At 46.4% G+C, this 209,755-nt stretch overlaps 9 protein-coding genes across 14 annotated transcripts; 6 read left to right on the plus strand and 3 right to left on the minus strand.

Moving 5' to 3' along the window:
* The first annotated feature begins 6,377 nt into the window (after positions 1-6,377).
* MAP4K5 (mitogen-activated protein kinase kinase kinase kinase 5) lies at positions 6,378-65,232 on the plus strand. 3 transcript variants are annotated; one of them, XM_056493015.1, is made up of 33 exons: positions 6,378-6,549; positions 6,760-6,932; positions 25,323-25,380; positions 35,366-35,456; positions 36,616-36,680; positions 37,624-37,679; positions 38,125-38,172; positions 38,263-38,305; positions 39,462-39,534; positions 40,852-40,983; positions 41,586-41,648; positions 42,148-42,229; positions 42,790-42,906; positions 46,219-46,297; positions 47,339-47,397; positions 47,770-47,831; positions 50,280-50,324; positions 51,250-51,292; positions 51,841-52,051; positions 52,558-52,655; positions 52,732-52,773; positions 53,427-53,511; positions 53,635-53,714; positions 54,969-55,029; positions 55,963-56,077; positions 56,210-56,268; positions 57,525-57,628; positions 57,990-58,167; positions 59,264-59,332; positions 59,750-59,842; positions 60,396-60,466; positions 60,707-60,762; positions 62,152-65,232. In XM_056493015.1, exons 2-33 carry the CDS (start codon positions 6,825-6,827, stop codon positions 62,237-62,239), a joined length of 2,634 nt encoding a protein of 877 aa, XP_056348990.1. In that variant the 5' UTR covers positions 6,378-6,549; positions 6,760-6,824; the 3' UTR covers positions 62,240-65,232. The 3 variants fall into 3 exon arrangements, with proteins under 3 accessions (XP_056348990.1, XP_056348989.1, XP_056348991.1); XM_056493014.1 differs by having other exon boundaries at positions 6,378-6,932; XM_056493016.1 differs by lacking the exon at positions 50,280-50,324 and having other exon boundaries at positions 6,378-6,932.
* Positions 65,233-66,436: 1,204 nt separating this feature from the next.
* On the plus strand, positions 66,437-78,061 carry CDKL1 (cyclin dependent kinase like 1). 3 transcript variants are annotated; one of them, XM_056492178.1, is made up of 9 exons: positions 66,437-66,701; positions 68,886-69,007; positions 71,165-71,237; positions 73,110-73,200; positions 74,347-74,547; positions 76,003-76,085; positions 76,452-76,508; positions 76,988-77,143; positions 77,957-78,061. In XM_056492178.1, exons 1-9 carry the CDS (start codon positions 66,534-66,536, stop codon positions 78,056-78,058), a joined length of 1,053 nt encoding a protein of 350 aa, XP_056348153.1. In that variant the 5' UTR covers positions 66,437-66,533; the 3' UTR covers positions 78,059-78,061. The 3 variants fall into 3 exon arrangements, with proteins under 3 accessions (XP_056348153.1, XP_056348151.1, XP_056348154.1); XM_056492176.1 differs by having other exon boundaries at positions 66,443-66,701; positions 77,951-78,061; XM_056492179.1 differs by having other exon boundaries at positions 66,443-66,701; positions 76,003-76,058; positions 77,951-78,061.
* Positions 78,062-79,582: 1,521 nt separating this feature from the next.
* Positions 79,583-83,011, minus strand: DMAC2L (distal membrane arm assembly component 2 like). Its single transcript, XM_056492180.1, has 4 exons — positions 82,920-83,011; positions 81,639-81,847; positions 80,701-80,872; positions 79,583-80,287 (listed from the first exon to the last, which is right to left on the minus strand). The coding sequence occupies exons 1-4, from the start codon at positions 83,009-83,011 to the stop codon at positions 80,173-80,175; spliced, it is 588 nt and encodes a 195-aa protein (XP_056348155.1). The 3' UTR covers positions 79,583-80,172.
* Positions 83,012-83,192: 181 nt separating this feature from the next.
* Positions 83,193-97,192, plus strand: L2HGDH (L-2-hydroxyglutarate dehydrogenase). The gene is made up of 10 exons (XM_056492175.1): positions 83,193-83,411; positions 84,770-84,885; positions 86,190-86,341; positions 88,214-88,345; positions 88,921-89,083; positions 89,594-89,628; positions 91,241-91,408; positions 92,713-92,870; positions 93,797-93,928; positions 94,667-97,192. The coding sequence occupies exons 1-10, from the start codon at positions 83,335-83,337 to the stop codon at positions 94,860-94,862; spliced, it is 1,329 nt and encodes a 442-aa protein (XP_056348150.1). The 5' UTR covers positions 83,193-83,334; the 3' UTR covers positions 94,863-97,192.
* Positions 97,193-99,715: 2,523 nt separating this feature from the next.
* SOS2 (SOS Ras/Rho guanine nucleotide exchange factor 2) lies at positions 99,716-144,605 on the plus strand. Its single transcript, XM_056492181.1, has 23 exons — positions 99,716-99,997; positions 111,535-111,660; positions 113,267-113,398; positions 114,707-114,871; positions 115,498-115,701; positions 116,979-117,122; positions 120,702-120,812; positions 121,883-121,981; positions 125,676-125,803; positions 126,142-126,797; positions 128,778-128,859; positions 130,414-130,536; positions 134,026-134,129; positions 135,407-135,626; positions 136,946-137,065; positions 137,324-137,486; positions 137,927-138,044; positions 138,135-138,307; positions 138,553-138,669; positions 140,669-140,930; positions 141,210-141,251; positions 142,088-142,197; positions 142,818-144,605. Exons 1-23 carry the CDS (start codon positions 99,911-99,913, stop codon positions 143,325-143,327), a joined length of 3,996 nt encoding a protein of 1,331 aa, XP_056348156.1. The 5' UTR covers positions 99,716-99,910; the 3' UTR covers positions 143,328-144,605.
* A 1,798-nt stretch (positions 144,606-146,403) lies between these two features.
* On the plus strand, positions 146,404-150,586 carry VCPKMT (valosin containing protein lysine methyltransferase). Its single transcript, XM_056492182.1, has 6 exons — positions 146,404-146,653; positions 146,786-146,896; positions 147,343-147,415; positions 148,270-148,389; positions 149,368-149,472; positions 150,055-150,586. Exons 1-6 carry the CDS (start codon positions 146,442-146,444, stop codon positions 150,067-150,069), a joined length of 636 nt encoding a protein of 211 aa, XP_056348157.1. The 5' UTR covers positions 146,404-146,441; the 3' UTR covers positions 150,070-150,586.
* Positions 150,587-167,931: 17,345 nt separating this feature from the next.
* On the minus strand, positions 167,932-171,779 carry ARF6 (ADP ribosylation factor 6). The gene has a single exon (XM_056492183.1). The coding sequence runs from the start codon at positions 171,414-171,416 to the stop codon at positions 170,889-170,891; it is 528 nt and encodes a 175-aa protein (XP_056348158.1). The 5' UTR covers positions 171,417-171,779; the 3' UTR covers positions 167,932-170,888.
* Positions 171,780-181,890: 10,111 nt separating this feature from the next.
* Positions 181,891-201,748, plus strand: NEMF (nuclear export mediator factor). The gene is given in 34 exon segments (XM_056492184.1): positions 181,891-182,070; positions 183,191-183,261; positions 183,376-183,478; positions 184,706-184,831; positions 186,547-186,695; positions 187,339-187,406; positions 188,274-188,360; positions 189,110-189,186; positions 189,624-189,694; positions 189,788-189,863; positions 191,081-191,143; positions 191,277-191,354; positions 192,316-192,524; positions 192,950-193,135; positions 193,460-193,523; positions 193,993-194,081; positions 194,694-194,797; positions 195,120-195,182; positions 195,301-195,413; positions 195,855-195,912; positions 196,236-196,294; positions 196,736-196,856; positions 197,220-197,432; positions 197,435-197,531; positions 198,019-198,061; positions 198,143-198,192; positions 198,644-198,794; positions 199,061-199,138; positions 199,213-199,404; positions 200,012-200,044; positions 200,599-200,705; positions 200,779-200,822; positions 200,911-200,990; positions 201,492-201,748. Coding segments are annotated over 34 exon segments (3,258 nt in total). The 5' UTR covers positions 181,891-182,013; the 3' UTR covers positions 201,570-201,748.
* Positions 201,749-201,965: 217 nt separating this feature from the next.
* Positions 201,966-209,421, minus strand: KLHDC2 (kelch domain containing 2). 2 transcript variants are annotated; one of them, XM_056492186.1, is made up of 12 exons: positions 209,321-209,421; positions 208,386-208,503; positions 207,369-207,441; positions 206,268-206,349; positions 206,078-206,161; positions 205,115-205,195; positions 204,983-205,041; positions 204,716-204,825; positions 204,231-204,303; positions 203,553-203,640; positions 203,169-203,221; positions 201,966-202,759 (listed from the first exon to the last, which is right to left on the minus strand). In XM_056492186.1, the coding sequence occupies exons 1-12, from the start codon at positions 209,348-209,350 to the stop codon at positions 202,636-202,638; spliced, it is 975 nt and encodes a 324-aa protein (XP_056348161.1). In that variant the 5' UTR covers positions 209,351-209,421; the 3' UTR covers positions 201,966-202,635. The 2 variants fall into 2 exon arrangements, with proteins under 2 accessions (XP_056348161.1, XP_056348162.1); XM_056492187.1 differs by having other exon boundaries at positions 201,966-202,842.
* Between the last annotated feature and the right edge of the window lie 334 nt (positions 209,422-209,755).

Below are 209,755 nucleotides of genomic sequence, written 5' to 3' on the forward strand. Positions count from 1 at the left end.
TGGCTTTGCAGAAGCTGCATTAGGATTTTTATAAATAATCCCTGAGATTGCACATGCCTGTTGCTGCTTCAATGCAGCAGGGAAGAGACAGGTGTTGTGAGAAGGGATTTCTTATGCTGGACACTGTCAGAGGGGTTCAGATAGGTTGAAAGAAAAGGTTAAAGTAAAAGCAGCTGGGAAATGGACAGAGGAAGGAAAAAAAAAGAGGATGGAAAAGGAAATGTCTTAATTTGAAATTCTAATTAAACTGAGATGGGCTCAGGTCCTGTGTTCCTCATCCCCTTTGAGAATTGCTGCTAAGGTCAAGCTTGTACTGCCCCATTTACTGGCATTTTCCCCTTTTCTCTTGCCATATTGGCACGTGGTATCCCTGTGAAAGAGGAACGGAGAGGTTTGATCCTATGCTCAGGGGATTGTCTGCATAAACTCCCAAGGCCTTTTCCTACATTATGTCCTATGATTCCCAAATCAGGGGGATGATCTTTTGTCCACAGAGTGACTCAGCATTTGTCCATTTTCACCCATCCCTTCTCTCCACCAATTCATCCTTCCTTTATTTTCCCAGTTGCAAACAGCCCTTCCTAGGATGCATCTTTCCATTCTTGCTGCCCAAGTTGCCAGATCACTAAGAGCTGATTTTACATCAGATGTGCTGAATGGTCATGGACTGGAGGGATTCTTGAGGAACAACGATGCTAAATGGAGGAAGACGAAAAGAGGGAGAGCACAGCTGCTGACATACAGCACAGAAAAGGGCCCAGAATTCAGAGAAAACCTGGATTTGAATCCATCCTGCATTCCGCTGGCAGGAGCTGTTTCATAATTTACCTTGATTCAAGTGTCCCACTTACCCAGGCAGCATTTCCAGTTGCTTTTCATATCCCCGGCCCTCCGCAAACAGAACCGGGCGCGTTGTGCAACGCTTAAGTAAGAGGTGCCAAAGGGACGCTGCCAAGGCTCTGCTCTTGCTCAGGTGGCACCACGGGCTCGCTGGGACTTGCTGCTGAGGAAAACGCTGCCATCCACAGGAGTTTTCCTTGCCTGAGCCCCCAGGTGACAGATCTGTTCTTGCAGTGGTTATCCGAGGTTCTGGGACGGGCTCGTTTTTATTATCACTTCTGCCTTTCTCTTTGGGGCTTTGCTCTTTCACTGCTTCTGCTAAATTGTATGGGAAAGTTAAAGGGATCTAGATGTCAAATGTGTCTGAAGAGCATTGCAAGGAGATGTCTCCCTGGTGGTTACAGTGCCTGGCAGGGATTCCTCATCGCTGGTTTCATTTCTGTACCCTTATTCTAGGGTTAGGAGGCCTCAATTCCTTGGAAATACCAAAAAGGGATAAAAGGGAATCAGCTTTTTCCCCAGTCCTGAAGCTAAAACCTTCCTAACATCTTTCTGTTGGCTTGTTGTTTTTTTTTCTTCCTGAAATATTTTAAGTGAAGCAGATCTTTGTTGCTTAGGAAATCCTGCTATTCCTGCAGCTCCCATTTCTCACCCCAAATTGTGCTCTGACCGCCTACATCTACATGGGCTTTGCAGCCAAAGGAATTATCTTTGCTGCCTCTGTGAACACGATTGCACACTAGGGCTGCTAGAAATACTAGAAGGTATTTCACTGTGGAGGAGACAGAATTCCAGCAGTTAATTAAATGACTTGTTTAATCAATCAGTGTGGAGGTTCTTCCTTCTGAAAGATGCTCTGTAAACTAAAGGACCTACTTAAAAAAAAAAAAAAAAAGATAAAGAATCATCAGCCCAGGCCTGGTTTTACCTCAGTGGCTGCCTTTGCACTGTCTGACTGTGATCCTCTTATTTCTCTTTATTAGGAAAAGGTTCTTTCCCCAGAGGGGCTCCCCAGGGAATGATCATGTTCCCAAGGCTGCCAGGAGAGCTCTCAGGCACAGGGTGGGGTTCTTGGGGTATCTGTGCAGGGCCAGGAGTTGAACTGGATGATCCTCAGGGTGATTCCATGATTCTACAATTTAGAGGTCAGCAAGGCAGAGGATCTCTCCCAAACTTCCCATCTCTTTCCAATACTGTTTTTAATTTGTCCCCTTTCTCCTGCACTGACAGGCAGATGGACATTATTGAAACATCCTTCCTCACCAGCCTCTTTTTTTTTTTTTGTTTGCAACATGGCTTTAGTGAGCCCAAGCCAAAATCTGTGCGTGCCAAGTTTGTTTCTAGGATTTCCCCCTGAAGATACACCTCAGCCAGGAAAAGGCTTCCAGCTCCTCTTGGCAGAACCAACCAAATCCACCTGCCTGGATGATTCAGCAGGATACTTGCAAAATGTTCCAGCCAGGTTTGTGCACCTGGAAATGGGGGAAGCAGCCGGGTTTGCAGGCAGTGCTCTGAATTTCCCTTTTTAATGCTGGTTTTTCATGGAAATGGCCACATTTTCCTGCATCCTTGTGCTGAGCAGTTGCTGTCTGGTCTCACCTCTGCCCTCCCTGTTCGTGCTTGCAGGAGGGAAGGGCATCCAGCTGGTTTCCTTCCTCTGAATGCAAAGAGCACAATCAGCTGCAAAGTCTCCTGAGATGTATCTACGTAAACGGGGTGACACAAATATAATGTATAGCCACAGTGCCCCTCTTCCTTCCGTGAAAAACAAATCCTTGCAAACATGACTGAGCTGGGTCTTGTTCCATTCTCCTGCTCCTGCAAAGGACAAAAGGCTTTTCTCTCCCTTTTGTGTCTTTTCTCTCTTCCCAGAGCATCTCAGCACAACCCCTAGAGAGATCCTCAGTCCACGGCAGAATGATGCTTCCTTGAGCAAGTGAATTCCCAAGCTGGACATAAGAAACATCCAACAGGCCTTGCCCTCTTCTCTTGCTGTGTTCCATCCATCTTGCCAGGACTTCTCTCTCTTTCTGCTCTTTATTTTTTTCCAGGCATTTTTTGTACTTGTCATCACGTGCCCACATCTGCTGCCATCCAAGTTGTCCCCCAAAGGGACATTCCAGCAGTGAGAAGCCATTCAGGATCCCACAAAATCTTCCTTATCCCTCTTATTCTGGATTCTGATAGAGAAGCCATTCAGGATCCCACAAAATCTTCCTTATCCCTCTTATTCTGGATTCTGATAGCACAGCAGGTGTAGCAGCAGGAACAGCACTGAAAGCTGCCAGAGTGATGCCAGGAAGCTTTAGGAGGTTCAGCATCCTGAACAGGAGTCAGGGGTGGAAAGCTGCCCACAGAAAACCTGGGAATGGCTCCACTGCAGACCCTTCACTTGTGGCCTTGGGTGAAACAAATGTGTGTTCCACTGGGGAGGAAAACCAGCCTGAAAAACACAAACCACAAACTTAAAAAAAAAATAAATCAAAACATAGGGAAGGTGCTGCAGCAGTTTCCATGTGAGTTTGTTAGACTGTGTAAAATTAAAGATATTTTAGCAGTCAGATAAAAAACTAGGGCTGAAGTATTTTCACTGCTTTTAAAACCACCTTTATTATCTTGTTCAGTTAGAAATTTCTACAGCTCTGCATCCACCATTACCTGGTGAACCTCAGTGTCTCGTTAAAACAACCGTGGCTGCTCTTCCTCCTCAGACTACAGCACAAACAGATCACATTCTCCAAACCCACGTAATGCCTTATGTAAAACCACTTAACATTCCTTTTAAGGCTGGGACCCATTCAGATGGAAGATGCTGCATAAAAGCACATTCCTGAACACACTGGAGCAGAAAAGCAGCAGTGTGTGCTCAGGAGTGCAGGCCTGGCAGGGCACAGGGTCCATGTCTTGCACTGAAAACTCTGCACAACTCATTAAAATAATTAATTAAATCATTAAGCTTGGAAAAGCCCTCTAAGACCATTGAGCCCAACCCTTAACCCAGCACTGCCATGGTCATCATGTCCCCACACTGCTCCTAAAACCCTCCAGGGATGGTGACTCCACCACTGCTCTGGGCAAACAATGCCACCCTTTCCCTAAAGAAATTTTCCCTGATACTCAACCTCAACTCAACCTCTCCTGGCACAATTTCTGGCAGTTTCCTAATTTTCCTCCATTTTTCTAATAATGAAATGGTAACAATAATACAGTCCCAGTGCTGCTTTTACCTATGGACACCTCTCAGAGCTGCTTCCAGCAGGGATTGAGACCCAGCTGGGAAAGGTGGATTAAACACGTGAACATATGATGGGCTCTGAGAACTCACTCTCACCACTGGCAAGATGGGATGAGAAACTGCACCTCCAGGTGGGAAGTGAAACTTAACCCAGCAAGGACTAAATACAGCAGCTTTTACAGTGAATTGCAGCCCCTTGGATCTGAGAGAGGTCCTGGGAGGCCAAGTCTTAACTCACCATGTGCCTCTGGAAAATGAAATGTTCTTTTTGCTGTGCTGTCACCCGATGGCTGGTCAGGAGCAGCAAGTCAGCAGAGGGAAAAGCAGCGTCCAAACCCTCAGCTGAGGAAGGGGAAAGAAAAAGGACACAAACAGCTCCCTATCAGGAGCACAGGAAGCCGATTTATGAGGGGAGAGGTAATTGCTTTGTTAAAAATCACTTGAGGAAATACAGCTCTCTGAAGGGTAAATAGTTTCTTATTTGTTGGGGGTTCAGGAAAACGTAGGTATTTATGTTGGAAAGGACGTACAGGATGCAGAAGGCTTGGAGAGTACAAGGGGAAATTAAAGGGGAATCTCTTTCTGGGAGGTGGGGCAGGTTACATTTTGCAGCCCAAACAAGCCCATAAATAAATCCCAGTAAACCCAAAGGCCACTATGTAATTCCCAGGAGTCTGCACAGGAGCTGCCTTTGAGTTTAATCTAAAGCACCACAGATCCTAATGAATTCTGCTATGGAGCCTGTGGTTTGAAGGAAAATCTTATGCAATCCACACCACTCTGTCAAGTATTACATGTGGGATTTCTAAATGCAAGAGCAAGTTCATAAGCCCAGGCTCCATTTTAAACAGAGGATCAGTGCCTGGCTACATTGTCATTAGACTATATTGGACCTGCCTGGGCTGCCAAAAAGCAGAATCTGTTCTGAAATAACCAATCCTGGACACCAGAGACTCCTACATCTGGCATCCATTTGAATTTTTTCTACCTAACCTCTGCAGATGTATTTCCTGCGTTGACTATGTGGTGGTTTTTACACCTAGAAAAATCACACCTCCTTTCAGGCCCTAATAATTCTCTGTGCAGGGAGTGCTACTGCAAATTCCAGCATTCCTCTACCCCTATGCCCACCTTTGGGCTTCTTAAATTGTTCAGCATTCATTTCAGAGACCATGAGTGAGCTTTGCCCAGAATTTCAGCTGCTTGGCTGAAAATAATTGGGAAAGGCAGCTATAAATGCTTTCCACTTTGCAGTTTCACAGAAGCTTTTTTTGACTTAGGGAGCCCAGGGAGACAAGTCCCAGCAAGTCTGAGGTAATTCCGGTGTGACTTTCACTGCACTGGCTGCCCACAAAGCTAAATGCCATGGTACCTGATTAGCCCATGAGAAGGATTACACGATGTGGCTGCAAGGCTGCAATCCAGATCAGTCCTACATCCTCCTCGTCTTCCTCCTCCTTTTCCTTCTCCTCTCGAGCCTCTCTGGAAGTATCCCAGCCTCTGATGTGAAAGACTGAAAGCTCAGCCTGGTGTTTGGTGTAAGCATATATATGGATATAAATATATATAAAATATAGGTGGTGTAGCCAAACTGGAGGCTTTCTTCCTGCCTCAAACCAAGGGGTACAGGCTGAAAGCCCTGCTTGTTCCTGCACTTTTCCTTCACAAAGAAGACCTGTTGGAACAAAGAGGCACAAAGATGCTCTGAGAGCTGGAACCTCTCTGCTGCAGGCTGGGAGAGCTGGGGGTGCTCACCTGGAGAGGAGAAGGATCCAGGGAGAGCTCAGAGCCCCTGCCAGGGCCTAAAGGGGCTCCAGGAGAGCTGGAGAGGGACTGGGGACAAGGGATGGAGGGACAGGACACAGGGAATGGCTTCAAGCTGGGAGAGGGAAGATTTAAGTTGGATATTGGGAAGGAATTCTTGGCTGTGAGGGTGAGGCCATGGCACAGAGCAGCTGTAGCTATCCCTGGAAGTGTCCCAGGCCAGGTTGGACACTGGGGCTTGGAGCAACCCGGGATAGTGGAAGGTGTCCCTACCACAGCAGGGGGTGGAATGAGATGGGATTTAAGGTAATTTCCAACCCAAACCACTCCGGGATTCCGTCAGCCCCGGACGCGGCAGCCGCAGGGCCGCGGGGAGGGCAGCGCGCTCCAACAGCCGCACGGCAGCGGTTCCCGGAGCGGGGCCGGGCCGGGCTCGGAGCGGGCGGGGAGCGGGGCCGAGCCTGAAGCGGGGCCGTGCCGGGAGCGGGGCCGGGCCGGGCCGGGAGCGGGACCCGCCTTGGCCGCGCCGGGGCGCTGCGGCGGCACCGCCGGCCCGTCCCGTCCCGAGCCGAGCGAACCCGGCCCGGCTCGGCCGCGGAAGGAGAACGAGGAGGAGGAGAAGGAGGAGGAGGAAAAGGAGGAGGCGGCCGCCGTGCTCCCCCTCCTTCCCTCCCTCCCTCCCCGGCGGGACAAAGGGCTGCGGCGCGCAGGTAGGAGCCGGCCCGGCCTGGCCGCCCCGGCGGACGGGCCGCAGCGCCGGCGGCACCGGAGCTCCCTCCGTGCCCGGCCCCGCTCCCTGCCCCGCTCTCTGCTCGCACCGGCGCTTCCTGCTTGCCCCGGAGAGCCCCGGGAGCCGCGGAGGGCGCGGCCGCCTTTGTGTGGGCCGGCCGGAGCCCCCTGAGCCGCCGTTGCCGCCGCAGGAGCCATGGGCCGGGGGCCGCCGCGCTAGCAGCATCCCGGGGCCGGCGGGGACGCGGCGCTGGACATGGAGCCGGCGGCGCGGGCCAGCGGCGATATCCTGAGGCGGAACCCGCAGCAGGACTACGAGCTGATCCAGCGGGTGGGGAGCGGCACCTACGGCGACGTGTACAAGGTGAGCGGCGGGGGGGCAGAGCCGGAGGATTCCCACTTGTGTGGAGAAGGATTGACTGTGAGGGAGGTGAGGCCCTGAGAGAAGCTCTCTGCAAGCGTGCAAGGCTTGGAGCGCCTTGGGATAGAGGAAGGTGTCCCTGCCCGTGAATCAACGAGATCGTTAGGGTTCCTTCCAACCCAAACCACTGTGGGATCCGTGCTTGCAGCACCAGGGAAAATCTCTCACTGCTGCCCTTCTGGAGGTTTGACTTGGTGAATAACTCCCCACGTTACAGCCCCGGGAGGTAGAGGATATCTCTCGGCTGTACCTGTTTGCAGAACGCATCCAGTTAAAGCACCTGATTAAAAGGGTGCCACTTTATCCCCGAGGTTAATAATAGCCCGTGAGAGGCAGAAGCAGATTAAAGCTCTTCAGGAGCTGGAACGGAGCTGCAGGGGTAGAGTTAGTGCAGCACATCAAGTAGATGCTCTTGGAATGGTGCATGCAAAGAGTGACCCTGTCCGTGGCAGGGAGCTGGAACTGGGTGATGTATTAGATCCCTTCCAAGCCACACCATTCTGGGATTCTGGAATTCCACATTGGTGCTCACATCACCAGAACCACAGGCATGAGGGACAGGAGGTGCAGGCAGTGGTGTGTTCTCCTGATATGAGCCCTGTCCTCAAACATCAGGATGTTCCTCAGACATCAGGGATGTTCCTCAGACCTCAGCAGCTTTTAGGGCTGGGTGAATTCTAAAGAAAGCCTTAAAGTTTTCAGCCTGTGCTTGGCAATGTGCGTGTTCAGCTGGACGGGCAGGGAGCTGTGGGATGTTTTCCTTTGTAGTGCTGTTGAGTGTGTTTAAAATAGACCTGACACAGCCAAGCGTGCAAGGGAAGGTGTGTTACTGTGCCACATGAAAGGCAGCAGTAATTGCTCCTGCTGGGGGAGGGCTCTTTGCTAATGCTCAAATTGAAGTTTTATAGATGGATCCTGTTCCCACCACCCCTTTGAAATGGTTACTTATGACCTCAGGGAGTTATTTTTAAAAGTTTTCGTGGTGCATATTTACCTTCCTCTTTTATTTTTATTTTTTTTCTCCTACAGTGCTGTGCACAGATCAGTCAACTTCTTTCCTAGGGATTCTAGCACTAAATCCTTTAAAAGAACATTTCAGCTGTCATAAATCTGGAACTTGGCATACCTTGAGCTGCTTTGTTTGTGTGTGCCTGCCCAGTGCAGGGCAGCATGACAAAAAATAACCAGGCAGCACGACAAGAAATAACTAGTTGCGTTGCAGGGAAGTGTTTTTGTGTCATCTCTTTGTGGAAAAAGAAATATTCTGCTTCTCATTATCCTGGTAATTAGTGGAGAGCTGTGCTGACATGTCATCCAGCTTCCGCTTCCGGAGCTGGGTTGGATGCATGGCTCTGCTCCTTGCCATGTAAACACATCCATCCCCTTTTAAACAAAAAAACCACAGCCCTCTGTCCCCCTCCTCCACTCTTTGGCTTAGGAAAAATCTGCCTTCTGCTCCTGAAACGGTTTCAGATAAGGAGCAAACCCAAACTTTCTCCTCGTGCAGCCTGGCAAATTAAATCAAAGTTTTTTTGGCAGGCGTTGTTATGAGTCCCAAACAAGTATAAAGTTAATGAGTTTAAAGTAGTTTGAGAGGCTGCATTTGTTTCTAGGTCATTGGTTTGCTCTTTGTTTTTGTAAAGGCCTGCAACAGGAACTGTATCAAGGGAATACTGAATCAGATGGCACTGCCTCTGATGACAAATATGCACAAGCAAACTTATTTTTTAAAGGCATTGATGTTATGATAATTTTAAAAGTAAGGTAAACCTTTTTCTCTTGAAAGGACTTAATACATAAACATTGCCCTTTTATTTTTCTGAGTCCCTGGTAAGTCTCAGTGCAGATGGCACATCTTGTGCTCGCTGAGGGCTGTCGGAAGTGTTTATAAAATGCATTTATTAGGGAATATCCAAGTGTTCTTGTGTTGCAGAGCTCGGGAAAGGTTTGCTAGAGAGTGCTCTTAAATTAAGATGGAATTTTCCCCTCACCTCTTCAAGTGGTTTCTCTGCTCCTTCACTAATAATGAGTCACCAGCGTCTCCAGCACAGTTGTTTTTGGGATGTCTGAGCCAGGCAGCCTCTCTGATTGTGGGACATCTCCCTCTTCCTCAGATGCTTTTTTGGTGGTGGTGGTTAATGCTTTAAATTCTTCTTGGGGCATTTGGTAGCTTTTAGAGTAATTGGCTCTTTTTTGGATGGTGAAGGTGGAGGTTAAGCAAATATTTCTCTTTACTGTTAGGTTACAGAAGAATATTTAAGGCTTTTCCAAAATTCTCCTGCCCACTTTGCTTTTTGTTACTACCATGAAAGCTTTGAACAAAAAAAGTTTTTTTTTTTCCCCTTAGTGTTTGTGGGGTTTATTTCTCTTGTCTGTCACATGGCACACAATGGTTGATTGTAGGATTGCTCCTAAGTGCTGGATTGTTGATGTTGTTTTAATATTTTTTTTCCCCAAAATGCATTTCAGGGCTGGGGAGAAACCATCTGTAAATAAACTCTTGTCTATTCACAGCCTGTGTAAATAGATCCAAGTTTGGGTCTAGCAGTCTTGGAAGTAATTTCCACTACAATCCTGACTTAGTTGTCTCATCCATGGTGGGAAAGTTTTTTTTCTTTTTAATAGAAGATGTTAATATTAAACCAGTTCTGATCCATTGGAATAATTTATCTCTCAATCTTGAATTATTGACTTGTGAAAGAGGTTGAAATAACACAGTTGGAGAACTGGAACTTAGTAATATGCTGTTTAAAAAATAGTATTATTATGTCCCCAGTGTCTCTCAAATCTTACCTGGCTTTCCTGGAAAGGTCTTCCCACTGTGGTCATAAAAATTAAAATCTCAAAGCAGTGTTTAAAAATGACAGATCTCTTCTGTTTGCATTCAGAAATTCTGAAATGCATCTGTTTCATGCTGAAATAGATGTTGTGTGTGTGTGTGGTTAATGAAGAAACACACATTGGACTGGGGTCTTGGAGCAGAAAATTCCAAGAAGCTGCTGGAGACTGTAAATGGAATTTAACCTCCAGCAGTAGGAAGTGGCTGGTCAGATCCCATCCCAGGTAAATTCCCAGTGTGGTTAGATGTTCCCCAGGATGGGTTTTCACACCAGCATGACCTGTGAGTGAACCTGCAGCTTCTCAGTGGGGCTTTGTACTCCTAATTTGTTTAAGGCTGGTTTGATAACAAGGTCACACCATCAGCTGTATAATCACACATTCCTGCAGCCCATGGCATTTTCTGGAAGTACTTGGAATAGCATAAGACTGGCCTGTTTTGCTTAACTTGTGGAATTTGGTTGCATCAGAGCATGCAGTCATTTGCTTGTGTGTAATTGTGGATCTTGGTGTCCTCAAGGGACTTTGGAAAACAGCAGTTGTATTTGGGGGATAATTTTGCTGTCCTTCCTGAGATTTCCTGTATGGATATTTTTATTGGAGTGTTTATTAATGGCTCTGAAGAGGTTTTATTGGATTTAGGGGAAATATTCAAGTGTCCAAGGCCAGGTTGGATGAGGCTTGGAGCAGCCTGGAGCAGTGGAAGGTGAAGTGGAAATGGGGTGGAATGGGATGGGATTTAAGGTCCCTTCCAGCCCAAACCATTTCCAGGGCTCATCTTTTTGTGTTTTTCATTCCAAGTACCCCAAACAGAGTTTTCACTGATCCTTGCTTCTGCAGAGGGGAACAAAGGGGTGGTTGATGTAAATGGATGTAAATTCACCCTTGTTGAGCGCTGTTGTTTGGCAGCTGAGCTGGGAGCCCATGGATGTGCCGGGCTGTCTGTGCTCCCCGATGATCAAACATGACCTTGTGCAGCAATTCTAAAGCTGGCTTGTTTGGGCTTTTCCAAGCTGGATTGTGAGCAGTGCCACAGTGGCTTTCTTGAAAAGTAAGCACAAGGGACAAGGAATGCACCAAATTCATGGCAGAAGCTGCCTGTAAACAAGAGCATTTTTATTGAGTGTCATGAAAATTTCACTCTTTCTGGAGTCATCTGCTCAGTTGCTTTTCTCTTGAGGTTATTATCATTTTTTTTTTAATCTTCTGCACCAAATAAAGGCATCAACTTAGAAGAAACCTGCAGTGTTTTGCCACTGATAGCTGCTGGAAAATAGTAAGCAATGAAATTGGATCGTGGCACACACAGACTCTTTGCTCAAAAGCAATTCAAAACAAACAACAAAAAGATTTGTTTTCCTTTCTTTGTGTTTTCTTTTTTTTTAAAGTTGCTGTAAAAGTGTGGCTCTGTCCAGTTTGAATCAGGCTTCAGCCCTGCTTGTGTGGTCACTGCCTTGTTCTCAGAGCTCTGGATTCTAATTCCTGGTGCAGCCAAAGGCTGTTGAGTGCCTGGATTTGATGTTTAGAAAATAATTCTCAATGTCGTTCTAATCTCTCAGATAGTGAGCATTTATCAGTTTTACTGCTTAAGTCAACAGGTTAAGAACAGAGTATTAAACTTTTTTTTTTTTTTTTTTTTTTAATACCAGAGAACAGTTATGGCTGTGACAGCTTTTAATCACATATTCCCAACTTCACACAAATATGTTTTGGCAGCTGCAGGCCAATTGGGTTTGGCTATCCCTGACTCAGCACTTCTATCCCTGGTGGATATATGTTGTTTCCCCATATAAATGCCCATAAAACATCTGTCCTGTGGGGGATTCCACTTTCCCTCTGCACATCAAAGCCCTCTGGTCAGCAGTGTTTGCTGTAGCCATGCCTGAACTCTAAGTGCTCTTTTTTCCATAGGAATGGTGTTTGGAATGACATCAAACCAATGCTCTTGAGTTTTTTCTTATTGCTGTGGAGTTCCTCTTGTGGGGAATGGCATGCTTTGCTTTTAGGATGCAGTCAGTAGGATTTCTGTTTTGAGAACTAAGATGCTCCATGGCTTGCTGACACCCTGTGTGAGGATATTCAGGAGTGGAAGGTGAAACCTTTGGGTTTCCATTTGAAATACTTGTAATAGTTTTTCTTATTAAGGATTTGGTCTTTGATGTGGGATGTTCCATGCTGTTTGGCTTTAAATATTATTCCTGTCACTCATGTTTCTGTAGTAGGAACTGTAGTGACAGGACAAGGAGTAGTGGGTGAAAGAAGGGAAATGCAGAAGGATATGCAGAAGGAATTCCTGACTGTGAGGGTGCCCAGAGAAGCTGTGGCTGCCCCTGGATCCCTGGAAGTGTCCAAGACTGGGTTGGATGGGGCTTGGAGCAATCTGGGATAGTGGAAGGTATCCCTGCCCATGCCAGGGATGACACTGGATGATCTTTCATGTCCCCTCCAACCCAAACCATTCTGGAATTCTGTGTTTTCTGTTAATGGGAAGTTACACAGTGGAGTAGTGTTTCCCCCATGGTTATTTCTCCCTGTCTCTTACTTTGAGGAGCAGGCAGTCTCCAAAACCTTAAAAATAAAATCAAATTTCTTCTCAAAGTGAGACATCCATTAAGAGGAAGCAAACAGTGCAGTTCACACACCACCCACCCCCAGCAGCAGAGACCTGAGAGGGAAGAGCAGATCACAGATCAGAACATTTGCCTGTCAGGATCTCCTTCCTCTCCATCTCCAGAAGATGCACCAGTCCTTTTCATTTCAGCCAACATTTGCATAACCTGGAAGGCATCCAGGATTTCTGGGATGAGTGGCTGAGCCCCAGTTGTGTCAGAGAGGTGCGTGGTAGGAGCTCACAGATCATCCCTGTCAGAGGGAGCAGCTCTTCCTGTCAGCGAGGCCGTGACGGAGTTTGGCAGCGCGTTCTGCTGACAGCAGCAACTGTCCATCCTCATCCCAGCTGGAAAAACAACCTTCCCTGCCACCTTTGCTGCTTGGCACCTGCTGCTGGCCTGCAGTGGAGAGGCAGCATCAGCCCAAGGTGATTCCAGTTCAGAAGGACATCTCCATATTCATGAAGTTGTTGTTCAGCTCAAGGCAATCTCAATGCCCTGTGCTGGAGATTGCCAAGGCTTTGCACAAGGCCATGGAGTGATAAGATGAAAGGGAATGGCTTCACACTGGCAGAGGGCAGGGTTAGATGGGATATTAGGATTAAATTTTTGGCTGGGAGAGTGGTGAGGCCCTGGCACAGTGTGCCCAAAGAAGCTGTGGCTGCCCCTGGATCCCTGGAAGTGTCCAAGGCCGGGTTGGACGGGACTTGGAGCAACCTGGGATAGTGGAAAGTATCCCTGCCCATGAGGGTAAAATAAACTGAGCTTTAAAGGTCCCTTCCCACCCAGACCATTCTGAAATTCTATGTTATCAACTGTGCTGCCAACTTAAATCCACCTCAGAGTGTCCAAGTCTGCTGCTTGGAGCAGCCTGGGATAGTGGAAAGTGTCTCTGGTTGTTAATAGGTTGTTAAATTCTCTTCCATCCCAAACCATTCTGGGATTCTGTGACTTTCTCACACTTTGCCATTTCATTGGTTTTTGGATTTTAAATTTTCCAAAGAAGCTGGAAGAGTTCATTCCCAGTTTCTGAAGGATTTCTAGCAGTAAGAGCCTCAGCAAGTTTTGGTGGACACAGCCACTTTTGATTTGGGGAGTTATGCTGGTCCCAAATCCATTCTGGACTTCCAATAAAAAAATCACATATGGATGCTGGATAAACCCTCCCAAATGGACAAAAATCTGACACACAGAGGTTTCTGTTCTGCTCATCAGCTTTCTGAATTCTTTCACCCAAGCGTTGGAGTGATTTTTTTCATCCAGCACAGTGTCTGCAAGGCCTTCCTCAGCCAAAACTTACCTTTTTCCATGATGGATAGAAAAGTGTGAGAAAATGCAGCTTGACCATGTCTTTGAAGCTCTTGAGTAAAAGAGCACATGAGAGGGTAAGCAACAGAATTGTTTCCAGGATTGTCCTCTTCCAGTACTTTTCCCTAATCCCTTTTCCTGTGTGTTGCTCTAGGTGTGTTTCCACTGACTTCTGTTCCCCTAAAGATAATAAAAAGATTATACAAATATAGTCATGGATACACTCAGAACAGCCCAGTCCTGGTGTCCAAAACTGCTGCATTTACTGATCCTTCAAAATGGCTTTTTTAATGCCAGATTTAATACCTTGGCACATGGGAATTACTCCTCCCCCAAGTGTATTTTTGTGTCTTCTGCATGAATAGAATGTCTAGAAGGTTCATGTTTTCATAGAGATGAGGAAGATTTGGCTGGAGAAAGAATGTCTGAAAAAAAGAAAGCTGAATGAACCATATTTTCAGCTCAGTGTGAAAACACTGAATTTGTAGCATGTTTGAAATGTGAATTTTGAGATGTTCCAGAAAGGCAAGTGCTGGGTTTTTTTTGTAGTGAAGAGATTATTGCAGGGGGACTCTGTTGTCTTATTGATAAGAAATTATTCCTTAGAGGTTTTGTTTTTTTTAGTAGCTTTGTCTTGTGCAGCATTAAAGGCATAACTTCTTCCATTTGAGGGGATGGTCTACCCCAAAAACTGTATTTGTGATGATCCATCCCAAAAAGCTGCATTTTTGTCCTATTCTCAGCTGTGTGTGTGATTCTTTGCTGATCATTGCTGTTCAAGCAATAAAGAATTGAATTCTGTTTGCCTTAACTTGCTGTTTAATGTACAGACACGCAAGATCAGAGTTGAATTATAAACATCAGGCTCCCAAAAATGTTTGGGGGATTTAGTCATTAATCCCAAAGGAAGATAAGTGCTAAAGTCTCTTGTACAGGCACAGAGATGTAAACATGGTAAAAAGAATAAAGGTGGGGCCATACCATCTTTTGTGGATGTATTTTCTCTTGATGAAACTAAAAAAATTAAAATTTGACAGCATTGCCTGATGGGTGCTCATTGCTCTCAGTCATGGAACAGCTTCAGGTATTTGTGTTTTATTTATGAGGGGTTGGGAAACAGCAGCAGCTGAAATTTTGAAGCATTTGGTCTGCAGTGAGTAAAGGGGAGAGTATTTGATGTGTTCTTTTTAAATATTCACAGTCCAGACCCCAGACAGGATGAGCAGTTTCTGATAAAATCATTTAGTTTTCTCAGGCATGTGTGTGATGAAATTTAAAGCACTGGTTGAGCTCTGCTCCTCTGCTTCCTGGTTAATTATAAAGAAGTAGGAATAACTTCTGGATTAACACAGAGCCTTCTAAACTTTGCCAGACAGTTCTGTCCTGAGATCTTGTTTTTAAGTTCAGCTCACAGTATCAAACAGGACAAAGGGATTTCTGGGGGTGGATAAGGAGATCTCGATTTTTGGTTTCATGATCCATCAGGCAGCCGCCTGTCCAGGGCACATGAACATGGATTTTTCCTTTTTCTCATTCCGTGGGTGTTGAGGTTTGTGTAAATCCTGCAGTGGGATGTCTGTGAGTACAGCCTGACTGTGCTGGCTGCAGGCAGCTCCAGGAGGGATGGAGGAGGAGGAGGAGGAGGATGGGCTGTGGCTTTGCTCCATGAAAGCATTCTGTGAAATTCCCCATCCCTGGAACTGTTCAAGGCCAGGTTGGACAGAGCTTGGAGCAACCTGGAAGTGTTCCTGTTTGCAGCAGGGGGTGCTGGGCTGTTCCAACCCGAACCATTCCATGATTTTTGAAGTGACTTTGTTGTGCTTCCTCGAGCGGAGCCGAGTGAGAATTTTGGGAGCAGGGAAGCAGCCAGGCTGTGCAGAGTCTGTACCACGATTTCCTCTGGCTCTCTCCAGCACATTCCTTAGTGGTGTCTGGCTCTTCCATGGAAAATGCACACAGCTGCTGCAGGGAGAGCTTTGCATTCCTTGGGGATGGGAGCAGTGGGAGAGCCGAGTGTCCGGAGTGTCCCAAATGTCCAGCCTGGGATGGAAGAAAGGACCTTGAGAGCTCCCCAGGAATCCAGCAAATCCAAATTTAAAACCCTACAGAACCACAGTAAAAAAAATAAAATCTATATAGACAAGAGAAATGAGGCAAGGAGGAAAACATTCTTAAACTAAAATTTTTAAATACTTTTAAAATTCTGCTTTAATCAGATCAAATTTAACAGAATATTCTAATTCTGTAATAACACATTTTACTTGAGCAGCATGGTTTTGGTTCAGCTTTCAAAGTAAAGTGAGGAAGTCACTGGCCAAGTGCTTGAAATCAGGTGACTAAAGTGAAACTCAACACTGTAGGAACATTGTAGGAAAAGATTATTATTTTCCTGAAAAAGTCTTATTTTCAGGTGGCATAATTTACATGAGTTAATAGGTTAAAATTAAGAGAACAATAATAATAATAAAAAATCAGACCAGTTTTTTTCCTCTGTTCTGGCTAAAAATAAAGTGTGAGAGGATGAGATAACTTGCACGATTTTTCAGTTATCATCTGTAATGAAATGGCAGCATATTTCCTCTTTACTTCATCAGCAGAAGTGCAAAGCATATTTTATCTGTAACCTTTCTCATGTACCAGCACATTTAGAACTTTAGTTTTTCCTCACTAAAAAACCTCCTGAAATGTCATTTCTGTTTGTTCCAACAAAATTCCAGGTTCTGATTTTGAGTTTTCTCCTGAATTAGAAATATTGCTTCATTTCATCACCATAAAATGAAGGCTGTAAATAAATGCTGGGGTTTATTTTAGTAGAAACAGCTGTCCCAGTATCAGAAAGAAACATCAAATTTTACCCATCTCCCACCCCAAGAAGGTGACAATTGATCCAGTCCAGATGCATACTAAAGCTTAATTGTAGAACAAAAATAATCTTCCAACTCCTATTTTTAGCTAATTTTCCTTTAACTTCTTCAATTACACAACTTCTTTATTAGTTCTGTTCTGGTCACTGGTTTATTTAACAGAAAAGAACAAAACACTGACCTGTTTTCTTCATCAAGGCAAATTTATGGCTTGTTCCTTTTAATTTTGTAATTGTGAGTTCATCTCTGAGGAACTGAAATTTTAAGGAGGTGATTACTGAACAGCTTTGTTGAGGTGGATTTTTCTACTTAAATCTACATTTTCCACCTGAATCCCTCTAGATTCTATCAGATAAATTATAATAAGGAAAAGGAGTTGATATGGATTTTTACCTTTGGTTTGGAGGGTTTGATATAACAGATACAATCTCTAAATTCCATTTTTTTCCCTTTAAAATGCCAGTGGAGGCTCCTCAGTTTTGCCTTTCTGAGGAGACACATCTCACTCTGTGTTAGCTCATATTTACAAAGCAGTAAAAGTGATTTTTTTCTTTGATAAAGAACTAAATGATGGTCTTAAATTCTTTAGTTTTTAATTATAAAAAAGCAGCCCATCTTTTCGTTCAGAAATTTGCTTTTTCTCTACTTGGAAAGCCAGATTTTTAAATTTTTTTTTTTTTGTCAGTGAAAAGAAGACACAGATATTTTCTTTCAAATATTTTGGTTGTCACATCTCTTAGTTCTTTCATCTCTAAGGAATAAATAAATTCCCCTGCAGCTGATGAAATGTATAATCTTTTAATGTTACTTGGGTTTGTACTCCATAATACTGTGAGGGTTTTTTTTTTTTGCTGTCATGGTCTATGCATTCAACATAGGAATACAATAAAATTGTTTTACATTTATTCTCCCTATCTTCTGGTGAATACATCCTTTTAAAGTCCATCTTAGTTTGTAGTTTAATGTATTTGAAGTTATATTTTCCTTTTTTTTTTTTTTCTTTTCTTTCCCCTGTTTTGTACCCTGGCCTTTTTAAGTATATCAGCAGCTCCATGGGCATTTTTTGATTTTCATGATCTTACATTCAAAAATGTTTATTATTCCCCAGGAAAGTGAGTTATTTCTAGTAGCTTTTCAAACCACTGTAATGCACACAGTTGTAACTTGAAAATGTTCTTTTCTGGTTTGGATTTTTCTCTAGCTGAGTCAAAACTGGAGCCTTGAATTTTTATTTTTTTTTCCTCATGTGGTATTTGTTTATATCTTTTGTGCTGCATTAGTTGCTAAATAGTACTTTTGTGGTCAGGGTCTGTTTCTAGCTTTAGCTTTTCAGTTTTAGAAGGATGATGCCAAATATTTTGCAAAGGATGATCTGCCAAGAAAATTTCATAGGAGAATAACCAACCTCTGCTTGGAAGCACATAGCTGGCTTCTTTTGTTATTTTTTCCCCCTAAATAAATGTTAAGATGTGCATTGATCTTTACTTCATTATTGTTATCTTTATTGCCACAGGTCTTTGTCCTTCAATGATTATCACCAGGGATGAGAATTAAATGTTTTTTATCCTTCAATAATTATCACCAGGGGTGAGAATTAAATGTTTTTAGTGGCTGCTGAGACCTGCAAAACCCCTCTGCTTATACAAATCCTCAGTCTGGTTTTCTGGAGAATAAAGGGAGTTGGCCTCACATCATTAATGAGCTGTTAATCCCTTATTGCTTGAGTTAATTGGCCTTGAGTAAGAAAGTGTCAGAAGTCTCTGAGTGAAAGGTAGGTTCTCCTCCTCCCAGTTTTCCCTGGCAGAGATAAACTATCTAAATTTCACCAATTGCCAGCAAAAGTAAATACATTTAAGCCTTATTTGCATTATAGCTGTGGTCAGGGGTGCCAGTGGTGGATCTGGGATTCAGGTTTTAATGTGGAATTTATTTAAATCCTGGGACTTTTGCTTATTCTGGCTTCTGTCCTTTCAACAGGGGAAGCTGTAAATGTGGAAATAGGGAGTGACAGCTGGGAATTTTTCATCCAGCCTCGTGCTGCTGCGTGTTCTGAGGGATGAGGACTGGCAGAATCCATCTGGGGAGAACCCACAAAATCAATATTTGTCCTTGTACAATATTCAGCTCAGAGATGCAAAGTGATGGCTCTGTTGCAACTATGGAATAAACTGGTAAAATCAGCATGGAAATCTTCATTTTGGGTTTATCCCAGAAAGCATTGACTGCTGGTTGTGAGATACCATTCTCTTTTAGTGTCTTGAATCTATAAAGTCTGTGTTTGGGAAATAGTTTCTGAAAGCCTCTGTGCCTCCCATTACAAAGGAGTCTGGTACTGCTCTCCATCTCCAAAAATCCAGCTGGAAGATTATAATGGGGAGCAATTGTCTCTGCATCTTTCTACTTCCTAAAAGACAAACAGCCCTGAAAATGAGGAATTGATGCTCAGTGTCTTTTTCCAGCAGCAGAGAGCAGGCAGACATCTGCCACAGGTGAGCACACCTGCAGTGGGGAGTGGGGTGTCCCCATGGGCTCTGTGGGGAAAGGCTGAGACATCTGGGGTTGTTCAGCCTGGAGAAGAGAAGCATTGGGGTGATTTAATTGTGGACTTTCAGGACCTGAAGGAGCCAAAAAAAAGGAGAGACTTTCAGCCAGGGCATGGAGTGACAGGACAGAGGGAATGGATTCCCACTGCCAGAGGGCAGAGTTAGATGGGATATTGGGCAGAAATTGTTGCCTCTGAGTCTCCCAGAGCAGCTGTGGCTGTCCCTGGATCCCTGGAAGTGTCCCAGGCCAGGTTGGATGGGGCTTGGAGTAACCTGGGGGAGTGGAAGGTGTCCCTGCCATGGCAGGGGGGGGGGACAGAGCAATCTTTAAGGTCCCTTCCAACTCAAACCATTCTGGGATTTGGTGATTCCATGACAGTTGTTTTTGTCTGTCACAAATCAGCCTGTCCAGTAAGACTGGCATTAACATTTGCCAGAGTTATCCAATTTTTGGGGTTTTTCTAAGCTTTCCTCCTTCATTCCTTTTACATTTTTATTCCATCCACAGATCTTCAGAGGTGAAGGAATATGTTTTACAGAGACACTCTCAGCACCAAGCAGGAAGGACTTATCCAATCTCACACTCTTTTTAGGTTTTCCTGGGATGGGGTTGTGGGGAATTTTAGCTTGATTTTGCTTATTTTGTCTTACATAAAAGAGGAGTTAAACCCCCAAACCAAGAACTGCAGCTGTGTGGGTTTGGTGCAGGCACCATCCAGGTGGTGGAATCCATGGACTGTTGAAGAATCCATGGATTGTTGAAGCCATTCCTAGGAGTCTTCTGAGGCTGCTTTTGGGTGTGCTGGTCCTGGGAGAGCAACCAACACACTCTACTCACTCCAAAACTGGGAAGCAGTAGTGGGTGCATATCTAAAATAGTAAAATTTATTTTTTCCCCTTGGCACCATCCTGACACCAAGATTTGGATCTGCTCTGAGCAGATCTGGCTTGGCTCTGGCTTCTCTGCTTGGGTTAACCTGCAGATTTTCAAGGATGGTTTTTTTTAGAGCTTTCAGAGAGTTTGATTTCTTTTACAAAAGTACTTTCTTAATGCACAGCCTTGCAAAAAGCTGTGGTGTGAAGGAACTCACACAGTGCAGATTAACTCTTGTTGCTGATAATTTTTGAGTAGTTTTCTGGTTTCAGCTGACATTTTAGGAATCCTCAGCTCTACACTTGAGGTATTAAACTAACCTGATAAAGAGATTGTGTTTAAGAAGAGCAAGCATCTCATTTCCAGTCATTAAGGGTATGTTGCTGATACTTGTTTTTTCCAGCTCTAGTTACAAAACATATTTTAAATCTGTCAGATTTATGTTAAACACAAGTGTAAGCAAAATTGTATAGTTCATTGTAACAAACAATATATTTAAACTTCTGCATTAGGACATAATTCAAATTCTGTTAGAGTCCAGAAGATCACCATCCACCAAAAATTCCTTTTCGTGGTTTTAGGGTGGCCCATAAAATGAGAGACATTTCTTTGGGTCACTTCAGGTGAGAGCTCTGGAATGTGAATCCAGGGCTCTGTTTGATGATGCAGTGAGATATGGAAAGAAAAAAGCAGCATAATGGGAATTTCCAAAGCACACAGAGCAGGGTAGGAGTTATAAAGTGTAAGAGGTCAGAGACTGGAAAGCAGAGGAGCTTGTGTTTCACTGCCAGGGCAGGAGGTCAGGTGCCTTTTGAAGGGATATTCTGTGACTGGGGACAAGCAGGCAGCACTGGAGGCAGCAGAACATCGTGGGCAGTGGTGAGTGAAGCTTGGCAAGGGGTGAATAAGCTGGGGAGGGATGGCAGGGCTGCCACAGGAGCTGCAATTCTGATCCCATTAAATGAAGACACGCTCCAACAAACAGCTCCTCTGCTGAATGGGGCTCTTGGTCCAAGGCTGGAGAATGAGGCACTGGTGTTGGGGAGAGGAGAGGATTTCACCATGGAAATTGAAAATACTAATTTGGAGCCTGTGAGAGGGATATTGCTGAATGAATTTTGCCTTTCTCTTCCCCAGTGGTTAGGAGAAGGGGCAGGAAGAGGATACTGAGCACAGATTCTAATGTCCAAGATTTTTGACCATCTCACGTGGCTCAGCACTGTGGACCCCCTGGGCTGGAACTGTTTGGCTTGCACTCTTGAAAACAAATAAAACAAAAGTGCAGAGTGCATAACTGGTTCTGAAACCAGTTCTCTGTGTTATTTCTGGTCGTTGGCTGCAGAAAATGCCCTCCCCAGAGCGTGTTTTCTCAGGTGTGCTCTTTGGGTGTGTGGTGGGAAGTGGCTCACACAGGGATTGCCACGGGGCTCACTCACTTCCACTGTCCCACAGCAGCTCTTTGGGAAGAAAGTCAAATCTCAGTGGGAAAACCCAATGATTTTTTTGTGTGTGATACTACAAATCTCTCCCAACTCCCCAGAATAGTCCTGCTAACAGTGCTGTCACATTAGTGGGGTGTATGTGCTCAGTCACTACAGCAACACCATGGGATATGAAAAAAAAGTGTGTTAGTACTTTGTGTTTTGTTTTGTTTTATTTTGAACACAGATTCCATGTGATGTTCTGCAGTGTAAGTATTCAGCTGCTAAAATATTCTGGAAGAGCTGTGCTCAGTGGGATGCTGTCACTCATCCCCTTTCAGGCTGTGGCATAGCTGAAGAGGTGACCAAAAGGCTTCTGCCAAACTCTTCTTTCTCAGTAAACAAACTCTGGAAATGACATTGAGCAAAATAAAATTTGGCTGTGATTCACCTAATTCAAATACATTCTTGTTCTGATCCCATTCTTGTGTGGCTCCCATTGGAGCTTTGCAATCCTTCTGCCAAAATCCTGTAGTTTTAGTTTTCATTCTATAGGGAACATGATCTTCAGGTTTAAGTGTCATTAAATAAAATTAGCATCAATACTAATAAAGGGCAAAAGCTCTGTCTTCCTCTTGGATAAAGTCTTACAGCAAATGTCTTGGAGATTTGGGATCTACTTCTGCCATGTGGAACTGGACCATGTTGCTGATGGAGTTGTGGGCACCAAAACTGAGTCTCTCAGCCTTTAGTGTCAAATGAATTCTTAGGAGACTTCCTTACATCTTGAAGGGGTCAAGACCAGGAGAATTAAAGACAATAAGACATCTAACAAATGTTATCTTCCTTTAAAGTAAAATATTAGAATTCAAAAGATACCATTGAGGTTCATTATATATATGTCATCTTTATGGGATAAATGCAGATAAAAGATTATTTTCTTTGTCAGTAATAGCTCATGAGATACTGAACAGGTCTGGATTACTTGGCACAAAGTGAGCTTCCCTGGCCTCTGGCTGGTTTCAGCTAATTTTAAATTGAGACTTGAAATACAGAGGAAATTTCAAGGGATGAGGAGGAGGCAGATATTTTGCTGCTGGGTTGAGAAAACATAAATAACATGATTTGAAGAACTGTAATTTCTTAGCCTGTAGTTCCCCCTCTGCAGTGCAGAAGCATATGAATAAAACAGAGATCATTAACTAATTTTTCACATTAGGGACTTACATTTTTGTCATATATCATTTCTAGTCAAATTTCAGGTTTGATTCACAAAGCCAGTGATGTGCATGTGGTGCCTTCCTGTCTGTGACTTTCTTGGTAACTGCACATTTCTTTTTTTAAAAAAACAGAATGATGCAAACTGCAGCGACTCGTGGGAAATGAAGATTTCTTTAACTAACATGTCCCAAAGTGATCTGAGGAATCCTGATCTGACAGTTTTCATATCTAGGTGTGTACAGGGAGAACCAGTTTTTAGCCCTGGCCTTGTTGCATTTTTAATGAGAGCAGTAGTTCATTATTGATTGAGTGTTCAGCTGGCAGGTGGGAGAGGGGAAGGTGGAGCTGTGCCTGTGCACAGCTGCTGCAAGCCAAGAGGAGGGACAAAAGCCTCAGGTGACATTTGCAGGTGGGTGATGTCTCTTGGGAAGCATTTTGGGTGATTTGCTGTGTGCTCACAATGTCTAGACTGGAGATCTAAAACCATTCCTTATCTGTGAACATCCAAGAAGGTTTTGAGGATCAGGGAATACTGAGGATTTTGCCTTTAGTTCTGGCACAGCAGGAGTTAATGATCACGTGTGGTCTTGGTGTCATCAACTCAGGAATGTGTCTGGTGGAAGATGCAAGCTGTGGGGCCAGAAAACACAGTGGCTCAGACAACTTGATATGTTCAGGTCATAAATATCAACCCAGTGGGGACTTCTGTGTTCCAGCAGGCAAAGTCTGATGGTTGAAAGCCAAAAATAGTTCATGTCCAAGCTATAGATTATATGTGAGCTTAATGGTGATATTGGAAAGCAGCAGGACATGACTGAGTGGAATTGTGTGTGTGTGAGAGCTGAGAGCCAGGAGCTGCAGTGATCCCCAGGCTGAACCCTCAGATCCAGCCAAGCAGACCTTTGGCAGACTCCAGCCATTCCTCCAGCCTCCAGCATGACAGTGGCAGTCACTGCTTGTATGGAAAAGGAATATTGGTGGGGAGCAGGATCCTATTTGTACTCCAGAAGGGAAGCTGATATTCTGAAAATGACTTTATCTGAACAGCTGAGCTGCTCCTGGATAAAAGTGTGGATAGTGGAGTATCCCTGGCTCCCTGAGGCAGAGTTTGGGTCCCTGCTGGGAACATCCCTGTTTCACACTGGTGTAACAGTACCAGAGCTATCCTGATCCTCTATCCCACTGGGATCCACCTGCTCCTTCTGGATTTTGAAGGAAACCAAGGATTTTGCTGTGGTCTAAAAATACGTCAGTGAGAAGCTGCTTTCAGAAGGTGAATGTTTCCTTTGTGGTTTGTAGATGACTCCTGAGTGATTTGGTCTGCAGATGTTTGGGTCCTTTGTAGAGTTGTTCAGGTTCTCTTTGAGATCAAGTTGAGTCATATTTGTGTCCTTGGCCTCTGTTTTGACACCCATCTCATGTCTTAACACTGTAGGACTTTGAAAGGCCAATCATTTGGTTTGGTTTGGTTTGGGTTTTTTCCTGGCTGGAAAGCTTTTCCCTATTTTGAAGCTTGACTAAGTGTTGATAAAACTGAGGGGGGTTAATCCTTCAGGCTCTTGATTTTCCCGTTTTTAAGACTTCTTGTCCATGCACAGGAGAAGAGTGTTTGTTCTGTAATGACTCCCATCACATCCTAATCTTAAGTCCAAATTGATTTAACTTAACCCAGTTTTCCCTCCGTTTTCTGTAATCCACATCTGCACCAGATTTCAGCTGTTCTGAAGACTCTGCATATTTGTTAGGTAAGAATGAAACAATTGGGATTGAACTCCTGTAACTCTTGGATGCTCAACCACAGTCCCTAATTAAATCAGGTTTTGTGTCCTGAATAATACTTTAGCTCTGGTGATGCTGCCTGAGTGATTTACTAGAAAGTGTTCATGAAATCCCCTCTTAAAACTTTCTATATCTGAGGTTCCTGTAACATCTTCTTCCAGCACTGAATTCTCAGTTGAAATTTGGAGCATATCCAGAGAGGACAGTTCTGTTAAAGGCTTAATTGGAGTTTCTACTTCTGAGGAGGAGGATTGTGGGGACTAAGGAAGGAATTTGCAGAGTGAAGTTGTTGCAGGGAGCTGTGACTCATCCCTGGTGCCTCTGCTGTGTCCCTCCTGCCCCTCTCAGTTCCACTTTCAGGCCACTCTGAGGTTTAGCACCATGAGATGGGTGAGCCCCTGGTGCATCCTTGGGAGCCAGAAACTTCCCTTTAAAATGGTGTTTGAGAGGCATGAACTCTCATTTCCAGGTTCAAGTTGGACATGAGGAGGGATTTCTTCCTGGAAAGGGTGGTCAGGGATTGGCAGGGGCTGCCCAGGGAGGTTTGGAGTCCCCATCCCTGGAGCTGTGGCTCTCAGTGCTCTGGGCTGGGTGACAAAGTGGTGACAGTCACAGGTTGGGTGACCTTGGAGGGCTTTTCCAGCCTCAGTGATTTGCTGGTAGATATTTTAAAGTCTGGAAAAGAACTGCCAGGAACACTTCACAATTCCAGCCAGGCTGGTGCTCTGCTAATTCCAAACCCAGATTATCCTTACCCGTGTTGCTCTCAGCTTTGCATTGTGTTTGTATCAGACAACACTGTATTTTTTAATAATCTGTAGGACTGTAGGGTGCTTCTGAATTATGAATAAATATATCTTAACTCTCTCATTTCAGGCTAGAAATCTTCATACAGGAGAACTGGCTGCTGTAAAAATAATCAAGTTAGAGCCTGGTAAGTTTTACATTCTTTCCTGTATTTTTGAATCGCATTTTCATTTTTTCCATGTGTTTATTTTCACCCACTGTGAAGTTCTAGACAAAAGAAGTGTTTGGGGTTGGTTTTGGGTTTTGTTTTGCTCCAGTGGTTAGATGACAGGAAGCCCTGCAGGATGTACCACTGCTCTTAGCTGTGTCATGCTCACTATTTCCTTGTTTGTTCTTATCTGCCTGATCAATTGCTGCATAAAAGATGTTGCAATTAAAGTGTTGTTAGTACAAAGAGAAGATTAGGGACAGATGGTAAATTGTGAGCTCTGAGCCACTGACGAGCTGGTGGGCTGTGGGAGTTGAAAGGGGGAAGGGATCAGGCAGTGATGCTAATTCCCACCAAAAGTGCACTGGGAAAAGCAGCCCCTGTGTTTTTGAATGTGTCATCTTTTCTTTAAGCTGTCCTGGGGGAGGAAACTTCCCTATGGATTTCTGCCACTCCTCCTAAAAGCAGGAGACCCAGGGGATCTCCCTTGCTGCCCTGGAGATTTGCTCAGCACAGAGAGTTAAAATCAGAAATTGTGTCCTGAGTAGAAATCATAGAATCCTAGAATGGTTTGTGCTGGAAGGGTCACAGAAGCCCAGAATAATTTGAGTTGGAAAATAAAAAGACCATCCAGGGCTGAAGGGCCTGAGGAGAGGGCTAATTTTTATTTCTTATTGGTTCTGTGCAGGAAAAGAAATGGGTTTGAAGGCTGAAGGTAGAAAAACCATTGGGAGACTTGGGGGAGAAGTGAAAACCACTGTCTAGGTGACTGTGACTGCTCAGCCCCCTTGGCAGAGCAGCCTGGGTTTATTAGCTGGACTGCAGTATCAGGTTAATTAGGCAGTGGGAACACAGTGGGAATCCCTCAAACTCTGTGTGAAGTTCTGTGGGCAGAGTTTGGGGCTGTGGGGAGCAAACCACTGTCCCCAGCAGGGCTGTGGTGAGGCAGAGCAATGCTCTAGTGACAGAAAAAGGACAGTGCTGCCTGGGTGAGAGGGTTCCTCCAGCACTGTGTCACTGCAGACAATCTAAGTGAAATGTATCTGCTTTCATTCTGAATTTGAAGAGGTGTTTTGAAAACTGAAGTGAAGCAGAGACTGAATCCTCTGTTGGTAGAACTGAGGGAGGAGCAGGATTCTGCTTTTCATTGGTGCTTCTTAAGCACTACAGTGATAAATGCAAGACTGGCCCCAAGTCTGAGAACCCCATTTTAATTAGCACTGATGGCCATGTCTTGTGTTTAATTACATTGGTCTGATCACCACAGGGAAGCTATTTCTTCGAGTTTGTTTTGGTTTTTTTTAATCCATCTTCTTTTAAACGTTGCCAACCTGATCTCCATCCATCACATGTACACCCACAGCCTCTTGGCAGGGATTTGTTGGGTGCTTGGTTTTTAAGGAGGATTCACAGCATTTATTTACTTACTTGCTCCTTTTTAGTTCTCATGTTTGAAAGACTCCAGATTTTTAAAGAAATTAATGATTGGCTTCAAATTTCTGACTAATTTTAAGAGTTCTGAGTAGTTTCTGTAGACTGTGAATTGCACGGCACTATCCAATCCTGGACCAGGGAAGGAGCTGTAGGATTTACCTGTGGTGGTTTTCTGGGAAGGGCAGCCCCTCCAAACACCAGCACAAGGTCTTCTCACACAGTAGGGCACAGCTGGAATTAAATTAATATTAAATTCCCCAAGTTAGTCAGTGGAGAAATAGGTTTGGGAGAAGAGGAGGTGTCTCATCAATGACAGTTAATTAGCTGATGGAAAAATAAGAGCTCCAAACTCAACACTTGATTAATCCATTGGAATTGGGAGCAAAAGACAAAAGGCTCTGAAGCAGAGAGTGCTCCAGAGGAGGTGAGGAATGTGTTGAATGAAAGCTGAGGGAGCTCCACTCAATAAAATGACAGAATTTGGGGAATTCAGGATATTGCTGCATGGCAGGGGTGAGTCCTGGCTGGTTCCTGTTCCTCCCTCATCTCCTGCAGGTAGTGAGTGAGGACTCAGAGAGACTCCAGCTGAAAATTGATCCCAGCAAGGATCTGTATTTTATTGCATCAGCTCTTACCTTTGTATCTTCTCCAGACAAAGAAAACAAACTCAGCTTCGAAGGTTGCTGTCACTAATTTATTTGAATTTGGGGCAGTTCTCTAGGTCTGCTCCCACAGTCATTTGGAGTCAAAATAGTGTTTTTCCCTTTTTTTATTCTTTTTTTTTTTTTTTTTTTTTTGGCATAGACTTTGGAGAGCATTAGGCAAAAGTATTATGGCACGCTAATGACATTTCCCAGCATTCCCTGAGTACAAATGCTTCAAATAATTTGGGAGCCAATTCTATTTCAGAAACTAATCCAACTGTACTCAGCAGCATAGCAGCCAAAACTGTCTGAAACACTAAAGCTTCTTCCTTCTATGGGTTTAGCAGATGAATTGAGAGGGGACTCAATACAAAGAGAGAATTATTTGCCAGTGGAGTTTTCAGCCACGGAACTTTCTCCCTGGGAGAATATCATAAAAAATATTTTTAAATATGCTAATGTCTGTTTTAAATACTGCTGTTCTGATGAATAATGCCCTCTGTCGTGTTCAGAACCTTCTGCAAGGTTACAGAAGAATCTCACTGCTGGGTTTTATTTTTTTTTTTTAGCCTAATGATTGCATTTTCCATTTGAGATCCCAGAAATAGCCAGGTACCTATTTCAAGTTGGATCTTAAGCTGGACACGGAGCTGTAGGAAGCAGAATCATCCAGATGTGTGAGGTGCTGTGCATTCCAAGCCAGGTTTGCTTCATGAGGTGTGTGCTGAATGCCAGGGCTCAGCCAGCTCAGGAAGGTGATTTTTGGGGCTGAGCCAGGGTCAGAAATGGGTCTGGCCCCTCTGCACAGCAGAGCCCTGGGGACTGGGGCAGGGCAGCCTCAATTTCCATACAATAAATCCCCAAAGATGACATGAGCTGTGGAGGAGAACCAGCCTGAGGCTGATTCAAACTGAGCCTGCTGGGCTTGAACCCTTGTTGGCAGCACCTTGGGTTGAAGAAATATGAAAATAACTTCTCATTACCACACACACCTTCCATGCCTTGTGCTGTGCAGCCTGCTTGGTGTTCAAATTTTTAGGCTGAATTTTCCCTGGATTTTTCCTGATGTTTTTCCCAGAAATCCTCAGAATTTTGGCAGATTTTTGGGTTTTTAATGCAGATTTTAGGACTTTTTGGGCCATTTTTAGTGCGATTTTTTGAGGTTATTTGTGTTTCTTAGTGTGAATTTTTAGGAATTTTTCTGGGTTTTTAGGCTGAATTTTACCTGATATTTTTCTCAAAAATCCTCAGAATTTTGGCAGATTTTTGGGTGTTTTAGTCCAGATTTTAGGACTTTTATAGCCATTTTTAGTGCGATTTTTAGGGGATTTTTTGCATTTCCTAGTGCGAATTTTTAGGGATTTTTTTGTTGTTGTTTTTTAGGCTGAATTTTTCCTGGATTTTTACTGATGTTTTTCCCAGAAATTCCTGGAATTTTGGCAGATTCTGGGTGGTTTAGTGCAGATTTTATGACTTTCTGTGCCGTTTTTAGTGTGGTTTTTGGGCCATTTTCAGTCGCATTTCCTCTGGATTTTTTGCCCACTCATTTGCCCTTTTTTTCCCCCTCAGAAATCCCTCGAATCTCCTAGGATTTTGAGGCCATTTTTGTTTTTTTAGTGAAGATTTTAGGAGTTTTAAGTGCATTTAGTGCATTTTTAGGGGATTTTTAGTGCAATTTTTAGGGGATTTTTGCATTTCATAGTGCAAATTTTTAGGGATTTTTCTGGTTTTTAGGTGGAATTTTTTCCAAGTTTTGCCCTATGTTTTTCTCAGAAATCCTTGGAATTTTAGCAGGTTTGGGGCATTTAAGTGCAGATTTTGAGTGTCCAGTGACTGATTTTAGGACTTTTTTGGGGGATTTTTTGGGGTTTTTAAGCTATTTTTGCGTGGACTTTTTAGGATTTGTTTCCTAAGATACTTCCCAGAAATCCTTGCAATTTTGGTAGATTTGGGGTGTTTTAGTGCAGATTTTAGGACTTTTATGGCCATTTTTAGTATGGTTTTTGAGGGGTTTTTGCCAATCAGCACGTGATTTTTTTGGCATTGTGTCTGGGGCTGAATGCCTGAGGTTCCAGTGTTCCAGAGCCATTAAAGCCTGGAGATGGCCAGTATGTCCCATTCCATGTCCAAGTCCATGTCCCATTCCATGTCCCACATGGTGCTGCCACAGCCTCAAACTGCTCAGCCCCACACAGAACAAAGCAGAGGCAGTGTGGATTTCAAATCCAGAGTGCCCAGCATTTTAATTACATTCAGCTTGTTGAAATGGGGTCAGATTTTATAATCCTTATAATGAATTTATAATCCACTGTTCTTCTTAAGAAATGTGTGGATCCAGAGCAGGATCCAGGTAGTGCAAGTTTTCATTAAAACAGAGTTTCTGGGATGGGGAAAGTTGACAGAAGGGGTTGTGGTGGAGGAAGGAAGTGCCAGGCAGAAGAGAAAATCCACAGGGAAATGTTCTGGTGTTGGACACTCACTCTAGACTCTGGTGTGCTCCTTGCTGTGGAGCTCCTGGCAGCACATCCCCATCAGAAATATTTTGTATCAGCAGAGAGATAATGAGGACCATCAGTGGTTTGCAGTTGGCAGTTCCATGCCCAGCAGGAAAATCTGCTGGTGGAAACATCACTGTTTCCAAATAGCTGTTCCCTGCTTGGAATCAAGTTTCTTGAGTTTCAAGTTTGGGGAATTGAAATTCTTTCTGTCAGACTGCAGGTTTCCATGAGTCCTGTGAAAAGCAGTCTGGATAAAACAGCATATAAAAAACTTCTATAGATGATATGGATAAAACAGGATGAAAGATCCTGCATTTTGGAGAAAGCCATCCCTTTTATCAGCACAGCCTGAACATTCCTGAGGTTCAGGAGAGTGGTTTGGAGTGAGTGGTTGGGATCTGTTGAGCACAGGGATGGTGGGAAGTCAGCACAGACCTCACCTGGAGAAGAGAAGGCTCCAGAGGAACCTCAGAGCCCTTCCAGGACCTAAAGGGGCTCCAGGAGAGCTGGAGAGCAGCTGTGGATGTTGCTTGGCTGTGGAGTTTGTGGTCTGGGGCAAATAGTTGTCATTCCCATAGGGATTCCTGTCCTTGTTTGGGAACTATGGTTGTTGGAATAAGAAATGTTTGAAGAATGGTCCCAGCAGAGGCTGCAATGGTGTGACCCTGCTCTTTGTCCTTCATTGTCCCTTACAAGTGTCCTTCCAATCCTGTTATTAAATGTCATCTCATTTTTAAATTAGGAATGTTAATTTTAGTATTAAAAATCCCAGATCTTTGTTACAGTATTAAAAATCCCAGGTCAAGCTGCCTAGAGAGGTTTAGGGGTCACATCTCCATGTCCATCAGTGTGGTGGGGACAGGAGTGCTGCACCTGAAGATCTGGCCTCTTCAGATGTGCCTCTGTCCCACCCTCTGGTGACACTGAGATGTCTCTGAGTGCCATCAGTTCTCCTCCTGTCCCTCCTTCTGCTCCCACACAGCACCAGCCCCGTGATGCAGGTCTGAAGTGATGCAGAATAAACCAATTTATAACAAAATTGAGGAATTTCTGCCCCAAGATGTCACCTTTTGGACAGCAGAAGGATTCACTGCTCTTCCCAGGGACATTTGTGACAAGTGACCAGGATGGGACCACTCAGAGCAGTGGAGCACTTGAAAATATGTGCAGGAATAAACTTGACTAAAAATCATCAGGATCAGGAATGCCCAAAGAGCAGCAGTGCTGTGTGACAAGTGTGACAACACTGGAGCCATCAGAGCCAGGAGGATCCAGGGCACACGTGCTCTCCATCCAGGAAAACTTGGCAGAGTCTCTCTACATTCCAGCTCTGCATAGAATCACAGAATCATGGAATGGTTTGGGTTTGAAGGGACCTTGAGGATCATCCCACTCCATCCCCTGCCATGGCAGGGACACCTCCCACTGTCCCAGGTGGCTCCAAGCCCCAATGTCCAGCCTGGCCTTGGACATTTCCAGGGACCCAGGAGCAGATACAGCAAATCTGGGAATTCCATTCCAGGGCCTCCCCACCCAATTCCCAATCTCCCATCCATCCCTGCCCTCTGGCAGTGTCCCATTCCCTGTGTCTGTCCCTCCATCCCTTGTCCCCAGTCCCTCTCCAGCTCTCCTGGAGCCCCTTCAGGCCCTGGCAGGGGCTCTGAGCTCTCCCTGGATCCTTCTCCTCTCCAGGTGAACATCCCCAGCTCTCCCATCCTCTCACACAGGTGAGCTCTGCAAGTAGAATAATTCACAGCTATAGATGTGCCACCAGTTTCCTCCATGATCTCCCATTTAAATACAGAATTACCATGGATTTACCAGCCTTACCTTGCTCAGCTTCTGCCATGGGCTCAGATGCCACCCCAATGACAGGGCTGTTGGTTCCTGCAGTCCCTCCCTGCCAGATGGGGACAACAGCCACTTGTGCCATCCAAGGAGAATATTCCTCTGTGGGGCTGTGGTGTGTCCCCCTGTCCCTTTCTGCAGAGGTAAAATTCCACAGCAGAGGAGGCTGCAGTGACTCAGTCCCTGCTCGTGGGCATTGCAGCATTCCCCTGCGTGCCACACATCCCAAAACTGCCAACATGTGAGCAGGCAAAACCCAGTTTTCCCAATTCCCTGTTCCTCACAATCAAATCCTTAAAATTTATCTCCTTGTATGGATATTTGATCACCTTTGGTCTAATTCTTTTTATCTTGCTGTCTCCCTCTCAGTGAAGTATTTTCTGCAAATTCTGTCTGGCTTTTTCTGCTATCCAAGGATATTTAATTTTTGCCCTATTCCAGCATCTCTTGCCAAGATTAATACTCCAGCTGCCTGGAAACTCTGAATTGGTTTGTTTTGTGTTCATTCTTGTCATCTTTGAGCAACTATACATCTTCTCTCCTATCTCTGGGTCTCATCTTGCAGAATCATTTCCTCCATATTTTAGCCAAACTTTTCTCATGGATAACTTCTTTTCTTTCCATCTGTTTGCTACTTCTCTATCAGCTCCCTGTCTTCTTTCTTCTTTCTCTTCCAAATCATTTTTCACCCCTTTCTCTGTAAATAAGCCCTATTTCTTGCATGAATTCTTCATTATAAATAGCAAATCATAAGATCATCTTTGCTGTCTCCCTCTACTGCAAGCAGGATCATTCCTAGTGGCTTTTTTGTTGAGTGTTTTCTGATTTTTTTTTTTTTCATTTGTTGGAAATTTCAGAGATTCCCATTACTCCAGTAAGAAAAACCTTTTCATCTGTCCAGGGAATGTGGGTTAAGGCAATTTAAACCCATTGCTAATTGTCCTATTATAAAACTGGAGATGGATTATCCCTTCTCCCCACTTCCCTGCTATCTTCTCTGTGCATGAGGGTTTTTATCTTTTCACTGTCAGTCCTTTCTAGCCCAAATCTCTGCATTCCCCTCAATTTTCCCCCATTAGTCACAGTTCCTAGAACTGCCTTGGCTGCTGCCCTGTGATCCATGCACAGTTCCAGCTGCTGCCTGTGAGGTTTTGCTGTTTTGGGGATGTTTCTCCACCAGGATTTTCACATGGGGCAGGATTCAGCTGTGCTGAGAGGTCACAGCTGATGTTTCAAGGATTCTTTGATTTGAAGAGACTCCTGGGATTTGGGATTGGATCCTCTGAGCTCATGGACAACGGGTAGTGGAGAAAGATGAAATTTTTTTTTCAGTGTGGGGTGAGAGGATTTTGCTTTAAACCTTGTTTAGATTTGACTTTCTTGAAAATACTTGAGTAGTTTGAAAATGCTCCAGTTGTTTGTGAGAATTCAACAACTTCCCTTAGGAAGTTTGTTGGAGAAATGGGAGGAATGAATCCATGAGATTTAAGCTCAAATTAAAGAATCTTTTAAAAATGAATGAGAGGAGCTTTGAACAAAGGCCTGGAGGGACAGGACAAGGGGGATTGGGTTTAAACTGGGAGAGGGTAGATTTAAGTTGGATGTTGGGAAGGAATTCCTGGCTCTGAGGGTGGGGAGGTGCCCACAGGGTGCCCAGAGCAGCTGTGGCTGCCCCTGGATCCCTGGCAGTGCCCAAGGCCAGGCTGGATGGGATGGTGGAATGGCAGGGGTGGAATGGGATGGGATTCAGGTTCCCATCCAACCCATCCCATCCCATGGTTCTCTAAACTCAGGAATTCCTCACCCACAGTGATCATTTATTAGGATGTGTGAATCCAAGCAAAGCTGTAGCTGCAAGGTAGTCCCTAAACCAGGGCCAGTGTGAAAGCTGTGCTAAATTTATGGAAGTTGTGTTGCCTTTGCTCTTTCTCATTGGTTAAAAAAATACTACTGATGTTTATAAAAAACCTCTTGACATTTGAAACTCTACTACTGTTTTCCTGCCCCAGTAAAGTGTTTCTCCATCTAATTCAACATGAAGAAGCCCTTGAGGATTTATTTAAATCAGTCAGGGGTGGATTCTTGTGAGTGGGTTCCCTTTTACCTTTGCATTTTGTAGTTATTAAATAAAAGTTGGCAGTCACTGGGACATAAAGGTTGTGATCATTTCTTTCATCACACACTGGTACTTCTTTTGCCAGTGACACTGTTCTCAGGGAAGCTGCCTCAAAGCTCAGCAAATATAAACATCTCTTTTAAAAGAGGTTATTAAAAAATATTAGCTGTGCTGCTACTTAAATAAACACATGAAGAATTCAATTTACCCCAGTGCTTGAGTCCTCTTGGACTTGTCAAAATCATCTAAATTAAAGGGAGCAGGATAAAGCACTTTGTGTGTTCTGGGTTGGACATCCCTGACTTTAATATAGGAGGGAATTTTACTGGGGAAACTTTAAACAAAAGTAAACATCCCAGAATAATTTGGGTTGCAAGGGACATTAAAGCTCATCCCATTCCACCCCCTGCCATGGCAGGGACACCTTCCACTGTCCCAGGCTGCTCCAAGTTCTGTCCAGCCTGGCCTTGGGCACTGCCAGGGATCCAGGGGCAGCCACAGCAAATCTGGGAATTCCATTCCAGGGCCTCCCCACCCTCACAGCTGAGAATTTCTTCCTCATATCCCATCTAAATGTCCCTTTCTGCAGCCTGAAACCATTCCACTTTGTCCTTCCCTGCCAAAGGATGAGAAAAGTTAATAATATAGAAAATACAAAAGCAGAGCTGCAAGGATTGAATTCAGGATTCTGGGGAGAACATCCTCTGCTTAGAAATTCTCTCAAGGGGATTTATTACCTATATAAATACAAACTGAAATTGCATCTGTGATATGATTGCATTTTTAATTTATAAAAAATCCCCCTTTATGTTAAAGTGGCAGAAACATGCCCTGCTCAGAATGGATTTTTCAGCAGATCCTTTTTTCTTCACTAAAAAAAAGATATTTAGGATGTGCCAATGTGCACAATCACCCAACCCCCTCCTGAAGAGGCAGCTCTGAGTCAGCAGAGTGGGTGTGCAGGCTCATATGCTCCATCCAGGTCCCTTGGGAATGAAATATTCCTAAAAACCAGCCTGTGCAATGGGCTCTGGAATTAGCTGCCAGCAATCCACACTCCTCTTGTGCTGGGAGCAGCTGGATGGAAATAAAGATTGAAAAGTAGAGTTTGAATTGACTGCCATCATAAAGATTCAAAATTGCAATTTGAATTGACTCCTGTCCCTCCCTGCATCCCTGTGCTGCTTTCCTGGAGCCCTCTGAGCTCCTGCATCACTCTCAGGCCCCCAGACCAGCCCTGCTCTCTTGGTCTTTATGAAATATTTGTTCCTCCCAAAGCACAGAAGGAGGAATTCAGCTGGGGGTGATGGGCTTGGAAGGGATCCAGACCCTTGGCACGTTCTCCCAAATTCTCTGCATCCCTCCAGCCCTGTCTGGACCTTCAGCAGTTCATGATGTAACCCTGGCTGCTTCCTGTTTTTCAGGGGATGACTTCTCACTGATACAGCAGGAGATATATATGGTTAAAGAATGCAAACATTGCAACATAGTCGCCTATTTTGGGAGTTATCTCAGGTAAATCCCATTCTTTATATCAACATTCCTGCTGATTCTCTCCTAAAACAATCCCAGTCTGGTTTAGTCCTTGTATCCTCATTAAATTTTCTTCAGAGATTGAATTGCCCTTGGGTTTTTTTGTTTTTTTTTTTTTAAAGCCAGCCCAATTGGCTTTAAAAAACAAAAGTGACTAATATTTTGTTTTTTCTGCTGGCCAAAAGGCTGGAATATTTTTATCACTAGGAACAGAAAGAAAATTTTTCCCTTGGAGACTCTTGCAACACATCCAATCCTACTCACACATTTATCAGTTCTAATATAAAAGCAGCTCATTATTTCTCTAGAGCAGAATTGCCTTTAGATATTTGATTTAATTATAGTTGTCTGGGCTGTAAAAGTATGGCTGGGGAGTTAAAAATCTGAGCTGCTTTTAATAACATTTTACACAGTTCTGGTGTAACAGAGGCAGAACCAAGGTGGTGTCAGCTCACTGCACCTTCCATTAAATATTACACAGGAAATCTGGGAATATTCTCCATTTCTATGGAATTCTGCCATTTATCAATGAGCTCTGTGGGAATAGAAATCTGCACTTTGCTTGATCTTTTTTCTACAAGATTTTATATTTTTTTTTAGCCCTTCTTAAAGGGCTGCATTTAAAGAATTCCTGCAGCCCAAATGGACTCAAGTGGAATTAAAAGGCTGAATTTCTAATTCCCCATTTTGGAGGGCATGGAGAGTTTTTTACATATAATGAGGGAATTTCAATTTAAGATTACTGAGTTTAATGTGATATTTCATGTAATTTTGCTAATAGCAGATAAACCTCAGGTGTTTTATTGTAGAGTTCAAGCACCACCTTTTATGATTGATAATGTTTAAGTATTTCTCAGGGACATTGCATAAAACTTTTGATTGGTGAAAATTTTTATTGATAATCTGAGAATTTATATTAACAACAGGAGAATTTATATTGATAACAGTGTAACTGCTGGTCATGTATCAGAATGTGAATTTTTAACAGAGAGTGATCAGGACTAACAGAAAATAATTTAAATAATGATGATTATTAATGATTATTATTATGTTATTAATGATTTAAATAATGATGATTAACTCTGTTCTGCATTCAGATCAGTCAGCTCCTGATTCCTGTGTTTTAATTTTGTTTTGGTAGCCGTGAGAAGCTGTGGATATGCATGGAATACTGTGGTGGGGGATCCCTCCAGGACATTTACCATGGTACTTGGGCCATTATTTTCACTTTTTTTACTTTGGGAAGCTTTCTCCAAAGAAGAAAAATTAATAATAAACCTATAGGGAACAGTTGGCACTGCATTTGGGGGTTTTTAGTGATTTTTAGCTATAGTCAACAGATTTTGAGAGCACTTTCCAGCATTTTTAATATTTATAATATTGACATTTTAATATTGACATAATATTTGACATTTAATATTTGACATTTAATATATTTAATAGTTGACATTTAATATTTGACATTTCATGGCAGAACAGTTGGATAAGGACACTGTGAATAGGGTGAGGAAGCAGTTTGCATTGGGAAATCACAAAATTTGATCTTTAAAAGGGAAAAATTAGACTTATTCCCACCCCTGTGAAATACCATCTCACTCTTGTATTATTTTCCTTCCTGAAGTTTCATTTGGAGTTGTTGATGCTGTAGAATAATTTATTGGAATTGTTGGAAAAACAGCTGGGGACTTGCTCTGCCTTTAAATGATAACACTGAGTTTTTGGATGCCTGAGCTCTTTATTTTCAGCTACTCAGTACAAATCCTTTAAAACAATTCCAATCCCTCTAGATAATCCCTGATATGAAACATTCCCATTTCTAATATTAAAATATTAGCAGAAGTAATTTTCAGTTTCCTGACAATACAGAGTGCAACAAAATCACTCATAAAATAATAATTAGATTCTGTGAAAACAGGTTTTCTTCTCACTGTGGGTATTGTCTTCTGTGATGGTGCTGTTGGGTTTTTTTTACAGAAAGCCTTTCTGTAAAACAAGCAAACAAAACCCCTCTTTTCAGCTCAGTGCACAATACAGATCATGTAAAACCAGCCTTGAACTTGGGCATGGATAAACCACTTTTTGGCTGCTTCACAATGTTATTTATGTGTTTATTTATGTGTAAACTTAATTTTTGAATCTTTATTTTCAGTAACAGGACCTCTGTCAGAGTTGCAAATTGCTTATGTGTGCAGAGAAACTCTACAGGTACTGTACCCCTGCAGGTGCACAAAACAGTGTTTATTCCATGTAAATAAAGTAAATACAGAAAATTAATTCACTTCCAGAACTTCTGTTGGGAATCAAGCAGAAACCAATTAACAAGGGTAACCTGTTGTTTTCCATACTGTCAATAAAAATGAGCAGGAAATTCTAGTGTGATCTAGTGCAAATATTTGTTTAAATTTTGAGCTGCCTGCTCACCCTGTGGTGGGAAATTTGATGATGTGTGGGGGTAAAATACTGCAACTAGATAAATAAAATTCTCTTTCATTTCTGATAGCAAAGAAATACAAGATGAAGCATCCCTTATCTGCAAATCTCAAATGTCTCCACTTCCAAATATATTGAGAAAATTAAATTTACTGAATGGAGCTGGCTTTGAAAGATGTTAACAAATGGCAGAATAATTCATTGTGTCTTTTATTTCCAGGGTCTTGCTTATTTACACATGAAGGGCAAAATGCACAGAGATATAAAGGTAAACTTGAAAACTTGAGAAATTCATCTTGCAGTTCCAAGTGCAGGAAAAATATTCCTGATAAAGATTTTTAATTTATTTCATTTTTAGGGTGCAAACATTCTACTAACAGACCATGGAGATGTTAAACTGGGTGAGTTGCCTGAGTTTTGTAATGTGGATTTAAGTTCCATGTGAGTGTGACACCTGGGGACATGGGGCAGTGCTGGCCTCCAAAATTTAAAGGTCTTTTCCAAACTAAATTATTTCATGATTATTTGGGGCAGTAGGTGATGATAGAAGGTGATGCCAAAGTGTGTATCCATGGCTAGGCTATGTAGGAGATGAGAATTTTTGTATTCTATCAAGAAATTATAGATAATTTCATTATTCAACCACCAAGCCATTAAACCTCCCAGATTTTTTTGGAATTTGCCAGGCTGGCGTTCCCTGGTTATCAGTTTTTATCCCTGGCCAGGATGGCAGAGTCTCTGAGGATCCCCTGCTTGGGAGAGTGGAAAAGTGGGATCAGATCCTGGCTCTGTGGCTGCTCTTGGGCAGTTCCACAAAGGTGGAGGAGAGAAAACTCGGAGCTCTAGAGGGAAAAGCTGCCATGGGATGTGTTCATCCCACTGGAATCAGGGCAGCTGTGCCTTAGCTCAACCTCCAGACCCCTGTGGGCAACCAGGAATGCTGTGTTGGGAAAGGACAGCTTTTTAAAGATGGAAAAAATAGGAGGAAAGGCTGACACTGAGTGAGAGGAGACTCCACTCCCTGCATTAAACTTGGGATACACACTGGTACCTGACTTTTGCCTGCTTGGATTTTTCCAAGCTATCCTCCAGCTTTTATACCACCAATCAATCAAAACAAAATGGATTTAAATGATTTTTGGCTCTGCAAACCACCTGATGTTTGGGAGTTGTGTGGGCAAGGGATAATTGGCCCTTAGACAGAGTCTCCAGGGCAGAGAACAGATGCCCCATCACAGTTGCTCCATAAATAACACAAAAGGTGCTTTTTCCAAGGCATGAAGCTGTTTTTCCTCTCAAATTGAATATCCACAAATTCTGGTTGATGTATTGTGAGATGGAAAAATGATCTAAGAGAGGAACTGTGTGTAGAAAGAAAATTCTTTGATTTGAAGTCATGTCAGTGAAGACATTAATGATCCTGTTATTAATCAGCAACTGCTTCCCTTAATGAATTTTTAATTTGGATGAGGCACGTGATTGTTCTTTCATAACACAGGAGGATTGGGCTCTTCAACTGCTGTTTCTAAACTCTGATGGTTTGATTTTATTTTCCAGCTGACTTTGGGGTAGCAGCAAAAATAACAGCCACTATTGCAAAGAGGAAATCCTTTATTGGCACCCCTTACTGGTAAGAAACCACTTTGATTGCTGTGCTGCAAAGCTGAGCCTGTATTTATGCCAGAAATCCTCAAGCACACACATATGGCTATAGAAATTGCATAAATTCCCTTTCTTCCAAGTAAAATGCCCAAAGGGTAAAAATCTGGGAAGCACTGATTGGAGCTCATCTGTTACTCTATCAAAAGCTACTTGATATTTGAGGCAGGGTTGTTTTTTCTCCCAAATTTATTTTTGCAGAATATTCTCCCTTTTTGGGGATACCAATGGTTATTTAGTTTCTCAGCCTTACATTTTTAGTGACTAAAATAGTGTCTGATTTCTGTGCAGAAAAGAAACCAGATTTTTCAGACTATCTTTTAATCATCCTTACTGATTAATGTCTGCACGAGGCAGCATTTATTATGCAAATAATAATTCGTAAATCTTGAGCTGGATTAATATGCAAATTTAGCTGGGTTTAGGCATCACTGGGATGCAGAGGAGCTGCCTGGCTGGTGTTTTTTGGGCAAACAGCTTCATCCAGACAATGGCTCTTAATTGTGGCTGCCCTGGAGAGGGAGGGCTGGGGTCAGGGAGGTTTTCTGGTCATGAACACATTTCCTGGGAATGCTTAGCCTGTTGCTGTTCCCATCAACCCCCAAAAAACTTCTGGGTGCTGAGGACATCCTAAGATGCTTATTTAGATCTATAAAGAGATTTTGAGTTCTCTGTGTCCCTACCTTGCTCTGGAATGTGACTTTTTTTGCTGTGTTCCTTGTTTATTATGTTATATTCAGCACATGTATTTTGTGTCCCTTAGTTTGTGTTCAGACAATTCAAAAGGTGTATAAAACATACCAAGTTCACATTAATTGTCCTTAGATCCAAGATATTTCCAGAGCTTTAGAAAAAAAAAACCAACAACAAATAAACCCATGGTACATACTTTGTAGAATAATATTGAACCAAATTGAATAATCATAAGTGTATGCCTTAAATTAGTGTGTAATGATTTATGTAATGTTAATGAAAACTTGAAAAGTATTTCTGTAATGATCAAAACCCAATCTGAACATAAAATTCTTAACTTACTCCATTAGACATAAAAATATTTGTATTTCTCCTGTTCATTTCCCCCCATTTCCTGTTCATTGCCCCGCACATCTTTCTTTCTTCCTTTCTTTCTCAGGGGGGAATATGAGGCATTTTAGATTATAAACTTCATAATAATAATTAAACATTTCATTTAATTCATTTAATTCTGTTTTGGTTTTTTTTGTATGTGCACACTTTTGTAACTCTCCTGGGGAGCAGGAACTGAAGGGAAGTGTTGCTTTTTTTGCAGGATGGCCCCCGAGGTGGCGGCGGTGGAGAAGAACGGGGGGTACAACCAGCTGTGCGACATCTGGGCTGTGGGCATCACTGCCATCGAGCTGGCAGAGCTGCAGCCACCCATGTTCGACCTGCACCCCATGAGGTTTGTGCTCCTCTGCCCCCAGAACCTGCCTGAATCCCAGGAATTGTCTGATTCCTGAGCAGGAATTGTCAGGGTTCGCTTGAAGCTTCTCTGGAGCTCAGAAGGAGAAACTTTCCCACCAAGATTCCTTCATGTTTTCATGTCTGTCTTCAAGGCATCAGTCTGCTAAAACCTTGCATTTGGAATGGAATTTATAAGCAAAATCATGAAATTGTTATTGTTGCATTTTTGGTGGTGCCTGGCATAGTGGAAGGTGTCTCTGCCCATGGCAGGGGGTTGGAATGAGATGGGATTTAAGGTCCCTTCCAACCAAACCATTCTGGGATTCCAGAATCAAGAATCTGATGAAGAGCAGGGACAGATTTACTGGTGATAGGAGACCACTAGAGAAGCCATACCCTAATATTTAACAGGATTGTGACACTAAAAATATTTTATTTAAGGATAAAATCAACAGATCTCCTCTATCTCTCCTTTAACCCAGTGCAAACTCCAATCCAGTTTCACCAGTATGATTCTCACCCTAAAAAAGTATTTAGCTTTTAGAGAATTAAATTAATTTTTTTAACCACATTATATCATTATTCTTTCTTTCCCTTTAGGGCTTTGTTTTTAATGTCAAAAAGTAATTTTCAACCACCAAAGCTAAAGGAAAAAGCAAAATGGTAGGTGGAGCTCCTTCCTTTGATCCATATTTTATTGGAATTCTGTGATCCTTAAGGTTCCTTCCAACTCAAACCATTCTGTGGTTTTATAGATAAAGGGAAAAAAATATTTGTTATTATTAAAGAAGACACTCTTCTTTGGTGCTCTTAGTATATTCTAGAACAAAAATCCTTATCCTTCCTTAATTCTTGTCATGGGGCACTTGCCCCTGTAATTGGGACAAGTAATGGTTTAATCCTTTTCTGTTTATTTACTCTGTGAGAAATTCCTGATGCCATTCTTGGTTTATTTTCTGTACCAAAATGTTTTCCATGCAAGTTGCATTAATCAAATGGGATTTTTTCCCTATTTTGTTAACTTGGAAATGGAATTATTCAAACTGGAGGGTGAGATACCTGCCCAATATTCTACTTTATCACACCCTCTTGTTATCTGCTTAGCAACTGTCTTAAAATCAATACCTTGAAAAATTCAACATAAACCCTCCTTTTCTTTAAGGTCAGCAACATTCCATAATTTTGTCAAGATAGCACTTACAAAAAATCCAAAGAAGAGACCGACAGCAGACAGACTTCTCTCTGTAAGTGATTTGGGACATTTGCTGACCTCAGGATGGGATCTTTTGCTTCAAAATGAGGAACAGATCAGTAGGAAACAAAGGGAAACCAAATTTCTTTAATCTTATAACTCAGGTAGTGAAATCTGAAGGAATTTTGTTCAGTATTTTTACACAGTTTTATACAATTTTTGGCAAATTATAGAAATTGGCTTCATGTTCTCAACCTTCCTGCAAGTGGTGCCTTGGCCTTGGAGTTGTGTAGAGTTTGGACTTTCCTGACTCCCAAAAATTCCAGCAGCTCTTGATGTATCTCTGCTTTCCCAAGCTTTGAACTACTGATGTAAGAAATGAAGTTCAAGTGTAATTATTTGTTTGATTAGAGTTTAATTTGCAAGTGGCCCAGAGCGTGGTGTTTCCATATTTCTGTCATTAGAAAATCCAACATTGAGGAGTCATTAAAATAATAGCTGATCCTCCAGAAAGCACAAAAAAAATAAAAATCAGTAACTCTACTGAGTTTTCATTACTGAAAGTTATCTATTCATTGCATGTTAAAACTTGTTTTTTGTGTGTGATCACAGCACAGCTTTGTAGGACAGCCTGGTCTCTCCAGGTCTTTAGCAGTTGAGCTGTTGGACAAAGTCAACAACCCTGAGAACCACACCCACTACGGGGAAGTTGACGATGACGATTTTGAGGTGAGAACGTCTTTCATTGTTTGCCTGTTGTCAAAAGTGGCAGTTTAAACGTCCTGCTTTGCTTTGGGAGTGTGAGGTTGGAGCTCCAACAGCAGCTGCTCCTGTTCTTCTTGGTTTGGTTGTTGTTGGTTTGATTGTTGGTTTGGTTGGGTTGTTGGTTTGGTTGATGTTGGTTTGGTTTGGTTGTTGGTTTGGTTGTTGCTGGTTTGGTTGTTGATTTAGTTGCTGGTTTGGTTTGGTTGTTGCTGGTTTGGTTGTTGGTTTGGTTGTATCATTGTTGGATTGGTTGCTGGTGTGGTTTGGTTGTTGCTGGTTTGGTTTGGTTGTTGCTGGTTGTTGCTGGTTTGGTTTGGTTGTTGCTGATTGTTGCTGGTTGTTGGTGGTTTGGTTGTCGCTGGTTGTTGCTGGTTTGGTTGCTGGTATGGTTTGGTTGTTGCTGGTTGCTGCTGGTGTGGTTTGGTTGCTGTTGGTTGTTGCTGGTTTGGTTGCTGGTTTGGTTTGGTTGTTGCTGGTTGTTGCTGGTGTGGTTTGGTTGTTGCTGGTTGTTGCTGGTTTGGTTGCTGATGTGGTTTGGTTGTTGCTGGTTGTTGCTGGTGTGGTTTGGTTGTTGCTGGTGTGGTTTGGTTGTTGCTGGTTGTTGCTGGTTGAGTTGCTGGTGTGGTTTGGTTGTTGCTGGTTTGGTTGCTGGTGTGGTTTGGTGGCATCATTGTTGGTTTGGGTGCTGGTGTGGTTTGGTTGTTGCTGGTTTGGTTGCTGGTGTGGTTTGGTTGTTGCTGGTTGTTGCTGGTTTGGTTGCTGGTGTGGTTTGGTTGTTGCTGGTTTGGTTGCTGGTTTGGTTTGGTTGTCGCTGGTTGTTGCTGGTTTGGTTGCTGGTGTGGTTTGGTTGTTGCTGGTTTGGTTGGTTTGTTGCTGGTTTGGTTGTTGATTTGGTTGTATCATTGTTGGATTGGTTGCTGGTTTGGTTGTTGCTGGTTTGGTTTGGTTATTGCTGGTTTGGTTGTTGCTGGTTTGGTTGCTGGTTTGGTTTGGTTGTTGCTGGTTGCTGCTGGTTTGGTTGCTGGTGTGGTTTGGTTGTTGCTGGTTGTTGCTGGTTTGGTTTGGTTGTTGCTGGTTGTTGCTGGTTTCGTTGCTGGTGTGGTTTGGTTGTTGCTGGTTTGGTTGCTGGTTTGGTTTGGTTGTTGCTGGTTGTTTTGCTGGTGTGGTTTGGTTGTTGCTGGTTGTTGCTGGTTTGGTTGCTGGTTTGGTTTGGTTGTTGCTGGTTGTTGCTGGTTGGGTTGCTGGTGTGGTTTGGTTGTTGGTCTGGTTGTTGCTGGTTGGGTTGCTGGTGTGGTTTGGTTGCTGGTTTGGTTGCTGGTTTGCTGGTTGTTGCTGGTTTGGTTGCTGATGTGGTTTGGTTGTTGCTGGTTGTTGCTGGTGTGGTTTGGTTGTTGCTGGTTTGGTTGCTGGTTGAGTTGCTGGTGTGGTTTGGTTGTTGCTGGTTGTTGCTGGTTTGGTTGCTGGTGTGGTTTGGTTGTTGCTGGTTTGGTTTGGTTGGTGGTTTGGTTGTTGCTGGTTGTTGGTTTGTTGCTGGTTTGGTTGTTGATTTGGTTGTATCATTGTTGGATTGGTTGCTGGTTTGGTTGTTGCTGGTTTGGTTTGGTTATTGCTGGTTTGGTTGTTGCTGGTTTGGTTGCTGGTTGTTGCTGGTTTGGTTGTTGCTGGTTGTTGCTGGTTTGGTTGCTGGTGTGGTTTGCTTGTTGCTGGTTGCTGCTGGTTTGGTTGCTGGTGTGGTTTGGTTGTTGCTGGTTGTTGCTGGTGTGGTTTGGTTGTTGCTGGTTGTTGCTGGTTTGGTTTGGTTGTTGCTGGTTGTTGCTGGTTTGGTTGCTGGTGTGGTTTGGTTGTTGCTGGTTGTTGCTGGTGTGGTTTGGTTGTTGCTGGTTGCTGCTGGTGTGGTTTGGTTGTTGCTGGTTGTTGCTGGTTTGGTTGCTGGTGTGGTTTGGTTGTTGCTGGTTGTTGCTGGTTTGGTTGCTGGTGTGGTTTGGTTGTTGATTTAGTTGCTGGTTTGGTTTGTGGTTTGGTTGTTGCTGGTTGTTGCTGGTTGAGTTGCTGGTGTGGTTTGGTTGTTGCTGGTTGTTGCTGGTTTGGTTTGGTTGTTGCTGGTTGTTGCAGGTTTGGTTGCTGGTGTGGTTTGGTTAGTTGCTGGTTTGGTTGTTGATTTGGTTGTATCATTGTTGGATTGGTTGATGATCTGGTGTGGTTTGGTTGTTGCTGGTTTGGTTTGGTTATTGCTGGTTTGGTTGTTGCTGGTTTGGTTTGGTTGTTGCTGGTTGTTGCTGGTGTGGTTTGGTTGTTGCTGGTTGTTGCTGGTTTGGTTTGGTTGTTGCTGGTTGTTGCTGGTGTGGTTTGGTTGTTGCTGGTTTGGTTGCTGGTTTGGTTTGGTTGTTGCTGGTTGTTGCTGGTGTGGTTTGGTTGTTGCTGGTTGTTGCTGGTTTGGTTGCTGGTTTGGTTTGGTTGTTGCTGGTTGTTGCTGGTGTGGTTTGGTTGTTGCTGGTTGTTGCTGGTTTGGTTGCTGGTGTGGTTTGGTTGTTGCTGGTTTGGTTTGGTTGTTGCTGGTTGTTGCTGGTTTGGTTGCTGATGTGGTTTGGTTGTTGCTGGTTGTTGCTGGTGTGGTTTGGTTGTTGCTGGTTGTTGCTGGTTGAGTTGCTGGTGTGGTTTGGTTGTTGCTGGTTGTTGCTGGTTTGGTTGCTGGTGTGGTTTGGTTGTTGCTGGTTTGGTTGCTGGTGTGGTTTGGTTGTTGCTGGTTTGGTTGGTTTGTTGCTGGTTTGGTTGTTGATTTGGTTGTATCATTGTTGGATTGGTTGCTGGTTTGGTTGTTGCTGGTTTGGTTTGGTTATTGGTCTGGTTTGGTTTGGTTGCTGGTTTGGTTGCTGGTTTGGTCTGGTTTGGTTGCTGGTTTGGTTGCTGGTGTGGTTTGGTTGTTGCTGGTTGCTGCTGGTTTGGTTGCTGGTGTGGTTTGGTTGTTGCTGGTTGTTGCTGGTGTGGTTTGGTTGTTGCTGGTTGTTGCTGGTTTGGTTTGGTTGTTGCTGGTTGTTGCTGGTGTGGTTTGGTTGTTGCTGGTTGTTGCTGGTGTGGTTTGGTTGTTGCTGGTTTGGTTGCTGGGGTGGTTTGGTTGTTGCTGGTGTGGTTTGGTTGTTGCTGGTTGTTGCTGGTGTGGTTTGGTTGTTGCTGGTTGTTGCTGGTTTGGTTGCTGGTTTGGTTTGGTTGTTGCTGGTTGTTGCTGGGGTGGTTTGGTTGTTGCTGGGTGCTGTTCTCAGCTCTCCTCCCTCCCTACAGCCGCACTCCGTCATCCGTCACACCATCCGCTCCACCAACAGGAACATCCGTGCAGAGAGAACAGCCTCAGAGATCAACTGTGAGTTCCTGCCCTGCTCACCCTGTTTGGTGTCCCAAAAATGGGACAAATGTTTGGGAAGCAAACCCTGGAGAGGCAGCATGGTTCAGTAATAATTATTTTAAAACATATAAATAAATAAACAAACAAATAAATATATAAAAATAATACAACTATATTATAAATAAATATATTTAATATAAATATATTTATATAATTGTAGTGGTTTTGCTTTGCTAATTTGAAATTAAAATAAAAGAAAGCTTTCCAGGGGCTTTTTGTCTTTACATGTGTGTTTCACAAACACACATAAACTTTCTCATTGGTATAACAATGTGTCAGTCTTAAAAATCTGACACTGATTGGTTCTTGTCAGGTACAAGGGAGACTTTCCAAGTCTCAGCAGGTAAAAATTTCAAGAAACCTTTGCAAACCACCACAATAATATAATATGAATAATAATTATATATTAATACAAGTATAATATAAAATATAAATATAAAACAAATATATTTATATAGCTATTTATTTATATAAACATATTTAATATAAGTATAAAAATATAATATTACGATAATATAGTAAATATAATAATTTTTGCTTTTCAGAAATAAAAGTAACATTCATATTATGAAACTACTCAGATGGTTCTAAGCTGAAATGCTGAGGGTAGAAATGGTTTTATCTCGAGGTTTGATCACAAGCCTTTGGTAGCACCAACACTGGCAGCTCCTGTGCACCACCTGCATCACACTCAGGGAAATTTGCTCTTGAGGAGCCTTTTTCTTTTTCTTTCACATGCATTTCAAAGTGGCAAGTGGTTAAATAGTTACGTTTTTGTGACTTGGTATTTGCTTTTGGCCTTTCTTGTGGGTTTCATATTTGCAAATTCAAACACTCAGACAATGAGGCTGATAGTGAAGTGCTGCTCATTTGAGAGACAAATCCAGAGTTGTGTACAGGACATTTTGATCTGTTCCTACCTGGATTTCACTGGAGTGAGCACTGAAAGGATCCCAGTGCAGGACTGTGTGTTAATTATGAAATTATTCTGTTTTGTAGTTGATAAGCTGCAGTTTGAGCCCCCTCTACGGAAAGAAACAGAAGCCCGGGATGAAATGGTGAGGCCAAGTTTGGGGTTTATTTATTTATCTTCAATATTTTGTGCAGCTTGCTGGAAAAATGTTTTTTAAGTTCCCTAAGTGACCCTTACTGGATTTTTTCACCATATTTTTTGTTTTCCTGTTACTTATTGCTGCTTCATCTGGACATTGCACCATTGCCAGGTGGTGCTTTTAACTCTGAGAAGAAGAAAATAGGTTATCAATAATTGCTTTATAGATTGTAAGATGTTATTCCTCTTTGGAATTTGATTTTACTGCTTGTGGGTTGTTCTGCAGGGCTGGGGAATCCCTCAGACCTCTTTGTGTGTGCTGGATAAGATACTTTAGTTTGACAGGGGGGAAATAAAATAACAATTTCTGCATCTCCAGGTTGTGGCAGCTGGCAGTGACTTTGCTTCACATTGGAATCCTTTTGTTGATGGGAGCAACAAGTAAGTACAGATGAAACCAGCTTTTATTTCTGTGACTTATTATGAAACTGAAAGAAGAATGAGTTATGGTAAATCAAACCATAAGCCCTGATCCAGCTGAATATTGATAAATTCAGGAGATGTTCCCCAGTGTGCAGCCCTCCTTCTGCAGGTGCTTGGTCAATCCTCTTGGAGAGTGACTTTTAATCTCTTTGAACCACCACCAGCAGCTTGTTTGAAGTTTGTAGGTGGGAAGTGAAGTGTAAATGCATGGCCAGGACAGTGACATAACACAGGCACAGTGAATTTCCTGCAGCAGAGCTGAGTTCAAGATCCTGCTCTGGCCTCACACTTCTCCTCTGAGCCGTGGCTGTGGTTGTGACATCCTGTGACAAGGCCTGTGCACAGCCCTGAACTCGAGAAAGGGAAGGAGAAACCAGTTCAGAATGTTGAGTTTTACCAAGCTCAGTAACACTGCACCACTCCTCCTGCTGTGGGTGTAATGTATAACTCAGCCATGCAGTGTTTTGGGGTGAAATGTGTTTATAGCTGGTTTCCCTGGGATAGAGCAGGCCTGAAGTACAGGAACACCACTCTATCCAAATTAGGACTGAATTCTTTCAGGTGTGTACCTTCCTTTTACTGCTGAAAAGTGGATTCTGCCTTTAAAGGCAATCCCTGGATTTGCAGTCAGGAGTGTGGAGGTTCACATGTAGGGAAAGATGATATCTGGGCTCAAATCATTGCTCAGCTCAAAGAGCCTGTTTCCCATCTTTATTTGGAACTCAGCAGCAGACAGTGAATTTCTTTGGCCTTTTTTTTCTGCAGATAAAAGTCTTGCATAAGCTGTCAGCTGACATTACAGCCCCCTGGAAGGCTGCTGGAGATTGCCAGGATTTGAGCCTTTTTAAGCATCCTGGTTTTCCTGCTTTCAGCCTTGTTGTACTCCAGGACTTTGGGGGGTTCTGGGGCTGCACTTTGGGGGCTCTGGCCTGAACTTTGGGGGTCTCTGGCTCTCCCCTGCCCTGTTTCCTTCTCTCCCTGTGCCCTGGGTTTGTTTGTGTGACCCTGCTGAGCTGCTTGATTGAAGCCTTGCTGGGAGTGTTGGATTTTCTGCAGACAGCTGGAATCTGTGGGGTCCAGGAGCAGGGAGGGAGGGAGGGAGGGCAGCTCCTCCTGGCAGAGGGACTCAGATTTGATCCTGTTCCTTTGCCTTTATCTGTAGCAGGCTGTGCTGAAGCTGCAGCAAACATTCCCAGGGCTATAAATCAATAAATAGGTACAGATTCATTGGGAAGGAGGGCAGGGACAGCAGTCCTGGGTGGTGGATCCGTGCTGCTCACTTGGAAACCACTTCCAGTTGGAAAGATAAACAGGAAATGCATAACTCCTCTGCCCCAGCAGTTGTGAGTAATCCCTGGCACGTCCAGGGAGGATGTGTGCTGGGGGTCCTGCTTTTCATGAAGCCAAAAACCCTTTGGCTTTTATCAGAGTGGATGCTGAGGGATATCTTTGACTTAGGGGAATACCAGAATGTGGACCTGATTACTTGGTTTTTTCACTGCAGCATTTTAAAATTCCTTTGGTATAAATGCATTATGGAGGTGCTTTTTTATTGATGGTTTTCATAGAATCCCAGGAAGATTTGGGTTGGAAGGGATCTTTAAGCCCATCCAATTCCATCCCTTGCCATGGGCAGGGACACCTTCCACCATCCCAGATTATTCCAAGCCCCAGTGTCCCACCTGACCTTGGACACTTCCAGGGATCCAGGGGCAGCCACAGCTTCTCTGGGCAACAAGGACCTTTCAAAAAGAAAGAATTTTTCTCCTTTAAATTTTTTAATAGTTCCTGTTGGCAACTGTCTGCTGCTTTCCCTCAGAAGTGACTTGCAGGGATATTTCACATTAATCCAAATTTGGCTGGGTTTTCCTGGTCATTGCCCTTTGAAGACACAGCTTGAAAATTGCCATTTTGCAAAATTTTATCAGGGCTTTTTTCTTCAAGTTTATATTTTCAGTGCTGCTTTGATCCTCTAGTCACAATTTCTTTTTTTTTTTTTGTTGTCCCTGGAGTAGCTTTGAAACTGTAGTGGGAAACAGTCTGGGTCTTTTGTCTATATGTATAAATAAGGAAACTTCCCTTTAAAGGCTTTTCTCCATTTGTCTCCCAGTAACTTCCTCTGTTCCTTTTTTCTCTTTTTATATTGTACTGGTGTTAGACATTTCAACAATATTAGAATGCTGAGTAGGGAAATGAAAGCCAATGGTTTGGAAGAGAGATGCAGTGATTTTTAAGGGGTAAGGAGAAGGAAAGGACCTTACAGAGTGGAAAAGGGCTGAGTGCAGAGAATTATTTGTTTTGGGAAGGGCAGGGAGATGCTTGTTGTGAAACTCAGTGACATCAGGGATGGGTTGAGTTGCACGTGTCGACCTCAGAGCTCTTAATTTTGTAAACATTCTGCCTTAGGGGACTGCTCACAAAATTTGGAGATGGGAGTGAAGATGTTGAAGAGTGAGTGGATCTCCTTGCTGTACAGTTGCTCTGCTCCAGAACCTCTTCCCTCAGAATGCTGCAGGAGGCTTTGGCACTCACAGAGCAAGGGCTGGCTGCTCCACCAGGGCTAACACACACTTGGCTCCTTCCCTGACCCTCAGGAGAAATCCCAAAGCTCTGCTTTCTGCCCTGCTCTCCTTCCTGAGTTATCTTACAGTCCCTGTGGAACTGTCTAATACATAAAACCAGATTTTACATTGATTAATCCATTGGCCACAAGCGAGGCCTGGTTGTGACAGGATGATCCTGCCCAGCTCAGGTGTCCAAATGTTTGTCTGATCCAAAAGCAAGGCTGCAAACTGGAATCACAGAATCCCAAAATGAATTGGTTGGAAGGGACATTAAAAATCATCTTGTTCCACCCACCTGCCATGGCAGGGACACCTCCCACTGTCCCAGGCTGCTCCAAGCCCCAATGTCCATCCTGGCCTTGGACACTTCCAGGGATCCAGGGGCAGCCACAGCTTCTCTGTGTCAGAACCTCCCCCCCCCTCACAGGGAAGATGTTCTTCCCAATATTTCACCTAAATCTCCCCTTTTCTATTTTAAAACCATTCCCTCCTGTCCTGTCACTCCAGGCCCTTGTCTAAAGTCCCTCCAGCCTGGGATCCAGTCCCTGAATGTATTTTGATTTACAGACTTCAAATATCCTTCCCCACAGATTGCTCTATAATATAGGTATTTATGAAAGAACAGGAGTTCATGAAAAACCAACACTTCTAATGAGATTAATGAGCTTCCCCCCTGCTCTGGCATTTCTAGTTTAACCCTGTGTGTGTAAAGCTCTGCTCTGCTTTTCTGTGCCTCTGGTTCATCTTGTTTCCAGTCCTGAGGGAGTTCTGGCTTTGGCTGAATTCAGACAACTCTGTTCTTTCCATTGCAGATCAACACTAAAGCGAGCTGGGCCGCCCCCACTGCCTCCCAAGGTGAGAAATGTGGGATTTAAGGGCTTCAGCCAGACTGGGATGGCCTCTTGTTCTGCATTCTGCCTGTGATACTCCATCAGAAAGGAGCCTCTGAAATTATTCTGCTGTCAGATGGTTTATTTTCATAGAACCACAGATCTCCTGGAAGGGACCCACAGGGATCATCCAGCCCAGCTCCTGGCCCTGCACAGACACCCCAGCAATCCCACCCTGGGATCCCTGGTGTCCAAACACAAGCCTTGGGAATGTCACCATTCCCTGGGCAGTGCCAGCACCTCTGGGGGAGGAACCTTTCCCTGAAATCCAAACTAAACCTCCCCTGGCACAGCTCCAGCCCTTCCCTCAGGTCCTGTCCCTGCTCACCAGGGGGCTTTTTATCTTTCTTATATTGTGGTGCCCAAAATCACACACACATTACAAAAGCTGATACATTTTTATGTAGCAGCAGACTGACTTAAGTTCAACTTGTTGAGTTTTATTCTTTCCAGGTGCCATTCCCAATTCCTCCCATTTCCCAAGTAACCATTCCCCTCTTTGGTTCCTTGCAGCCGAGGATGAACAATTACCCTGAGGAAAACCTCCCAGATGACAACAGATGCCAGACAATAAAACACTTCCCAGACCCCCAGAGCAGAGCCCCAGCAGCCCATAGGAGACAGAGCATCCCAGTTTGTGGGCCCCAGGCAGATTCCTGCCCCATGGGGATGACCAGCAGCATCAGCAGCCCTGGATTGCTCACAGCCAGATACAGCGACCTGGGTGAGTGCCTTACCTGTCCTAGAGCTGCCTGGCACCTTGGAAAAGGAATTACTTCCAGTTCCTGTTCCCAGTAGATAATATTTTAGAACAAGCTGATCACAAGGTGAAGTTTTCCATTTTCCATGTGTGGTTTTTATTAGAGCCATTGCCCCATGGTGGGAATGTTCTTCCTGAAACAAGGACACTCAGCCAGTCAGTCCCATTACTGTGTCCCCTGCAGGAACAGGAGAAAAACAATGAATGTGTGGGGAGGACCTTGTCACAGCAGAAAAACAACGAATGTGTGGGGAGGACTTTGCCACAGCTTTATTCTCAGTGGGATTTGTCCCAGGGACTATTTGGATAACAGTGGAAGTGGACACTGTGCTGGGAAGGGTTCAGCTACCTGAGATGTGGCTATGGAATGTCAGGGCTCACTCCTCCACTCCAGCTCAGCACAAGGAAGGAGAGATTTTCTATTTCACTGTGTCAAATCAGCTGCAAACCATGTCTGGACTCCTTTTCAGGCAATGGGAATGGGATGCTGAAACACATTGAGGAGAATGCAGAAGGACCTGGACAAATCCCTCAGCTGCCACGGAAAAAGGAGAAGAGAGATTTCCCTGTAGGTATTGGGACTGTGGGGCTGATGTCACTGTCATGCACAGGAGGGGTTTTATGATCTTTCTTTCTTCCCACAGAAACCAGCAATCAATGGTTTGCCTCCAACTCCAAAGGTGCTGGTAAGAAATCCATGTGCACTGGGAATTAGGGAAACCTTCTCTCTCTGGTTTATGCTGCAATAAGGCACCAACTCACTTGGGGGGATTTTCTGCATCTTGCAGCTTTTCCAGTGCTGAATCCACAGTATTTGTTTCCATTTTTTAAGACCTTCCTGTCACTATTCAGTCTGGGTGTGAAGGTTGGAGGCTTCCCTGACTCCCTCAGTTGTGCTCTCCAGAGGCAGCCCCTGCTTAGGAAGAGAAATGGGAAAAGGTTGTAGTGATGAAAAGCTTTTGCCTGTTTTCCCTTCATGTGCCATTTTATAAGCACTCAATATTCATGTTTCTTATATTCAGTAAATAATAGTCAATAATATTATAATACAGAATAATTTAGATTGGAAAAGCCCTCTAAGATCAAGTCCAACCATTAACCCTGCACTGCCAAGGCCACCACTGAGCCGTGTTCCTGGGTGCCAGATCCACATGGATTTTAAATCCCTCCAGGGTGTATTGTTCTTACCCAGTGGGTACCTAAAGTTGTTAATACCATTTTGAGCCCTCTTTGTATTTTTGAATGTTCATGAATTCAAATTAAAAGCAGTGAAAGGCTGTGTGTGTTCAGCTCTTCACACTCTAAATTTGTTTCAGGTTTCAGTTTTGGTGTCTTTCAGATGGGAGCCTGTTTTTCCAAAGTCTTTGATGGTTGCCCTTTGAAGATTAATTGTGCAACTTCATGGATACATCCAGATACTAAAGGTAAAGTTATGTTATGTTTGGTGGTGACTTTGGGAAAGAAAATAATTTGTGAAGTTATTTTAGGTTTGCATTTGAAACCTCCCAAAGTAGGAGGGGAATAATCCCTTTCCATTGATTTTTCAGACCAGTACATCATCTTTGGCACAGAAGAAGGGATCTACACTCTGAATTTGAATGAACTCCATGAAGCAACCATGGAACAGGTGAGTTGTGGTGGGCTGAGCACACAGAATAGATTTGGGGATATTGTGGAGCAGTGAAGTTTGGCACTGGAAAGAGAAGGTGGATACCAGTCTCTGGGGCTTAAATTATTCCCATCAAAGCCAATAATCAAAACCTGAAAATTACTTGTTCCCTGACCTACCTGTGTTTTTTAGTTGCTGCTTGTGTGACACTGCTGTCAAATCTTCCATGTCCTTGGAGAACAACTCCCTGCCCCTTCTCCCTCCATTCCATCCCCACTAGATGGCACATTGCAGCTCCCTGAATGCAAAGCCCTCTATCATTTAATTCAGCTGCTCTTGTTATCCCCAAGAAGCTTTTCCTGGTTTCTCTAACCCTTTCCAAAGCCATTTCATACAATCCTGATCTTAAATCTGGTGTTTCAGAGTCAAGATGTTCTTGGAACTTTGTTCCTCGTGTGTTTTCCTAAATTATTTCATCTAACAGTCTTCTCTGGGCTTTTCCACATGATTTTTTATGTCCCAATGAAAGGTTTGTTATGCCAGTGATGGGTAGGGAGACCATTCAGTGCACTTCAAGCAAAGTTTCCTTTTCCATGAGAGCATTCCCAGCTGGCAGGGGTCAGGTGTGACCACCCTAAACCTCACAGACTTCTGCCACACTTGTTCCCACTTCCCTTTTATCCATTTGATGATTTCTCCCCTCCAAATGCATATTCTGGACTGTTTCTCCAACTTTTAATTCTGGTTGCATCTTCCAGAGTTCTTCCTGTCTGTCCAAGGTTAATATCTCCCAGTTCCAGGAGGATATTTTTATTCCATCTGTAGTTTTTCAATGGAAACACTGGATAAACCCAAAGCTATTCCATTAAACAGAAAATTCCTGTAAGATACTCAGCTTGAATCCAACCAATTGGATCTTTTCTTTCTACACTTTCTCCCACACCTATTTTCTTATTTTGCATGTGGGAGAGGCACACAGGACAAAGTGTTCTAGAATGATGGGATGGTTTGGAAGGGAACTTAAATCCCATGCAGCTCAGCCCTGCCATGGCAGGGACACCTTCCACTATCCCAGGCTGCTCCAAGCTTATTCCAGTAATCCATGGTCTGTCTGTGCAGTACTAAGGCTCCAAAACAGGGAATAAACAGAAAGATGGGATTTTCTCCAGTGTGGATCCCTGCAGGAATGGTGGAGGTGGAACAGGCAGAGAAAATCACAGTTATAATTCCTGTATGTTTGTATTAATGGAATTATTTTCATTTTTTTCCCAGTTATTTCCTCGAAAGTGCACCTGGCTGTACGTTATCAACAACACCTTAATGTCCCTGTCAGGTGAGTGCAAATAGAGGGGAAATGATTACAATTATAAATAAACAGTTACAAATAAACAGGAACATTTCAATTCATGATTGCATTTGGTCAGTCTGGAGAAGAGAAGGATCCAGGGAGAGCTCAGAGCCCCTGCCAGGCCTAAAGGGGCTCCAGGAGAGCTGGAGAGGGACAGGGGACAGGGATGGAGGGACAGACACAGGGAATGGGACACTGCCAGAGGGCAGGGATGGGTGGGATAGTGGGAATTGGGAATTCCTGGCTCTGTGGGTGGGGAAGCCCAGAAATAGAATTCCCAGATTTGCTGTGGCTGCCTCTGGATCCCTGGCAGTGCCCAAGGCCAGGTTGAACACTGGGGCTGGGAACAACCTGGGACAGTGGGAGGTGTCCCTGCACATGGCAGGGGGTGGAATGGATGGGATTTCCAACCCAGACCACCCTGGGATTCTGTGGTCCCAAAACAAAACCTGTGTCCCTCTGAAGGAGGACAAGGTGGCTTTCAGGTATTGCTGATGCAGCAGTTTTGCTGCTTGGGTTTCCTGATTCCTGGGCAGTCAGTTGTCCTGGAATAGAACATCCAGACAGGAATGAGGCACTGTGCCATGGAGGCTGATGGTAGGACTGTGCCCTGAAACATGCAGGGTTTCTGTAACACTTGGTTTATAGATAAGGTAATATCCTAATATAATTTATTGCTGTTTTATAATTACAATCTTTAAAAAATGTTTGCATACAACTAACTGTAATGAAATGAGCTCAGATCTTCTCTATATTCATTATTATTTTTATCTTGTTTTCTTTTTATTCATATCTGGACTTGACCTACCTGACACCTGTTTGTAGAAGGTAATTTTTCCATACTTGCATTTTCCTGAACATTGCAGTTCTGTGCTGGAGGAGTGGCTGAGATGCCAACTGTGCCTTTCTCTCTTACAGGGAAAACATTCCAGCTCTACTCCCATAATTTAATAGCATTGTTTGAACAAGCCAAAAAAACAGGATTAGCTGCTCATATTCAAACCCACAGATTTCCTGACAAAATATTACCAAGGTACAAACCTTTCACTTACAGATAATTCTTAATAAGTGAAAATAGCCATAAATTGTGTTGGTGCTGTTCAGTTGGTGCATGAAGGGCCCTGACTTCTGTTGCTGATGCATTTTTTGGTGATTATTATTCCAGGAAATTTGCCTTAACAACCAAGATCCCTGACACAAAAGGATGCCACAAATGTTGTATAGGTGAGCAGACAAATCCAGCTTTGCCATTTATTCCCCTGCCCTTTGTCCATGGACAAGGCATGTCTGAAACTCATTTCTTTTTAATAAATTTAAGAGTTCTTTGTTCAGAAAAAAGGCTGAGGGAATTGGGGTAGTTCAGCCTGGAGATGTTCCAGAGTGATCTAATTGGAGCATTTCAGTGCCTGAAGGAGCTACAGGAAAGATGGAGAAAAACTTTTTACAAGGGATGGAGTGCCAAGACAAGGGGGGTGGCTTCCCACTGCCAGAGGGCAGGGTTAGAATATTGGGATTCAGTCCTTCCCAGACTCCTGGCACATCCCCAAACAGCCTTTCTGCTTTGTCACCTTGGCTCCAAGTGTGACCCAGTCCCAGTTGTAGTGAGGAAAACTTGAATATTTTCCACCAAGAAAGGATCAGTCGGAATAAAAGTTCTGGCAGCCTGAGGAGGGCAGAGACACAAGTGCAGTTTGAAGGGCACAGAAGGGGTTAAAGCTTGGGCTGCCTGCAGAATGTTTGTCCTTTCCAAGACTGGGCCTGGTGCTGTTTGAAATCAGAATCCTGGAATTATCAGGGCTGGAAAAGCCCTCTAAGATCATCCATCCATCCCCCAGGTACATCTGCAGATTGTGCCTTTGCACCCCTAAAAATGAATATAAAGCTGCACACTTGGAGATCCTGTTCAGCTCATCTAAAGTGCCCACAGCATCCACACCTACAAATAATTCCTGAAATCAGACTGCTCCTGTGTCCAGCTGGGCTTCAAAAACAACCCCAAACCCTGTCTCATGTATTTCAGGAGCTGTCAGAGCTCCCCAGGAGCTTCCCACCTTCCCTGCCTGGGAATTTATTCCAATAAATTTATTCCAGCCTGACCCTGAGCTGTCCCTCCTGGCTCCCACAGCCCCAGGCACAGGCACTGCAGCTTTTCTGCCCACTCAGCCTCTGAACTGGGACCTTAGGAATGCAACTGGTTATTAATTAAAGCTGTAATTGAATTTATCTGGAATATGGCACAATATTAATCACTGTGGATGTTGGGATGGGAAGCCAGAAGGCAACAAGTGGGAAACTGATGGAACAAGAGGGGCTTTAAGGTCCCTTCCAAGCCTAATCATGCCATGATATGACTTTATAATCCTATTTCTTAACTAATTTATAAAGATAGCTGTAGGGTTGGTTTTTTTTCAAGTATTGAACTTGCAGGGCTTTAAAATTGATATTTTCTGGTTTGTTTGTTTTTTTTTTATTGTATGTAGTACGAAATCCTTACACAGGCCACAAGTACCTGTGTGGTGCATTGCAGTCTGGAATTGTTCTGCTCCAGTGGTATGAGCCAATGCAGAAATTCATGTTAATAAAGGTAAGCATTTACTTTCTGTTGAGTTGAATAATTATGCAGTTGTTGAAATAACCTTTCCAGAGTTTGTGATGGAAAGTTCATCCCAGGCTGGTACCATTTGTGGCTTGTGAGCACTTGAAAATCTGGCTGGACAAATTTTGACTCAGAAAACCTTGTGACTGAAGTAATTTAAGTAATATAAAAGTCATTTAAGAGCTGGATCGAGCCCAGCACTGGCAATAAAGAGCCCATGATCCACTTCTGCCCAGCTCCAAAAGCAGTGAAAATTCTGTTTATTTCTACTTTGTGCTGTTGTTGCAGAGTCATTTCAAGGTAAAAGCAAATTCACAGAGCCCTGATGATTTTTTTCTTTGCTTTCCAGCACTTTGATTTCCCCCTGCCCAGCCCTCTGAACGTGTTTGAGATGCTGGTGATCCCAGAGCAGGAGTATCCCATGGTGTGTGTGGCCATCTCCAAGGGCACAGAGCCAAACCAGGTGGTGCAGTTTGAGACAATCAACCTGAACTCTGCGTCCTCGTGGTTCACAGAGATCGGGGCAGGTGAGGCCTTGGCCCCTCTCCCAGGGTTTGGGAATGTTGGAGATTCCTTCCTTGGAGCTGTTTGGGAACCCTTCAGCCTCAGCAGCTTCTCTGCATGGAGCAGATGGAAGATGATCCCACGTGGGGAGGGGCTGGGGACAAGGGAGGGAGGGACAGGAGCAGGGAATGGCTTCACTGCCAGAGGGATGGGTGGGAGATTGGGAATTGGGAATTCCTGGCTGGGAGGGTGGGGAGACCCTGGAATAGAATTCCCAGATTTGCTGTGGCTGCCCCTGGATCCCTGGCAGTGTCCAAGGCCAGGCTGGAGCAGCCTGGGATGGGGGAAGGTGTCCCTGCCATGGCACAGGTGGAATGAGATGGGATTTAAGGTCATTTCCAATCCCAACTATTCTGTGGTTCCCTGGTTCTCTGCTGTGCACACCTGCCCACAAACTGTCCTTACAAAACATCTTTTATTTCCTAAATTTCCTTAAACCCCAGTCAGACCCTGCTGGTTGGGTTCTCCTTTGTGGTTCTGTGCTGTTTCCTGGATCCTGCTCTTTCCTCTCCTTTCCTGCATAAAAACTCCCAGAAATGGATTCCTGTCCATCCTCCAGCCCCTGGGGGAGGGTTGTTATCTTCAGCTGGCTCTTAAAAAGCAAAGACTTGGGTTATTTTAAGTTGATATTTTGCAGCTGCTTTTCTTTGCCTTTGTTGGATGTACATTTTTACCTTTAAATGTTGCTTTGTAGGAACAACTTCATTAGCAAAAAGTAGAAAAAAAATCTATTAAATTAGTTTATTATCATCACAATAATCTTTCCAGATGTGGGTTTATGGGAAAAGATTGGGGTTTTAGGAATTTTTGTCCTTTTGTTTATTCTGGTGCTTCTCTATCGAGGAAGCTCTGCTGAACCATAGCATAAAATATGTTTTATCCAGTAAAAGTTGTGTTTTCCTATTAAATACCTGCTTTGAACAGAGAGGTTTGTGCTTCTCCCAAAACATTCTGGGATCTTGGAGCCTTTAAAAATCAGAGTAACCAAAAAGAGTTTGAGGGGAGGCAAAGTCTCTTGATGTGATATAAAATACAAAATAATCTGTTTTTTTTCCCCAGGCAATCAGCAGTTGGATGCCATTCATGTGACACAGCTGGAGAGAGACACTGTCCTGGTCTGCCTGGACAGTGAGTAACACAAAACTCTTGGATAACTCACTGACCTCGTGCAAAACTTGGGTTGCCACAGTTGTTGATTTGAACTTCACCACAAGTTGTTTTGTTTTGTTTTTTTTTTCTCCCTGCATTATTAATTTGTGTTGTAATATTTCCAGAAAGATAGTTTGGATAAGTGGGATTTCATTCTGACTTTTGTAATTCCACTTTCCCTCTTCATGTGTGCATCACTCTGTCAGTGTAAATCCACCCCAAGTACAAAGTTTCCTCTGTTTATTTTGATAGAAAGATGCTCTTGGTTCATTTTAGGCAAATGCTGTAGATGTTAAGTTTGGGGATTTCTTTGTGCCTGAAAGATTAGATTTGTATTTTACACTTAAATCCTTTTCAGCAGTGGCTTTTAATGCTGATTTTTCTCTTTCTTTTCAGAATTTGTGAAAATAGTGAATTTACAAGGGAAATTGAAGTCAAGCAAGAAATTGGCTTCTGAGCTGAGCTTTGATTTCTGCATTGAGTCAGTGGGTGAGTGATTTGCTGCTCTGGTGTCTTCCAGGGGTTTAAGGACTCACTGTTGAAAGCCTGACTGGTTTCTGATCATTTCTATAGCAATGAGAACAAAATTTGGGCAAGAAAAAGTGGTTTAGTAATACATAAATCTGTGTTAGCCTTCTAAAAGTTAAGATATTATTTCAGGTAATAGCACAATCCATTTTTTAATAGTCAGGATAATAATATTTGAATCTAATTCTCAAGCTGCTGTCTTTAGACTAGGACAGGAGCTTTTTTTAAACTTGAATTGTAGCTGTCAAACAAGAATTTCTGCTGTAATAAACTCCCAAAATCACAGAATTCAATCACTCAGAGCTGGCAGCACTGTGCTCTCTCTATCCCTGAATGGAAAACTCCCATTTTCCATCATTCATCTGTTTTGAAGTAACTAATAATTCAGGTGATGTGACATTTCCAGCAGCTTTGGTTGGCAGTGTTTGTTTTTATTCTTCCTGAGGGCTTTTCCAGAGGCCCTGGGAGAACAAGGAGCCAGGGGATGGGGTGTGACTGTGTCCCTCCTTTGCAGTGTGCCTTCAGGACAGCGTGCTGGCCTTCTGGAAACATGGCATGCAGGGCAAGAGCTTCAAGTCAGATGAAGTAAGTGATCTCCAGCCTCTCCAGTTTAATTCCTCCTGTTCTTATTTACCCCTGGATCCTTTGGCTTCTCTCTCTTCTTCCCAAGTGAGAATGTTCACATTCCACCACAGTCATCAATTTATCCATTTCAGTCCTGTACTTTGCATTAAATTGCATTTAAATGTTTCTTTCCTTCCAGCTCAGACCACTAAATTTCCTTTTGCTGCTGAAATGGATCTGAATATCTGCATTTTTCTGCAGGTGACCCAGGAGATATCTGATGAAACCAGGGTTTTCCGCCTGCTGGGCTCAGACAGGTAATCTCCCTGCAGAAACAGAAACCTTTTGTTTTATTTAAACCAGCTTTTCTAGTTCCCAGCTGGGCCTGGCTTCCAGCCCAGCACAGCTCTGTCTGTGGGCACCAAGTGTCAGGGAGAGAGGAGATGCTCTTGGCTCTCAGGGTGCCCAGTGCATTTCTGGAAGAGCCTTGGATTGTCCTGGTGAGCTGGGAATTGCCTTGGCAGCACTCAGTTAAAACAATCTTGGCTGATCTGGAAATAGCAGAACAAACTAGAACTCACTCAGGTTTTAATCACAGTGATCCAAATCCACACATTATCCATAACATCCAAGAGGTGCAGCTGTCCCAAGTGCAGCCTGAGCAGAAGCTGCCCCAGGCTCCAGGTTGGACATGTTCACTTGTGCATTCTCAGCCAGCCAGGGGGATAAATGTAGGAATAGACAGGAGTGAGTCCAGCAATCACTTCCAGCACAGAATCCCAGACTGGTTTGGGTTGGAAGGACCCTAAAGCTCATCTTGTTCCACCTTCCACTAGACCAGGTGGCTCAGAGCCTTGAACACCTCCTGCTCTCCAATCCCTGATCCTCTGCTCCCTCATCTGGCCTTGGAAGTGCCAAACCTTTGGGTTGTATTTTCCATCTCTGTACAAATGGAGCAGGAGTTTTTCCTGCCATCCCAGTGAGGTGTGGAATCACCTTTTTCCCTTGGATCAGTCTAGAACTGCTCAGGTCTCAGGTGCAGAGGTGAGGATCAGGGACAGAGGCTCTTCAGAGACTTCATTTGAAAAGTCTTTGTGGAAAACTAAAAGCAGAAACAAGTTTAATCCTAAAAACAACAGAAACTGGTGCAGAGAAATGCTCAGTACTTGGGAGGGAGGGAGTGGGGGGGTCAAAGGCCCAGCCACTCCAGCTGATGGTCAAGGTCCAGCAGTGGTCAGTGTGCCAAGGCAGGGAGAGAATAATTTTCCAGAGTGTCCCACAGGAACATGATCCAGCAGGATAAAGGCAGAGATGGGGTTGAGTGATTCCTGTGAGCCCTTGAGGTGATAAATATTTAGGAGGGAGAAGAATTGTTGAGGTTGCTTTTCAGAAGATGTAGGAGGGATAAACATGTGGGCTGCAGATGATGGGATCATGGAATTATAGGATGGATTGGCTTGGAAGGGACCCTAAAAATCATCCAGTTCCAACCCTTCAACTAAATCTTGTTCTTCAGTGTTTTTATCAGAAGTGATGCTGGAAAATGAGGGAAATCTTTAACCAGCAGGGTTAAAGAATGAAATACCCAAAATATTTGAGGGAATCTCTCTCTCCAATGTGTAGAAACCCTGAGTTTCCTCCTCAGGAGTTACACCAAGAGCTGGTTTTTGCTCCTGACTGTGGATCCTGTTTGTGTTTGGTTGCAGAGTGGTTGTGCTGGAGAGCAGGCCCACAGAAAACCCCACAGCTCACAGCAACCTCTACATCCTGGCTGGACATGAGAACAGTTACTGAGACTCAGCCAGCAGAGAGCAGAGGGAACTGGCCACGCTGGGACCCAGGAACGCCAGGAAACCAGGACTTGCCCTTTCTCGTCTTGACACCGGAATTGTGTTGGTTTTTAGGGTGGGAATCAATCCATTTTTGCAGCTGGGAACAGCTGGTTCTGTCTCTTGCCACTGTGTGGTTGGTTATATCGAGTTTGCTTAATAAAAGCTGAGATAAAGAGCCCTTTACTCATTAGTTCTAGGGAAACAGAGCCTTGAAACATGTTCTGCAGTAAAGGTGCCATAAACTGTTAAATATTTCCCTTCCCTTGGATTTTCCTTTTATTCTGTAGATACAGATCTAGTGCTGGCTGTTGCCCTGTTTTATACTGAGTCTTATTCTTAATAAAACAAAGATTTGTGTAGGAAGTGAAAGTATCTGCAAAGCTTTTTGGTTTTAAATCTGCCATTGGGTATGGCTTTGTATAATAGACTATTTAATCCTTATTTATTAATCTGCTGCTAGATGGGGTAATGTCTAACTTTTAGCAAAGGAAGGTTGCAGAGCAGCTTACTTTTTTTTTTTTTTTTTTACAGTTGTATAAAGATTTGATTATTCTTTTTCCTTGTAGGGATGTAGTGCATTACTGAGGGGTGTGTTACCGTGTTGGGTGATCATGTAAAAAAAAATGCAGTTTTGTACAACAAAATATTTTGTACTGATTTTTCTGCCTGCAGAATTGCCATAAAAGGGATTTTCTTACTTCCTAGATGTAGGGTGTGTGTACACAAAGTAGAATATTGATATCAGACTTGTTGCTCCTGGGTGGCTGTACAATATCCATGTGTGTGCGTGTGTGTGTGTGCATGTGTGTGAAGTTGCCTGGCAGTGTGTATTTTTTATATATATATTTATACATATATATATAAAAATGTACAAAACATATATGCTTTATTTTCATAAATTAGGGATAAGCCTTGTGACATGAAGTGGAAATTGTAGCAGGTCATCATCCTTAATGAATGAAAGTATCATGTAGCCGACTGCCCACGACGTGTGGTTTATTTATGCTGTTCCAGAGGGGGGCCTGGAGCCACAGCTGAGCCTGAGCAGATTCCAGCTGCTGAATGGCTGCTGCCCCAGCTGGGACTATAAATAAACATGATAACAACCAGTATTCTATAGCCAAGCTTTGATCACTTCTTGGTCACCTGCATTTTTTCCCTTTCTCTTTCTCCATTGAAGAGTCGCATCGGTTCCTTTTGTCTTCCTCATTAATTAAAATTCTTGAGGTACCATTAAATATAGACTGACTCCAGGAGAGCATCTGGTTTTACTACCTCACATTACCCTGCTGGCTTTGATGTGAACACTCCTCGGGCAGGTGCAGTAGCAGCTCAGAAACATTGGAATTGAAGGGTTTTTTAATGAAATGCCTGTTCAGCTCCTGAGATCTGCTGCCTAGGAAGGAGAGGCTGGAATTCCCAGGTCATTTGAGCAGAGCAGGAAAGGTGTGTGACAGCTGGGAGTGGTTTGGTGCTGTGTTGGCTCCATGATCCATAATTTAACACAGAGGGAATTGTCTGGGCCCACGTGATGGCTCAGGGACGTCTCACTACTCAGGACAGCTGCAAGTTGGGAAGGTCCAGAGGGGAAAACAGCCCTGCACACATTTAGCATTTTAGCCACTGTCATTCCAAACTAGTTCTTGCTGACTTGACATCCAAATCAAGTCAAGCTTTTCAGTTCTGACACTGTGTCAAAGCTTAATGAGTAGTAAGTGTACAGATAAAATTTGCAAGTCACTCCACAGAGCATGAAAAATGTGCTTTAAGGGTGGTCAGCTGGAATTGGATCAGCAGTATTAAAAGCAGGACGTGATTTTTGTCTTTTAATGGAGTTCTCTGGTATTGAAATTACTTTTCCACATGTAACAGTGACTGGTGATTAACCTCAAATGGTGCCACTCCTGGTCTTTAAAACAAAAATTAAGGTGAAGTGAAGCACCAGGTGTAGATATTGTAGAGCAAACACTTTTTAATTTACCTCATTCACTACAGAAGGTAATTTCAGCTTCATCTTTGAAAACACTTAAAGGAGATCTTTAAAAGACTAGAGAAACCTGTAAATAAAATCTGAATATTTATGGGGAATAACTGGAGTAAATAACTCTTAGGTCATGGCACTGTCATGCAGAAATAACGAGCTGAAAGTATTTTTCTTTGACAGGAATGGCTGGTATTTTGCTGGATCATAAAAAATAAACTTAGGAAAGTCCTAATTTAATCAAACCTTTTTTAGCTGTTGAAGCATTTCTAATGGCATGTTGTGAAATGCTTTCTGCTGGTTTCATAGACAGTGGCATTTTTTGGCATGATCTGCAAGATGCTGTTTCCTAGTGTAAAAAACCTCACTTTTGTTCCGTACCACAGAGCAGATTTGTGTGTTCCACCAACCTCAGTGACTCTGATCAGTATAATTTGTGTTTGTTTAATTTAGTCTGGCATTGTCTGTATCTCTGTTTTTGTGGAATTTAAACCAGGCTTGAGAAAGCCTAACCAGAGGGAGTTTAGGGGTGATGAAGCAAAAGCTTGCTCAGCCCTTCCTTCCTCGCTCATTTATCAAAATGTTAATTATTGGATGCACAAGGTCATGTACCCGACTTGAAAGCCTTAAAACAGGCTCCCAGAGCTCTTGGAAGTACAAACAGCATGGGAAGAACAGTCTGTGGGATTAATCTCTTTGGATTTCCTAACCCAATTCCTTGCAAGTGAAAAATACAGCAGGAATTGTGGTGACACCTCTTTAAAGAGGAAAGGTACAAGACATCAGGGAGCCACGGTGTCTCTGGATGGAAAGGACAAGACTGGGAGACTCTGAAATGTGCTTTTTTTACCTTGTTTAGTCGTTAGGTGTAACTGAGACTCATAACTGCACTCGTTCAGTTTGTGTAACCAGGCTTTGTTCCACGGGAATTTCTGTTGCAGTTCAGTCTATGCCAAATAAACTGCTTTATTTGATCTGTGCCGTGGTGACTCGCTGGGAACAATACCTTGTCAGAGGGATGTAGGGAGGATCCAGCCGCTCTCCAGGTTTTGTGGCTGCTGTGGGAAGGGCCTGGCGCCGCTGTTCTCTGTCCTGCAGACTGCTGGGAGCCAGCAGCAGCTCCCACGGACAGCACGGGGAGAAATCAGAGGAGCGGGGACAAATTATCCCTGCCAGTCACCTGGGAGCAGCAAGGAACCACTCAGGAGTGGTTTGGCTGGAAGAGCAGAGGCTGGCTGGGAAGAGAGCAGGGGCTGGAGGGTTCAAAAGGCTGCTTAGAGTTGGAAAACACCTCAGCAGGATCTAGAGCAGTTTACACCTTTCCTCACACTGGCTGTTTGCTGCAGGTGCTGCACCTGTATCCCAGATCTGCTGAGGTAGAGGGAAAAGGAAGTTTAAAAAATTACATCATGAATGTGCCTTTGGGCAACACAACTGCAGGTAACTGGCAGTTCTATTTATAAATAAATATGTAGCAATATTCCTCCTCTGCAGGAGATGGGTATCTCTGGGGGTCAATCTTGGCAGCTGGAATGTGAGGACTGCCCATCCCTGATGAAGAAAAATAATGAGTAGATCTTTGTTCTGAGTTGGGAAGCACCTCGGGGAAGGATTGGGGTGGGAGGAGGCATGAGATGGAGTCCATATTCAGATGTAATATTGAAAGCAATCACCAGCACAAAAGGCCACCTTGGTCAGGGGATGAGGATGCAGGGACCCAGATGGAAAGAGAACAGGATGCTCAGGGGTGGAAGAACTCGAAGGAAGAGTCTGGCTGCTGGCAGGACAGTGACAAAGACCTGAGATTCTGGAACCGTGCAGTGGGAAGATGTTTTAGGGAAAGCTCCAGGTGCCAAAGGGAAATGCGGGCGCTGCTTGAGGCTGTGGAAGGATGTTCCCTCTTCCAATCCGTCAGCAAAACGGAGTCAAACCTAGCGATCCTCTGGAAAGGGAGAGAGGGACAGATACAACACGATCATGACAGGGGGGTTGGAGCCGGATGGTCTTTAAGGTCCCTTGCAACCCAATCCATGAGTGACTCCATGAACACTGCGGGGCCATGAAGGCCGGGGGGGATCGTGAGGCGCGGAGTCACCGTGAGACCCCAGCAGCTGCCACGGGGATCCCCCGCTCTCCCTCCCTCCCTCTCCTCCCCCGGACCGCCCCGGCCCTGGCGCTGTCCCCGGGGCGGTTCCCGGGGCCGTCCCTCCGGGGAGCCTCCCCCGGCCCGGCTCCGCGCTGAGGCGGCGGCGGAGCGCGGCGGGGCCGCCCGGCCATGGAGCGCTACGAGAAGCTGGGCAAGCTCGGGGAGGGCTCGTACGGCGTCGTGTTCAAGTGCCGCAACAAGGACACGGGGCAGATTGTGGCCATCAAGAAGTTCCTGGAGTCCGAGGAGGACCCGGTGATCCGGAAGATCGCCCTGAGGGAGATCCGCATGCTGAAGGTGGGCGCCGAGGCGGGACGGACCCCGCTGCCCGCGCGGGCTGTGCGAGCCCTGAGGGAGCTGCCGGGGACGGCCGTGAGGGGACGGGGTGTGAGGACATCCCTGAAGGGACATCGTGAGGCTGCAGGGTGTGAGGACAGCAGTGAGGGGACAGAGTGTCTTGAGGCGACGGGGCAGCCATGAAGAGACGGGGCATGAGGGCACCTGTGAGGTGCTGCGGTGTCGTGAGGGGGGAAGCAAAGAGACGGGTGTGAAGGAGCGCCATGAAGTGCCCAGGTCAGTCAGTTCCTCTGGGAAGAAGCCGGTGCTAGGCAATGTCCGATCCGCCTGCCCAGGGATGGCGATGCTGGCAGATCCTGCCCAGCCCAGCAGGAGCAGGTGGGAGCTGAGGCACGGCCATGAGCAGCGCCAGGACCTCCCTGCACAGAGGGACTGGCCCAGGCTCTGTCCGCCATGGATCAGCGATGTCCCGGCCGGTGTGGGCACAGCTCTGCCCTTGGTGTGTGTCACGGACCTCTCTGCGCCCAGGAGATTCCCCAGAACAGTGTAAAACACATGGGCAAAAAGTGAGGCTAGACAGCATGAGGAGGGGACAGCCGGGGGACACAGCTCTCCCTGCTCTGCAGTTGATAAATCTGCCCCAGCTCCTCTTTAAAAGCCCTTTCTGAGCCCCTGGGTGTGCAGGATCCGGGTGTGGATTGATGCCAGGGGCTGTGCAGGGTCGGGTATTCCACATGGAAGCGACAGCAGAACCTTGAGCCTTATCTTTGCTGATCCTTTCCCGACCTCTCTGTGTGAGCTTGTCCCCACACAGAAAAGGGTTACTCCTTCAGCCTCTGGCTTTATTTCCCCATGAAATAAAAGCACAGGAGCACCTGCAGTGAGTTACACCCCAGGTCTACCCAGCATGCAGAAATGACCCGGCAGAAAGGGGGAGAGGATGAGCTAAGGTTTCCTTTCACACTCCCAGCTTCTGGACAAGGATTCTGTCCCATCTCTTTGGAACTCGTGTATTTGGTCTCCATAGTTTCCTGAGGCTTTAAGAATGTGTTGTGTGAAAAAGAAAATATTTCCTTTTCTTAGTTACAAACTTGCTGCTGGGTGTTGGCACACGGTACCCTCAGCTGCGTGTGCCAAGAAATGGGAAGTGTCCCCTTTGCACTTTTTCCAGGGTGCTCATGATTTGTACACCTGCTACCCTAGGAGAACAGTCATCTAGGAAAAAGCATAATTATTTTTTACTTAGATTTTGGGGAGAAGCAGCCTAAGTTTTTCTCCTGTCCAAAGTAAACACAGGACATGTAGCTATATGGTTTCAGTAAACACAGGACATGTAGCTATATGATTTCAGTAAACAATTCTAGATTTACATTAAGATTCAAGTGATACTAAACATCTGAAAAGGAAAATAATCATGCCAGAAGTCTCTTGTAAAGCAGCTGGGAACTGCATTATCCTTAAGGATCCAAAGCCACTGCAGCCAGGCACAGCAGGATCTGTGTTGGGGCACTATTGACTTTAACAAGTGCAGACCTGCTTGACTCTTTTCAGTTTTTTCTCTGCAAATAGTAACAGTTTTTTTGTTTGTTTGTTGAGGCACTTCTTGGCTTAGGCAACTCCTGTTTATCAGAGATGGAGTGAGATTGTGTTTCAATGATAGGCCTGATAAATCATTTTTCTGCCCAGTAAACACCTGCAGACAAAGGGATTTTTGTGGCCAGGAGCCAAGGGATGTGGAGTGGGAGTTTGCAGTCTTGAAATCATAGAATCCCAGAATGGTTTGGGTTGGAAGATCCAAAGATCATCCCGTTCCACCTCCTGCCATGGGCAGAAACACCTTCCACTGTCCCTGGCTGCTCCAAACCCTGTCCAGCTTGGCTTGGACACTTCCAGGGATCCAGGGGCAGCCACAGCTGCTCTGGGAAACCACCCACAGGGAAGAATTCCTTCCTAATATCCCAGGAAAAGGGGGAATGGCTTCCCACTGCCAGGGGGCTGGACGGAACACTGGCAGAGTTTATTGCCCACCCATTGAGGTCAGCTCCCAAAGTAAGTACACAGAGGCTGAGCTGTGCTTGGAGAAAGGGTTCAGCTTAAGCAATTGTGTGACCCTGCAGGAAAAATCTGTCTCCCACACCTTCACTCTGTGCATCTCCTGACCAGCCCACCCCCTGTGTGTTTTAGCAACTCAAGCACCCCAACCTGGTGAAGCTGCTGGAGGTGTTCCGGAGGAAGCGGCGCCTGCACCTGGTGTTCGAGTACTGCGAGCACACGGTGCTGCACGAGCTGGGCAAGCACCCCCGCGGGTGAGTGGCCCTGTCCCTGTCCCTGTCCCTGTGAGCTCTGAGCTGGGCAAGCACCCCCGCGGCTGAGTGACCCTGTCCCTGTCCCTGTCCCTGTGAGCTCTGAGCTGGGCAAGCACCCCCGCGGGTGAGTGGCCCTGTGCTGTGAGCTCTGAGCTGGGCAAGAACCCCCGCGGGTGAGTGGCCCTGTCCCTGTGATCTCTGAGCTGGGCAAGCACCCCCGCGGCTGAGTGGCCCTGTGCTGTGAGCTCTGAGATGGGCAAGCACCCCCGTGGGTTAGTGGCCCTGTCCCTGTCCCTGTCCCTGTGATCTCTGAGCTGGGCAAGCACCCCCGCGGGTGAGTGGCCCTGTCCCTGTCCCTGTCCCTGTGATCTCTGAGCTGGGCAAGCACCCCCGCGGCTGAGTGGCCCTGTCCCTGTGAGCTCCGAGCACACTGGGTGGGGTGTCCATGTCACTGCCCTGTGGCTTTTCAGAAGTATTTCATTGACTTCAGAAGAGATTTCTCAGCCCAGTGCTCAGGTGTAAAAAATGAGGTTTGCTTTTTTGGTAGATTTTAAAAGGTTTAATAAAAGATAATAAGAGACAGACAGTAAAATAAAAGGTTATAATGGCCAGGTGCTCAGCATTCAGCCAAGAGTACATTTGCTGTTTTGGGGAGACTCCTTAAATTTATTAGCCTGTTGCATATTTATAGACTTATCATACACTTTTCAAACTTTTCTCTAAACTGTTTCCCATATTTTAGGAACTGTTTTACATGGCTACTTTTTGAATCTGTCTTTTTAGAGCGTGCATGTTTTCTGGCTGTGGTTTTAATTTATTTTTTTATTAGCCTTAATTTGGCCTGTGGTTTTCAATTTACACTTTTGAGCACTTTCAGCCCTTCAGAGTGAGGAGTTGTTCCTAAGAGCTGTGCCTGCACCTCTCTGCAAAACTTCTCTTCAAACAGGTGCTTGCAGCAGGTGTGAGCTCGACACTGGGTTTGTTCTTTCACACCTTGTAAACGCCACTCCCGCTGTCCCTAATTGCCCGCGGTGCCTTGGAGCTGTGGAAATGCTAAACCGGACTCCATAAACCCTTTCACAGGCCTGGGGCTGTGAATTGCCCGCGGGAGACTGATGGGGAGTTGAGTACACAAGAGCTTGTTTTTTACTCCCTTTCTCTGGGGTGAGGAGCTCCAGGCTTTGTGAGCTGCCACCACACTTCAGACCTGTTCACCTGGAACCTGGAGAGGGATGGATAACTCTCTTTGAAGGAAATGCTTCCCATTGCTGACTGTTCATCAGAACAACTCCAGTGTGACATGTATCAGCTGGCTGTGTGCTTTTCAGCTTTGCCAGGGCAGGTGGTCAAGTCTTTCGTGGTCAGGCTAAGATGGGTGGGCACTGCTGATTCCAGCTCATTTGACCCTTTTCAAGCTGTCAGAGCAGCACTCCCATCATTCTGGGATGTTTCTAGAAAGAATCTACTCACAGTGTCAGCAGAAAGTGAAAGCCAAGCTTGAAAGAAAAATCTCAGGCTTGCATTGTTTTGGTTTATTTTTGTTAGTTTTTTTCTTTGTTATGAATCAGAAGCTTTTCAGCATTTAACATGTGAAATAAAATTGTGTTTGAGTTTGAAAATGCCAAGATTGTCACCTCTGCCTTTCCTGGGGCTGTTGAAGATCATTACAGACAGCCAAGAAAGTTCAAGAACTGTTGCCCAGTAACTGAAAGAAAGGAGAGAGTTCTGGAAGTGTTTGCTGGCTGTGGGAGGGAAGGAGGGGGATCCAAACCAAGGCAGAGCTTTATACTCTTGTCTGAGCACCCTTCCCTGGCCCATTTTTCACTTCTCCACTCTGGACAATCAGTGCCACAGCAGCATTCCATATGTCTATACCATGGATACTCCAGCAGTTCCAGCCCTGAGAGCTGCTGAGCCAAATTCCTGCTGTCATTTCAGGATGGCCACACTTTGTGTAGTCACAGTGGCAGCCCATGCTGGGAATGACTGTGGTACCAGACACAAATCCTCATGTCTTGTTGCACTGACTGCCTTTGGAAGTGTTTCCTGACTCCCCTGATGGTTTTGCTCAGAGATCCCTGTACAATGGGAGCACTCATTTTCCCTGAAATAATGAATTTATTATTTATGCCAAAATAAAACTGTTTTTTCCAACAGGGTGCCAGAATACCTGGTGAAGAGCATAACCTGGCAGACCCTGCAGGCTGTGAACTTCTGCCATAAACACAATGTGAGTGCCCTGACCTGCACTAATGATTGCTGCAATGTATTCTTGGAGGACTGAGGGGGGTTCTGTTGGCCTGTTCCTGATTCCACAGGAGTCAGATGGAATCTCCTGTTTTCAGCAGGAAACACGTCTGAAATATTGGTGTATAGCCACAGCAGCTGCCTCACTGTCACACAGGCCCCTTGGTTTGGCTGCCAGGGAATGATTTCTCTAATAACCTCAGACAAGCTTCCAGGAGGAATGGGAATGATCCTTGTGGGATTCCCTGTGCCCTGCACCTCTGCTGACCTTCAGGAGCCTGCCTTAGCTGGGACCTGAGCAAACTGCTGCTGATTTCACAGAAAGTCCTTCAGCTCACTGCATGGGGTTCAATCATGGCACCAGTGAAAACATTTCAAAACTTAGACACAGTAAATCCATTTTACAGCCCCTCCTCTGCTCTCTGGAGGGAGACACGAGTTGTGAGTGTGACACATCCTTCAGTGGAAACATTTTAAGAAGCAGGGAAGGAAAAGGAGCCTTTTGGTGAAGCTCTTTAGGCAAACTTGGCTCTAATTGTCTTTGTTTTTGTTCATCTGCCAGAATTTGAGAGTGGGGCAGGAGATGGCTCTGGAATGGGTGTTTTGTCTGCTGAAAGAATTATGTCCAGTTGAGCCACAGGAACTTGGTCACAGGTCTCTCCTGCTTCCAAGATTTGCATTTTTTTTTCTGTTCCCCTGCTCAGTCTGGAAGATTTAATGGAGTTTGAGAGCAGAGGGAACAATGAGATGGTGCAGCCTGACCTGCTGTAGATCACAGGTAATGAGGTTTTATGCAGCTGCTCTTTTTGGAACTCCATGACAGTGTTTTAATAAGCAGCATTTCAGTCCTCATGAGGAGACACAATAATTTACCACCAGCTTGGCAAGGAAAGTCCAAAGTGTTTGCTCTGAGGTGATGATGGAAGAGGGACATCATGAATGAGACCCCAGTGAGTTGAGTAGAGCAAAAGAAATAAAGGTATATGTTAGTTTGATCAGCAGAAATTCTTTGCCAAGCCCAAATTCAGTTGTTGTGAAGGACAAGGTAACCTCCAAAGAATCACAGAATTGCTGATGCTGGAAGGGACCTCTGGAGATCTTCTCATCCAACCCTTGCAGTCAAGCTGGATCAGCTAGAACAGGCTGTTCAGAAACTTTTCCAGTCAAGATTTCAGTATCTCCAAGGCTGGAGGCTCACAGACTCTCTGGACAATCTGTTTGGGTGTCTGGCCATGCCCTCAGTAAAAAAAAAAAAAGATAAAATAAATTGGTTTGGTTTAAATGGAATTTCCTGTGTGTTCAGATAGTGCCCATGGTCTCTGTCCTTTCACTGCACCCCAAGAACAGCCTGGCTCAGTCTCCTTTGCTCCTTCCCATCAGGTATTTAATACACATTGAAGAGTTTCACCTGGAGCCTTTTCCTGATGGTCCCAGCTCTCTCATCCTCTCCTTGGATGTCAGACAGCCCAGTCCCTTAAATTTCAGTGGCCCTTCACTGGAGTCACATCTTCACTCTGTGGAGGGTGCCAGAGCTGGACACAGTTCTGGATGTGTCTCACCTGTACTGAGCAGAGCTCTTGCTGAGTTTTGTCAGTAAAATCACTGGGCAGGAGCTTCCCAGGGGGTTCAGGGAGCTGACCTGTTGTCCAGGGGTACAGAGCTGGCAGCTGGAGCTGGGAGCCTGCAGTGTCTGTGTCCAAGGGTGGGCTATGGACAGGTCACTGTGCTGCTGCTCAGAAATCTTCCATCTTCCCTTTCAGCTGGAATAACTGCCTGGCACAGTGTGTGAGGGGCTGAATTTACCTGAGGGCCAGGTTAAATAATTCTCACCTTGCTTTTTTTTTCCTTCTTCCAGTGCATCCACCGAGATGTAAAGCCAGAGAACATCCTGATAACAAAGCACTCGGTCATCAAACTCTGTGACTTTGGATTTGCCCGTATCCTGAGTGAGTGCTGACTCTTGATCTACTCAGAGTGTAGCATGAGCCATTCCAACCCTTGTCTGTGTCTGACCCACTGCAAATCATCCTGTATAACAGGCTGTGTGTTTTTCTAGGGAAGCTCTGCTGCAGGCTGGGTAGAAATTCCTAAAGCTGGCAGAGAGGGAGCTCAGACACAGGGTGACATCTGTACACAAGCTGAGCTCCCTGCTGGGGGTGCTGGCACCAGGACATGGAAGCCAGCCTGGGGCTGCCCAGCCTTGTTTTGCAGTGCTGGAGGCACAGCTGGAGCTCCCTGGCAGGAAGAGCCCCTCTGGCTGCCTCTGCAAACAATGGCTTCACATTTTCCGTTGTAAATAAAACCCCTAATCTGGTTTTTTTTAGCTCCTCTTCGGACAAATCACATGGGCTCTGAGAAGTGCCCACTGGCTGCTGCAGGGCCCTGCTGTGAGCTCTGCACATTTTCATCTGAGGAAAACACGGTGTTGATTTTTACCAGATCCTGAGTTTTTCCAAAGTTGGGATCTGCTGGTGGCCAGTGACTCACGCTGCTCCTGCAGCTCTGGCCTGCCCGGGAGGTGCCCCAAAATGTAACAAGTGTTAGGAAAATTAACCCACAAACACCAGAGGTTTATGTCCAAAAAGGAGACAGAGGAATCCTTTTTGTTTAATTCGAATAAAGGGAGAGGCCATGCGGCATTCCCCTTAAGATCTCTCCAATTTTTGGAGGATGCAGCCTCCTTTTATCCTAATTTTCCGGCCGCTTTTCCCTCTCTCTTTCCCCATTGGCTGAGGTACTTGAGAGGCATGGACTTCCCAAACACCTGATACCTGAGATTCCCCTCTAATGTATAACCCTTCCTTTTAATGCTTAATTCTTATACAATTCTTAGTTTTCCCCCGTTGCTTCTTTCATGTTCCAATATCCAGTTTCATTTACCAGCAAAGCTGCAGTTTGTTTGTAAAGGCAAATATCTTTTCCCATTGATCAATCAGTGGGATCCATCCCATTGTTTCTTTTATCTCTCGGTGCTGGTTTTATCTACCAGCAGATCTACAGCTTGGTTGTAAAGACAAATGCGACATCCCTCTTACAAGTGACGATGTCTCCTCTACATCGCGTTCTGTTCGTGTCTCTCTCCCCTGACCCAGCCGGTCCCAGTGACTACTACACCGACTACGTGGCCACCAGGTGGTACCGCTGCCCCGAGCTGCTGGTGGGGGACACGCAGTACGGCCCCCCCGTGGACGTGTGGGCCATCGGCTGCGTGTTCGCCGAGCTGCTCTCGGGGGCGCCGCTGTGGCCGGGCAGGTCGGACGCGGACCAGCTGTACCTGATCCGCAGGACCCTGGGTGAGCGTCCCTGCAGTGCTGAGCTGCCCGTGAGGGGTGGGAGAAACCAGGGGGGATTTTCCCAGCTGATCTCTCTCCCTTTAGGAGGTGCTGGTTTATTTGAAGGAGCGGGGTTTCCCTGCCGTGATGTACGTGTGCTAACAGGCTGAGAATCGGGATCATTGCCTGCAGACTGCCTGGCACCATCCCTCCCCTGTGCTCAGCAGTGGTGGCTCTGGGAAGCTGGGGCTGGTTAGGGAAGAGGTGGGATGTGTTTGGTGACCACAGGATGCCCCTCCTGGTCCCTTGGAGTGGCTCAGTGATTGCTGGGGTGAAGGAACCCAGCAACTTCAGCTGTCAAAAACATGAGGTGCCAGCATCAGAAAGGACCAGGAGTGTTTTGAATAAAGTTTTAAAAGATCCAGGTGTTTTTCAGGGTTTGGTACCAAGCAAAGTGCTCCCTGAGCAGCTAGATTTGATTCATCCCAGTTTTGGAGGTCTCAGAAATGTTGTCAGTGCTGGGAAGGGGAGTGTGAACATCACAGCTTGTCTGTTCCTTGTGTTTCTTGTTATTCATCAATTAATTTAGGAGCCACTCTGTATTTATTTGTTAAAAAAAAAAAAAAAAAAAAAAAAAAAAAAAGGAGCCATTATTCCCTATAACACTTAAACTAATGCAGTCCCATTGATTCTTTTCAATTTTGGTGTGTAACATCTGATTTCTTGGGTGACAACGAACAGCCCCCCACTTTTAACTGAAATTTGCTGTAATGAACAGAGTTGTAATTTTAACTGAGCAGTTTATAAAACTACAAAGGTGACTAATGGCTTTAAACAGATAAGCTCCTTAATTAGAAAAATAGTTCATCACTGATTGCTTCATCCTCCAGAATTCATTAATACCAGTGTTAGGCAGTTATAATTTATTTTTAATGATAGGGTTTCAGCCAGAGGAGATTCCCATTGATTGTTGGATCCAGGTGCTGGAGTGAGGCAGTGCTCACACAGCAAAGCTCCTTGACTGAAGCTGTGCTATTATGGGGTTGGCATTGTACTGCCTCCTTTGCTGTGGATTTTATTTTAACATTTTCCTCACTCTGGGCTGCTCTAAGCTTCAAAAATGCTGCCTTGGGGAAAAGCCACAGCAGGTTTAGGTGGGGCTGTGTTCCAGCCCTTTCCTACTCAGCACCCTCAGGAGTGTCCAAAGAGAATTGCACCCAAAAAGAGTTAAATTTTCCTGAAGCTGTGGCCCTGCCTTTTCTTCAGCACAGTCACATAGGTATGGGATCACTGATGGCCAAAATGGACATAATTGTCACAAGAAAACATTGCCTTGGCTCACTTGGTGATATTCTACCTTCAGATGTTGTTTTGGTTGGCATCAACCTTGTTAGAGGATACAACACTGTAAAATTAAGCAAATCACTCCAATTTTTTTTTTTTTTTTTTTTTTTTTTTTTTAATTCTTGGTTGAAGGGGATCTCATTCCCAGGCACCAGCAAGTGTTCAGCACCAATCAGTTCTTCAGTGGGGTAAGAATTCCAGACCCAGAGAGCATGGTAAGAGCTGCCTCCAGCTGCATTTCCCTTCCTTCCCCACCCTGCCCAGTCCTTTGCTGCACAGCACTTTTTCCCTGCCCAAAAGCTTTGTCCTCTACTTTGCCAGTGTGCCCCAGAATATTATTTGAACCTCTCATGACACTTTAACTTACAGCCTGTGTAAAAGCAGACAAAAAGTGTTTAATCTCTGCTGCTTTCCCCCATTTCTGGTGGCACATCCTCCGTGCTGCCAGGCCTCTGAGCACACGGAGTGATGGAGGCATTTTGGAGGAACAGGGCATGTTCCTGTGGAAAGCTGGGTCTTGGTACCCTGATCAATGAAAAGTTTGCTAATATGAGTCCATTCATTGTTTTTTTCCCTTGCAGGAACCATTGGAAATGAAATTCCCCAATATTTCATACTCTGCACTGGCTGTCATGAAGGTAAGGGAACTCCAGCTTGTGGAGGAGCCTTGCACTGGGATAAACAAATCATCTGGTGTGAGAATCTGGGACTGAGTTACCAGAGATTCATTGAAAAATAGATCTGTTTTGCTGTCCCATGTGATTGCACCTGTTCCTTGAGCCACAATTCATTCTACAGCTGTGGACTCCCCATCCCTGGAAGTCTCCAAGGCCAGGCTGGATGGGGCTTGGAGCAGCCTGGGATAGTGGAAGGTGTCCCTGCCCAGGGCAGGGGGTAGAATAAGATGGGCTTTAAGGTCTCTTCCAACCCAAGCCATTCCATGATTAATTTTTGTAACTGTTGGATAATTAGCTGCTCCTCAAGCTTTGTGCTGCCTCTGAAAAGCCACTCTTAGAATCCATTCAAAATACTATTAATACGTGTACCTGTGGGGAGCAGCTGGAGTTGTGCAGGGCTGTGTAAGGAGTGCTTTGTGTGACCCTCCCTCTTTTGTAAGGGCTGCCTTCGGATGGACCCAGCAGAGAGGCAGAGCTGTGAGCAGCTGCTGCAGCACCCCTATTTTGACAGCTTTAGGGAGGCAGCAGAGCTGGGCAGAGATCATGGGAGGAGCCCTCGGAAACCAGCCAGGCTGACTCGGAAACACCTGCCCGGGGTGAGCTTTCCACAGGAGTTCATGTTCTCTGCCTAAGGAGGGGCTGTTCTTTTGTTGGCTCCCAGGTGAAGGTGTTGGGCTGGTCTTGGTTTTATCCCGAGGGGAAAACAAACCCCCTGGCTAAAGAGTAACTCCATACAAACTGGATTTTGCACTGGGGCACTGGGGATAAACAGCACAGCCCTGTGCACGAGGTTCATCCAGGAATGTGCATTCCTGACCAAGAGTAGCAGGAGGACTGGACAAACTGAACACACATGCTGGTTTAATTCTGAATACTCTGGTGCTTTTCAATCCTGAATTATGGAGGTGGAATAAACACCACTTCTGTTTGTAACTGCTGATGGGACAGGATCCCATGCTCAGTTCCACATGACCCCATGCACTGGGTGTTTCTGCAGCTGGAGCTGTTCTGGCTTTTCCAGACTCCATCCCAAGTCCCCAAACCCACCCTCACAATGCAGCTCATCCCACAGTTCTTCATTCCCATGAGCCACATTCCCCATGACAGCTCTAACACTGAGCTGGGAATTGGAGGTGAGGGATGGAGCACTGCTACAAGGTGTCAATTCCTGGGTCAAGCCAATTGGCCTCTTCCATTTCCATGACCTGGGATATTTTTCTTGTCTAATGGAATTCTTTAATGAGTTGTTCTAATTGCAGTCCAGTCATAAAACCCCAGAATCTTAGTTGGAAAGTACAGGATTACAGTAGGAATAGTTTTATAGCTCATATTCCATGTGAAAATTGGTTCCATGTGTGCTTTATTCCCATTCCAAACAAATACACACTGTGTAACTTCTTTAGTTACAGCACCTGCCTCAGCTGACCTGCAGCAACGTTCTCCCAGCTTTGGACAGCAAGAAGAACTGCTGCACAACAAGGAAATCAAAGTACCACTTCCCAAACATCTGACCAGGTGGCAGATAAAAACTCAGTAGCTGGAAGTCATCCAGGATTCCTAAATGGAGGCCACAGAGTGGAAAACTGAATTACTGCAAGTTATGGCATGTACAGAGTAGTGTCCTCTACTCTGGGTCACTGATGGACAGGAAGTGTTGCAGAAGGAACTCCAAGCTCATCTTAATGTTCTGTGTACAAAGGCAAATGCTTTTTTAATTCCTGATTGCCTCCTGGTTCAGGATTACCCCAAGCCAATACTTACAGTATGAAATTTAAAACTCTGCCTATCTGTCCCCTGCATTTCAGACTTGGCAGGAGAACTTGACCTTGCCAAATACAGAGTCCCTCCTGCTTTAGCCTGCCCAAGTCCCTCCTGTGTGAGGGGTTGTGTGAAGGGGTGAAGATGTGTTGGTGCAGCCCAGGCTGAGGGGCTGCCTGGCTGCTCTCACTGCTGCCCTTACAGAGCTCAGAAGTTTCAAAGTGCTGCTGGTGACTTCACAGCTCAACAGGCACTGAGCCCAGGAGAACAGAGCAATATCCCTGCTGATCCTTTAGTCTTTCCAGAGCTCCTGCAACTTTCATCCTTGAATTCTGCTCCTGACAAGAGTGAGGATACTTGCTTGTAGTTACAAAAATGTTTTTATCAAAATCATGTCATAATCATGAATGTAATTTATAACATTACCCAGACACAGGCAGGAATTCTACCCAAGTGTTTGCATTAGAACGACTGGGGTTTGTGGAATCTCAGAGTATAATATTGTGTTGATTTTGAATAAAAGAAATGTAGTTTCTTTTTCCAATTTTCTGGAGATATTTTACCATATAAAGCTTTACTACTAGGCAAGAACAGTCTCTTTTTACTGACACTTGAGCAAAAATGTTTTGCCAGTACATTATGTAGAAGCCCTTTCAGTGGGACAGAGGCCGTGTCCTGTGTGCCTTCTGTTTCCTTACACATGGAAAACCATCTGTGCATCTCACTGCCTTCTGCCCTTCCCTACCCCAAAACCAGGGATTTGACTGAAAATGCTCTGTTCTCCCCCAGGATGAGCCATTCCCTCTGAGCTGGCACTGCTGAGGCCCCACCTCCAATACTGGGGAAAGGGATTTTGGGGGCTGGAGCTTGTCCAGGGAAGGGAACAGAGCTAGGAAGGGGCTGGAGAATTCCTGAGAGAGCTGGGAAAGGGGCTCAGCCTGAGAAAAGGAGGCTCAGGAGGCCCTTTTGGCTCTGCACAACTCCCTGATAGGAGGGGACAGGAAACAGGAGGGGACAGCCAGGGAATAGGGACAGGAGGAGAGGGAATGGCCTCAAGTTTCACCACGAAGCTTTAGTTTTGTTATTGGGGAAAATTCCTTCATGGAAAGGTTTGTCCAGCCCTGGCACAGCTGCCCAGGGCAGTGCTGGAATTCCCATCCCTGGAAGGATTTAAAAGCCCTGTGGATGTGACACATGGGGACACAGGGCAGTGCTGGCCTTAGCAGTGCTGGGGGAACATTTGGCATCCTGTGATCTCAGCAGACATTTTCTACCTCAACAGTTCCCAATTACTTTTATTTATCAGAAGGATGAAGATGCAACTCCAGAGCTGCCCAGAACTGCTGCAGTCCATGGCAGCACACAGCAAAATCTGCTCAAGGCTGTGTCCAAGAGCTGCTGCTCCTGAGGGGTGACCCTGCCTGCCTGCAGATCATTAAACCAGACAGAACTCCAAGTGTGAAGAACACAAAAACAACCCAGAACCTCTTTAATAAACCAGCACCCACTGACTGGGCAAGACTGTCCCAGAGGGAACAGCACCAACACCACACACCCAGACATCCCCCCACTGCCACTTTGCTTCTGGGCAATAAATACTGAAAACTGAGGTATTCAGAGCTTCCTAGAAAAACAGCAAACAGATGCCTACGTGCACAGGCCTGCTTTGTCTGTTGTTGATCCACCACTGAGTTTAAGCTTAATAAAACTTAACTGCATGATTTCTTAAAAGGTCACATAGACCTTGAGGCTGGACTGGAAGAGCTGGGCTTACTTCCATACTGGAAATACAGCTGTGTCTACAGCTTCATGTGTGCAATGGAAGAGAAATCCTAGGAAATCACATCTCAGTTATGTGCTGCTGTGTTTATTCCAAATCCAACTCCAGCTCCAGGTTGGGCAGTGCCTGCTGAAGGACATGGAAGGTTGTTTCTTTCTGTCTGATCCCAGGAAGGTCACTCAGATACAAATATTGCAGGTTCCTGTAAATATTTAAAAAGAAAATGGGCAACTACTATTGAATTGCTGACAGAGAAATTGGAGATACTATTCTACTCCAGTTGTTTTGAGTATTTTAAATGGTGATGGAAATTTGTTTCTGAAGTGGGTGTTTGGAGTTTTCAGCTGCAGTATCCAACTATATCCCTGAGCACCCAGGTCTGTCCCAGACCCTGAAGAGGGTGACAGGGAGATGTGAGGTGGAGGAAGCACTAAAAGCTACAGGACACAGTCAAACCCTGCAGAGAAGGGTCAGGAAGCCAAGCTGATCCTTCTTGAACCCAACCCAGCCACCCCACAGCCCTGAAACAGCCCTGAAGAGCAGAGCCCAGCCCTGCAGCCAGCACAGCCCCCAGAGCCCCAGCAGGGGCTGGGGAAGCACCAGTGCCTCACATACCTCAGCTTGTGGAGTGCAAGGATGCCTTTGTCTGTGACATTCCCACAGGAAATGATCTCCAGCCGCTGCAGACTCTTCTGCAGGTTGCTGGTCTCGCTGAGCCTCTGCAGACACTCGTCCTGGATGTACATGCACTTCTCCAGCTTGATATCTGTAACGTGCTCCAGGCCATCTGCAAAGGCAAAGGGAGGATTTGCTTCAGAATCCCAGAACCAACTTGTGCTGGTTGTTAAGTTTTCAGTTTAATAACTGCCCCTAAAACCACCCAGCAACACCTTCCTTTATACAGCAGGGCTGTAACTCACAATCAATCTCCAAAGTTTATTTGTGGTACTTCAGGCTTAGGAAAACCTCGGGGTTTGAATGGTTTTGGTAAGATTTCAAGAGCTTTGAAATAGGAAAGTAACAAAAAAACCTACACAATTTTGGGTAATAAACAACGACTCTGACATAATAAAGTGCTAATGCCAGAAATTCAGAGTCCCTTGCTATGAAAAAATAAAATAGCTTGTTCCCATTTTGGTTTTTGTTATTTAAAGACTACCTGAAACACTTGTTCAATCTCTTATTTTTAAGAGATTTAAGAGAGCTTGCTTTTTGTCTGTCTTTGAAGACATCAGAATGAGCAGAATTATGACTTCAGAGACACCAAAATCATCCCTCAGTGCAGAAGAAAAATAATATTTATAGTACTTTTTGCTACAAACTCATTGAAATTTGTGTCACTTCCTTAGTGCTATGGCCACTTCAGGTAAAAGCTGAAGCTCCCAATGTCTTTCCACTTCATACTGCACCTCCAGCAAAAGCTAAGGGACTGATAAATTTTTGTAGAGGGGGAGAAAAACACAAATGATTTATCATTGTCTTGCAAACCATTATTCACATTTTGATGCACTAAAAAGGAAACCCATTAAGAACAATCCCCGTGTGCACATTACCCAGATAGTCAAATCCTCTGTACATGATGCAGGAGTCGGTGGCGTTGATGGCCTCGATCTTGTACTTGCCCAGGGGCCCTGTGGGCAGCCCATTGTAGTCCTGCTGCCAGCGGGGCGAGCCCTGGTACCTGACCAGCGCCCCGCAGCGCAGCAGCCACTCCGAGGCCGCCCGGTCGGGCCCCACGTCTCGGATCCGCTCGTGGTCCACCCTGCGGGACAGAAAAACCAGGCTCAGTCTCCTGGTAGATTAATAAAAGACATTAAGAGACAGTAAAGCAAAAGGTTACAACGCCCGGGAGTTTGGCATTCCGCCAAGAGCACACCTTAACTCAGAAAACATTTCTTTAAATGCATCAGCCTGTTGCATATTCATGGACTCTTATGCATTATTCAAAATCACACCCCTTCAATCTGTAAATCAACATTTTAATTTTTTTTTTTCCTTGTAGCTCTTTCTTGTCAGCACACTCCCTGATAACGGAGATCAATAAATTCTTTCCCTGGATTTCTGGTGTTCCTCACCCCTGTCTTCATCCAGATAGGATAATCCAAGAATGTGAAAAATTTCCTGATTATCATTATACCATTCATTGAGTTAATTCCATGAACAAAAACTTTTTATATCCCCATGTTGTAGTCCAAGAAAAAAATATTTATCACACTGTTATTTCTAAGTTTTGTTAATAACACAACTAAAAGAAACTACATTCATACAGCAAAGTTTTCCAACATTATGCATATAGCATTCATAAAAAGTCAATAATATAATATGTACTTATAACAATAATGCTCCACAGCAAATACCTGATTATGTGCACAGTCAGAGAAGGAAGGATGGGATTTACTGGAAATGGTTTATTGGTAATTTTTGGGTTGTGTGGTGCTCAGCCTAGCGTGAGGTTTTTTAACTTAAGTGGCAGACGCTTTTTGGTAAAAAAAGAATACAAATACAACTGGACTTAAATCTGTTTCCTTCCATGTCTGTAAGGAAAGAAAACTGTGTGACTGCTTCAGATGAAGAGGAGGATTTAGGGATGGGATCCATGTGGCAGCTTGCCTTGGCCATTGCAGGAAGGGGCAGAGCACACACACACCCTCCTCTGCAAGGTCACGGCTCGGGGATGGGCAGCAGACACGGAATGAGCCCCTGCCAACAACCGACCGGGGGAAAGCGGAGCGTTAACGACACAAAACGTCTTCTGCAGGTTCTTCTGCTTCACAAACCGCGCAGAGAATGTCAGCGATCTGACACTTAATTATAAACCAGCCACTCACTCTTACTTGTTGAACACGGCATTCAGCCATCCCCAGAAGGTTCTGCAGCTGCCCGGCGGCAGCGGCGGCTTCCTCAGGAGTGTCCCCAAGGCCATCATCACCTTCTCGCAGCCGGGAGAGGGGACAGGGCAGAAGGGAGGTGCTGCTCCCCGGAGCGCCAGCAGCAGCACGGGGAGGCGGTGCCGCTGTCACGGCCTGAGCGGGGCCGGGGCCCGAGGCCGCGGGGGGCCGGGGCCGTCACCGCCCCCGGGGCCGAGCGGCCGGACCTTGCCCGGGGGCCGGAGCGGCGCTGCCCTGCCCGGCGGAGGGGAGCGGAGCAGCAGCAGCAGGAGGAGGAGGAGAGGAAGAGCAGCAGGAGGAGGAAGAGCAGCAGGAGGAAGAGCAGCAGGAGGACGCGGTCCCGGCGCTGCTCCGCCCCAAGATGGCGGCGGCGCTGAGGGGCCGCGCGGGCCCGGGCGGGGCTGGGGCGCTGTGGCGGCTGCAGAGCCGGCGGCGCAGGTGAGGCCGGGGCAGCGCGGCGGGCCCGCCTCACACCCGCACCTTCCCCTGTCCTGGTCCCTAACCTTATCGCTGCCCCCTGTCCTTTCCCATCTCCCCTTCCCCTCTCTTCTTACCTCTGCTCATCCACTTCCTCTATATCCCTTTCCATACCATGCTTCCCTATCCTTTCCCCCTTGCCCTATTCCTGTTTCCTGCATCATCTATGTTTGCTGTATCACCTTTCCCTATCCCCTTTTCCTCTCTCCTATATCCCCTATATTCTCTCTAGCCACTTCTGCTATATCACTATTTGCCATCCCTATCCTTTTCCCCTTGACATTATTAATCACCCCATCCCCTTTCCTCTACCCTGTTTTCCTTTCCCCTATATCCCCTTTATTCCTTTATATTTCCTTTCCCTATCCTTTCCCCTGTCCCCTTTCCCTTTCTCCTCTATTCCTCACATCCCCTATCCCTGTCCTTTTCCCCTTCCCCTATTCCTGTTTCCTATATCACATTTGCTTGTTGTATCACCTTTCCCTATCCCCTTTTCCTCTCCTTTATCCCCTTTATTCCTTATATCCCCTTTCCCTATCCTTTCCCCCGTCCCCTTTCCCTCTCCACTCTATTCCCCTTTATTCCCTATCCCTGCCCTTTCCTCCCCTACCCTATTCCTGTCCCGTCTATTCCCCTCTATCCCCTATCCCTCCCCTTTTCCCGTCCCACTTCCCTCTCCTCTCTATTCCCCTCTATCCCATATCCCTGCCTTTTCCCCCTTCCCCTATTCCTGTCCCTTCTATTCCCCTCTATCCCCTATCCCTGCCCTTTCCCCCCCTGCCCTATTCCCATCCCCTCCATTCCCCTCTATCCCCTGTCCCTGCCCTTTCCCCTGTCCTATTCCCATCCCCTGTCCCTGCCCTTTCACCTGCCTTACTCCTGTCCCCTCTATTCCCCTCTATCCCGTCCCTGCCCTTTCCCCTGCCCTGTTCCCGTCCTCTCTATCCCCTATCCCTGCCCTTTTCCCCCTTCCCCTATTCCTGTCCCCTCTATTCCCCTCCATCCCCTTCCCTGCCCTATTCCCATCCCCTGTCCCTGCCCTATTCCCATCCCCTGTCCCTGCCCTATTCCCATCCCCTCCATCCCCTGTCCCTGCCCTATTCCCGTCCCCTCCATCCCCTTCCCTGCCCTTTCCCCCCCTGCCCTATTCCCATCCCCTGTCCCTGCCCTATTCCCATCCTCTCCATCCCCTGTCCCTGCCCTTCCCCTGCCCTGTTCCCGTCCCCTCCGTCCCCTGTCCCTGCCCTGTCCCCGCCCTGTCCCGCCCCTGTCCCTCGCGGGCAGTGCTGATGGCCGTGTCCGTGTCGCTGTCCCCGCAGCTCGTTCGACGTGGCGGTGGTGGGCGCGGGGATCGTGGGGCTGGCCACAGCCCGGGAGCTCATCCAGCGCCACCCCTCGCTGGCCCTGGCCGTGCTGGAGAAGGAGCAGGAGCCGGGTACGGAGCGGGACAGCAGCAGGGAGCAGCAGAGGCTGAGCCCAAGGACACACTGCCCAGCCTCCGCAGGATTCCATGGATTTCTCTGTGCAGGGATCAGCTTTTGGTAGCTGTGGGAGAGCTGCTGCCCTTGTTGTTGGAGTGGGAAGTGTTCCAGGCGGGTTGGAGGGGGCTTGGAGCAGCCTGGGATAGTGGAAGGTGTCACTGCCCATGGAATGAGGTTATCTGTAAAGTCCCTTCCATCCCAAACCATCCTGGGATTCTGTGGTGACTCTCCTCTAACAGGGAATTCCTTCCACCCTTCTCCCAAGGATGTGTCCTTCAGCAGAGAAGCAGTTGTCATCAGAGTTGTCATCAGTCTGTGCTTCACTGATGGGACTTCACATTGGCAATTCTAAGTTAAGAAATGCTGAGTGTTGCTGCTGCACTGTGTGCAGGCTGCAGTGTGGGCTCCAGCAGCACGGGAATGTCAGGAGAGAGGACGAGGAGAGGGAATAACCAGGGTGAGGAGTAGTGCAGGTTGTGGAAGGGCACAGGCAGGTCCTGCATGGAGCTGGGAGGCTCCCAAGGGATAGACATCAGTGATTACCTCCAAACAGGACCTGTGAGCCCAAAATCTTGTTTTAAATAGCTCCATCAGCCATGCTATAAATTACTCTTGAGGCATTCCATGAATAATGCAAAATGACTTTTTATCCCCAAGACCCACACAAAGTCCTTAACAGTGTGTGAGTGCCAAGCAGGAATGACCTTTGGACATCCACACCTTAAGAGGGAGAAGAACCTGACCAAATTGCTTCAGTAAAAATGTTTGTGGTATTTTTCACCTCTATTTTATCTATTTGCAAAGAGGAAATAGCAACCTAATCCAGTTCACATATATTCAAAATCCTCCCTGCTATCATGTCCAAAGGAATCGTGGATTGCTCAGATACTGTTAGGTGAGGCTTGAAGAGATGTGTTTCAGTGTAAAAATTGGATTTTAAAAAATGAATTTTAGCTTGTAAAACATTTTGATTGATTGGCTTGTTCTTGAAGGAAGAACTTGTGGTTTTAGGAGTTTTTTCCTCTGTTGATCCAGCACAATGCAGGCTGTGATGGATTATCATTAACCAGAGCTGGCTGTGTCAGTGTTTCTCTAACCTTTTGAGGCCAGGGGAGGAATTAGTTGTGTAGTTCTCTCACTTGATCATCTCTCATAATGCTGATTTAAGGCAGGACCTCAATTAAGTGATTTTTCTGACATCTGAAGTGATTAAGGGGGAACAAATGTTTCCTAACAATGTGTTTTTCTTTCCCTTTAGCCCATCACCAGAGTGGACACAACAGTGGTGTGATCCACAGTGGGATTTACTACACCCCTGGCTCCCTGAAGGCCAAGCTGTGTGTGCAGGGGGCAGCTCTCTGCTACAAGTACTGTGACCAGAAGGGAATTCCCTACAAACAGTGTGGGAAGGTACAGGAATCCTGGGATTCCCTGCTTTACCCCTGGAAACTGAAGCTGTGTAATGTGTGTTACAGCACATGGCCTAGGCCTGCTCATGGATTTCCTCCACACTCTCAAGGCTGCACATGATTTTATACATAAATGTGTATAATGTACATAATCCCCTCCTGCCCCCAAATCATCCCTTCTGCTGCTGAGTCTCAGTTTGAGGGAAGTTTTTCATGACTCTCCCCACCCTGCCTTCATGCTGTGAGCCATTTTTAATCAATGTATGTTTGGTGCAAGGTGAGAACCAGCTGTGGTCAGACTCAGTGAAACAGTTCTGTATCCATTTCCCAGTTGTTCCTAACACTCAGTTCAGGTTTTCCAGCTCTCACTGGGCAGTGAGCTGCTGTTTCCACAGGGCTCACTCTATCCTAACCCCAAGGTTTTGGCCCTGAGGGGTAAATTTGGATTCCATGGTTTTCCTCAGAGCTGTGCCTGGTCTGTGCTCCCTCTGCTGCCACGCTGGGCACAGGGTGGCACTGTGGATCTGTGCAGCAACACACCTGAGTAACAGCCTGCTGCCAGCTCAAAGCTCCTGTCCTGAATGTGTCAGCTGGAGCCTGGGTGATGCTGAATTTGTGTATCTTGTACCAACAACAGGGTGGCAGCAGTAGCAGGGCAGTGCCTGTCCCCTGTGCTGGCACTGCTGGGCCACCTCCAGTCCTGGGAGCAGCTCTGTGCTCCTGACAGCAAAGCCACATGGAGGGGCTGGAGTGTGTCACCAGAAAGGAATGGAGCTGGGAAGGGTCTGGAGCACCAGGAGAGGCTGGGGCAGCTGGGAAGGGGATGGAGAATTCCTGAGGGAGCTGGGAAGGGGCTGGAGAATTCCTGAGGGAGCTGGGAAGGGGCTCAGCCTGGAGAAAAGGAGGCTCAGGGGAACTTGTGGTTCTGGACAACTCCCTGCCAGGAGGGACAGCCAGGGTGGGGGGATTTGGGCTCTACTCCAGGGAACAGGGACAGGAGCAGAGAGAACAGCCTCAAGTTGCACCACAAAGCTTTAGGTTTGTTATTGGGGAAAATTCCTTCATGGAAAGGTTTGTCCAGCCCTGGCACAGCTGTCCAGGGCAGTGCTGAAGTGCCCATCCCTGGAGGGATTTAAACACCATGGAGATGTGACACTTGTGGACATGGGGCAGTGGTGTGGGATCCCTTGGCAGTGCTGAGGGATCAGTTGGACTCAGAGAGCTTTTCCAGCCTCAACCATTCCATGATTGCATGTCACTTCCCTGGCAGTGTTCATTCCAGGGAAGAGAATGGTGGAACTTCACAAACTTCTCCCAAAGCAGCCCCAGGCTTGGGGAGCTTCACAGCTGTGAGGTGCCAGAGCTGAGCTGGTGCTGGCAGGATCCTGGTCTGTGCAAACCTGGCACAGGTAATTCACAGCCTGGGTTTATCTCCTGTGATAGCTGGGAGAAGACTCCTTGATTACGTGAAGTGAAACTGGTGCAGTTCCACTCAGACCATGTCAGAACATGTCCTTACTCTCTTATCAAAGCTTTTTGAGGTTTTACATCTTGGGTTGAGTTCAGTTTTAGTTTTGAAAGCATCCCAGTGGTTCTTTAAATTCATACTCTCTTCTTTCACATGCAGTCTCAGGGTGCTTCTGGCAAGTGTTGTCAATTGACAGTAACTCAAATGACAATTTAGCATTTATTTTTTAATTCTCTTCGATATATTAGTGCTTCCTCAGCAACAGAATTTTTTGCAATCAATGGCACCAAACATTTTTCACTCCCTGGATTCATTGTTCACTCATTCACTACTGCTTGAGCTTGATGCCAAACCTGCCCTGGCTCTGTTTTGCTCACTGCTGTGTCTTTTTTTCCTTCCCCAAAGCTGATTGTGGCCGTGGAACAGGATGAAATCCCGAGGCTCAAAGCTCTGTATGAGAGGGGGCTGCAGAACAATGTCCCAGGGCTGAAACTCATTGGAGCCAAGGAGATCCAGGAGAAGGAGCCCTTCTGCAGGGTAATGGCTTGCCATAATTCTGCTTGTCTTCTAAGAGCTGGTTCTCAGGTGAAAACATTTAATTCAACACAAATATTTTTCTGGCCTTGAGGTTCAGGTTCAGAAGAGCCTGAAAATTCCTTCCCATCCATGGAAGTGGGTTTGGATGGAGCCAATTTCAGTGCAGTTGTTGTGGTTGTTCTGTAGGTTGTTCTCAGGCTGTTTATTTTCCTAGCAGGAGGAATGTGTGGAGTTGATGGAACACAGGTTTGTTATTGATTAGTCTGTCTTTGTTTGAAAGGAAAACCTGGATATGAATTCCCTGTGCTGTTTCATCTGGCAGCTTGCTCTGCTGTAGCTGTGTGACTTAGGAGTGGTTGTAGGTACAGACAGAAATTTTCTGGAAGAGAATCTTTTTTAATCTTTTTATTTTCCCTGTGAACATTTTGGACCTGCTTCCTAAAACATCCTGTGAGTGTTCCAGATCCACTGAGCACATGGGGAGGCAGCAGCACTCCCTTCTCATGGCAGTGCAGATATTCCAGATGAAATATTCCAACTTTCACTCTTCCTCTGTGTCTTTAAAACCCTCCCAGGGACTGATGGCCCTCGATTCTCCCTACACTGGGATTGTGGATTACAAACAAGTGGCCCAGTCCTATGCCAGAGACTTCCAGGAAGCAGGTGGAACAATCTTGACTGGTTTTGAAGTCACAGGCATGGAGATGGCCAAGGAAAGTTCTCCAGAAAGTGAAGATGGTAAGGCTTGGTTATTCTGCCCTCCATTTACTATAAAGACTTTGTTCAAAACACAATTGTTTTAACAGAAATGACACTTCTGAATTTTTCTGTCTGCTAGGGATGAGAAAAAAAATGTAAAAATATCTTAGAGTATTCAGCAAACTCACTTGGGATTATTTTGCAGGCAAGTCATCCCCTCAGCAGAAATATTTAAAACTGATAGAAGAAAGTGAGACTAAAATGGAGAAATAAAGTTGTTATCTCCTCTTAAAATCAGATTTATCTGAATCTTTATTCTTAATAGTGATTTTCCTTATCCTGAAGGCAGATTGGACCTGTGCTGGCACACGGGGGGAGGTATAAAACCCCCATTAATTAATAAATACAGTTATGTCCAACAACATTAATTGTGACAACAGTAGTTGTTCCATAGCTTGGAAGATATTCCAGAGGAAAATTCCTTCCTGGTGTTCTGTCAGTTCTCTTACTTGTTCTAGTAATTCCTTCTCTTGTCTAATTCCATTTCAGGACTGAAATACCCAGTCATTGTCAGGAACAAAAAGGTAAGGGTGAAAAAGAAGTTCAAAATCCTTCCATGAAGCTGCTTCTCCTTTTCTTAAGATTTTTTTTTCTGGTGGATTAATAATCTCAAAAAAATAAAAAAAAGGGTAAGAAGTTGCTGTTCAGCAACATGATCAGCTTGATAAAACAACTGCAATCAGTTCTTAGCAAGGAGATGTTCAAATGAATAAATAATATTAATGATGATGTAAAATAATAAACTGTAACTTTCTGCTGCCTAATGTTTAACATCCCTTATCTGCTTTATTTGCACAATCTGATGCTTGTGTTTCCAAGAACTCCTTTATGACTTGTTCATTTGGTGACAAACACCAGTTTTCATGTTTACTTTTGGGCTCTGGCATCCATAAAATGATAAGGAGGCTTTTAGCATCATTTTATTATCATTTAATCACCAGAACTGCTTCAGTAAAGCAGGTGCAGGACAGGTGTGTTCCTGCAAGTCAGGAGCTGTGGTTGTCACCCCTTCACCTTCAGGAGGGAATATCTGCACCAAAAACAACCTCACAACCCCTCTGGTAGTTTTTAAATTTACTTCTGCTGTTTTTCTCCTATTTTCTTTTTCTGTTTCATTAAAAAGTAGCTTCCAAAATCTGTTAAGATTTTTCTACCAAATGCTGGTATTTTTTTCATGCAATCATTTTTCAGTTAGAAAAAATGCATAGTATTTAAAAACAGATACTGTGAGCTAAATAAATAGATAGAAGTTTTTTATTTATTTGTTTGTTTATTTAGATGGTAAGGTGTTTAATATTTAGCAGCTTTCCATGCCTGTGTGCTGTCAATTTGTGTAGCTGCTCCCACTCAGTGGGGTCAAATCAGTGAACAGCCTTATTTAACTTCTTTAATAAATGGCTGTTTGTAAGTGTGGTAACTGCACCACTTAATTAGTGCCTTGTCTTCATTTTCTTCTGCTTTCACTGAGAGTCAGGATTAAAAACATGAAGGAGACGAATTTCTCATGTTTGGACTTGGTTGTTTATTAAATCTTATCTAAAGTACAGAGAGTTCTGTAAAACTTCAGCCACCAGCTAAAAGTGAGCAAATTGAGCTGAATTGAGCTGGTTACAAGGTTCTTTTAAAGCTAAACAGTCCAATAAACAGCTAAGACCTATATTATTTATATTTTTGACCTAATAAAGTCCTGTGACCTGCAGTGCAGCACTAACTATCCAAAAATTACAACCATGAAATCATGAAGAAGGAAGAAAATAGAAAAAGACACCACCCAAAATTCACCATCCTGTCGCATACCTATTACTATATTCTAATTCTACCTATTACTATATTCTGTGTTCTAAAAGGAATATACTACTATATTCTATTTAAATTCCAAACCCTTCACCATGTGAAATCACACACTTCTATTTAACTACACACCAGTGATTTTAACTCCATCACCCAAACTTTGAAGCTTCTCCAAGGCCTCAAATCAAAAGCAGTTTCTCCTGGGGGTCACAGCACAGAAAGTTCAAAAATCCCAGATTTCTGGGTTCCAACAGCTGTTGGGTTTTTCCTGGGTGGTTTTTTAGCAGATACTGAATTTTTATATGTTTTTAGCACATTGAAATGTCATGGTTTTTGTCCCCTCAGGGTGAGGAGATCTGCTGTGGGCACGTTCTGACCTGTGCAGGGCTTCACTCCGACCGCCTGGCGCGGATCAGCGGCTGCAGCCCCGAGCCCCCCATTGTCCCCTTCCGGGGGGATTACCTGCTGCTGAAACCAGAAAAATCTTACCTGGTCAAAGGAAATATTTACCCAGTATGTACCCCCTGGTTTCTGTCACAGTGTGCCCTGAGAGCTGCTAAAAATGCAGAAAAAAGGGAAAAATTCCATGGTTGTTTCTGTCAGACAGTGATGTAAACACGTGCATGGAGGAGATTCAGTTGGTTTGTGACAGGACAGCTTGGATTTGTTAATTTATCAGGAAAACATGGAAGTACCATGTGGGAAGTTATTGCCAGTTGTTTTGTTTATTTGGTTTTAGTTTTAATTGAGAAAAAATGGAGTATCACATTGCCACATGTCCACAAAACTCTAAATTATTTCTGTACGTCCTAAAAATAGATCTGTAGGCAGGATTCAGAAGTCAGGGAGAGATGACAGTAAATTATTCTTTAAATAATTATAACAGTCCTGTTTAATCTCCTTATTGATAATAAAATAAAAGACAAAGGAGACAAAGGAGTTGACTGTACCCTCAGGAAATACACAGATGACACAGAGGGTCTTTTCCAACCTAAATTCAGTGATTCTATGGTGAATTCCTTGATTAGGGTTTAATCTTTTGTGCTAATACCCAACACTCAGATTTAGCTATTTTCCTCTCAACCTTATTTTTTAATTTGCTGGTTTTGTCATAAGAAATAGATGTAGGACAAAAAGGGACCTTTCTCCCACCTAATACAGAGAAATGATGAGATGAAGAGAAGCAATCCCAGACAGAAAATGTAGTTACAGAGCAGGTGGAGAGAATTCCTAGGCCAGCATTTTAGCTAATTCTGTGCATTTAAATACTGATTTCCTGGATATGAGCTTAACTTTGCCTGCTAAACTCTGGATCTTTGGGGAAATTGGAATGCTGGGCATTGCTATTTGTCTGATCTCACCTGGGAATGATTCAGGATCCTGTCTTGGGATGGGAGGGAGGAAGTGGAACAAAAAAAGAACATGCAGATATTTATTATTAGTATTAACCAGGCCTGCTAAGTTCAGACTGTTTTGTACATAGCAGTGAGGGTTTCCTAATATTTTGTATTTTATTTTATTGCAATATAATTGCTGCAGTCAGGGTGTTGTTGGTTTATATCCTGAGAAATCATGTGGACTTTTTTTTTCCCTGTTAATTGTTTCCCTTTTCCCTAAAATTCAGCTTTACCTGGCCCTGGTCTGTCCTCCAGTGTTTTAATTAATGATATGCCACAACTGCACAATGAACAAGCAGCAAAACCAGCTCAGAGCCAACTCTGAGCTCCTGTGACTCAGAGTTTTGTTGCTGTGGTTGGAAATAAAATGGGATTTTTGCTGTTTGTAGCAGCTCTGATCTCTCCTGTGTCCCATTCCAGGTTCCCAACCCTCGTTTCCCATTCCTGGGGTTCCATTTCACTCCCAGGATGGATGGCAGTATCTGGCTTGGCCCTAATGCAGTGCTGGCCTTTAAGAGAGAGGGCTACAAACTCTTGGACTTCAGCCCTGGAGACTTTTTAGATGCTGTAACCTACAGGTAATGCCTTGTGTTTTTGTGTGCTGGGTGCTCTTGCTGAAATGTGAGCCATGGGAGCCACTTCCTGCCCCAAATCCTGCTCTTCCCACGTTTTTGGTCTGTTTAAAGACAGTTGTGCTGATAAGGGTTGACTTCTCCAAGACATTTGACTTCACTTGGTCTCATATTTGAATTTTCTACCAGGACATGTCTCAGCCAGTCTGGGAATGTGGCTGCTCATTGGAAGGTGCTGGTGGAGCTGTTCCAGGGTTGGTTTTGGTCCAGTGCCCTCTGATAACTTCATCAACTTAGCCAGCATCATTAATTACCTGCAGAGGGTGCTGGGAGGAGAGAAAGGCTGGGAGGGCTGGGAATGTTCACCTGGAGAGGAGAAGGATCCATGGAGAGCTCAGAGCTCCTGCCAGGGCCTAAAGGGTCTCCAGGAGAGCTGGAGAGGGACTGGGGACAAGGGATGGAGGGACAGGACACAGGGAATGGGACACTGCCAGAGGGCAGGGATGGATGGGATATTGGGAATTGGGAATTCCTGGCTGAGAGAGTAGGGAGGGATTGAAAGAGGTGCCCAGAGCATCTGTGGCTGCCCCTGGATCCCTGAGAGTGTCCAAGGCCTGGTTTGAAGGGATTGGAGCAGCCTGGGACAATGGGAGGTGTCCCTGCCCAGGTTGCTCCAAGCCCCATCCACATGGCCTGGAACACTTCCAGGACTGGAATTCAGAGTTAATTCAGTGCCACAGCTCTGTGAGCAAGGTCTGTTGAGGCAGAGAAGGACAAACATTTGTATTTCTCAAATATAAAGCATGAAGTGAATGCTGATTTTGGGAATGGGAACTTGTGCCCTGAATTGCATTTGCTGCCTTCTTCAGCAGCTGCAGCTGGTGCATTTTGGGGCAGATTTTCCCTCAGTGCAGATGTTTCTGTCCTTGCAGTGGGCTGTGGAAGCTGGTGCTGAGGAATGTGTCCTATGGCCTGGGGGAGCTGTACAGAGCCTTTTCCCTCAGTGCCCAGGTGAGGCAGCTGCAGAAGTTCATCCCTGAGGTCACCACCAATGATGTTGTCAGGTAAAAGAAACTTCTCCTGCTTGGGAAATCTCATTTTTGAACAGCAGAAAACGTGGCAGGGCTTTAATCCCTTCCTCCACCAAAATATGAAGCAAAGCAGGGAGCTGCCTCCTGCCTGGGCTCCCAGCACAGGAAGGACCTGGAGCTGGTGGAAACCCCAGAGGAGGACCAGGATGATCACAGAGATGGAGCAGCTCTGCTGGGAGGAAAGGCTGAGAATTTGTGGATTGTTCAGCCTGGAGAAGAGAAGCTTTGGGGTGACCTCATTATGGTCTTGCAGGGCCTGAAGAGAACCCACAGAAAAATGGAAAGGGACAATTTACAGGACAAGGAGGAATGGCCTCAAACTGACAGGGCAGGTTTGGATGGGATATTGGGAAGGAATTCCTGCCTGTGAGGGCAGGCCCTGGCAGAGCTTTCCCAGAGAAGCTGTGGCTGTCCCTGGATCCCTGGAAGTGTCCAAGGCCAGGCTGGATGGGACATGGATTACCCTGGAATAGTGGGAGGTGTCCCTGCCCATGGAGGGTGTTGGGCTTGATGGCCTGGCAGGTCTTTTCCTCAGTGATCCCATGAGTGCCAGACACCCCCACTCTGCCTCCTGAGTGTTAAACCTCCCCCAAAAGGCTTCATCCCCACTCTCTGCCCTCCTCACTGTGTCCCTGGACACCTTCTCACGGAAACTGAATTCCTGACTTGGGACAGCATTTTCCTTCTGCTGAGCTCCTCCTTGTTTTGCAGGGGTCCCTCAGGGGTGAGAGCCCAGGCCCTGGACAGAGAGGGGAACCTGGTGGATGACTTTGTGTTCGATGGAGGCACAGGGGCCGTGGGCAGCAGGATCCTGCACGTCAGGAACGCTCCTTCCCCCGCCGCCACCTCCTCGCTGGCCATCGCCCGCGCCATCGCCGACGAGGCCGCGCGCCGCTTCCAGCTCTGAGCTCTGCCAGCACTGCCCACTGCAGCACAGGCACCAGGCAGCACAGCTGGGCTGGGCCCTGCCTGCTGGGCAGTGCTCACTGCACACAGCCCCTCAGCTGTGCCTGCACACAGATCCTCCAGCATCATCATGGCCACCTGAGCAGGAGCAGCCATGGGAGGAATTCTGCTGGGATTATCCACGTGGATTTCTGTCCTGGTGTGAAGGACAGGTGTCTGCCAATAAAGGCAGGAGCTTCTCTTTGAAATGGAGAATGGAAACCCCTTCCCTTTAAATTATTATTATTTTGAAATTAAGGGGCTCTCAGGCAAAGATGTGGGAATTAGGAATAACAGTTCTTTACTAGGAAAATTAAAATAGAAATGCAGTATTACACAGAACAATCCCAACCCTGCCAGAGTCAGAATCCAAGCTGACACCCGTCAGTCAGTCAGGGTGTTGGCACAGCCCTATCAATGGTGGCTGCATCCTCCTGCAGGGGCAGATGTGGTTCAGCTGGAGCAGTGCTCCTGGAGAAGGTGCAGTTTCCTCTGAAGCTCCAGGGATGATGTGCAAAGGTCTGGTTTTCCTCTGGAATCCAGTGGAAAGAAGGTTCCTTGGTGTCCAAAATGTCAGTTTTTATCTGGGTAGGAAAGGCTTGGCTCCTCCCCTGGCTGGAGCATCTCCCATGGGATGATGGAATTTTATCAGTCATGCCCTGGGACTCACTGGCCATGCCTGTGCTCACATTGCCTCCTCAGAGGGGTCTGAAGAGCCACGGGTGTGGGGTGGCTCTGGGTATGCTCTGATTCCATTTCAATCAGAGTTGCAGTCCTCTAGATTACATGGAAGTAATGGAATAGAAGGATAAGCCCTGCTTAAGGGCCCTGCTGATATGGAATTAAAGGCTTTATCAGAGATTGAAAACAATATTCAGATCCTTCAACGTGAATGTAGAGTATTTTACAGAAAAATAAGCTTAAAGGGGATTACCAAACCCAAGTCAATTTAGATCTGCAATGCAGATACTCTGATCACTGTCTGTATTTTTTATGGAGCAGAAATGAAAATATGGATACAAAGAATCACTTTCCATTTAATTTACAGAAACTTCGTCAGTGGCTTTGGGTTTCTTCCAACCTTTAAATGCTGGTAATGCAAAAGAAGCTGATCTTTGTCCAGCCAGTTGAGCAATCCAGGGAAAAAGGTCTTTGGAACAGGAAATGTGAAGGGAGGGAAGCTCCAGAAGCCTGCCTTGAGTCATGTTTGGTATTGCTTCCCTTGGAGCCCGGGCAGGGATGAGTCAGGAAGGTTTCCCATTTCCCCTGAGCACAGGGGGAGCTCAGCCAGTGCTGCTGGCTCCTCTGAGCTCCACTGATACCCAGTTTCTATCAGTTACACCTGCAGAGTCTGTGTGGACAGAGATTTGGAGTGAACTCAGTGTTGAGCTGAGGATCTGGGAGTGTTCTGCAGAATTGCTGCAAAGCAGAATTGTGTGGCCTCAGGGCCAAAGTATTGAGGATTTTATAGCACAGGCTCACAGGATGTTGGGTAACACAGATAATTGTGGGGAGTTTGTACCAGAAAATTGGACATCAATTTTTCCTTTAGAAGTTTTTTTTTCTGAGCTCCTCTGATGGGAGTGGGTTAGCACAGGAGAGCAGCTCTGATTTTACTGTAGAGATTGGAGACACTTTGAGGGGAGAAAAAGGGCTTAATCTGCCCTTTTTTAAAAATTATTATTTTTCCTTATTTTTTTCTCTTGGTAAAATCTGCTTTATCAGCAAATTGACTGCTGGAAATTCAAATAACCACCCTTTCAGAGCAAAGTTTTGATCACTTTAGGCAGAGCTTCAGCTGTTCCAAGTCTTCCAGTGCCACAGGGCTGTGTAAAACTTCCCACAGTGGAACAATCCTGTCTTCCCTCCCTGCCAGAAGTGTTGCCTATCAACAGTAAATCCTACAAAAGAATTGCAAAAGCCACTTCCTCCCACACGGGGTGTGGCCCTGACATGTATTAACAGAATAAAGAACATTAAAATGCAGACAGACACCAGGGGAGTCCTAAGTCAGCATTTCCCTGTGCTGCCTGCTGTGCTGTTTCCTCTCAGGTGATGATTGTTTGGGGTAAAGTTTATTTAAAACTTAAATTATGGACCTTGATGTAGCATTCTGTGAAATCTTTTCAAAGATCAAAGTTTTACACTTTTGTTATAAAAATAAATTCAGAGGTTATGATATCAGGGTTCCTACATCAATCTTGTTGGTCACAAAGTGTGAAAATGTATTAATTTATTTTCTAAATGAGCCTCACTTTGATGATTTCATAAATGTGCCTTTTATGATTAAAATAGTGTGGTGAGGTTTTTTTAAACGCTGTAAAGTCTGTGTATTTCTCCTGAGTCAGAGACAAGTTTCACTGGAATTTGCTAATTCTCAGCTGAATGGGGCAGGATATCACTGTGTATAACAGGAATTACTTCAGGGGGGACACATGACTAAACTTGTCTTCCTAAATTATCTTATCTGTGCTTCTCACACCTCACAGCTTTTCCTCACTCCACAGCACTGCTCTTAAGGCTGATCTGGGCCTGTCATGACAGGTGGGATGAGAATTCCTGAAACTCTGAATAAATGGACCAACAGAATTTGTTCTCCAGAAGTGTTACAGAATCATAGAACCCCAGACTGGTTTGGGTTGGAAAGGACCCTGAATCCCATCCCATTCCACCTGCTCCAAGCCTGGCCTTGGACATTCACAGGGAACAATTCCTTCCCAATATCCCAGTATCTCATCCAAACCAGTGCCCAGCAGGGTCAGTCCTAAACTCTGGGAGGAAAAGGAACTGTGGCTCTGTAGGTTTTCCCCATAATTTTTCTTTTTGCTCACAGTTTGGGTTTGAGGAACAAGTGCCTTCCCACAGAAACAAATATTTTGTTGGAAATCAACATAGAAGGAGCAGTTTCTGCCTCTGGAAGCATCAGGCTCCTCCAGGAAATCTCTTCCAAAGAAGGATCATTATTTTATTGGCAGGAAGACACATTTTTTCCACTTTGGTTTAATCTATCCATTCTCTCTGTGGATAAGTTTTAAAATGGGGAGTGGAGGGAATATAAGATGTGAGATTTGAATATTATGCTGTCAGGAGGGAAATGAGGGAAAATTTGGCTGGATTTGGGTGATCAGTGGGTGAAGGGAACAGTGACAGTGGTGTTCTCTGGAGGAGGGAGGGAAACATCCTCCAAAGAGGGAGGAAAACTGCCTGCAGGTTGGGAGAAGAACAAACTCCAGCTGGGGAGGAAACCAGGCTCCAGGCTGTGGGAAAAATTGCCTCGAGGCAGGGAGAACAGGCTGCAGGTAGGAAAACAGGCTCCAAGCAGGAAGGAGAAAAGTTTCTCTCCAAGTAGGGAGAGGAACTCCTTCCAGGTCTCTGAATAGGGAGGAAAATGCCTCCAAATAGGGAGCAGAAGAGAATTCAGGCAAGGATGGGAACAGCCTCCAGGTAAGGAGAGTCACATCTTCCAGGTGGGGAGGAAAACTGCCTGCAGGTAGGAAGAAGAACACTGAGGAACATCATCCAGGCAGGGAGAGACAGTCTCCAAGCAGGGTAAAACACAGCCTAGAGGCAGGGAAACAGCATCCAGGGAGGGAGAGGAACATCCTCCTAGGAAGGGAGAGACAGAGCCCCTAGGCAGGGAAAGAGCCTTCAGAAAAATTGCTTCCAGGTAGGGAAATACCCTGCAGACAGGGAAATCTCCTCCAGGTAGGGAAACATCTAGGCAGAAAAGTCTCTTCCAGGTAGGGAAATGTTCCCTAGGTAGAGAAATCTCCTCCAAGTAGGGAAATATCTCCAGGATATGGAAATATCCCCTAGGAGGGAAATATCTTCTACACAGGAAAATAACCCTGGGGCAGGGGGTGGGTATATACCCTCTAAATAGGGAAATCTTCTGGTAGAGAAAAATCCCCTAGGTAAGGAAACATCACCTGGGTAGGGAAATATCCTCCAGGCAGGGAAACATCCCTGGGCATGAAATATCCTACAGGGAGGGAAACATCCCCTAGGTAAGGAAATATCCTGTAAGTAAGGAAACATCCCCGGGTAAGGAAATATCCCCTAGGTAATGAAATATCCCCTAAGTAAGGAAACATCTCCACGGGCAGGGCAATCTCCCCCAGGTAAGGTAACATCCCCCAGGTCAGGAAATACCCCTAAGTAAAGAAATATCCCCCGGATAAGGAAATCCTCCCCAGGTAAGGAAATATCTTCTAAGTAAGGAAACATCCCCCGGGCAGGGAAATATCTCCTACATAAGGTAATATCGTCTAGGTAAGGAAATATCCCCCGGGCAGGGCAATTCCCCCCAGGTCAGGAAATCTCCCCCGAATAAGGAAACATCTCCCCGGGCAGCGAAATATCTCCTAGGAAAAGAAATCTTCCCCGGTCAGGGAAACATCCCCCGATCGGGGAAATCTCCCCTAGGTAAGGAAATATCCCGTAAGCAAGGCAGTCTCCCCGGGTGAGGAAATACTCCTAAGTAAGGAAATACCCGTAAGTAAGGAAATACCCGTAAGTAAGGAAATACCCCCCAAGTAAGGAAATTCCCCAAAGCAAGGCGCTCTCCCCGGGTCAGGATATACCCCTAAGTAAGGAAATACCCCCCAAGTAAGGAAATATCCCGTAAGTAAGGAAATATCCCGTAAGTAAGGAAATATCCCGTAAGTAAGGAAATTCCCCAAAGCAAGGCGCTCTCCCCGGGCCCGGCGCTCTCCCGGTCCCGCAGTCCCGGCCCCGGCGCTGCCGCAGTTCCGGGCGCTGCCCGCAGGGGGCGCGCGCGGCGGGCGGCGCAGGCGCGCAGGGCGCGGCCGCGGGCGGCGGCGGCGGCGGCAGCGGGGCCGCAGCGAGCGGGGCCCGGCCCGGCTCGGCTCGTCCGACCCCCGCCCGGCGCCTCCCCGAGCCCCGAGCGGCCCCGCCGAGCCCCGAGCGGCCCCGCCGAGCCATGGCGGCGCGGCCGGGCGGCTGAGCAGCGACCCCGCGGCGGCCCGGCCCCGATGCGGAGCGGCCGCCATGCAGCCGCCGCCGCAGCCCTACGAGTTCCTGGGCGAGGAGAACGGCCCGAAATGGCGCGGCCTCTTCGTGCCCGCCCTGCGCAAGGTCAGTCCCGGCGGCACCTGCTCCGAGGCTGCCCCGCTGAGGGCAGGTGGAGCCGCGGCCCCCGCCCTGCCCTCAGGGAGGGCCCGAGCCCCTCCGGGACCCGGGGATGCTGCGGCTCCGCCACCTGCGCTCGCTGCAGTTCGCTCTCCGCTTTAATCGGGGCTCTCCGTTCCAGGGGTTGATGTCCCACACTGGTTTGGCTTGGAAGGGGTCTTAAATCCCGGCCTGCCATGGGCAGGGACACCTGCCGCTGTCCTAGGGTGTTCCAGCCTGGCCTGGGACGCTTCAGGGATCCGAGGCAGCCACGGCTTCTCTGGGCACCCTGATAACGCTGCTGGTGTGTGGGGAATGGCATCCTTCATCCCTCCCTTCATCCCTCCCTTTATCCCTCCCTTCATCCCTTCCTTCATCCCTCCCTTCATCCCTCCCTTCATCCTTTGCTTTTTATCCCTTCCTTCATCCCTTCATCCCTCCCTTCATCCCTCCCTTCATCCCTCCCTTCATCCTTTCCATCATCCCTTCCTTCGTCCTTCGCTTCATCCCTTCCTTCATCTCTCCCTTCATCCCTCCCTTCATCCCTCCCTTCATCCTTTCCATCATCCCTTCCTTCGTCCTTCGCTTCATCCCTTCCTTCATCCCTTCATCCCTCCCTTCATCCCTTCCTTCATCCCTTCATCCCTCCCTCCATCCCTTCCTCCATTCCTTCCTGCATCCCTCCCTCCCTCCCTCCATCCCTTCCTTCATCTTTTCCTCCATCCCCTCCCCACATCGTTTCTCCTGGCAGCTTTTCCAGCCTCTCTCCCGAGGCAGATCCCTTCAGCTGAGGTGTTTCTGTGCTCAGGGACACCTGTGAGAACAGCCACCTGTGGTGCAGGGCACGGCCACCCTGTGACACGTCTGCACAGCTGGGAACCCCACGGGAGGTGAATCCGGATTTTTAGGATGTGTTTGCACACCCCCCCTTTCCACAGGACAGCCCCGGGGTTAAACTGACACTGAAGTCAGTGCCCTGCTCGGTGTCATTTGCAAAGGTTGAGGATTATTCCATAATTTTGACCATAATTACCTGCTGATGTGCTTCTCTGGCTGCCATACCAGTACTTTAGGCAGTGGTGAGTGGTTTGTCTCTTTTTCCAAGAACAGATGTAGTGATGGTGTTGGATAATGATTCTCCTTTTTTTTTTTTTTTTTTTTTTTTTTTAATAGAGTAAAACACTTGCATTTGTTTTGGGTGCCAGTCTAAGTAGTCTTGTGGCTGGCACAGAAACCACTAATTGCCTGTCTGAAGAATCCTGGATTTTCTGCTCTTTACCCTAAAATCTTCTCCTCATGGCAGCTGCTTTCCAGTGTCCTAGAGAGTGCCAGGCTGTTCTTTTCCTGATCCCTCTGGAATCTGAGCTAAAGCAGCCCCTTAACCCCAACCAGCATCTGCCCCAACGTGAGCTACAGCTGCAGAACGATTCCCTGAACATTTAGAGGTGTTTTCATCATCCTAAAATACAGATACTGCACAAGTTGGTGGATTCATGCTGCTTTACCAATTCTTTCTATTTGTGCATTTGGTTTTTGGTGTAAAGAGCAGGAATTTTAACTTTTTAAAGCAGAGGAAACGAGGTTGTGATGCCAGTGACTGCCTGTAAAAATGTGTATTTGCTTATAGCCAGGATTTTTCTCCCTGGGAAAGTTCCTTGTGTGCAGGACCCACCCTGGAGCATGAAGCAATCGGGCTGTAATGTGCTTTTCTGGTGTGAACACACAGTATCAGTGAGTCAACCCAAAATTGTATCATTGTCAGGCTGCTGGGGAAGCACTCACACTTTTCACACATTTAAAAGACACTCTGTAAAATAAGCACTGGAGATCCTCAAATCAGCAGGAGATTTCCAAAATAACTCTTCCATTATTTCCAGGGGAGCTGAAGAATGTGGCACTGAATCTAGAGTGTGAAAACCTCACATTTTCTGTTAATTTCCCAATTCATTAAACATCATCCCTGCTGTTTGCAGATCGTTTGTGATTTTGTCCTGAAGAGGTTGAAAAATCCACTTATGGCCAACTGAGATGTGATCTTTCCAAGCAGGTTGCTTTGTGATGAAAACTTTAAAGAAAGTTTAGTATTTTTTAAGTTAAACACTTGGAATAGATGGAGTTTTTTTAAGTCTTAAACTATGTTTTTAATATCCTGGGCATTATTTCCCATTCCTGGAAGCTGTTCCTTTAAGTGAGCAGTTTTTGCAGGAGAGAAACAGAAAGCAGAAGCAGAAAAAGAAAATAGATTTTGGTGCTCTTTATGCATGTTAAAATGTGAAAAATATTTAATTCTAAAATGCACAAAGTTGTGGAGCTGGATAAGGAGACAATGCAGTTCACTAAAAATTAAAAAAAAATATTTCTTTATTGTTTGGATTTTAAGTCCAGAGCATGCTTTGAAGAGCTCCAGTCTCTTTTATTGTACACTCACCAAGTTTAAGGTAATTTCTTTTTATCAAACCTTTTAAACTCTTACTTTACTTTAATTCTGTGCAGTGGACACTTAAAAATGGTAAAGCAAATCAGTTCTTACCTCAATGCATGAAAAAAAAAGAGAATCTGTCTTTTGAGTAATATTTTATATGCATTCATACTCCTTTAGTAGAGAGTGCAAATTTTACCTTAGAAGGGGAGTGTTTTTAAAAAAAACCCCAAAGCTAAATGGTAAAACATCTTTAAAAACAAATTTTATATATTTATATGCCCACATTCCTGAGCACTGGCACCTGGGGATCTTGTAAGCTGAAAAAGAAAAAGCAGTTTCATGTATTTACATCTGTTCCAGCTGGGAGATGCACAAGCACATCCTTGTCTAAAACACTTGATTTTCTTCTGCTGCTGTGCTGGAAATCTAAGCAGGGAGTGGGGATAATTCAATATAAAATCCTTTCAAAGTGAATGAATCAGAAGAAAACAACATTTTGATGAGATCACTGAGATTTAGTGATTTGAGCTGCTGCTTGGAGCAGGTAAATCACCTCAGGCAGATCCTGATAAAGGCTTTGAGCCTGGGAGCTGAATTGGAGTTCTTTAGGAATCCCAGTTTCTCATGGAATGATTGTGGGAGTGCTCAGGAGCTGCTCAGCAGGAGTCCCATGGGGTTTGGGTCTGTGGGGTGTGACCCTGGGGATTGGGGAATGCTGCTGCTGGGATTTTCCTGTGCTGCTGGAGGCTTTTGCTCTCCCCATTTTTCATTTGTTTGGTGTTGGGGTTGGTTTTTGTTGGGGGAGGTGTCAAATGGTTAAACCCTTTCTCAAAGTGCATTTTGGTTTTTTTGGGCCACCTTTCCTAGCACAGATCCAGTGCCACAGCTTGTCCTTGCTGAATTCCAGATGGAACTTCCCAGAGCTGAATTATTTTGCAGGTTGATACTGGGATTCCAGTCCTGTATGAATTATTTTGGAGGTTGTTACTGGATTTCCAGTCCTGTATTAATTGTTGAATAGGATTCCAGTCCTGTATGGATTATTGAATGGGATTCCAGTCCAGTGAAGTATTTTGTAATTTGATACTGAGATTCCATTTCTGTTTGAATTACTGAATGGAATTCCAATCCTTTGGGAATTATTTTGCAGGTTGAATCTGAGATTCCAGTCCTGTGTGAATTATTGAATGGGATTCCTGTCCTGTGGGAATTTCAGAGGCAGCAGCTGAGTGTGGCACTCCCTCCAGCCCACTGGAGGTCCCAGTTTTAATATCCTGAATGTGCTTTGCATAAAAGGGTTTTGGGAATTGTAGTTGAAAAATTTGTACCAAACACTTTCCATTGGTACCTGGAATAAATTTCTATTCCAGGCACTTGGAAGAGATTTTTAAAATAAACCAGGTGACCCCATAGAATTAGTGTGTATTTTTGAAAATAGTGAGGGATGTGTTGTTAGATTTATAGTTATGGATTTATTCACCTTAAATTATTCTTGTGTGTCCTGAGCTTACATTTTACAAGGGCCTGGAGTGACAGGACACAGGAATGGCTTCACTGCCAGAGGGCAGGGATGGATGGGACAGTGGGAATTGGGAATTCCTGGCTGGAATGGAGTTCCCAGAGCTGCCCCTGGATCCCTGGCAGTGCCCAAAGCCAGGCTGGACATTGGGGTTGGAGCAGCTGGGACAGTGGGAGGTGTCCCTGTCATGGCAGGGGTGGAACTGGATGAGTTTAAATCCCTTATAACCCAAACTTTTCCTGGATTCCATAATTATGATTTGTATGTGTTCTTGCAAATCCACTGGCAAATTCACAGTGTATTTCTGTGATCAAGAGCTGTGTGTTCAGTTGTTTCACTCTTTGATTTTTCTAAACTAAGCTCAGGAGCATCTCCCAGGGGTTCCTGTTTTGGGTTTTCTCCATGATCCACACAGAGCCTGTCAAACAGTTAAACCCAGTTAAACCAGTAGGCACCACATGTCGGGATAATCCTGGCACTGGGCACTATTTGCATTTTCTAAAACAATTCCACCATTGCTCTGGACCACTCATCAAATTTCTAGGGCATGACTAAAGGGTTTATTCTTAGCAAATGTTGCATAGACAGATATAAAAGACCATTTTGAGGACTTCTCTTGAAGTTTACATTAGTTCAGTGCTTCTGTATTTTAAAACACGTGGGAGTTACTCTGTTGTGATGTGTGAGGCTGCAGGGTTGGGGTTAAGGCCAGGAGGTGCAGGGGTGTCCAGCTTTATTCCAGGATGAGGATCCCCTTGGGTTAGAATTATTTAATGTATTTTAGCCTCATTATAATGGATTATTATTTAAAGCATTCTAATTTCATTAGCATCCATTATTATTTAATGCATTATAATTACAACAGGAAAGTTGCTTGTTAAGAAGTTTTAAAATCATAGTTACATTTAGGTTTGAAATCTCTTAGGTCATTTAACTTCTCATAAATATATTTATTTGAGCTCAGAAGCCTGGACCTTTGCAGCCTTGCAGTTGCTCCAAACATGAATTTGAGTGACCTGGGCTAGTGGGAGGTGTCCATGCCCATGGCAGGGATTTGGAATTTGGGCTTTAAGATCCAACCCAAACCAGTCTGGAACCAAAGGGGGCTGGTCCTTTTATTTAAACCTTATTATTTTCATGCATTTGTTTTATTTTGTTTTTACAAAGTTCCTGACACAGGAATGCATAACAGGAGAGTTTTTGCAGTTTTGGTGTGAGATGAAGGTGGATTTCAGGTGTTTAATGGGAATGCTGGGATTTCACCTGGCAGCCCCAGCAGAAGGAACATTTCATTTCCTACCTGTGTTGTACAAGTGGAAATGGGAATTAGTGTTTGCCTTGGCTTGGGGAGCAGGCCCAGGAATTAAAACCCACAGTGATTCACCTCCCTGTGGTGCCTTTGCCCCCTCAGGACTGGCTCCAGTCCCAATCCCAACCCAGTGTGTGCTTTCCCATCTTCTCATCCCACCTCTCCTCCTGCTCTCCCTGGGTTTTCACCTCTCTCTCTGCACAGTGCAGGCCTTATCTCATCTCTTCAGAGGAGCTGTGCAGTTTGTTATTTGCTTTTCTAATTACCTCACAGATTCCCTGTGCCAGCCTTTCCTGAGGGTTACTCATGTGCAGAACGTGCCTTTCCTGCATCCATGGCCTCTGCTCTCCTGGCTGTTTTAATGGCACAACTAGTTGGGAAATTACTCTGAGGGCTTTCACTCTCTCCAGATGATGGGAATTTCCCCCTGTGAGGATGGGGAGGTGCTCACAGGGTGCCCAGAGCAGCTGTGGCTGCCCCTGGATCCCTTTGAGTGCCCAAGGCCAGGCTGGACTGGGACAGTGGGAGGTGTCCCTGCCATGGCAGGGGTTGGAATAAAATGGGATTTAAGCTCCCTTCCAACCCAAACCATCCTGGGATTCAGATTCCAGGTTTGAATAATTCAATCTGCCTCACTGAGCTGTTGGATATTAGGAAAAAGTTTTCATGGAAAGAGTGATAAATACTGGAATGGAGGTGCTGGAGTCACCATCCCTGGATGTGTTTATAAAACCTGGATGTGGCACTGGGTGCCTTGGTCTGGGTGAGGTGTTGGGCTGGGCTGGACTTGATGGTCTTGAAGGTCTCTTCCAACCCAGTGATTCTGTGTGATATTCTGTGTGATATTCTGTGTGATATTCTGTGTGATACTCTGTGTGATACTCTGTGTGATATTCTGTGTGATATTCTGTGTGATATTCTGTGTGATATTCTGTGTGATACTCTGTGTGATACTCTGTGTGATATTGTGTGATATTCTGTGTGATATTCTGTGTGATATTCTGTGTGATACTCTGTGTGATATTCTGTGATATTCTGTGTGATATTCTGTGTGATACTCTGTGTGATATTCTGTGTGATATTCTGTGTGATATTCTGTGATACTCTGTGTGATACTCTGTGTGATATTCTGTATGATATTCTGTGTGATATTCTGTGTGATATTCTGTGTGATATTCTGTGATATTCTGTGATACTCTGTGTGATATTCTGTGTGATATTCTGTGTGATACTCTGTGTGATATTCTGTGATATTCTGTGAATTCTGTGATTCTGTTCTCCTTGGGAAGGGTGTGCTGTACAAAGTGGGGAGATTCCCACCATGAGTGCTGAATTCAGAGCCCAGAGCAGCTCTCAGCTCCACCTGGAAGGATTTTGGGACAACTGGGAGCTGTCAGTGGGAGTTCAGATGAGGGCACAGCCACCTCCACAGCAGCCATGGTTTCCCACCCCTGGCACAGGGCAGAGGATGTGCTGGGCTCCCTCAGGGTTTATCTCCATTTAAACAGAGCATTTTATGTGGATGGATAAAATCCAAACACTTTCTTTTCCATCAGGTTTGAAAATTAAAATGTACATATAGTTTGTGTACATGTAAACAAACCCACATTTTAGCTTCTCCTTGACTCTGTATAAAAGGAAACAACAATTAACTGGAGAAAAAAATTCTGTGTATTTGTGTGTATTTGTATTATTATTGTTGTTTTTTTTTTCTGTGGGCACCAAGCAGCTTTCCCAGGAGATTTTAGGACACTCTGATGCTGTTTCACAGATTCTGTCTGAACCACCCATCATTCCTGCTTTAATTCCCCCTCCCCTCAACTAGAATATACTGTAGAAGATTATTTAAATAGCTAAAGATGGAAAAAAAATACATTTACACCCAAGTGGTGGTGTAAAATGATTTTTTAATAGCCCTGTACAGTCAGTTGAGGGATAATCTTATTTTGCTAACCATGCTTCAAGTTTTTTGCAGTAAAAAAAGCCAAATGCTGTGTGTAGATAAAAATTCTCTTTTATTTAAAAGACAGCTTCATGCTGTTCCTCTCTCAGCATGTTTCAGTCTGACTTAAGAAAGAGCCAGCTAGAAATTGCTGTACTGGAAATAAAATAAGAAATCAGTGTGCTTATTTTTAAAAAGTTGACTGTTGGCATTTTTATTGGGGATTTCTCTTCAATTATTTAAATCTTTGTGGCTCTTTCTGAAGAATAATGCTTGAAAATTGGGAATATCAGGAATAAGAATTTCTCTAAATAAGAGCAACAGAAGCCTTTAAATTGCTCCATTTGGTTCCTTTTTTCTCTGGAGCATCAGTGAGGTGAGGGATTAAAAATTACTTTGGAGCAAATTTTTTTTTCTCATGGTCAGGGTTTTCTTTAGGAGAGAAAAGATAAGAAGGAATTAAAACACAGACTTTTAAATGAGAAACTTCATGTTCTGAAATCTCAGGTAATACTGGAATTCCATTTTCTGAAAATGTGGTTTTGGGATATTTTTACCAAATATTTCAGGAATATGAATCCATATTTTTATGGTGGAATGTGCTGCCTTACTCGATGTGCACATCATGGATTTGGGAATTTTCTCTTCTTAGGGTTTTTAAAAATGTTTTGCTCATGTGCTCACTGTGGAACAACTGGAGCTTTCTGGATGTGTTTTCACTATCAAAATAATCTATTAAGTAAAAATATATTTAGGTGTTGTAGCCAAGCTGTTGGTTTGTCTCAGAAAAGGTTAAAAAGAAGCTCCTTGCAGTTTTGACTCTATTTTTTCCCCCTCAGCTTTTTGTCATTTCAAATGGAACCCTTTGATCATTTCTTTTATACTCTGGGCTTCTGGATTTCCAGAGATCCAGAATTCCTGTGCTTCAAGATTAACCCTGCCATTATATTAGTTTAAAAAAAAGAAATAAGAGCATGTTTTTTTCCTAGTTTTAATACTATTTATCTCCATGAAAAGTTTTCATCCTCATCTTCTCTGAGCAGACAGACTCCTTGCTCTGAGGATTAATAATATCTCACTGAGAAGGAATTTTGAGAAGAAGCTTTTGAGGATTTTCATCAAATGCACATGGGAAGGGTGAAAAAATAGGAAAGGCTGAGGAGAAAGAGAAGGAGCAGTTTAGGAATTTTAACATAAAATAAAATTATGTCTCCCAGAAATGCCTTAAGGCCAAGTTTAAATGCCACTCTTGCACCTGTTATTTAATTTCTTTTCCTTGAAACAGCTTGGACTAAACCTGTGTAAATGACACTGAATTAGTTAGTTCTGCTAATCCTAATCTCTCTTTAATGACTTCAGACATTCTGCTGGTTCAGAGATAAAATAGTAAAAAAATCTGTTTTCTGTGCCCCTTCTGCTCAGCTTCTTGCAGCAGAGCTCTGACTGGTCAGTGCAATACCTTGTGGGTTTTTAAAGGGTGTTTTGACCCTTCAAAGAAACAATCACCAGACAGAATTCAGCCTGTGTAGCTCTGGTGTGTTTATTCCATGCCACTTCATATAATTGTGCTCAGATATTTCAGGCTGAAGCAGAGATCAGGGTAAGTGACATCCCCAGTAATTCCTCCTCCTTTTTTCCATACTTTGAGTGCTTTATCACTCTCTCCTTGCTTTTCCAGTCCTCTCAGTCAGGATTTAGGAAGTGCTGTAAAAAATAAAAATAAATGTTCTCTCCTTGATCCATTGGCTTCTGATTTGATCAGCTGGTGCACAGCTTTTATTACAGGATTTTTTTTTTTTTTTTTTTTTTTTTTTTTTTTTGGTCTGGATACAAAATTGTTTTTTCTTCTCAGCATTTGTGTCAAAACAACTTCTCTGAAACCTGGGGAGTAGAAGCACCTCTGGGACCTTCCAGGATGCTGCAGGCAGACTCAAGTGGCAGCTGAAATCCTAAATCCTCTCAGGGGAGTTGTCAACCAAGAGATGTTTGTTGTTGGTTTTGCTCCTTTTGGAGGAAAATTGACTCCAAGATTTAGGGAGATCTGGGAACAGTTATGAGGGAAGGCTGGGAGTGTTTGGGTTGTTCATCCTGGAGAGGAGAAGGATCCAGGGAGAGCTCAGAGCCCGTTCCAGAGCCTGAAGGAGCTCCAGGAGAGCTGAGAGGGACTGGGGACAAGGGATGGAGGGACAGACACAGGGAATGGCTTTAAACTGAAAAAAGGTAGATGTAGGTTGGATATTAGGAAGGAGTTCCTGGCTGGGAGGGTGGGGAATGGCTGGAATGGAATTGCCAGATTTGCTGTGGCTGCCCCTGGATCCCTGGAAGTGCCCAAGGCCAGGCTGGAGCAGCCTGGGGCAATGGGAGGTGTCCCTGCCATGGCAGGGGTGGAGCAGGATGGTGTTAAAAGTCCCTTCCAAGCCAGGCTATTGCAGGATTCCATGGTTTGTGCTCTGAAATGAAGCTGAGATTCCCTGTCGCTGTTTGAGGAGGGCTCTGTGCTCCTCAGGCACACTGGACATCCCTGTGCTGCCAGGGAAGTTTAGGAGAGTGTGGCATGAGCTGGTTACACCTGGGGACTGAAGTCAGGTCCAAATGAAATAATTTTTTTGTGCAGTGAATTCTGAGACGAGTGCCTGGAGGGAGGAGAAGAGCTGCAGTCTGATCAGGGAATGGGAGTTCCCAACTTCTGATCTTCCTCCTCCTCTTGCTGTTCCTGTTCTTGTCAGTTCTCTGGAGCATCATTAAGGGTTCACTGCAGGGACACAGAATTTCACTTTATTTCCTCGCTGGGTCCTGCTCTTGCTGTAGTGGTGCTCTCTGATGGACACGTGGCAGGACCTTCACCCAGCACTTCCTGGTTTGCCATTGTTTTGTGAATTAAACTCTCATGTTCAGGAAGAACACGAAATGCCCTGGCTATTGTTGAAAACCTGCTGTCTTAAGTGGGAGTTTTCAAGGAGTGGGTTTGGTTTTCTTGAGGATTCTTTCTTTCAGGATCTTGTATCCCTGGCTGGGAATCAGTTGTGAAAAGCAGAGATTCATGTTTGAAGAACAGAAGGCAAAATTATGTTTACAGGGCTATAAAACAACTTTATAACAAGAAACTCACAGAGGGCAGGATAAGATGGGATATTGGAAATTGGGAATTCCTGTCTCTGAGGGTGGGGAGGTTTCCCATATCCTTGGAAGTGTCCAAGGCCAGGTTGGACAGGACTTGGAGCAGCCTGGGATGGTGAAATGTTTCCCTGCCATGGCAGGAGGGGGACAGAATGATCTTTAAGGTCCTTTCCAACCCAAACCATTCTGGGATTCTTCTTAATTTGGAGGAAGCCCTCAGAGCCCCCCAGTTTTTGGGAGCTGCTCCATGGGCTTTGGAAGGGGCTGTACCTGTATTGCAAAGCATCAGAATTCAACCCAAAGATGTTTCTGTCTTGTCCCAAGACACTGCCACCCCATTTCTCCTGTGAATACTAATGTGAATATGTCACATGGTTTTTTTGAGGTGATTTCCATGGAATTTGTATGGGGAGAGGAGGGGATTCCCCTGGATTGTATTCCTTACCAATCTTTTGGCTGTAGTTTGAGATCTAGTGAGTGCTTTCCTGACTGAGAGGCTGCCAGGGAAAACTGAGTGTGGAGACCAACCCCTGAGTGTTTTTTTTTCATTTTTAAGCTGGGATGGCTTGATTGGGAGGATTTTTAGTAGGAAAAAAGCCCTGCTGACCCAGGATGAGTTAATTGCAGCCCTCTCTGTATGGGCACATGCTGAGGTTGCCTGTTTTGGATTGTCTGGTCTAGCTTAGCCTGTGAAACCATGCTGGGGTTAATCTCCATAAAGTGAGATAAAAGGAATTATCCTGCCCTGCCTTGGAGAGAGGTGGGAGTCAGCTTTTCCTTGCTTTTCCCTGGTGGGTCTGTGCTGCTCCTCTGCTCAGCCACCCAGGCAGTGACTCCATCAGTCCCTCATTAGGGTTGGTGACATCACTGCAGTTACTCATTCAGGGCATGAGTAACTCAGAGTTACCCACAGGGATGGTTTCACTCCAGTGCTGCCAGAAATCTGCCTTGGCTTGACACTCCTTGCCATCATAATGGCAAAACACAGGGATTGTAATTCCACAGAGGTGCCAACTTGGCAGGAATACGAATCACTACCTTAACTGCAGAGGAAAGCTTGTGAGAAATGTTAAAAGTGTGTGAATTTGCAGCACTGCAATCCAGAGCTATCCTGCTTTTGCTGGGATTCATTTTTAGGCACAGCTTGCCATGAAAAAAAAAAAAAAATCCTAATTGTTTGAATTCCTTTGGGCAGGTCCAGCAGCAGGTTCACCCCAACCTGTCAGCAAAGGAAGATTCCCTGTACTACATAGAGGAGCTGATCCTGCAGCTGCTGAACAAGCTGTGCATCGCCCAGCCACGGACTGTGCAGGATGTGGAGGTAGGGCTGGAGGCTGGGACAGCAGGGCTTGGCCTCTGGAGTGGCTGGAATTCATTGGGAGCTTTTGCAAGAGCTTCCTAGCAGGACTTTGTGCCTGTCCCTGGATCCCTGAAGTGCCCAAGGCCAGGTTGGATGGGGTTGGGAACAAGCTGGGGCAGTGGAAGGTGTCCCATGGCAGGGATTGGACCTGGATGAGCCTTAAGGTCCCTCCCAACCCAAACTATTCTGGGATTTTCTGATTTCTATTTAGATTTTATAATCAAATTTAATTGGACACTCATTTTCTTACCCAGTGCTTCAGGATAGAAATTGTGGGAATTTTTCCTTTCAGCAATATTTTTATAAATGCAAAATGCTTCAAAGGATTTTTTGCTGTTGAACGCACAGTGGATTTAAGAATTTTTCCTACTTTTTTGACATCAATGTGCAAGGAAAACATTTAAATATTTCAATGAGAGGTTACTGGTGTCAGGCCTGGATTGTGCAGCTGAGGGAATGAAATTGGATGTTTATTGGACTGAGGCTCTTGTATTATTGCAGCTGTCAGTTTTTGTGTCATCATTCCAAAATGAGAGTTTAATGGAGTCTGGAGGGAGAAAAAAATGCTTCCATGTGGCTGTGACCTAGTAGAGATTTGTAGAACATTAATTAATTACATCAATCTGTAGGTTCAGGATTTTCAGTCTCATCCAAAATAATGTCTTTGTATGGGATTCCCTATGTCTGTTGTGGACATTAAAATATTTTTTAATATATAAAACATAATAATAACAAATAATATTTATATATATAAAAGAATATAAATTATATCTGCTTTAAAATTATTCTATGTCTGTATTGATATAAATTATATATGTGTGTCATGGAAATGAAAGAAAATTATAAGTAAATATATATAATTATAAATACTGTGTTTTATATATAATATATGTATAATATGTATATGTTTGTGTTAATTATATATATGTATGTATAGCATGTATTGGCAAAATACTTGCTCAAAGGGTTTTAGATTCTTATTAGATGCCCTTTATTCAACATTAATTATTAATTATTTTTTTTTTTTAATACTGATGCATGAAGATTATTGTATTACTAAATAAAAGCAAAATTTAATAGTTCCTTAATAGCTCTTGGGATTGGATCTGATGTAGGGGAAGTTGCACTCTTTTCTCAAATAGGAACAATATCAACTTGGGTTTTTTTGTATGCTGTAACTGTTTAATACTTCCTGGTGCTGTTTGTATTTTTGGCTCCTGGTCTCACGGAATCCCAGAATAGTCTGGGTTGGAAAGGAACTTACAGACCCTCCATATCCAACTCTGTGCCATGGCAGGAACACCTTCCACTGGAAGTGGAGCCTGAAACCTTCTTGCTGCTCTTGAAGAGATCCTGGATTTTAGGAGATGTGAGGGAATTGATGCTCAGGGAAGGGAGGGTTGGGATTGCTGAAAAGAGCCGAGCTGGGTAAGGAGAGAACAATTAAAAAACGAGTTACAGGCACTGAGGAGGAGGATGAAGGTGTGTCCTGGAGGGAAGCAGTTGGCTGTGCTGTTTGCTTTGCAGCTGTGTGCTGGCTGTGGTGTCAGTGCTCTCTCTTGGGCAGGAGCGGGTTCAGAAGACGTTCCCCCACCCCATAGACAAGTGGGCCATCGCTGATGCTCAGTCGGCCATCGAGAAACGGAAAAGGAGGAACCCCCTCCTGCTCCCTGTGGACAAAATCCATCCTTTGCTGAAGGTACCTCTCACCTTTACTGCCCCTCAGCATCACCTTTCATGTATTTCTATAACTGGTATGAAATCAGAGCTTCTCTTCCTGTAAAGAATCACCACAATGCTGGATTTACTGCAGTGTGTAATAAAAGTAAATCCTTAAATTCATCATGTTCAAGACATCAGTGTGTTAATCTATTACTCTACTTTGAAATAGGATTAATTAGTTTTTAGCATAAACAAAACTCAAATACCTTCCCTATTTCAGCAGTGCTGCTTTGATGCCTTTCTTTGTTTCAAAATGCTGCAGAAGCCAAAACAGAAGAGGGAACAAGTAGATCCTGTTCCTTGTGTGCTGTCAACCAAGATGTGTCAGTGTCCTTTCAGTCACTGCTGAATGTCAGGTTTAAGAATCAAGAGATCTGCAAGATGTTTCCAGCTGCTGAGGAAACTTTATTGGAGCATGAGCAGAAATTAAAGCACCTTTTCAGGTCTCCTTGCTGTGCTCACATACACAACATCTCAGTTCCTGGGGGTTAATGAGAGGGGAGGGATGTCAAGAGAGAAAACAGCATTAAATAAGATCTTCCTAAACACCAGTGGTGTTCTTTGGTGAAATCTGCTTTAGAAGTGTGAGAACAGGTCCGGAATCTGATTTTTAGAGGATGCACCAACAGATAATGAGAACAAGTCTGCCTTATTCAAATGCACAAAGTCACCTGCATTTTCTGACAGGTAAAAGCTGCATGGTACAAGCTGTGCAGGACATGGAGCATGTCCCCAAGGAGGATGTGCTTCATTCAGCCTGGTTTTTGTCTGTTCAGATCTCCATTATTAAAATTCCATTATTTTAGGAATGCAGAATGCTCAGGGGGAAGGGGGAAGAGATGATCTTTAAGGTTCTTCCCACCCAAACCATTCCATGATTCCTTGAAAGTGAAACCTGCTCTGTTCTCAGGAGTCCACATTAGGGCCAGAGTCCTGCAATAAGCACAGACAGAAATGGAAATTTAAGTACAGGAGTAATTCCACTGAAGTCCCTTCCTTAAATGAATTATATATTTAGGAGTGTCATTTTTAGAGCAGGGATATTTTCAAGCTCTGTAGCTTTTCCTCTGCAAAATACTGCAAAATAACACAAGTATTTACAAGCATCTTCTTCCAGGCAGATGTTCCAATTTCCATTTGATGTCCTCAGCCCTAGGTGTTCCATTACTGTAAATTATCACCACAGACAAAATCCATTTCAGTTGAAAATTCATTGTGTTTATTGTCATTCTAGATGAATTTCTGGAATTAATACCATTTGTTTTCTCCTGTTTTCACTTTGCAGGAGGTCCTGGGCTACAAGGTGGATTACCATGTCTCTCTCTATATTGTGGCTGTCTTGGAATACATCTCAGCTGACATTTTAAAGCTGGCTGGAAATTATGTTTTCAATATCCGACACTTTGAGATCTCCCAGCAGGACATTAAAGTATCAATGTGTGCTGATAAGGTAAGGGGCTGGGATTAAAGCAGTATTTAGAGGTGATGTGTTAAATTTTATTTAATCTGGAAGGTGTGTCCAAAGGAGGATCAGAGGCAGAGCCTGGTCAGAGTCAAAGCTTCTCTCCTTGTTCATGCCAGATCTGTCACAGCAGAAATTTAAGTTTGGGAACAGCAGGAGCCTTCACAAGCAGTGTAAGGACAGAAAATGATGTTGTCCTTTATTTCTCTGCTGTCACACCCTCCTGATGTCACTTTGTTGTGGCAGCTCTCCTTCATAACACAGAAAAGACCTTTAGTTTTCATGCCCATTAAAATGAGAAACATTTTTGTTCGGTTTTATCTTCAGCAGGAGATTTTGTCCAAGGCTTATGCAAGATGCCTTGTTTTCCAAGTTGATTCTGCATGAATTGTAACTTGTTTTCTAGGTCCTGCTCACTTCCAAGGGGGAAAATGGCTTTTGGCAACTGCTGTAGCCTCCTGCTGCCAAAATTGAAATATTACTCCCTTGTGAAAGTGAACACAGCAAGGATTGTATTAAAAACTCCAAGGATTTCTCTGAACACATTGAAATAGATGAGCTGGAGCCAAGTGTAAAAATCTGTCTGGGTGTAATTCTCTGGATTTCTCTGGCAGGTTTTGATGGATATGTTTGATCAGGATGAGATTGGGTTGGTTTCTCTGTGTGAGGACGAGCCCTCTTCTTCTGGGGAGCTCAACTACTACGACCTGGTGAGAAATGAGATTGCAGAAGAAAGGCAGTACCTGAGGGAGCTCAACCTGATCATCAAAGTATTTCGGGAAGCTTTTCTGTCCAACAGGAGACTCTTCACACCTCATGTGAGTCCTTTACTGATGAGCAATGCTAATTGCCCCATTAGCAGCCAGCACTCACCCATTTTGCATTAACTGTCTTGGAGGTGAAATCAGATTTGATTTATTGGCTAATAAATCAGTGGATAATGAGCATTGTCTGTGTGTGAAATCCAGTGGGAGAACTGCCATTAATAGCATGGGAGTGGAGCTTAATGGACACAATTCCCTGTCAGATGCCAGCAGTAGCTCGATTATTTTGGTCATTTAGATAATAGTTTCACTTCTGCTTAACACAAAAATCAAGTCATCTACCTGCATGTGCAGTGAGTGCTTGAACTGACATTTACAGACTACCTCTTACCTGTAGGAATTCCAATTAAAATTGGAGTTTTAATCCACAGCCCTTGGCTGTGGATTCTCTAACTGTGAAGGGAATCACTGTTTGATAAACAGTTGAAATATTTGATTGAAATTATCTCTGTGGCAAATCTTCTTCTAAGGAGGGGTAAGGAAGGATTGGTGGATCCTTCCTGTGGGACAGGGAGAAGGGGACAGGCCAGCAGAACTGGGATTTTTAGATGATACCAGCAGGTTAAAAAGAGGCAGCAGGAGCCATTCCCATTCCAGCTGAGTGTGGATATTCCTCAGGAGCTGATGGAATTGTGCAGGTGTGGGAACAGAATTCCAGTGAAGGTGATGGGAGGAGAAGGGAGCCATGTTTGGGAAGTGAGGAATGTTCTTTTGGGAATGACATGGGAAATTTCAGGATTTCATGTTCCTACAAGAGAATTTCCATGGTGTGGGCACTGGCAGGAGGTCAGGGGCAGAGAAATTTCTGAGCAGGGAATTCAGAGGGGGAATCCAGGACACTGGAAGGGGCTCCCTCATTGAGTGTGGAGAATTGAAAATCTACAAACAGAATTTGGGAAGGAAATTCTATTTCTCATTCTGCTTTAGCTGCACCTGTGCTTTGGAGGATCTGAGCTTGGAGCTGCTGAATTCCTGCTGTACATCACCTCCCCTGCTGTGTTCTGTGGGACAGGAGGGAGCAGTGACAGCAGGGAGGGCCAGCAGTGCCTGTCCTGGGAGCACAGCACTCCTGGGAAGGATCCTGTGCAAACTGGGCAAGGCTGGATGTGCTCTGGGAAGCCTGGAGGGCTGGGAAAACCACGGAGTTGAACTTTTCCTTGCTTTTTTGTTGGCTCCTGTCCATTTACCTTCTGGTTCAGACAATACTCCAATGTCTACATGCTCCAAATAAATGACCCCAGGCAGGACTCAGCCATGTTTTGTGTTTGCAGGACATTGATGTGATATTCAGCAACATTTCAGACATCCACGAGCTGACAGTGAAGCTTTTGGGATTGATTGAGGACACTGTGGAAATGACAGATGAGAGCAGCCCTCACCCTCTGGCTGGCAGCTGCTTTGAGGACTTGGCAGAGGTTTGGTGTTTATTTGGGGTGGTTTGGGGTTTTTTTATGTTTATTTTTATTAAATCACTCAAAACAGAGTTTTAATTCAAATGCATTGTTTGACATCTGGAATGGGAAATATTTTCATGGGGCAGGAACTCCAGGAATGAATGAAGTATCAAAGCAGCAGTTCATGGTTCAGGATTGTAGCAAAAAAAAGTTCTGTTGATACCCAGTGAGCTCTAAAATAGATATTAAAGAGTAGGAATAAAGGAAGACACTGCACTGGGATTGGGTGTGGCTCATACTGGAATGTTATTGATTTATTTTCTCAGTTTGTTCTGAGTGGGCACTGAAATACTGGAAGGAATATTTTTAAATTCTGAAATACTCCATAATAAAACTATTTTGAAATTCAGAAAAGAATCACAAAGCTGAAGTGAGATAGAGCTCAGTTTAGTCAGAATTCCTGAAAACAGGTGCAGAATGACTCTGGAATTCACCAGGGAATGTCTAGGGAAAAAGCAGCATCTGAGAGGTGAGAGGACAATTCAGCTTAGAATAAACCACACAATTTTAATTGTCTGGGGAGAAAACTCTTGGAGTGGATGACCAAGGTGGGGATGGAAGTTTTGCAGTCATTGGTCATGGTTTAAATGGAATCTATTTTTCCTTGGGATGTGTATTAATCCCAGGTTTTGGCCCTAAAACATGACAGCAATCATATAAATCACTGTTAGAGAGGAAACCAATGGGTTGTTCTGAGCTGGCAGAGAATGTGAACCACGTGGTGAATGGCAAATTCTTGGTTTATCTCAAAATTATGTTTATTAAAAAAAGAAAACTTGCATTTCATTTTTATGTATCTTCCATTTTTAATATCTGAGGATTGCATAAACACCCCAGCACCACCTGGAGAGTTTTTGCATTTTTGTGGCTGTAAAAAATAGTGATTTTTGGGCACAGGTGCCACTCCTTTAGGAATAGACCATAAAGTTTTCTTGGCATTGCCTCAATGAACCACTCATGTAGGAAAGTCCAGTTGACCAAGTCTTAGCAGTTATTGAAGCATAATTGCTTTATAATGATAAGGAGAAGTGTTTGATCAATGGATTAAAGTAGTTATAATATTTAAACAGTAAAAAAACCCCTTAAATTTGAAATAGTGCAGCATTATCCTAGAGAAAAAAATCTGATTTTATTGCAAAAGCTGCTCTGAGTCATCCTGTGCTTTAATGGAAACAAATCCTTTTCCATGAGTGAAAAATCTCATCTGATTTTTCATTCACTGAAAAACTTAAAGGGGAAATGAAGTCCAGAGATTATTTTTCCAAGCTTTTTATCGAGATAATATATTTGAATTTATTAATTCAGTTAATATGGGGCAAGACCTGCTTAATAACTGAGCTGTTGATTTGATCATGTCTCAGGATGAGATCATCTTTCTGTCAGTGTTTGCAAAAGGAATCATTAAAGAGAGATAGGAAAGAGAAGTGTGTTTATTTGCTCTGCTTATCTCTCTGCCAGGGTTTTCATTTAGTATTTCCATTAAAAAGGTCCTTCAACTTCGTGGGAAGGATAATTAAAACCAAACAACCCTTCCAAGCTGGAATCTTCCTGCTTTGTCTGTTTTTTCTGCATCAGGTCCCTGGAAGGTTTAAAAACATAAATATTGTTGTGGTTTTGAGATAAGGAAGTGTGGGGAAAATAAAACATTAATTTTCTGTATGGGGAAAATAAAATACTTTTTGCTGGTGTGGAGGAAAATTCAGAAACTGCCACCCAAAAGTGGGAGATGGTTGTGAGAGCCTCAGAACAGGGCAGAGGGTTCCTGCTTTGAAGGGATCTTCTCAAGGCAGCTGATAAAACAAGGGCATTGTCAGTGAATTGTAAATTTGTTTTCTGGTGTTTGTGTTTCCATAAGAGGAGTTTTAAGTATCCACAAAGGAATAAAGGTGGGGAGCAGGGCACACACCAGGGGGGGTGAAATGGGCAAACACCAATCCAGGGCTATATCCTGCACTCAGATAATTTATCTGGATAATCTGTAATCATCAGGGTGAGGCCTCCATAGAATCCCAGCATGGATTGGGTTAAAAGAGACCTTAAATCCCACCCAGTGCAGGGGCACCTTTCACTGTCCCAGGCTGCTCCAAGCCCTGTCCAGCCTGGCCTTGGATGTTCCAGGGATCCAGGGGCAGCCACAGCTTCTCTGGGAATTCCATCCCAGCCAGGAATTCCCCATATCCCATCTATCCCTGCCCTCCTTCAGCCAAAAGCCATCAATTTCAATATTCCAGAATGCCATATTTCAGTCACTTTTGCATCATTGCAAGCTTAAAACCCTTTTTAAATAATTAATCTCTTGGGGAAGATCCCTAATGCAGTTCATTTTCATCTCATGTTCATAGAACAAGCCCAAAACATAAAAATACTGATTGAAGTCTAAGTGGGAGAAATTAAAACCGCTTATAAATGCAGTGAAAATGTAAAAAAAATTCCAGATGACAGCACAGAGTCAGGAAATACTGGCCTGGCTTCTGCAGTGGGTTTGCACTGTGGATTCCACTGTGACTTGAGGCTTCACCAATGTTCAGACAAGCCTTTTGTGGGGTTGGTGTTCCCAAATCCAGCAGCCTGGCAGGCACTGGGGTGAAAAGAGGGATGTGCTGATCCCAGCAGTGACTCAGGAGTGAATCAGCCCCAGGAGTCTGCAGGAATGGGATCAGCCTGACAGGCCCTGGCACAGCCCAGCTGGGAGCCAGGAGTGATCCCTGCAGGGATTCCAGGATTCCTGCAGCCAGAAATTATTCCTGTGAGATTCCAGGATTCCTGCAGGGATCCCTGTGTAGCCAGGAGTGATCCCTGCAGGGATTCCAGGATTCCTGCAGCCAGAAATGATTCATGTGGGATCCCTGTGCAGCCAGAAATGATTTCTGCAGGGATTCCTGCAACCAGAAATTATTCCTGTGGGATCCCTGTGCAACCAGAAATGATTCCTGCAGGGATCCCTGTGCAGTCAGAAATGATTCCTGTGGGATTCCTGCAGTCAGAAATGATTCCTGTGGGATTCCTGCAGCCAGGAATGATTCCTGTGGGATTCCTGCACAGCCCATCCCATCCTGCTGTAGCTGGTCCTGTGCAGTCACAGCTGGATACTCCAAACAGAACCATAATTTTTGCATGTAAACCCTTGATGTCACTTGAAGACTTTCCCCTGGGACTGGTTGCTTTGTCCCAGATGAGGTATTTTCCCTGGAAAATTTCCCAAGTTTTCACACTGTCCATCTTTCTGGACAGAGAGGAGGTAAAATTGCCAATTCCATGTGAAATGGAGTGAAAAGCAAAAACTTTCCTTGGTTCCCATTGCTTCAGTACAACAAAGTTTGTGTTGGCCATAAAGATGGGAAGGTTGAGGAATGCCAAGAAAATTATGGGCATTTAAAAGCTGGAAGTGAAATAGGATTGTGGTTTACTCAATATTTATTTTGCAAAATCAATATTTTCTTGAAAAGTTCCATCAGTTTATTAAAGGAAATGATTGTACCAGCTGGGACAGAAATAGCTTGGATCCTTCACTCCTGTGTGAAATTCTGTGTTTTTATTTAGGAGCAAGCCTTTGATCCATATGAAACCCTGTCCCAGGATATTCTCTCTCCACAATTTCATGAGCATTTTAATAACTTAATGGCCAAACCTGCCGTGGCTCTCCACTTCCAGGTGAGTGCAGATGAGAAATACTGAATGGCTTTAGCTCGTATTTCAAAGGTTTGAATTCTGTCAGGAATTCTTTGCTTCCAGCTAAGGAGGAAATCCTCAAGGTCCTGCCCTTTCTTCAGTGTGAGACATTTTGACTTTGCCTCTTGCTGTAAAAACAGGGCACAGCTCTGACCCATCCATGAGTGTTTTGCAGATTTTTTTCTCCACACATCTTGTGTGAGAACAGAAGGTTAATTCTCACACTGCCACTTTTATTTTGCCTTTTAAAGCCAACCACAGGCACACAAACACCATATTTTCATTTTTCCTGAGGCTGTGACTGGTGCTTTTTCTGGAATAATTCTTCAGTAATTTCTCAATCATTTGTGTCCATCAGGATAATCTGTGATTCTTTTATTGCTTTATTACTTCCTTCTGCCTGTGTAGCAGATTTATTAATTAAAGATGCTGCTCAGGCTGAGCTGATAATCAGAAATGCCCTTAGAGAAGCTGCTGAGCAGGGATGGGTCACTGGTGCTCCCAGTTCAGCCCAGTTCAGTGGTACTGGGGGATCTCTGCAGGATGGGATCCCTCTGAGCCTTGGTGAGCTGAAACATCTCACTCTTAAATTCTCCTTAGGGAGGAATAAGGAAAGCTGTTTGCCTCCTTCCCTCCTAAATTTAAAGCTCAAAGCTGGAATTCAATTCTTTTATTCCAGATTAAATTGATATTTAATTCCAGATATTTATTCCAGATATTCCAGTCAGTGAATCTGGCATTGTTTCTGACCCTGAGATAATTCATTTCTCCTCAGCAGTTATGCCATGGAAGATGGCAGGAATTTCACCCCTGCTTGGAAAAATCTCTCCTCATCTTACAACCTGAATTATTGCCTTAGTCAACTACTGGGAATGGAAAATATTTCTCATTTTTTAAGTGATAAACCTGTGATTCTCACTTTCTGAGGTGATACTGATTTCTTTAGTACCCAATGAGGCCTCCATATTTCTATGGGATATTGGACATACTGGGAGCACAGTGAATATTCTGGGTATTTCAGTGTAAATAATCCTGTTTTTTTTCCTTTCCAGTCCACAGCTGAAGGATTTAAGGAAGCTGTGCAGTATGTCCTGCCTCGCCTCATGCTGATCCCAGTCTATCACTGCTTGCACTACTTTGAGTTGCTGCAGGTAAATGGAGCCACACTCTCATTTCTGACTGAAAATCATTATTAATGTAGAGAATCTGAGTTTTAAAATAGATGGTTACATTTTACTTACTCCCTTTGAAAATTAAAATTATTTGACGCTGGTTACTTCATTTCTGAAAAGTAAAAAACATATTAAAAAAATCTTAAACAGCATCTGCTGCTTTCATATGAACATTTGAACTACATTTTATCAAACAAATCTTTATTGAACTTGAGTTCTAATGTAGTTAAAAAATTATTACACAAATCTAATTTCTTGTTTCTGTGAGTTCTGGATTTTTTGTCCATTCAGAAAAATCCAAGCAGGATTCAGTCAAAATTCTCAGTCCCAGGTCACACTCCAGCTGCAGCTCAGTTTATTATTTCAGAATAATCCATTCTTAATATTCAACCATTTGTCCTGAGTCCTAACTGGAATTAGCTGAGGATAATGTAGAAAAGGTTCTGTTTGCCCCATTGTGTGGGGAAAGGTTGTAATGCTTTAAGGGTAAATGAATTATTAACCAACAGGGATGAACTTCAATTAAATGGGTAAAACAGCCTGTGGCTATAGCTGACATTTGGAAATAGCAGCAGAAAATACTCTTTGAGGTTCTCACTGTAAAATCTGATGCTGTACAGGTGAGTTACAGGGATTTCCTTTGTGTTTTAAAGGATTTATTTTTATGAAGGAGGAAAATAGAATTTATTTATAATCCAACTAAATATTTCTAGGAGTTGTGTTAATACCAGGTCTGTAATTAATATTTAGCACAAACTTTTTTTTTTAAAATTCTACTTAATTTCACTTTTGTTTCCATTTATGTCTGCTGTGATTTTTTGCATATCCTGATTTAAATAAATAAAAACAAGAGATGATTTATTTTTGACCCATCTCCAATGAATGCCAATATTTTACAGAAAAATTGAAATCCCAGAATGGTTTGGATTGGAAGGGACCTTAAAGATCATTTGGTTCCAAGCCCTGCCAAGGGCAGGGACAGCTTCCAATACCTAAATATGTGTGATTTCAGTAAATTTTCAACAGTTAAGCATTTCTTGTGATGCTCAGTTTAGAAAACAATTCAGAAAAGCTTAAAAAAAACCCAACAACCTTAATTTTCTACAACTTCTACAGCAGGAAGGTGGGGACAGGAGGGTTGAGCTCTGCTCCCAGGGGAGGTTTAAACTGGATATCAGGGGAAGTTCTCCATCAGAAGAGTCTCTTTCAAAAGAATGGAACTTCCCTTTCCATAATCATCTCCTGCATGGGATAATTCTCTGGAACTGCTGAAAATCTTTCAGGTTGAAAAGGCAGAATTGGGCCAGTGACCTGTCAGTGCTGAAGGTCATTAATGACCCATTGTGTCTTAGAGCTGGGCAAGTGCATCAGGATCAAATTTAAGGAAAACATCACTTGCTGCCACAGCTCTGGGGGAATCTGAACCTCAAACTGGTTAAAATTGGTAAAATATGTTGTGTTTTTCCCCTTTTTAGGGAAACATTTCCACAGGTGCAGTATTGAGCAGAGTTTTCCTCCTGTTTTTGATAAATGAAGCCTGGCAAAATATTTTTCTCATGATTTTATTTATTTCAAAGGATGATACAGCAGGGTGCTGCATGAAAGATGATCATTTTAGCAGTGAAACATTTAAATTTGACATTTATCCACAGTGTATGAGATTTCTCAGTAGAATTTGACACTTGGCTGTCTCACAGCCTTGTGAGCACAGAACAGAAATCTGAAATATCACCCTGTAGAAATAGTCAATCCAGAGTATTTTGTTGTATTCCTGTTAGTTATAGGTTTCAAATTTGAATTTTATGTTGTACTTTGAAAAAATCCTGAATTTACAGCAGAGATTTTTAGAAAGCAGAGTGGTTTTGGGGATAAAAAAGTATTTATTCAATAGTATTAATATATAACTTTAAAAACTGGTGATACTGCTTCTGTTACCATTGCATTTGCCTCTAGGAATTATGGTTGAAGAAGACCAAAATTAAAGCAAAAAAACAACAAAACACTCATATTTCCACAGTTTCAGTAGGGAGAGAAGCTCAGATTGAGACTTTTGAGAAAGTTACCAAAAACCCTTCTGACTTGGGAGGTGAATAAAATAATGATTTACAGAAACACCTCAATATTTGCTTTTTTTGCAAAACAGCAAAACTAAAATTAATAAAATTAAAGTGTGAAAAGCCTAAAAATTCTTTCAAGCTGTAGAACTTCTCCTCCTTGGTGGAAAAGCCTTCAGGATCTTCATCAGAGGCTCCTCTTTGCCTGAGCAAAGGGATCAAGGTCCTGCATGGAATTCTTCCTTCTCTCAGGCACAGGATTATCCCTGATTCCTGCTTGTGACTTGCTGTGTTCTCAACCAGCAACATCTGAAATTATCCCTCACTTGCTTCTCCCACCTTTAGGATTCTGCATTTCTCACCATTTCCATCTTCTTTGCATTTCTGGCAGCAAGGAAAAATAGAATTTCCAGAGGTAGACATCTGATTTTTCCCTTCCCTGTACTGTTCCTCAGCTTCCCAGAAATTCTGAGCCACAAAATTCTTCTTTTCTTGAATATGGAGGTTGTTTGGGCATGAAAAATGAAAAATTCAGTAATTTAAACAACATGGGACTGGACCAGTGTGGTCAAATCCTGTTCTCTCAATTACCTTTAGAAGAAGCTGAGGGATCCTTGCTGAGGGAACATATTGGGGAAAGGAAGAGAAGGATTCTGCCATGCCAGTGAGTGTAAGGAACATTTCTCTTCAAGTCTGGAAGTAAAACAGAGATTATCCCAAACTGCATGGCAAGTTGTCATAACTTTGCCCACCAATTTATTAGCTTGAATTTTCCTTCCAGAAATTCTCAGAATCCCAGACTGGTTTGTGTTGGAAGGGACCTTAAAACTCATCTCATTCCAGCCCCTGCCATGGGCAGTCCAGATGATCTTGGATGTGAAAAGGGTTAAAAAGAAAAATCTCTTTTTTATTTTTTCAATAGTTTTTTAGGTACAACCTTAAAGAACCAAAAAGAGGAACTTTCAGTTTTTGCTCAAAGCATGTTGCTACCAAGTGGATGGGGATTATATGAAAATCTGTGGAATTTCCTAATTCAGGAAGTTACTGCTGAGTGGTGGAAATGGATTTAGTCTATACAAAGGAAATACATTTGTTCTCACTGTCTTTACATTTTTCTGTAGTAGCAAATCTTGAATTTCAGACTTTCATTTCTGTTTGCTCTGTGCAAAATTGATTTTTCTTGAGTTTGCTGAAGATGGCAGAATTCAGGATGATAGGAAGCAAAGAGAATCTTGCTCCTTCTGTCTTAAATTTGGATTGTTGAGATGAACTCATGAATTCCATAAACCAGCACTGAATCCTTGGTTATTTCAAACCTCCAAACTCTTAAATCAAACCAGTTTGAAACAGGATGTTGTTGATAACAGGCAAAATAATACCTGACAATTAGCATTAAAGGGTAAAATGTGATCTTTCTAAACTTGTTGAATATCCACTGATTTTTCCTGAACCTTTGATAATTTCATGCACATCTGCTTTTGAGTGGGGCTCTGTAAAAATCACTGACTTGAAATCATCGATTTCACTGGGTGCTGCTGATAACACCATCTAAGAGAAGCTTTTTCAGTCTTCTTAAATGAGGCAAATCTGAAAGAAAATAAATGTTTGTTCTGTGGCAGCAATTGCAGGAATGCAGTGAGGATGAAGAGGACAGGGAGTGCCTCAAACAGGCCATCACTGCCCTCCTGAACCTGCAGTGCAGCATGGAGCGCATTTACAGCAAGCACTCGCCGCGGCGCCGGCCTGGGTAAGCACCCCCAGAGCCTCCCTGTCCCCACAGCTGCCAGGGAGGGAGGGAAATCCCCTTGTCCTGGCAGAAAATCTCTGTATTTCCTTTTCATGGCATGTCTTGTTGCCAGTTTGCTTTGTAGATGGAGCAGCAGCCCAAAATCTTCACGCCCCACTTGTAAGAATAATGGGAATATTTTACCTTTCCCAGCCAAAGCGATGCATGTGGCTTAGTTGGAACCTGATTAGGGCAAAAAAATACTCATTTAAGAAATTAATTCTGTTGATTATTTTAGTCTTTTTGGAATGGCAAATGTGGAATGTGCCCAGTGTGACTTTTTCTGTCCTCCCTTCAAGGGAGCCGATCTGCCGCTTCTATCACCGCCAGATCCGAAGCAAACACTTGGCCATCAAGAAAATGAACGAAATCCAAAAAAACATCGACGGCTGGGAAGGCAAAGACATCGGCCAGTGCTGCAACGAGTTCATCATGGAAGGAGCTCTGACCAAAATCGGGGCCAAACACGAGCGCCACATCTTCCTGTTCGACGGTTTGATGATCAGCTGCAAACCCAACCACGGGCAGTCGCGGCTGCCCGGCTACAGCAGCGCCGAGTTCCGGCTCAAGGAGAAGATTGTCATGAGGAAGATGCAGGTGGTGGACAAGGAGGACACTACAGAGTACAGACACGCCTTCGAGCTGGTGTCCAGGGACGACAGCAGCGTGCTGTTCGCAGCCAGGACGGCCGAGGAGAAAAGCACGTGGATGGCGGCGCTGGTGTCGCTGCAGTACCGCAGCACCCTGGACAGGATGCTGGACTCGGTGCTGCTGCAGGAGGAGAACGAGCAGCCCCTGAGGCTGCCCAGCCCCAGCATCTATCGCTTCGTGGTGGAGGATTCCGAGGAGAACATTGTGTTTGAGGATAATCTGCAGAGCAGGAACGGCATTCCCATCATCAAAGGGGGCACGGTGGTGAAGCTCATCGAGAGGCTGACCTACCACATGTATGCAGGTGAGCTGGGTGTTGTCCTTAGCTGGCTGAGTGTGCTGCTTTGGTACCTAGAAAAGGGCCAGCAGTAAAATTGGGAGTTGTAAATTGGTGTAAAATTGTGAATTGTAATTCAATTGTGAATCGTAATTCATAAATTGTCATTGAGATTTCTCAGTAGAATCTGACACTCGGCTGTCTCACAACCTTGTGAGCACAGAACAGAAATCTGAAATGTCACCCTGGAGAAATAGTCAATCCAGAGTACTGAAAATTTACAGTGGTAAAATTGTGAATTGTAATTCACAATTACATATTTTTACTATATATTATATTACATATATTTACTATTCGTAAAGATAGATATATATATATATACATATATATAAAGGTATATCTTTACTATTCATAAATATATATGTATAAAGATATACGTATATAATGACATATATATATATAGATATATATAGATATAGCTTTACTATTCATGAAGATATATATATAAAAATATATATAAAGGTATGTTTTTACTATTCATAAATATATATATAAATATATATCTTTACTATTAATAAAGATATATATAAAGATTCATATAGAAAAGATATATCTTTGCTATTCATTGAGATATATATAATAAAATATATATGTAAAGATATATCTTTTCTATTCATAAAGATATTCTTTATTCGTACAGAATAAAGCCATGAAAAAACTATTTTTTATCTCTTGTAAAAAAATCCCTATAGCCTAACAAAAAAAGACTCCTCTCCCTAAAGTAAACTAAGAAAAACTTATTCTTAAGTTAATAGAAGTTAAAATTAATTTTATGTTAAGTTAATAATAATAAGTTAAGTAAAAATAATTATAAGTTAATACCAGGTTAAAATTATTCTTAAGTTAATAACTAAAATATTTCTGTTAAAATAAGTTAAAATTAATTATAAGTTAAGTTAATAATAGAATAAGTTAATAATAATAAAAATAATTATATGTAATTAACAATAAGTTAAAATTATTCTTAAGTTACTAACTAAAATATTTGTGTATATAATTATTTTAAAAACAAGTGGTCCAACAGTTTTATTCTAAATTTATTATTCCTCTATATTATTAATAAAAGTTTTCTTTACACCCTTTAAGTTTTAAACCTGCCTTACTTTTACTCCTAATCCTATGTCACAACAAAAAAAAAAGTATATTAAAAATAACAAATCTAAACCACTACAGTAGGGACATTAATCCTTTTATCTGTAGTTTGCTGAGCTTTTTTCTGCTTGTAATGAAATTTAAAATAAGATATGCAGGGAATAAAAATATGCTATTAAATCACCTGGCTTTACAGGCAAAGCTGCAAGAAAATTTTGAGTATGCAAACCTTTCATCCCCTAAAAAAACCAAAAACTGTTTCCATGTTTCATCCTGGCCAAAGCAGTGGAGCTGTTACAGGCTCAGGCCCTGTGAAGGAAGGATAAAGTTGAAGATTATATTTATTATATTTACTGTATTTTTTACATTTATTACATTCAGCCTTCTGCTTTGTGAGGTGTCTGGGGTGAAGTGGATAAAAACCACAGTCAGCAGTTTTCAGCCTTTCACTGTCTGAAGGCACAGAAGTGAAAGTGGGGGAGTTCCCTGAATGCTGATGCTGAGGAAGGTGTTGGGTCCCAGTTTTGGGATGCAGGGGGAAGCTGGTGCTGGGGGCACTGGTGTGCAGTTTTTGTTACACTTCCCCAGTAGTGCAGCTGCTCAGGGACACTCATCCCTCAGGGAAGGCACACAGAGGTTTTAAGAGGATATTGCTTGTGCAGTTCAGGGTTTTTCAGGGAAATGCACCAAAGAACTGAGTGAAAATTTCCCAAGCACTGTCATTTCTGGTGCTTTTCAACACACACAACCTCAGTGTCTTTTCTGCACATTAGACTTTATATTTGTATTTTATTTCTGATACTTTGCAACTGGATAAAAACCCACTGCTGCCATTTTCTTATTCCATCCTTCCAGATCCTAATTTCGTCCGGACCTTCCTGACCACCTACCGCTCCTTCTGCAAGCCCCAGGAGCTGCTGAGTTTGCTGATAGAAAGGTAAGGAGTGATCCTCCTTTCTGAAGGCATGCAGGAGGTTTGGAATCATAGAATGGAATCCCAGAATGGTTTGAGAAAGAGCCTTAAAATCCATCCAGTGTCACCCCTGTCATGGCAGGGACACATTCTACTGTCCCAGGCTGCTCCAAGCCCTGTCCAGCCTGGCCTGGGACAGTTCCAGGGATGGAACAGTCATGGCTTCTCTGGGAATTTTATTCCAGGGCCTCCTCATCCTCATAGCCAGGAATTTTTTCTTCAAATCCCATCTAACCCTCCTCTCTCTCAGTTTGAATCCTTTCCCCTTGTCCTGTCAGTGCAGTTCCTGATGAGTTTTGTGTATTTAGAATCACAGAACATTCCAAATCAGAAGCTACAAAGATCAAAGATTCCAACTGCTCCTTTTCTACTCAGGATCCCAGTGTCAAATTTCAGTGTTTCAGTGTTACTTTAAAACAATGATCCAGGTTTTCAGTGCAAGCTTCCTTTTCCCAGTTTAAATGAGAAACCTGAATGAGGTTTCTGAGCTGCAGCACCTGGTGTGCCTGGGCTGTGGGAGGTGGTGTTGGGAACTGCTAAACTGGCTCATGAGAGAGCTGAGTGCACCCAAATCTCAATGGAAATAAGGACAGGAATGTTCCAGGCACTTTGTTTGATGGCACAGAATTAAGGTACTTTAATGCAATATGTTAAAGCTGCTCTTAAGCTCTCATCTAATCTTCCCTTAATCAAGCCAGCAGATCCTTAAAAACCTTCTATCCCAGTCTAGACATGGTGTGATGAGCAGAGGAGCAGTGAATTAACAGGGTGTGGAGCTGGAGAGGAGGGAATTCCAGGCAAACTGGATGGCAGAGCAGCACCTGATTATCCTCACACTGAATTTATATAAACACATTTCTCTAAATGCTGGATCCAGAAACCTGGGGATTTTGAGCTTTCTGTGCTGTCAGCCACTGACCCCCTTGGAGAACACTGCTTTTGACCTGAGGCCTTGGAGAAGCTTCCAAATTTGAGTGATGGAGTTAAAATCAGGAGTGTGTAGTTAAATAGAAGTGTGTGATTTCACATGGTGAAGGGTTTGGAATTTGAAGTTTTTATAATACAGTATTAGGTATGGGACAAGATGGAGGATTTTGGGTTGTGGTTTTTTTGGTGTTCATGTTCCTTCTTCTTCATGGTTTCAGGCAGTAGTTTCTGGATGGACAGCTAGTGCTGCACGGGAATTTGGTTATTGTGTTAAAAGGATAAATAATATAAATGTTAATTCTTTATTGGACTGTTTAGCTTTAAGAGACCTTGTAGCAGCTGGATCTTCCTCCACTTTGCTTGCTTCTAGCAGGTAGGCAGAAGTGCTGCTGAGCTTTCTGTACTTTAGGTGAGATTTAATAAACAACCAAGCCCAAACACAAGAACATCCATATCCTTTGTGTGTTTTTTAATCCTGGCTCTGAGTGAAGGCAGAAGAGACTGAGACAAACCATTGATTAAGTGGTTCAAAACTCCCACCATGTTCCATGCAAACTGCAGGTTCTGCATGGAGGGTTTGTGTTTCCCCAGGTTTGAGATCCCAGAGCCCGAGCCCACGGAGGCAGACAGGCTGGCCCTCGAGAAGGGAGAGCAGCCCATCAGCGCCGACCTCAAACGCTTCCGCAAGGAATACGTGCAGCCCGTGCAGCTCAGGTGGGGGTGTGTGTGTGACCTGTGTGTGTGTGTGCCCTCTGCGTGTGACCTCTGTGTGTGTGTGTGTCTGTCTGTGCCCTCTGTGTGTGACCTGTGTGTGTGTGTGTGCCCTCTGTGTGTGACCTGTGTGTGTGTGTGTGTGTGTGCCCTCTGTGTGTGACCTGTGTGTGTGTGTGTGTGCCCTCTGTGTGTGACCTGTGTGTGTGTGTCTGTCTGTGCCCTCTGTGTGTGCCCTGTGTGTGTGTGCGTGCCCTGTGTGTGTGTGTGTCTGTCTGTGCCCTCTGTGTGCGACCTCTGTGTGTGACCTCTGAGTGTGTGTGTGACCTGTGTGTGTGTCTGTCTCTGCCCTCTGTGTGTGCCCTGTGTGTGTGTGTGTGTGTGTGTGTGTGTGTGTGTGTGTGTGTGTGTGTGTGTGTGTGTGTGTGTGCCCTCTGCGTGTATGTGTGCGTGCCCTGTGTGTGTGTGTGTGAGACCTCTGAGTGTGTGTGTGACCTGTGTGTGTGTGTGTGTGTCTGTGTGACCTCTGTGTGTGTGTGTGACCTGTGTGTGTGTGTGTGTCTGTCTGTGCCCTCTGTGTGTGCCCTGTGCGTGTGTGTGTGCCCTCTGTGTGTGTGTGTGACCTGTGTGTGTGCCCTCTGCGTGTATGTGTGCGTGCCCTGTGTGCGTGTGTGTGAGACCTCTGAGTGTGTGTGTGACCTGTGTGTGTGTCTGTCTGTGCCCTCTGTGTGTGCCCTGTGTGTGTGTTCTCTGTTTGTGTGTGTGCCCTCTGTGTGTGTCTGTCTGTCTGTGCCCTGTGTTTGTGTGTGCCCTCTGTGTGTGCCCTGTGTATGTGTCTGTGTCTGTCTGTGCCCTCTGTGTGTGTGTGTGTATCTGTTCCCTGTGTGTGTTCTGTGTGTGTGTGTGTGCCCTCTGTGTGTGTCTGTCTGTGCCCTCTGTGTGTGACCTCTGTGTGTGTGTGTGTGTGTGTATCTGTTCCCTGTGTGTGTTCTCTGTGTGTGTGTGTGCCCTCTGTGTGTGTCTGTCTGTGCCCTCTGTGTGTGTGTGTGTATCTGTTCCCTGTGTGTGCCCTGTGTATGTGTTCTCTATGTGTGCCCTGTGTGTGCCCTGGCACTGCCAGCCTGCAGTGCCCTCATTGCCCTCACTGCTCCCAGCTCCTGCAGTCACTAATCTCTGCTGGGAACTGCAGCCATGTCTGCCAGCAGCTCCATATCCCACTGGTGCCCTGGTTAGTGCCAGCAGTGCTGGAGCTGGCCCAGCTGGGATCCCACCCACGGGCCCTGTGGCTGAGGGATTGGAGCTCAGAGCAGGGCTGGCCACGCTCTCAATGCATTCCTTGTTCCCAGGCCCTGGGAAGATAATTCCTCTGTTCCCAGTTTTCCAGCCCTGCTGGTGTTTCACTCCCTTTCCCAGCCTGTGGATGTGTTTGCTCACAGACAGGGAGACTCTTGTCTGTGCTGCTCATCGCAGTGGGCTGCAGGGAATCTTCAAGGTCTTGCTGACCAAGCTAATTTGGGGAACAATTAAGCATTTCTAGCATGAATGAGAGTAATTGTTGTCCTGATTGGGGATCGAGACAGGAGGAGACACAGATCACAACCAGTGTTTGCTTGAGCAACTTCTATTCATTACACTGATGAGTAACATCAATATGTTCCTATTAATGGCACATTAATATTACTATGAGTATTAATTCTACTAATAGTAATTAATACTACTAATTACACAGAACACTTAGTTACTCTGCTCCCACACATTCCTGTTGGAGCAACAGCAGCTGACTCAAAGGCTCACACTGACATGCCAGTACCTCCAAGGTGTTCAGAAAGTCACTCAAGGGTTCCATTTTTATCAGACACCTGTGTGCATATATATATAAAAGATTAAAAAGATAAATATGTGAGTAACCCTGTAGTTTTCCTCGACACAGAGCTGCCACCACCTTCTTGAACGTGATCCAAGTCCCACAATCTCAGTGTAACCTTGATCCTCCTGTGTGCTGCTGGCCTTGGGCAGCTTCTCAGGCCCTTGCTGTTCCCACTTTATCAGCTCCTGTGGCTTCAGCAGGACCAGAAGTCTCCACAGTTATCAGTTCCTGGGAGAGCAGCCTCTCAGCTCATGATTTCCCTGCTTTTGCTGTTTTCTGGGAGCTCTTTCTGATCCATACTGTGTATTTCCAGTAGCTTGATGCTGTCTTAGAGCTGAAAATGAGTGAGTTGGAGCTGTTGGGTGGATAAACTCAGCACCTTGTGCATTCCAGTGTTGTTACAAGCATCGACTTCTGCTTCAGAGACTGGAATTTGGGAAGTAGGTGGAGAATTGAAGGTGTTTATCCCTTCCTTCCCTGCTTCCCTCCACTCTCCATCTTGTGGAAAATGCTGTGGATGCAGTGGCCAGGCATGGAAAGGCTTGGGCACAAATAAATGCCTGGGAGGTGATGGGAAGGAGAGGCTCAGCTGGAAGTGCAGATCCAGGCACTCTCTGGCTTTCCCAGTGTTCTCACCACAGCATCTCAAGGGCAGAGATGGATTAGATAAAATCCTGTTACAGGGAACCTGGATTAAAACTTTGCCTCTTGGAAGGTGTCACTGATTTCCAGCCTGAATGTTCTGTTTGGGCAGCAGTTCTTTTATGGGATAAACCTTATTTTTTACCTTGCACACTGGGAAGAGGAGAGTTAAATTTTAATTTTCCATGTGTCCATGAGGATGTCCTTCATTTGTCCTCAAGGCAGGGCTGATTTTTCCTCATGTGATAAATTGCACCTGGATACATCAAAGTGTTGAAGATGTGAGCTCAGCTTGTTTACCTGAGGAAGAGACAAACCAGTTTTTTATTCTGATTTATCCTGAGTGCTGAAGGCTGAAAAGCAGTTGGAGTTCACTTTTAGAAACTGATTTATTAATGATTTGTCTAAGAAAGAGTAGAGAAAAATCAAGAGGAAATTTAGTGTTATCCTTAAAGGATGTACTGGATCTAATCAGGCCTTTTGGGTCATTAAAAATTGTATAAGTAAGGCAGAAACAACAACTTTGAAGCTGAAATTTGTGTGTAGGAGAGAGAGTGACAAATTTTCTTCTTAACAAGTGGGAGATCCTAATTAGCTTTCTCATTAAAAAAAAACACACCAAGAAAAAAAGGAAATTACAAGGAAAATTAGAAATACCAGTTTTATCTGATTTTGTCAAGTTTCTTCCTCTTCTGAAACCATCTCAACACTGTCATTTTTTATATTAGATTTTAAAATAGCACCAAGCCATATTTATGCATTCTTTAAAACCAATAAATATAATAAATTAGGTTTTAAACACCTGCCAAGCTCAGTCTTTGCTCTGCTCCTTTGTCCTTGTGTATTTTGAGAGTCACCAACTACATGAAGCTGTAACTTGAGTTTTGTAGGATTTTGGTTCATTGGATATGTGATTCATTGATATGGGATAATCCATGGAAGTCCTTAAAAAGAAACTTAATATTTTTTTCTTCTTTCCTCAGAATACTGAATGTTTTCCGGCACTGGGTCGAGCACCATTTTTATGATTTTGAGAGGGATCTGGAGCTGCTGGAGAGGCTGGAGACCTTCATTTCCAGTGTCAGAGGTGCAGTAAGGGGGGTCCTGTTCCCTTCCCACGTTTTGAACAACTTCCCAGTCTGATCCTGATGGGTTTTAGGCCTGAGAATACCTTTGCACACATGAGTAATTTTAATGCCTTTAATTGAGCTGTTTATGAGGCTCTCCTTTACATGAGGCAGCTTTGGCCTGGAGCCTAAACAGCTCCTAAAAATGATCTCAAGCATCAGGATAATAATGCTTTAAATGTATTTCCTTCTGGACAGTATGGTCATCCTTGCCTGACTCTGTAATTCAGTCACCTTCCCCTTTTCCATAGAGAATTCCTTCCCTTTTGCTTGCTGAGTTTTTTCCATCTGATTTTTCTCATTTTTATAAAGTTCCAACTGAAAATCATTATCCTTTTAGAAGAGGGTATTGGGCCCATCTCTTCTTTATAAACCAGATTTTTTTGGCAGCCTCTGTGGAGGGCAACAGTTGTTGGCATGTTTAATCCTTATCCTGGCAATTCCAGGTTTTAATTTTTAGGGTGCCAGGCCTTCCATTAGGCAGCATAATTCTGAGACGATTAAAAGGTCCTGGACACAGTCTCATTTTTTTCCACACCAAAACTGTCAGAGGATGTGGTTAAATAGAACTGGTTTCACATGTGTTTATTTGTCAGCTGATATAGGTGCAAAAACCCATAAGAAAAAAATAGAAAAATACCAACCTGATTAATTTACATGCAGAAATGCAAGATTCTGAGTGTACATTCAAATTTTTGGGGGAGTTGGTTTCACTAAATTACCAAAAGTCCTTTAAAATCATGGATTCCCAGAGTGGTTTGGGTTGAATGGAGCTTAAAGTCCATCCAGTCCCACTCCTGCCTTAGCAGGGACACCTTCCACTGTCCCAGGCTGCTCCAAGCCCTGACTTTGGACACTTCCAAGGATCCACAGCTGCTCTGGGATCCCCACTCTCCCAGCCAGCAATTCCCAGTTCCCAATAACCCATCCATCTCTGCCCTCTGACAGTTTTAATGCATTTCCCTCTGTCCTGTTACTCCATCCCTCATCCTAAGTCCTTCCAGCCTGAGCTCCAGTTCCCAAATACATTTATATAGAGCAAACTCTCCCCAGAGATTGCTCTATAACATTGACATTTATAAAAGAATGAATTTATTAAAAACCAACACTTGTAACAAGATTAATGCACTTTCCCCCTCTCTTTGACTTGTAGTTTAACTCTCCCCTCTGCCAGTTTAAACAGTATAAAAAATCAGTGTGTGGGGTTTGTTTGATTTTAGCGATTTCTCTTCTACAGGAAAATCCATGAAGAAGTGGGTGGAGTCTATTGCTAAAATCATCAAGAGGAAGAAAGCCCAGGCAGACGGCGTGAGCCACAACATCACGTTCGAGAGCCCCCCGCCGCCGCTGGAGTGGCACCTGTGGCGCGTGGGGCACGGCGAGGCGCTGGAGCTGATGACGCTGCACCCCATCGAGGTGGCGCGGCAGCTCACCCTGCTCGAGTCCGACCTCTACAGGTGGGGCAGCTCCTGGCCACGGAGCTCTGTGTGCTCTGGGCTTGGTGTTTGCAGTTATTGCATAGGGTGTGGGGAGAAAGGGCCCTGCAGGAGCTGCCAGCCACAGCTCAGAGCAGGGCAGAAAGAGAGTGGGGGGGCAGGAGCTCTAAGAGATAAGAGAGAGAAGTAAGAGAACAATTTTCCCATTTACAACACAATAAATCTTCTATGTTGAATATTCTCATTTCCACTAACCAATCTAATACAAGATACAAATTCTCTAACATTTGCATGCCACCTATAAGAATTGCTACATCACCACGTTTTACTGCTTTCTTATCTCTAAACCTTATCTGGGACCCTTCCTGTCATGCCTGGAGAGGGTCTCTGCTGCTCTCAACTGACATTATCTTAACAAAGGAAAGAGGCCTTCAAGCATCCACATTGTTGCTCTCAGCCACACACTCAAAAACTGCTTTCATTTCTATCTTGCTGATGGTTTCCATATTCTCAAAATCTTTTGCTAGGCAATCATATTTATAAGGTTTTCCTGATTCATCCTTCCCAACATACAGGCAGGCTGAGCTCCCACACCTTTCTGTTTGGTTATTTCACCCCCTCCCCCCCAAAAAAAAAATGCTCCTCGTTCACACAATCGATCAAAAATACCCCGTGGATTGCAAAGTTTATAGGGAGGGTTTCAGTGCTGTTTGGCTCAGTGTTAAAATAGGCAAAGGAGTGGAAAAAAGAGGTTTTAGCTCCATGAGAGATTTGTGACAAGAGAAATGCAGGGAGGGTAATTCAGGATTCTGTCATGGTTTAGGGCAGATTTGGGAGAAAACCAAATTTTTTCTCTCCCTCCCTTCACTCCTGGAACCAGTCTTAAAGCTGCAAAAGTCAATATTCAACAGAATGGACAATTGAGGATACAAACATCATAAAAAATTCTTTAAAAATTCAAATTATAAAATCCCATTCTGGCTTCAGTGACAGGAGGTTGAAACCAACCAATTGCTGCAAGTGCTTCACCTTCCTATTTTCCATTTTGAACTCTTTTGAAGTTGTTTTGTTGCCCTTTCAGAAAATTAAACTCACTCCTTTGTAGTTTTCTTATCTGAAAATGCTTCTTCAAAATTATCCAACTTCAGTTAAGATAAAAATTTATTTCTTTCTGTACTCGAGCACTCGTTAAAAAGTTGTGTTTTGTAGTAGATTAGGTGGGATTGGATTTGTGACATATCAAGTTGTGATTACAGGGAGAAATAATCTTTTAATGCAAAGACAGAAATTACAGTTTTTACTTGTACTGAGTGTTTTGCTCCCTGTTTTGTCATTCCCAGGGCTGTGCAGCCTTCTGAACTCGTTGGCAGTGTGTGGACCAAGGAAGATAAGGAAATTAACTCCCCAAATCTCTTGAAAATGATTCGTCACACTACAAATCTCACCCTGTGGTTTGAAAAGTGAGTGCAGTGCAGTGGCATGAACCACTTTTACCCTGGATATGCTCAGGGTTTGCTGCTTTGTTTCTGCCAAATCCTCCCTTGACTTTCCAACTCGAACATATGTGAGATGTGATTACATAAATTTGTACTTGAGATTCTGGAGAGAGAGCCAAAATCTGCATGCTGGACGGGTTTTCATGAAAAAAATTGATTTGATAACTCACAAAGTGTCAGGTTTTATTTCTCAGTGTTTCTCAAATCCCAATTTTTGATCAGGTGCATTGTGGAAACAGAGAACTTTGAGGAGCGAGTGGCTGTGCTGAGCAGGATCATAGAAATCCTGCAGGTTTTCCAAGACCTCAATAATTTCAATGGTGTTCTGGAGATTGTCAGTGCTGTGAACTCTGTCTCAGTGTACAGGCTGGATCACACATTTGAGGTGAGTTTAGGGCATGAAAAAGGGAATTAAATCAGAATGCAGACCTGGGTCACACACACAGAAATCCATTATTGGCAGCAAAGCCTCCCTGGAGTAAAACAGAAAAAAAAAAGAATATTAATAAAATGGTTTGAGTTTTGTATGGCTCTGAAAGGCAGCACAAGGCCTTGAAGTTAAAATCAAATGTTTAATTTTTATTAAAGACACCAAATTTTATAACTTTAAAATAATATGCTGGTTTCAGTCATCTCAGGATCCACATGACTGAATTGTTGGGTGCAAAACCAGAGCAAACCATTGACACAAGAGGTTCTTTGAAACCTTCATTTCAATTCCCAAATTTTGCTCAGAGAGCCAGGGAATTGCCTTGTATTTGCTAACTATGCTGTTGAGAAGATTTCCATCCCTTTTTTTTTTTTTTTTTTTTTTTGACAACTCAGGCACTCCAGGAAAGGAAAAAAAGAGTTTTGGATGAAGCAGTAGAATTAAGCCAAGATCATTTTAAGAAGTATTTAGCTAAGCTCAAGTCAATCAACCCTCCCTGTGTGCCTTTTTTTGGTAAGTGACATCAGATTTTTTATGTGGTGTCACTCTGAAGTTGAGTTTGCTGCAGATGTATGGTTAAAAAATACTTTTTTTTTTTATCAGGAATATACCTAACAAATATCTTGAAGACAGAAGAAGGGAATCCTGACTTCCTTAAAAGACAAGGGAAAGAATTAATTAACTTCAGTAAGAGGAGAAAAGTGGCTGAAATTACAGGAGAAATTCAGCAGTATCAAAACCAGCCCTACTGCTTAAGGATTGAGCCAGAAATCAGGGTGAGCATTCAGCATCTCTTTGGGGACTGGAAAGGGGGAAATGCCAAATAATCTTCTGATTTTACATGAATAATGTTTATCAAAAGAGGGGGAAGCAGTGGCTGGTAGCCAGCAAAGACTCTCACAAAAGAGAGGCCAAAAGTGGTGAAAAAATAGATTTTATATCACTGAATTATAAATATTTTATTAAAATTTTCTCTGTATGCTTATTTTTTATTTAAATTATTGATACTTGTTTCATTCAGAAATTCTTTGAAAATCTCAATCCCATGGGGAAGATACCAGAAAAAGAGTTTACAGATTATCTGTTCAACAAATCCTTAGAGATTGAACCTCGGAACTGCAAGCAGCCACCTCGATTTGTGAGTTCTTTCCTGAAATTTCACAGAATCTGAGAATAATAACCTGAGTTGAAAGGGAAGCACAGGGATCATGGAGCCCAATTCCTGGATTATTTAATTAAAATTAAATACTCAAATTCACTGACCATGATGAAAATAATATATGGTTACCTCAATAAGCCAGATAAATTTTCTTCAGAATTCCTTATCATGAGTTGATTTTCCAACTAAACTTGATTTAAAAATACTTTTACTCCAGATGTTTGTCACTACTAAAATATATAACCTTTGTCCTTTTTTAAAACTCACTTTTTTTGCCCCAGAATCTGAAATATTGCTGTTAAATTTGCATTGCCATATGATAAAATATGGAATAATAATTTTCATTTCACAATATCAAGAAGTCTTAATACTAATTAAAATATTACTTTTATGCATAATATATTTAGGTTTTATTAAGATAATTTGTATTTTTCTTTTGTCTAAATATGTGATATTACTGGAAAAACTTCAGACTTTACTAGGTGCAGCCCTTTTTGCTGAAGAAAATGCAGTTAAAGGAGTAGCAATTTTGGATTTAAAAAATCCCAGCTCCTGGAGCTTAGAGGTTTTTTTTAAGCAGGAAAATCAGAATTTAGAGGACTTGTTTTATATATATCTTGTAATTGCCTGAGGAACTGGAGCCATGTCTAATTTTTTTGGGAGAGCTATAAATCATTTTTGCCATCTCTTGTTAGAGTAAGATGATGTTACAAATGTGGCAAGAAAATGCCAGAAATTGCTGTTGCAAAAATGCTTCTTGCAGAAATTTTATTAAAATCTTTTCTAAAAATAGGAGTCCAGTCAGCGGGGCAGGAATTCATCACAGCTCATGATTTCCAAAGAGAGAATCTTACTGGAATTTCAGGAAAATCCAGTTGTGGGTGCTGTAATGTGCTGGACACCACTGAAATAGGGGGACAAAATTGACTTTACACGGCTCAGCTTTGATCTGTGCTGGATTACACCCAAGCCTAACCAGGCTGGGTTTGTCCACACAGTGACCTGAGTGCAGGAATTTTGTCCTGGATAAACTGGACATGGACAGCACATTTCCAGGTGTTGATCCTGGGTGTGTGGAGGTGACCCTCTGTGGTTTTGCTGTTTCTGTGGTGTAGCTCTGAAGGGCACCTGAAGGAAATTTCAATTTCCCAAGGCTGTGACTTGTTTTTCCCAGTGTTTTGTCCTGGTTGGCAGCAGAACCTGGACTCTTCATTCCTCATACTTGTGGGGAAAAAAAGATTTCTTCAGCTGCATCCACAACTTCCCAGCAAAGTCCTGCTGTGTAAATAACACTGCACCTCTCATCAGCTGTACCCCTGGGACAGCTCTTTGAAATTCTTTACAAAGTTCTTTGACAAATATTTTAAAAATACCTCACAGAGCCTTGGGAATGCTGCAGTGTGGAATGGCAGGAAGTTCTTGGGAATGCTGCAGTGTAGAATGGCAGCAGTGGGAATGGCAGGAGTGTTGGGAATGCTGCAGTGGGGGATATTGCAGTATGGAATGGCAGGAGTTCTTGGGAATTCTGCAGTGTGAAATGTTGCAATGTTTGGGAATACTGCAGTGTGGAATGGCAGCAGTGTTGGGAATGCTGCAGAGGGGAATGGCAGGAATATTGGGAATGTTGCAGTTGGGAATGCTGCAGTGTTGGGAATGCTGCAGTGTGGAACATTGCAGTTGGGAATGTTGCAGTGTTGGGAATGCTGCAGTGTGGAACATTGTAGTTGGGAATGTTGCAGTGTTGGGAATGTTGCAGTGTTGGGAATGTTGCAGTGTTGGGAATGCTGCAGTGTTGGGAATGCTGCAGTGTGGAACATTGCAGTTGGGAATGCTGCAGTGTTGGGAATGCTGCAGTGTTGGGAATGCTGCAGTGTTGGGAATGCTGCAGTGTTGGGAATTCTGCAGTGTTTGGAATGTTGCAATGTTGGGAACATTGCACTGTTGGGAACTTTGCAGCTGACAGCTCCCCTGTCTCCAGCCCAGGAAAACAACGTATCCCCTGAAATCCCCGGGGATCAGGCCCAACACGGGCAGGCACGGCTCCACCTCTGGCACTCTGAGGGGCCACCCCCTGCCCCTGGAGAAGGAGCCCAGCAAGATCAGCTTCAGCAGGATCACCGAGTCGGAGCAGGAGAGCACAGCCTCGGCCCCCACCTCGCCCAACACGCCCTCCACGCCGCCCGTGTCGGCGTCCTCCGACTTCAGCGTCTTCCTGGACATCGACCTCAACAGCTCCTATGGTACACACATGGCTCAGCCATCGTTACTGCTGTCCCTCAGGCTTCCCAAATCTATGGGGGTGTGCACCCAGAAATTGCAGAATTTGAAGTAATTAAATCAGTTCCCAGCGTGGCTTAAATTCTCCAGTTCGGGAATGTTTTACACGGGAAATTTCCATTCATGTTTGCAGTAGATAAACTTGGGGGTTTTTCTGATCTCGGGTTATTTGAGCATTTGTGATGTGCTGCAGTGCAGTGGTTCTGTCTGGAAATTGTTGAATGGATTTTTTTATTTCCCAGGTAACAACAGCATCTTCGCTCCCGTGAACTTGCCTCAGTCAAGTGAGTGTTGGAACTCTGTTAAGTATTTAACTCTGCCTTCCCTGGGTTCAGGAGAGCTCAGTGGGAATAAAAATCTGAAATCTGGGATGAGAATGTGGGCTGCATTCAGAAGGTTTCCTTTTAGATCACATGTCCAGTAAAGAATATAAAGCCTCAGACTTAAACTGCTGGTTTAGTTTGGGTTGAGTTTTTATCTCCAGGCTCTCACATGATTTTCCTTTTATTTGGAATGTCCTTGATGATTGTTCTGTTTGACTAAAGCTACAAATAAAGCAACTTGATAATTTCCTAATTCCACTTAGTGAAAGTAACTGCTCTGTTGCTGGGAAGGCAGAGACACTTTTTGTACCACACTTGTGAGGAATATCCTGCATTCACCTTTGTTTTCAGCTGTGCTTTTTATTTATTCCACATACATTTTATTAAATATGATTAATTTAATTTCCACAGAGCTCAGTGCACTCCTAAGAGGAAAAGCAAAGGTGTGACAGAAACCACCAATACAAGTCAGGGGTTGTGTTGTTTCTTAATTTGAGGATTTTTTTTCTCCCTCTGTAAAAACTCACTTGGAGTTCCCTGGATTTATTTTCCTGTCCCTCAGCATTGCCTGCTGACTGTTGATGCCTTTCTTTGATACTGGACATAGGAGAACACTTTGTGAGGCTTGATCTGATTAAAGCAATGAATTAAAGGATTTCATGCTGCTAAAGTTACTGGTTCATGTTGCTGTGGAGCACAAAGATCTTATTTGAGTTGCTTTGAGATTGGCTTGATATTCCAGAGTATGTTCCTCAGATATTGCACAAGGAGTAAAAGATCTGCTCTTCCCTCTCCAGAGACTTTCTTCAGCTCCTGGGGGAGCTTCCCTAAACTGAGTGATGAGCCTCAGAACCCTCCTCCACTTCCTCCACGAAAAAAGATGGATCAGGATGCTTCCAATGCTAAGGTATTGCTGTCCTGGATTAAATAACTTTGGTGATAAATTGGGGAACATCTAGAATCATTTAGCTTGGAAAAGACCTTTAAGATCGTCAAGTTCAACCACTGATCTAAACCAGGGCTCTGTCAGTCTAAAAGACTTTGAGATGCAGAGCTCCAGTTTCCCTTTTTAAGTTTTGGGTTCCCAGTGTCCAATTTTGCTAGGAATTTCAGGAGCATAGTGGTTATATTCCCATCAAGGGTCCAGCTGCCATGTTTCTGACAGCACTACTAGCAGAGGTCAGGAGAATTCATCTGTCTGAGGATTGCTCTTTATCCAGACCTCTGGACAAGGGAAATGGCTTTGAACTGAAGGAGAGTAGGTTTAGATGGGATGTTGGGAACTGGGAATTCTTGGCTGTAAGGGTGGGAACCCTGGCACAGCATGGCCAGGAGAAGCTGTGGCTGCCCCTGGAAGTGCTCAAGGCCAGGCTGGACAGGGCTTGGAGCAAGCTGGGATAGTGGAAGGTGTCCCTGCCATGGCAGAGAGAGGAGTGGGATGGGACTGAAGTTCACTTCCAACCCAAACCACTCTGGGATTCTGTGCTCTCGGTTTCTCACACCTCCTTTTCCTCCGTGACACCGCAGGCGAATTCCAAGTCGGACGACGATCCTCCAGCGATCCCCCCTCGGCTGCCGCCGCCTCCGAAGCTCCAACCCCGCGTTCCTGCTTACACCACGCCCCTGGAGCAGCCCCTGCACAGCCCTCCTCCTCCGCCCCCCCGGGACCCCGTCCCCGACACGCCGCCCCCGGTGCCGCTGCGGCCGCCCGAGCACTTCATCAACTGCCCGCTGAGCCTGCAGCCGCCGCCGCTGGGCCGCTTTCCCCGGGAGCCCGAGTGGCTGCGGGACTCGGGCTCCGGCCCCAGCTCTCCGGCCACCCCTCCCAGCACCCCCTCGCCGCGGGTGCTGCGCCGCTGCTGCGTGCTCAGCGCCAGCCACAACAACCTGGCGCAGCCGCCCGTGCCGCCCGTGCCGCCCCGGCACAACTCCAGCCCTCAGCTACCAAAACTGCCACCAAAGACTTACAAAAGGGAGCTCTCCCACCCGCCTTTGCACAGACTGTCTTTGCTAGAAAATGCAGAAACTCCTCAATGACCTTAGCCGTAGTAGTCATTGACACTGGAATACTGTTTGTAAAGTTCCTCTTTTTTTTTTTTTTTTATTTATTCAAAGGAAAACAAAAAAAAGGCAGTGTATTTTAGTATTTTCACAAATTATGCTCTTAAAGTGCTGCTGATCATAAAAAAAAAAAAGTTTAAATTGGAAAAAATTTAGACTACACACATTCCAACCTGTGTGGTTGGACAGCATTACCCTCAGGTGAGCAGCAGCATTGCCTTGGTTCACATCCTCAGTGCTGACCGTTCTGCCAGGACACACAATAGACCTTTTGCACTGTAAACTACACTAAGTGAATTTAAACTGACATCATTTAATTGCACTGAGCCAAAAAAAAAAAAAAAAAAAGGTGCGTCTATGGAATTCTTTTTAAATTTGAGCACTAGTGGCCTTTTTTTTAATTAAGGAAACCCAACAATGGGATGATCACACACCACGAGGATACAGAGCATCACAGACTTGAAACCTCCTGGCCACAAGCCTTGGTGTAAGGCTGGAGGTTCCTGGGTGACAGCTCCTGTTCTGGAATATTCTTATGCCATGTCTTAATTGCCATTGATTTGCTGCTGAAGACAAAGAAAAAAAAATAGGTTGAAATCTGAATACCAAAATACTGGGTTGGTGTTGGTTCTTTGGAGAAAGGATGAAGGAGGAGTACCCGTGTGGGGTATCGGGGAGGCTCCCGAGTACTTCACGTGCATCCTGCTCAGTTGTGCCTTTTTTGTTTCGATAGGCGAAGGTGTCTTAAGCTAAAGAGTTTGTTTGCTGTTGTGGAGAACAAAGCTATGCTCCTGTACAATTGTTTATATTGTATATTTACAGATATGCTAATGACATGTATAAATTGAAGTTGACTTTGAGGCCTATAACACAGTCTGCTACTCCTGGGATTGGATCCAGCCAGCAGCGTTTCCTCTGGCTGGGATCAGTCTTGCCTTCCAGACCTAATAACTTCCTTTAGATCTACACTTAACTCGTGAATCCACTTTGGAAATTGGTAGCATTTAAACCAGCAAACACTTAAAGCTTTATTAAACTTTTTAAACTGATAAGTGAATGGAAGTTTTCTTTGCCAGTCGAACCGCCGTGTTTGAACTGGTGTGAGAGTGAGTCTGTTTTACTGGTAGTTCTGTAGCAGCATTTATAAAGTGGCCTTCACAAGCCACATTTTATTTACTGGTTTGTGGCCTTTTACTGTGCTTTGTATCAGAGTTCTTAACAAGATTAATAAATCACCCCAGTCTTAATTTTTAAGAGCTTGAGCAGTGCGTGTTCCTTGCAAGGACAAGGTTGGGAATTGCATTTTTGACAATACAAAATGCCCCAATTTTCCATGCTGCTGGTCTTATTTTGGCTTTCCCTGACTTCCAAATCCCTCTCCAGCTTCTCATCATCTGCCTAAGCTGCTGCCATTGTCTTGGGCATTCCAATTGGAAAATTCTCCTTTTTGGAAAGGGGATATGGCTGAGGAAGGATGTTAATTAGAGATTAATTAGAGTTAGAATTAGAATTAGAGTTGGAAGAACCCCACAATTTTCTCCTGGGATGATGTATTTTTCCATCTGTCTCTTGAACATCTGTCTACTGCCTGTCCCCTCCGTATTCCTTCTGTGAGGAAGAAGAGAGGGTTGGAATCCATTCACACAAGGGACAAGCCACACTTTTTACAGGAGAGCTGCTTCATTTTGCTAAAATAAGGTTCAAGAAATCCCAAATTTGATATGAACAAACTGGGAGTGCAAGTAGGAAATGGAGGATGACTTGAAAAAGTGCCTTTTTTTGCAGATTCTTTGCACTGATTCTTTTGAAGTCCCCACCAGCAGTTATTGCTAAACAAGGAATAATATTTTTTCAGACTTTCATGTGTTGTTGAAGAGGAAAAAATTCTCTCTCACATTTTAGAATATACAGATGTCAGCTTTATGCCTTTCTGTATAAGAGCTTATGCCAGAACCATTTTGAATTTTCCACAGTAAAATACAACATGGCCATGGAAAGTGGTCAAAGGCAGTGAGACTCCCACCAGCGTGGTTCAAGAGAGCAATAAATAACATTTCAGTTACTTCATAATTAGAGGGGTAGGTAAAAAAACAACAAAACAAAAAAAAAAAAAAAAAAAAAAAAAACTGCTGGAGGGGCAAAAATGCGAATTTTGGGTTTGAAGTTGGCATGTGTGGGAAAAGGCAGTTCCCTCAGAAAACTTTCCAAGGAAGATGAGTCTCACCTCAAGGGGGAATCTGCTGACAAGAGGCTTCACACTGGTCTTAAAGAAATAAAGTAAGAAAAACTTTCCTCCCCATATCCAAGAGGGGGAAAATCTAAAACTTTTGCAATTCAAGATGTCAGCACAGAATCAACTCAGTTGCTTGATTAAAACCTTTTGTGTGAGTTTATTAAAACCTTTTTGTAGGTTTGCTAAGGCTTTCTTTTACATTTTTCTATACGTTTGTTAAAACCTTTTTCACACGGAGACCTTTTTCGCCGGTTTATGAAGTCATTTTCGCACATAATTATTAAGACCTTTTTAAAGTTTATTAAAGCCTTTTTGCACGTTTATTAAGACCTTTTTCGCAGACTTACTAAGACTTTCTAGGCTTATTAAAACTTTTGTGTAAGTTTAGTTATACCTTTTTCTGTTGGTTCGTTAAGACCTTTTGTAAGGTTATTAAGAGGTTTTTTGTAGGTTTTTTTAAGACCTTTTGCAAGTTTATTAAGGTCTTTTTTGTAGGTTTGTTAACACCTTTTCTAAGTTTAATAAGTTTTGTAGGTTTGTTAAGACCTTTTATAAGATGTGTGAGGGCGGTTTGTAAGAAAACTTTCAGGAGGGATGAGGGAGGGTCCTGAGGGCTCCGCGCTCCTCACGGACATGGCTGGCGAATCCTGGACTAATTTCGGCTGGGGAATCCTGGAATCATTCCGGCTGGACACGGCTGGCAGAATCCTGGAATCATTCCGGCTGGACAGGGCTGGAAGAATCCTGGAATAATTCCGGCTGGAAAAGCCTCCATGCCGGTGAATCACAGCCCGTCCCCTCACGGCGCTCCCGCCATTTCCCGGCGGGCGGGGCCGCGCCGCCTCAGAGCCGCGGCCATGGCGGGTTTCGTGAGGGAGCTGGAGCGGCGGGCAGGGCCGGCGCTGCGCCTGGAGCAGAGGGCGGCCGGCGGCGTGGGCTGCGTGGTGTGGGACGCTGCTCTGGTGCTCGCCAAGTTCCTGGAGACCGGCGCTTTCCCCTTCGCCCGCCGCCACGTCCTGGAGCTGGGCGCGGGCACCGGCGCCGTCGGCATCATGGCAGCCACGCTAGGGTGAGCGGGAGCCCTTTCCCGGCTCTGTTCTTCTCCCTCAGACCCTTTTGATTCCTTTAAACCTTGTTTTTTATGCTGTGCTCAGTGTCCCCTGCCAGCGCGTTATTCCCTAACTGTTCCCTGTGTGTTCAGGGCGAACGTGACGGTCACAGACCTGGAGGAGCTGCAGGAGCTGTTGTTGGTTAATATCGAGAATAACAAGCACCTGGTCACAGGGTCCGTCCGAGCCAAGGTACTGAAATGGTTTGTATGAGCCTTTATTTAATGTCTCTGTTCAGCTTTAACGGGGATTCTGGGTTCGGGTTGAAAAAGACTCGGTTTGGATGTTGGGAAGTGGGAATTGCTGGCTGGGAGGGGCTGGGATGGAATTCCCAGAGGAGCTGTGGCTGCCCCTGGATCCCTGGCAGTGCCCAAGGCCAGGCTGAACAGGACTTGGAACAGTGGAAGGTGTCCCTGCCGTGGCAGGAAGGGAACAGGATAATCTTTAAGGTCCTTTCCAGCCCATTCTGGGATTCTGTGATTCTTCACTGGCTTTGTTAAATTGTTAAACAACTTCAAAACACTGCTGTGAGAGGCAAACTTAATGTGAGAACACAGAAGTTAACTTTGTGCTCAGTCCTTTGGTATGTGTTATTACTAAAACTTGTTTTCACTTTTTGTTGTTTTTGTTCTTGTTTGTTCTTTTTTAGGGGTGAAGATGTAACAGAATTTCAGCCTCCCCCTGATTATATACTCATGGCTGATTGCATTTACTACGAGGAGGTAAATGAGGACCTTGCTAAACCCCTACAGAAAGGTTTATTGGGGAAGGGGGTGGGATTAGTGTGTTTAGTATGAGAAGTGTTCAGATAAATACTGTGCTCATGTTATGGTCCCTGTGGTTTATATGAATACATAGAACAAGACTGGAAAAGGCATTTTTGATAGATGTAAGGCCATTTGACATAGAACTAGAGACTATTTTTATGTTAAAAACCCCAAATTGAATTGTGCCTCCCTCCCCCATGCTGTTTGAATTCTCCTTGTGCTTTCCTTGGGAAGGCAAGAGGAGAAATCCTGCTACAGCTGAGTGGTTGTTGCAGTCTGCCTTGTGTCCTCAGCTGGAGCTCTGTGGGATGTGCAGGGAGAGCTGAGGGAAGCTCAGGAAAAGGGAAATAACCTGAAAAAACCCCATGTCCCAGTGCCCTTCCAATGGCTTTACCAGCCCCTGGCATCAAATCCCTGCCTGTTGGTCCCATTTCCCTCCATTGTGGTCTGGATCTGAGCCATCCTCCAGGAATAATTGAGAAAACTCTCACTTTTGAGACACACTGAGGAATACTCATTGTTGTGTGCCTCGAGGAAGTGCCCACTCAGCAGTGTGGGATGTTTCTGGCTTGGATCCCACTTCAGTGTTCTTGGTCAGAGAAACTCTTCTCCTGTGAGTCCCCCTTTCTCCCCTGCTTCCCAGCTTTCCCTCCATGTTTTTCTTGTCCCAGTTAAAGCACTAAAAATAACTCCCTGGAAAGCAAAGGTTCTCTGGGAGGTTCTCTCTTGGGTGAAGACTTTAGAGGGTATCATAACCAGTGAAATGAACTTGAAATCCACGTGGGAAATGTTTAACCTTTTCTGGGCAGTCCTTGGAGCCCTTGCTGAAGACCCTGAAGGACCTGACAGGCCCTGACACTTGTGTCCTGTGCTGCTATGAACAGAGGACTATGGGGAAGAACCCTGAAATTGAGAGAAAATACTTTGAAGTAAGTGGTTTTTAAGCATATTTTCTTTTAGGCTGTTCCATTGAAAGCTGAGGGAAAATACAAAGTTTTGCTCAGGAACTCAGAACTCTTTCCTAAGTGCTAGAGGTGCTTCTGAAAAAAATTATTTTTTTCTAATGAGAGCCCATTAATAGGTGTTTTAATTGAACATTGCAGCTGTATCTTGTGTGCAGGTGAGGAAAAACAACACTTGTGAGGGGGTGATTGTCAGTGCAGATTTAACTGCACCTGTGGTGGCTGTTGAGAAGCAGCTCTTGTGCAGGATTATGTATAATAACTGTAATATTGCAAAAAAAGGGAAAGGGTGAGAATTCCAGGGGATTGGTACATGTCAGTCAAAGCACCTGTTTGATAATTAGTGCCTCACACTTTTGTGGGGCCCTGGCAGTGAGGAGGGCTGTGAGCTCTGCTGAGGTGCTGCTCCCACAATAAACACAACAGGTGCTGCTGTTTCTGGCTGGTTTCTGCTGCTTTCTTTTTTTTTTTTTTTTTTCTGTGATTTATTTCCTTACTTGCTAGGTTCAGCCCAGGCAATCTGAGCATGTCCCAGAGCTGATGCTGGGGGATTTTAGTCTGGTTTTTTTTTTTTCTCTCCTCTCCATTTCAATTGAGAAGGTTGGCAGACAGGCAGGTGCTGTGGTTTGGTTTAGCATTTCAGGGATTGAAACAACATCATGGATTGACAGAATCATTTAGGTTGGAAAAGGCCTCTGAGACCATCAAGTCCAGCCATCCCCCAAGCACTGCCAAGATCACCACTACCCCAAGTGCCACATCCACACATCTTTTAAATCCCTCCAGGAGTGTTTTACCACAAGCTCAGATTTTTCTGGAGTATTGCAGGTGTCTGTAGCTTTGAGTTAGTGCTGGAGCAGTTCAAATGAGGGTGAAGTGCTGCACTGAGGGGGAAATGTCTGGAATGGTTGTGGAGCCTTTGTGGAACTGTTCTTTGTGGAACAGCTGCTTCAGAAGGACTTTGAGCTGGAGAGAATTCCCCTGGACAGGCACGACGAGGAGTACCGGAGCGCAGACATCCACATCGTCAGCATCCACAGGAGGTGCACGGTAGGTCACAGAGCCCCAGGGTGCCTTGGCTTCCTGGGAAGGGACCTTAAAGCTCATCTCATTGCTCCCCCTTCCACTGCAATGGTTCATGCCACCAGCACAGAATTCCCAGAGCTGCTGTTCCCTTGGACCAGTGTGAGCATTCCAGAGGTGGAGCTCCAGCATGACTCTGAAATTAGGGACCCTGAGCCCTAAAAATCCCTAATCCCTGCTGTACAAAGGAGCTGCTTTGTTCCCCAGCCTGGTGCTCCAGGTACCAGCCTTCCTCTTCAGCACTGCCTTTGAGCTTCACACTTCTCCTGCTTCCATGTGCTGGTGGGGTGGGATCTCCAAACTGGAGTTTGGAGCCACCAAAGTAATAAAAATAAGATGCCCAGTGCTGCTTTTGGCACTGTGGGCTGTGCTGTGCCACCCTGTCCCCAAAACCAGGCTCTAGATGTGATGCTCAGCAGCTGCCAGGATTGCTTTGATCATTTTGGGGTTAACTGATGAAGCGTGAAGAAATATTTTGCATATTGTGGTGACACAACGTGCAGGCTCAGCGAAAAAAAATCTGTCATCTTTGTGACAATCTCTCGACAGAATTGCCCATCGTGAGATCTTTGAGCACAAGATCTGTCCCCTGGCAGAGCTCTGGAGAAGAGGGGATGGGATAACACCACAGAGGGACTGTCTGCGGTGTGGTTGTGACTCATCTGCACCGAGCAGCTTCTCGCTGGCAGCCGAGGTGTCTGACAGCAGCACCGCTGTGGGCTGGCCGTGTGCGCGGCGCGGGGAGGCGGGGGCGGAGCGGGGATGGAGCGGGGGCGGCCCCGGGGCAGCGCTGGGGGCGGCGCGGCCGAGCCGAGGGCGCCGCGCTGGAACCGCCGAGAGGGAAAACTGGGAGCGGCTCCACTCAATAAAACTTTGGCACTTTGGGAGATGGGTTTCAGCTGGTGGTGGGTTCATTCATCCTCTGGTTCTTGTGTCATTCCCAGAGCACCTGGGAGGCTCATTTCCTCCTGGGAGGTTCATTCCAGGAGCTGGAGCTGTCTTGGTGGTGGTTGCTGCACAGATAAAACACACCTGTGCAAAGTCATTCTGCCTTCTGTTTTCACCCGTGCTTTTCTGGTGTAAAGATCCACAGTGTTCAAGTTTGACACCTTCAGGTTATTCTTGTGGCTGTCGGTGTTTCTGCCTCTTGGAGAGTGGTGGCTTAGAGGAGGAATTTGCAGGAATTCTCACTTTGCAGCTGTGGAAGTTGGGTCTGTGACAGGCACGTGTTACTGTGGCTGAGTTTTCTCTAAAAATCTGGTGGGTTGGGAAGAACTTCATTTACAGCCTCCCAGGAGCTTTTTTCATGCCTCCCTTTATCCCCAGGAAGAGAATTCCTCACAAACTTCCCACATCCTAAAACACTGTCCTGGCTTGCCGAGTGCGATTAGCGAAGGCGAGAACCTAATTTGTCAAACCACACGTGTTATTTGTTACCTTGTTATGAAAAGAGCTCCTTAATTACCCAGTGGCCTGCAGAAAAGGATTTACTGGAATGTTTGCACCAACCTGGCTTCCTGGGTGGAAGCTCTTATTCCAGAAAAATGAGGAAAAGATCCCCAAGTCCCAGCAGTGGTGGGGATGATGTCCCAAAGCACAAAGGGATGGTGTCACACTGGGACATTCTGGCTTGGTGGTGGGGTGATGCAGATGGGAGCAGAGCAGCTTTTCCCAAGGGTTTGGAGCTGATGGAATAACTTTTATCTACAGGACATGTATCTATCAGCACTTCCTTTTGCACAGGGCTCGGATCCCTTCTTCAGAAGAAAAAGGGAGGAAGTTGTGCTTTTTCTTCCCTGCTGCTCTGCTGTGCCCTCAGCTTTGGGCCTGCATTGCTCAGGTTGTGACTGTCCCTAGTGACAGGGACCTCGTGGGAGGGAGCTGGGTCCTGTCACCACCCGGCGAGGGGGATGTAAAACCCAACTGCTGCTGCTGCTCTGCAGCTGTGGGGAGGAAACCACTGCTAACCAGGGCAGCAGGGAGGGGCTGCCTGTCCCCAGAGCCACCATGTGAAACAGCTGCTTTTTGGGGAGAAAAAAAGGGCTTTTGGGAAAGGGGATGGGATCCTACTGGGGCTCAGATACACTGTGTGTGGAGGGGCTGGTGTGGAGCCCTTATGGAAAATGGAATACGAGGGAGGTGGTGATCCTGCTTCTTGCCAGCCTCTATTCTCTCACCTGTTTGTCCCAGTTGGATTTGTCCTGATTCCTTAGAGAGGGTGTTTGGGTGCCACTTCCATTAAACTTGGAGAAGTCTGGCTGTGACAGTCAGGCTGTGCCTGGCCTCTGGCCCAGCAGGTGATCTGCTATCCCTGGCAGTCCCTCCTGCTGTGCCAGCCCAAATCTGTCCCAGCTCTCCATGAAAGAGAGAGCCTCATCCCTGGGCTCTGCCTTCAGGCTGGCTGTGCTGGGAACCAGCAGCCATAAACCCACCACATCCCAGCTGGGAACCCACCCTGTGCCTCACCTTGCTGAGATTGGGTTGCTTCCTCACAAGAGAGCAGAAACCTTGTGCTGCTGCTGTGGGAGCCAGTTTGGTGTCACAGGCAGAGACATTTGGGAGTTTGAGGTGTTTGCCTGAAGTCATGCTTAAATTGTGGATAATTTCCTGGCATGGTTTCAACACCAGCTCAGGCCATGGGAAACTGTGTGGGCTGTGGGTGTGGAGGTCACACGTGGTTTTCCAGGGAGAGCTGTGGTGCTGCTGTGCTGGGTCAGCCCTGGAAGGTCCCTCTGGTGACAGCAATGGCAGTGCCACCATCCCATGGTGCCTCTGGGGCTCTGCTGGGCTGCTCACTGCTGGCTGTGCCAGCCAGTGGAGCTGTTCCAGTTGCACAGTGTGCAATGCCAGCTCAGCACCAGCCACATCATTCACTGGTGGCTTCTTGTCATGGGATCAGTCACAAACTGCAGCACCCATGATGCTCCATGGGTTTTTTCCCTTTTCCAGGACAAGCAGGAGATGCAGGGTAGCTGCCAGAAAGAGTGCTGGTGTCCAGATCAGGCCATCCATGAGTGATTCCTGGTGCTGCTGCAGAGCCCCTGGGACTGTGTGAGGCCAGGAGCTGCTCCCACACATCCCTCAGGGCTGCTGCCTTTGCTTGGGAAAGTGTCCTCTCCAGCTGTGTAATCATTTTCCATGGCATGTAGTCCTGGACAAATAGATTCTCCTAGAAAAGGACACTTGCCTGCAGCACTAAGGAAAAGGGTTTTTGTTCCTGTGGTTCTGCTCCCCCCAGCTGCAGTGGGCTCCTGGGCCATGGGCAAACAGCTCTGTTAAACGGTCTCATGGGCTGGTTCTGTGGCTGCTGCTGCTGTTGTGCCATTTCCTGAGCCCCAGCCAAGGAGCAAACAGCACAGTGACAGCAGCAGGGTGACACTCATTCACCCTGCTGCACCTGCCCCCCACCCCATGGGGCCCTGGGTGGTGGGCAGTGCATGGAGGGCCTGGGCCAGGATTAGACTTGATAGTAGGGAGAAATTTTTGTCTGTGAGGGTGGAGAGGCACTGGCACAGAGTGCCCAGAAAAGCTGTGGCTGCCCCTGGGTCCCTGGCAGTGTCCAAGGCCAGGTTGTTATGGGGCTTGGAGCAGCCTGGGATAGTGGAATGTGTCCCTGCCCATGGCAGGGAGTGAAACAAGATGAGCTTTGAGGTCCCTTCCACCCCAAACCATTCAGGGATCTCATAATTTCAAACCCCAGGTGTTTTGGCAGCCTGACCTGGGGGCTGGGGACACTCCTTGGTGGCAGTGGTGCTGTGGATGTGTCTCCTTGGCCCAGCACATGTTCCCAGCACTACCCCACAAGTGCCTGTACAGCATGTGGGATGCTGAGAGGGATCCCAGCCTTCTCCCTGAAATGGTGTCAGTTTGATCTGCTTGTTCCTGTCACAGTGTCCTGTCATCCTGGGGTGGGGAAGCCGTGGGACCATGGTCTTGTGGTCTCCTTTCACATCCTGAAACAAAAAAAGAAAGGTTTTTTTTTTTTTTTTTTTTTTTTTTTTCTTAGGCCATGCAAACCATGAGGTTTGTGCAGCACAGAGGCCCTGGAGCTCCTGTTCCTGCACCCCTGGGCAGCCAGAGCTGTGGTGTCTGAGCCCCAGGGAGTGAGCAGGACCTCCAGGGTGATTTAGTGTCTTCTTCTGAGGATCAGCTTCTCCCAGCCACCATCCCATGTTAACATAACATAGAAACATAACAATGAGCAGAGAAAGCGGTGGCTGAAATTCTGCCAGACTATTTTGACCTGTGAAGACATTTTTGGAAGATGTTTCCCAAATTCCCCTGTGGGATGGATGTCTGAGTCCACCCTGGGTTTGCTGTGGGAGATTTCTCCCATCCCTGTGAGCTGTGGGACCTCATGCCCAGGCAGCACCTCCATCTTCAGCCCTGCAATTATCCCGTGCCAATTATTCCTGCCCTCACCAGCTCCCATGAGGAATGTGGGAGCAGCTGAGGGCTTGTTGGGGTGACTCAGACCAGGAGGTGAAACCAGGCTCCTGCTTTGGTGTGGCTGTTTCTTTATTGCACTTGTGCTGCTGGATTTGCTTTTTGGGGGGGTTAAAAAAAAAAAAAAAAAAAAAAAGTGAATCTATACAAGGGAAAGGCAGCAGAAGTGAGAAGGCAGCAGTGGGCAGGAGGGAAGTGGGGGTGCCTGGGGGAAGCAGCCAGGCTGGGATGGTCCCTGGTCCCCTGCCAGCAGCAGTGGGAAGTGCAGGACGGCCCGAGTCCCGCTGCCAGCAGGAGGGAGGACGCGTGGCAGAGCCACCAGGCTGAGGAAAGGCACGTTTTTCCCTCTGTTCCGGTTTGCTCAGGGTGATGCAGCGCTGGCAGCCTCAAGGCCCATCCCGGCATGTCCCTGTCCCTGCGTGTCCCGGCCCTGCTGAGCCCGCGCTTCCCATTGTGCCGAATGCTCTGACTCATCTCTCTGCTCGCTCCGGTGCAATCCCGGCTCCCGGCGCTCCTGTTCCCCTGTGGGGCAGCGATCGGGGCCGCTCCTCTTCCCGCTCTGCCCTTTCCTCCTGCAGCTCAGCATCAGCACAATCCTGCCCTGAATCCTTGCAGCTTAAAAATCCCCCTCCGGGTTGGATCTCTGCGTCCCAAGAGGACAAACAGTGTCTGTGCTGGGGCTGGGTGTCTCCCTGGCTGCGCCTCTGGGTAGTTTCAAGCCCTGAGTGGTGCACGGAGTCATTCCCAGTGCAGGCTCTGGGAGTCAAGTCAAGCTGTGCATGAAGTTGGTGCCAGTTTCTGTAGGTTTTGCTCCCCCTGCCCACCCAGCAGTGCCAGCCTGACTTAGCTGATGCCTGGTGGGCTCTGAGGGCTAGCAGGGTTATGTGGAGGAATATTGTCCACAGTTCTCTGTGGATTCACAAAGTGCAGGATCCCATAAGATGCCTTCAATTTAAGAAAAAAAAAACCAAAACAAACAAACCAAAACAAACAAACAAACAAAAAAAAAACCCACAAACAAACAAATAAACAAACAAAACCCCCAGAAATAACCTAGAACAGCTGTCCTCAAGCTGCTTCTTCACCCTGCTGAGCCTGGTCAGGTTCTAAATCCAGCATGGCTGATTTTGGGATTGGGCATCACTTTTTTGGGGAGTGCACCATTTTTGGGTGAGTACATCACTTTTTTGGGATGTGCGTTTTAGGGAGAGCAGCGTGGATTCAGATGTTGCTTCCCACAGCATTTTCTAGCAGTCGCAGGACCCTGAGACATGCAAGAGCCGTGGAAGGACATGAAGTCAATTGGGATGGGACAGGTGGGCTCTGTGAATCCCACAGGAGCTGGAAGGTTCCCACTGGAGCCAGGAGGTCCCCAGGGAAGCCAAGAGGATCCCCCACCCACACATGGCTGAGTCACTCCTGCAGGTTTGGCACACTCTGCAGTGTTTCACACCCACCACCCCCTGTCTTCCATCCCATCCAGGTGCCCAATTTCCTTTGGATTTGAGTGCAAGGAAGGAGTTAAACAGCTACAGGCTTTTGTGGATTTGGGCCAGATATTTAAAGATCCAGGGCTGGGAAGGGAAAGGGGAGGTGTGATACTCTCCAAACGCTCCCTGCAAACACCTCCGAGGCTCCCGCTGCCGGTGCCTCCCGACAGCGGCTGGTGGGGGAGAGGCAGAAAATGCCTTTCTCCTATTTATAGCTCTTCCACAGTGTCATTAGAATAATCTGGGATTGGAGAATATTGCTGTACAAAATTGCCTGGGAAGGTGGAATTGAAAATGGGAAGGTTTGGGATGCTGCAGGGTGGAGGTGATGGGGATGGAGAGGAGACACGTGGCAGTGCCCAGTGGGAGCTGCCCAGGAGCTCTGGTGTGGCAGGGACAATCCGTGCTGATGTGACACAGCAATTAATAGACATGTCCTTAATTACATCCCAGGAGAGGGGGGTTTAAATAGAGATGAGGCACTGCTAGGGTGGGTTATCCAGGCCAATGGGACGTGCTCAGCCCTGGGCCAGTGTTGGGGATGGGTTTGCAGCCTTGTCAGCGATGCCACCAGGCTGCTCACCCTGTCCACAGCAGAGTCCCCTCAGTGCCCTTGCAAATGCTGTCTGGAGCCTGATGTGTTGGGAATAAAATACATCAGCAAGAGCTGAGCTAGAACGAGGAGCTCAGCAGGGCCTTGTCAGGGAATGTCCTGCTGAACCAGGACCAAACCAGCAGAATCCACGCCCAGAAGTGGCTCCCTCAGAGCCAGAGCTCGTGCAGGAGTCACAGCCCTGGGCACTGGCCCAGCTCACAGCCACCCTCCACCCCTTGGGCCACCCACCCTCATCCTCCTCCTCCTCCTTTGCCCCTTGGACAACTTGGCAAAGTCCAAAGCTAAACATTAGCTCAGGTCTGGGAGCAGCTCCAGTGGTCAATGTGCTGCCTGCAGCTGTCCCCTGGCTGGTTGGACCTCGTCCCCTTGGGCTCAGCCTCTGTTTCTCCTCCTCATTTAAGGCACAGCCTGGTCCTTCTGCAGCTCCTGGGGCCAACCATCATTTATTCACCTTTTACCCAATCTGTGCCTGGAAAAACAGCATCTCCCTGGCACAGCTCCATGCCCCCACCAAAGCCCTTCCTCATTGTTCTGCTGCCTTTGCACCCTCCAGTTTCCCTTGCCCCCCTCCTCCTTTCAATCCAGGAGCTTCACCATCCCAGAATTATCTGATTTCATATCCCAATCCCTGGCAAAAGCTGCAAATCCAAACTGTTGAGTTTTTCTTTGGCTGCACTCTGGTCCTGGTGGGGGTTCACTGGGACCATTCTGAATTTGTGCTACCTCCATTCTGAGTCTTTTTTTCTTCTTGGCAAACAAGATCATGGGAAAAAAAACTTGGGATGCTTGGGAGTGTGGCCAGGTTGGAGAACATCCTTCCAATCCCCAGCCCTCCTCTGTGCCAGGTTGGAGGTGGACCTGAGCATCTTCCTCTCCAACCTCAGAGGCTCATGGCAAATCCTGAGCAAGTGGACATTTAGTCTTGGAGGCTGAGTGGGACCTTGGAAGCTGATACTACAACCAAGCTAACTGGGAAAAAAGAGTCACTCCCCCAGAGCAGAGAGACAGCCACGAGTTCCAGACCACCTCCCCTCCCTCTCTCCTTGCCGAGACACAACTCCCTGCTCTCAGAAGGTCTTTTTTTTTTTGGGATAAACCCCTCTAAAGGCAGGGATGGCTCCTCCGCCCCCCACTATTGCACTCCACCCCACCCGAGGGCTCTGGTGGCTTCGTTTGAGCGCCGGTGAAGCGCGATCCTTGCACGGTTAATTGGATTTGGCCGCTGCGACAGAAGGGCCGGGGATTAGGGTGAAGGGGAGGAATTACGGGCGGGGGCGGGAGCTGCCCTCGGGGTCTTTTGTCCCCGAGGATTATTGGCAGGGGCTGAGGGCAGGGTTGGATGTCGCGGTCGGGTTTGGATGTTCAGGAATTGCGGTCGGTGTAGCCGTGGTTGGTGTGATCGCTTTGTCCCAGCGCCGTGGGTGGCCCTGGGGAGGGTGTGGGGGACATGGGACTGACCCCTCATGGACAAAGCAGCTCTGCTCAGGCTCAGAGCTCGGTGCTGGCAGTGAAGGATGCTCCAGGTGCCTTTGTAGGAAGGAGGCTGCTCTGTCTGCATCCAAACCCAGGGTTTGCCCAATGCACCAGACACAAAGACCTAGAAAGTGAACTAGTGAAAAAAAAGAATGTGGTGGTGCCAGTACTTGGGATTTCTGGCCATTCCCAGCTTGGGGAGGACACTGGATCTGCTCCAGGGCTCCAGGTCATCTGGAGCTGATAAGCCAGAGTGGGTTTATCCAACCAAACCAAAATTCAGAAGACAATGGAGGTGAGAAAGCGATGTAGGACAGTAGCTGGAAGTCACCAAGTCACCTCCCTGCTCAGAGACCAGGCATCCCCTGGTGAGCCAAATTCAGCATGTGGCAGTGTGGGAATTGCAAGGCAAATCCATGGGGCAAATCCAAGGATTTGGTGAGGCAGCTCAGACCATGTCACTGCTCACCCTTTATCTTGACACGGCACTGCCGTCCCCTCCCTCCTCCCACATTTATTTTGGGAGACCGGAGAGATCACAGCTCTGTCCACACTGGTCTGCAGGACCCAAATCCATCTGGGAGAGCCGGGAGCTGCTCCGGGCAGGGCAAGTCAGAGCAGTCCAGGAGCAGGAAATACCTGCAGCTCCTCATGGCAGGGATTACGGGCGTGGCCACCGGGGCGTGGGTGCCAGGGACAGAGACTCTGCTCCCAGACTCTGCTCCCAGACTGCTCCCAGACTCATGGCTTCAGCTATAAAAAGAGGATGAGTGACCAAGAGATCAGGAGAAGTGCCCTTCGTACCTACTTTGCTCCAGCTCTCAGCAGAGACCATCACAGCCCAGGAGCTGTGGGAAGAAGCCCCAGCCTGAGGATGGCCAGAAATTTCCGTTCCACCCAAATCTCCTTTTCCACCCCAATTCTCAGCTCACAGCAAATACCAGCAGGTCTGGCAAAGCCAAGGATGAGATTCACTCAGGGGGAATTGGGTGATTCCTTAGGGATGGCAACACCACGGGCTCTGGGCTCTGCTGTGGGGTCTGTGGTCAGCCTGACAATCTTTGGATTTTTCCTGCAGGAGAGCAGGGAGGTTTCACACTGCCCAAGGCAGTGCTCAGCGTCCACCGTGCAGGAGTTAATTGGGTTTTCTTTATGTTAATTGTGAGGGGAAGTGAAGAATGCCCTTAATTAATTGGAGGGCAAATCAACCGTGCAGAACAGGCCAGATTTACCAACCCATGCACAAAAATCCCAGCTCTCCCCCTTGCCATAGCAACAGGAAAACGCAGGGGATTCTGCTCGTTCAGCCAAAAATCCAGCCAGGATACCCTCCTGTGTTACCCTCACTGGTGAACAGGTCCTTCCTAGGGAAAATTAAGACTCAAAATAGTAGTAGTATTAGTAGTTTTTTTTGGGATTAAGAGTCCTGGGGAGGCCTGGGTGCATGGAATGGTTGGGTTTGCCTTGTGCTGAGGGGGTTTGGAGGAATCTTGTAAGACCCAGTGCTGAGCCCTGGGAAGGTTTGTTCCAGGAGGGATGTGGTTCACTCCAGGTTCTCCCACCCCTCTTCCCAACGTGACCTAAATCCATCTGTATGGGAAGAGTGGTGGGAATAACGTGTTGCCCTCTGCATAAATAATAATTTTTAAAAATCTGCCCTATAAAAATAACACAATTCAGTCTTGTGAATCAAACTTTGGGAGCAGAGAGAGGCTTTGGAGAGACCCCAGAGCTCGCCTCCGCAGCCACTCCCAGTGGGAAATTAGATGTTTTCTCCACTTCCATTCCAAGCCTGAAACATCCCTGCCGAGACAGCTGGTTCCACAGGTCCAAGAAAAAAAAACAAAAAACCCCTGTGTGAGTATGAAAATCATATTGAAAAGAGCTGAAATTTAATTAGGTCACATCCTTGTGATCTGGTGATGCAAATCAGCGCCTGGCACACCGAGGCTGTGCCTGGAAAATGTGACAGTGGTTAATGAGGAAAGCACGCCGGTGGGATTTCCCTCCCAAGCTGAACAGCTGGGGAAAACATCAGGAAAACTTTGTATCCCTCTGGATTGCTGTCAGCTGAAACCCTCCTGTGGGGCTGTTCTGGGCCTGAGGCAGAACAGGGGCTCCCACCTGGGGCTGGGGCGATGCTCATCAGCATCGGGATGAATCAGTCCCTGGATTGGCACTGCCATTGCCACTGGAGCTTTCCCAGAGAGACCAGTGGGCACTGCCAGCCCCCAGCTGTGGGATGTGGGTCAGTGTTGATCCTCTGGTTCATCCACACCCATTGTGGTACCATGGATTAACAAGTGAGTGCTGAAATTTGTGCCCCATTTTGTGGTGCTGAGATTGATCCCCCAACATCTCTGTACTGGGGCTGATCCTTTTGGGGAGAAAACCCAATGTTTTTTATACAGGCTGTCCAGGACATGTCCAGGGTATAAATCCATGGGGAGAACTCCCCACAGGACCCTTGGAGGATTTCTCATGATCCCCTATATCTCTTGTTGCCTCTGGGTTCAAACAACTCTCCACTTCCTGCTTTGGCTCTGGAAAATGAAAGGAAAACCTTCTCCCAACCCCAGCAGCAGCTTTTCCACCACATTCCCGTGATCCAGCCTCCTGCAACCCCACTTGAGATGTCTCAGATATTTTACACACACTTCTAAGTCTCAGTTTGGGAGGAGAGAGCCAGGCCACAGCTCCATTGCTTGGCAACAGATTTCCTTCCCAAAAATCCCACCCCAAACCCAAGTGTTATATATAATTCAGTGGGAAGGCCCACAGGCAACGCCCTGAGAATGCTGTTGGGGCAGCCTGAGCTGTGAGAGCTTTGTGGAGGGGATATTTTGGGAAGAGAGTAGTTGGTGCCAGGGAGACACGGCTGGGAGATGGGGAGGTGCTCCCAAGGCTTCACACTCGTGTAGAGAAAGGGCAGAAATGCCCAGATCCAGTTCCTCAGTCTCCTACAAACCAAGAGAGGATAGTGTGTCTGCCCAAAAAATCACATGACAGCACTCAGAGCCTTTTTTTTTTCCTTGCCATGAGCCTCTGGAATCTCAGAGAAGCTATGGCTGCCCCTGGAGCCCTGGAAGTGTCCAAGGCCAGGTTGGACAGGCCTGGGATAGTGGAAGGTGTCCCTGCCCATGGCAGGGAGTTGGAACTGATGAGCTTTAAAGTCCCTTCAAAACCAAACCATTCTGGGATTCTATGTGTGTGGTGTCATCAGGTTTATCTGATCCATAAAATCTAGGATTCATTCACAGAGATAAAACTTTCCATTTATTTAAATATATATAAATATATATGAATCTTTGCAATTGGATCCAGTAGCAGTCTTTGGGTTTTTTCCCCCTTTCCCTGAGCTCACCCCCAGCACAGAAATAGATTTAGATCCACATTTCCATCCAGCTCTGGGCCTGAGTACGGCCCCACGCACGGACTGCAGCCAAGCTGAGCGTGTTGGATGTTGGCTCTGTTGCAGAAACATCATCCCATTCTTCTTTCCAAGAGCTCCAAGCTGACAAAGCAGCTGGCCTGGAAAGATGCTCAGGGAGCTCCAGCCCTGGATCACCCAGCCCTGGCAGCTGGGAAGAGCTGCTGGTCCTCCTGCTCCAGTTGGCCTTTTCCAGCTTTATTTTGAGGGGACAGCACAGGTGCCCCCAAAGTTCAAGGTTTTGGACCTGCTAGAGGATGCCAAATCCCCAACCTGCTGCTTCTCCTGGATAATGGATCCTGTAACCCAACACTCCACCTGTATCCCCCATCCAGCACAGACAAGGCCTTTGCCAGGACAAGCAATGCCAGCACAGCTGGAGTCTGGATTTCCTTGTGTATTTGGGAAGCAGCTTCCTATCTTGCATTAATTGCTTTGTTAATTACCCTCATCCCCCTCCGCAGCGTTCCTGGGGGAGCGCCGATGATGCGCTCATTGGCCACGCTGGATCACCGGGCTTTTTTTATTTATTAGCTGGGATTACCTTCCAAACTAACAGGACTGAATATTTTTGTTCCACTTGGTCAAGCCCTTATTGACCGTGGAGAGGCAGAAATCGCTGCCACACACCCACGCCGAGGTCGGGGACGGGGCAGCCGGATCGACATCCCAAATCCAAAGGGACCCGGGGAAGCAGCAACTTGGGCATCGCTTTTCCCTCTCTGCTGCTCCCAAATCCTCGCTGCTGGCATTAACAGACTCCAGACACGCTGTATGTGCACGTACATTCCTTGGCCATGCGATCAGACCGGAAAAGATTGCCTTCAGCCCAGGAACCGCAGCGGGAAGGAGGCTGGGAAGAGCTGTGCAGTCACCGGGGCGGGAGCGCTGCAGCCTCCAGAAAAGCTGCAGTCAACACTTTTTTTTTATAGGAGACGTGGTGCTAAAAGAGGAACCGCTGCGGGACGCGCGGATGGAAAGGCTGAGATGGGTGTGTGTGGAGGGGGAAGTGCTGTTATTTTGGCAAAATCCCTCTTTCCTCTCGCAATTCTCCCTGCGGGCGCCTGTCCGTGAGTCCGAGCCCCTCCCAGGAGCCCGGGCCGTGTCAGGACCGCTCCCACGGGCACGGCCGGGTCACGGAGTGCCCGAGAGCACTGATCCCCCCAGCGAGCTCGCTCCCGGGCCAGAAAATGCCCCAAGCACATTCCAGGTGGGAACCGCAGCCGGATCCAGGCTCCATCCCCGTGTCTGGAGGGCAGCAGAGTCCCAACTCTCACAAGAGTCTTGCTCTGATCCCTCAAGCCTTGTGCTCCAGATCCCACTCTGCTCCCACCGAACAGAACCTCCATTGGGAGGAACCTCCATTTGGGGAGCTCAGCATCCCCAAAACAGCTCCAGCCCCCGAACATCAGGAATTTTGGGAACACCATCGTGACCAAGCACGGGTGTTGGGGCAGGAATGCGCTTTTGTCTTCCATGCTCCAGCAGCCCAAACCCGGCCAGGAGCCCGTCACTCACTCACCGGTGCTGCACCGGAATTTGCATAATTCCAATTATGTTTCCAAAACGGGGAACAGGCTCTGACAACAACTCTGCAGTGCCTCGAACAGTCAGAGAAGATGGAAAATCGTTGTCTCGGACCTGATGGCCCCGCAAGCGCCTTGCGCTGGCACCGAGTCAGCGGCGGGATTGCGGGGTGGGAAAGGATGAAAGGCAGTCCGGGTTTTGCCATCGAAACCCACTGATACAAATGTGTTTGAGGAAGAACGAGCCTCTCCCAGGCACTGCCTCGCTGTCCTCTTGTCCCTTCATCCTCCACCCCTGCCTCCCCCAGGGCCATCCCAGCTACCACGGCTTCTGCCTTTCCCAGTTTTCCTCTCTACCTGGAGGCAAAAGAAAAGCAGGAATGCCGGAGCCGGCTGTGAGTGCCCTTGGTGTGTTGAGCCATTGCTGCCCACGAGGCGGGCCCAGCAGGATATTTGATCTCCGTGAGTCACCTGTCCCTCCCTATCTGCCTTCTGCAGGTGCCCCGGCCTGAACTGCAGGTTTGGGAACGGGCTGCTCCGGAGCCACGCAGCTGCGGTGTCCCGGAGCCTTCCCCGCTGCCGCCGCCAATATTGTTGGCAACCTGGGAATGCCTGGGAGTTGGCAGATGTTAAACACACAGATCCCATGCCTTAAATAGCACCTGCATTCCCAGGGGCGGATGCTGGAGGGGGGACAGAGCCCAGGAGGAAGCTGCGGGTGCCCCGAGCCTCCTCTGCAGACTGCGGAACCGGCGGCAAAACACTCTCCACCTGGGTCTGGTGTTTAATTGCCCGCGGTTAATTGACAATCCAAGGGAGGAGGAAGCTGCATGGAGAGACGTCAATTCATAAACCCTCAAGTGTTGGGAAGCTTCAGATTTTCCGAAGGCCCGAAAGGAGCCCGGTGCTGAATAATGCATCAGGCTGCTGAGAGCTGGCAAACACCGGAACCAGTTAATCCACAGATCCCTCTTGGATGCCAGCACTCCTCCAGTGTCAACGTGATTAACCAGTTTCACTACTGGGAGGGTTTCCGGGAGCTGGAGAGGGGAAGGAGGAGCTGTGGAGCCCCTTCTCCCCCATGCCTGATCGGGGCTGGGGGGACATTAGAGCAGGAGGTTCCAGGCTTTGACCTGGAGGCCTTGGGTCAGAGAAACCCACAGGCAACTCCAAACATGGTGGAAAAGCTGCAGCTCATCCTGGTGGGGAGATGGATCCCCCTCCAAAAATCATCATAATGGCCAGGATGAAATGAAAAGCTGGGAAGTTTTGGTGCTGTGGTTAAAAGTGTAACCTCACATCCAGGGGAAAATGCAGAGCAGGATTTCTCAGAGAGGCATCAGCCAAACAGGTAGAGCAGGAGCTGGAATCCTGAGATTGCAGGCAGGGTTCCTTAAAGGAGAACACACCTCTGCCCTGCTCCCTGCAATATCCCCAGCCCTCCCTAAAGAGGCCGGAGCACTGCAGCCAACGTGGCCAGGAGCAGATCCAAAGCAGAGCTGCAGGAGAGCAGCAGGAGCATGGCCAGCACCCAGAGCCCAGCCTGGATGGTGACCCTGGCTCTCAAATGCCACATACTCAAAATGCTTGGAGGCAAGGGCTGGGGGACTTTGGATTCATTAACGAGTCCAAGGTTGTAAGATGAGCCAGAGATCCAGGGACAGCTCGTTGGCAGCGATTCAGCTCCTTCCACAACGCAGCGCCGGAGGCCAGCGGCTTCCACACCAGCCCTTGCTGAGCTTGGCTCTTCTTGCAGCGAGCAGATGCCAGGGAAACTCATCCCAAACCTTTGTGTCAGGCAGCAAGGAGCCACCGAGCACACCAGCAGTGTCTGTCCTGCTGCTGCCCCTCACCTCCCCACCCAAATGCTTCTATTTGCAGTGCTGATGTGAAACCCGGTCCATTCTGAGTCATCACAGCCCAAAAAACTCGTTATATTGAAAAGATGAGTGGCTCCAGAATATACAGGGTGGAATTTGAACACTGAACAGACATTCTTTGGAGGCAAAGGTAAAGCCAACTCCCTGCTGGCCTGCCAGAGCTCCCTCTCGGCAGTGTGAGGCGGGTGCTGGGGCTGGTTACAGCCAGGGCAGCAGCCTGAAAGCCACAAGAACGTGATAGGAAAAGCTTCCTGGAGAGCTGGGTCAGTTCCAGCCTAATCCAGCCCCTGTGGGGAAAGGCATCCTGGCAGATGTTGAGCTAATGGGATAACTGCATCCCACTCCAGCGGTGCATGGTGGTGGGAACTCCCCAGCCACAGGGTCGTGCTGCTCCACAGGAGCCCCCTGCTTCCTAGGGGAAAATGTACAAAGCTCCTCAGGGCAAAAATAACAAATATCAACAGCACAGGGATTTTGCAGTCCCACATTCCACCCACAAAGTGCAAAGTCTCCCTTGGAGCAAGCACACCAAGCCAGCAGTGCTGCTTGCTCCAGTTAGGAGCTGTCAGCACCAGGCATGGCAGAGCCTGGAACTACCAGCCTTCGTGGAATGAGTTCCTTCCCCAAGAGCAGCTTTGCAGGAATGGCAGAGGTATTTTGGGGCTGGATTGGCACTGAATGCTTCCCTCTGCTCCTCTCTGTCCCCTGCAGTGATGACCCAGGCAGGTGCCTTCCTCTGATGGACCCTTGTGAAATGAGAATTGCTGGAGCTCAGCCACAAAAAAAAAGCTAAGTGGTCTTCTCAAAAATCCAGGATAATCCAGGGAGATTGCTTCCCTTGCTTCTCAGGCCTCCCAGCCAGCCCACACCTTGACCTACTCTCTTGTAACTACAGAGGCTACTTGAGGTTTTCCCCTTTTCCCCCCAAAATGTGAAACAAAAGTGCATTCTCATAAAACAGCTGGACAGTCGTTGGATGCAATGCAGCATTTGCTGCAGCTTTCCACAGGTTTTCATGCCTTGCAATGAGGAGAGAGGAAACCTCCCTTCCTGCTCCATCAGAAACTTCAGGATGAAGCCAGTGCCTGGTCCAGGCAGTGGAAAATCAAACAAGGAATCCATTCTAGGCACAATATGGGGATAATTTTAGGAGTCCACAGAATCATAAAATCCCAGAATGGTTCAAGCAGGGACCTGCAAATTCATCCTGGGCAGGGACACCTTCCACTGTCCCAGGCTGCTCCAAGCCCTGTCCCACCTGGCCTTGGACACTTCCAGGGATCCAGGGGCAGCCAGAGCTGCTCTGGGCACCCTGTGCCAGGGCCTCACCACCCTCCCAGCCAGGAATTCAGGCTCTTTTCTACACCTTGGCTCCCTCCTCTTCTCTGTTTAACCACAAGGAAGTTTTCACTCACTGAAAGGCAGCTGGAGCTCAGGGATCCTGTATGGATCCAGGAGCTGGTGGTGGCACCCCTGGGGGTTGCTCTCACCTGAAAACCTCTAACAAAAATGAAGTGTTTTATGTGTTACCAATTTCCAAGCATCACCAATTTCCATCTCACGGGACACCCATTAAACCCTGCTGAAGCATTTTTCCTAACTAAAGCCGCCTTGGAAGACGCAACTAGAAAAACCAGGAACAGAGTGAAGTGCAGCCTCTGGAAGGGAAAACTTGAGGCAAAGCAGGGACCAGAGCCTGTTAAACCACTGTGAGACTCAGCAGTGACTCACATCTTGACTTTTTTTCCCCTCCTTTCTTAAGGAGGCCAGAGATACCTGTTCTTAAGCAAGAGCTGAGCCACTTCCTGGACAACCCCCATTTCCCGCCTGTAAAAACCACCTTCCACAGAGCTGCTGGCTCTGACTCACCCCTGCACCTTCCAGAGCTGACACGGGGTGAAAAACGACACCATTCTGCTCTTGGGGTGCTCCCACTTTTGAAAGGGAGATGGATTGTGAGGCTCCACCTCAGCCTGAAGCCCTGAGAGCCTTTGCTCAGACATAATTCCGAAACACGAGCGGTGCCGGAGCGCAGGACCTCAGAAGAGGAACTGAATCACTCAGCAGAGGTGACACTCACTCACCAACAGCCCCTGGGAGCTGATGCTTCCCCATGAGACGAGGGGAAAGTTTTTTTTTAACTTCCAGAAAGCACCAAAGCTGAGGGGATTTCAGATTCCCCACACTGAGCCTGTCAGGTTGGACAGATATTAGAAGCCAATCCAAGATAAAAAGCACAGCAGTGTGTTGGGGGAAGTCTGAGTCACAGTGCTCTCTCTGAGGCTGCTTCTCTGCTGCAAGTTCTCTGCTCCTGCAGTCCCTTTCTTCCCATTCCCAAACCCCAGGGAGAAGGGAGATCACCTCAGCTCCACCAGACTCTCACAGCCCTTGTGCCCAGCTGTTCTGACAACAGTTTTAAAGCCAGACACATTCCTTGGGAGGGGCTTGCATTAGCAGCGCTAATTTCCAGTTAGGAATGGTGGGCACAGTTTTCCCAAGGCCTGTCCATGAGGACAGGCTCTGTGAGCGGGGGCAGAGCCTGCTGAGGGCTGAGTCACGCCGTGGTCCCAGCTCGGGCTCAGCGCGCTCGATGGGACGCGATAAGCGCCGGCATTTTGAAATGTGACTCACAGCTCCAGCCAGAGAGACACCGGTTCCCCTGCTTGCCTCCCAGCTCCGAGGAGTTTCATTAAGTCAGAGTAAGTTCATTTACACAGCCACACCCTGGACTGACAGCCAGGCAGAGCCTGAACACTCTGGAAGGGGAAAGCTCCATGAAGAATCATGGTCCCTGTGCCCACCTGGATAATCATGGAATGGTTTGGCTGGGAAGGGACCTCAAAGCTCAGCTCAATCCATAGGCAGGGATGCTGCTCACTAGACCAGGTAATGATGCTCCTGAGCATTCCCAAAGCTTTGCAGCAAGGAGGCAGTTCCAGGGCTGTGCCTGGCCTGGCACCTGCAGCTGTGGGAGCAGCCTCAGAGCCCTGGCTGTGCCCTCTGCCAGCAGAGCTCTGGCTGTGACCCTGCTGCCTGTCCCAGGGGATGGCAGCTGTCACTGATCCATATCCCACTGCTCCCCAGCCCCCCCACAGCCCCAGCACCTGCCCAAGTCCTTTCATCAGCTCACTCGTGTCCTACTCAGGCACCACAGAGTCCCAACATCACATCTGTCACTCCACAAGCTCCCCTAGTCACTCATCAGCCCCTTTGTCCATCCCTACATATTCCACACCGGCCTCCTGGCCGCCCTTTCCAGGGAATTTCCTCCCTGGATCAGGGCAGTGACAGTCCCTCCGTGCCCTCACCTCCCCAGGTTACGTGGGGCTGGCACCGAGGATGGAGAACCCTGACAATAAAGTTTGCTCAAGTGGGAATATTAAAGCAGCATCCTCCTTTTCCACTTAGAGTTTCTCATCTAATTCTCCAAGGAATCACAGCCAGGCCTCCAATCTGGGAGATCCAGAACAGAGCCTCTTTATGGCAGCACAAGGCCCAACTCTGGCACCACATTGCCCCTTTCTGCTTCTCTCATAATTCAATATAAGTAACATACCAGGAGAGCTCCGCTGTATAATTGCTTTATTTTCTGCTTATTAGTTCTTTACCAACACTACAGCCATATTGAGAACACAAAATTCCTGGGTACTTCAGTCAGGGAGATCACAGGCCACAAACTCAGTCACTTGGTCGGACACGATTGAACGCCATTCAAAACTTACTCCATAAATTCACACGAACACAAATCGATGCACTTGGAACTCCAGACTGGTTTGTTTCGTACAGAATTCCCATTTATCCTACTGACAGCCACCACCTCGTGCTGAGGTCCAGCTACAGCCTAGAAAGGACGTGTTGGATGTGAAACCTGTGGGTTTTTGTTGGGTGGCCACAGCCGTTTATTTCTGACAGCTCTGCCACACCTTCCAGTAACTTTTTTCTCCCCCATCTCTTCCTCCCCGCTTCCCCCACCAAAAAAAAAAAAAAAAAAAAAAAAAAAAAAAAAATCCAGAAGCCAAAGCAATTTCTTTTCACCTACAAAACAGAATTACAAAGTTACTTCTAAGGGGATACAAAATTGCAAAGTCAACTTAATACAAAGGCTGCCCCAGCGCTTGGAAACACAGGAAACCAATTCAGACAAAAAATGAAGGTATTGAAGTTTTCATGTTGACTGAGAACGCTTAAGAAAGTTCAAGAACCATTAATAGAGCTTCAAGTTTTCCAGTTTAGGCATTTACTTTGTGCTTGGCTATTTTATTGATGCTCCAGAAGAAAACAGTAATCATATTGTTGTAATTTTAAGTTTTTATACCACCACACTGTTCATTAAGTTACAGCAACAGGAAAAGAAAAATAAAAGCTAGAAAATAGAGCAATGATATTCCAATGGCAAAAAGCCTTGGATTAAAATAAACTAATCTCACTTCCTCTTTTTTAGGGCTGAGATGGAAGAGTTATTTCTACATTAAGCTTCTGCAGACTCTCTCTAATTCACAAAGTCCATCAATGCTCTATCTTCTAGCACCAAGGACCCATCCAGTCCCATTTGCAACCCACATCCAGAAAAGTCTTTTTTTGGAACCATACTCTAAAAGGACTTTGAAGTGCTCCAAAGCATTGGATTTCAGAAGTGAATTCAGGATTTTTATCTTCCCATACATCTTTGGTAAGAGCTCCATGTACAAGTACTCAGCATGCAGAGTCACCACTGCAGCAATGTAGTGTAATGCCCCCAATTCCATGTAAAACTTATATTCTTGAAAAGAGAAAACAATTAAGTAAAAAAAAAAAAGAAAAAAAGAAAAATAAAAGCCATTTTCTTCTGGTTTTGTAGCATACATTCCTAGAATTCCCCAACTGAGTTTTAACTCCTTGAGGAAATCTGAAGTTAATCCTTAAGGCTGAATAAGAACCAGCTGCTTTAACAGTTTGTGCACCCAGCGTTAATTAATACTTGATTGAGTTTTTATGCAAATACTCGCTCTGGGTGGGGTTTTTGATTGGCCAGTCCCAGCTACAGGCTGTGACATGGCTAACGAGCTGCTTTGCCCTTTAAGAACTAATTATGGAAGTTTACATTCAGCGTCGATTCTCTCTCTCTCTCCCCTCCCCGCTCTCATTAGTTACTCAATGGGCCTCAGACATCCAACATAGTTCCCTTCCTACAGGACTACAGCAACACCCGGGACACAGGGAGGCTCCAGCTGCTTGCAGGAGCTCGGTCCAGGCTTGGAAAACTAAAGCAAGAAGTGATTTCCTCAAAATGGCCATTCCTGATGTCAGAACTGCCGGGCTCGAGCAGAGCTCGGCACGGAACTCGCCCCTTCGTGAGGCTCCAGCATGGAAAAAGAACAACAATAATAACAACAACAATTTCCTTCTTTCTGCTGGAAAGAATCAGGAATCATTTCAAGGTTTAGGTGTCTCCAGCTGCCTTGAGATGGAAATAAGAGGCATGTCAGAGCTGGACTTTTGCCATAACATCTGATTTAAAGTCAAACTCATTGCAACATTTTATTGCTGCATCTGCTGGAAAGAGCCTCGGCCCAGGGACCGACACCAAGTAGTAAAAAACTGCAAGTAAACCTCATTGAAGACAAAAAAACTGCCCAGTGCCTACCCTGGAACTACAGCATCGTTCATGCCTTGTTTGCTATGTGGTGTGGGGAGCTGGTTTTGCATCCCTCCTCATGCATGATGTATGGGTCAGAACTTCCCAGCTGACATTCCAAAGCAGTTCTTACATTTCCCAGCGCCCGACACGCACTTTGAACACGTTACAGTGGAATTCCCACTCTCTGCCACTGCAGGCAAGAATTCCCCTCATTAGCCTGAGCCGTGGAGCCAGACTGAGTCACTGTTTAGTTACAGATTAACAGAACTTTAAAAAAAAAAAAAAAAAAAAGTCCTTAATATAAAAAGACAGACTGCGGTTTGATTTTAAGCAACAATTTTCAGTTTACTAGATGAAGTCGACCTAGCAACATATCCTGCAGGAATGCAAAAAAGTAGCAATCTACAGCAAAGTGAGAGAAGAGAGAGAAAAAAAATATATATAATCAAAAAAGTAGACCCAGAAAGCATACACTGAAAATGGACCCCCTCCCCCAACATCCCCCAAAATAATCAAACCAGCAAAGGGCTATTGAGAGGAAAAAAAAAAACCAAAAAAAAGTTACTTAGCAAGTCTATAATGTGTCCTTCCCCTGTTTGCTGGAAGTCTGCCATAGCATCTAGTGCCTGTGTTCGTGTCACATTCGGAGGTTAGAGCATCCTAACGCCAAGCAGGAGGAGTTAGAACAGGAATCCAGCCAAGGGTGCAGGAGGAAAGGGTGACAACTGGAGAAAGGTGATCATAATCCTATGGATGCGGTTTTGTTTTCACTTTTCAGTAGAGAATCATTCTTCTGGAAAGCCACGTGGGTTATTTTTTTTTTTTTGTTTCTTTTAATTTTTTTTGTTTAATTTTTTTTTGTTTTCTTTCTTTAATTCTTTGTAGACTAAATAGTTCCTCTCCCATTAGGATTTATAATTGGACGTTAACCACGTCAGCCCTTCGTAGAGTCCATCCCCCGTCGTGGCACAGGAGGGCTGCACATACCAATTCCTATCCCTGATCCGGGTCAGGCCCAGTTTCTCCTGGATCTCGTGGGGTTTCATGGCGTCGGGCAGGTCCTGCTTGTTGGCGAAGATGAGGATGATGGCGTCCCGCATCTCCCGGTCGTTGATGATGCGGTGCAGCTCCTGCCGCGCCTCGTCGATGCGGTCGCGGTCGGCGCAGTCCACCACGAAGATGAGCCCCTGCGTGCCCGTGTAGTAGTGCCGCCACAGGGGCCGGATCTTGTCCTGGCCGCCCACGTCCCACACGTTGAACTTGACGTTCTTGTAGGTGACGGTCTCCACGTTGAAGCCCACGGTGGGGATGGTGGTCACCGACTGGCCCAGCTTCAGCTTGTACAGGATCGTGGTCTTGCCGGCCGCGTCCAGCCCCAGCATCAGGATCCGCATCTCCTTGTTCCCGAAGATCTTGGACAGCACCTTGCCCATCTCGGCGGCATCCAAGGGAGGGCGAGAGGGCGAGCGCCGGCCCGGCGGGGAAGGGCGGGCGGGGCTCAGCGCGGCCCGCGCATGGGGCGGCGGGGAGGCGGCTCCGCTGCTCCGCCGGGCCCGCGGCGGCGGCTCCGCCCGCTGCTGCCTCGGCTCCCGCCGCGGCGCCTCAGCTCATGGGTGCCGGCGCGGTGGCGGCGGGAGGCTCCTGAGGGCCGGGGAAGCGCCGGGAGTGGCCGCGATGGCCCGGGAGCGTCCCGGCCGTACCTGAGGGCCCCGCGCGCCGCTGCCTCCGCCCGCGCCGCCGGAAAGGGGCCGCGCGCGCCCGCGCCCGCTTCCGCCCCGCCGCCGCCCCGCGCATGCGCCCCGCGCGGCCCCGCCACGCCCCGCCACAACCCCGCCCTCCTTCCGCCCGCGCTTCCCGCCCGCCCCGCGCGCCTGCGCCATCGCCGCTGCCCCGCCCCCGGCGGCTCCTTTGGGGGCGGGGCCTCGCCGCTGATTGGGCAGCGCGCGCAGGGGGCGGGGCCGCGGTGGGGAGAGGCGCCACGCGATCGCGCGTCAGAGAGGGGCGCGCGCGGGGCGGGGGACGCGTCTTAAAGGGGCAGGAGCCGGGGCACGGGGAGGGAGCAGCGCCGGCAGGGAGCGCCGAGCGGGGGATAAACCATAAACCCATAAACCCAGCCGGGGACGGGCGGGGCGCCCTGGCACCGGCGTGGCTGCCCCGGGTCCCTGGCACTGCCCGAGGCCGGGCTGGGCAGGGCTCGGAGCAGCCGGGACAGTGCAAGTGTCCCTGCCGTGGCTCGCTGCGCTGGGCTGGGCCGTGAGTCCCTTCCCGCCGCGGCCGTCCCGTGATTCAGCGATGCCTCATCGCGTTTGTGACTCCACGTTGTCCCGGGTCACTCCCTGTGCTTCCCGCGGGTGGAACTCCGCGGATCAGCGCCCGGGACACGCGGCGGTCGGGGCACGTCCCCGCCCTGTGCCCGGCTCGGGGCGCACGCACCGGGCCGGGACACGGGACACGGGACACGGGAGCGCCGCCAGGCTGCTCCTCCGGGCGGGGCTGCAGGGCACGGGGTTCCTGCTGAGCCAGCTGAGTGAATGGGGGAAGCGGCACCTGGAACACAAATCCCGCAAAATCCTGGAATCACAGACTGCTCCGGGTTGGAAAGCACCTGAAAGCCCTGCCGTGGTCAGGGACACCTCCCACTGGGATGTACTTGATCACCTTGGGGTCTCCTGGAGAGCACACTGCATCCCCTTGGGATTATGTAGGGTCGATTTCCCATTCCCTTCAAAAATACCGAATTTGGGGTTGATTTATATGGCTGATGTCCTGGCCCATGGAAAGCAATCCCTCCTGGAGCTGCCGAAGGGAACTCTTTGGTGTCATTCGGGTAACAGGTTCCCTATACTGCAGAATTATGAAGGGATCGAGTTGTTATCTGTGCAAGGTTGGTTTAGGTTGAAGATCAGGGAAAGGTTCTTCCCCTGGGGTTGGATCTCTGAGGGTCCCCTCCAGCTCAGGATTTTCCACCAGTGATGCCAACAGGAGTTTTCGAGGAAGGCTTTGCTCTTTCCTGCAGGCAGCCAGGAGGGAGGATGCCAAGGAAAACACATCCATGGCCTCTCCTGGAGAGGCTGTGCCAGGGCACGGCCTGCTGACCCAGGGCACTGCCAGAGTTCATGCTCTGGTGATTAAACCAGCAGATAATGCTGCTAATTATCAGACTGGATTGGGATTTGCACCAAGCCCTGATCCCGCTGGATGCAGCTGGTTCAGTCTCCTCTCTAGCACGGGATATTTATCTAAACAGAGAGCTAAATATTTGCAGGGCTAAAATTAACCTCAGGATGTGGATATTGGTGGGTTCTCACTTGGCTCTGCTCTGTGTGACCATTTCTGTGCTGTGAGTTCATTAAATCAGGCACCACAAGGGTTCAAAATAACAGAGAAAGGTGATGTCAGGAGCTTTAAGGTCCTTCCTTTGCCCGTGAGCTGGAATCAGTTGTTCTTCCCTCAGCCTCAGAGCAGCTTTTTGTGCTGTCAGGAAATGACTTTTGGTGCTTTTGTTCTGACAGTGCAGAGCATTGAGGGGAGGGTGTGACTGCTGAGCTTGTTCTGCTTTCCTTTTTGAGAGCTGAGAGGCTCCTCTGGGGCTTTCTCCCAGGACCCACCAAGCGAGGAGCGTGGATCTCAAGGATTAAATGGAAATAAAGCACAGGTGGTGGAACATGGGGCTGGGATGCTCAGCTCCTCATGCTGTGTCACCTCTGGGAACTGTGAAACCCCAGGAATGAGGAGCTGCAGGGTGGGGAAGGGCCCTTTCCATCAGCTGCTCCACTTTGTGTTCCTCAGGTCTCTCCTCTTGAATCTTGTTGTTTTTTTTTTTTGCTTTGTTGTTGCATTGTCCCCCATCCTTGGGGACTGGGTGCTCACAGGGCTTGGCTTTGGCATTGCCCTTTTCACCTTTCAGGAGAGCAAACAGCCTTCCTGAACTTTTCCTTCCTGAACTTTTCCTTCCTGAACTTTTCCTTCCTGGACAAGTGATGGGACCTGTGCAACACCTGCTGAGAGTTTCTCTGGAGCCCCGTGGAGATCAGGCCCTGCCAGGGACTCAGTGACACTTCCTGCTCTGCTCTTCTCCCTCTATAATATGGAGATGGATGAGATATTAGTTTTGGTTTTGTTTTTTTTTTTAATGTAGAAAGCAGCATTTTTAATTACATAATTTATAGGAATATTAGATGGTACTGCATTAAATCTTATTGGTTAATAATTTATTGAAATTTAGTTTATTTGTTGGCAAATGGTTGGTGTATATGTTCATTAAATTTTTCTTTTTCTAGATAGTTTACATTTTTTCTTTACAGATTTTTATGGGAGAGACTTCTTATTTTTTAGGTTTAATTGTTTTTCTTACAAGACTAGATCGTTATGTAAACAATTTTTCTTCTTAGACTTCCTTTTTAATGGGAATTTAACAGTTTAGTTGTTGACTTAGTTGGAATAGTAAGGCTTGATTTTATAAGGCCTTTTTTTAATAAGGTTTTACTCATATATAACATCTGTTCTGGGATGTTTCCAGGGAAGGAAACATCCTCTCTGGGCACTCTGGGATTCATTCAGGCAAATGCTTTTCCACCTGGGCTGGGATTTATTCCCAAGGATCCTCCCTGCCCTGCAGGAAAACTTCCCAACCTCCCAGTCTGTGCACCAGGGGAAGATTTGTGCTTTTAAGGGAATTATTATTATTCCTGCTCTTTAGGAGGAGAGATAGCAACAAGACATTTGAGCACTCAGCACGTGGGGCAGTTAAGATCTGCAATTAGTCACCAATAAACCCTGTGCAGTCAGTCCTGGCAGCTCCATCCCAATCCTGCAGGGAATGGGGCAGGAGCTGGGGAGAGAGCACCTCCTGCTTTTGGAACCTTTCACTGGAGAGCCCTGCTGGTTTCTGTGAGTGCACAGGAAGGAGGGTAAACAGGAAGCAAATGGAAATAACTTCAGTAAAGCAAAAAAAGGCTTTGCTGTCTGAGGGATCCCAGTGCTGGGTCCCTGTAGAGCCCCTGCAGCTCACCTGGGACAGCCAGGGCATAACACAGCCCTTAAAATGGGAATTTGGTTGGAAAAAACAGGTTCTTATTTTTAGGAGAGTGATTTAAGCCACTGTGGGGTGGAAATGTGTCACCACAGATGAAGTCTGAGCAAAGCAGATTCTTCATGTCAGGATGGAAATAAATCTACTCCCTGTAGGCACCCTCAGGGAGAGAAATGCACCTCTGGGCACTACCTACTCCATACAGCTCAGTCTTACACTGCTGATTGATTTTCAAGGTAAAATACCCAAAAAAGCACTTAAAATACCCAAATATTTTCTAAATTACCTGAAAAATGGGAGCTCTTAGGAGAGTTTATTTTCACACACCTGCTTGAGAATTAAAACTCTTCTCAGGTCCTTGGCAACCCCCAGTGGGTTACTGGGTAGCCTGCAGGAGTTAAATATTTTAAAAGTGAGTTAAATATTTTAGAAGTGAGTTTAATGTTTTAAAAGTAAGTTGAATATTTTAAAAGTGAGGTAAATGTTTTAAAAGCCAGCGCTGGCTGACGGGGTGTCCCGTGCACCTGCTGGGGATCTACAGCCCAGAGAGTAAAAAGCAATTATGGTTGTAAAGTAATTAGGGGTTCCAGCCTGGGGAGAAGGGCAGCAAATACCTGTGGCACCTTGTGGTGGCTCAGCTGGGCCTGGCTGCTCCTTATCTTCCCTTATCTTCCCTTATCTTTCCTTATCCATGAGGAACCTGCAGGAGGGGCAGGTACCAAGTTTGCATTTATTGCTTTCCATGGGTTTGTACAGCTGTGTTTCCATGGTCTGCCCTCCACCAGAGGTCCAAGTGCTGTCACAGCAATGTGAAACACCAAGTTAACCAAACCTTGAGGAAGCTGGTACTCATCAGTCAGAGAATTTTTTTATCTCTTTGAATATAAATCAAATTCCAGTCACTTTGGACCATCAGGCCAAACCTGTTTTGATGTGGGGCAGCCCATCTTTGCTTTTGACAGACATGGCAAAAGCCTTTGTTGACTGATCCTTCAAAGACCTTTGTGGTTTCCAAGGAAGGAAAAGGGAATATAATAAGTCCCTGGGTTTAGTATCTGTGTTAGATAAATTCTCCTGTTGTGAAAACAAATTACATCCTCGATACAACAATGGCATTCCAGGGGTAGATTTGTCATGGAGATATGTGACACAATGGCCAAGTGTCCTGTGCTGGGAGAGTCAGGGAGAGAAGCCTTTCCCAGAGCACTTGGCCCTGGTCACTCCTGCCTGTGGGCAGGGAGGGTTCCCTTGGATGTCTGAGCCCTGTTTCCTGTGATTCTGGGTGCAGCAGCAGCTGGGATTGGCAGGAAGCTGAGGCTGAAGCCTCCCAAGGTGTGTGTGCTGCAGGAAAGGGGCAGCAGAGACACCCCTGGACTTTCCCATCCTGGTAATGAAATGGAGGAGTGGAGGTGGGAAGGGGAGTTGGAAATATCCTGACTGCAGCAGGTCTCTGTGAGCCTCAGTGTGCTGAAATGATGCCTTGAGGATCCTGAAGAATCAATCAAATCCCACAGGTGTCACCAGGAGAAAGCCCTGTCCTGGTCTCCAGGTATTCACTGCTCCAGCTCCCTCTGGAAGTGAGGAAGAGATCTCCAAAGTGACCTCCCAGCAGGAAAATCTGTTTGGCACCCTGGAGAGGAGAAGGATCCAGGGAGAGCTCAGAGCCCCTGCCAGGGCCTGAAGGGATCCAGGAGAGCTGGAGAGGGACTGGGGACAAGGGATGGAGGGACAGACACAGGGAATGGGACACTGGCAGAGGGCAGGGATGGATGGGATAGTGGGAATTGGGAATTCTTTATCCATGGGGTGGTGAGGTGTTGGTTTCAATACCTTTGGATGCCCCTGGATCCCTGGCAGTGCCCAAGGCCAGGCTGGACATTGGGACAGTGGGAGGTGTCCCTGCCATGGCAGGGGTGGAATGGGATGGATTTAATGTCCCTTCCCACACAAACCATCAGGGATTCTATGACTCCATAATATTTAGGGTTTTTTATATATCTTAGGACATCAAAATTTCTTTACAGCACTATTGGCAAACAAGCTGGGTCCTCCTTTCCCAGGGTGTTCTCAGGAGCAGAGAGAGGAAATGAAGAGGGGGGGTTGAGACTGCCTGACCAAATCTCCACTTGCCAAAATCCTGGATCACCACCATGGCAACACCTGCCTGAAACGTCCTGAAGCCTTAACGAGAATAATTTGAGCCCCATGGTGGGATTTTGGGGTGCCCTGTTCAGGAGCTGGACTGGATGATTCTTCTGCACCCCTCCAGCTCAGGGTATTCTGTGCTTCTCTCCTGTGACTCTGCTGTGCCTGGCCCTTGGGAGGAGGAGTTTTGGAGCTCAGAGGGATCCCCAGGCTGGTTCTTTGTGGGGCTGGAGCCTGGCTTAGCCCTAACTCTGTGCACAAAGCCACAGCTCCTGTGGGGAGCTCAGCAGGATCCTGGAGCAGCTGCTCCTGCTGGGTGGGATCCCACCTGCTGTTACAGAGATGGGCAGGATATTTGGTTTTTAAATGTAGAATAGTTGAATTTTTATTTATATTGTTTATAGGAATATTAGCAGGTACTGTGTTAAATTTAATTGGTTGGTAATTGTTAGTGTATATGTTTATTAAACTTTTCTTTTATATTCTTTGCTTTTGGGATTTGAGTGTTTTATATGGGTAGAATTTTCTTTTTTGTAGGTGTGACTTGTTTTTTTCCCAAGAATATTGTTATGTAAATTGATTTTTATTCTTTTTTTTTTTTCTCATGGTAACTTAACAGGTTAGTTTAGTTAGAATAGTAAATAGAATATATGTTTTATAAGGTTGTTTTTATTGTAAGGTTTTACTTATATGTAACATCCACTGCCTGTGGGATGAGCTGCAGAGGGCAGGCCCCCCTGGGCTCAGGATGAGCTGTCCCCAGCTCATTTTCCAGCTCAGCTTTTGCTTTGGTGCTGCCCCAGGGCACAGCTCTGTCAGACCCTCTGCATCCTCACTGTGCCTGGCCCTCCTCAGCCTGCCAAGCCCATTCCCATCAGATTTCCTCTGGGAAATCACATAATTTCATGCCCCTGCTCTCTCAAGTCCCTCCTGCTATGGTTTTTTCACGTGAGGGAAAATGTGTGTGTTTGTGGCAGGAAGAAGAATCCCCGTGTCAGTGGCAGGAGGAGGGGTGGAGGGATGTGTTCAGTGTTTTTTCTGTGGGGATGGTTTATCTTTCTCCCCTGTTTGTGGATGCCAGGCCTCCCTCTCCTCATGCCTTGACCCCTAAATCATTTGGCTAAACCATTATCCTAATGCCTTTAGCCAAAACTCCAGCTGTCACCAACAGCTCTTCCTTAAGGAGATAAAAAGAGCCCAGAACAAGATCTGGGATCTGCCCCATGCAGCCCTGACACCCTTAAGGCTTCAGGTTTGTGCAGCACTGGGGAAAATCTTATTTTCCTTCCCTGAGATGGGATTGCCCTGTGGACTTTAGCCTGGACTTTGCTGCAGTAGCTCGGCAGGCTGGAAGAAGAGCTCAGACACTCCTGAGTGCGTCTGGCAGGGCAGGAGGTGTGGCCCTGCCTTGACCTCTGCACTGGAGAAAACAATTCCATGAGCCATCCATGGGGAGAGAGAGCAGCCAGAATTCCCAGGGGATACCTGGGGCAGAGACAGAGGCAAAACACAGAGTTAAGATGAAAAATCCTCAGTCAAAGTGTCCCTAGGGAATCCCTGTTATGGCAGGGAATGGATAAAAGCAGGAAGCTCCTGAATTTTACTCCTTGAGTTAGGTGTTTTTTTTTCTATCCTTTGCCGAGAATCATTCAGCTCATTACACCTGCAGGGAGCAGGCTGCCTCTCGTTCTGCAAATCTGAGCTCTGGGCACATCCCAGAGCAGGAGCTACAACAGCATAACCCTGCGTGTCTAAACCAAAGTTTTGTGTTGGATGCTCACTTGAAGAGCTGAATGTTGCTTGCTGTGCCTGCTGCTGCAGCACCGAGGAGTTCCTGCCTCTTTTGGGGTCTTTTCCCCTCGGACCCAGCCCCCTTTGTGAGCTCCCTGTGCCACAGCAGGCAAAGGCAAAGCGTTCCCAGGGATGCTCCTCCTGGAGATGCCGCGCCTGCCGCGCCCACGCAGGCGTGCTCAGGTTTTGGTGGGATGTGTTGGGACTGGGATCCCAGCAGATGTGATTGTTAAACTGGGAAATGCCGGGTTCGTGTGCGGGATTTCCCTGCGAGTCAGTCCCAGCCCTCCCTCCAACGCTGCCTCTCATGACTCTGCTCCGCTCTTTGCTGTCACAGCTCACTGTGTCCCCGGCTCTGAGCTTTGCACTCTCAGGAACACGCTGCCAGAGCGGGAAGCTTTGCTCTCCGAGGAGTTTTTCAACGCAGGACATCCCTGATCTGCTCGGTGCGGAGCTGTCCCGCAGACAGCTCCAGGCTGTGCCGCGCTTGAAATGGAAACAGCCTCAGGGTGCGCCTCCTCCGGCTCCAAATGAGGGGTTCGGGCTTCTCAGCAGCTTAAACATCCTCAAAAACCATTCCTGCCTATCCAAGCGTTTCGAAACATAAACCAGAGGGAGCTCAAGGACATTGCCTCAGTTCCCCACTGCCACTGTGTGGCCAGGCAGGGCTCGCACAGGACGGATGTCAGGGAGTGTGCACAAGAGCTGCTCTGGTGGTCTGTGGGTGGGATCCGAGCGCTGGGAAGGCTGAGGTTGGGATTTTGGGCTGCAGTTGTTGGGCTGGTGGAAGTTCAGTGTGGATACGGTGCTCCAATCCCACTGTGAATCTCTGGTAGCGATGCCCAAATTGTGTAAGAAGTGAAGAGTTTGGGTTTGTGCTAAGGATGGGGAGAGGGAGCTCTTTCCTTGTCCTGGAAAGAAGAACAAACTGAAGTGTGTGCTGGGGTAGGACGGGGATGGAGGGAAAGGGAAAATAGGAAGGGAGGGAGAAGGGGAAAGGGAAAGAGAATGGGAAGGAGAAGGGGAAAAGGGGAAAGAGAACGGGGAAGGGAAAAGGGAAACAGAATGGGAAGAAGAAGGGGAAGGGGTAAGGGAAAATGGGGAAGAAGGTGAACGCAGCAAAGGGGAAAGGAGAAAGGGGAAGGAGAGGAAGGAGAATTTGGATAAGAAAAAGGAGGAGGGAGAAGGGGAATAGGAAGGGGAATTGGGAAAGAAAAGGAGGAAGGGAAAGGAGAAAGGAGGAGAGGGAGGGGAAGGAGGAGTTGGAAGGGAAAAGAGGAAAGGGGAAGGGAGGAGAAGAGGGAAAAGGATAAAAGGAATGAAGGAGAAGAACAAGGAGGAGGAAGAAGAAGGAAATGGAGAAGGAGAATTAAGGAGAAACTGGAGGACGAGAAGAAGGAGGAAGAAGACGAGGAGAAGGAAAGAGTGGAAGAGGAGGAGAAGGAGGAGGAGCAGGGCAAAGGAGGAGGACCAGGAGCGGCAGGAGGAGGACGGGGAGGCGAATCAGGGGCGGCGGGAGGCGGGCCCGGGGCGGAGCGGGGCGGCCGCGCACAAGCGGCTCTGCGGCGGAGCGGGTTCGGAGCGCCGGGCGCGGTGGCGCGCGCCTGTAGTCCCAGCTGCCGGGGAGGCTGAGCCCGACGGATCGCTTGAGCCCAGGAGTTCTGGGCTGCCGTGCGCTGTGCCGAGCGGGCGTCCAAGCTAAGGCCGCCATCAATATGGTGACCCGCGGGGAGCTGCGGGACACCAGGTTGACTAAGGAGGGGTGAACCGGCCCAGGTCGGAGACGGAGCAGGTCAAAGCTCCCGTGGCGGTCAGTAGCGGGATCGCGCCTGTGAATAGCCACGCCAGCGTAGCCTGGGCAACACAGAGACACGCGGGCTCCCCTTTTGCACAGCCCCACCCAAAACCGAACCCCGACGCCCCAAAAACACCCTTTTACCCCAAAACACAACCCCAACAACACCGCCTCCTACTGCACAAACACCGCACCGCACCCACCGCCGCTCAACTCGCCCACAAACATCTCCGACACCGACCCGCCCTCCAATAACACACCTGCACACACACTGCTCCAACGCCTCCCCGATTCTTCTGCTTTTTTCCTCCCGATCAAGCTTCATCTGCTCAAAGCCGCCTCACGCCGGCCGGGGCTGCACCGACACCAATTCCTCACTGCGCCTTCCTGTCGCTTATCAAGCCTGAGCTGCTCTTATCACACCCTCCGTGTCCCCTCAGCCCCCTGTCCCCTCACACTCACCATCCCTTCAACTCCTCCATGTCCCCTCCCTCAAGCTGCTGACCCCTCCATGTCCTCACGCAAAATTCTCTGTCCGTTCCTTTGCTCCCCTTTTACACAACCCACCACAAACCAACCCCCGACACCCCACAAACTCCTTTTACCCCAAAACACAACCGCACCGACACCGCCTCCTACTGCACAAACACCGCACCGCACCGCGCACCGCTCACCCACAAACACATCTCCAACACCAACCCGCCCTCAAATAAGACATGTTAACGTGTATTATTTACGTTATTATTATGTGTTATTAAATAATTCGGCTGAAGGGGGTCTCGCGGGATCCCTTTGCTTGCCCGACACGGACACACACGGGCCCCTTTCCTGCCCCCCACACCCGCGCGATCCTTTTACCACATACGGGACGCTCTCGCGCGCCTTTTTGTCCCCCTTTCCCCTTTCTTCCACCTTCTTACCGCTCTCTCCCGAGCACCTTTGGACTCTTTTTTTTGTCACCCGGAGTATTTTTTGTCACCCCCGGCCCCTTTTCTGTCACGGCCGGGCCCCGCTCGCCGCCCGCCCCCTCAGCGCCCCCGCGCTCGCAGCGCCTCCTGCCGGTGGAACGCGGCACCGCCCCGGCGCGGCTCGGGCCACGCGCGGCCGCGGAACGGCGGGGATTGGCGCCGGGCGCGACCCGTAGCGCCTGTGGGCGCAGGCGCGCGGCGGCCGCGGAGCGCCGGGAGCTGTGAGGGAGCCGGAGCCGGGATTACGGAGAGGCCGCGGGCCGGGATCCCTGTGGGTCTCGGCTGGCGGCGCCGGCGCCATGAAGTCCCGCTTCAGCACCGTGGACATCCGCGCGGTGCTCGCCGAGCTGCGGCAAGGTAGCGGCACTCCCGGCCCGTGCGGCCTCGGGGAGCGGGGCCCGGCCCGGTGGGTCCTGGTTCAGCCCTGGGTCCTGGCCCTGGTTCTGGTTCTGGTTCTGTCCCCGCTCCTCCTCCTGGCCTGGTCCTGGCCCGGTTTCCCCGCCCCGCCGTAGTCTCAGCTCTGAGGACTCTGCTCCTCCATCGTGTCCTGCTCTCACAGTTCTGCCCGGTCCCGCTCTGCCCCTCAGACCCTCTGCCATCCCATCCCACCCAGTGCCATGGCAGGGACACCTCCCACTGTCCCAGGCTGCTCCAACCCCAATGTCCAGCCTGGCCTTGGACACTCCCAGGGACCCGCAGCTTATCTGGGCACCCTGTGCCAGGGCCTCACCTCCCTCCCAGCCGGGAATTCCTAATTCCCAATATCCCATCCATCCCTGCTCTCTGGCACATTCCCTGTGTCTGTCCCTCCATCCCTTGTCCCCAGTCCCTCTCCAGCTCTCCTGGAGCCCCTTTAGCCCCTGGCAGGGGCTCTGAGCTCTCCCTGGATCCTTCTCCTCTCCGTGTGAACAGCTCCAATATTTTCATATTTAACTCCCATAATCCCATATATCCCATCTATCAACTCCTATAATTATAGTATTTTCCCTGGGAGAGCTCCTCCCATCCCTGTGGGCCTCTGCCACATTCCTGGTGTGCAGGGCACTCTGCATGTCCAGCCCCACTCTGAAGGGAGTGACTGACACCCCAGGCCAGTTCAGTGCCCATACTGGGATTACTGGTGCTGGCCAAGGAGCTCCAGTATAACTAGTATATTTTGCATCCCTGCCACAAATAGGAGCACAGGCAGGAACTGGGAGCTTCCTATATTTTTTCCATTTGTATAAATTCCTTCATCTAATTTTCTCCCTCTCTTAATTGCTGTGTCTTAAGAGCAGTTTCTCCAACTCTCCATGGCTGTTGCTTCCAGCTCATTCCATTACTCTTCCTTTGCTGCCCTTTTGGTTATTCCTTGGTCATTTATATAACTTGGTCATTTATCATAACTTGCCTTTTTGTGTGCTTTAATTGCCACTGGGATTTTTCCAGCCAGTTGTGTTTTGGATTCTCCAAAGCATTCCTTGTTTTCCTTTTGGCAGCTTGTTGGGAATGAGAGTGAACAACGTTTATGATGTGGATAACAAGACATATCTCATTCGCCTGCAAAAGTAAGAGCTTTAAGTATCTTTATTTAAAAATTCTTTAGGAATGCTGTTTGAAAACTAGATTTTTAAAATTATCTGCAATTAAAACTAGATTTTTAAGATTTGTTTTGTCCACAGGCCGGACTGCAAGGCCACGCTGCTGCTGGAATCTGGGATACGGATCCACCTGACGGAGTTTGAGTGGCCAAAGAACATGATGCCATCCAGCTTTGCCATGAAGGTAAAACTCACCAGACTTTGCTTTTTAATAAAGTGTCTGGATATCAGGAAGGAATGTTTGTGTTGTGTCCTTAGAGGCAAGAAAATAGGGAAGGATTATCGCAGTGAATCCTGATCCAGCAGGTGGCTGAAGACAAGGGAAGAGCAGATGGGGGCTTGGGGTCACATCACTCATGTTCAGTGCCTGAAACAGTGAATATTTAAATTTATAAAGAACTAGTGCTGATGCCCTGGATGTCTTCTGGACCTCCCAGACCTTCTGGAATGTTGCTCCAGCAAAATCCTTGTCGCCTCAGTTGGATTGTTGGAATTTTTATTTGCTGGATGCAGCACCCAGTGCTACAGAGTCCTCTGTTCAACCTGCTGAGCTCTGGGGATTCAGGCCTTGCTCCAGGCTCTCAGGCTGGGCTCCTGCAGGTGGATCCATGGGTAGATCCATGGAGATCCAGCCTGGGATGGCTCCCATGGATCTGTTTATCCTCTGGGTGCAGCCAGAAATGTCTCAGCAGAGATTCTCTGGGGTGACTTTCCACAGCAGAGATGGATGCAGGGAAAATCCCAGTTCTCTTTACAAAAGAAACTCTTAGAATTGGAACCAGCTGCTCCAACAAGCAAACAACATGGAAAATTGTCTTAATGTTAAGAATTTGGCTCAATTATATTTATAATTATGGAAATGAAGGTGTTGCTTTGGTGAGCACCAAGACTTTTGTGATATTTGAGTTAAATAGGAAGTGCTTGGTGCCACAGGAGGGCTCTATAAGCCAGGCCATTCCCAGATGTTTTCAGATGTTTCCCAGACATTTTTCCCACCCCTCTGATGCTTGGACAGGCTACCTAGAACAGAGGGTAGACTGAGTTAAAGAATAAAGGTTGGTAATTATTGAAATACCATCAAAGGGAACTGCAGGAGTCTTGCAGAGACTAAACCCAGGGACAACAATTACGAGTTTTTCAGACAGATCCAAGCTTGGTCTATTTGCATATCAGAGATTAATTTTCCAATTACAGCTTAAGGTAATGAAGTCATTTACTCCAAGTTTGCCCTCATAATTAATTCACTCTTGTTTACATTTTTCACAACCTGAGAGTCAGGCCTAGAGAGAAACTTTTTTTTCTGAACAAAACAGGAGAGCAGTAGCTGACAGTCTATGGAGATTTAGATTCCTGCACTAAAGCAGCAGTGATTTGCAAAGTGCAGCAGCTCCAACTTGAGCCTGTCGTGCAGTGCCGGAAGCACCTGCGGACGCGGCGCCTGGTGAGCGTGCGGCAGCTGGGCATCGACCGCATCGTGGACCTGCAGTTCGGCAGCGAGCAGGCCGCCTACCACCTCATCCTGGAGCTCTACGACAGGGTGAGTGCTGCAGGGCTCTGGGAGCAGCACCTGGGGGCACTCCAGGGCACAGACACAGCTTAATAGCAAGAAAAGAGAAAAATAAAATACGCGCAATAGTACAAAAGAAAAGCACTGACAGAGTCAGAATACAGCCTGACACCTTGCTAGTTGAGGGGGTGGCAGCAGTCCAGATGAAGTGGTCTTGTTGAAGCAGTGATCCTGTAGAAGGGTCTGGTAGCTCTTGTCCTCTGGAATCCGGTGGGAAAAGGGTGCTCTGATGTCCAAATCTCAGTTTTTATCTGGGTAGGAAAGGCTTGGCTCCTCCCCCTGGGTGGAGCATCTCCCAGTGGGATGATGGAATTTTATTAGTCATGCCCTGGGACTCAATGGCCATTAAAAGGAGATGTCTCATGGAGGGAGGATGGGCTGTGAAAAAGATAAAGAACACTGTCCCCCCTGGTTTTAACACATGGCCCATTAACAGGAGATATCTCCTGGAGGGAGGATGAGGAAAGATAAAGAACACTGCCCCACCTGGTTTTTAACAGATTGCCCATTAACAGAAGATATCTCTCACAGAGATAAAAATCACTGCCCCACCTGGTTTAACAGATGGTGACAGAATACAGACTTTTGGGCACATCTTTACATTGTAATCTAGGACAGTGTCCTTTAGTAACTTCCTATAAATCGTTATCACCCAGCCCAGCACAATAGCTGTTCTAATCCATGCCCCTCTACTGTAGAAACTATGTGTTAGGGACACTACCGGAGCTATTATAAGAAAATAAGCCTAGGGAGCAGGAAGGTATTAAAACCTCAAAAAAGTCTAGGGACCCAAGACACATGAACGCCTCCACCCCAAGAGATATGAATTCAAGCAACATGGCTACTGACTGCTCACCCCAATACAGAGTAAGTACAACAAAATGCAAGCAGAACTGTTTTTTTTTCCACTTTCTCCAGCCCCACGTTGGGCACCAATTGTGTATTTAGGTTTAGGGCAAATTTAGGGAGAAAACCTCTGAATGGGGTCCCTCTAGGAAACAGATTCGTTCAGTCCCTCCCCCAGCTGCTTCGGGGAAATATTTCCTTGGAGAGAAGTGGAAAAAAACCTGTTTCTTTTTTAATTCTGGCTCTGAGTGAAGGCAGAAGAGACTGAGACAAACCACTGATAAAGTGGTGCAAAACTCCCACTGCTGTTGCAAGTCTATTTATTGACAGAAGTTTTGAGTGTTTACATATTCATAACACCAGCACCTCCCATTCCCCTCTTCCTATGGTAATTAGCTCGAATGGTAATTAAGCATGAGTGGTTTGCTCTCTTAATTGGGTCTCTAGTTTTTTTTATGGGAAGTAATTGTGAAAAGAAGAAGTAAGTGAGTCTTCCTCGCCCTGAACTTTCAACCCCTCCCATGGATGACAACACAAATGATCTCTGGGAGAACTCCAGTTTCTTCCCTCTGTGACTTTTGAATTGGTTTTGAGATGTAAAAGATTTCCAGTTGTCTGTGTTCCTTCAGATCTATTTATCAGTTTCTCCTTTTCTCATTTCAAACCCAGCTGAGCAAACATAAAGTGACAAGTAATTAAATCTGAGGGAACTATCTCAAGTCCAGCTTCTTTTAACTAACACTAACAATTATTTCCAGCAAGGCCTGTATATCTATCTGCTTCAATTTTAGCTAAAATCTTAACTTTTCCTAAAATCAGTGTCTGCCCTGTGCTCCCAGGGGAACATTGTCCTCACTGACCACGAGTACCTGATCCTGAACATCCTGAGGTTCCGCACGGACGAGGCCGACGACGTCCGGTTTGCCGTGCGGGAGCGGTACCCGGTGGACAGTGCCAAAGTTCCTGTGCCTCTGCCAACCCTGGACAGGTAATTCCAATTTCAGAGCTCATTCATTATCTATTTATCATGGACAGTGCCAAAGTTCCTGTGCTTCTGCCAGTCTTGGACAGGTAGTTTCAATTTCAGAGCTCATAAACAATGTATTTATTGAGGACAGTGCCAAAGTTCCTGTGACACTGCCAGCCCTGGACAGATAATTCCAATTTCAGAGCTCATAAATTATCTGTTTTTCATGGACAGTAAAGCTCTTGTTCTTCTGCCAGCTTTGGACAGGTAATTTCAATTTCAGAGCTCATAAACGATGTATTTACTGAGGACAGTGCAAAGCCTACTGTGCCTCTGCCAACCCTGGACAGGTAATTTCAATTTCAGAGCTCATTAATTATCTATTTATCATGGATAGTGCAAAGGCTCCTGTGCCTCTGCCAACCCTGGACAGGTAATTTCAATTTCAGAGCTCATTAATGGTGTATTTATTAAGCCACAGCTTCTCTGGGAATTCTGTTTTATTGGGATAAACCCAAATTTGTCAGAGCTGTGGGTAGTTCCTCACATATTACAGGCCATTTTTAGTTTCATTTTTTAGGGCTGGAAATGTTTGTAGCTTAGAAGCAATGCAGTGTTGTTTTAAAACATTCTTTGGAATTGCAGCTCTCCATTTTCTCTGCAGGTTAACTGAAATCATATCCAATGCACCCAAAGGGGAGCAGCTGAAGAGGGTTCTGAACCCCCTCCTCCGTGAGTAACTGGGGAAATGAGGTCACTCAATCTGTGCTCTGTCTTGCTGGAAAATTTGAATAATTTATCACAGAATCCTGGAGTGATTTGGATTGGAGGGGAGCTTAAAGCTCATCTCATTCCTTGGGCAAGGACACCTTCCACTGTCCCAGGCTGGAAAACAGGGATTTATTGATTCCAAGGCACAATGTGCACAGAGCTGCCTGCCTGGTGCAGCAGAGATGAGACCTGGCAGTGGCTCTGCTGGAATCTGGCTTGGGGCATTTTGCACCATCCTGGTACAAACAGGAGCTGTAAGTGCAAAGTCAGGCTTTTCTGAGCACAGAACCAAGTTTATCTTGTGTGACTTGGTGAGAACAAGTTTGGTTTTCCTCCTGACATGGCAACACTGCTCAAGCAGAAAATTTCCTGAACAGCTCAAATCACACCTAAATTTCCCCATTTCTTGATTCTCTTTTTCACCACAATTTTCTCTCTCTTTCTCTGTCCTGATCTAAATAATTGTTTATTGCTACATAATAATATTATTACTGTATAGTTGCTAATTATTGTCCCCCACTGATCCCAGTTCTGCTGTGTCCATGCTGGAATTTGGTATTTTTGATCCTGTCCTGTAGGAAACCTTGGCCTCACGTGGTGTTACTGATCCAATTACCAGGCACAGTTGCTCCACTCTAAAATCCCCACAATTTTTCCTTTTCTGGGAATTTTGGCTGTTTCTCCCCCCTCCTCTTTACCCACCCATCCCTCCTGCTCCTTCCCTGATTTTTGGCACTTCTCACACTCTTGTGTCCAGATTTGTTATTTTAATGCAAACTGTGAATATTTTCTACAGATGACCCTTCTTTATTTCTTTCTTTTAAACAGCTTATGGGGCCACTCTCATTGAGCACTGTCTTATAGAAGCTGGATTTTCTGGAACTGTCAAAATAGATCAACGTCTGGAAAATAAAGGTGGAATATTTTAAAGGCTGGGCCACAAATAGGGGATTTTTATGTCTGTGTAGTTTTTTTTTTTTTTTTTTTTTTTTTTTTTTTTTTTTTTTTTTTTTCCAAAGAGACGAGTAAACCTGTGGTTCTGACCATATGGTTTTATTTTTAATGTTTTTAGCTTGGGGACCAGCTTTGTTGATATTAATACTCTGGATTTGTGCATAAATTGGAGATAAAATATCAGATTGTTTCTGCAGTGTAAATGGTTTTATAGTGAGACACCACCTCACCCATGAGGTGAGTTCTGGTTGTGCAAAGGATGTTTGACAAGAAGAATTAACATCTAAGTCTTTATTTGTAACAAAGATTGGGGATTTGGTAAAGTAGCATTACATTTACTGGGAAATTAAAGATTTGGGTAATAAAATTAGAAAATATTTTCCTGCAGTTTTATTTTCCTCGTGTATTTTATATTTACCATATAAAATCCAGAGGATTTTTTCCTTCCTACTGCATTATGGTGCTGTAAAAAATAACTTCTCACAGCTTCTGGTTTATGCTTTGCCTCTGCAGTTTTAGTTCCATAAAGTGCTGGTATTTTTAGGGTCCTTTTTTTCTCCTGAAACTTGAATAATTATGTGCTAAAAACATCTAAGTAGACTTTGATATTAGAAATTTCCCAGATGTAAACTTAGACTCCTGTTTAAAATGAACAATAACTGCTGGACTGAAGCATCAGAGATGAAATATTTCTGCTGTTTTCTCTTCAGAAAACCTTGAAAAGGTTCTCTCAGCTCTGGAGAAAGCAGAGGAGTACATGGCCCTCACTGACAACTTCAGTGGAAAGGTGGGTCTGGGGTGGGTTATCAGTTATTTGGGATTGCAGAGGGCAAGCAGGAATAAATAAACTGGCAAGCAGGAATTCCTCAGGATCTGCAGTTCCTGCTGTTCCCAGCTGTGGATTTTATTCCTGGGTGTCAGGTGCTGATGTGGAATAAAAATTGCTTCTTTCCATGGGCTGGGCAGCAGTTAAATAATGCACAGGCAGATTGTGTAAATCCTGGGAGATTTGCACTTGGGTTTTAAAAGGTTCTGTAATAAACTCTGCACATAAACTCTGCATTTATGGGATGTCCTGAGGGTTGGAAGAAGTTCACTTCTTTTTCCTCAAGAAACTGGAATCAAGGCAAGCCAGTGGATCAGGCACAAGGTTCCCTGCTGGAATTATTTATTGCTGATACCTGAACCTTTCCAGAGACAAATGATGTTTTTGTATTCTTTCAGGGTTATGTTATCCAGAAAAGGGAGAAAAAGCCAAGTCTGGAGCCAGATAAACCAGCAGAAGATATCTACACGTAAATATTTGAAGTATTTCTTCCCTTTCTTTCTGCTAGTCTACATAACAGAAATTAGTTTTCAGGTGATAATATCAAATGTGTATTTTACAGATATGAGGAATTTCATCCTTTCTTGTTTTCTCAACATTCAAAATGTCCCTACTTGGAATTTGACTCATTCAATAAGGTACAGTGCTTTTGCTGATGCTGTACTTAAGTGCTTGAATTGACTGCTGCTACAGAGAGTAATTAAAACAGAGTGCAGGGATTGTTAATGAAAGCAGAGACCTTGGAAGGGATGATTCATTTTGTGGATGAATGTTTGATGAGAAGAAGGCAGCTCACACAGGACTCTGAGGCTCCAGCTGGGCAGTGCTGGCTCCTGAGCTCAGAGTGGAACCTGTGAGGGAGGTGGAAGTTTCCAGCCAGAGGATCCCAAGTGTTCTGTTCTGGGATCTGAGTTGTCTCTGGAGTTAAGAGTTGTGACAGGCATCACATTTACACTTGCTCTGAAAGCCTCAGGCCTCTTATTCAGTGTTTCCTTGGGCACTGGCCTTTCTGGTCCTCGACTCATTAACATCTGGAGTCAGTAATTGCCTCTTGTTCCTGACCTGATCTCCAGAATTCCCATTCTGTGCTCCTTCCTGAATTTCTGTCACCTCCTTCACTGATCACAGAATCCCAGACAGTTTTGGGCTGGAAGGGACTCAAATCCCACCCAGTGCCATCCCTGCCATGACAGGGACACCTCCCACTGTCCCAGGCTGCTCCAACCCCAGTGTCCAGCCTGGCCTGGGACACTGCCAGGGATCCAGGGGCAGCCACAGCAAAACTGGGAATTCCAGCTCAGCCCTTCCCCACCCTCCCAGCCAGGAATTCCATCCCAAAATCCCATCCATCCCTGCCCTGTGGCAGTGGGAAGCCATTCCCTGTGTCCTTCCCTCCATCCCTTGTCCAAAGCCCATCTGATGATCTAAACAGCCCCAAACCTTCCTCATCTTGTGCTTTAAGCACAGCTGGAATACCAGGAGTAATTTTTAGACATTCTGGGACTTTGTGCTTTTTAGCTGACCCAGTGAAGCAGCAAGAATTCAGGGCAGACAAATCTGACTCTGCAACCATTTAATCTGAACCAAAGCAGCTTCTTTTCCATCCTTTCTTACCAAAACAAGGTGAGCCATTGCTTGGCATCACTTTTTATCTTCTGTGTCTGCAGTGAGACACAGCCCTGAGTGTCCTGCTGGGCTCATCCCATGGGAAGGGAAATGGAGAAAGCTCCTGGAGGTTGTTTCAGCCTCTGTCACATCTTTTAGTGCTTGGCAGCCCTTTCTCTTCAGGGAGCTTCCTCTGGCTGCTCTGGCTCAGGCCAGCCTGGCCATTCTCCCACCTGATTCTCTCCTGCAGGCCACAGACGAGTTCTACTCCAAGCTGGAGGGGCAGAAGATTGACTTGAAGGCCTTGCAGCAGGTGTGTCCTGATCCAGGCCTGGGCAGCTGGGATGCTCCCAGATTTCCAGAGGCTTCACTTGCTTCTTGCACTGATTACCTGATGCCATTTGGGTTTATATTTATATTTTTTTTTGCCATCTTGTATTTCAAAGGAAAAACAAGCATTGAAGAAACTTGAAAATGTCCGTAAGGACCACGAGCACAGGCTGGAAGCTCTCCAGCAGGCTCAGGTAAGAGATCTTGGGTTTTAATTTAAGAAATGCATAATCACACCACCATGGGATGGTTTATTGGGAGGGAACTTCAATCCCAGGGACACCTTCCACTATCCCAGGTACTCCAGCCTGGCCTGGAACACTCCAGGAGTTGATGTTCTCTGTGCCTTGGTTTGAAGGACCAAGAAGCTTCTTTCTTCTTTTGCAGAAGCTTCTCTTTGAAATAGAGAATGTAAACACCCTCCCTCCAAATTATTATAATTTTGAAATTAAGGGGCTCTCAGGCAAAGAGATGGGAATTAGGAATAACAGTTCTTTACTAGGAAAATTAAACTAGAAATGCAGTATTACACAGAACAATCCCAGCCCTGCCAGAGTCAGAATCCAAGCTGACACCCGTCAGTCAGTCAGGGTGTTGGCACAGTCCCATTCAATGGTGGCTGCATCCTCCTGCAGGGGCAGATGTGGTTCAGCTGGAGCAGTGCTCCTGGAGAAGGTGCAGTTTCCTCTGAAGGTGCAGGGATGATGTGCAAAGGTCTGGTTTTCCTCTGGAATCCAGTGGGAAGAAGGTTCCTTGGTGTCCAAAATGTCAGTTTTTATCTGGGTAGGAAAGGCTTGGCTCCTCCCCTGGCTGGAGCATCTCCCATGGGATGATGGAATTTTATCAGTCATGCCCTGGGACTCACTGGCCATTAACAGGAGATATCTCCTGGAGGGAGGATGGGCTGTGGGAAGATAAAGATGATTGCCCAGCTGGTTAAAGATGGCCCATGAGCAGATAATGTGTGCCAGGAGATCAGGGGCACTGCCCCAGCTGGGGTAACAGATGGGACAGAATTCACATTTCTGGCACATCAACCCCACACAGCCACCACTTCAATCCATTCTTGGATTTCTTCACCACTGCTTCCATTTTTCTAAAAGCCACTGCTGAGCTGTTGAGCTGCAGTGGCTGCAAGCTCCTGCTTTCCCCAAGGAAGCTGACCAGCTGAAGGGGGAGCTGATCGAGATGAACCTGGAGGTGGTGGGCAGGGCCATCCAGGTGGTGCGCAGCGCCCTGGCCAACCAGATCGACTGGAGCGAGATCGGCGCCATCGTCAGGGAGGCCCAGGCCCAGGGCGACCCCGTGGCCTTGGCCATCAAGGAGTTAAAGCTGCACACCAACCACATCACCATGCTGCTGAGGTGAGTGCCTGCTCAGTGCCTCATCCCACACTGCTTTAGCTGCTTTAGAGATTTAAAAAGTACCCCAAAATGGCTTTTTTATACCCAGAAGTTTTGGTATAAAAGCTGGGATGTGGCAAAGTTCATTTCGCTTTTAGAAATGTCAGTTTATAGAATAAACTTGTTTTCACTCAGTTCTTTGGATTGGAAAAATTGGGCTCTTTATCTTCTCTTTTGTTTTCTTTTTTCCCCCCAAATTTGGCTGACTCCAAGAAAAAAAGGGTTGAAGCATTCCAGGGCTTCCTGTGTCTGCACAGTGAAAAGGGTTTAGAGGCTCCTTGGGCCATTCCCAGACTTCTGAGAGAATTAAATTAAGAGCACATTGCACCAAAGATTAAAAATTAATCAGTTCCTTATCTTACTCTTATGTTATCATGTGTTTTCAGGAACCCCTATGTGTTGTCTGAAGAGGAAGAGGAGGAGGATGATGCTGATGTAGAGAAGGAAGAAACAGAGGAACCAAAGGGAAAGAAGAAAAAGAATAAAACCAAACAGTTGAAGAAACCTCAGAAAAACAAACCCTCATTGGTTGATGTTGATCTCAATTTGTCTGCCTATGCCAATGCTAAAAAGTAAGATTTTTCAGTAAATGTGTGTTTCTGTAGGAGAAATTTCTCTGGGTGTGCAGTTGTTGGTGATAATACTGCAGGAGGAAGGATTTTGGGGTATCTTGTTAAAAATAGGAGTTAAAAATTGAAACAGCAGCTTGTACTGAACTCTGGGAAGGGAATTTCACTGGTGCAGAGCAGCTGTTCTGTGGCTGTGACAATGATTGAATTTAGAGTCCAGTTCTGCCCATGGAGTGAAATGCAGAGGCTGGGATAAAAGGAATTGGGATAAAGGAGGGGATTTCAGGGATTGCAGGGATTTCAGGGACAAACACTTGTGTTTCACAGGTACTATGATCACAAAAGACACGCTGCAAAGAAAACTCAGAAGACAGTGGAAGCTGCAGAAAAGGTATTTATTTCCCTTGGATTTTAGAAGATATTTAAAAGGAAAATCCCTCCCTGGCAGTGCTCATTGGGAAATTCTGACCTGATCTGAGCAGCCCTAACAAAACATGGAAGGGAGGAACAATCACCCAGGGCTGTTTTATTCTGGGCATTTGGAGCTCAGTGGAGGATTGCAGATCCCTGATGGATCCTCCTTTTCCACCAGTAGCATTGGGAATACTCAGAGCAGGTGGAGGTACTGACAGAGCAGACTCAGAGTGGAAAATCAGTGGAAATCCTTCCAGTCCAAGAGCTGAGCATTGCAGGGAGCAGCTCTCCAGGGTGGAGTTTTAAGAGCAGCTGTCTCACAGGAGCAGGGCTGGGTGGAGCCTCCTCTGTGATCAATCCAGAGCCATTCCCACCAACTTTCCCAGAGTTCAGTTGGGAATTCTGTGGTTCCTTCTGGATGGTGATGGTGCTTTCTGTTCAAACAGGCTTTTAAATCAGCTGAGAAGAAGACAAAGCAAACCCTGAGGGAAGTTCAGACAGTCACCACCATCCAGAAAGCCAGGAAGGTTTATTGGCAAGTACAGCTCCATTGTCCTTCTCTGTGTCCTGTGTCAGGGTGGATCCTCCCTGGCTTAGGACTGGAGCTATTTAGGATTTTTTTGTGTGGAATCTCCTTAAAGATGCTTCTCAAAGTCAGAGCATCCCAGAATGGTTCCCAGGGACAGCAGCCCAGAGAAGCTGTGACTGCCACATCCCTGGAAGTGTCCAAAGCCAGGCTGGATGTGGCTTGGAGCAACCTGGGACAGTGGGAGGTGTGGTCCAGTGGGACTGGATGATCTTTAGGGTCCCTTCCAACCCAAACCATTCTGAGCTTCTGTGCTTTAAAAAAGAACAAACAAATGACACAAAACCTCAAAGGTTTTAATCAGCTAATGGCTGAATTATTAAAATAAAAATAAATAGAAGGACTGTGGTGATGGTGCTTCCTCCAGACCTCACTGCCAGTGATGCTGTAGTTGTCCCATGCCTTGTTTTTGTGTCCCTGTGGATGGAACTAAAAATACTTTCAGTGCCATAAATGGTAGATGCTGAGATGGATATTCTGAGTTTGGTATCAAAAACCACCTGTGCAATGTGCTGTTAGTTCAGGTGTTCCTCACACTGTGGATTTGCTGGAATTTGGCAGGTTTGAGAAGTTCCTGTGGTTCATCAGCTCTGAGAATTACCTGGTCATTGCTGGCAGGGATCAGCAGCAGAACGAGCTCATCGTGAAGCGCTACCTCAGACCAGGTGAGTCCATGGAGGGGAGCTGTGGATTGTGTGAATTTCCCACTTCTGGGAATGTCCAGGAGTCACATGGGAAGGTCTCTCTGCTTTGTCCTTGAGCTGGGCCTTGTACCAAAGGGAATTTTGGTGGTGGGAGTTCCTCTCGTGCCATGGGGCGAGAGCATCTCCTCAGGAGCAGAGGAGCTGAATCCCCTGGGACAAGGATGGACTAAAAGGCCTCTGTGTCCCCACCCTGCCCCTTGCAGGGAGACCTGGCACTTCCAGCTGACACTAGAGCCTTCCCTGGCTCTGGGGAAGTGGATCTGACCCATCTCCTGTTTCCCAGGGGACATCTACGTGCACGCGGATCTGCACGGAGCCACCAGCTGCGTGATCAAGAACCCCTCAGGTAGCTGGGGGGGACAGGAGCTGCCATGGGATGGATTCCTTGGCATTCAGTGGTTCCTGGGGAGCTGCCAGGCTGGGGTAGGGCAGGACTGGATTGACTGGTGTGCTGGCTGTCCCAGGTGAGCCCATTCCCCCGCGGACGCTGACGGAGGCCGGGACCATGGCGCTGTGCTACAGTGCTGCCTGGGACGCGCGCGTGGTCACCAGCGCCTGGTGGGTGTCCCACAGCCAGGTGAGCACTTCAGGAGGAGCTGCCCAGGCACAGCATCCCTGTGCAGTGCCTGGAACACTCAGGGAGCATCAGGGAGATGGGATGTGAGCCCAGACAGGAGCTGCTGGGTGCAGATCAGATTTCTGCTTCCACAGAGTGTGGGGATCACACCAAAGTCGTGGTGGTTTTATTCCCTGAATGCTCCTGAGGATATCCTGAGTTTATTTCCTGAGTTACTTATCCAGGACTCCTAAAACACACTGGTAGTGTGTGATTGGATTGGAACTTCCCTTAGGAAAATTCCCTGCAAAGGAGAGGAGGAGCCCCTTGGATATGGGGTCCTGCAGAGCTGTTCCCAGGAGTTCAGCTCTTCTTGAACCAATGTTTCTCTGGCTGCTGTTGTCACCTGATGTTGCCTTCTGTCACAGAGATTTTTTACAGTTTATCCTGGTTTCCTTTTAGGTTTCTAAAACTGCCCCCACAGGAGAATATCTCACTACTGGGAGCTTCATGATCCGAGGTGAGGCACAGGGGAACAGTGGGAGTGGGATGTTTTCCCAGAGGGGCTGGGCTGTCCTGCAGAGGCAGCAGATCCCACTCTTCTCCCAGAAATCTGTTGGGAATGGCTTAGTCTGAGTATCAGGCAGCTGCAGCAACTGAGCCCTGGGCAGAAGTTCATTAACTCAGCTGCTTTTGAGCTCTCCTGTTCTCATCCCAGAGATAAAACAAGCCCCAGTGTAATTTTTTGGTTGCCTAAAGCCTCTAATAAAAATGAACTTTGGGAGTGCATCCTGCAAGCATGGCTGCTGAACCTCCTCATGAGACACTGCCTTTGTTTTTCAGGGAAAAAGAATTTCCTTCCACCTTCCTATCTGATGATGGGCTTCAGCTTCTTGTTTAAGGTACAGCTCTTCCTTTGCAGCTCCTGCTGGCTTTTGTAATTTGCTTTGAGCTGCAGGAGGCTTATTTTCTGCATCTGGTTTATCAGTATATTCCCAATTAATTCTTTTCCCATTGGGACAAATCCCATAAAAGGCTTCTTGCTGATAATGGCTCTGCTCTCATTTCCAACTCAGCCCATTTCAAACAATTCATTTCAGACAGACTCTGGACCCTCCTGCCTCTGCCAGGGTTGTTATCCCAGCTCTGGTTGGAGCCTGGAAATGTTCAGGGAGTCTGGGAGTGCAGCTCTGTGTGTCACCCTGACTTCTCAGGTTGGCACACTTGGGTCTGGTTTCATTTTCTTGCCTCTTGGTGGCAAAAAGTGTTAAAAAAGGGAAGAAAAAGCTGAGTGAGGTGTTCTGTGAACATCACCAGAATGACACAGAGGCTCCTGGTTTTAGGTGGATGAAAGTTGTGTCTGGAGACACCGGGAGGAGAGGAAGGTCAAAGTCCAGGATGAGGATCTGGACACGGTTTCCAGCAGTGCCAGTGAGCTGGTGGCTGAGGAGGTGGAACTTTTAGGTACAGTGGGAGGGGCTGGTGCTGTGGTGCTGCTGGGGGATCCTTCAGGGTCTGAGCTATCCCAGAGTACTGATGGGACAAGGGGAATGGCTTCCTACTGGCAGAGAGCAGGGAGATGGATATTGGGATGGGATTCCTGGCTGGGAGGGTGGGGAGGGGCTGGGATGGAATTCCCAGTTTTGCTGTGGCTGCCCCTGGATCCCTGGCAGTGTCCAAGGCCAGGATGGATGGGCTTGGAGCAGCCTGGGACAGTGGGAGGTGTCCCTGCCATGGCAGGCGTGGGAATAGATGGGATTTAATTTTCCTTCCAGCCCAAACCGTCCTGGGCTGATGGTTCTGTGTTTTCCTCCCTGGGTGCCCCAGATGGAGGAGACAGCAGCAGTGAGGAGGAAAAAGCTGAGGAAGCTCCAGAGGCTGAGGAAGCTCCAGAGGATGTGGAAGCTCCAGAGGATGTGGAAGCTCCAGAGGATGTGGAAGCCACAGCTGAGAGTGCCCATGAGGAGGGTGTTGCTGAGCTGGAGCAGGGAGGAGGGAACACTCCTGCTCCAGAGGCTGACTCTGAGGAGGATGATGGAGATCTGAGGAGGAACATCCAGAGCCAAAGAGGGAGGTGAAGGAGGAAGAGGTGGATTATCCAGACACCACAATTGACCTGTCACACCTTCAGTCCCAGAGGTGAGAGAAGCAGAGCTGGGCACACCTGAGGGTCTCCTAAAACTGCCAGGACAAGGCTGGGATGAGTGTCCATCCCTTCTTTCCATGCTCAGCCATGGAAATGCTGCCTCATTTTCCTTCCAGGGAAAACACCTGGGAGCCCTGAGCTGCCTGTGCTGTGCCAGGGCTGCAGGAGGTGGGATGAGCTCCTCTCCGAGTCCCTGACATGGGAGCAGGGACTGGGGGGTGCTCCTGGGGCTGTGTGCCTGGGGAGCTGCACATGGGGCTCCCTCAGTGCCCAGGCTGTGTGAGAGGAGCTGGCAGAGAGCTGAGATTGTTTTCTGAAGTGAATCCCAGCATTCCTGCCTTTTCCAGTCACCAGAGCTGGGATTGCCAAGCCCCAGAGAGCTGAAGTTACAGCCAAGCTGCCCAAGGTTGTGCTGTGGTTGGTGTGTCCATGGTGAGCTGCCTGCATCTGCTGATGAGCTCCTTTTCCATCTCCCCACAGATCCCTGCAGAAAATCATCCCCAAAGAGGAAGAGCCCAGCTTGGTAAGGTCCAGCTCAGATGGGTGCCCAGAGCAGTGGGAGCTGCTGGGCAGGACCTGCCCTAACCTGCCTTTCCCTCCTCAGAGTGACAGCAGGGCCCAGGGCCGGAGGCACCTCTCTGCCAAGGAGAGGAGGTGAGAGCCAGGGGGAGTTCCAGGGAACCCCAGGGTGGTTTGGGTTGGAAGGAAGCTTAAATCCCATTTTATTCCACCCCCTGCATGGGCAGGGACACCTCCACTATCCAGGCCGCTCCAAGCTCTGTCCAGCCTGGACACTTCCAGGGATCCAGGGGCAGCCACAGCTGCTGGGCAAATTCCCCATTCCCTCCCCATGTTCTGGCACAGGCACATCTGCAGCCACTCCCATCCTGGGCTGATCCATGCCCATTGTCCATCCTGCATCTCCAGGGTGAGGTCCTGCTCCTGTCCTTTGGGATGCTGCCTGGGAGCACTTTACTCGTGGGCTGGAAGGCTTTTCTGAGGAAGCTTGTTTCCCTGTGGCAGGGAAGCAGGGTGGGAACGCTGTCAGGAGAGCAGCAGCCTCTCTCATCACAACAAATGAGGCTGTTGTAATTGTTCTCCTTAGAGAAATGAAGAAAAAGAAGCAGCAGAACTCTGAGAACGCGGAGCTGTCAGAAGAGAAGCAGAAGGAGACAGAGCCAGAGGCCCAAGCTGCAGCTGCTCCCAGCAGCCACAAGGCTGCTCCAGCCCCTCAGCCCATCAAGAGGGGCCAGAAGGTGGGCAGGGAACAGGGGGATCCCTGGGCTGAGCTCTTGGCATGGAAGTAAGGACAGAAATCCCAGATTTCCCAGACAGCCACGGCTGCCTGGTGGTGCCCGGTGGTTTCAGGGTGATGGTGGTGGGGGTTAGCACAGAGCTCACTGGAACCAGTCCCTTGCTTACTGCTCTGAAGGAGTTTGTGGCACTGGGAAGGGTCAGTATCTGTGGATGCAGAGCTGCTAAAAGTTGTCATTTCTGAAGCTGGTGGTGTTTCCTCCTGCAGAGTAAAATGAAGAAGATGAAGGAGAAGTACAGGGACCAGGACGAGGAGGACCGGGAGCTCATCATGAAGCTGCTGGGGGTGAGGGGGGAGCTGGGCCTTCCCTGGGGTGAGGTGGCTCTGGCCACCAGCCCTGACCACCTGTGTCACCACAGTCTGCAGGCTCCAACAGGGAGGACAAAGGGAAAAAAGGGAAGAAGGGGAAGACAAAAGAAGAGGCAGCAAAGAAGCAACAGCAGAAAACCAAACCTGTGCGTCGTGCAGCCGGAGGGGGCAAGGAGACCCTCCCAGCAGGAATTCTGCACGAGGCACAGGAGCTGGTCCTGGATGAGCTGCAGGAGGAGAAGGTGAGGAGTGGGATGGGAAGGAAGGTGAGCAGGGTGAGAAGGTGGGCAGCAGGAGGGGAAGGTGAGCAGCTCTCTCCTCAGCTGTCCATTGTCTGTCCCTTGCTGGGCTCTCCTGGCTCTCTCAGAGGCTGAGCAGCTCCCCAGATTTTGGGCACTGTGCAGAGCTCTGGCTGTTGCCAGGGCTGAGGATTCCACTGGGCTCCCAGAGCAGCCCAAAGCCCTGCAGCAATCCCTGTGCTCATCCTGTTCCCAGCACAGCCAGAGCTGGGGCTCAGAGGTTCCCAAGGATCCCATTCATCCAGCACCTCCCCCTCAGCTGGGCTGGAACTGAGCTCCCAGCCCTGTTGGTGGGTTTGGTATCTCTGAGCCTCATCTCCCTGCTCAGTGTGTGCCAGGCAAATTAGAGGTTGCAGAGAAACACTCCACCCTCCCACCCACAGCAAAGTGCTGCTCTTACCTGGGTTGTGAAACAGTTCAGTTCTCCTTGCAGGGAGAATGGGGCTCTCTGGGGCCTGCTGATTAAAGAACTTACTGGGGCCAGGGGAGGAAGAAGCAGCTCTGTGGTTTCTGCAGCCCTGATGTGTCTGTCCTCTGTTTGTGTGTGCAGGAGGAGCAGGACCAGGAGCAGCCAGGACTGGAGGTAAAGAAATGCTCAGTTCTGTAAGTGCTGAGGTGGGGGCTGTGTTCCTGCTGGGACTGGGACATGTGGGAACCCTCCAGCACTGCTTGAACCCACCTTAACTGTATTTTAAAAAACTGACCTCCTTTTCTGCCTGCCCTGCTCATCTCCACATCCTCCACAAACCCAGGGCTGGTCCCTTGGATGTTTGCCCTTGGTTCCTGCCTTGGTGGCTCTGGGCTGGAGGGTGACACAGTGAGCACTGCAGGTTCTTCTTCAGTTTAGAAGTTTATTTACATACAAAATTGCTTCAAACTGTCCTGTAATTACTTTGTGTAATTACAGGCTGTGGGTGTTGCCCAGGGCTGGGAATAAGTGAATTCCTTTGGATTCCTTAATGCAGGAGGATAACGGGGAAGCTTTGGGTGATCCTGTAACTCCACTGGGGAAGATCCAGCAAAGGATGGGATTTTAGTGATGAAACAGGATCAGTGAATTGGGAATTCCATGCTCATAGAGCCATGGAATGGTTTGGGTTGGAAGGGCTGGTCCCAGTGGAGCTCTTTGTGTCCCAGGACAGCGAGGCCCTGCTGGACTCCCTGACTGGGCAGCCCCACCCCGAGGACATCCTGCTCTTTGCTGTCCCCATCTGTGCTCCCTACACAGCCATGACCAACTACAAGTGAGTGGCAGCTCCTTCCTGGGAGGGGAGGTGCTGAGTTTGTTTTATTGACAGGAACCTTTCCTCTGGGCAGGTATAAAGTCAAGCTCACTCCAGGCACCCAGAAGAAGGGCAAAGGTATGAGAGCCCTGAGCCGTTCCCTGTGCTCTGCCTGCTGAAGCCAGCCTGCTTTTCCAGCCTGTTTCACTCTCCCCTGTTTTTGCAGCTGCCAAGATTGCCTTGCACAATTTCATGCAGTCCAAAGAAGCCAGTGCACGAGAGAAGGATCTGTTCCGCAGTGTCAAGGTGAGGCTGCTGCAGGGCTGCTCTGCAAGGCAGCAGCAGCAAAAGGGCCACAAGTGCCACTGTGGGAGGAAATGCTGCCAAAACTCAGGGTGCTCTTGGGGTTTAGTCGGTACTCCTGGGGAAGGTCACAGTCCTGCAATGGTTTGGGGTGGAAAGGATCTTTAAAACCACCCCACTGCATGGCAGGGACACCTCCCACTGTCCCAGCTGCTCCCAGCCCTGGGCACTTCCCAGCTCCTCTGGGAAAGCTGAGCCATGAGGAACTGAGCCTCAGAGGGAGCACTGGGCCTTTTGTTTCTGCATTGTGGCTGACAAAGAGCAGCATCTTCCAAGAAAACTCTGGGTTTGGAAGGGGAATTCCTGGAGCAGGGGCAGGAGTTGGAGCTGAGGTTGGAGGTGTCCTGTGCCCCTCTGTCCCAGCCAGAGCCAAGGAAAGGGATGCCAGTGCTCCAGAAAGGATTTTTCCTGCTGTGCTCAATTCTCCTCTCCCATGTTTCCTAGGACACTGATTTGTCAAGAAATATTCCTGGGAAGGTGAAAGTGTCTGCACCTCACCTCCAGAACATGAAGAAGAAGTGATTCCATGGTGGGAGCTCACCCTCAAACCAGAGCCAGGCCTGGGACAGACAGACACAGACCCAGAGCAGGACTGAACTCCAGCAGCCAGGACCTGCATTCCTGGTGCTTCAGCTGGACTCTGATACAAACTGCAGATAAAAGTGGAAGTAAATTGCTGGCATTTGGCCAGGAATGTCCTCCCCTGCTGCTGCTTCTCTGTTCTCTGGAATTTGGGGCAGGAGAAGCCCGGGGTGTTCAGTTCCAGAGCCTCCAGGAGGGCAGTTCCAGGGAGAATGCTTCCTTTGGGAAGGTGGGGTTGTGTTTCCCCAAACATTCCCTGGCTGTGCAGAGAGGGAAGGTGCAGGGCTGGGAGTCAGGAGAAACCCCTGGGATTTCTCAGGAATTACAGCACAGGAATTGTTCTAGAAGTCAACGTTTTTAATTGGTTTTTGATGACAGCTTAAAACATGATCCCCCCCTTCCCCACAGCAGCACAGCCTGGCCCTGTCCCCGTGTCCCCAAGAGCTCCATGGCCCTGCAGCCTGGGGACAGCCCTGGGGCTGGGAACAGGCACAAGCACTCCCAGTTACACTTGCAGGGCAGAATATCTGCTACCTAAGGTTCACAATTGAAATTCCACAACATAAAAATTCCAAAAAAAAACCAAACTACAGCCAAGCAGAGAGTAGTGGTGCTTTAACATCTCAAGGTTCACGACAGTTTATCGACCAACAACGGGACAACTTCCAGATCCTAAATTCCAGATCCTGCTTCTCTGACCTTAAACAGCTGTGGCAAAACGTGAAGCTGTGGACTAAACACGACCTGCAGCACTCCAGAGCTGTGCTCAGCACTCCCAGCTCCTGTCCCCAGGACATCCCCCCCTCTCGGGGTCAGCCTCACCCCCTGGGGTGCACAACCCCACACCTGGGTGCAGCTTAAGCTCAGGCTCATCTCTGGCATTAATACATTTATTGGAACATCTCACACAAAAATAGGTTCTCTCTAGGCCATTCACATGCACGGGAGGGCGAGAAGCAACTACCTAGACAAGGGGTGGAGCACACACCTTTCAGTGCCCCGGGGCTCAGGAGCCCGAGGTGTTGTTGCTGCCGAAGCGCTGGTTCACGCTGTGCAGGAGGTGCTTGGGCAGGCAGTGCCACGAGCTGGCCAACAGCTCCTTGAAGCAAATCACAGCCTCCAGGCACAGCCTGGGAACACGGGGCTGCTGTCAGCAGGGAGTTTGTGCCTCCAGCAGGGGATGAATCCTCCACCCTCACCCCTGGCTGCTGCTCTGGCAGTGTTTGGTAGAGGCAGAAATGTTTTCCACTATTTTTAGGAACATGAACAGGGATAATGGTAACTCTGCCCCACTTGTCTTAGAATCCCAGAATGGTTTGGGTTGGAAGGACCTTAAATCCCATCCCATTCCACCCTTTTTCCATGGGTAGGAGCACTTTTCACCATCCCAGAGTGCCCCACTGTCCAACCTGGCCTGGGACACTTGCAGGAATCCAGGGACAGCCAAGCCTTGCCAGGGCCTCCCCACCCTCCCAGGAATTTCCTCCTGCCAGCTGAGCTGGGACACAGCAGCTCCATGCTGAAGTCTTGCTCTCTTACCTTACAAGAGATCTTGGTTGTAGGGAGAACACAAGGATTTCATTACTGTGAGCCTGAGGGTAGGAGAGAAAAAGAGACAGAGAGAATTGGTGTGTGTGTGTTCTCACGAGGGGCCAGAGCAGCCCAGGCTCACACAATCATGGAGCAGGGAATTCCAGAATGGCCTGGGTTGGAAGGAGCTTAAAGCTCATCCCATTCCAACCTGCCCTGGCTAGAGACACTGCAGGAGGCCTTGAGGCATCTGCACTGAGGGACTTTGGACAGGAGCAAAGCATTTCCCCTCAGGCTTTGTCTGTGCTGCTCTGTGATCCCCAGGAGATCAGGACCCTGGAGTGATCCAGCCCTGCAGATCCCATGGGAAAGGGAAGCTCAAATCCAACTCACAGCTTTGGAATGGGCCAGAAGGTTGTTGGCACAGCCCCCAAAGATGATCACCTCGCCCTCCTCGCTGGCACAGGCCGTGTGCCACAGCCTGGGAACAGAAAGCAGCACTGCATTAACCCAAACCCTCATCCCAGCCAGGCCCAAGGGAGAAAAGCAGGAAGCATCAGTGCTGTAACTCCTGAACCTGGCTCAGATCACTTCCCAAACCAGAGGGAGGAGGACTGGTGTTTTCCACACCACGCTCATGCATCACAGAGGTTTTGGGATTTAAACTGCAGGTCACCAACTCCTGTTTCCTCAGCAGGAAGCCAAGAACAGCCCTGGGTGTGCACAGGATGAGCCTCTGGCAGGACCGGGTGACACCAGCCCCTGCCTGTGGTGGCACAGCAAGGACACTGGCTCCAGTCAGCTCTGGTGCTGGCACTGGCAGCTCGGAGTCCTCTGCAGCCAGATCAAACCCTAAATCCCAGGACCAAACCCTAAATCCTGAGATCAAACCCTAAATCCTGTGTTTCCTGCTGTTTCACTGCCCTGTGTGACCCTCACCTGGAATTCTGGGAGCACAACCTGCACCTCAGGGACACATGGGGAAGGAGAGCTGTGAGGAGGAACCAGTGGCCACCACCAGGTGCTTCCACAGCCCTTTTGTACCAGATTTCCAGGGAATTTCTGCCATACCTTGGTTTTTCAGAGTAGTTATGCTCAAACTGTACCCACTCGTTCTTGCTGATACAATAAATCCAGGCATCACCTGAAAAGAAGCAAAATCCCAGATAAAACCAGGATTCTGTCAGTTCTGTAAGCTGCTGCAATATACAAATACTCTGCTGCAGCACATCCCATTTCTGTTAGATAATCAAGTATTTTAGGAAAAACCTTATAAAAATTTGCTCCTGTTTGCCAACAGGTGTTTAATGTAACAGAGATTTATGGGGGTGAATTGTAAGCTGTCACTAATTGCAATCTGCACTTTTAGATACACTTTTAGAGCAGATGAATTGCTGAAGTTCTGGTGTCTCCACACCCTCAGCAACTCCTGCTCTGTGGAACAAGGAGTTGGAGCACAGGGTGGAATTTAGAAGGAATTCAAGGCAATCATTCAAGCTCTGTGCAGAGCTGTTGCAGAGCACAAAGCAGCAGCAAATCCCTGTGGAATGACTTACTCAGGGGCTGCTTGTCCGTGGTGAATCCTCCAAAGAGGAAGAGGTGATCCGAGGAGATCGGCGTTAGGGAATGCCACGAGCGGCCCACGGGGCAGATGCCTTGGGTGAGTCTGCATTGCAACAAAAACACCCCAAATCACCAGCAGGGACAGCAAAGTCCTGCTGCTCTTTCCTGCCCTGATTACTTTGCAGGATCCTGCAGTGACCCAAGGACAACTTTCATCCTTTAGGCACAGAATTTGACAGGGATTGAGTCTGAGCACGCACATTTCGTTCCACTCCCAGGTGTCCAGGTTCAGGTAGTAGAAGTCGTTCATTCTGGACTCCTGCAACAGAGCAGAGCGTGGTTCAACCCCCTGGGGAGCTCTAGCAGCTCTGGCTCAAGGGGGCTGGGCTTACCCTGTATCTGCCTCCAAACACAAATCCTCTGTTCCCAACCGTGGCACAGGCGTGGGCGGCTCGAGGGGACGGGGTCTTGCCCTGGGAGGGACAGGACAGCACAGATCAGGCACAGAGCACAGCACAGGCTCAGCACAGCTCAGATCTCAGGCAGCAAGGAGCAGAGTGAAAAACACAGCCTGTAAATCATCCTGTGTGCACACCTGGGTTATCTGATGGATGGAAGTTCAGAGAACTCATTAAAAATGGGGTTTACTTTTTCCCTCTTGAAGTGGATAAATTTTGCTTTTAGCACAGGGTTCAGCCACAGAAGACAGACTGTAAATGAGATAGTCACACAATAAATCCTTAAATTCATAAATCATCAAGTGTCCAAGGCCAGGCTGGACAGGACTTGGAGCAGCCTGGGACAGTGGAAGGAGTCCCTGCCATGGCAGGAGTGGAACTGGATGAGTTTTCAGTCCCTTCCCACCCAAACCATTCTGGGATCCCATTAAACACCATTTTTATTGAGCTTTTGAGCTACTTGAGAACTGTATGAAGCAATCAGAGCAATTCTTTGGCAATCTGGAGTTCCTTGTCTCACATTTCTTTTCCTCCAACCCTGTGGCCCATTTCCCTGTTCCTGAACACTCCTGGGACACTCCAAGTGTGTATTTGCAATTAGCAGAGTTTAATTGTCTCCTAACCACAATCCAGCACCCCAGGGACAGACACCAACCACCCCTGGCAGTGAGGGTGACAGCAAACCTCTCATTCCACTGTCCTGCAGCTGAAGTATCAACCAAAGCAAGTGACAGGAAAAAAACAGATGAAGACAGATCAAAAGAAAAGGCAAATTTCCTCTTTCAGAGTGGATCTGTCTAAATGAATGGTTTAAATTCTTGGAAATGGCTCCAAGAACACTCCTAAATGACATTACTGAGCTGTGACTTAATTAACTGACAGCAAACCATTTATTACCGTGGTTATAGGCTGGCTCCAAGTGAAAGTTTCAAGGTCCAGAACGTGGACGTGGTCGTTCCACCCTCTAGGATGACCTGAATTCTTAAAAAAAAAACAACAAAACAAACCCATAAAGAAGCAACAAGTTTTAATAAGCACTGATTAAATATGAAAAGCTGGAACAGAAATGGCTTCCAGGGTTACTTACCCAAAAAGAGGTTTCATCAAATTCAAATGTTCCACGGTGTTTCCCTTCAGGAAAATAGCCATAGCCTCCAAAAAATATCAGCCTGCAGGAAAACATGCATCAAGTGCTCTGAGAAATTCTGTCACATCTGTTACTATAAATTATAAAAGAATTATAAATGCTGTGCTCAGAAAACCAGGGAAGCTCCTTTGGTTTTCCAGGTGTGGGGCTGTTTGTTGCCTCCCACCCACACCAAATCCCTCTGGAGCTGTTTCCAGCCTCAGGCTCCCAAACTTGCTCCACTTCCAGATCTGTGCAGCCTGCTCACTGCACTCCTGCAGTTTAAATGGGAATTACCTCCAAGTTTTATCTCTGGGGTTTAGCCTGTGTTAGGAACTGGAATGGCTTTGCCAGAAATTCCTGCAGGATTACAGAGTGCCAGAAATCTGCAGCACCTCATTAACCACCCACAAGTGCAGCCCTGATTCACATCTGATCCTATCAGCTGTGCTAATGAGGAGCTCTCCCCACAGCAAGGGCCTGGAAAAGCAGCACTGTGGGCAATTCCACAGAACCATGGAGCAGCCCAGCTGGAAGGGACACACAAGGATTCTCCCACCTTTGCTGAGTCTCTGCAGCAAATCCCTCAACAAATATCCCAACTGGGAGCTCTGTCCATGGAGTGCCCAAAGATGTGCAAGAGTTAACTCCAAAATCATCAGAATGTTTTGGGTGGGAAGGGACCTCAAATCCCACCCAGTGCCCCCCTGCCATGGCAGGGACACCTCCCACTGTCCCAGGTGCTCCCAGTGTCCAGCCTGGCCTTGGGCACTGCCAGGGATCCAGGGGCAGCCACAGCTGCTCTGGAATTCCCAATTCCCAATATCCCACCCATCCCTGCCCTCTGGCAGTGTCCCATTCCCTGTGTCCTGTCCCTCCATCCCTTGTCCCCAGTCCCTCTTCAGCTCTCCTGGAGCCCCTCCAGGCTCTGACAGGGGCTCTGAGCTCTCCATGGAGCTTCTCTGCTCCAGGTGAACATTCCCAGCCTCACACTGGCTGCAGGGAGAAGGAGGAGGAGGAGGGAGAAGCCAGGAGAGAGCAGAGCCCTCCCTGGGGCCTCACCTGTTCTTGTGCACCCACACCCCCAGCTTGTCCTTGGAGGAGGGGGGCACCCCCTGGCATTTAACATGTAGAACTGGGAAAATAAAGAGATTTTTTAACTCATGGTCAGCTTAAAACTTAAGTCTGCTGTTAAAATAGCAACTTTAAATTAACATGTGTTGGCATAGAAACAGGAATAAATGAAAGTTCTTTTCTTAGCTGAAAAGTAGAGCATTGAAAATATGTACAATAAAATATGGACTCACAAATCTGACCTTTGCAGACTAACACCTTTTACACCACTAACAGGGTCACAGACACTGAGTTTCAGCTCCCAAAAGCTGTTGTGGGATATAGTGAAGGTGTATGCAGAGAACAATTGTCTTACAACTAAAAAATGGTTTAAAAGTTTACAAAGTGACCTTTTTTTAGAGTATTACCCCTTCTCTGCATTTATGTAATTGTCCAGGAAGAGAACCAGCTGCTACACTTACATACAAGAACTGAAATGTAAGAATGCCACAGCAGGAAGGGAAGAAATCACACCTTAAAAATGAGGTTTGTTTCCAAGTGTGCAAAAACTCCTTGAAACTTCTTCTAGTTTATAGTTACATATGAAATATATGATCTTATATTTAATTATATAAACTACATATTTACATAGACCAGAACTATGAAATTTAAACTGCCAGACTATCAGGGAATATCATTCATTAATTCTAGCTGAAGTGGTGGTGGTCAGTCTTGGATCAGTCAGATCTTGGAGGACTTTTCTAACCTAAATTATTTTGGGATTCTGGCATTACCACAGACTCCAGGGAAGAGAAACACTTCCAACCACCCCAGTTGCTGATATTATTCAGACAACTCTGGCAATTCCCACCTTTTAGAATCAGCAGACTCAGAGCAGGGACACAATCCAAGTGCTGAGGGGGATTGCACAAGGACAGGAGTGAGGCCAGCTCAGCTGTTCCTGCAGTGCTGGGGAGTTTTTAGGGCACAGTCCCTGGGAAAGGAAGGGATGGAGGAATTGCTGACCTTGTTGGTGTTGCCCCGGGCGTGGTGCCCCCCGAAGAGATAAACCACTCTGTCCACACACACAGCACAGCTGCCAGACATGGAGGGGGGAACATCTCCCTCTGTCTTGCTCTTCTTCCTGCAAAACCAGCCTGGAATGTTTCACCTGCTCCCAGTGAACAAGGAGGGGATTGTTTGCAGGGCTTTAATTACAACAGTTCACTGTGGACATTCAGATCTGTTGCTCCCACCTTTTCAGGTGTAACAATTTCACACCCTGGTATGATGGAGGGGTGGGGAAAAGGCAATTTAGTTAACACATGGGTTTTTTGGGGGTAAGGAATCCCATCTGCCCAGCTCAGGAGTTTGGAATGCTCAGAATCCTCAGGCAAAGAGGAATCACCTGTGTAAAGTGCAGGTTTCCACTTTGCTCCTGGATTTTTCCTGCTTGTAAACATCCTAACCACAGAGAGGAGATTCCAGCCCGTGCCCAAGGTTGTCCCTGACCCCAGGGAGGGCTGGGAGCATGGATGAAATACCACTTCCTGCAAAGTGGGATTCTTTGGCTGCACCAACCTTTAAAAACAACTCCTGCAAAGGCCAAAAACTCAGCAGGGATTCCCTGACCACCACTGGCACCAGAAGTGGTACAAACACAACTTCCATCTGCTCTGTCCTATCCCAGAAATCCCAAACCACCTCACACAGGTGGTCACTCACTCCTACCCAGGCTGCCTGTCACAGCTACCTCTCCTACTTCATCCTGGAAAAAACACACTGGACGCTTTAACAAAAAAAAACCCACCAAACCTGAAATATTTTACACATTTTTGCAACAGTTTGACAGGTAGGAACAAAGAGATCAGTGAATTCTCTATGCTCAGTCCTTCAGCATGCTTTCCACACCAATTTAAGGATTTATCCAAATTTTTCCCCAAATGAATGATCTACTGTACCATCTTCCAGTTTCCATGTTGTAGATCCATATTTCATCCCTAGGCAGGTAGAAGTCATAAAATCCCCGGACCTGGGCGTTCTGCAGGACAGGCCAGAGAAGGAAAAGCAGAGTTAGAAGGGTGTTTGACACAGGGAATTACAGACTGGGAATGTTCACAGCCCCTCTGGGACCTAATCACAGCACAGATCACAGCAGGAGCACTGCCTGTGCTTCCCACACTCCTGTGCCTCCCACCTGCACAGAGAGCAGGGATCAGCCTCAGTTAGTACCTGCTGGGGACAACCAGCTCCCAGCACAGCCACATGGGGGGAAATAAAGCTAAACCTTTGTTTTATGGCCTGAGCCAGGGAGCAGAAATGAGCCAAAAGCTCCTTTTGCAGTCCCCCACCCCCTCCATGACAGCAGTTTATTTACTGAGCTCACTGCCAATGGC

Source organism: Oenanthe melanoleuca, chromosome 5, assembly GCF_029582105.1.
Source record: "Oenanthe melanoleuca isolate GR-GAL-2019-014 chromosome 5, OMel1.0, whole genome shotgun sequence".
Taxonomy (NCBI): Eukaryota; Metazoa; Chordata; class Aves; order Passeriformes; family Muscicapidae; genus Oenanthe; species Oenanthe melanoleuca.

Coding starts and splice junctions, on each gene's coding strand:
- CDKL1 (XM_056492176.1), top strand. CDS start 66,534: ATGGAGCGCTACGAGAAGCTGGGCAAGCTCGGGGAGGGCTCGTACGGC. Junction 69,008..71,164: donor CTGGGCAAGCACCCCCGCGG/GTGAGTGGCCCT, acceptor TTTTTCCAACAG/GGTGCCAGAATACCTGGTGA. Junction 76,509..76,987: donor CTGCACTGGCTGTCATGAAG/GTAAGGGAACTC, acceptor CTCTTTTGTAAG/GGCTGCCTTCGGATGGACCC.
- KLHDC2 (XM_056492186.1), bottom strand. CDS start 209,350: ATGGATCTACAACATGGAAACTGGAAGATG. Junction 205,196..206,077: donor GGAGCCAGCCTATAACCACG/GTAATAAATGGT, acceptor TGTCCCTCCCAG/GGCAAGACCCCGTCCCCTCG. Junction 204,826..204,982: donor ACCTGGGAGTGGAACGAAAT/GTGCGTGCTCAG, acceptor GTTGCAATGCAG/ACTCACCCAAGGCATCTGCC.
- DMAC2L (XM_056492180.1), bottom strand. CDS start 83,011: ATGATGGCCTTGGGGACACTCCTGAGGAAGCCGCCGCTGCCGCCGGGC. Junction 80,873..81,638: donor CAGAGGATTTGACTATCTGG/GTAATGTGCACA, acceptor TTGCCTTTGCAG/ATGGCCTGGAGCACGTTACA. Junction 80,288..80,700: donor CTTGCACTCCACAAGCTGAG/GTATGTGAGGCA, acceptor AAATATTTACAG/GAACCTGCAATATTTGTATC.
- MAP4K5 (XM_056493014.1), top strand. CDS start 6,825: ATGGAGCCGGCGGCGCGGGCCAGCGGCGATATCCTGAGGCGGAACCCG. Junction 38,173..38,262: donor AAATGCACAGAGATATAAAG/GTAAACTTGAAA, acceptor TTTCATTTTTAG/GGTGCAAACATTCTACTAAC. Junction 60,763..62,151: donor CGCCTGCTGGGCTCAGACAG/GTAATCTCCCTG, acceptor GTTTGGTTGCAG/AGTGGTTGTGCTGGAGAGCA.
- ARF6 (XM_056492183.1), bottom strand. CDS start 171,416: ATGGGCAAGGTGCTGTCCAAGATCTTCGGGAACAAGGAGATGCGGATC.
- VCPKMT (XM_056492182.1), top strand. CDS start 146,442: ATGGCGGGTTTCGTGAGGGAGCTGGAGCGGCGGGCAGGGCCGGCGCTG. Junction 146,654..146,785: donor ATCATGGCAGCCACGCTAGG/GTGAGCGGGAGC, acceptor CTGTGTGTTCAG/GGCGAACGTGACGGTCACAG. Junction 148,390..149,367: donor TTGAGAGAAAATACTTTGAA/GTAAGTGGTTTT, acceptor TTTGTGGAACAG/CTGCTTCAGAAGGACTTTGA.
- L2HGDH (XM_056492175.1), top strand. CDS start 83,335: ATGGCGGCGGCGCTGAGGGGCCGCGCGGGCCCGGGCGGGGCTGGGGCG. Junction 88,346..88,920: donor AGAAGGAGCCCTTCTGCAGG/GTAATGGCTTGC, acceptor AAACCCTCCCAG/GGACTGATGGCCCTCGATTC. Junction 89,629..91,240: donor TCATTGTCAGGAACAAAAAG/GTAAGGGTGAAA, acceptor TTGTCCCCTCAG/GGTGAGGAGATCTGCTGTGG.
- SOS2 (XM_056492181.1), top strand. CDS start 99,911: ATGCAGCCGCCGCCGCAGCCCTACGAGTTCCTGGGCGAGGAGAACGGC. Junction 130,537..134,025: donor GTGCAGCCCGTGCAGCTCAG/GTGGGGGTGTGT, acceptor TTCTTTCCTCAG/AATACTGAATGTTTTCCGGC. Junction 141,252..142,087: donor CGTGAACTTGCCTCAGTCAA/GTGAGTGTTGGA, acceptor TTCCCTCTCCAG/AGACTTTCTTCAGCTCCTGG.